The sequence below is a fragment of the Netta rufina genome (assembly GCF_964035555.1).
Source record: "Netta rufina genome assembly, chromosome: 25".
NCBI lineage: Eukaryota > Metazoa > Chordata > Aves > Anseriformes > Anatidae > Netta > Netta rufina.
Genome location: NC_140149.1, coordinates 3,324,678 through 3,605,390, shown reverse-complemented (window position 1 = coordinate 3,605,390; position 280,713 = coordinate 3,324,678). Strand labels below are relative to the sequence as shown.

At 50.7% G+C, this 280,713-nt stretch overlaps 8 protein-coding genes across 12 annotated transcripts; 4 read left to right on the top strand and 4 right to left on the bottom strand.

Moving 5' to 3' along the window:
- Nucleotides 1-77,496: 77,496 nt before the first annotated feature.
- On the top strand, nt 77,497-89,901 carry B3GAT1 (beta-1,3-glucuronyltransferase 1; the record flags this gene model as incomplete). Of its 3 annotated transcripts, none has more annotated exons than XM_084301455.1 (4): nt 77,497-77,683; nt 80,290-80,798; nt 83,536-83,832; nt 89,815-89,901. In XM_084301455.1, 4 exons carry the CDS (start codon nt 77,497-77,499, stop codon nt 89,899-89,901), a joined length of 1,080 nt encoding a protein of 359 aa, XP_084157581.1. The 3 variants fall into 3 exon arrangements, with proteins under 3 accessions (XP_084157581.1, XP_084157583.1, XP_084157582.1); XM_084301457.1 differs by lacking the exon at nt 77,497-77,683 and having other exon boundaries at nt 80,290-80,372; nt 80,459-80,798; XM_084301456.1 differs by lacking the exon at nt 77,497-77,683 and having other exon boundaries at nt 80,290-80,375; nt 80,459-80,798.
- Nucleotides 89,902-94,067: 4,166 nt separating this feature from the next.
- On the bottom strand, nt 94,068-121,802 carry LOC311218722 (beta-galactosidase-1-like protein 2). The gene is made up of 20 exons (XM_084301537.1): nt 121,689-121,802; nt 117,383-117,580; nt 116,306-116,374; nt 115,907-116,002; nt 113,694-113,802; nt 113,287-113,379; nt 110,394-110,475; nt 107,114-107,178; nt 104,180-104,264; nt 102,975-103,112; nt 102,266-102,346; nt 101,655-101,761; nt 101,105-101,251; nt 100,642-100,713; nt 99,683-99,761; nt 98,428-98,515; nt 96,298-96,412; nt 95,244-95,360; nt 94,703-94,776; nt 94,068-94,561 (listed from the first exon to the last, which is right to left on the bottom strand). The coding sequence occupies exons 1-20, from the start codon at nt 121,769-121,771 to the stop codon at nt 94,507-94,509; spliced, it is 1,953 nt and encodes a 650-aa protein (XP_084157663.1). The 5' UTR covers nt 121,772-121,802; the 3' UTR covers nt 94,068-94,506.
- Nucleotides 121,803-122,594: 792 nt separating this feature from the next.
- Nucleotides 122,595-129,510, bottom strand: ACAD8 (acyl-CoA dehydrogenase family member 8). The gene is made up of 11 exons (XM_084301590.1): nt 129,388-129,510; nt 128,337-128,437; nt 127,868-128,037; nt 126,951-127,060; nt 126,626-126,702; nt 126,221-126,358; nt 125,691-125,826; nt 125,492-125,589; nt 125,138-125,290; nt 124,079-124,181; nt 122,595-123,245 (listed from the first exon to the last, which is right to left on the bottom strand). The coding sequence occupies exons 1-11, from the start codon at nt 129,476-129,478 to the stop codon at nt 123,193-123,195; spliced, it is 1,230 nt and encodes a 409-aa protein (XP_084157716.1). The 5' UTR covers nt 129,479-129,510; the 3' UTR covers nt 122,595-123,192.
- A 110-nt stretch (nt 129,511-129,620) lies between these two features.
- On the top strand, nt 129,621-134,719 carry THYN1 (thymocyte nuclear protein 1). 3 transcript variants are annotated; one of them, XM_084301591.1, is made up of 8 exons: nt 129,621-129,759; nt 130,290-130,376; nt 131,335-131,564; nt 132,036-132,104; nt 132,804-132,896; nt 133,571-133,666; nt 134,240-134,390; nt 134,505-134,719. In XM_084301591.1, the coding sequence occupies exons 2-8, from the start codon at nt 130,334-130,336 to the stop codon at nt 134,549-134,551; spliced, it is 729 nt and encodes a 242-aa protein (XP_084157717.1). In that variant the 5' UTR covers nt 129,621-129,759; nt 130,290-130,333; the 3' UTR covers nt 134,552-134,719. The 3 variants fall into 3 exon arrangements, with proteins under 3 accessions (XP_084157717.1, XP_084157718.1, XP_084157719.1); XM_084301592.1 differs by having other exon boundaries at nt 129,639-129,759; nt 130,293-130,376; XM_084301593.1 differs by lacking the exon at nt 129,621-129,759 and adding an exon at nt 130,162-130,196.
- Nucleotides 134,720-135,186: 467 nt separating this feature from the next.
- VPS26B (VPS26 retromer complex component B) lies at nt 135,187-145,884 on the bottom strand. Its single transcript, XM_084301394.1, has 6 exons — nt 145,026-145,884; nt 141,497-141,653; nt 140,738-140,902; nt 139,803-139,978; nt 138,993-139,135; nt 135,187-138,408 (listed from the first exon to the last, which is right to left on the bottom strand). The coding sequence occupies exons 1-6, from the start codon at nt 145,246-145,248 to the stop codon at nt 138,262-138,264; spliced, it is 1,011 nt and encodes a 336-aa protein (XP_084157520.1). The 5' UTR covers nt 145,249-145,884; the 3' UTR covers nt 135,187-138,261.
- Nucleotides 145,885-146,184: 300 nt separating this feature from the next.
- NCAPD3 (non-SMC condensin II complex subunit D3) lies at nt 146,185-174,190 on the top strand (the record flags this gene model as incomplete). The annotated part of the gene is made up of 35 exons (XM_084301589.1): nt 146,185-146,254; nt 146,873-147,027; nt 147,440-147,602; nt 147,895-148,079; nt 148,923-149,096; nt 149,514-149,575; nt 149,843-149,930; nt 151,077-151,210; nt 151,918-151,990; nt 152,584-152,709; nt 152,888-153,140; nt 153,657-153,740; nt 153,889-153,972; nt 156,712-156,785; nt 157,679-157,813; nt 158,574-158,794; nt 160,263-160,454; nt 160,793-160,890; nt 161,020-161,135; nt 162,525-162,632; nt 163,143-163,248; nt 163,349-163,456; nt 164,476-164,714; nt 165,483-165,562; nt 166,794-166,931; nt 167,268-167,401; nt 167,550-167,749; nt 168,314-168,424; nt 168,858-169,013; nt 169,749-169,915; nt 170,140-170,279; nt 170,399-170,476; nt 173,294-173,368; nt 173,468-173,528; nt 173,605-174,190. 35 exons carry the CDS (start codon nt 146,185-146,187, stop codon nt 173,714-173,716), a joined length of 4,500 nt encoding a protein of 1,499 aa, XP_084157715.1. The 3' UTR covers nt 173,717-174,190.
- Nucleotides 174,191-177,816: 3,626 nt separating this feature from the next.
- On the bottom strand, nt 177,817-208,564 carry JAM3 (junctional adhesion molecule 3; the record flags this gene model as incomplete). Its single annotated transcript, XM_084301460.1, has 9 exons — nt 177,817-177,916; nt 178,543-178,597; nt 179,827-179,956; nt 180,877-180,976; nt 181,405-181,607; nt 181,834-181,986; nt 182,846-182,959; nt 183,875-183,940; nt 208,519-208,564. 9 exons carry the CDS (start codon nt 208,562-208,564, stop codon nt 177,881-177,883), a joined length of 903 nt encoding a protein of 300 aa, XP_084157586.1. The 3' UTR covers nt 177,817-177,880.
- A 30,816-nt stretch (nt 208,565-239,380) lies between these two features.
- IGSF9B (immunoglobulin superfamily member 9B) lies at nt 239,381-280,279 on the top strand (the record flags this gene model as incomplete). The annotated part of the gene is made up of 20 exons (XM_084301385.1): nt 239,381-239,444; nt 246,784-246,981; nt 247,605-247,751; nt 249,978-250,129; nt 251,329-251,446; nt 252,845-252,986; nt 253,099-253,244; nt 255,519-255,661; nt 257,383-257,523; nt 258,462-258,578; nt 260,362-260,512; nt 260,854-260,965; nt 263,780-263,955; nt 264,714-264,940; nt 265,061-265,145; nt 266,667-266,828; nt 267,585-267,630; nt 268,976-270,604; nt 279,429-279,550; nt 280,056-280,279. 20 exons carry the CDS (start codon nt 239,381-239,383, stop codon nt 280,277-280,279), a joined length of 4,302 nt encoding a protein of 1,433 aa, XP_084157511.1.
- Nucleotides 280,280-280,713: the final 434 nt, after the last annotated feature.

The following is a 280,713-nucleotide window of genomic DNA, read 5'->3' as shown; positions in this document are numbered from 1 at the left end:
AGAGATCCAATACGGCCTGTAATCCAGATCCAGATTTCCTTCCTGGCTGACTTTTTAGCACATATTCCAACCCCCCATCATACGGCTATTCCCGATCTCATTGCCAACAGCTATCTCCTTGCCCATGGTGAAAATTTATACCAAAGCTTTTGAGACAGTTTCCTCCTGCTATTGCAGCCTCCAACTCTGAGCCAAGACTTAAAAGAGTTATAAAGGAAAATAAATAAATAAATAAAAAGCTTCCAGTTTCTAAAATCTATGACTTAATATTGATTTCGGAGATCCCATGAATTGAAACAAGCCTCCTGTGCAGAAATCCTCCAAAGATACCATGTTCACCTTTCCTTTTGACAGATTTTATCGATCTCCATGTTTGTGCCACATGAATGATGGATTATTGCATATCAAACCTTGCAGTAGTCATTTAATGCCTTTGAATAAAACATTTCTCACAGATTAACTGAGCAGTTTTAAGCGAACAACCATTTTCATCTGTTTTAAATTTTCATGGGTACTTTCCTGGAGAACAAGTACATTGTTAATAATTGAAGGGATTGAGACCTTGCTAATCTCTTTGTATTTTAATAAAGTCCTGTTGCACCCTGGTCATTTATTTTTTAAATCTCAGCATTTATAAAAATTCATTAAATTTTATTTCCCTCCCTTTGAAATGAATAATCCTGAGATTACATGAAAAGAAGTGATTGTTTTTGTACCAGGGAGCTGGAATTTATTGTGTCCAGATAGCTGTAAGTGTGCCTTGTGATGGATTCAGGGGATGAGAGGAGAGAGCAACGTTTTTCAGTGGAGGCAGAGATGCATTGGAAGAATGAGTTTAGAAACAGAGGGAGGTGGAGGGAGAAAGAAGCTAGGAAAGGAGGAGACTAAAAGAGAAAGAATAGGGAAGCAGCTTTGTCATAGGCATATGAAAACAAGATAAAGTGTTGGTAAATACGCAGAAATATATTCATGTAGATGAATGTATTCGTCTCTGTAATATGTTTTTCTCATTCTGTCCCTTCATCCCTCCATCTACAATGCTATTTCAGTGACTTATGCAACTCCTTCTCCAGTTCACCTTTTGATGCCTCTCACTATCAATCCTTTCCTGTGTCTCAGACCCCACTTCGAATCTTCACTGCCTCTGCTGAGAGCTTCTCCAAGCTTGACTTTACATGGCCCTGCATCTCTTTTTCAAATACAATTACTTCTTTACACACAGCCCCAGGATTACATTTCAAGGGATAAGAGAAAACCCAATAGGTACATTATTTCTTTTATCATTTTCAAGACAATGTCAACTCTTAGAATGCAGCTCTGAAGACGATTGCATTCCAACACGTTTCATTAAATTCAGTTGTAAGATAGAGCGTGCTCGGTACGGGAATATGATAAGAAGATTCCTGAAGGCTCCCACAGATGCTGTATGTTAGTCTTACATGGCCAGAACAGCAATTGAATGGAGAGGCTTTGGCAGCAGTAGTGAAAAAAAAAACACAAACAAAATAACTGCATTAGGTGCCCTCATCAGAGGTTGTGCACACAGAGAGCGGGGTTAGCTCTCCAACTCTGTGTTAGTACACATTTTCATGACCAATAGATCTCTGCTGATTCCAGCCACTCTCGAGCTATTCTGCTTTCAGTGCTACATGCGGTAATTGCCCTTTGGTTTGAAGGGACTGCGTTGAGAGGGTGGTAATCACACACTCATGACATAAACGGAGATCTCTGCCTCCTCTGAGAATCCCTTTGAAACATTGCCTGTCTGATATTTGACCATCCTCTGCATAAATCTGTGCCAGGTATTAAAACCATCGAAAAGATGCTGAAATGCTGAGATAAGTTGATGTGTTGGTGGGAGGAACAGGCATTGGGCTGGGCAGCACAGCTGGGGTTTAGATTGACAGACTTCCCTATGAGTGATTTCAAACGGCAAGTTGTGAAAACCTACTGTGAGAAGGAGCTTAAAACTACTCTGCATTAAATCTTCCTCCAGAGGGAAAAATCTTCTTTCACATTTATAATCAAGTTTCTGCTTAGCTGTTTACTGATGAGCTCGTGGTGGAGGTTCACGAAGGGCAGAATCGGTGCAGGAGACAGATTTCTGAACGGTGCTGCTGTTACCGAGCTGAGCAGGTTGGGTTTGATCAGTGTTGAGGGTGGGACTTCTGCAAAAAATGTTACCGTACTGCTAGGAAGGGTTTTCAACAAACACATCAGTGTATTAGGTACCTCTGGTGGGGTCCTGTGGTCACAGAGGGTGGTGTCAGTCCCTGCCAGGTGGATTAGATGTAAACCTGAATGTCTGAGTACCTGAGAACTGGGATGCCTTCCCATTCACAGGCTAATATTCGGCCTATCTTTATTCCCCCTGGATTTGCACAAGTTAGAGCTCCTTTCACTTCCTATTTCAGACTGTGTAGCATCATCCTTAAACAGCTGTCACATTCTACCCAAGGTGGAATTTGCTGCGTTGAAGTGGTGGGTAGTGATTTCAGGCTTCGCACAGGAGGGATATCACATGGAAACTGAGCTAAACTCTGGGCCGTGATCTAGCAGCTTATGCACTTCTGGGACACTGGATTATCCACGTGCAGGCAGCTTCCCAGAGCCAGGCACGGCTGGCACAGCCGTCTGTATCACCCCATCCCTGGCTCTGCAGATGCACATCCACGACGCTCCAAGGATACCTCCTATGTACTCAGTGTTTGTCCAGCTCTGTTGTACAGTAAATCAGGTCCCAAACACAGTCAAGCAGCACCAAACACCACCTAATTTGCATTTACTGCTCCTGCTGTGCCTTCCATTACGGTCCTTGCCTCTTGCATCTACAGTCAGTGAAGAAGGTTCCCTCCTAAGGCAATAAATAGCTGGCTTGTCCTCTTTTTGAAAGTGAAATAGAGGCCAGTTTGCACCTTTCCACCATGCATCTGTTTAGAGCAGTTGCCTTCTACCAGGTCAACAGCCTGTCCCTATGTACCTACTTGTCTCTGAAAGATACGACTGCCACTTTCCTGCAGTCCAGGCCCAGTTGACTGTGACTGATGGCTTTGCTTAGACCTTGGGAACTTCAGGCCAGTGGTACCTCTCAGAGGAAATAAGGATTTAGCCTTTTTAGAAAACAAATGACTTGTCTGGAAGTTCACTCTCTCTCTGGGGTATAATGCAATCAGTGCTCACACGACTGCTGCACGTACTCCCTGTGACCACAGGCTGGAGGGTAACGCCAGCCTGGGCTCAGCTGCAAGCTCTTTGTGCTTCTGTGACATGGTCTTATTTGGGCTGGAAGTGCAGCGATTTCACTGCTCTTGTCACCTGGAGCTCCAGCCTCTTGATGATCCTATTTTTGCAACTGGCTTATCCCAAACTGACCTCTTTTAGCTGCTACTTAGCAAATGCACAGCCACGTGCACGACCATGAGACATGGCTATGCAACCACACATCCCCGTATCATTCGTGCCACTCCATTCTCTCCCCCTGCTCCCTCCCGATGCGCTCCTATGCATTTTTAGCATCCAACAGAATTGTGCAGCTTAATCTCCTCAACACACAGGCTGGCATGGGCATGTGCTTTCTTGCTTGTACATGCAGCCAAGCACACAATCCCAAATTCACAACCAAAAATATTCATAGTGTTTTTTTCTTTCTTGTGCATCTGTGCACACAGTTCCAGCATTTGTTCTTTGAATCACAGGCACGGTCACTTTCACCTGTATGGACTCTGGATCTCCTACTTCCCCAATCAGTCTCACAATCCCTCAGACCTGGTTGGTTTTGCGCAGGCAGACACTATCCCTTGAATTCAGCAGGTCTGTGTTCACACCGCTTCATGATGCACACTGTGTCAGAGAGAAAGTTGTCCACACCACGCTCCCCTGCATCACACAGCCACTGTCAGCATGGGGCACACAGGAATGCATGTTTTTATTTTTACTTTACTTAAGATGGACAAAATTAATGAACTGAGCTTCGCTCTAGGATCAGTAAAGCAGCTGTGGGAATGTTTGGAAATCATGTTACATTCAAGGTCTGTTATTTTTTAATATCCCCATTTCCCCAGGTGTATTTTCAAATATGATCTATGGGTGAATACTGAGCCAGCTGTAACCCTGACAACAGTGACCCAGATGGTAATCAGCAAAATGGACTAATTGAATAATGTTGAGTTAGAATCGGTGCTTTGTGGAACTCGGTTAGACCCTGCAGTAACTCGGTGTAATTTAAAGATGTTGGGTGAATTTCACATTGTCCACCCGGATCCCACACCTGGAGATGCTGAGAGCGACTTGCATATGGACTGCACAGACAGTAGGAGAGAAGTGGCCTGGTGCAGCACGGGGAGATCTTTCTGGAATTAAAACAGCTGGATTTATTTATCCCCATAAAATTCTTTGAGGCCCTTGAATTAGCCGGAGACACAGCTATACCTCACCAGTTACAGCCGTATTCGGGGGCAGATCTGCCATATCCAGTAGAGTCAGTGTTTTTAGGGCTGTCCATTAGTTTATGGGGCTGAGAAGGGAGGACCACGGAGCAGGTCTGTGTATGCTTTTTGCTCAGCTGGAGGACTAACCCAGGTTGTTAGCATGAAACTCATTTCCTGTGTAACAAGCTGCAGCAACGGGGACAGCAGTGGGATGGGGTCCCCATGGAGCAGAGTATTTGTGCTCAGGGAGGACAAATCTTTGAGGACACAAGCAGAAGGAGTGGCATTAAATGAGTCAGCCCACATAGAGAAATGTCAGCCATTGGAGGGAGAACGTCCAAATGATTGCCAAAAAGAGGTGAGGAGCTGGGTCAGGCCTCCCTGCCTGTTGTGGCCACCACGAGCACAGGGCTGCAAGGCTGGGCAAGGCTGTGGGGGGCACGCTGGGCACCCAGGCACCCCAGGACCTTTGTGTCTGGATCAGCCAGCTGCAGAAATAGAGAGGGGTGATGGGAAGGAGAACGGACAGTTTCCCTGAATGGGAAGGGGCGTTGTCTTTCTGCCATTAACCTTTGGGACTCTCTTTGGCAGCCCTAGCAAGGAGAAGAATAATGAGCAGTGGCCAGTGATGTTGCTGTGCAAAGAGCGTTCCAGCCAACTGATTTATGGGGCAACTAAATAATTCAGCCTGCCCCTGCAATGCTTGTATTAATTCTTCCTCTGTCACCAGGGCTGAGATGTGCCTGGGGAACAGTTATGGGCTGAGAGCAGCTGCTTGGCATGCTCCTCTTCCTCACTGCGCCTGGGACACTGGAGCCAGGACCAGACAGGAGGGTACAAAAGAAAGGGGTAACTATAAACGTGTCTGCATCAGGGCAGCTGTGCTTGTCTGACTTGTTTTCATACTTAAATGATAAATCTTTGTTTGGAGAACACAGTGAGAGCGTGGGGTTGATAAGAACGGAGGCTGGTGGTGGGATTTACCACCTTCTTGTTAGCATAGATAATGCTGCCTAAAAATACCTTCTCCTAAAACCTTCCTTTTTCCTGTCTATGCTTTGCCTTCAGCAAACTCTGGCAGTGTTCATTTTGGTAGGTGCTGGGGCCTGGTACACATCTCATTACTCAAAAGCTTGGGATTGTGACACATGGCATTTTAGCAAGGTGGAGATGGGGCTCTTCTCCCAGGCACCAAGGGATAAGATAAGGGGAGATGGCCTCAAGTTGTGCCAGGGGAGGTTTAGGTTGGGTATTAGGAGAAATGTCTTTACCGAAAGGGTTGTGCAGCACTGCAACAGGCTGCCCAGGGAAGGGGTTGAGGCACCATCCCTGGAGGTCTTCAAGAAACACATAAACGTAAAACTTAGTAGCATGGTTTAGCCGTGGGCTTCAGCATGAGGTTAAAGGTTGGACTAGATGATCTTGGAGGCCTTTTCCAGCCTGAATCATTCTATGATTACCTTATGCTTCACTCTTCCTTTTTATCCTTTTGGCTACTGACCACCTGTGTCTTATATTTTTCTTCTGGCAAAGGAAGAACCAGAGAATGCTTTAAATCAAGGCCAGCCAGTGTTGCCATGAGTTAAAAGTCACATTCACCTTCTGAGTAAAGACTGAGTAATTGACACTGCTCCGCTTCAGAGCACAGGGCCCTGCAGCCCTGTTCCCTCTGTCCCATAGTCAAAAGCTCTGGAAGACTTGTCCAGCTGCTAGGGGTTGTGTGGGAGAACTGAAGAAGTCCAAGCAACTTTTTAGTCAGCATAATTCTTGCAGGGTCTGCAGATGATCCAGGAATAGTTCTCGGATGGACAAGGAGCCCAGAGCGATGCAAGATAATTGCCAAGGACAAGAGCGGGTCAGTCCAAGCCTGGAGCAGCCATCAATTTAGCCACGGTAATTCCAGCAGACGTGCACAACTTTGTCCCTGCTTGGGAGCAGAGATCAAGGGAACCTCGGAGCTGCAGAAGCCTGAAGAGCTTTCTCCTGTACACAGTCACTCCAGCGATGGTGATTGCTTGCATGCTGCTAACTCCATTTAAGTGTAACGGCACCAGGAATGTTACAGCTGTAAATATTGTACTCCTGAAAATGAGTCCATTCATGGAAATTGCTGTCCCTAGTGTGAAAATTTCAAAGGTCCATCAGTGGATAAGGTTTGGGAGGGAGAAGTCTGGAGGGAGATGAGGACACGGAGGTATAGGAATAGGGTGGAAGGTGGGAAAGAGGCTGACAGCGTGCTTTTGTCAAGATAGTCAGGGTGACACCTGACATTTCAGAAAGCTGTAAAAAGCCAGAAAGTAAACAAGCCTCATTAATTCCAGCAAAGGGCAATGTACTTAGCTGCCAGCTTCTGCTCTTTTCTTCAGCTTTCCCCCTTATTGTCTAAGGACTTCATTATCGTAAACAGCTTCACAAATTGCATAACAAACAGAGCTTTAAAATATTTAAAGAATAGTTGAATGGTAACCCATATTCCTTGGAGAGAGAGGGTCCTTTCCTTCCTTCCTTCTTTCCATTGCCGTAGATCCCTCCTTTTCTATTTGTCACCTTGTCTCCATTCCCTCAATGTCTTCTTCCTTGCTTTCTGCTTCTGCTTCTGCCCCGCTGCCTCTCTCCTCCTCCCTCAGCTTCTCACTGTGCCAGCCAATACACGTGCCTTATAACGCCTCCAGTGCTCGGCACAGTTCCTCTCCTAGCTGTTGGGAAGGAAGAGATTTGGGGTGGAAAATTTAATGAGGTGATCCATAAGCCAGCTGTTTCCCATTTGTGTTTGTTTCTTGCTGGAACGAGATAATTTGTGCATCCACCTGGCAAACCGAGGGACCAAGTGTCGGGTTTGAGCTCTGTGCCACACGCAGACTTTCACGTGTGTTTGCTCTTGTAGGAGCTGTGGGATGTGGAGCTGTAGCCCTGGGTCCCAGGTAAAAGCAAGCTCAGCCCCACTCCAGGCTGTGCCCAGCAGCAAGCTGCCAGGAGGAGATAGGCGAGCAGGGCGCCTTGCAGACGGAGGAGAGCAGCTTGAGGAAGCAGCTGACACCAAAGAGCACACACAGCGGTGACAGACATTATTTGCAGAGGTGCCAAATCATTTCTGCAGGCGATTGCAGCTCAGGCACAGGGTAGCGAAACCACGCTCCCTCATAATAACCTTTTGTGCTGAGGAGCGCCTGGAATGGATGACAATTCAGCCAGGGGTGCTCTCTCTCTCCTTTCACAGGGCTGGTCTGTTGGCCTACACATGCTATTAGAAGATGCTGCATTGTTAGGTGTGAAGCATCATATTCTGGCAGTGAATGTATTTTTAAAAATGAAGGACTTGCAGTCTGTTCCTGTTTGTGGGCTGGTGCCTTTTTGAATGACCTGAACCAAAAAAGCTTCAGACTCATCTGCAGTGACTAGAGACAGCTCTGCTGCTTCAGAGAGAAGCAGTTTCTTTCTTGGTTTCTTTCTTGCTGCTAAATTCTTGTGAATTCAAACCAGGCACAAGCCAGTATAACAATAAGGCTTGTTTTAGTATTTAACAAGACTACCCAGGGTTATAATCAAAGTGAAATCACCTGTTAGTTCAAATACCGTGCTCCAGGATTTCAGTGTCACTGTGTGTATGAAGGCTGAGAGGTGCTGTGACGTTGGAGATTTGGATACTCCAAACCTTGGACCACGTGGATGGGCACAGATTGAATACTGCTGGGCAGCCTGGGTGCTGTAGGGCCAGACGCAGCCAGGCTGCATGCAGGGACATCATCACCCCCAGGGAAACTCAGGGTGATCAGAAGAGGTGTGACATTCTTATCTTACGGCTCTTGGCCTTCTGCATAAAGGAAAATGGGGGCAAAAATGCAGCCATTCTCACTTGAAATTAATCCAGCACAGATATGATGAGAGAAGCTTCTTCTTTGGTTGCAGGATCAGCTGGAGAGCGGTCTCCTGTCTTCTGCGTCCCACCCGCCCATCCTTCAGAAGTTTCCTGTTACAGGAACCTGGAATTGTCTCTCAGCTAGCCATGGCTCGTGGTTAATAGTGCCGCTAAATTCAGTGCCACCAGGATCTTTGCTCCTGCTGGAGAATCACCATGGAGACCCTGATGTGACTGTGTACCCAGTACACCTCTTGGCCCTGGCATTAATCCTTCTGCAATGTACCACAAAGTCAGCTCTAGCTTGGAGGAGTGATCAAATAAATATGAAAACTGCTCCCAGAGGAGGTAAATATTCGCCAGACAAGCAGAAAGAAAAGCAATAATATACCATGTAAGCTACTGCCTTTTATTAGCTCAGCTCCCTTTTCTCCCCTTGTAAAGTATTGTTGCACTGTTATATTAATCTTTACTCTGAAGCAAATTAAAGCAGGGACAGTTGTCAGAGTATTATTAAGAACATCTGTTTAATTAGGGCTGCCTTTGCATCAATTTGAGAGAGAAGTGTAACACCCCTGTTCACCCACTCCTGCTGTCTCACTCCCCCTTCCTACCCTTCCCCGGCTACATTGAGTGCCGGAGGAGGAACGTGCAGAGAATACAGGAGCACCTGGGGCCTCCGTGACATCTCGTTTCCTCCACTCGTGAGAGGTGTCAGCTCCTCCGATTAATGCTGGGGAAGGAGGCAGGGCAGGTGGGGAGGTGTAGCTGTTGTGAGGTTTTTTTTAGTGGTCTCTGTCTTGAGAGCCTCTATCCCTACTTTCTTTCCCCCAGAAAATAATTTGGAATTCTGTAAAGTGTTCACGAATAACTATTAATTATCATTAGCAATTTGCCATTCCAGGCCAGCCTTTCATCTGGGGATCTCAGAGCAGTTTTACAAATGCTAATTAATTGAGACTACTTCATGAAGTAGTCTGTTAAACTCATTTTACAGGGGTAAATCAAGGCTAAGAGATACAAAGTGCCTTGCTTGAGTCTATGGTGATGCTGACAGTGGAACCCAGACTGCCGGGCTACAAACCCTGCTGCAGCCCCTCCAGAGGTGAGGTTCTCAACTGCTCACCTTCACCGCAGTGCCCTGGCTGGATGTGGCATCCCCCCGACACTTACGGAGTCACTGAGGTTTCACCTCATCCATGTCTTTGTGATGAGAAGGTTCACAGGAGACAGGTCCACTGGTAGCAATAAAATGCGATGGTCCACATGCAGTCTGCTTGTGATCGCCATGATTTGAAGAGAGATGTGGAGTTGCTCTAAACATACCCTGTTCTTCCTTAAGCATTTGTTACTGGTCTTTGTCAAAGCTGTGATGCAGGAGGGCTCCAACCCATTCAAAAGAGTTCTTACAGCCCTATACCTGCCTGTCTTTCTCCAAGTATCTCTGCATTTCGATGTGTCTCCAGGTTGCAGTGTCTGATTGTCTAGGCACCATTCCTTCTGTATTTATGTAGCCACTTACCCAGGCAGCCAGCAGTGAATTAATCATTATGTCCACAGCCTCAGCTGGGAGAGGTATTGACTCAGAGATTCAAGTCCAGGAGGCCAAGAACTTGTTTGTTACCTGATAAGACTAAACTTCATTTGGAGCTGCCCAAGATGTCAAGAGTGGTTTAATGAACTAACTTCGTGAACTATGAAGGTTGGAGCTCAGCCCTGCCACTGCACAGGAAACACAGTTTGTCTGTCTGATTGGTCTTACTCAGTGTGCAGCAGTTCAGCCTGCTGCAGATCCCCGTGTTTCAGGGAAGCACTTCCAGCGAGGAACAGTTATGAATTCACGAGGGTTAAGAAAAGCAGCTCTAACTTCTCCCCTTTCTCTTCATGCTCTATCCATCCCATCGCATGTTTTTGAAAATTAGAAATTTTGATAGAGTCAAACCTTTGTCTCCGTTTAGCACAGACCACTTTCCCCTAAGAGTGTATTCCCTGAAAGGTCTGCCCCTTCTGTTGCATAAATTGTTCGCATACTCAGGCTATCTGATGAGTTAATCAGGTTTCGAGCTGTGTCAGGTCACTCAGTTCAAAGCAGTCCATACCTATGTGTGAATCCAAATTCCATTGAGGAGTCTGAGATATTGTAGCAAGAGCTGTTTTATATTCTAGAAACGGGAAAAAAAATCATAAATTGTAGCTCAGTTTATAAGTGCAGGGAAATATCTGCAGTTCGGAGATAGTCTAAAGAATCTGGACTCTGAATCTTTGAGGCTTTCCCATCATTATAAGAATTAGCCATATAATTAGGTATTATCTGAGAATTATCCATAAATACTCACCACAACATGATATTTGCTAAGTAATAATTAGACTATGAAAGGAAGTCAAATAATACCTTTGTCTAGAAAATTAAAGGCCCTGCACTGCATTTATAGAGCACCATGCTGAGGGGGTAATAGGGTTTAAAATTGCAGTAAATTACAGCCAGACCAAATCTCAGCCCCCTTAAGCATAAAGAAGCTACAGGGCAAAATAAAATCAGGTCTTCTAAGAAATTTCAGAGTCAGAAAGCTACGCAGAACCCATTTTTTTCCAGCAAGTGTGAAATCAAGTCAGTGAAAGATGCAGGCGTCACAGTGTGCTTTGCCATCCAGCTCCAAAGGAGATGTTTGGCCGTCAGCAGGGTGATGGAAGGAGCCTGAACCATTGCTGCTGCGAGGGTCAATGCTGTACAGGAGCCTCTCCTGCTGCACCCAGCTCCCTGTGCATTGCACAGCGCCGGGTGCTTGCTCTACAACATCCCCCACAGATTTCCAAACTCGGGCTCTTTTCAGGAATACAGGACTTTTCTTTTCTGAACTTTCACTGTCTTGGGGTGAAATGAGAACTCCCCAAGATGGAAAGGATTTCAAGGGACAGATTTGTTTTGCTTTGCAATGTTTCCGGATCCTCCTGATGAGCACAGCAGAATCTTATGTATTTATTTATTTTATGCATTTATTTATCATCATTAGAGATTTTGAATTGAACCTAAGGAAGACAAACAAGCAAATTTCACTGAATTTTGTATTTCCCTTGGATTCATTTCAGGATCGCAGGGAACAAGCACAGCAGGCCCTCAATTATGCAGCAAGCCTTTGCTGCATATGACAAAGTGTTGAGCATCTCAAAGACCACAGATTTAAAGGAAAACTAAAATGTTACATCACTTGTTTCAACTTTGCCCTCCCTTGCTGAACACGGTGTAAAACAGGGAGAGTAACCTTTCACGTGGGACTTCATCTCAGGGTGACACACAGAAATGGACCCAAGGCTGTGTAGTACATGCATACAGATGAACACTTCACAAAGGATTGGGAGGAAGTGAACGGTTCTGCACGCACAGCAGGAGCAGGAAAGCAACTTGCAAACAAGGCTTAGGGCCACACAAAGAGCTTTGAAGGTAAAAAAATAACAAACGCTGAGCAGCTGCTCATTTGCAGGGCACCCACCATATGTGTTGGGCAGAGCAGAGTCGGCTTTGGATGAGGATGGGGTGACAGAGGTAGCATGTGCCAGGACACGCTGGTGGCAAACTGATCACAGTGCAGCTGCAGAGAACCAAACGTGAACTTAACTGAACTAAACGTGGCTGGAGAAGCTTAGTTCTGAAGTTGTCTGACTTGTGCATGCTGGAACTTGGAACCTGACCATTAAAGGTAGTGTTTACGGTTGTTTTATTCCCCCCTCTCTCAATCTGGTTCTTTTGATTTTAGTACTGGTGGTTTCTGTGTAGCAGACTAAGCCCAGTACTGGTATCCTGTCTGGATTTACTGAAGTAGCATCGCATCCTGTGGCTGGTTGTCTGTGGGATTTTTCAGGAATGAAAGCAGCATTCGACTTCTGGAAATGGAAAAGAAGAAGGGCACACTTCTTACGTGAGGCTTCCTTATTCCTCTTCCTGCGTGCTTTGCTTGTGGGATTACCCTCCAGACCACGTTTACGTTTCCTCTCCTGCGCTACCAAACCTCTAAATGGATACTTTGGTGCCTGGTGCAGCTTGATCAATAATACTTGCTGTCTCTTAGTTACCTGTGGAGAGGGACTATAAATGAGAACAAGCAATTCAACAGGGGGCTGTAACCACTGGCATCAGTCACCCCCTGCAGCAGCTGACACGTGACTCCTTTTGCCTTGATATCAGAAATACCAAGCTATCCTGTGCTCTCTTTCTCGCTTCCCCTGGTTCCTGTTGTGCCCTAGCTTACCTTACACAGCCTCACAAGTCACATTCAGAATAGATTTTGACATCCCAGTTTTTGTTCTTCACCGTTTGCTCTTAATTTGTGAGTCACATATGTCTGATCTTTGAGTGGTGTTTTCTAATTAGAGCATTGCATTGAATGGAAATTTAGTCTCTGTGTGCCTTAAACACCTCCCTAAATAGATCAGAGCTGGTGCAAGGTGCTGGTGCAGCTTTGTAGCTGTTGGGATCCTCTGCAGGAGGGGACCAAAATGAGCAGATTCTCACATCAACACCTAGTGCCATCACGATGCCTCAGGCCTCCCAATCTGCAGCTGAGCAAGGGCTCTGCTGGCATGCAGTCAGTGCCCCTTGAAGCGGTGTTTTTTTGGTACAGAGACCTGGCTGTTCACACTGGGGTGTGCGATGCCACCACCCCGCAGCCACCAGCCAGTCTGGATTTATACTGGATTGAGATTTCTGCTGTCTCTGGCTTAGAGCAGGTGATGGTTGGGGGTCTGGCATCCAGATTTAATTCCTTTTTTTTAACCTTCTCCCTCTGGCAAAGTCCATAGGTTTCAGGAGGTCTGAATCCTGCCCTGGGTTATTCAATAAGAGAAAGTGGATGTGAAATTTTCATACCATTAGGAAGTAACAGCTGAGGAAAGAAAACAATTTGTCTAAAAGAAAAAAAATGTTTGAGGGCATCGATGGTACTTAAATCTGAGCACAAAGTGCAGTATAAACATTAGCTGCTGTGCAGGAAGCTGTATCAATTGAAATCTCAAGCAGATTTAAAAATTGTTTTTATTAAAGCTTTGCAGTTCCCCTTTCAGCCTTTTTATTGTAGGTTTTAAATTCTAATGTGTGCAGAGGACAAAGTAGGTGGCTTAAACCTGCCACTGCCCAGTGAACTCTGGCTTTGTGCAGCAAATACTTCATGGTATACAGGGAGCCCTCTGCCCAGGAGGCTCTGAAGTCGGCAGCAGGGGACAAGATGTGCTCCTGTGCTCTGATCCGTGAAGGATCTGCGCTGCGTTTGCTCGCTTCCCAGAAGTAAACACCCGCCTGGTGAGGACAGAAAATTTAAGGGCAGCGCCGTGCTGTTAGCATTAGAACCGGCTTAAAACACTTGTCAATTTGGCTGAGGGTTGCTGGAAAATAAACGGTCTGTGTTCACTGTACACAGCTCCACCAGCCCGGGATGCTCAGATGCTGCAGGAGGTGCTGGTTGCCATCCGGGTGGCCGGGCCCTATCGCTGTGCAGTGTTCCCCAGCTGGCTGGTGCAGAGGGCCTCGTGCTGCCCACCGGGTGTCTTTATTCTGCAGAGCCCCGTGGATGTAACTGCTGCATCTCAGCCCCAGCCGTATGTAACCCGTATCTCTACCCAAAATTACCGTCTGCCTGTCGGTGGGAGGAATGTTGCACATGAGTGCTCTGTAATCTGCTGCCATCAGGCTCAGCCAGGTTAGTGCAAACATAGCATTTATGCCATGTGAGCTAAGCTGACCGATTATGACTGAAGTGGATCAAGGAAGGCTCTCGAGAAGCAATCTGTCTGCGGAGCTGCAGGGATGGAAACCTTGACAGAAGGGCAGTAGCGGTCCTGCGAGGTAGGAGACAGCATCTTAAACTTCTCCAGCTGGCTCACAGAAGGGCCATCTTTTGGAAGAGGCATTCTGGCACCGGTGAGCCGAGTTTCCTCAGCACATGCAGAGCCATCCCTGTGTGCTATCAGCATAAATCCCATGGCAGCTTTTGAAGACCTTGTTTAGTGGATTGCTGCCTCTCAGCCAGGCTTCCCCGGTGCGTTTGGGTAGATGGGTGAATCTTTTTCCCTTGCTGTTGCCTGTTGTGTAATGTCACTTCATGCTGCTAAACAAGCAGGCTGCGGGCTGCCTCCGCAGTGGTTCCACGTCAGCCGTAGCTGCTCCTCCTCACTCTTCTTGTCCTCATGCTTTCTGTTTTGACTCAGGATTTTTCCAGCAGTGGCAACATAAAACTGAGACAAGGAATTGCATCTTGCTCGCTGCTAATACTCCTCGTTCATCAGCTCTCGCATCATTAGGTCAGCAGAATAATTCTGTTCTCAGGCTCTATAGTTTAAATTCCTCCCCCCCACAAAAAAAAACGTATCCTACAGGCAGTATTTAGGTAGGCCACAGCATGCTTTGTGTACTCTGCTAGATCATTTTCCTGACACTTTTTGAGACTCCTGCACTTAATCCCATTTTCCCATCTTCTCTTTCTGCTGCTTCTTCTCTTGTTTACACAACCTCGAAAAGCCCAGCTATGCTGATTGCAGACATTTCCATATTCCAGCCCTCTGGCACGTTAGGGATAAATCCCACTGCTTTACAGCCCTAGGTCAGCTTCCTCAGTCCCCAGCAGTCTTCCCCTCTGCAGCTTCTCCCCATCCCACTGCTGGGACATGGGATGCTGCACACTCCCTGGTGAGTTTTGGGTCTGAGGCTGTAGATCCAGCAGCTCCAAATCAGCAGATCCCACATGGCAATAGAGAGCAATTGGCACCATCTGCCAGCGTGCAAAGCCTCGTAGGCTTTTCTGTAGCTGGAGATTTCCTCCACTGCCACCTGTATGCCATTTAAATTATGTATGCATCCCCTCCGTGATATCTTTGTTTCCAAATAAAAGGCAGAGATGAGACTGCAAGATGTTACCAGGCTGACGAATTTTCAAGCACTGTAAATCTGCCATGTATCACTTGGAGTCATTTGGGCTTGGTTTTTGTGGGGTTCTCTCTGGGAAAATGAGAAGTATCCTCCTCTTTGGGTCAGACTGCCATGTTACCTACAGGCCACTGAACACATCCTTTGGAGAATGACTTTCACTCTGCAGCCCATCAGCCTGGGTCAAAACCAGAGGGAAAGGGCTTAGAGTCCCCTTATTTTCCCTTCATGAGCTCTTCTTCCCCATCTTATCTCTTTCTTCTTTTTTTAAACTTTAACAAAATCAGGACACGGTACTGAGCTTTGGAGTCAGGGTCCCTCGCGGATTATTAGCACAAATAATGAAGAGCACAACTTTACGAGGACAAGGAGTTTGTTAAACTCATTAATTTTATTCATAATAGGGAATTAATGTGCAGAAAGGCAATGCCGGCCTGGCAGTAATTGCTTTTTGGCTTTAAAACGCTAAGTGGAAAAGTTAAAAGTCATTTCCAGCTGCTGCTTCCTTTGTCTTCTCCCTCAGTCCCCTCATCTTCTCCACTCTTCTTCTCTCCTATTTTTGTTTCAGGAGAATAGATTTCTCACTCTTGTTTTTTTTTTGGCTTCTGCCTCTTCTTCATTACGAGTCATTATATTTCATCATTACAAGACTTTGGTCATATTTCATTGCTTCCCCGTGATGTTTGCACAAATTCTTTCTCCCATTGTTAGCGTACAAAGGAGAGCCAGGCAGAGAATTCGAGCAGCTCAGGTCTGTATCGATGCTTCAGCTCGTGCTGGAGTTAATGAACAGCCGTATCTCCGGCCACTTTTGGCCTTTGAACAAGCAGATGCAGTTTGTTTTCTCTCCTTCCCCTCACTGAATAAGCCACCTCCTTTCAGCAGAGAGATGTCCCATCGCTCAAGGCTAATGACCAGTGCGAGTGGAAATACCATTTCCTGCTCTCTTTAAACTTGAAATAGCTCTTCTTCCTATGGCCTTCAGCATGTGGGAGGAGAAAAGATTATTGAATAAAACAGCTGAAGGAGAGCATTGAGCAGTCTGAAAGCTTGCCTAACATTGTTTGGCATTGAGGTCTTTCCTGCTCTTGGAAGGGAGCATCAGTGGATGTTTACACTGCGAGGAGAAAATCTGCCACGATGAGCTTGCTGCTGTTGTAATGCTGTAACCATGAACTAAACCCCAGGCTTTCTGGTAGATTTGGTGACACTGCCGTAAGTGCAACCTAGTCCTGGGCTGAGCACAGAAGTTCATGGTCTGATTCAGGTATGGTTTATGTAGAAGAAAAGCAGTTTGGTTGTCAACATTGCACATACCCAATATGTAATATGTTCAGACTTTTTAATTAGTTTTTATTGTTGCAACAGATTTTATCAATGACCTAAATGCAAGCAGATTCTCAAAAAACATGTGACATTCCCCGAGCCTTCCAGGAGAACTGGAAACCGTACAGGCAGCTTAGGACTGCCTTTCTTTGAGGGTGCTAAGGTGCTTCAGAGAAAGGCTTGAGAACTGCTCAAAGTCAGCTAAGAAGTCTCAGTTTGGTCTTGCTTTTAATTGTCCAGAGCAGAGCATGAAGTTGGAGAGTCCTGTGATCCAGTTGCAGCTGCAGACCTTGTGACTCATCTCGGCTGTACCAGCATGTAGGAATAAATGGTTATCATCCTTGTCTGTCTCTTTCCCTCTTCTTTGTTATGCTTTCAGCGCGTGTATGGCTTAATTTTAGTTTGGATAAAAGCAAATGACATTTTAATTTTTATAGCATGATTTATTGTCATTTGGGTTTTAATTTATTAAAAAGTAATTGAAGAGGAAGAGATTTAACCCTGACTGGCATTCGTGATAGCTATGAGCCATTGCTATGAGACTGGAACTATTTCAGGACATATTTTATTCACCCAAGCAGGACAGGGATGTGTCATTTTCTGATACTAGTTCGCTGCAAAGTCCTAATTGTTTGCTTGCTGCCTGAAGAATTTCAAAAGATAAATAATCTGATGATCACACTGCACATTTTTTCTACTTGTTTTCTGCAGTCAGAATGACCTATCAAGGAAGGGTACGTGTTGTTTATTCTGTTTCTGTGCTCTGTCACAGACCTTCTCTGTTGTTTCATAGCATGACCTCTATTCCTGATATTCATTCCATTTGACATTCAGGAGTGAGGAAATAGCTCTATTTCCATCCAGCATCATCTCCTGGTACATTTGCATGTAAGGAGATCCTCTCTTGCCCCTTGAAGGCTAAGCTTCTGCTCTGTCTCCACTCTCTGACACATTCCTGTGACTGCAGAGCACCAAGGCTGAGAAGAAAAGCATCTCACCGCCAGCAGCCGCACACCCTCAACGCCCATCCTTCAGTCATTCAGGAGGGATGGGGCCTCCATTTTTTTCCTTCAGAAATGATAAATTATGTTCCACAGCACCGAAGATTTGTCTGCTATGATTTATAGCTGCTTCGGAGTCTTCTGTCCCTCCTCCTATCATGCCCTCCTCCTGCCGGCACTGGCTGGCGAGCCAGGAAGACTTTCATCTCTCGCTGGCTGCGAGCAGCACAGCTCTGTCCAGGTCCGAAGCAGACGGTGGCTGCCTCATTGTCAGAAGTCCTCCAAGCCTCTGCCACGAGCAGTCTGGCAGAAAATACGGTTACCAGGCTGCCTTTGTAACTCCTGCTCTGTGAACTGCAAAGAGGTTTCATCTTCCTGCAGGGCTGGGCTCTCGGAGCAGGACGTGCCAGTCCCCAGCAGTGCCCCGCAGGCCCCCAGAACAGCGCGGACACACGCTCCAGCACCTCCCTCCCAAATCATGCAGTGATGCGTGGGTCGAGCCCCTGCAGCCTGCAGGGATCCAGCCTCTCTCAGGTGGCTCAGACCTGGGTCTCCTGGCCCTTTTGTGCCCGCCTGCTGCCCTGGCTGGCTGTGGGAGCACGTCCTCTGCTCCCTCCTGTGCTCCGCAGCGTGGCCACGAGGCACTTGGCAGCCGGAGGAGCGGTGTGAGTGCTTGGACCCAGCCCCGCTGTGTGCCAGGGCCTAATTGGCACAACTGGTCCTTGAATGTTAATCAGGTTCCTTATTAGCATCACCCGGCGAGAGCGCTGGGGACGGAGCGGGCAGGGAAGCAAACAGGAGCATAAGGAGTGCTGCACGAGTCCAGTCGCAGGGTCTAGCTAATCCTCTGTCCTGTCTAAGTGGCTGGCAGGCGCCTGGTTGTAGAGAGGGATCTTTCCCCTAATGCTTTTTCTTTATCTTTTCTAGCAGCTGTGGCCAAGCTTAGTATTTATACGAGTTCTTTTTAAAATCCTCTCGGTCTCTGTTTTATCTGTTAGTGAATTCCACAGCTTAATTATGCATTAAAAAAAAAAAAAAAAGTAATAATTAACCTGTATTCATCATAGATGTGACGCTCTTCCCTTGCTCCCTTCCCCCACGATGTTATTTTATGTATTCACAGGTTCTCATATCTTCGCAGCCCGAAGCAGTGGCAAGGTGGATGTGTTAGGAGGGTTCAGTTGGTGCCTGCTGCCATGTACAGCACGGTGAGCACCTGCCGTGGTGGAAGATGAGTATGCACAGGGCTGCAGCCTCTTTTTTTTCTCCCAGTAAATGTGCACTTGGTCAGTGGGGGTTTATGCAACATTTTCCATGTATTAGAAAAGCAGTACAGAAAGAGCTTGGCTCCTCTTTCACCTGCAGAGGGAGCTTTGTGGGGGCCAGGGATAGCTAGCTCTGCCTTCTCTGTACAATTCAGCAAATTTATCAAATTTCAGTCCCTGGGCTGCTAGCCAGAGGCCTTTCACCAGGACTAAACTCACCTGAAGAGAAAAAAAAATCCCACTGCATTCCCAAGCAAGCTGCCCTGCTTTTCTGCACTTTAACCATCTTGGAGTAAACTGATAGCGATAGCATCCTCTCCTCGCCTCCCTCCACGGGGTCTGCCTTGTGAGCACAGCACAGGTAAAGCCGAGAAGCAAGCAGATGTTGGCACTTCACACTGCACCTCTCCTCCCTCCCCATCTGCCAGCCCTGGAAGAAGATGTTTCACCAGTAAGTGCAGTGAGGCTTCTTAGGGACCAGCCTCTGCTCAGCCAGAAAAAAAGGAAGGAAGGAAGCAAAGATGTGAGATCCTAACCTATATAAGCAGGCTTCAAAAGTGCAAGTCTAGCAATACAATCCCGGCAAGAGATAAAATCACTGTGCTTTGCATATATTAGAGATGTGATGATAAAACCGGCATTTAGATGGCCTGAAACTCTCAGTGGATTACACCAAGAAATGCAGCCACTAGAGTGGGATCTGAAAATGGAGCTCATTTTGCCAGCCAGCACGTAGCACGATCCTGGGATGATACAAAGCCACGGGTGTGATTTCTTGTCAGTCTAGGCATGTGTTTCTTACACAAAGATTCTTCCCTTTGGAAACATTTTCTCTGCTTGCGATTCCTCTCAGCAGTTTTCTGTGACCTTTGAGTTTAGAAAGCCCTTAAATACCAAAAAGAAGGAAAGCAAAACATTTGCAGTGATAAATTTTCACCCTTGCTGGCAAGTCAGTGCAGTCCTATCTTTGTGGCATTGTCAGGCTTTTATGGATCAAAACCAGAGCTTGTTTCCAACAGCTCGCACTCCTGGTCAGGTACCTTTGCAGTAGGTCATGTTTTGTCTCCAAAATGCAAGAAAATGATAGAAAATTTTATAGAAATGCACTTGCTGGAAGCACCCTTCTGCACGGGAGTGAAGGAACTGGCTTTGCTGCAGCTTGCAGGCAGCAGGGTTCAGCGGTCTGCATTGAGAGGTGCTCACCTCCGTGAGCTGTGTCTGCTTGGATCCCTCCCACTCAGTGTACATCACCCCCACAGTTTCAGGCAGATGTGGTGTGTTTTACAGCCTCTGCTCAACTGCTCGGTTGTCTGGCAGTGTGCTGCTGTAAGGTCTGCTGCTCGTCCTGCCAGTACTGGCTGCATTTCAGTGACAGATGACATTTTCCTGGTGTATGCATAGCTTACACCCAGCTTTTATTAAGGCTTTCTCCTTGAGCAAAAGGACATGTTAGGAGGAGAGACTGGCAGTGGAATCAGGGGGCTCTGGTGCCATCCTGGTGATTGACTAAGAACATACCCTGTCCTGCTTCAAAGGGCACAGCAGGAGTTAAGCAACAGAAAATAACTTTTCCTTGCATCTTCAAGGCTCTCTGAGCCAGCACTTGGCCCAAATACTCTCCCTTCATTGTCTTTTAGAGCCTTGCTCCTTGTGCTATTTCTGTCCCTGCTTAGTTTCTCTCTTGGCTTTCTTTAGCCTTGCTACCCTTTTGCAAACATACAAATCATCACAAAAAATAGCCACCTGCTTGTCTTCTGCTGGGAGTAGCTTGCAAGTGCATTTATTTTGGGTGGTTATTTGTCAGCTTTATTGATGAGACGCGCTTCTTGCGATTCTCAGCTTCTGTATATATCTGCATAATGGATGGGAAGGAGGTGTGAATGCACAAGGCACGTGAACATGTATGCAGTACGTGGATTTTGTAGGGGTGTGGATGTAAATATGCATTATTTTTGGATGTATGCGTGAGCATGTCTTTAGATGACTCTTGCTTGGTGCCAGATGCAGGATATGACAATACAGCGATTTTATGCATATTTGATGCATTTCTGTCTGAATATGGATTATTCTTCGTGTGAATTACTGTTTTAAAAAAACTTCCTTGCTTTCAACTGGCTTATTGTTTTAAGCTCTGCCTCAGTGTGAACTATGAAGGATAGGTAAACAGGTAGACAGAATGGAGTGAGGCAGCTGGGAGATTATTAATATTGAAAATATGAGCAAGCATCAGCCCTTTGATCACAAGGCATGTTTACAAAAGGACCTTTCCACTGCATGAGGACGCTCGCACACTCCACCAAGCTAGTTGGCATTCAGTGCATGCCACAGCAGCTGGTTCTGTCTCTTGCTCTGTGGCTGTCCAGAGAGAGATTGTAAAAAGAGTCGACAGGTAGATAAATAAAGAGAGAAAACTGGGCTATCGTCGGAGACAAATACAGGTTTATGTAGATGCAGCTTGGCAGGAGGCGGGGAGGGATAAGGCACGTTTGCAGGCTGCGTGGAGGAATTGCAGTTGTGCTGGAGCCTCTGGTCCGAAGGGCTTGGGGAGCTGGCTGGGAAGACTGGGAGAGGAGAGGGGACAGAGGGAGAAGCAGTGCTGGTTTGCTGGACCTGCTGTCCAGTTTCAGCTCATCCCAGCTGAGCCACACCAGTGCTGCTTCAGCAGGTTTGCTCCCCCAGGCAGTGAGCTCCCTGTGTTGGTGCTGACTGAGGCCTCCGGGTGCTTTCAAAACAGAAATGATGAGCAGCAGCGTTGTGGTCTGTGCTGTACCCTCACCTCTGTAATGTCCCGAACTGTTTCTGAACCATCTCCTTGGGACACGATTTGAATCACTGGAAGCTGAGAGTGGGAAAAAAAACTGCATGATCACCCAGTCGTGTCCGCCCCAGCCTGGTCTGCAGATGTTAATACAATTTCTGTTTGTTTTTCCCCATGGGCAACAAGTGTATGAATCTGATGCCTTTTATTTTTTATGTTTTTAACCTAGGAATCAGCAATATCTTGCAACACTGGATCCACTTCAACACTTACCGGCCTTATCCCAGGTATGTTGTGAGTGATATAAAAACACCCATAGCTGGAGATGACAAAGTGGAATCTCTGTTCCCTGGCTGAGACTGTCAGATGCTGAGCACAGTGTAAATAGTAATAATTAATAATGATGTATGAGTAATGATCTGAAACTCTCCTTTGCTCAGTGCCATCCACATTGGCAGGCAGTGGCAGGAGATGGTTCAGGATTTCATAAACAGTATTTGCAAGCTTTTGTTCAGACTCGGTACAGATGTTCAGTTCAGCCATGTTTGTGCCCCTTTTTATTCACTGTTGGCTAATACATGGCGAGTCTGGCTGCTTGGGGAAAGGGAGTTCCTTGTGCTGGAAATTGTTTTCCCTATTGATAGAGCAATGCATGGCTCTGTTCAGAGCACACTGAAAAAGACTGCCATGGGTAAGTGTGAGAAGGGACCTTAGATTGTAAGAGCTACATGTAATCTTTGTGGAAGGAGAATCTCAGCCCCTTGCCAGTGTGCTCATCAAGGTATGTCTGCCACGTAAGGCTCTAAATTGCATACTCTTCACATCACTGCAGATTAGACCATGTTTGGGATTCAGTGAATTTCTAATCTTAGAAATCTTAGATTTTACTGAAATGATCTACACACTAAAATGAGGGAATAGAAAGTAAGAAAGGGGGATGATTCGCCTGTCTCAGAGGCAACTAGTATGACAGGTCCCTCACATGACATAAAGAGGAGTTCTACATTTTTATCCTCTGAATCTCTCTGCCCCTGTCTCTTACATAAGGTATTTTTAATAGACTTAACCCCCATCCCTTGTCTTTTCCTCACAAGCACACGCAGTGTTTTATAGGTTTAAGTTCTGTATCTTTCTGGCATGCATCCACGTACAGAAATGCACACAAAAGCTGTTTTTATAGATTTAGTTCCTGTGTATATCTGCCTCATAGCTGGGAAAGCTCCTGTAGCTTTGCTCCTGTGCACAGATATAGTCTCTCACATACTCATACAAGAAAGCAAATTTCTACATCTTTAGTTCTGGTGTCACACAGAAGCAGGTTTTGCTTCTTTTCAAAGGTAAGTAGTGTGGGAGGGGGTTGCCTATCTTCACATTACTAGTAGTAAAATAAAAAATCTGCAAATCTCTTTTCTGTGGCAAACCACAGTGTAGCCATAAGAGCTTGAAATGCTTTAATTTAGCTGAAATTACTGGACTCAGTAGAGAGATATCATGGTAAATATAATGCTTGTGATATACAAGAGATCATCCTAGATAATCAGCTGGCTCCCTCTTATCTTCAGAGAAAGGCTGTGTTTTCTTTTGTACTGTTTACTTCTGCAAGAGAAAATGCCAAAGCAGTAGAAGAGTGTGTGGTAATAGCATTTGTTTCTCTGCTTTTCAAAACTTGAAAAAGGTAGTGGAAGCCAAATATGTTAGTAAAAACAAAGAAAAGATCATTTTTCAATAGCAGGTAATATTTTGCTTTGCTGCAACTTTGTTCTCTTCAGGATTTTCAGTTTTCCTTAGACAAAAATAAGCAAAGCAGTAAGCAAAAAGGAGAAAAAACATATTCATAGAAAATCTGGGTAGAAGAATTTTCCCTGCAAGATTTTTGTCAAAAAAAAAAAAAAAAAGAACATTTTTTTGCTAGCTTGTCTCTAGACTTTTGATTCAGTCCTACATTTGTCTACCTCTAGTCATGAACTAGAAGCAGTAGAATGAATCAGAAGTTTCCTTAATGTTATACCTTACAACTACATTTAGGGCATTTTTCATATAGCATTGCCCCCCTTATTGCCAGCAGTGGTCTACCCACAAGAAGAGGAGTCTTTAGTGGGCGATGCTTACGTTGGGGGGAACACAACTGGCTCTGAGTGGATGGATGTGAATTAGCTATAAGTTTCCTCAAGGGTGAATGCTACTCTGGCAGCATTTTTAGCATCTTTGCCTGACAGAGAACAGGCACTGAATAAGTGGTAATATTCTGACGTCATTGTAAATGTTCTTGGGGCTATCTCTAGTCACACTGTTTATACAGTTTAAGGTCTGAAATATAACAGTTACTGTTATCCCAAGATAAGACACAACAAAATGGTATCTGTAACTAGTGAGCATTATTCCTGTGTATCAAATTATTTCATGCTACTAGGTTTTCAAATGGACTCTAATTAAATTAAACAGTTTTTTTTTTTCCTTTTATCACCACAGGCAGATCGAGATTGTATTGCAATTATGGGGAAAGATCTATATTTATAGTCTGAAAAGAATTTGTACTGAAGCCACAGTTGTCTCTCTGCCTGGCATGACATTTTCATTCTGCACTAATGTTGTGTAACCTTCTGCTAAGTAAAGCAGGCACAAACTATTTACTAGCATTATAAAGCCAAAGCTACAGGTCTTTCTTCTCTTGTGCTAAAATATGATAGCAGATGCTAAAAAAAACTTTCTTTCTTCTGAAATGATTAGAAATTGAAAGTGAAAATTCACACTTAATGACATGACTGCAAGAACTAGGATGTCAAGAGAAATATCAGCTTGGTCGCAGCAGCAAAGTACACAACAGCTACAATGCTGGGTAATATTTGCTGTGGAATTCCAATTGCACTTTGGCTTTCATTTGCTGTCTTATACAGTTCTATCTGAGTACCTTATAATCTTTCATGTATCTGTCCTCAGAACATCCCTATGAAAAATTGCTGACCTATTTTCCCAGGAGTCACAATAGAGATTGGCAAAAGAAGTTCATAACTTTTTCAGTATCAGCCTCTCATAAATTCACTGTTGACAAAGGTTACACTGAAAAATTGGTTTCCCCCAGCATAAAAACAATGTGATCGGAGGCATTCAGTATTGACAAAAGATGCTCTTTTGTAACAGGCCTTGGCTAGGGAGTTGTAAAATCTGAGTTCGGTTTGTAAAATCTGTTGTAAAATCTGAGATCAGTTTGGGCTCTGCCAGAGACTTCCTTAGTGCATGGTCTTGGATAACGTGGGTCTTCCTCTGCCTCAGTTTTTCCACGTGTGAAATGCAGAGCTCTGTCTGATGAAGCACTCTCATCAGTGGTCCAGATGTACCAGGATATTCAGGGATGGAAACCATATCTGCTCATAATTGTGTGAATTCCAGCAGTGCTTTGCAAATGGTATTCAGCCGTACAGATGCTGGCCTGGGAAGCCTGCCTGTCTCTCTGCAGCCTGTCAATGGGCTTTCTCATTACCATAATCAATACAATGTATGCCCAAAATAATCAATGAGTAACCATCAGGAGCGCTAAGGTCTGCGTATCTAATCCTCTGCTCCAATTCTGATCACATTTTTCTCTACTGCTTGTAATTCAGTCTGAATTGTTATAACGATGCCTAGAGCATAATAAAATAAAAAAACATATTAAATTCAAAGTTAAAGGTGCACTCTCATTTACGGTTTCCGGAATAGCTCAGCTTATGCAGTGCTGGTGTTAAATTCTGTGGCCTATGCCTTTATTAAAAAAATATTTTGTGAGGATTTTTTATTGCATAAAAACTAAAATTAATATAAATGCAGAACCCCGCTTCTTAATGACTTTTGGTGATAAGACTTCAGATCAAGGAGAAATGAGAATTTGCCACTGGATCTATAGCAACAAACAAATTATAATATTAACAAGTGCCCTTCTTGGTTTTGTTCATTTTCCTTCGACAAGCTGTGGCTTTTACCCGTCTGCCAACACTACACGGTTTCTCGGTGGATTGCTCAGCGGGCAACTGGCTGGTCAGCTCTCAGATCATCTTGTACCAGCAGGAGACGACGGTGCACCAGAGCTCTCCAAAGCTGCCTGAGCAATATACACAAGGTAGGCACACAGGGAAGATTTGATGCATCCCAGCAGTGCCAGATTCTCTCTGCGTGTGCAGATCAGCTCCACTAGCCATGTGCAGTCAACAAGCCTTCATCTCTTCTGCAGGAGAGAAGACTGTGCTTCGCCACGACAGTTCATTTGCCCTGGCACCTGAGGGACCCTTTAGGAAGAGGGGCATCAGAAGCAGGCTTTTGGCCCAGGAAATTGGCACTCTGTGATATATGGCCTGTGTTCATAGGGGGATCATCTCTGCCTCAGGGAAGGGGTATCTTTGAAGGAAACGACCACAGTTTAAAATCGTTTTAGGCTTGGCTTGCAAAAAGAGCTAGGGATCACTTGTCTTCATGCAACTGGTCCTTGGGAGCCAGTGGGATTCTGAGTGCCAAGGACTCATAGTAGGACTTGCCGAGGATTCATAGCTGCTTCAACTCCTTTAAACATCTGGAGATGAGGATACTTCCAGACAGCCACGTGAGCTTTCCTAACAGAAGATTCACGGTCATGTTCAACTGATTGTTTGCATCCAGAGCGGGCTGGGACATCCTTCAAATGCTGCCTAGATAAGCAGTAAATTAAAAAGCGGTTAAGAATGGAAAGATGGAAGTAAATGATGCAAGGTGTGAAAAGAGGTGGCCAAGGTCTGTTTAGACTTGGTATTCTCTGCCTGTCACACTTCATCTGATTGTAAGCTGTAAAAGCAGTGTGCTTGTGCTCAGGGGCCTCAAGGTAGCAGCACTGTTGCATGTCTGAAGCAAGCGGACACCTGAGCACTAGCAGACGTAGTACATTACAGAGAACATCTCTCCTGCCTCATATCATTCATCACAGGATCAGTTCTGTCCTCCCTTCTAACACTGCTTCACTTGCTGTGCATCCACAAGAATTCTCCTGGCTTAGCACTTCAAACTCTAGCCAAGTCACTAATATTATTAATTGGTGTCTTTATTATGAGCGATTTGCAGTCTTTTATCACAGTTGTGCTTAGGTGTCACTCCCAAATTCCTGGTTTTGTTCTGCATACCCAGTAAATAGCAGTGCCTTTCCAAAAAACAGATGCCCCAGGTAATTCAGATAAAGCAGGTCATCACTGTAGCGTTTTGTGCCTTTCTTGCGGTCTAGTTGGTGTAACAGATTTCTCATGTCAAGTCCTGGCACCACTGAAATCAGCAGGAACTTTGCCACAGGCATCAGCTGGACAAGGATTTCATCTCTAATGTACTGAGTGATCCAGGGCAGTTAATGACACTTGGGTTCTGTCTTCATTCAGAGGGTCTGAATTTATGTGTGTATTTGTTTGTTTGTTTGGGGTTTTGCTAATGAACAGGTGGCCTTTGATTCCTGACTCCTCTTTGTAATGAAGCCATTTGCAAATATGCTGCAGAATTGTTTACTAAACACAGTTTACCAAGCTTTTCAAATAAAAACTACTTAAGATGTCCAACAGCTCTGGCTGGTGATACGCCTCATACGATCTGTTGTTCAGTAACAGATTCTAATTCCAAACACGACACTACTTATTCCACTGTGTGGAGTCTAATTAACTGTCAGAAATGCATTGTTGAAGGGATGATGGATTATACCAAGGAAAACATTAATGAAGCTCATTCCAGGCAGACAACGTGAAGACCACAGTTGATGTCAGTGGCTGTATGGAGAGTCTGATCCTTTCGGCTTCTGAAGCATCCAGCAAGGAGAACCTCAACTGCGTGTGAAGCCCATTCAATTAAGAGCCCATTCGATGCACCCTTTTCTTTAGCTGTCATGATGGAGGTGATTGCTGTCTTTGCAGGTAGCCAGGTTTGCCGCAGAAGCAGACTGTGAAAAGTCAGCAGTGACTATGTGGTAGTCACAGTATGGCTTCATTATCCCTGACCTGAAAGTGCTGCCCAGTAGCAGAGTGTAACGTGGCCAGGGTGAAAGAAGAAACTATGAAACTTTGCAGTGAGTTCTTCCCAGCATGTCAGGACCTTCCCCCTCTTGCAGAATTGGGGACAGCTGAAATATCTGAGCTCTGAGGAAGAAACAGCATTCAGCTTTGCACTGCGTGTAACCTTCTACATCAGGTGAACAACTTCCCACACGGTGACATTCAGCTCTGAAATCGTGATTCTGCTCTGAGGCTGTGCTGGAGCCCAGTCTTCCCAGTGGGAAGAGCTCCAGTTTCCCAGCCAGCCTGTTCCTCCCAGCAGGGAACTGCTGGAAACAGGGCAGAGAGTGTCTGTTCAGCCCTCACCACCACTTGTCTCCTGCCGTGGAGGCCGTGCCATCTGCTGAAGAGAGAAGAGCATCTCTCCCCAGCCACCCCCAGCCTTCAGGTGCCAGTTCAAAGGCAACAGCAGTGAATGTGACAGCATGTAATTAGGTGGGAATGGATGCCCGTGTGAACCCAGTGGACAGGGGTGAACATGAGATGCTGGCAGAATTCTTTGCACCTCTTCCTGAGCAGATGGCTCGAGATTAGTCTTTTCCTTTTTTTTTTTTTTTTTTCATTTCTTTCTTCCTTTTTTTTTTTTTTTTGGTAACTTTTCAAATAATGAAGCCTAACGTTCCTCAGGGTGAAGCACAGGTTATCTTAGCACGGGCAGAGGTAAGACCATGGTCACTGGCACATGACTTGTATGGCTGGAAATGGATTCTGTTACGTGACTTAATTTCCACCTGTGTTAAATCTGGGAATAGAAATGGCCCTTTCTAGCTGAAGACCCTTGACCAGAGACCTAAATGAGTGGATATTCCACCACTGCTGCCTTTTTTTTACCATAACTTCTCTCCCCAGAGACCAAACTGCAACAGAGTGGCAGACCAAGAATGAGCCTTCCTCTAAATTTAGCTGAACATCATGTCAGCCTGACCTCGGAGTCGGCTCTAGGCTTGTAGGAGATCAGGACGGAGACTAGGTTGTGGGCTGTGAAGCTGCCACTCAAGGGCTCGTCGAAGGATTTAATTTAGTGTAGGGGGATGCCCTGGGGACTGAGTCTAAGACCTGACCCTTCCAGTTCCTGCTCCCAGTCTCTGCAGGAAGAAAGGCAGTGGGCACCAAAATGGGAAGGGGGCTTAAGGGCGATGTGGTAGAGTCAAAACAAAACTAGTGAGATGCACAGAGAGGGTTGCGGTATCAGAAATTATATCCTATTAGACTACAGGATAATCCCAAAAGAAGTGGCAGAGAGCAGCCAACAGTTTAAACCAACTTGCGTATGCTGGCTGATGAATACTGAAAGATAAAAGGCAGCAGATAAATTAATTAAAAATCCATGGTTCAGACGTGCCTTGCAATGCCTCTGACTGTCCCTGGAATTCATGAGGAGAGAAAGCAGTACAAAGCAAATGGAGTAGCACAAGGGCAAAGCTCTTAGCATTTTTTTGGCATCTGATATGTCAGTTAATTTAAGCCACAGACACTGCAACACAAAAAACATTCCAGCAAACAAAAGTCTTATCTGAACAAGTCATTTTTCACCCTTTTTATGACTGCATTTATCAGACAATCTCTGAAATAAAGTTCACCTCACTTATATCTCATCACGAAGACTCAGTGTCTGCCGAAATGAAAGCAATTAATTGAGGTCTTTTACAGAGAGCCGCATTACTTTCTCTCATGCATCATTGAGTTAATTATTTAATGACATATAAATCCTAATGGTTCAAAAGGTCTGGGGCTGTGCTGGAACCGCACGGCAAAGCTGTCTTTCATCTCTCCTCACAGAAGAGCAACTTCCTTGTGAAGAAGGAGCTATCTGTTTGAACCAGTGTTGTGGCAGCCATCAAAAGGTGCGATATGAAATGTTTATTCACAGACAGATCCCAGATATTAAACGAAACGAAACATATGTGGTTGCCTGTTTGTTTGTCATTCCCCTGGTAGACCCTAAAGACATTTTCCTATCACTCTTTCTTATTGGATTAGCTGTCGAGTAGTATACGTCTGTTTGATGTAGTGTGTTAGCTTCATGAGATAATATTTCTCATTAAGGAAATAATCACAAATTAATTAATTTGTAAAAGGACTGAGCATTTTGTTAATAATAACGCCTTGGATTTATTTGGTACCTTTTATGTAAGGATCTTGGAGAGCTCTGTAGAATGGAATTAATTGATGATGAAGTTGCATTTTCTGTCATCTAAGTGCAGTCTTGGCTCCATTGGGCCAGCAGCTTCTTGTCTGTCCTTCAGCCTGGGTTTCTGGACCCATCCCTGGCACTTGGTACACAGGAGCTCTCTGAGCCTCTCATGGGCATGGCCACGCTTTGTTCTCATCTCAGCTTGTTCGTGCTGACCCACAATTTGCAGAACCTTTCTAGGGCCACTTTCTGAGCCATTGTCCGGGGCTCTTCTGCTGACCAGAAATGTCTTCTTCTAGAGAAGGGCTAGACCACAGAGATGTGGCTTCTGTAATACCCCTGCCTACTCCAGTGATGCCAGACTGCTGCAGAATTGGACTGGAGAGATGTGTCTCATGTCCTGCAGACAAAAGTGGTGGAAGAGCACACGTGGCCACCATGGGGTTCCCTGAGGTAGTTTTTCAGTTGATGCTGGCTTCTTCTTACTCATAGCCATTTTATGAGTGGGTTTGAATCCCCGTGCTTCTCAAAAAAGAAATGGCTGTTCCTTAAAGCCTTGCCCTGAAGCCTGCAAACAATCATTCTTCATTGTGGACCAACCTTTGTAATGTGTGAATTACCTCGTGTCCGTTACAATCAGTTAAAAATCGAGCACAGATCTATCCAGTGTGGCTGGGGAAATACAAGCGCATTTGCAAGCATCCCTTGTCTGCAACTGAGACAACGGGCTGAGCACAGCTGCCTGCAGACAGCTCGGCCACCAGGGAACAGCTGCAGCCTCGGCGATGCTTTTCGGAGACGACATCTGTGAAGGTACCGAGGCCGGGCATGCGGACAGCTTTATGTGAGGAGAATTCCCTCTCGGTGGAAACCGTGCCTAAAAGCCCAGGCACCTCTAGGAGCTACTCTGGACTTTTAGCAATGAGTTAAATGTGTTCTGCAGGTCTCTTTAGGCCACGTAATTCTGTTTCATGATATCTTGGTAGCTCATCTGATTTGGAGCTGTGGAAGCCCTTTAATACAGAGGTTGCATGCAATGAAATACACGCAACCTTTCTAAGACGAGATGGGAAAACAGCCAAAGTTTTGACATGAAAAGCCCCCAGAATTTCAAAAGCCCACCAGAGCGGTTTTGTTTCTAGTGCCAAGAACGTGTGCTAACACTGGGGACAGACGGAGCTTGGAGGAGGCTGGCCCTGATTCTGTTCCAGCTTTCAGCAGCCCCTTGCTGGTGTAAACGCACTGCTCTGGGCAGAGTAAGTCCAGCCTCACCACTTTAGTGTGTTAGGGCACCCAGCCCTCTCTCCTGAGTGCAGGGACTCCTCGGTTCACCAACGTTTTTGCATTTCCTTTTACTAAAGAGCTGTGCCAGGCTAAGGGGAGCTCTGAAAAGCCTCCTATTTAGGGACACTGCTGCATTCATGTCAACTGGCATTTCTGTTCCCTTTGCTAGCTGTGCTGCAGGGACCCTCTGCATGAAAACGGAGCCATGTTCCTCCAGAGTTCATCATTTCTACAACAGCTGCTGCTTTCTGCCTTCCCCACCCACCTGAAATGAGGGCCTTTTGCAGCAGGTGACATCTGGAGAAGGGTCTGAGTTGCCTGAAGTGTTTTGTGCAAAAATTTTCTAGGTCAGTTGTACCTACTTGAAAACAACAGAATAGACAGGTACACCTGCACAATTTAATGGAAAAAAAATATCCTTCATGACTTGTGAAAAAGATGCCACCTGTGAATCAAGAAACCCTTAACTGACCATCTCTGGAGGCTGTGAGATTGTGCTGGGGAGAGGTGCGCTTGCCCTCTGGTTACAGTTTTCCCTTCGTATTTGGTCTTACCCACTCCGAGAGACAGGATCTTTGGCAAGGTAGTGATTTTTAATAAAAATGCTGTTCCAAGGGCTCCTGCTAATAAAGAGATCAAAGAAAAAGCTTAGCTTATACAAAAGCAGTTGAAGACATACATGTCAAACTGAATAGGAACAGAAACTAGCAAGTAGAGTGAGGACTACTCTGAAATTATTCTTATGCTTGATATAACAAGAACTGTGCAGTTTTAGTAATTATTCCTAATGCAGTTTTAAGGAAATGCTCTTTTTTACCTACTTCCTTTCTGATTCCTTGCTTCAGCTGCAGCTAACGGGTTCTCTTCAGTTTCCTTTCCTCAGGGAAGTGACTGTAATTGAAAGAAAGAGGAGAATGAATTAAATAGATCCACTTTGAAGGTGAATTGTAGCTTTTCAAGTTTACCAAACTCAGACAAGCTGCCCGTGAGATAAAGCTTTTGCTTCTGCAGAAGAATAGCTACTGGATAGCCAGGCCAGAGGAACCACTTCCAATACAATTCAGCCACACTTTCTAAATGAAGTGTCTTAAAGAATCCATATAGCCTCTGTCAGGTAGTTTCTGGGTGTTAATTACATACTAGCTGATTACAGGAAACATATTTACAGGGATATGAGACCTGCTGATGTCTCTGGGATAATTTTATTAAATATCCTACTTGGAAATAATTTTTGCATTGATTTTTCCATACCTTTTTTTCACTTAGTCTAACAATATTATCTTGAAAAGAAAGATGCTTCTTTCTTAGAAGTTTTCATGCCATAACTTCTGAATTCCCTGCTTCTTATTGGATGAGTAGGAGACCACAGGTGGTAAGTCATAAACTCAGGCTAGAAATGTTTAGACAGTGGAAATGTAAGGATTTCAATTCAGAAGGAGATATAAACGTCTTTTCTCTTCTTTGATTTGTGTGGGCTAGACACACATTTTGCTGGGAGCACAACCATATTTTTATTGTGAGTGTCACCAAACTAATAGTTAAAAGCTGACGAAGGGGATTAGAGATGCAGTGACTCAAAACATTCGCAAAACCTCTTTGTGGCTTCCCTGCAGGAAAAGCATTCACATAAATGCAACAAGTGTGTGCGGAACTCAGGCAATTTATCTTAAGAACATAGCTCCTGTGATTGTCACTGTGATGTTTCACTGTCAATAAACAGCCAAGATAACTAGCTCTTCTTTTGAAGCTTCTGCATAATTTCTGCCTGTCTGTGGGTGCAGGGGGAGCCTGTGCATGACTCTGATCTTACAGAGGGCTCCTGGCTTCATGTTGTGCTGAATTAGTGACATTGCTCATGCTGGACCAGGACGTGAGATCCTTGTATAATTCAGTCCTGAGGAGTCTGCCTAAATAATACCATGTAATATACACAACAAAGGACTTCCAGATTGGATTTATACATAGGAAATCTGACATAGCACAGACATTTTGCTTGAAACTATTAAAAAGGAGATTAGGAACACGCTCAGAAAGAACAGGAATGGCAAATGAATATGACTGAAGCTCAAACAGAACAAACACAACTCTTCTAGTCTAGTATTTGCCTAAGAAAGGTGGGTGAACAACTTCACTTTACAAAAAGCATCAAAGGTCGTCAGAGACGTGGCTTAATGTTCCGTCGCAGGGAGTGTGGCCTCTTCCATACGTACGGCTTCCTCCAACGTCACGTTGCTCTGCAGATGGCCTGGTGCTGGGTCCAGATGAGCAATGCATGGGCTGAATCACAGAGACAACTTGATATATCATCATTTGGCTTTTATTTAATACACAATAACATTCCCTCTAAGCCTAAATTAATTGCACAGTAGTACATATGAGTCACTTAATTGTAATTGTTATTACCTTAATTTCTACAATTACAGTGGATAAACAACTGTACTTCATTTTCCCAATGATGTGGCTTACATTTATAGCATGTTTTCTCTCTACCTTGTACATTTCTCAGAGCAAAACGTACAGTTATATAATAGCCTCCCTAGCAGGGGATTCTGAACCTTCCTCCCATGTTGTTTTAAGATCTTGACCTTCAGCTGTGGCCACATCCTGGGTGGGACCCGGTGACTGATTATCACCAACCTGCCCTACTGTGCAACAGCTCCAGCCAGTAGCCGAGGAACCTCTGTCAAGAGCTTACACTGGCTTCTCTTTTCTAGTGGCTGTACCCCACAGAGTCATACATAAATCAGATTTATAGCTTTTGCAGACGTTGCCCTCCTTTTTATCTTGAAGACCTGCTGGTCCTGGGTTCAGTGCTTGTAGATGACCGAGCAAGGAGCTGCGTTTCCTTGTGTCTGAACGAGACAAGGCTTTTCCAGCAGCACAGCTCTGCCGATGCATCCCAGCTGCTGCACACATGCGGATCTATAAGAGGAGAGTTCACTAATAACTTTAATTCTTGTGCTCTCCCTTCAAGCTACAATCCCTTTAATTACAGGCCTGTAACATTTTTCAGCAGTTCTTACTTCCCAGCAAATAGTTTGGCTAATAGTAGCTGTATTGATGGACCCATCTACCAGAGCAGAGAAAGAACCAAAGCTCATAGATTTAGAATGAATGGAGTGTTTACCTGTACATCATTTTAATGGATGGTGAAATTCATTCTCATGATAGTCCCATAAATGTCACTTTCTGTCTGCCACAGCAAAATACTTGTGTAACAAATGGCATGCTGCATTAATACCCAACAAGAGGACATTCAAAGCAGCTTGACTTGCATTACACATGCTAATAAAGGCTCAGCCTGGGATTTTTATTCATTCCACTGGCTCAGGGAGCAGCAGAAACACATGGGTGGAGGTACAGCAACAAGGAAGACGGATGATATGAAGACAAATAAACCAGTCTGGCTTCCCAGAAATGATATTTCTTTGTTGAGCTTGGGTTTATTCCAGACACTCTGGTAGAAACAATTATTTTTTTACCTGTAGCTCCAAGAAAACTCGGGGGCTGATCAGTGTCTTATAATTTGTCAGAGTAAATAGTCACAGCTCTGAAATCCCAGTGTCCAGACAGGCAGCGAAATCAAAGCCCTCAGATTGATGCAGGCATGCAGGAAAGAGGAAACGTAACCCTTTGTTCCTTTACATCCAGATTTGCTGTAGTGTTTCAGGACTGCAGCACTGTCTTTGTGCATGTCTGCAAAGCACTTCGGACACTGTGAGCAGTATGCAAACAGTAAACATCAAACCACGCTCAGCCTCCCTTTTGTTTTACAGAGTGCCTGTGTACTCTCTACCCAGGAAGACCTTCCCTCAGGTTCCTTTAGTGAATTTCTCTAAATTCTGGAGTTGTACAGATAGAAAAGCAGCAGTGCTGCCTGTTGGCCTCTCCTAGGCTCAGGGGCTGGTGTGCAGTGTAGCAAACAGCATCACTGTTGCTCAGCAGGGAAACAGCCACACTGACGGTGCCAGTACTCAGATTTGTTTCTGTCCTACTGTGCTGTTGTTTTTTTAAATGCTGTTTGTCAGCCTTACAAATCTATACCGATGGCCTGAGAGGGGCCTGTGAAACTTCAGAAGGATGAAGCTGAAAGAATTCTTTAGAATTAAAAAGGGTTCTTCAGAAGTAACTCCAAAAACAAGGTAGCTCTGTAGAGATTAGGTCCTTTCTGTACCTGCAAATCACCCTCTAGGCTTTAATAGAGAACAATGTCTCTTATGAGGGATTATAAAAGCAGGTTCAAAATGTAGGGAAAAAATAGTCTTTGTCTCTCTGTTACGTTTCCCATTCTCAACTGTCTTCTTGGTATTTTTGATGTCCTTATTAGTGAATGATGGAAAGGGTTGGATGCTTCAGGAGCTATAGATGGTGCCACCACCACTTTGCCTTTGAGGCTTTTCCTAAGGAAAGAAATTCTGTGACAGCTTTCTCCAATCAGCACTTTATTGCTCAGGAAAGGTTTTCATTAACGATGCCTACATGAAGAGAACACTGGCTCTTTGTGCCACCCTGCCTTTCCCTGGCAAGGTAAGTGATAAATGGGGGATGGATTAGGAATCCCTAACGGTGGATGCCCAAACTAATCAAAAAGCAATGCTTCCCTGTTCTGAGTAACAGGATTAGAGCCTGGGAGAAGTTTAACGGGACTGCAGTTACTGAGCTGAATCATTTAATTCATGGAAAGCTTTTTATTTTTACTCTTCTGTTTTCCTGTAACACATTTTTATTCTGTATGCACCTTTGGTTTCTGCTTCCCTCTCGTTGGCTTGCTTTCAACCTCGCTGCGCCTAAGCTTTGAAAGGCCAGGCCTCCTGCCATCAAAAAACGCCACGGCTGCTTCCAAGACATGCTCGGTGCTGCCAGGCAATCTAAATGGTTAACTGGGCCTGGATGGACTATTTGCTAATTAGAGTTTTCTGTCTCGGAGACATGTTCCTTCATTTGCATCTTGCACTATAAACATCCCCTGGATGCCAGTGCTTAAAGCTGCAAACCCTTTCACACGAGAAATGCGGAATATTTTCCCCTGCATGCCAGTTCCCATGACCAATGCTGTTTCCCTCAGCTTTGGCCGCAACTCAGATGGCCTCGAAGCATCCAAAGGGGCTGTGTGGCTCCGTGTTTGGATGCAGTCACATCTCAGGTCTCCACCAGAAAGCCAAGAGCATCAGTTCATCTCCTGAGCACTGCCAGTGGATCAGGACAAATGGCAATTGACAGGCCCTCAGCGGCGATGTGATCTGAAGGGTTCATCTGCTGCTGCTATTTTCTCTTGCTGAGCTGTTGTGAGAATATGTTCAAGGCAAATACCCCTGCTCCACTCTGATGGCCTCTCTGGCTGTTTATGTGAGGAGAGTGGTAATTCCGTAGTGATATTGCAAGGAAGCTGCTCCTCTGTGTTTAAGAGCTTCGAATTGTGAAGAGAAAGGGGAAATATAATCTTCTTATACTATCATTAAAGGCATCAACTAATCCTGCTGCAAAAGGTGTGATTTGCTGATCAGAAGGGAAAAAAAATCTGCTGCATGGAAATACATATCACCAGCTAATGAATACTTCTCCCCTCGTTCCTCGAATGCTTATCTGCATCTGATAAATGCCATATCCCTGCCTGGTTAATACAGAATCCCCACGGAGCCAATGTTATGTCCCTTTCTCTACACATTTTTCTTTCTTTTTGCTGCTGTGTAAATTTAGCCTGTGTAAAGACAACAAACTAATGATGCTGGGATGTAAATGTGCTGCAGCTGGAGCAAGAGGTGGCGTAGTCAGGTGGGCTTCTCGTCTGGCTGTCACGGCTACATGCTCACTCTGCTGCTGACTTGCTCTGCTGCCATAGGCAAATCACTTCACCTCTTTATGCCTTGTGTTGTGCCCATGAGGAAAATAAATATTAGAATATCCAGCTTTGCCCTGCTCCTTTTAAAAACTGGAAAGAAGGAAGGATCTGGAAAGAAGCATCCATGCATTTACTTGTATTCTAAGGTTCGATCTGCCCTCTTTTCCTTGGCAGGATGAGGGAAAGGCTGACTGTCGATTCCTTTTTTTTGCAGAGACCGTCCCCAGCGGGTGAGCCACGAGGCTGGACAGCGGTTGTGCAAACTCCCCAGAGAGGAGGAGGGACATGAGCAAGGTCAGCGAACTTTTGAGCAAAGGGACAGATAAATGTTGGGAAGAGGAGTCAGCTTGCTGACAGTGCTTTTTTTTTTTTTTTCCTGTGGTATGTTTTGCTACAACTACAGGTGCAAATTGGCTGGATTTACTATGCTACAGCGTGTTTGTGATAGTTCCTTCTACAGACAGGCAGCAAATTGGCTCTGCTAATCACGCATTGCTTCCCTTTCCTTCTGGAAAGAATCGCTGTGCAGACAACAACCACCCTTTGGGCCTTGAGCACACGTTTCTGCAGTGGCTTCAGAAAAAGTATTCCATGGTTTGGATGAACTAAGATGTTCCTGAAGCCTGTGTGTTGCCAAAGCTGAACAGGAGTCCAGCATGGTGGGGTTTTAAATTAAAAGTAGCCTGATTTATTTTTGCTTTGATTAATGTTTTCATGCTCCTTTGGACTCTGCCAACAAGGAAAGCCATTCTGGCAGCCTTGCTGGCTCGATGAAGTGTCTCGTGAGTGACACTGCTGTGTTCTCACTGCCTTCACAGCCCAATTTCCAGGCTGTGTTTGTGGAGGCTGCATCTTTACAGCTCACACCATAGACCTGCAGGCTTTCATTTTTATTGTTCTTTCAGGTTTTGTCACAAAGGTATTAAATGTGCCAAAACTCTTAGAAACTTACCTTGCTTAAGGGGTTCCCACCTTTCACCCTGCACAATAGCTGTGCTATATAAGCTAAGCATTCCCCCACACACACCTTCCTAGCACAAAGCCTGAAGGAAGAAAGAATATGGGACAGCATGAGATCTAGAAGGGAAATGCATAGGAAAAATGTGAGCTAGAAGGTTAGGGGAGGGCTAAAATGGCATTAACAGAAAGGGAGTTTGGTGCAGGTTGTGCAGAAACATGAGTTGAAGCCAAGAATGCCTGCAGAGGTGTGTGGGCTGGGGACAATAACAGGGGATTTAGTTCCAGAGGAAGAAGGTTTCACTAGAAAAAAGTGCATACAACCAGGGTGAATGCAAAGGGGCTAATGCTTAGAAGGCTGGAGGAGTTGAAACACCAAATATGTGAATGAGATATATTATATTAAGCAGCCTAAGGCTCGTAGGGAACAGCAGTTCCATGACAATAGCTAGAATTGTCTTGGACACGTGGGTTGACCATCAGCAAGTGCAAAGATACAACCAGCTTCTGATATTGCTGTCAGCAGACGAGGTTTGCAGCCAGCTGGCAGCAGAGGGTAAGTCTCTTATTTTAACATTTATTTTGTGCCAGTGTTTTGCAGTGCATCTGAGTGATTGCAGCACTATTTGAAAATGAATAAAATTATATTTGGATTTCCCATTTCTTTTTTTTTTTTTTTTTCTTTTTTTCTTAATGACTTGCTTTTAGTTAATGAAACGTCCTGCTTCTTAGGAAAGAAAAGAATAGGCCGTGATTTCCAGCCAAATGTGTATGTGTTTGCCAGTGCTTGTCAGCATAATACCCCATTAAAGTTTGTGCATGGATCTGGGCACAGGAAGCCGACTGCAGGATCAGGACCTGAAACTCCTCACTTGTCTGGCCTCTCCGTGTGTGATCTGGAATTTGAGTTTCGGGGCTACTTGCTGGGCTCCTATAAAGACACGTGAAAGTAGTGGTGTGATTACCTTCAGCAACCTGGGTGGGCATGCCAGGAATTGATCTGGGAACACCCAGAGAGGAAATCAAACTTTCTATAGCTTGCACACCACACATCCATCTTCTGTAGTTTGGGCACAGATGGTTTGTATAATCCTGACTGAAAAGGGGCTAACAGTTGTAATTTAGAAGGAAGGCATTTTTTGTTACCTCTGAATAACAGCTGTGTCTTGGAAACATTTTAAAGATCCCTTTAAATATAAGCTACAACATATTTCTAGGGAGTCGGAACTGCTATTATATTAAAAATGTAGCAGTGGTGTTTTATGAAGGGGAAACATTTTAATGCAAAAGTAGTGCTATTTTAAAATGAGTTTCTTTTATGAAATGGATGAGGTGGTTTTATTAAAAAAGACTGGGAGGAAAAACTGTGCCTGTATTTCTGTCCTGGAGTGTAAGGCAAATTCACATTTCCCCCACCCCTTTTCTTTTTAGAAAAGCAGGGGGTGAGCTCTGATCATTTGGGTTTTCTATGGAAGGGGTCTAGGATCTGTCTGCACACGTGGAATACCTGCACCTTGATGTCAAGGGTTTGGCAGTAGCTCTTCACAAAGGTCATGAGTTTCTTTGGCCCAAATGTATACTGACCTCTGCAGAAAATTGTGCTTTAGGAAAGTCTATTAGGGGTACCGGTAAACTCTTCCCATTCTCCTGCTGTGAGTCTCTCTGGGGGCTGCTCCCCATCACCATTTGTAGGGTCGTGGAGTGTCTGGTGGGTCCCCATCACCATCTGTAGGATCATGGCAGGTCTGGTGGCAAAGGACCTGGTGGATGCCAGCTCTGATACTTAACCAGTGATGAAGCCACCACCACAGTCCTCCTGCAAGAGCCTTTAGGTTGGGTCCTCTGAATCCAGGCACAGAAATTCACGGTTCTTGCTGTTGTACAGAAGGAGAAAGCTGACGGCAGGTGGTTGGTGCAGCTCAGGCAGGTGGCCAGGGCTCCCCCTCTTCTCTGCAGGCTCCTCCGTCCTGCCAAAGGTGTGCCTCTGCCCGAGGAGAGGCAAGCAGACCTCTGCTTGGCTGTAAGCAGGCGTGCCAGCTTCGTACATCTCCATGAGAGGATGGAAACATAAACACTCTGTAATTTGGTTAAGTGGGAAGAGGAGGCAAACTCATCATAATAGTTCAAAATAAGAAACCCAAAACCAACAACCACCCCGAAAACAACAAATAACAGCTGCTTTTTGCAGGAGCAGCAACAGCCAATTTTCCTTCTCATAAAAGAGAGCAATGATGTGTGTCTCTCCCAGCCTGCTGCAGCTGCAGCCGTCTCTCCGAGCACAGCTCTACCCAAGTTTCCGGAACAATGTGATAGATTGTATCTGCATAATCAGAAGAATGCAGGATCCTAACTGAGCTGAACTACTAACAGCCAATAAAGCCAGGGCACTAACATGCTCATTCCATAAAGCACCTAATCAGTTACCTTTATACCTCTACAAGTGCGCTGCTTATGGATATATTTTTGGTTGAATATAAGGCATTTGTGCACTCTTTTGAGTGGCGGGGATGAAACCGTTTGAACAAATGCTGGGGAAGGCATACTGCTTCCCTCCTGGCTCCTGTTGCCTGAAATCACTCCACTGTTCCCAGCCACATCTCTGCCATTTGAGCCCAGCATGCTGAACTGTGTGAATCATAGTACCTGCTTCTCATCTGCATCACCTGTGCAGTTAGCTCTCTCCTTAAAATCTCTCCTTCCTGGAATCCCATTATTTTCTCAGAATTTCAGCATACTTCTTTCCCTCCCTCACCCTCATCCCCCGTGGTGAGCGTCACGTTTTCATGGCAGTGGGCACAGCAAAAGATCCTGGGAATGCACGCTCCAAAGAGGAAAAAAAGATCAAATGCTAGGAAAAAGAAATTAAATGCTTTTTGTTACATGGAGTTGTGAGTGTAGAAGTAACCGTGTAGCTCTTGCACAGAGCCGTGACGCAGACCCCGCTCACTCAGAATGATTGGGGAGACTGCCGGGGGGTGGCACAGGACCAAAGAGAAATTTAACCTTTGTTTGCAGAGGCGAAACTCACTTTTTACTTAAAGTACTGTCTTGACGCATCTGAGAGTGGGATAATGATTTGGTCTGTTGTATTTGCGGTGGTATTTTGGGTTGTTTGTATGTTGTAGGCAGACGTGGACAGAGAGGTAACGCTCTCCCAGGTACAAGTGGCCGCGGGTGTTACTTCCATGGTTCTGTTATTCACCCTGGGAAATTTGTGTTACCGAGCAGAGACAGAAACAACCGTGCTGTTGTCGTGTCCTCATCCAGCTGTAACAACTCAGTCTCCATCTCGCCCTGAGGAGTTTCTCAGATCTCCAGAAGAGGTTTCCAGCAGCCAGTGCTGCTGTCAGTGCATGCAAGGGGCCTGGGATGAGCACAGCAGCATCTGCCAGGGCAGTGTTATGCGTGTCCCCTATCCACGTATCTACAGCGTGTAATCGGCTGGAAGTGAACCCTCCAGAAAACCCACATCTGGCAATTCCCCAGCAAGGAGTGCGGGAGGGAGAGGACACGTGGGCACCCAAGGAAATAGCTGTGCAATAAACACACCCTCTCCTGACCTAAACAGCTGCGAGTTGTTGCTGCACTGGTACTTCTCCCCATCCCAGTGTCCTGCTGTTTCATCAGATGTGTAAGTCATGAAGAATCTTACTTTCCCTCCACGAATCCTCAGTTTCTAGAACTGCACAAGTGTATGAATATCTCAGCTTTCCGCTCAAATTAAGGATATAAACAGTCATGTAGCTCAACTGGTTGCAGATGGAGTGTGCTTCAGGTTAAGTTTCTATAATTGCTGAAGTTGAAAGGCAAAGAAAAAGAACTCCCAGCGTTTGTTTTGTCTTTAATCATGCCTTTACAAAGTCAGTTTTGTGACTCCCTGGGGTTTAGCAGGATATTTTTGCATATCTAAGAGAAACGATGTTGCCTTCCTCCTTCCCTCTCCATTATTTGTCTATTTCTTTGTGTCAGGTCCAGCTTAAGTTGTGAGTGTTCTCTGGGCTGCAGTGATAATTATATTTATTCCCTGGAGATGATTTTCATTGGATTTGCAAACAAGACAGGGCCTATGAGATGCTGCTGTCTTTGGCCCTCTGATCGCTTTTGAACCATTTGCAAATTTCAAACAAATTTCTCTAGAACGTGTCAGTCTCAAGGAGAATTCAGGGAGTGTTAGTTGTATTACCCAAAGGGACTGGCAGAATCCTATATTTCTATAGGCTTTGTAATCATGGGTGGCCAGAGAAGACACTCTGATAGTCCCACTATGGGGGCTGCACTGTAAGGTCACCTGTAAGGTATCTTATTCACTGTAAGGTATCTTGTTAGATACCAGAATCTGCGTGGGAGATATTGCAAATGTCCCAAAACAGGAAAAGCATCACTGGGAGCTTGCAGCTTGCTGAGCAACAGAGCCTAAACCAAGATCCGTGTCCACAGGAAATTCAGAGTGCTTTATTTCCACTGCTCACAGAGTGGACAGAGTTTTAATAGGCTTAAATATTTAGCTTATATCTGTGTAGATATATATCTTATATCTTTCACTGTTTAGGCAGCATCCCTAACATCTGTCACATTATTTGCCTTCCCTGGCCCTGAGAAAGGAGCATCTGGGGGCTGGAAGTGCTATGAATTTTGCTGTGTGTCAGATAGAGAAGGCGATGTCAGAGAAACACACCTTGTGTGTGGCGTTTTGGAAAGTGCTGAACTCTCTGATCCCTTCTCTTTCTGGAGACGGAGACGCTTCGTGGGTGCATGATTCAGGTTAACTTAATGATTTAGCTTCTTTTACATCGAAATGAGCTGGTCCAGCACAGCCTCCGGGAGCAGCACGGATGACCTCATGTCTGGAGGAGCACAGTGCGCCCTGTTCGTCTGCTTCCGACAGGCACAAAGGCACTTTCTGAGTGTTTGCAGATCTGATTTTCGGCGGTGCTTGTCGTCATTCAAAAATAAATAAAGAAATCAATAAGTAAATTGCAGGGCTGTACATCTCCACTTTGTAAAGGACCAGGAGAATTCCTGCATGAGAAAATGGCAGACTCTGAGTATAAAACTATGAAGTTTAAATACTCGGTTCTTTTTAAGCATGCATCCAAACCAGTGAGATATCTCCTTGAAAACTTCAGGAACCTCATGTGACTGATGTCTCCTTCATCACATTTCCATAGGCTCTGAGGGTAGCCTAAAACTCTCTGTCAGTGCAAGTTGGAAGGGATCGACACCTTTCCTCCCCAGCCTTGTGACACAAGGGCAGTCATTGCTCTTCTCTATCAAAAGCTCTAATTCCTAATTTAGGAGGTAATTCTAGTGCAAATTAGTGTGCCTTGCAGATAGAATTAGAGTCAGTGTGATGATTTGGAAAATACAATCAATTTACTCCAATTGTTTGTACATGTCAGATCTCTCCAATAATGAAGAATTTGCTCCTCATGCATGAACACAAACAGCAAGCTATTAACCATGCGAGAGGAGAAAGCCTGTCAGAAACAAAACTCCCAAGATGCGATGTGCTGCATCTGAACGGCAGCGAGGATGTGCCCAGGTCTGTGTCAAGTTGGAGTGCAGCAAATCTGCCATGGGAAGAGGCTGAGGGTTTGTGGCACTGTGTCTTTAGTGTGTGAGGAGGGGTAGCTCCTCCTGGTCAGGGGATGGAAACCTCCTGCCCTGTCCCAGATGATGCGGGAGGAGGGAAAAGGGAAAGCTCTTAATATTACTTCCACAGCAGGGGAAGAGAATCTAATGCTGGGTTTGGGGTTGCGGTGCCTCGGACATGGGGGTGGTCTCCTGCCCTTCCAGTGAGCTATGCCCTCGAAACGTGGCCTTGTTAACCACCCATGGGCTTCTCTGGGGTTTCTGTGGTCCCCAAAGATTTGCTCTGCCTCTGGAGCCTGCAGAGTGCTATGGTGCAACATCTTCTGAAGTCCTGTTTGGGACTTTGCTGATATGAGTTCCTTAAGATTTCCCTATGTGGAAGACAGGCTGGATCTTCAGTTGGTTCAAAGACCTGGGGACTATTTGTCAATATAGTAATTCACATCAGTAGAGAGTGGGTCCGGTGCTTCTGCCTCTTTTAGGGCTCTCACAGCCTCTTCCTTTGTTCCATATCCATGCAGGGCTCATTAAGGGTAAGTGGGGAGTGACTGTTGGTCTAATCACTAGTTTCTCATCTTTTCATGGTCTGATCTAAACAGCTTTTTAGGAAGCAAACAGTATGCATATTTCATGAAATTCATTTCAATGTCTGTTTAATTGTGAGCGCTCTCTGTGAGGCTATGAGATACCTAGTGCTCCTTGTGAATCATTTGAGTGAACAAACAAGGAAGCTGAGAAACTGATCATGAATTTCTTAACTTTGAACCTTCTTCAGCCCCTTTTTGTCCAATGGTTTCTGTACCTCCACAGTTAGGAGAGGAGAAGGTCATGTAAAACCTCAATCAGATCATGTTTTACTGAGCTGCTTGCAGCCTGCAACCTGGGCTACTTGCTGTTGCTTCCAAAAGGGCAGTTTGACAGCTTGGTTCTTCTTTAAGTCAAATGATGGGGAAAAAAACAAAACAAAACAAAACAAAAAAGCAGATCTGAGGTGTCTGTTTCCCAGAAGTCACAGGCAGCTACAATGCAAGTTCCCTGCCATGCTGCTGGCTATGATATTTTTTCCTCAATGGTAGGAACATGGCAGTGTGTAAAATGTGCTCTTTTTCCTCTTCAGAGATACGGCTGGGGAGCCTTGGCTGTGCCAGAGGAATGCTGTTCCCAGAAACAGCTTCCCTCGACAAGAAAGTCCCAAGAAGACCCAGCAAGTGTTGTGGGTGGGTGACTCTGAAAACCTTCTCGTTTCTCTCCAGTTTTTCTCTCCTGCTATCTAGCCTGGTGGAGAAAACGGAACTGTGTTGAGATGTGGGTGTATTTCTGGCAAGGAGGATCTCACTGGAAAGCAAACACAGGGAAAGGTTGGTACCACATCAACAGCCCTTAATCCCTGTGATGTCTCCTGGAAAAGGTGCCTGCCTTAACAGGGGTCCCTGCTGGCTTCTGGGCCTGGAGGCCAGGATGCAGGGATCACCTCTGTGCTGGATCAAGGTAGGAGCTTCTTGTGGCTGTGAATTACTGAGGCATGCAGATGTTTAAGCATATGTATCCTATCGCCGGGACCAACCTTAATGCTGTGGGAAATGTATGAGATGGTAAAACCTACATTATCTGGGATTTAGGATGTTTGCTTTGCAGAATGAGGGATTAGAGAATAGAAAGGCTGAAATGACCATCTGTCTGCAGAAAAAGGATCCCGTGAATTAAAATTTCCCTGGTCATTTTCCCTAATCTCCTTGACTTTGTTCGATATCTTCTATCAGAGCTGATGTCCTTGTGCCCCAAACAGTACCACAGTTCACGTCCTACACTCTGAAGTTTTCTTCTAGCTACATCTTTCTATAAGGAGTAGCGTGGTATCTGTAGAAAGCGTTTACTTATCTGTTGCACTTGGAGTTTTCTATTTGTTGCAGCCCTGTATAATCTCAGTGCTTCCAGCACCTTCCCTCTCCAAAGAGTGCCAGCTGTGAGTGTGCACCTGGTTTTTGTATTGCTTCTACATCTAGCATTGAAATGCAATTGCCTCTGGGGTGGAATGACTCATACTGTTGAACCATACCACTGCACAATGGTTTAGATCTGGAAGTAAGTAGTAATACTGTGTGCTTATATACTTGTGTTGTCGATTTTTACAATGTGATTGTGAATCTAATGGTGTTTGATGTTTCTCTGTAGAGCCTCTCTTCCTGGAAGCATGGGAATCTTCAGCTTTTGTTTTTAAATAAGCTTCCAGGCCTTGTGGCTACAGAGAAGGATCTGAAAATGTGTTAGAAGTGTAGCCTACAGATTCACAGTCCAGCAAGCTGAAAGCCCCAAGCTTATTAATTTTAAATCTCATTATTTTAAGAGAAAATTATATTTCCCTTTAAAGTAGAAGAGTCATAATACCTGCAGAGCCGGCAGATCCTCGGTCTGTGCACTGTAAAATGCAGCGGCCTTTGCTCACCTAACATAACTGATACAGAGATGCCTAGAGTCCGAGAGAAATGAAATTGTTTTCTTGTTTTTAAGCCCTTCTTTGCTCTTGCTCGTTGAAGTAGTCCTGAGGATAAAAAGCCTGCCTGTGAATGCTAGATTCTGGTTATCTGGTTATTTAGCAAGACGAAGAGGTTGCTCAGCCCTAATAAGTGCTGGCCAAATGGCTTGTAGTTGTGCAGGTATTAGCGCAGAGAGGATTACACTTGTCTTCAGAGTGAAACACACAAAACAGATTTGGGTTCTCACCCCTGTGCAGGGTATTCAGGGACACAGGAGTTTGAGATTTTTTTGCTTATTGCATGTTTTCGTTTCTCTTTTCTTTCCTTCTTCCCTTCTTTCTTCCTTTTTTTTTCCCCAATTTACGCACAAACCAGCACCACCACTTAGCATTTCCTTGTTTACAGCAAGGTGAGTCGTATTTACAGTGCTGGGGAATTTGTCAGGAGCTGCATTCTGCTCGTCATCTGTTTCGTCCCCATTTCAGAAAGCAATTAGCAGGCGGAGCATGTGAATAACAAAATGTGCTGGAAGGGGCTGTTCACCCAACTGTGCCGAACGAAACGGCTGCCTGACACCAGGGTACAGCCCAGGTCCTGGCAACAGAGATGCCCTGAACTGGAAGCCAGCAGACGAGAGAAGAAAGATCCACAAGAAATAGCAAATGGACATTAGGGAGTTTGAGAGGGCTGCCTTGGGGCAAATAGTGGCAATTAGGAGCACGCAGCGTAGAGCTTGGTCTGTCTTTCCGTGTCTGCTGATGAGATGGGGAAGCAATAGGGGGAAAAACTTCTTTCATACTGATCATTCTGCTTCATGAGATACAGCCTGAGCTGAGGTAGTATGTGAGACTGTGGCATTTTAGCTAGGGGAGAGCTAAAAGATGCAGGACAACGGAGCAATCTTTCATAGACGTTTTAAAAAGACATCATCTACAAATGTCACTTAATATTTTACTTCAGTTGCATGGGACGTTTCTCTGCCCTTGGAGTGATTGTACTGAGTTGGGATGCTGGATTCAATCGGAGAAGTGTGAAGCAGGGGGATTTTAGTCAGCTCTAAGTGAAATGTCTGGGTGAACTTACACGTGGAGCTGCTGCTGGCTTCTCCATTATTCATATATTGGATGTCTTGCTCCAAGTATGGACTTGCTATCTCAGAAAACCAGCTTCTCCTCTTAGATGTTGCTTGGGGAAGGGATGAGATTACCCCTTTTGCTCTGGAGTTGGAGCATGGTAAGGCTGCTTTGAGGCTGCAGGACAGAAATATGCCTGTGTTATTTGGCTGGAGCGGCGCAAGTCTCTGAAGAGCAGGTTGGGGCAGTGCCTGGTATCCAGGAACCTCGGCTGTTGTTACTAACTCATTCTGGGAACTTGAGCACATTGCACATCTACAGCTTACACTCCTCACATCACTTCATGGAGGTAGGTCTGGGCAAGGAAACGAAGGTTTTGCAAACCACTTGGTGTTTGGACAGTACCCCAGAGCAAGGTACCAGCCAGGAGAGGACATACTCACACCATTCAGAATATGAAACCTGTCGGTATCGCCCGAGGGCAGACGTCCTCAAGCGAGAAAGTTCTCAGCCTGATGGTTTCAGCCGGTACCTGCGTGCTCCCACCTGAGGCTATGGTGTCAGGGCGAAGGTTTGGGCAGCACCGTGGTCCCCTCTGGTTTGTGTGTGCAGCTCTGTGGGTAGCTCCAGAGCCTGCTCGCAGGAAGGACAGGGACTGAGGAGCTGCCTTCCCAGGTGCTGCCATGGGCAGATCCCCCTCCCGTTAATCCAAATGTGTTTCTGGCAGTTGTGTCCCCGCCGGGAGCGGCGTTGTGCATGACACAGATTAGAAGTGATCATCTTTGCAGGCCCATTTCCCAGCGGAGCACCACAGTTGTTCCTTTCCTTGCAAGGGAAAAATGGTTTTCTTGTCCTGTCTGTTCCTCAGCTGCTGGTGGGGGATGCTCACATGCATCAGAATTAATCAGGAAAATTATTAATTTACCTCAACTGACGTGACACTAATAGGACCCATGGAACTCCTTCGGTCCTTGCAAGCCAGTTTCTTCCAGTTTGTGCACTGGATTTGGGAAATTCATTGCTTTATTGATGAGGATTTAGGGCACGGTCTAGCAGCCCACTGTTTTAGAAAGCAATGTCAACCTGGAAGGTGGGATAGTGAGTCCTCGGAGAACAAAAGGTCCTCGAATTTGCCCTGTAGCAACCAGTTACCATAAGTGGGCCCTTGTATCAAGATCCGTTTTTACCATCAACTTCTCTCAGCTGAACATTTTCCTTCGTTAGCCCATGACAAGAAACTGACTTAATTACCAGCAGAACAAAAACGCAGTGTCTTACCAGGCTGCTAATTACATCAAGTCCTGGCTGCTGTCACTTCTAAGGACAACATGAAATCTCAAAGTCGGTATTTTAAGGGAGAGAGGCGTTAGGAGGAGGAAAGGGCTCTGTGTCTGAGGTTCCCTCCTCATTTAATGTTCTTGTGAAGTGGTGCTTTTGCTATTGAAGCAGCTGGCAACACGGGAGTGACTTTAATCAGAGGATAGGAAGCTTGGACACCACCACAGAGTTTGTAGACTTTGCCAAAATCTTTCCCCTGTTTCCCTTCTGTTCATTTAATGGAGTAGCAGTAGCAGTGGAGAGAAGGAGCTCTTCAGAGTATGTTGTTAAATAAATGGCCAAAGAGTTGTTCTTTGTTCACTAGGGCTTGGAAAATCTGCTGTTCTGTTACGTGATGGGGGTTGTTGATGGGATCAAAAGGTAAGGATGGTCAGTGTCCCGGGATGCTTCCAGGCTGACAGAGGAACTGGTGAGCAAAAGAGCAAGGGGCACACTTTGGAGTCAGAGGCTGGATCATGCAGAGGGTTTTATGAATCTACCTTCAAGGAGGAAAAAACAAAACAACTTGCAGCCCTAAGTTTTTGTTGTTCTTCGGGCAAGTTTGAAAATGCCCTCTGTGCAAGCAGGGGCCGGTGGCCCAGGGAAGAGCCCAGACCCCATTCCTGCCCCTGCCACCTCGTCTGTGAGAGAAGCACTGCAGCAGCTGCGCAGAAGGGCTTTGAGACTCAGAAACAAAGTGGTTGTTTAGCAGGGAGATGTTTGTTGTTTCTGTAGTGCTGCATCCCTTTGAAACGATGGCACAAGATGCTGCGGGCTGTGAATGCCACACACGGCCCGCACACCCCCAGGCACTGCAGGCACAAACACCCCATGTGCCCCACGGCTTGCAAAGCTTGGAGCTCTCCTTCTGCAGGTGGAGGCCACGTCTTTGTGCCTGCAAGCACTCCAGGTTTCAGTCTGCTGCTTTCTCCCTGGAAAGGTTTGGGCAACCCCTCACCTGGAGTCCAGTCTGCTCCCAGGTGGAGCAAGAGTTCAGCTCGCTTTTGGCTGGCCTGCTTTAGGCTCTTTCAAGATGGGAATGAGCTGGGAGACGAGGGAGGGAAGGGGGAAGGAGAGTGAATAATGAGGAAATGTTAGATTTCTGTTTATGAAACGGCTTTTTGATGGCAGTCATTTAAACAGCACTCAATAAAATACATTCCCTCAGAAAGGCCGGTTCAATTCTGCACCATACATGGATTTGCAGCATCCGAGATGGATGAGATCTCTCCTGTGCTTTCACAAGAAACAATTCATTTACAGGGTGAAGCTGTCAGACCTGTGTGAACGCTGCCAAACCTGGCAGGTCTGCAGAATAAGCTTTTGTTTGGTTTATCTTTCTTGCTTCGTCCTTCAGCCAAAGTGCCCTGCTCAAGCCACAAGCTTTGTTCAGAGAAGCATTGGAAGGTCACGGGATGAGCCCTGCTCTCCCCTGCCAGCTCGTCCCCACTGATGCTGCACATGTCTGGCAGAGTGCTCCGTGAGATGGAGCAGAAATGGTTGCTGCAAAGGTGTTGCTGCCTGAACCTCCACGGAGAATCACAGCCTGATTTCTCTCTGTAGCTGGGAATTAGCTCTGCTGTCCAAGTAGCTAATGCTGCTTGCAGGATTATCCTGGCCACTGCAGCTTGGAGCCCACTCGCATTGTTCCAGTTACTCAAGTGAGTGACACCCGGCCTTATTTAAAATTTGTTGTTGTAGTTGCTTTTTCTGCTCTGCTTGCTGAGCTAACAAGGGATTGAAGAAAGAGGCACGAGGATCCACTGAGAAATGTCGGAGGTCTTGCATGGCATTGCCAGGATGCCAGAGACAGAGCTCAACCTGGTCTAGTTTGTTGCATCATTTTTTCCCAGGAGAGATCAAACCCTGTGAGCTTTGCTTCTGCTGTCTGCAGGAGATTAATGTTTCTGTTCCACCAGAGCCTGTGGTTTAGAAGTAATGACCTGGGGAGAGACACACCAAAATAGTGCATGGAAAGGTCATGCTAATGATTACTGGAGAGTAATAAAAGCAATTAAGTATGCACGGCAACTTATTCCTTCGAAAGGGTGGAGAAATCCCATTTGGAGAGGAGCAGAGGTCACGCAGTCGAGAGATGAGGAGCATATTTGATGCGGTGGGAGATGAATTCCCTGACTTGGGCAGGGTGAGCTCTGCATTCCTGGGCTGGATCCGGCGGGCTGGGAACGTTCCTAACACCCGAGGCTTTATCTGCCACGCTGCAGGCTTGTTCCTTCGCCTCTGCCAAAGGGTTTGTAGCCTGCATCCTCTGCTACGCAAAGGCAACGTTTTGCTGCCAAGGGGATGGTGTAACTGAGATTTAAGGTCTGTGTGTGTGCAAAACCCTGCCGTGTTTGAAATGGAAGTAGAAACACAGTCATCCTCAATCTGTTTTTTTGTATGATTCACAAGGGGACTTGTGGGCCTTGAAAAGAAAACGCGTACCCAATGCCAGTAGATAAAGTTGCAGCGCTTGCTGTTGCATTAACGGTATTTTAATTGCAGGATTGATGTCAAAGCATTGAGTGAATGTGTATTCATATCCCATCAGCTTTATCAATGACAATATTGTTGCTGTTTAAATGGGCGAGGAAGCAGGCTCGGAGTTAAGTGACTTGCACAGGATCATTTGGAGACAGCGGCTGAGCTGGAAATAGGAGCCGGTGCCTTGGCTCGCAACCCTCTGCTAATCACAGCACCGGAGGTGAAATGAAAGCCTTCTCCCATCTTCTGCTGCTAGTGCCCGGGGCTGGAAGGCATCTCCTCCCCCTCGGAGCAGCAGGAGCAGAGACAGGACCGGATCGAGGGCTGTCGGGGCTGGCTAGGGCTGAAGAAACTCCTCGTGCAGCTCATGGAGGATGCTGTGGGCACGTCGGCTGGGCTGAAGGGACTGCGGTAACGCTCCCTGCTATTAACCCCAGCAGCTTTTGTGCACTTCTCTGATTCCATCAGAGCGCAGCCGCTCCCTTTTGGTTGGTGGTGGGCTTTTTGTTGAGCAGCAATTTCGCCTTTGTTGCCAAAGCTGCGAGTGGGGCTGGGCTGCGCGAGGAAGTATAATTAAAGTTTGCTCAGACAAAGGCGTTCGGTGACGAGACGCAGTGTTGCTGAATCCACAAGGGGCACAATTAACTGATAAGAGTAAACTAATTGTTATTCATATTAAATTAGGGCACAGGTGATTTGGAAAATCTATAGACACTCCCATATGCTTTGCAATTTTGCATTGCAGATTATGGTTTTATAAGGCCCTTCTGGGATTCGGATTATAGAGGCAAAGTGTGGAGCTGTATCTAAACTGAACCAACTCCTTCCTGATTAACTACATGATAAAAACATAAATGTGCACATCAGAGAATTTATCGCCGTTTGCATATTAATTTTTCTTTTCCAGAAATGAACACAACAGTGGTTTTTTTTATGGTTCCAAGTGATTTTGCTTAGTGGCAGGTGAGTGAACCCAGAGCAGGTGATGTGGCCGTCACGTAGCTGTTGGGAGATGGAGGTTAGTAGCAGGGAGTGGGCATATGGCACGGACACGGCTACCACAGGAATGGGCTGAGATGCTGAGATATTTGCTGCTTGTGCTTTCGTGCTGGGCATTCGTGGTCTGGGAGTATCTGTGGGGAAGAGGCAGGATGAGGAGGGACTGCAAATCATTGCAGGTCGTCCACGTGCTGCATGGGAACGGGAGGCTGCTCGAGCTTCTGGAGCGGTTCTGTAGGAGGCTCCGTTGGTTTAAAACAGCCCTGAAATGAATATTTATAAACAGGACATGAAAAAAAAGAGTTGAAATTGCTTGTGTGATCTTGGGACGTGTGAGATACTATGATTATTTATGTGCTTCTATGTCTCGCTTTATCAGTTCATTGTGTTGCAATCCCAGAGCGTCACGAGCTGCTCCTGAAGGAAGTTTTCTCTTAATAAGATCCTAACCTGCCTGGCAAATCAGTGGTGAAGAAAGTGGGAGCAACAGAGCAGGAAATGGAGCAGAAATGCATGTTTCAGCAGCACAGTTAAAGTATTCAGGTACAGAGAAACGCAGGAGGTTTGCTTGGACTTTCTTCGAAGTCTCCTGAGCCCCAACAACAAGAAGAGCCCATGTCTTAGGGCATCTGAAAGCCCCCCCCTCGGGGCTGTCTCACAACAAACCAAGAGTAATTCCAGCAGGGTGCTCGTTTTCTTGCTTTCTCTTCTCTCTTCTGGTCTCAAGCTGTGGTATCCAGAGCAAAGACCAGTGTTTGTGACCGGCGCGATCAGTGCGCGGAGCCTTGGGTGGAGGTTCTGGAAGCAGAGATTAATGATGGCAATGTGGCGAGAGCTGGATCTGTTTGTGTTTGTTTGCTAAGAGGGTGCTTCCCATCGAATTAAAATCCCTCGGAGGACAGTTTGGATGCGTGTGATTTAGCACCGTCTGGGATGCACTGGTCTCTGAACAATCTCTGCCTTGGATTCTGGCCAAGATAACGATCAGAGCGAGGCTGTGGCTGGACAAGGAGTCCAGGGGTTATTGAATCACTCCTGCCAACTCCCGGCAACGTGCTAAAGCGTTTCCTCTTTGATGTTCCCCAGAGTTAGGTTTACCTACTACGGGTCTTTAGCCTGTGAAGAGTTTCTTCCAAGCTGTAAAGAAGCACCAGCGCCCAAGGGGAGCTCCGTGCGGTGTGTGGCTCTCCTTTCCAGGGCTCTGAACCGCTGCAGCCTCTGCCTCTCTCAGCAGTGCAGAGAAGAGGGGTCGTGTGTTAGGCTGAGCGTCCTTTCCTGGAGGAAGTCCCAGTGGTAAAATGCCAGGCGAGGGCTTAACTTGTCTGACGATTTGAAGGGGAGAGCACCACCTGCTGATGCATCAGCATGGCTTTGCTCTCCATTTCCCCATGCTTCCCATGCCCCACTCCTTGCTTTTTTTCATGTGTCCACGAAGCATCCTGAGGGCACGCTGAATCAATCCGTCAGGGTGTGCAAGTGCCCTCCGTGCACCTACAGAGACTTGGTGGGGGCAAACAGCTCCTGCCAGGGAAGAGAGCACCTCCCAGTCCTAGCACAAAGGCACAAGGGGCAGCACAACTTGGGCTTGGTGGTGAGCAGCGTCACCGGGAGCTTGTGCAGGTGAAGTCCGTGAGATAGACTTCTGGGGTGAAAAGTAGGGAGATTGGGGATGGGATGAATGCTTTTGGTGTTGCTTGCTGCACATTTGCTAGAAGAAAAAGAAAAGTAGGTATGGCATGGAATTATCTGCTGGTTTCCCCCCACTGCAGCCCAGCAGTCTGAAAGGCTGAATTTGCTCTCCTAGCACAGCTATAACGTGGGCAGTAGCAGCGAGTGCTGGAAGCGGTCTGTGCAAATAGCACGACGTGTGGCTGCGCTCCCTAAGAAGCTTATCCTCTGCTTCAAAACCCTCTGGCCTCTGTTTGGCCCCTGGAGAATAACTGGGCTAACAGGCACTTGCTGGAGGAACTTTTTGCCCAGTATGCAGGGGCAAAGAGGCCAAACTTTGGGATTTTTCTCCTCCCAGAGCCTAGGGTCCCTCCAATCTGCGTGACAAAACCCCTTGAGTGGGACTTTCAGCTGAGGTCCTCCCATCGCAGTGCCTTTGAGGTGGGGTGGCCCACCTCGTTTCTCACCCATGGATGGGCAGTTCTCAAATCTCTCACCACAGGGCAGTGACAGTCTGGGGTCCATCCAAGGGCACAAGTTAGTTCTCACCTGAACAAGACCTGGGCACATGGAGCTGTGGCTGGGCTCACAGGGGATGCTGCCAGCCAGGAGTTGCCAGCCCTTGGGTTGCTCTGCCTGCTGCGTGGCTCCTTCCAGCAGCCCAGGGCCGTGCTTGTGTGTACGCAGCTGAACCGTACCCGGCTATTTGCTGAGCGTTTGCCCTCGTGCTCTTCCTTTCGCCCTGCGCTGCCTCGGCTAATGAGGTTATTGTGCAGCCAGAGAGAGGCATCCGCTCGGGCTTGCGCCTGGCTGCAGCGCGGTTCCAAGCAGGGATGCTCCTGACGGTGCCAGATGGCGAGCTGCAAGCACGGGGATGGGGGAAAAGGGAGATGTAGCTCTGCGCCCCCCCCAGGAAAACAGCCAGGCAGGAGTGGGTCTGCCCCAGCTCCATGGCTGGGGGGCTCGGGGTCTGCAGGGGAGACGGGGCACCGTGATGGAGCTGGGCCTCTGGATGGCTTGGGCAGGCAGAGAACATCAGGCTGCGAGCGCCGAGCTGGGGTTTTGTTGTGCCTCCAATCCGGCAGTAATAAACCTTACATAAACCTCGCCAGAAGCACAGCATTAATATTTAAGAAATGACATTTAAGGTATTGAATATACGCCGCTTTCTCCAGAAGAATATCTATGTGTGTGCATGTGCGTGCGTGCGCACACTTGGGGCTTTGTTTTGCTTTCGTAGCGGATTGTTGTGTGTATGTATTTTACTCGGGGTATTTTGTGCTAAAATAAGAAGGGGGAGGGAGCAGGAAAATGCTGCTCTGTTTATATACACTGCTGTCAACAGCAGTGCTGCATGTTGAGCTCAACATCCTCGGTGAAGCACTCCAGGCTCCAGGCAAGCGCCCTGCTCCCTGAACCCCGAGGCCCTTTGGGAGCATTGCCCGAGCCTCTCCGCGGGAATTTGGCTCTGGTGAACGTGGCACGCTCCATACCCAGCACGCAAACAAGTCGATATGCTAAAGTTCAAAGGGACAACCTTGGAAAATGTCAGAGCAGCCTCTGTGCACCATTGCTCTGCTGCTCCGATGACAAAAAGGAGCTGTGAGCGCACCAGGCTGTAATTTGCAGTTTGGGGGTGCTGAGGGGTCTCTCTGTACATGTCTGTGTCCCTCCTGAGCTTCTGCGACACTTTTTCCCAGTGCCTTTCACCTTTGTGAGTCTTTGGAGACGCTGGTACAGGGCTGAACCTGAAATGTTACTGCTCACCCATAATTTTTATAAACCTCAGGTGTAACACATCTCGTTTCCCTCCTCCCCGAGTTTTTATGTGTTTATATTTTGTGACAGCAGCGCTTTTATCTCTCTCTCCCTTGTTTACCCCGCTCTGAAGCAGTCAGTGGCGATGCCCTTTCTTGTCTCCTGACACAGGCCTCGAGGGACAGCTCCCCCCATCCATCTCCTGCGTGCCACAGCAGCAGGTAAAACACTGGGTCTGAATCCACCCTTTTGATATAAGTGGACATTATGCATTTTTAATAGACACAGAGCTCAGTGAAACCCTTAGTACTAGCTGAATTGGCACAAAATTCCCAGGCAAATAGTCTTCGGAGCTGATCTCTCCCTAGGTACCTTGCAGAAAACGAGCCCAAGGACAGAACGAGGCCGTGCTCCCTTGGATTTCACCAGCTGGCTCGTTTTGCCAAGGAAGTGGCATAGCAGAAACCAGCCTGGCTGCGGTCCTCTGTGTGGTCTGTTCAGAGAGAGCCCAGCATGGTGAAGGGTTTGGGACTGGCAATCCCAGAGTTGTTCCTTATTCATCCCCAATGCAAGCGGAGAGGCAAGGAGCTGCCTTTTAAGCATCTCCCTCCATGGACAGCCCCGACCTGGAGCCAGCATCTCCCTGGTTTTCTGGTGCAAGCCTTGCTGGTCTCACCAAAGCTCACGCCCACATGAGGCAGAGGCCTGGGGCCATGCACAGAGCCCTCCAGCTTGCCTGACTTCAGGGGGAAGGAGTTTGGCTCTGGAGGTCCTGTGATGCAGTCAGGGGTTGTCGGTGTGCCTTGATGCTCGTTAGTTTGTGGCTGATGATTTGACTCTGAACTCCACAGCAAACATCTCTGCTCCCTGGCACCCCTTGGCACGCCCAAGCTGAACGCTCTGGATGCAAAACGAACAGCGGGGTGAAAACGGTGGGAACCACCAGCGAAAATCACCCAGCTTGCTCCACAACATGGAACTCAGCTCTCGGAGCAGCGATGCTTTTTGCAGGAACTGCAAGTTGTTTTTTTCTTTGTTGTTCTTTTTTTGGTAAAGCGTAAGTAAATCTCTCCCTACCTCCATGTTACCATGGCACTGTAACCTTACCAGATCTGGCAGAGATGGAGTAGCAAGGAGTAGCTGCAGCTGTGGATCTGTGCTTGTCCACTCCGGGACATGCAGCCAGGAATTTAGGGTGTGGAGAGAGGGGGCTGACCCAGCTGGCAGCAGGTGAGCAGGCGGCGGTGGCAGGACAGGTGAGAGGTAACTTACCCCCAGCCTCAGGGCTGATTTTTGGCTCGGGATAAACTGCCTAGCTGCGAGTGTGGCGTTCTGAGACATACGTACTTTGGTGTTCAGCCATCTCGGAGAAATCTGCTGCTGAGCATGAGTCAGCCCTCCCCGGGTTAACTATTAAAGGGCAGCAGCAAGAGATAAGATCTTTGCTCTGCTCCCCAACCCCTTCTAACCCTGCCTCTCCAGGTGATCCCTGTGGAGGAAGGGAATATCTCTGAGGTCCTGCTGCTTAGGTAGCAGTCACAGAAGCATCCTCCCTTTCCACGGGGCTCGGGGCATTTGTACCCTGATTAGGGGCAGCCCTAATGAAGCCCAGAGCCTCCTCCCCGCTGGCAGAGCCCCTTCCTGCTCCTCTCACCCAGTGCTGGGGCCCGTGGTCAGTGCTGAGGTGGGTGTGGAGCTGCCTTGCTGCTCATGTGGGGATGGCTGAGGGTGGCCATGGAAAGCTGTGGTGCTAATTAGAAGGGGAGCTACGTGAGATCTAACGAGCGTTGCCCACCGGTTGCAGAGCCCAGCTGGAGTCATCTGGAGATGTTCTACAAGGTGTGGAGGGTGCTGCATAAAGGGGAGCAGGGCTCAGCCTGCCTTCCCGAGGGGCTGGAGGTGAACCTGGCCTTGCACCCTGCCTAAGGTCACCACGTTCCCTCGGAGAGCTGCTGGAGAGACTGGAGAGACCCATCCCTGCCACCCAGCCCTTCTGAGCCTCACACTTGGCTTTCTCCTGCTGATCCAGGTTGAGCATCTCCCCTCGCCCGTGGCTGCGAACCCAGTGGGTGATGCCGCGGAGTGAGGAGAGCAGGAACCAATTCCTTAAGGGGCCATCTCGGAGCCTTCCCTGGCTTTTCCTCCTGTCGCAGGGAGAAGTGCCCCTGCCCAAGTGGAATAAATTGGTACAGACCATTAGCAGCGCAGGTCCTCCGCTGCTGGGGGGGAGGGAAGGGGCTGGCGGCACTGCTCTGGATACAAAGCAGTCAGCCACGCTCTGGCTCCTTCCTCCCGCACCCCGTTGGCCTCCTCCTCCTCCTCCTCCCTGTTTGCACGCTCCCTCCCTCCCTCCCGCTCGCCCTCCCTCCCTCTTTCACTCTCTTTCTCTCCCCTAACGCCACGCTGCAGAAAGGCAGACCTGGGAACTGGAGGTCCGCGGAGGAGGAAGGAGCTCTGCCCTGCTATTTCTTTGAGAGTGGAACGGGGAGGCAGAGATGAGATGAAGGAGTGTCTCGGTCGCCGCCTGGATTAAGAAAGAATACATTAAAAAAAAATAAAAAAAAAATCCGGACCCAACAAACGAGGAAAAAGGGAGGAGAGAAGGAGGAGGAGGTTGCTGGGGGGAGCCCACTCCAGTGGGCGAACAGCTGCTTTGAATCGTGCCTCTGTTCCCAGGGATTAAAGCATGAATGGGAGCAGCTTCCCGGCCACGATGGAGAGAGAAGGCGGTTCGGGCTGTGGGAATAAGGTAACTCTCGCCTCTTGCAGACATTGCATGGCTGAGCAGAGCAGGACAGAGATCCTTTATGCACAGGGCTGGGTGTGTGTGCGTGTGCCTGCAGCGGGCAGGGAGTGGGAGAAAGCAGGAACGACTCGAAGCAATTTTCCTACCCCTCCCGGCGTGTTCAAGGGCTGCAGAATGGCTCCGGGGGGCTGCGGTGCTGGAGATCACTTTGCCCCCTTCCCCAGGCTGGGTGCTGTAGGATGCCAAGCCTCTTTGCCTGGGGAAGGCTGGCTGGGTTGTGGGGAAATATGCCCATGTCTCGCCTCCAGGAGCCCTGTGCTCCCAGCCGTGCCCTCCCAGACCTGCAGCTGCTCTGGGGCTCCCCTCGTGGGCTTGGTGTGGCTCCCCAGAAAGCTGCGTGGGGACGGTGGTGGTCCTGTGCCCTCCCAGCCCCCCGTGTGTCCGTGCTGAATGATGGGAGGGAGGTGAGATGCGACCGGGAGAGTTGCTTTTCTCTTCCCGTGGTCTTCCTCTGCCTTTTCTTTGCAACAGAAAGAGAAGGGCTTTAGGAGGAGGGGGAACTGAAATCCCTTTCATTTGTGCCAGCAGTGGCGAGAGCCAACTTTGAGGCTGCTTAAAGGGAAAAGCTCTGCGAGTGCTGTCTTCTGGAGGAAGAGGAGATGGCTGAGAGATGCTTTGCCTGCTGAAGAGCGATCTCGGTGTCACGCTATGCTGTGGGAGTGGATGGGGATGAAAAATAGTGATTAGGGGGGAGAAAGTCCATAGTGATCAATGAAGCTGGCCTCAAATGCTGCTTTCCTTTTCCCTGCTGGGCCTCTCTCTGACAGTTCCTGGGTCTGTGACCCTGAAAGCCCTGATTTCTCTCAGGCAGACCAGAAGGCACAACTTCAGGTAGTCCTGGGAGGTGGCTCAGCCCCGATGTTGGTTGAGAACGTGCAGAGGAGGTCCTGATGTTTACGGCTGTGGAGCCCATTGCCACTCCATCCCAGCGAGTCCAAGCCTTGGTTGGAGCCCCCCAGTATCCCTGGCAGGGTCTCGCTGCCGCAATGCCCCTTGCTGTGTGCTGTCCCTCGGCTACCCACTCCCTCCCTTGCCTTTGAGGACTTCTTGATGGGTCTTCAGCTTGGCACGGGGCTCGGCAGCATTAGCCTTGGATGCTTCTCCAGTGACGTGTCACAGAAGTGCTTATGTGCACAGGGCAGAAAGTCAGGAGCTCTGATGTGCCGTCAGTCGACTTAGGAGCTCCTATACACATCCGAGGAGCTCAGGGCCCAGCGTTTGTTACAGACCCGAGGAGACACCCATCACACAGCTATATCTGGACCTTTTGGACGTTACGGTGAGGTGCCACCAACTTGTGTCAGTGAGGGAGGCTGCCCGTGTGTGCGTGCACCTAAATACAGGAAAAGGGCTCTGTAAATGAACGGTGGAGCCTCTGCCATCCTTTGTTTTGTGAGTAACCCTTGCTTGTGTGAGGAAAGTGTCTTAAGACACTGCAGTGGATCTCGTCTGTGTGGCTCGTCCTGCTCTGCACACACATCTCTGATGGGGCTGAATTGGCCGAGGTTTGGCTCGAAGATTGCAGTGGTTGGGATTGCTTGGGTAACCTGCAAGTGGGATGGAAAAGGTGTGAGAAAATGGAGGTGCTAGGAAAAAAAAGGTAAAATAACTTCTTTCTGTGTGTAGACCCTTCTCTGTGTCAACTTCCAAGCACTGACGAAGAAGGGACTGGGGGATCAGATGGGGAAAAAGAAGGATATTTCTCCCAGAAGGGTTATTTCTGTGATATTGGCCTCGGAAATGGCCAAAGCCAGCAGGATGCTGTTTTGGGGGGAAGGTGGCAATAATTGTATTTTCCTGCTTGAATATGCCTGGGTGTAGGAAAGAGAGGAAAGAAGCGAGCTCAGTGCCGTTGGCTGGGAGTACTTTCCCATTTCATGCGGCTGAGTTATAAATCCCTCCCTGCCTCCCCCCAAAGGCGTTCCTAGTGAAGCTGGCAGCTTCTCTGGCAAAGAAGCCCTCTGAACTCGGAGTCGTTAGCAGCGCAGGAACGTCCCTAACGAGAGCTGGCTCCTCGGAGCCAGGCTCACCCCACGAGGGCGCAGAAGACGGGGTGCAAATTCAGTGTCACTTCTCTAAGACAGCAGAGCGAGAGGCCATCCAAGAAAAGGCCTCCCTGCACATGCACGTGGTGGCACGGAAAACAGGGGGAGAACTTTGACATGTGTTCATTGGCATCCCAGAGTTTCCCAACCCATGGAGGTGGCTCAGAGCGGGGGCTGAATGCCGTCCTGCATGTCCCAGGCATGATGCAGTGCCTCCGGGCTCTGCCGTCATGCTCTCCTGTGGCTTTGTCCCATCAAGGCAGGATGGCAGAGCCCTGGCCAGCTGCAGAGCTGCCTGGATTTATTCCCTTGACCTGCAGGTTGCTCCCATGCCTTTCAGGCTTTGCGACCGTGTGCCCACAGAGGCGAGAGGAGCCGCGAGCACCTCCGTTGTGCAGGGCCTTGCAGATTAGCACCCGCACCGAGTGCTTCCTTGTAGCAAATATCTGCTGTAACGCCGTTATCTGGCCTTAGCTGACCAAGAAACCTTCAGTGACAAAGTGTGAGCACACACTGCCCTTGTGCAAAGCTGGCTGCTCAATGTCAAAATAATGCTTTCTGAAAGGAAAGCTGTGCGCCTGCCCTTTTAATCTTTCCCAGCACCCTCATGTTGAAACAGCAGAAGCCTTGGGAAATGAAAAGAACTGTCTTTTAAGGGACATCAGGGCAAATGTTGCGGTTCTTTTTTTAGTGTTTCTTGGAGACTTGCCTTTTGCAGTGCCTCTGCTCTCTCCTGCCCTTGCTTCACTTCTGTCAGCTCGATAAAGTTGTGCAAAGGGAATTTTTTTCCTCTTCAAACAAAATCCAGCAGGCAGATGGGAATCCGTAGGGAGAATCCTGGCCTTTTTTATATCACTGTGCATTTTGTCTTGCAGGGGTGAGCAGTGCAAGAGGCTGCTTTGGTTCCAAGGCTGCTTTTTGTATGGGCTTACCAGCAAGGTCTCTGCCTTGTGGGCACGGAGCAGACCTTGGCCAGCATCTTTCTCCAGGGCTGTTGCCCTCTGTGGGGCTTTCTTACCCTGCACTTTTTTTACAGCTCTCCATTGCAAAGTGCCATGAAGCAGCTTTGACAAGTTAGGCAGACTCCAACTGTAGTTTTTGTTTGGGTAAATGGCTGGGGGTGAATTTGCTGTGGCTTCATTCCTCCCCAGAGCATATTCTGGAAGCAGTGCCGTTGACAGAGTCTCCCTTTTTCTCCTGTCAACCCCAACTGTTTGTGTTTGGAGTGGTGAGTTGACACTGGGGCTGGATTCAGCTAATAAGGGCTTCGCTGAGCGGAGATCACAGGATGTGCCCCATAATTAATCTTAATGTCTTGACCTAGACACGTGGAACCCCCAGGTGCTCCAAGTAACACCGCATATTGCTCACGACCGACTATATCCTCCTCCATTTTCTGATGGGAACTGCACACCGATGGGCACTGGGAGCTTGAGGAATGAACTGTGAGCTGCTGCTGACTGCAGAGCTCATGGTTTTGTCCTACAGATGTGGGCATGTAAGTCCCTATCCTGTACTTCACCCTGTCTGTCTGTAGACACTTTAGTTGTACAAGTGGCTCTTGTCAAGGCGTGTTGTTCACAGGCTCATCAAATAACTCCTAAATTATACCTTACGGGCACGGTACGGGGCCTGGAGCACACTCACACGTGCAGCTTTGCACACTTGTATTTTCCATCCTGGCCTTTGCACAGATGCGTATGTTCTTCCCCTCGTTCAGCTGCGGGCAGAGGCACACGCTGCGTGTCTGTCAGAGAAGTGCCCTGTCCTGCCCGGTGCCACGCAGCCTCCAAGCGATCCGCCAGCTGCAGCGCTACCTCAGCAATCCCTCCAGCTCCGCTACCCAGATGATCCATGGGGAACACAGCGTGATATTCTTGGCAGCGACAGCAGAATAAATAGGAAACGCTCAAGATCTCCTTCCTGCCTGGATCAGAGCTATTTTCCTCAAGATGGGACAAGAGCTTCGTTTCTGGGCAAGGCTTCCTGTGCTGCTCGTGCTGCTGCGAGCCGGTGATGCAGCAGCAGCAGCGTGTTAATGCATTGGTCACTGCTGGCCCGGCTCCAGCAGCACACTGCCCCAGAGTGCTATTTCTTGTAAGCTCCTGAGACGTGCCTTGCTGCTCCAGGGTCCCTGTGCTGCGTGTATCCAGTCCGCACCGAAGCGTAGCGTGTAAGTACGGGACGGGCAGAGGAAATGTCTGAAGGGTGGCTGGATGCTGACACGGGCAAGGTGGCTGCCCTGTGGTCATGCAGTGACCCTGCTGGCAGAGTTAGGGCAGTCCAGGGAAGAAATGCTGCCAATTAGAGTGGGACAAGCTTCCGAAATGCCTAAAAGCCCCACAGCTCTGAGGCCTCTGGGGAGGGGATTTACAGCTTCGCATCACGATGGCGAATTCTCTCCATTCAGCTCTGGGCTGGTGCAGAGACGTGCACGCACTGCAGAGCCCACTGCACACAGATCTCAGTTGATCCCCGAGTTCCTTCCTTGGTGTCTGCTGGAGTCTGGTTATCCTCCCTGAAATACCAACAGCTGCTTCACAGCTCGTGCAGCGTGGAGAGGAGAGTTCAGCCTTTCTCCTTCCATTCCTGTCTCGTGCAGTCTAGACTGGTGGGCTGGGTTGTCAGAAAAATTTGCTCTTCTGCACTGTCAGCCATCTGGGAACCCCGTCAAAGCCCAGTGGATAGGGAACTGAAAGCTGTGCCGCAGAGAACAAAGCCTACCTCCCCGCTGGAAAGGTGGGAATTGCTTTGCTTAAGGGCATTGAAGATGCAGATGTCTGCTTGTGTCGGTTCAGCTGGGTAGTGAAGAGAAGTGGGCATTTCCAAGGTGCAGCTCACCTCCTCTGGAGGCATGCACCTAAAATAAGCCAAATTAATTCTCCCATTGATTGCAAAAGGAATCTAAGCAGCTAGCCTGGCTGTGGGCATCTACATCTACAGCACAGCAGAAGGCAGGGGTGGATGTGTCCCACCATGGCCCTGCACTTGGGCACTGCAGGGCCAGTGCAGCCCTCATCTGACCTTCATCTGGAGCTCGACGTCGATGATTGCAGCACAAAGATCTCCTCCCAGCCAGCTCCTCTCCTCCAGCCTCATCCTCATCGTGGAGGTGGGACAGGACCCTGGGTCCTCCAGTGCTGCAGCTCGCAGTGGTTATGGGGGCAGCACTCACGGAGAATGAGATGCACTTTGCTTCGTGGTAGGAGACAGGGGCACGGGAGTCGTCTTGGCTGCTTTGCTGGCTGCTGTTCTTAAACACCCTCACACGATCTCTTCCTCGGATTTGGCACCTGAAAGGAAAAAGAAGGCTAATCCAGAAGAAATACCTTGACTCTGCCCGTTCCCCCTCACCTTCCGTTCAGCTGGATGGAGACCAAAAGCAAAGGGATGGATGCCGAGGCTCTGCTCTGGATTTCACGAATGGATGAATGTAGAGAGGCAAGTGGGGATTTTGAGGGGATTTGGAAGCCTGCTCCAGGATTTGTCTGGCACGCTAAGCATTTATAATACTTCCAGCATTATGATAACATAATGCCAGCACGAGTCGGGGCCCACTCCAGCTCTCGGTGAATAAAAAGCCTATAAAACTCCTATCACCACTGGTAGGAGAAGGATCCCACTTCGGCGAAGTTGTCGCTTTGAATACCCCATGCTCCTGCCTCGCCCCAGTGCTGCAAAGCAAAGGCTACGACGCTTTCGTGTGATGCTGTGAAGAAGTGGGTCTGGCTGCAGATGCGTGGGGGAGAGGGTGCTGAGCGAGCTGCACGCGTGATACTGCCCGGGAGCAGAGCACCGTGGCCTCTCGCGGAGAAACACAAAGTGACAGTGCCGTGGGTGCTGGGCTGCCTCCCCCTGGGCTGCTCTATAAATACCCTGGGTGCTGAGGCGTTCTGGCTGAACTCTGTGGATTTCTTGCTTTGTTTGCCCATCTGTTTTACAGCTTCTGAAGCTAGGGAAGGAATGTGTACCGAGGCGTTTCTCTTAACACAGGTGGCCCTGTGGGGGCCGGCATCGCTCCGGCCACACGGGACCGGGCTAGGTGATCTATGATTATTCCACCTGAATCCTGTGGCATGGAAGGTAAATCTGGAGCTGTGCTGAGACACCGGTGGCCCCGCAGTGCTTCTGGCTCGTGCTCTGCAACCCTCCCCAGCCCCGCGGGCACAGGATCCGCAAGCCCAAGGGAAAGGTTGGAGTTTGTGGAGTGTACAGGAGGTGAGCTGCGCCGCGGCCATTAACGAGGTACATTAACCAGATGATGAGGGAGCGGCCTGACAGGGTTGTTAACTCCTGTCCCTCACCGTAACAAAGCCGTAAAACCCTCCGGAGGGACGCAGGCGGGAGAGCAGCACCGCGCTCCTCCCTGGTTGTGTCCACGCCGAGAAAAGAGCAGCTTTGCAGGAGGAATTTCGCTAGAGACTGGGTGTGGTACCTGGAGCCTCTTTTGGCTGACAAATAAGCTGATATTTCTCCTGAATAATAGATGCACATGCTGGTGGCTGAGAGGCAGCCAGAGGAATGGGCTGGGTCCCTGGAGGAGGGAGCGAAGATTTACGGGGTATGGTCAGTGCGGTGCTGAGCTGGGGCTTGCTGCCTGCTCAGAGCCCCCCAGGGCTGTGCAGGGGTGAGGTGGGGACGGTAAAACCTGCGTGATTCATGCAGAGAGGTGCCTGCTGTGTTATTTCGTGTCTCACAGTCCATATATACTGCTGCCCAGCCCAGGTGCTGCGGCTGAGGCAGGAAAATAGTTGTGGTGTGTAAGAAATACATAAACACAGCGCAATGTTTAATTCAGCTGCCTTCCTGAGGGGCTTGGGAAGGGGAGGGGAATGGTGCTGGGATGAAATCCTAGTTTATGGTGGGGTCTGCAACCTGTGATGTGTGTCTGCCAGGGCAAGCAGGCAGGTCTGGGGCAGCAAGGCAGGACCCTGGGAGCTTTGGGTTTTTTTTGGGAGGCAGTCGCCACGCTCAGATCAGCAGGATGCTTTGAGATGCTGCTTCACGCAGAGGTGCTGAGAGGCAGCCTCTTACTTCCCTGAGAGGCAGCTTCCACCTGACTTTCTAGTGGCACGTTTTGCTTCTAATTTGGGAGAGAGAAGTCTAATCTGGCACAAGCCTGCCATCCTGGAGAGGCTGCCAGCCTGTGTGCCTTGCTGAGATACCAGAACTGTCCCCCCCTTCCCGTCCTCACCTCCTGCAGTAGCCGCAGGGATGCGGTGCCCCAGCAGAACCTGGCTTTGGCTGGGTGATGTGGGGCTGGAGGGACACGCAGGGGTTTATTCAGGTGGGCTGTGACCCACCTGGGTGAACAGCAGCTGGTTATGGAGCTACAGAAGTCACTGCTGGTGAATAATTCTCCCGGTGACCTTTCCTGTAGCCCATCCACAAAGCTCACCTCTAACATGCTCATTTACAATGAGCTCCTGCGGTGCCTTCTGTGAGGTTTGGAAGCACTTATTTCTCTTCTTCAGGTAGATGAGCATCCTTTCTGGCATGAGTTTTACCAGAAAAGGATCACAAGTGCTAAAATTTGGAGCACTGAAAAGCTGCAGTGGGGTCTGAGTGGTGAGGGTGGGCTGTAGGGTGTTGGGGCAGGGGAGGGATGCTGCTGGGTGTCTCCGTGCCAGCTGGGTCCGAGCAGTGAGATTCAGGAGATTATTTAAGAGTTTGGGAAGCAATTTGACCAGAATTCAGCTCGTTCTTGGGTGTCTGGATCTGAAGTCACGTTTACCTTGGTTGTGGGAAGTTCTGAGTTCCTTCAGCTCTGGATTTCTCTGGGTGCAAGCAGCCAGTGCTCGGCCAGGAGGACTGGGAAGGGGCCTGGCAGGTGGGACCATGAACGAAAGTGCTCCAGGATGAATCCTTGGCATCCAGGTGGAGCTGTCTGCATCCGGGGGGTGTTGATGCTATCTCTGCCTTCAGCCTGGCAGACCAGCCTCAGGGAGAAGCGAAGCCAGCAGTAAAAGGTGCCTGTCTATAAATAAAGCCCAAAGGGCTGCGGGAGGGGGAGCTGCCGGTTTAATGCCCTTTGTGGAGGAGTAAATGGCCTTGGGGCTGGGATTGTCACCTCACTGTGTGAAGAGGTGCTGTGGTCAGGAAAGGATTGCATGCCATAAACCTGCTGGTGCTGAGTGCCTCTAGGACTGGTGCTGGAGGGACGTGTGTTGGACGAGGTGAGCAGGGGACCTGAGCTGTCTCCCAGCTACTGCCCCGTCCCCTGGCTTTCAGAAATTCGACAGCTGTGAAGCTCGTGGTAGCAAAGGATTTGTTACAATCCTCTGAAGCTCTCACCCCACGCATACACCTCCTTTCTTCCTCCAATTTATCTTTTAATAATGCTGCCAACATTATTTCTCATCTCCGTCTCGTGCGCTCTGTGCTCTGCCTGGCAGGCCTTTTTGTCTCACCCAGGCATCTCGTACCATCGCGCCCTAATGGGAAGAGACTCTGGCTGCTGAAGTTAATAACTTATGTGACAGCCTGAGTCATCCTTGGTGCAGGGAGGTGGGGAGCGGGGCAGCAAGCTGGGGCTGAGCCCTTGGTCTGGGGGGGAAAGGGGTTGTGTGTGGATTAGGCTGGTGTTGGGATCGGGTTGGGATCAGCACAGGCGCTCCCCTGCTGCTCAGGAGCATTGTAACCAGTTTTACATCTCAGGGTGCTCCCCAAAGCAGCATGGCATTGACTGGATGTGGGAAAATGGGAAGTGAGGCGGTTTGGGGAGACCTGCCCAAAAGTGGACCTGTGGAGGAGGTGGGATGAGATGAGGTCTCTGCTCCGCGCTGAGAAAACTTGTACAGAGTGACCGAGGGAGGAAATTCTTCTCTTTGCACAACATGAGGGTGACCTGGAGGAGTCAGCGTGCCGAGGTGTCCCCATGAACGTGCCCCACACCCCATTTCATAGCCTGGATTCTGCTTTCATCAGGAGCCCCAGTCCTTTGAGCTGCAAAAAGAATTCAGGGCACCACCGAGCCCTGCTGCAGGCACGCGGCGCCGGTTTCTCCCTCTGTGTCTCCCACCATTACCCTCTGGCTCATTTTCAACTGAGTCAAGGAGTTTAGTAAGTTTGTCTTATTTTTAAAGATTAGTCATCTGTAGCAGTGACATTTGCGAGCCTGACGGTTCCAATCAGATGACAAGGACTGCTCTTGTGCTAAAGATACTTGCTTAATTTTGTGAAAAGTCAAGTCAACGTGAGAATTAAGTGTTAGCATTGGGGTCCAGCGTAGGAAAGTGCAGGAGTGGTCTGGGTCGCTTGAAGGAGGTACCAGGCTGCCATGGTGTGGGTTGGGCACCCTGAAGGAGCGCAGAAGTGGGACTGTGACACCCTGTTGGCACTCTCCAAACTCTGCTCCGTCCTTGGGCAGGGGGTGGCCTACCCCTCCGTCCCCGTCACGCGAGGCTGGTGACAGCCGTAATAATAACGCTGCAATTTGCCGGGTTGATTTGAGCTGCACCATAATTACGGCATGATTACAATAATCTTAGAGCAGCCATTACAAAACCCTCCAGTTGCTCGGAGCTCCCCCAGGGCTTGTCTCGTGGCTCACCTTGCAAGGACAGCCCTGCGGGTGTCCGTCTGTCCATCCCTGCCTGCGTCCCTCTGTGCCGGGTGGCACGTGCCTGCTTTTAGCCCCTTGCACACCAGAGCTCCCCAATGCACAGACACTCACTGAGAGTATTTCCCTGTGTCCCAACTCATCTGGGGGCAGGTTGGTGCCTGGCTGAGCAGGTCAGGCTTGTAGAGATGGTGAAGATGCTCTTGGATCTGGCACTGGGGAGCTGGGCAGCAGGCAGACACCCCTCGGGGTCTGTCTTCCCAGGGGGCTGCTTGGTCACCGCTTCTTTGACTTGGGCTGAGACGCTTTTGGCTTAATTCTGCCTCCAGCTTTTGCTTGGCTTTGTCATTTCTCACTCATACGGGTTTGGCCCTTGAGTGAGTCTAAAATGAAGAGGAACGACCTTCCCCAGGCACGCTCAGCAGGCCGTCAGATTGGTGAGAGGTGCCAGCACCTCAGGCAGCAGCTTTGTGCCACGGCCGTGTTTGGCCGCTGAGCCACTTGAGCCGTGTAAATTCCTGCCCAGAAGCAGGGAGCTGTTCTCCTTTCCCCTCGAGAGCCATCCGAGGTGCAGGTGAGCCAAAATAACTAAGCCGTGGGGAGCTGGAGTCAGAACCGGACTTGGATTGGAAGCAGGACAAATGGGTAGGGTCAGCCTTTGCCTGGGAGTCAAAGCGAGAGCCAAATCCACCTCCCTAGGCACTGCTGGGGCGGCTGGGGGTTACGGGATCATTGGCACGTGGGTTCTGCTGGTAGAGGAAGACAAATCCTTTCCTTCCAAATGCCTCTCAGACGGCAGATGGGCCACGTTATCGTGACATGGCAAAGCCTGCAGGCTCCCAGGCACGTGGAGCTCATTGCTTGCTGTGGAGAAAGGGAACGAGGGCAGAGCTGCGGGAAGCCCCGGGTGCTTGCTGCCGGCGGGCGCAGTGGGGCTCGGGGGCCCTGCCCTGTCTCGGTGGTGACCAGGAATCGAAGGGAGGTGATTTTAAAATGACCATCCTGTTTCCAAGGAGAAGGTTGTGTAGCTTTGTGGCTGTGCTAATGGACTGCAGAGCTGCAAGCGGCGATTGATCGCGTTGCAAGCTGCTGTATTACAGTTGGGCGCTCGCTTTATCATCCCGGGTGCCCCCCCTTTCTGTTTCCCCACTGTAGCCTGAAAGAATCAATGTTAATCCCTCGGTCCCATTAGTGACTTCTGCAGAGGTCACGGGCTGGCGGTCTCTCTGTGCCATGCAAAGAAGCCACCTAAGGGGGATGGCAGCAGGGGATTTTCTCTGCAGGTTGCCCCTGATTTCTGACTGCTAACCCAGGAGCTGAGCGAGCCCTGAGCGCCTCGCTGCGTCTTCGCCGGATCCACCCCTCAAGGCCACAGGAGGAAAAAGCTGCAGGAAGGGCTGCCGTGATGCAACGAGTGGCTCTGTCCCTCCAAAAGCACTGCTGCTAGGATATAAATAAATTGCTGAGCTTTGGGGCAGGCTTTGCTGCTCAGGCAGCATCCACCAAGGGCTCTCCAGCAGGCTGCTGGAGCAGGGCGCAGCAGCCAGCCTGGAAAGCTGGGCCTTTTGTTGCAGGCTCGTCTGCAAGGAGGAGGTAACGTGCTGTAAGGCAGGAGCCGAGATGCGAATTTATAGCACAGACGCTCCTCGGCTTGAATTACCTGCATGGCTGCTCGCAGAGCCTCTGCAATACAGAGCGCATATCCCAGGCTTCCGCGGCTGCCTCGTGAGCAGCACATGCTGCAGGGGCTCCGTGGGGTGGGAGCCTGGAAGAGACAGCACACGTGAATCCAGCAGCACGCTGCCTCCCCGAAGCAGTGACGGTGACGATGTGGCAGGGGACAACGCTTCTTGCTGCCTGTCCCGAGCACCTCTCCAGCAAAGCAGTTTTTTTTTTCCTTCAGTGGCGTCTCCAGGGACATGCACTTAGGACAGCTGCTGTTTTCAGAAGTAAGGAAGAATTTGGATGCTTGCTTATCTTTTTTTCCCCAGCCTTCCAAAAAAAAACACCTTTAAGATCCTTGTTTGCTACAGAAAAAGAAGAAAAATGATGCTTTTGGAAACAAAACCCCCTGTTGATATGTTTCAGGGTGCACAGCGGTGGCTCGCTGCAGCAGGAGAGGGCCAGGTTGCTCGCTAGCTCTGCAAGGCTTCATTTTTCCCCTTTTTTCTGCACCGGAGTCAGGTTATTAATAACTCTTTTACAATAGAACAGGATTATTTTTTTTCAGAGGGTGGGGGAAGCGCTCGCTAATTAAAAGGAAGCGCTGGCGGCTCGGAAGGCAGCTCGCAGGTGCAGTCAGTGAGCTGCCTCCCAGCTGATGCTGAAGGCACCCGGACCCCGCTGCATCCCCCCACCTCGTGTCCCCAGTGATCCAAGTGGCTTCAGTGCACGGGAGGTGAGCAGTGCCACCTCCAGGGCTGGAACTGGAAACATAGCACAGCCAGGAGATAAAAAATTTAGGGTTTGTGGCTCGCTGGGCACGGCTCTTTGTGTTTGATGGTCATCTTTGTGAACTCTCACAGCTCGATGGGAGGCAGCTCCCAGTGTATCCCACCAGCCCAGGGCTCTCAGGTGCCCAGGCAGAGCCCCATACCCTGAATTTCAGCACTTTATAAAAATCTGGGGCTTCTCCCAGCCACCAGCAACAAAAGATGGGAGCAGGGTGCTGGTAAGGTTGTCCTTACCGGCATTAGCAAGTGTTGCAGCCCTTGCTCTGAGAGCAGTGCCACTTACTCCATCACCTGGCCGTGTCATGTTTAACTTTTTAGTCTTCCTTGGGCACAGGGAGCAAGGCAAGCCCGTGGGGAGCCTGGTGCTGGCCAGATCTGGCTGAAGGATTCAGCCCTGCAGACCCCGTGAAATCAGGGCTGCTGCTCAGAAAGGCTCAGCTCGGCTCTTGGAGCCTGACACCTCCGTTACGGGCGGGATCACACCACGCGAGTGCCTTCAAACCCTGTGGACAAAGCATATGCAAAGCCTATTGTGGAGCTGTGGAACTGAGACCAGTCGTGTCGAAATTGGGTCAGCTTTTGTTAATGTCACTTTTAAAGATCTGTGGAAGCCGGCGGTGCACAAAATATTCAGAGTAGCGCACGGAGATGGAAATGGAGTCCGGAAATATGTCTGCCTCTGCCAGTATCGATGTGGTCTGAGCTGAGCAGAGGGGATATTTCAAGGGATTGCTGTGTCACCAGTTCAGGAAGACTTCCTGGAGAAGGCTGTGAGAGAGCTGCTGGCTGGAGTTGTTTGCTCAGCATTCACCCCCGAGCAACCTCAGAAAAGCCGAGCGACTTTTCTTGGGTGCCGTCAGCATTTCCCCCGAGATAACAGCTCCCAGTTGCCTTGCTATTTTGGAAGCGGGCTCCAAGTCAAACAGCTCTTCATCATGATAGAAAGAGAGATGCTTTTTAAAAACCATGTGTGAAGTGCATCCATTTATCAAGCAGCACTGGGCGCCGTAAAAGCTTTCTCATCCAAGACTGGAGTCAACCCACGGCTTCTCTGGCTGGGGAGGAAGGCTGGAACAAGCGCTGCCGATCCTGACGGATGGACCAGAGCATCCCGAGGGCAGCGAGCCCGGCGCCGTGTCTCCTACAGACAGGAGCTCCTGCGTGGCCAGCCCAGGACTGATGAGGCTCTCCCCGGCGCTAAGGATCCTCATCAGCCCTGCCGCTTCCTGGTGCCAAGTGCATGACACATTTTTTGATTGTGCCGTGCTTATCACAAGAAGATTGCAAAGCCCGTGTTCAATCCTCTTCAGAAGCACTGTAATAAAATGATACCTGCCCGTTTCGAGGCAGTCCCCTATACATCCTGGGAGCAACAAGGGAAGGAAGCGCAGCAGCCGCAGCCAAGGGTCCCTGCGAAATCCTGGGAAGCTTGGATGCGGCGCTGCGAGAACCTGCACAGAAAAGCAACCACATTCAGGACAATGCATTAAATCTTTTAGGGATTTAACAGAAGATCCGTTTTGCTCTTAGAAGCTGCAAAATCTTGGGACGAGGCAGTGTCGTCAGCACGTGAGCAGTGCTGGCACATCTCCTGTCCTGTCCCCAGCTCCGCCAGCACCTGCAAAGGCAGAGCAGCGCGGGGGGATTAATGGGAGCCGAGAAAGTTCCTGATGCTTGTTAAAATTTGGCTTAAGCTCTGAGACTCAGGGGTTTATGTGTTTTCCAAACTGGTGGGTGGCTCATTCTAATTCTGGATACGCAGTTTATTCACATACACAACTAATCCTTTTGCGAATCCTGTTAAGTTCTTGTTCTTCTTAGTGTCCTGTGGCAATAAGTTACAGAAACTAATTGCGCTTGTGTTGAGCTCCCTTGATCCACTTTGCTCATGCTTGCTTTAAATTCTGAGAGTTGATCTGAGAAGATCGGTTCCGTTTTTTATTTTTTTTGTGAGATAATCTGTGTTCTTGATCCCATTTATTGCAAATCAGGGACTCGGGACTGGGAGGGGGGAGCAGGTCAGATTTTGTCTCGACTGTTGCAAGCTGGGGCAAATTCTGCAGTCTCTGTGCCCTGGTTTCTCCAACAGCTTGGAAAACACAAGCTGTGCCTGTGTGCACAGCCAGAGAGTGTGCGGGCAGGCCTGGGGTTCCCAGCTGGAGCTGGCCAAAAGAATCAAGTGGAAAAACAGCCCCGAAAACTGAGCTTCCTTTCCAGGCTTTGTCAGGGTATCTGAATTGTCTGGGTTTGCAGAGAGGGCGGGAGGGGATAAAAGAAGGAAGGAGGAAAGGAAGGAAGGAAGGAAGCAGGCATATATTATTTCTGTATTTTTAGCCATAGGGCTTATTTTAATTTTTTAAAGGAGAAATCAAATTCTGGATTTGGGGTTAAATAGCCCCAGGAGAGGAAGAACACAGTTTTTTCTTCTCTCTTTTATTCTTGTTTTTTCTTTCCCCATAAAGCAAGTTATTATTGAACAAAATTAGTCCTATTTGAAGCCTGTGGCAGCGGGGCTTATTATTCCTCAGGCCTCCCTGGGCGAATTTAACCTATTTTCCTTCAATCACCCCGACCGACGGTGCTGTCCTGGTGCTCCCTGCCTGAGCTCTCCATCCCTGCACAAAACGCCCCATAACGCTGCCCTGCCTGCCTGCTTTGGGGGACATCAACTCCTCCTGCAGCCCCTGTGCTGTTCTGGTGTGGGTTTCCCATCACAGTTGTGGTGTGCCTCTGTCTGGGGCATGGATTTGGGGTTTTCAGAGGAAGTTTGCAAGCATTTTGCTGAACGGGGACCATAAAATGGTCGACACCCACTGGAGTAACAGGTAACCGCTTGGATTCCCGTGGATGAATCCGGTTCCTCTCTCACCGTCAGAGTGGCAGAGGTGATCTGAGACATTTCTGGCTCATTTTTGCTCCCTTTTTGGTCTGCAGCAGCAGCTCAGACCGTGCAGAGCAGCTCTAGCTGGTGCCTTCCCCCGGGGTGTCCTGCAGCCCTCAGGGGGTGCCGGGCTGCCAAGCCCCGTCCCGGCTGCCAAGCTGGGAAAACCTGGGGCTGAACTTCATGCCCGTGATTAAATCCTCGAAGAATGAGCAGTTCTGCGTGCTCATTACTCAGTTCTGGCGATGTTCTGCTTAATAACTAAACAGTAATTAGCTTCACAGTTTTGCTACTATACTTATAATAGTCCCCATTAAAGTTATGGGGTTTTTAGGCAGTTATGGCTTACAGAGTAATTAACGAGCAAGAGGCTTTTATTACTACCTTTACTTTTTAGCCAGTGCTTTACAAGCCTCTTCTGCCAAACACCAAAACCGCAGGCAGGAGGGGAGGCTTCTGTGCCTGTCCCCTGCCCGTGGCGTGGAGCAGAGCCGGGCTGGGATCGGTGGCCCCAAATCCCCCCAGCTCCCCTGTAGGGCAGAGGGAGCCTTGTAGGGCTCCGATTTTCCCCCAGGGATCAGAACCAGTTGCTATTTAAAGGTAAAAAACACAGAATTTGGGTTTAGGAGATGCTTTTCCCAGGGGGAGAAGCTGGCAGTGAGCAGACACACTGCGTCCTGCAGCATCGGTGTTGATTTTCCTCTGAAAGCTTTTGTTGTGGGATTTGGCGGTGTCTGATATTCCCGGCTGCTTTTGTAACGCAAGTAAATGTTTGATGTGTTTGTTTGGGGGGGGTGGAGTGTGTTTTTGTTGTGTTGTTTTGTTTTTGTTTTTGTTTTTTTTTTACGTCTGGACAATATTTTTCCTTCGGTGACTGCTGTACATACGCGAGCTCGGTGAAAACAATCCTTCGGCTTAACACGTTCCCAATCACTTCTGCTCAACGTGGGAACACCACGGAGCGATGGCACTGGGGCTGCTCAGCCTCAGAGGGAGAAGGAAGGGAAAGCTGCCTGTAAAGCAGATTACAGATCAAATCGGCGTTTCCTACGGTAAGTGTCAGAGCTGACGCCAATTAACGTGGTTTAAAAAAAGAACCTTCCGCGTTTAATAATCCGACGTGTTGCTAACACATGGCTCCGGGATTTATTAAAGCTTTCCTATTAGATGAGTGCCCTTTTAATATCGCCGTGCCTTGACACCATTGCCCTCTGCCGGAGGACGTGAAATCTCTGCCACCGTGTGGCTTGCGGCATGGCAGATGTGTTTCTGGCAAGGAAAGGCTTCCCAAACTGTGCAAAAAGCCTTCTTTTAGAAAGATTTTAACTCCCAAATTGCTTACATTCGAGCTGGTGATTTGTGCATTTTGCTTTAATTTTCAAACCTGGAAAAAAAAGATGCTTTCTGTAGTGGAAAACGGAGTGTGTCTTTTAATTAATTCATGTTTAAATTCGTTCCTCCTCCTTTTCCTGGTGGAGGTGGAGATGGCAGAAGCTGAAACCAGACAATCTGGGAAAAGCCAGGTTTTGTTCTGAGCATTTCGGTGGGGAAAAGAGAGTGGTGTTATGGTGGGGCAAGAGGAGAGGGAACACCTTGAAGAGGGGCACAATTTTCCCCGGCCTGATGCTCGGCTAGGCACATTCGTGCCATGAACAGCAACAAAAATCATCCTTCAGCCTTGGCAGCGAGGGGTTTGGGGATGCAGGGTGAGCCCTCTGTTCTGGGCTGTGAAGCTGTGACTTTTCTCACCAGCAGCGTGAAATCGAGCGCATATTTCCTCACTGCTGTTGTTTGGTAGCACAAAATGGATTTCACCTTTTGCAGCCTCAGCACGTGAGGGAGCAGGGAGCGGGGGGCTTTGTTACAGCGCAGTGAGCACTGCCCTGCCCTGAGGCCCTGGGCTGGACTCGCTGTTAAAGGCAGCAGCCCCTGGTGAATTCCTACGGTGTCCTTCAGCCAGGGTTTTAAGGGTCATCCATAAAATCCCAGTGCTCAATGAATGAGCAGCGAGCAGCATGGTCGGGGGCTCCACAGCCACCCCCAGATGACTGCTGCCATCTGAATTTGGGTCCAGGCTGGGGCTGTGTCCCTGCAGATCCCGTCCCCACGAGCTCTCCACTTCCATCCCGAGCAGCACGGTGCAGCCCTCGGCTCTCTGCTGGGGCACACGTGGGCTGGGCTGGCCCTGGGCAGCCCGAGCACCATGCTACAGATGATTGACCAGGGAGCTGCTGAATGTTCTGCGGCTAATTTAAAGGAATCGATGCTGCAGAGACCAGGGGACAAGTGAGGGGCGCCTGCTCCTTCTCCCCTGTGCTGGAGGGGTGGAAAGAGGAGGAGAACCCCAGCCCAAGGGCGGCCTTGGTGCATCACACCGAGCCCGGAGCCAGGCTACCCTGGGGGAGGATGGATGCTGGCAATTTAAGCCAGGGAAAAGGCGAAAGCACTGGTTTCAGAGGAAGCTGCCCTTGAGAAACAGGGTGCTTGATGCATACCAGCCCAATGTGGCAGCTTGCCAGTGCTACAAATTGACCCCGAGTGGCCCTTTTGACATGTCACACACACAGACACCTCAGTGGCACAGTCCCTTACCTGGTGCGTTTGCAGCAGAGGCACCTTACAGGCGAGGTGTTGGGTCCTTTCAGAGCTGCCCCTCAAGGCTCTGCCCTACCAGGATGCTCAAAGAACACGTCCTGACTTTAGTAGGGGATTTAAGGGATGCCAGCACTCGGGGTCCCCTGGTCAGGCACTGACAGCAGCTGCAGGGACAGCCAGGATGAGGCCAGCTGCTCTTTCCTGAGGGCACTGCGTGCCTTGGCAGTGCGAGGCCAGCAGGATCTCTCGTGCTTTAGGAGCTGTACAGGCATGGAGCAGGAGGCTGGAATAATTCCTCCTCTTCCTCCCTGGTTTATTTTGTGAGGACGAGGCTGCTTTCAGCAGTTCTGAAAAAAAAAATAAGGACAAATCCGTGTTGCCAGGAGATACTTGAAAGACTGCAGGGTGTCCGGCTGCACGGCGCAGTTCCTTGGGCTGTGAAAAGCTTTTTAGTGCTGCTTCCCCGAGCTGGGCTGCAGGAAACCCCGTTCTCAGTAAAAGGGATGTATTTGGTGGCTGGGTTGGGGTTTTGTTGTTTTCTCTGGGGACCCTTCCAGAAGACTGGCTCTCTTTCATCACCCTTCCTGGCTGCACCTTGCCCTGGGCCATTTCGCTTCCAGTCTGCCACTGGGCTTGGTGCCAGAGGCTGCTCGTGCAGCCCAGTGGTCAGGGCATGGCCACGGGCAGGCCAGATTGATCCAAATGGGGCTAATGAAGGCTTTGAGCCCGGGTCTCTCCCTGCCTGCCCGCTGCCCCCAAGGCAAAGCAAGCTCCAAGGGTCTCGGAGGAAAAACACCAGCAAAGCAGCATCTGTGTGCATCACAGCCTGGGCTTGAGGAGCTCCCCACGATTTTAGGAAGGGATCCGATGGTTTCCAGAGCACTGCAGAGAAAGTAACCCACCAGGTGGTGAGGGGGGGGATCAGTGCTTTTCCCCAGCACCGAGACCTCGCCACGTGTGCCCGCGGTGTGCTCTGGGCTCTCCCCTGTCTGCAGTGCAGCCCGTGAAGCAGCAGGCTAATGCCTTCCCCCACAAGGGAGCCGTGCTACTAAACTGCTACCCGTGTTTGCAAACTGTCCACCGCGCGTGTCCCCGCTAAGCGATGCACTTTGCTTGCCAAGATACTCGGATAAAATACAGTCTGCTTAAATCTTGTATGTGCTCGTGTTGAATCAAAGTAAGCCATGGTGGCAGCTTAATACACTCCAGCCGCAACACCTCCGAGATGGCAGAAACGAACCTGACCAGGCTGTGGGAAGCCTGAGCTAAACCCAGCGGCGTGGAAGGTGCCAGGGGGATGGTCTGAGCCGAGGGGATGACGATGACAAGCAAAATGTGGGGTCACTGGCTTCCCTGGAGCCACGTCCCCAAGAACACAGGCTCGGTTTCCCTCCTGGCTGCTGAGAGCTCTGCCCAGTAAAGGGAGAGGCTCTGCTGGGTCAGGGTGCTTGCTGCTGTGCTGACGTGGTCGGAGCAGTGTCTGCATCCTCCTGGGGCTTGGGCTCAGCACAGGGTGCTGGGAGACCCGGCTGCCCGGTGGATATAGGGCCCTGTGCTGCTGGGGGATGGCTCAGGCACCAAGAGGCTGCTCAGGTTGCTTGATGGGTGGATGCACAGGGAAGCAAGGCCCTGGGCACCCAGGAGGCATCTCTCGTGGCAGGGTGGCACATATTCTTCTTGGTCAGCTTGAGCTGCTGTTCGCAGGGAGGATTTGTGAGCGTTACGTGCTTCCACGTACTGTTCCCCGCCTGCTCACCGTGCTTTGTGTTACAGGTCGCCTGCCAAATGTGTCCCTGAGGTTCCTGCTGGAGGCCCCAGCAGCGTCCCGTAGAAGTTGTCTCCTGCTCCTGGTCCCAGCAGCCGAGGCCCCTCCAAACCTGCTTCTGCAATGGGTGGGTTGTGAGCACTGGTAAGACCTGCGAGCCGTGTCGCCTTCGCTGCTGTCTCCCTCTCTCGCGTTCTCTTTCTCTGTCCTTGTTCCTTCTTGCCCATTTATTTCTGTTCTCCATGTGCTCTGCTGTTCTGTCTCTGGGGTTTTCACTGTCAGGTAATGAGGAGCTGTGGGTCCAGTCAGTCTTGGAGATGCCGAAGAGACGAGACATCCTGGCTATCGTGCTGATAGTTCTGCCCTGGACGCTACTAATCACCGTCTGGCACCAGAGCACCATTGCTCCACTGCTTGCAGTGCACAAGGGTGAGAGAAATCAAACCAGCCCATGCCGAGTCTGTGCATCCCTCCCTCGTCCTCATCTCCTCTCTCATTTCATCTCTCCATGGCAGCCATGCTCATCTCAGCTCCCAGCCCATGCTCACGCAGAAGCCTCCCCTCGTGCTGTAGGAACAGCCCAAGGCGTTCCGGGCTTCTTTGGAGACATCAAACTCCAAGCCATGGGCATGGCCCTGCACTTGGGGAGCTCTTCATGACCCAAATCCAGATTGAGGGGAACAGAGCACAGAAGGAATTTGCTTTTCTTTGTTCCCTGGTGATCTGGAAGAGAGGGGTCCCTTTCTGCTGGCATTTGCAGCGTGCTCACAGAAATGAGTCCAGGAGGAAAACTGCAAAAAAAGAGAGCAGAGGAGGCAAAGCTGCTACTGGAGACAGTTGGTCTAGGAGACATGAGGCAAAAAGCATTTTTTGTGTCCCCAGGAAAGCAGCAAACTGGTCCTCCTGGGCTTGAAGGGGAAGGCACGTGGCAAGAGCCAGCATCTGCCCTGATCGTTTGGTGAAGGGAAAATGCTGGAGAAAAGCCAGATTCCACCTTACCTGTGGCACAAAGCATTAAATATTGCTCTGGCTCAAATCAGACAAATGCAGGAGGTTCTTGGGGGTCCTCTCTGGCCAGAAGGGTCCTGGTTTTTATCCCATTCCTCTCATAGCAGCAATATCCGAGGGCAGTGAGAGCTCCTGCGGGCAGGAGAAAGCCACACTGCCTTCTTCAGCCTTTGTTCTCAGTTCTGCCCTGCTGCCGGGGAAGAAAGCCAACCCGTTTGCTCTCTCCAGGCCCTTTCTCTGGGAGGTTCACTCCCTTTTCGTTTTAGTGCTCACACCCATCCTCCACGGCTGCTTATGCTTTGGCTCAGCGGTCTGACGGGCTGTGTGAGCTGTCAGAGGTTTGGAGCCCACCCCGAGCAAGGACGACTGAGCCCCTCTGAAAGGTGCACAGGGTGTCAGAGGACAAGGGGTCCAAAACAGGGCTTGAAAGTCTCCTAAGAACACGCTGTCTGTATCGTGGTTTGATTCAATGCCCTAAAAACCAGGAGCTGCTTTTTGGTGAAAGGCCATGGCCACTGGGGTTCCAGCAAAGAGCCTGCCCCGCTCTGCCCTGGTCCTGAACTTGCTGGTGACCTCGGTGAGCTGCTTCCCCTGCCTGTGCTGCCCCTGGTGGAAAATGAGTGGTGGTAGAGACCGGCCTGAAGCTCTTAGGAAAAGTCTCTTTGTACTTGTGATGTGTTTCTGAGATCCTTCAGCACAGGTGCTGAATGCGATGTGTCTGTGCAGCAGCCGATAGGTGTGCCGGGATTTACAGCTGAGGGGCTGACCTGGAGGGGTTTGCAAACTATCTCGGGTGTCTCCTTCAAGCTCCAGCCTGGCTGATTGCATTGCTGTCTGTGCCCCGTGCATTTTGTGGATTTATTGTTGAACTGATTCCGGTGCTCTGCGCTTTCAGAGCTGCACTGTGTGATGCAGAGGTGCTTTACCTTCCTAGGGCCTGATCCCAACATGTGCAGGACACTTTGCTCCTGTCCCCCCATCCCTCCAGACACACACCCCCTCCCTCCTTGCCTTCATTCAGGGCTGATATCAAAGTCTGTGCTGCTGGAGGAGTACCATGCTATGAGCAACCACATAATAATTAAAAGTGATACTGTACTGGGTCAGTGCTAGTGTCTGTTCCCATTCTTTCTCATCTCAAGCTCCTGGCAGTCTCTAAGTGTAGGTGCCCACCAGCTGGCTGATATCTAGAGAGCGATGCCCCTTCATCCCTGCCAGTCCCTAAATGCAGACTGTGGTGTTCCTGCCCATCTGCATTGGTATGAAAGCGTGGAATTTGCACCCTGGAAAAACAACAAATGCAGGAGTATTTTTTACCCTGAGCCAGTTGCACCCAGGTCTCCCTTTGTGACAATTTGAGACGTTAGGGTCAGTTGATCCTACCCGCAGTTAGCTGGTGCAGTGCTGTTCTGCTGTTCATATCCTAAGCACCGAATGGGCTGGGAGTTCAGAAATCTGCAGGGTCATGTTGAGGAGAAATTAGGGTCAGGTGAAAGTCTCTGCAGGTAAAAGCCTACAACTGCAGGCTTCAGTTTCTGCTGTCTCTGGACTTAATGAGCGTGTCTTGCCCTTGCTTCTCCGTGCAGCATCCCAGGCTGGTCAGGAGAGGGGGTACTGCAGTATCCAAACGATGCTGCCGGGAGAGCTTCCCTCTCACCCTGGAGCTCTTTGGGAATGACAGCTCGCCAGGCCGTGATGCTATTTTCATTATCTAGATCTGTCTGTCTCTTCTGGGTACTTTTGGAAGCTGCTCGCTCTGAGCAGCACCACTGGGCCGGGCTCTCAGGCCTCGACCGGTGCTGCTCTTCTACCAGGAGGAGCTTCTTTTCTCACGGGTGTGTCCCCGATTCCTTTATTAATCCATGTACTTAATTATTAAAGCCTCCACTTCGCCTGTTTCCTTTCCTCTCGAGCTGCGGGGTGACCTCCTGCTCTCAGCAAGCAGCCTGCGGGCTCGGCCCAGGGAGGGTGGGTGTCGGAGGACCGAGTCCATGCGGCTTTCTCTTCTCTCTCATACCCTTGCTCAGATGATGGTGGTGACTCCCGGCGTGATCTCGCTGCAGGCTTGGACTCCAAGGAATACTGCTTGTCGGACCGGGACATTGTGGAGGTGGTGAGGACAGAATATGTTTATACCCGCCCACCCCCGTGGTCGGACACCCTCCCCACCATCCACGTCATTACACCCACCTACAGCCGGCCCGTGCAGAAGGCAGAGCTGACACGCCTGGCCAACACCCTGCTGCACGTCCCCAACCTGCACTGGATCCTGGTGGAGGACTCGCAGCGGCGCACGCCGCTCATCACCCGGCTGCTGCGGGACACGGGGCTGAACTACACCCACCTCAACGTGGAGACACCTCGCAACTACAAGCTGCGGGGAGACATGAGGGATCCCCGCATCCCCCGCGGGACCATGCAGAGGAACCTGGCCCTGAGATGGCTGAGAGAGACCTTTAACAGAAATAACAGCCAGCCTGGCATCGTTTACTTCGCCGACGATGATAACACCTACAGCCTGGAGCTCTTCGAGGAGGTAAGAGCCTGCCGGGGGAGCCCCGGTCAGCTGAACGCGGCAGGTTTGTGTGTGAGTTGTAAAAGATAGCGTGTAGTGAGCCGAGGAGATCCTGTGCACATCTCCTGAGCTCCGGGTCAGTTTGTCTCTGTAGTGGTTGCCCTGAAGTTTCCTCCAGGGCTTGGCCACACCACTGCAAAGTGTGCACTTCCAGGGTCAAAAGTAATGCAGAGCGATGGGAATCCCAGTTTGTCCTGCGGCACGTGGTGGAGGCATACTAGTGGGTGTCTGTGCTCATCACCTGAAGGCATTTGCTACATTTGAAGGGGTCTCATTGCCTTTTTTCTGCACTCCCACCTCTGCCTGTTGGTGCTCCCTCAGAGAGGAAGCACAAGGCTTTTCCCTTGGTAGCAGAAACCCGTGCTAAAAGACATCCACAAAAGGCTGTTTGTGATGAGGGAGAGCAGTCATCTTGGGGCAGGAGCTGGCTGGTAAGATCCTAACAGGAGAAACACGCAGGTAGTACGCGCTGTGAGGGAAGCTAATGAAGAGCTGCCTTCTGTGGGAGCTGCTGTTAGGGCTGGAACATGAACTGCTCTCCCTCGTGCCTACACAGACACATGTATGTACCTGGGAGGAGCACCCTTGGCCATCCTCCCCCCATGTCCCACCCCGGAGGAGATTTCAGGCTGGTTCCCGCTCGGCTGTTATCCTCCTTTCTTCTCTGCCACCCCAACGTAGTGCACTCAGCTTTTAATCCCTGTTTGTTCTTGCTGGAGGAGTCCCTGGGGTTTCTCCTCCTTGCTTGCCGTTTGCATTTGTTTGCTCTCATCCCAGCACGTTCCCTGCTTCAACTCCGGAGCTGTCGAGAGCCCGGCAGCTGCTCTGCACAGCTCCCAGCCGGGGGAGCAGACCTTCAGAGCTACGCCTGAGTGGCGTTGGCGCAGGCAGAGCACTCGCAGGACGTCTTCTTGGGAGATGCTCTCTGCAAATTGTCTCCAGGCCGCCGCACACACAAGGAGCACGCGTTTGTCGGCGTTTGCTTCACCTCCCAGCAAAGAGGAGCCCTTGCTGCTGCGGGGAGGTGTGTGCAGCGCTCCCCTCTGCAGCTCTTCCTCCTGGAGCACCAGGGAGAGATGGGCTCAGGGTGATTTCAGCAGGGGCTGGGGCTGAGCGCTCAGCCTTGAAGCTGGCGGCTCAGGGAGCTGTGACTGCAGGCAGGATTTCAGCACATCCTGGCGACCTTGTCAGACTCGAGCAGGGGAAGGCTCCCCTGTGCTTTCCCAGATTCGCTGCCTGTTCTGCTCTTGCACGGGCTATAAATGACCTCCTGCCCCTCTCCCTGTCTGTGGCCTTACAGCGCCACGTGCACGGCACCTCCCCAGCTCCCAGCTCAGAAATGCCCGCTCCCATCTGCTGAGGCTGAGCTCTTGCAGCGAGGGACAAGCACGCAGGATTGCCTCCTTAATGGTTGCCAGATTTCATTTCAGGGATCTCCTGTTAACTCACTCCACACCCCCTTTCTCCCCCCTGATGGCTTTCCCTTGAGCTCGGACAGCCACAGGCGCACACACGCTTCTAAAGCTGAGAGCAAACTCAAACTGAACACAGTTTTTCCACATCGTCCTTTGAGGCTGGCTCTGGCAGCGTCCTCAGACAGACACCGTGCTTTAATAAAGCAGAAAGGGTTCCTTTGTTCACCCGGGTGCTTCACCCGAGTGCTTTGCTTGCAGAGGCTTCTCCTCTCCGAGATGTAGCTGCAGCTCAGGGCGCATGGAGCTCATGAATGTGCTGTGAAATGCAGAAGACACGCATTATTGCTCCCCGCGGACAGGGACGGCCGTTAGCATGTGTATAATGCGGAAGGGCAAGTGCCAGAGCTCTTCTGCTCTCGTTTGCAGTAATTAGCAGTGATGAGATTAGCTCTGGGAGATCCCTGATCTAAGAGACCGGGCTGAGAGCAGGAGACGAGGCTGAGCCTGGCAGCGGAGCAGGGCAGGGTGCCGGGGGGTGTGCAGGCGGGCTGGCACACAGATCATCCACACTGGCAAGCATCTGAGGTGTCCCCTGGTGGCTCCTCTCTGTTTCTGCTGACTCCACGGGGAGCAGAAGCCTCCAACATCCCTCCGGGTAGCAGGAGCAGCTACAGGGCCCTGCCCTGTGTGCTGGGAGCTTCTGGAGAGGCTGTGCTTCCAGCTGTCCCCGAGCATCTTTAAGCATCCCTAGAGATGCTTTTAGCCTTAATGTGGCTCATCGCTGGGATCGCAGCTCAGATCCTTCACTTTCAGAGGAAACACCTTTCTTCCTAGATAAGCCAGCCCTGGGTCCCCAGGTGGCCTCGGACAGCGTGCGTCCCTCCTCTGCGTCCCGGTTTCCCCAGCTGTCCATGCGGGGAACCAAAAGCTCTGACGAACCAACGCTCCGAGGGCCTTTTGACAAATCCCACATCTCGGTTAGGGTTACTACCCACAGCTCTGTTTCTAGCACTGACCTCACACGTGGTCCCCAGCTGCCACTTCCCAAAGCACTCTGCTCCCCCAGCCGCAGGACGTGCGGCCTCGTAGAGGTGAGCAGAGCACGGAGCCCTGCTGCCAAACCACAGCAGATGTCTGGGGCCGTGACCAGGCTCTTTGCTGCACCATTCCCAAAATCCGGCCCCTGCAGGGCAGCGAGCGAGGCAAAGGCACGCTGCTGGGGTGCTGCTGGGGCCTTGGAGGCTGCGTGCCCCCTTCCAACCCTTCTCTTTCCTTGCCTGCAGATGCGCAGCACCAGGAAGGTGTCGGTGTGGCCAGTGGCCTTCGTCGGTGGCTTGCGCTACGAGTCGCCCAAAGTGAACGCTGCGGGGAAGGTCTACGGCTGGAAAACCGTCTTCGACCCGCACCGGCCCTTCGCTATCGACATGGCAGGCTTTGCTGTCAACCTCAGGCTGATCCTCCAGCGATCTCAGGCTTACTTCAAGCTGCGAGGAGTGAAGGGGGGCTACCAGGAGAGCAGCCTGCTCCGGGAGCTGGTCACCCTGAATGACCTTGAGCCGAAAGCTGCCAATTGCACTAAGGTACGGCGTCCTTCTCATGGAGGGGGTGCGAGGGTCTGGTGGTGGGACAAAAGGCTGTTTGGTCACTTGTCCTCTGTGTCTTGAGGAGAGTACATCGCCACTGCAAGGGAGCAGGGTAATTGCCTTTAAAAAGTGTGGTGGGAAGCTCCTTTTGTTGTTACTGGCTGACAAAGGCATTAAAATATGGTGTCTTCCTTATATTATCTCCAAATAATATCCCTGTTATTTTCAAGACGGGCTTGTCTGTGGCCTTGCTAATCTCCCAGGGCAGGGAATCCCCTGGGTGAAACGCAGGTTGGTTGCTTTCCATGAATTCCTTGGGGCAGCTTTAGAGTGCCAGTAACCCTGCAGTAAGCCACCATCATGCAGGACCTGGCTCTCTGGAGCTGTCTGAGCTGCAGCCCAGCAGCACCAAGCCTTCTTGTTCCCTGCCTGCGGGGAAAGACCATGCACATAAAAGCTGCCTTATTGCACCGTTGCCTCTTCCCTCTTGATGTCAGTAAAATATCGCTAGAGCTGACCACAACGATGCTGATTTTTGTGTGCTAGGGATAATGTAGAAATGTTTTAATGCTTGGGGTAGTGCTCCGAGCCCTGGGAGGCTTCCATGAAGCTTCCTTGTGGGGGGATTTTGCAGGTGATGGCTGTGAATTGTTTGACTTTACACATTGTCTAGGAGCCACCGGGTTATGGAGCAGCACCCCTCTGTGCTAACTAAGATAGAAAGACAGGATACACTGATGGCTCTTGCCCTGAAGACTTCCTAGGCAAAGATGAGAGACAGCAGATGGAAATCTATCTGGGATGACAGGGAAACATGTGAGATACAATGAGACAGTGCTGGTTAGCGTGACAGGCATCAATCATGGCACAGCAGCAGCGATGCTGTCATGCTTTGAAGCTCTGTGAGTGGGTGCCCTGAGCACAGCTGGCACCGGAGGGGCTCCATTTGGGATCAGAGACCCCCGTGCAGTGCTCCTGCCTCTGTCTGTAGCAGATGGCCACCCAGTCTGATTTAGGGACTCTTTGTTGTGTGATCCTCCCAGGTGGATTCTTCTTTTTTTTGACAAATGAGCTGGTGCTGCTGACACACCCCGTGTTGGGCCCAGGTCTCCATCCCTTTTGGGGTTACTTTGAATAATAACTTTTGCCTCAGCTTTCCATCCTCACTGCTTCGTGGCTCCCCGCCCCGGTAAAAGAAGGATCTCGATGTTCAGCAGTGCTCGCACGAGGAGCCCAGGAACAAGGAAGAGGTGCTGTGGGGGAGAAATGACTTTATTTATTATCTGATACCTGCTGTGCCTCCTTTTTTAAGTCTGCATGTCTGTGGTTAGGCATGTCCAGCATCGCACAGATGGTCTGCTAAGGCTGGGACAAGAGACGGGGTTAAAATTAGATCTGTGCTCTCGGGCACTGTGTCAGACAGGCTCGCAAAAGGCCAGCCCAGCAGGGGCTGCAGTGGGTTGCTTACCTCACGAGTGTGATCTGGAGGTCTCTGGTTTGTTTTTTTGTTGTGGTTTGGTTTGGTTTGGTGGAGAAGGATATAGATACACCCGGGCCTGCCTCTTTCCCCTCTCTGTGCCCCACCAGGTAACAGGGAAGCACTGGCTGAGATGTGTGCTGCCAGCCGATCGGGGGAGATGCTTCCAGCCTGGTGCACAGATCAGGGACTTTCACCCTGTGGTTATGCAATCTCCGAGAGATCATCCCTGCTGTAAAATAGCTACGGGAAAGAGGCTTTGTTTAAAAGGCTGCGAGTAAGAAATGATGGTTTTGGGGAACACGTGAAGGAAGGAGAGGAAGGGCAGGGTTATCTGCAGGCAGGAGGTGAGGCACGGTGCTGCCAGGCTGCTGGGTTGGGGCTGTCCTGCGGGAGCTGCAGGTCAGAGCTGATGAGGACGCAGGAGCAGCCAGCCAGGATTTGGAGCAGACTGCATTTCTTTCCTTGGCTGGGCTGCGGGGATCTGACACAACAAGGTGCCTCGTTGTGCACTGGCTGCTGGCCGCTCCTGGCAAACCCCGCGTGCGGCGTTGCAGGTGGAGCTTTGCCTTTCTGCTCTCAGCTGTTGCCAGCAGCCTCCATTTTCCAGTTGCTGTTTTGTTCACGCTCCTGGCGAGGAGAAGAGTCCACACCAGCAGCAGAGAGGGACAGAAGCAGGCTGGGACCTGGGGTCTTCTTGCCCCAGGACTGAAGCTCTCCTCCCGGCAGCTGGGGCGCTTTGCCCTGCTCGGCACAGGCACGCTCCTGCTCTGCGGTGAGATTTACATTACAGATTATGATGTGCTCAGGTACAGTCATTAAGGAGGGACCAGAGAACTACGTGAGATAAGCACAGAATCTGTTCTCCCAAAATGCTGTCCTCCCCGGGTACAGCGCTGGTATTCACTTGGTAGTGTTCGTCTGACCTCGGCCCACAGACGCTCGCTCCTGCAGAAAGCTCGAGCTTTGGCCAAAGCCGTGCATCCTGGTTATTTGCTTTGATTTGAGATCTGCTCAAAGTGAGGGAGAAAATGAAGTCAGTGATAATTGTTCAGCAGAAAGGAGTTAACCCTCTTCATCAGGAGGGAAGGACTGGTTTACACTGGAGCTGTAAGGGAACGAGGCCGTGCAAGCCTGCCGTGTATTTCTGCGTCCTGCTGCTTCTGCAGTTCCCCCCCACACCACCAGAGCAGGCAGAGCTCTCTCCAATCCATTGATACATCAAACCTGACAGGATCAAGGTCTCAGAGATCTTGTGTTCCCACAAGGCTGATGTAACTGGGACATATTCTGCTCCCCGTTTTCCATTAATGCCTGAGGAAGCGAGCTGCAGTGCGCTGTCAGAGGGCACTCAAAGGGGAGAGACCTTAGCAGTGGCCCCAGCTCTTCAAAAGCCTCAGCTGGTACTGGTACGAGAGGAGAGACCACAAGATACCAGTGGAAATGATGCGTCTCATCCCAGCTACTCCCGGACCCGCTCGTTTCCCAGGGAGATCACAGCAGATGCATTTCTTTGGGTGAGGCTGGAAAACAGGGAGCAGAATTGTCCCGGCAGTACCTCAACCACAAACCAACATTGTGACCACCGGGGGTCTTGGAACCACTTCTGGGAGGGGAATAAATCCTCGTGTGTATGGAGGAGCCCTCTGGGCCCTGCAGCAGCCAGGAAATTACACAGCAAAAGGGACCAGAGCCGGCTGCTTCGTGGCATCACAGATCTAAAATTGCTAAAACTGGCTCAGAATGGGCAAGGAGGGAAGGAAAACGTCAGCCTAAGGCAAGAAAGCTTGCAAAGGAATACTTCGCTTTCTTCTGATTTTATCCTGTGGTGCTACAGACGGAAGGCAGAGGAATTGGCTTCCCGAGCTCTTTGTGTTCTTTCAGGGGCTGAGCAGCAGGGTACGGATGGAGCAGATCTGCCCTCATTTTGGTGAGATTGTTCCTGAAATGGGGCTGCTGTATTCCTGGAGGTTTGTGCCTGCTGGTTTGCAGTGAGCCGTCAGTACCCGGCTGCTATGCAACAGCGCTTTGTTGGTTAAGCTTCACATGCACGCCACAACAGTGCTGGAGCTGTTGATTTTTATGAGCTGTGCAGAACTTGGAGGGCTCTTTTCACCTTGTCACGTCCTGATTAGCCACCAGAACTGCTGTGCCAATGCCATCCCCTGCATCACAGCTGAAAGACGTAATTACACCCCAGTCGTTTGGGTTTTGCAGCACTGTCTGCCTCCCCTTTGCTCCACAGTGTACCAACGGGCAGGCTTCAGTGAGAACGGGGCCTCCACAATGCCTACGAGACCCTGCAGGAATTGGGTTAAGCACAAGCTGGGAGGAAGCAAATCTGTCGTTTCGGCTGGCTGTCTCTTTTCCTTCATGTTCAGTAGCCTCCGTTTCAAATCACAGTTATTGGTGTCCTTCGTGGAGGCCTGAAATCTGTGACCCCCTCCAACTGCAGGTCAACTTTTTGCCTGTTTGCTTTTTAATTTCCTGTTGGAAGGCAACAAAAAAAGTCTGCGATGGAAACGAATCCTTGAAATCTCTCAGGTCTGTTCTGAGTCCTGGGATGCTGGATGAGGAGGCTGGAAGGGAGTTGCAGCAGCAGAGATTTCACTCTCCTGGTGACCTGTATGGGTCAGTGGTGCACACATGGTCCCCTACCCTGCTTGCTCCTGTGCAAGCCGTGCTTTTTGCACAAGCCAAAGCTTCCCTGAGACATAAACAAACTCCTTGTGGAAAAAATCAAGCAGTTGGCTGCGAGGAAAAGCAGGTGTTCCTGTACAAAATGGTGAGCTCCCTCCCATCTTAAAGAGCATTGCACGAGGAACGGCAGAAGCCGCTGAATCAAGCTGCAAACTGTGAAAATTTGTCAACTTTAGTCAGCTAATTCAAAGTAACTGCCTTTTTGGCACTCGGGTTTCACGACGTAGAAGCGGGATGCAATCTAAAAGAAAAGCAATTCATCTGTGTTTGTGGTCTGCTGCTCACGGAGCGCGTGGCTCGGTGGCGAGAGCTGTTTGAAGGCGACCGTGCTGCTGGCAGAGCGCGGTGCCCGGCCACCAGCAGGGCTCAGTGGTTGTGTGGCAGAAGGGGAAACAGCTCCTACCTGCTCCCGCTGGAAAGAACTGCCTGCAAGAGCTTTTTTTCCTAGCACCTGGCCTGCGTTCAGGTTTGTGTTGGTTGAGGAGCCCGCAACGAACGCTTTCCCAGCACCAGAAGCTGCTCACGGAGCCCTGTTTGCTTCTGCCTTTGGAGAAGAAAGCGAGCAGGAACTGCAGCAGCGCGGCTGCAGCGGGTGAGCAGGGTGCTAATAACAGCACACTTGGATGAGAGGGCTCGGAAGTGGCTGCACGGGAGCGATGAGACAGGTTTGGGCCCCACTGCAGGCCGTGGTTGGTCTCGCTGCCTTGGTATCAGCCGGCGAGATTTGAGCCCTGCGCAGGAGGCGAGCGCTCAGATCAGAGCCACATTGGGTCAAACAGCTTCTCGGGGAGGTGGGGGGGCTCCTGGTTAACTGCAAGGGTTTGAGGAGGGCTTTGTTCGTCCCTCAGAAGCAGAATGTGGCCTAATTTTTCAGGAAAGCAGGGACTGGGTATGAAACGGCTGGCAGATAGCTGGATTAAAGGCGCCGAGTATTGTCATAGCAACTGGAGGGAGACCCCGCGAGGCAGGGAATAGCAGCCAGCAGGTGAAAGGAAGCAGGAAACCAGCTCTGAAGGGAGGAAACTGCTCCCAGCAACGCAGGTTTAGGAGCAAAACAATGAGTTTAATTGAGTCTGGTGAGGGGAGAGCATTTTCAGCAGCTTCCAGAGCTGCCTGGGCTCGTAGTGGAGCTCAGCTGGTAAAAAGCATGAACCCGCAATACTTCCCCACACCCCAAACGTTAGACAACCTCTTCATTATTTTTTTTCCAGATCTCTTTCACAGCTGTTGATCTACATTAAACTTTGCTGCCAGGGCTGAGGGAGGCATTTAGTACAAGTTAGGATCCCGACGTGCTTCAGCTCTGATTTAAGCAGGTTGGAGAGGGCCCTTCAACAAGCTGCAACCCATTACACCTGGTGGAGAAAAGCCGTGGCAGCTCGGGGCCAGCGTTTCAAAGGGCAGGCCCGTGGGGCTTTGGAGGTGGTGTGCAGTAACATAACCAAGAACCAGAGCAAGGAACTCGACTCTGGGAAACATGCATCTGATTCCCCGGTTCTGAGGGAGCTGCCTTACATCAGTGGAAAGGTTGATGAGCCTTTTGCAGAAGATGGTTGATAACTACATGGAAGGAGCAGGTTAATGTCCCAAGACAGTACACTGTAAAATAGGTAATTTCTGTGCACTGTGCATTTTGGGTATCAGTGGGCCTACCTAAATGAAGTTTTATGCAAACCTCCTTTCAGCTGTGAATGCACCATTAGGCTCCAGGGTAGCTGGTTAAATTGCACTATTGATTTAATGTGCAAGAATATTTGTTAGTGCAGTGAAGAGATGCAGCTAATGACTGCTGGTTTCTTCAGATTTTAGTCTGGCATACGAGGACGGAAAAGCCTGTGCTGGTGAACGAGGGGAAGAAAGGATTCACAGATCCCAACGTGGAAATATGATTGCGCGTGGCTGGGCAGAGACCAACACCAGGTAAGAGCTTACGGGCTTCAGCTGTAATGAGAAGCAGCAGTAAAGAAAAATCCTAGACCATGACAGGAAAAAGATGAATTCTTTTAAACGTGACTTTTGAGTGCAATTCTTCACATATCTGACCCTCCCTTACTGCAAAACATAGAGGTTTTAAAAAGAGAGATTCATTAATAATCTCTAAGATAAGCTGCTAAAGGGGAAATACCTGGTGAAATCCAGGCAGCGAGAGTTTGGGCAGAAGTTACACTATTTAAAGAATCAAAACAAAGAACTTGTCTGAGCAAGATGGGTTCCTTATTAACGGCACAGCTAAAGCACAAGGGTGAGAGATGTGGATTCGCCCACCTGAAAACGCCTGAGGGAAGCTAAGCCAGTATCAGCTAAAGCATTTTTAAGTCAGGCAGAAGCTTTCACGGAGGGAAGAATTTAATTTAGATCCCCAAACAAGCCACACAAAGTCACTGACAAGTCAGGGAGAGTGAGGATTAAATCCCACATGAGGCTTCGTGTATTTATTTACCTAAGGTGAGCTTGTAGTATCTTTTTCAGTGGAAAGGAGGAAAGCCCAGGAGCACACACTGGTGGCTGACATCTCGATTAGTTGTCCATGCCCTGGCTTCTCACCTTAATTACCTGAGCATCCCGGTGCATTAAGTCTTCTGCATCCCCAGAGCGTGCTCCGCAGCTGGTTTGCTCGAGGGAAGGCTGGGCTATTTGCTTATACCTGCATCCAGACTGCCCTGCTGCTCATTATTATGGGGAAAAAATGTATGGAAAAAAAATGTACGCACAACCTCCTTTAACTGGAGTGTCAAACCAGGCCTGGAGGGGTGAGGAGGCTGCCCCTTGGTCTCTTCTCCTCTCACACACAGAGAAGAGCAGCGAGGGCTATGGGAAAGGGTTGGATTTTCTCAGCAGCGGTGTATTTTTAACCATAATGAGCTCTCTTACAGCACCTTGCCTTGGGCTGTGGTGCTGGAGCCCTGCGTGCTGCAGTAGCCTGCGTTTGCGGCCTGTTGGCAGGACAGCAGAGGAAAGCCTGGGCTGCACATTGCCTGCACTATATATAGCAGCTTTGCAGAGAGGCCGTAGCTCTTCGCTGCTGTCACAACTGCTTCTCACCACCACCAGTTGCCTAGCAGCAGCAGTCACAGATCCGCAATCCGAGATGGGTTTTGGGCTAGTTCCAAGGGGTGGCAGCTAACTGCAGCGAGGCAGGAGGGTAATAAACATGCTGCTTGTGTCTCTGTTGCAGAAGATTTCTTCATGCACAGCCTCCAAGGTTCCTCTCCACAGCATACAGCCAGCCAGACATGCAGTAGCCAGGACCTCTGCTGACTTCCAAGAGTTTTAGTGTACTGAAAACAAGCAACACTGCATACATAAACTACCCGGATTCCCCTGCCCTTCCTCCTGGACTCTGAGCAGAACCAGATGCTCTGGAGGTGGAAGAAAAAGCACAGAAAATACAGGACTGACATCGACTTCTGTACAAGACCAGCTGCCTCGTGAGATGCTCGGTTTGGGAGAAGCGCATGCAGGGCATGATGCACTGAAGACGTGGCCCAGCTGGAATGGTAGCCTGGACTGAGGGGGCTGCTTTCCAGGACCTGAAAGCAAAGGGTGAGAACGCCCCCAGGAGCGTGTTGGCCCCTGATGATTGTTTTTTTTTTTTTTGTTTTTGTTTTTTTTTTTCCTGGAGACACACGTACCTGGTGGCTATGTGTGCGACAGCCTAAGCAGCTCTCTGTTTGTGGAGGGGACAGCTGCCTTCTGAGATGGCACCTTAGCCCTTAATTTTAAACCTACTTTGATCCGTGTTTATTACGCTGCACAAGACAGGAAGGTTTTGGGGGAGGGGGAAAAGCAAGGCAGGTTAAACAAACCCATAACTATTTCTGTTTCTTTGTACCCCCTCTCCTTTCCCTTAAGCAGTTTCGTGGTTTGGGAGGGCGCTCTGACATACCTCTGTGTTTCTGGATGGAGTTATGTTTACAGCACACGGTTCTCTGTTCATCCATGCTAGAATAACTGGGGGAGGGTTTTAAGGAGATCGTTGCGGCCCTACACCATAACACTTAATCTGGACTCAGATCTTCGTTCTATTTAGCTCTCATTTGGTTCATGTGAACAGTAGGTGTGGGATTCTCTGAAGGGGGCTCCAACAGAAAGCTGAATTTCTACTCTTAAAAAATAAAGTTAACTGCTTAATACTAGGGATTGAATGATAACCGCTGATTTCAGTGCATTTACCATCCCAGTGCAATGTATCCTTCAGCCCTAGCTCCTTTTTCAGGGCCATGCCACACTACTGCAGAGCTACTGGCGTGAAAAGCCACGCTGGAGCAGCTGGAATTAACTTCTGATGCACCCCCGTAAAGGGGATCCCGGGCTTAGTGCTCTGTTTTTACAGCCCCTGGCTTGAGGTAGGTTGGAAAACTATCTAAGGAGAACAGTAGTTGCCTCCTCCCTGCTCTGTAACATGAAAGGAGCTCAGATAGCACTGATGAAAGGGTATTTATTCTCTGATGAAACTGTGTTTTGCTTCTCAGTGAGAGAGACATGACTGAGCAATGCAGAAGAGGAACCTGGGTGGTACTGCCTTGGTTGACTCTATTTGAGAGTGCCAAACTTGCTGAGAAAGAAACAAAGGTACAACTTACCCCTTCTCCCCACCTCCAGCCCTTTAAAAAAATACCAGAACACCCTTATTCCCTCCATAGTTGTTGTCAAACGTGATCAATCCCCAGTGTCCCCATTCTTTCAAAAGGGGCTGAAGCACAATTTTACTTTTGAGTTGAGGGAAAACATAATCCTGAAAAGAAACTTGGTTATTTTTAGCCCTAACACACAGAATCATTAAAGCAGTATAGATTTGTTAGCTTTACCTTGCAGGAGCCTCCCATTGAACTAATGACCGTGTATTTCCTAATTTATTTATTATTTATTTATTTTCAATTTATTTTCTCCCACTCTCTTTCAAACCCACTGGGGAAGAGCTGCATTCCTGAGTTCCCAGTCACAGAAGCCTTGCTACGCAGCCTTCACAAAAATGTTCCTTCAAATGCTCAGATGCACTGGCTGAAGTGCTACTTGGATAGAAAGCATCTGATCCTTCTGGCCACTAGCTGCTGTATGGGAACAGGCTTGTTACCTTGCATTAAACAGTAGCTCTTTGCACTCTGGCAGGTTTATTCTGCTCTTGTACTAGCATCCCAAGCTCAGTTCAGTCTGCATACCCTAGAGTGGAAGGGGAAATTTTTAAAGGCAGACAAAGCTCTCGTGCTATTCAAGTAGCTTCCAAGTGATGTCCCCTCCTGGCTGCATGTTTTGTTCACTAATGTTAGTTCCAGCCCCTGCTGAGTTGCAACCTTCCCTCCTGGGAAGGAAATAACTTCCAGAGAAACACAAAAGGATCAGGTCCTGAACACAACCCTGCTTTTGTGCTCCACTCTCCTCAAAGTTGGTCACACGGCTCTGGGCTTGCACGGAGGCTACCATGGTTCTTGGCAGCAGAGATACATGTTCAGTAAGACCAGCTCTGGTCAGGATGGAGTGTTAGAGCTGCGGTCTGTTCTCAGTTTTAAATGAACTGTATTTAAATTTGTTAAATAAAATTAAGTATGGTTTTTAAGAGCCAGAATACCCTGCAACTCCATTATCAGAGCCAGTGCGCATGTTTGGTGTTTCTCTCCTAGCCTGAATCCTCCGGTTACTGGAACAGAAAGCAGGGGCTGAGCGACTTCTCAGAGACTCTGAACAGATTCACAGCTTCAGCTTCATCTCTCACTAAAAAGGTGGCAGCTCCTCAGTGACTGTGGAGCTGATGGGTTAAAAAAAAAAAAAAAAAAAAGCACGTTTTCATAAATTCCACATTTCTCTTTAGAGGGACACAACAACAAAAATCTACAATTTCACAGCAGGTGTAACTAGGAAGTATGAATGTGCTCTCCCATTTACAGCTGTGTGTGCAATCCCTTTGCTTCTTGTAGAGCCAAAATCTGATTTCTGCTGCTTTACAAGGGGGAATTTCATCTTCGGGTGATTTAAAGTGAGGGCAGGGGTGGGAATGGTGGGAAACTCTCACTCCTGCCTGACCTGAAACAGAATTATATGTTTGATTGAGGAAAAAACACATCTGACTTTTTAAAACTCTTTTTTTCTTTTCTGAGAGAGAGATAACCTCCATATTAAAACTTAGTGGAAAAAAAGCTCGAAGTTAACTTATTTGACAACCAACTTGGCTTCCAACAAGTGAACAAGTCATGGCCTCTCGCAGACTGAGTTGCTAAATTCTGCCTGGAAGCACAACAACAGTTTTCCACACCTGGTTACTCACATGTTCACTATTTTCTCCCTATCTAATTATAAAAACAAAGAGGCCAGTAATAACGCGTTTTTAGTCACTGGAGAGCTGGGCTCAGGTTTTGGTTCAGATGGCTTCAGTTCTCTCTCTCTCTCCCCACCTCCAGCGTTTTTTTACTCCCCACATTCACCAGACTGTCCGTAACATCATGCACAGTCGCCCGAGCCACGGGTCCTTGGTAGTGCAGGCAGCTGAGCTTCTGCATCCATCAACGCAACAATGGACTCTGGTTCCTTCGGGGCCCATCCTCTCTTCTGAGCTTACTGCCAACAAGCAAATCCTTTACCTGGGTCTAGTGGAAATTAAGATGCCCAAGTGCCCGGGCCATCGTGTCCCCAGACATGCAACCAGGAATATTCAAGATGAACCAAACACGGGAAAGAAGCTCCCATCAGTCCACATACTGGGTCCTTCCTAAGTAAGGTATGTCAACAGACTGAATTATCCGTCCTGCAGTGCGTTCCTCAAAAATGACAATCTGCAGGAGAGAGGGACACGTAATGTACCTTCATACAAAGACCGAGTTACTTAAAAAATTCATAGAGGTAAAGGGCATACAATCACGGCAGGGGAAGGAAGCATCAGTTGAAGAGACCGATCAATATTAGTCTGAGCAGTAACTGATTCTTTTGCAGCACTACATGATGCAGAAAATGAACTAGCACCAAATCAGATTTGTCTTGATTTTGAACTTGATGCCGCACTTTGAAGTTCAGCTGGCATCCTCCTCATGTCTTAATGGTTGTCAGAGCCACGTTCGCAGCTTTAGAGCAGCACCTTCCTTAATTTTCACGGATCTTAGGAGATAACAGTCTCCTTCCTTTGTTGTAGTGATGGGTCTCAGCTGCAGATAGCTAATTAATGCACTTCACGCGTTTTTGGAATGTGACCCAGAGCAGGATCTTTACTAATACAAAAAAGAGAAACCCCACCAAAGGCTCTCACCTCATTGTTCCCTTTCTGTAACCAGGGGCCAGGAAGGTAGAGTGTTTCCTGAGGTCCAATTTTCCAGTAGCGGCCGAGGTTGTGACCGTTGACAAACACAACTCCTTTTTCCCAGCCCTGGAATCAGGACACCACACAGAATGACTGATGAAGCTGTGTCTGGCATCCCCAGAGGAAACTCAGCCTACTTTAACACTTGCACTCTTTCTAGCCACTTCGTGCAGGTTTTCCATTCATTTTCCCTGTACAACTCCCTGAAACCAGGAACATTTAAGCAAGCCTTGTTGAACGGGAGCTATCCTTAACGCTCTTAGAATTAATTAAAAAGATAAAGCTTTCAAAAACAAGCAATTTGTGATTCATGGTCACACAGAAAACTTGATTCAAACAGGCATATCTTTATTTCTTCCTAAGCACAGAACATCTTCCCTCACCTATTTCCCAAGCGACAGGACTACTGTATTGCTATTGACTAGCATAAATTACAACAAATCATAAAAGGAGAGGTGAATGGCACAATAATGATTAGCTTGAACCATAGGGGGTGGCTCTAAGGGAGTGAAATCAGAGGAGGAAATTTAATAATAGTTAATATCTTGTCTTGTGTTCTGTGCAAGAGGAGGAATCTTCCCCAGATGCAAGACGTGAATGCTAACTCTCATGCTGTGTCTACAAAGAAGCGATTCTTCCCAAACCACATGAAGAGACAGGGATAAAACTAGCACCCCCTTTATTTTTTGTGGCCATTAATCTTCTGCAACTAGAAAAGAAACAGCACTTGTGTATCAATGAACAAGACTAACCATTCATCAGCAGTTCTGCAGGGTCAGCGTTGCCCACGTTTTCTCATCAGGGCCACCACAGACTGAACAGAATTACCTGCCAGCTTTAGGCTTCTGCACCCTCAAAATAATTTGCAAGATAATTTTCTCAAAGATCAGAGGAAGACTAGACAGTGGCCTTGTCTCATGCAGAGCTGTTACACAAAGCCCTCTCTCATCAGCTTTCTGAAAACCTTGAAGGAAAAAAATGGCGGGGAAAGACAAAGACTTGCCTGTAGCTTCAAGAAAGTATCCTGTGGCTGATGCTCTATCCACAGCCTTCCACGAAAAAAAGCAGGACCCATGAAGTAATCTGGGACCGCACTCCATCCAGCAACTTGCTGCAAGCTGTAAGAGAACAACCAAACTTAGCTAACAGCAGGGAAGCACCAGGCAGCACTGGGAGATCCAACAGAAGCCTCAGGATCATTTCAAACCAACGTGGATGAGCTTTTATACAACAAGGTTGCTAAATGCACATGGCCTGCACAGTCTAACCTAAAACCTGCAGAACTGGTACGATTCAAAACAGACCTTCCTGCCCTGATAGAACACAGCAAGCTAGGTGGTTTTGTTTTATGATAACCACAGAACCGAGGCTTGCTAAGGCACAGACTGTGAAGTTAGGCTCAATGCAGTGCAGCAAAGCTGACACATTCTTTACAGGTGACTGGAATTTGAACTGCTCTTTGCATTTACATATTACTGCAATGTGTTCAAGAAACGTTAAGACAGTGCTCACAGCACTGCATAGAGCTGATGATCAAACAATGATCTAGTCAGGAGTATCTGAATACTTGGCTGGAATCATTACCCATCCTTCAATACAGACAATCTCAGGCATTTTTCTTGCACGCTCTCCATAGATCTACCGTCCCCTGAAATTGTGCTAAAGCTTTAGCTGCAGGACTCACAACGTCTGACTGTGTTTGGGATCAAATGTTTGGGATTATGCTGAAGTTGTGTCATGCAACTAATACCTGGGTCTTGATCCTGTTTAAAGCAAAGAAAGCTTGGTCTGCCAATCTAGAGACAGCATTTTAATTTTGTATGCAATTACAAGAAACCAATCCTATCATGGAACATGAACACATCCATGCAAGTTTGCGGTAACTGGGGGCAATCTGACGTTATTTCTTACCTGTGGCAACAATTTGGGAGCAGAGGACAAACAGAACAGCAAATAAGGAGCGTAGAAGTCCCACAGAAGCCTTGAGCTTGTGTCAGAACACATTCCTTCCAACCCTTATGAGCTGCATCTCTTGGAATCAGGGAATTTATTGATCCAGTGCAGCTTAACTGCTGCTGAATTATTCAGCTAAAAGCCTATGACAATTCCTTTCACAACACCACGCGCTCCATCCTCCTACGCAGCGACTGTAAGCTGATTGTGTTTCACTGCTACTGGTCAATTGCCAGTAACTGACGGTAGCATTGACTAATCTTGCTTTTTGTTTGGGCATGGCAGGTCACTCGCTGTAATGTCCCTGACTGGAAATACTCTTCTAAAACAACTCTGCAGACAAAGGTTATGCAGGTTACCCCATCAATAAGAGTCCTTCATGTAGTACCCCAGCACCTGTTAAGTTTGTCCTCAAGATGCTGTGTGTTTTGTTTTTTTTTTTCTTTTAAAAGCCATTTCAGTTTAACATCGCCTCCCTCTCCTTCCTACACAAAATGTGGGAGCTGTGATATCTTAGGGGATGCACATGTGTTATCTTCTTGTATTAACAACATGACTGAAAATAGTCTTTTTGGAACATTGGCCGGAGTCCACAGGGCATCTGTTGCCTTAAACATTTGCTAAGATTTTCTAACAGAAACCTAACGGAGGCTCCTTGACTTACCCCACAAGACTTATTCAGTCTTCCTTGAATTAAAGCAAAATAACTTCAAAAGCATGGAAGAGAGGAAGCCATCTGGACTTGTTAATGTACTATTAGTAGCTCCCTAGAATTAATCCTTCCCTCGTGAGTTTAATTACTAAATATATCAGCCAGACTGCTAATTTGAAGCAAGGCACCACCTTCTCCAACACGTGGGTGTGCCGGGACCCACCCCTTTGGGTAAGCCACACTTTTACCTACCCGATCTAACCCTACAATGCAGGCTGTGAGGAAGTCTTTAAACCCTCCACAGTGGGAATACATTTTGCCCCTCAGTGATGGCAGGGAGAAAGTGGTACAGTTGTCTGTGTTATTTTGAGCACGGGTATCAGCAAGGAACTTCCAGTGCAAAAATTCACTGACCTACTTGTACGTAGCATTGCCTTTCTGATACACATTTAACTGCTACTGATTAGGTTTTGTACTGCTGCTAAACAGTTTCAAATGAGCAACAAAAATCTTTTAAATCCCACAAACCTTTTCATGAAGTCAGGTTTCATCTCCAAACTGTAAATCTTGAAGTTCCTCAAGGGGGTTTTATTCAAGAAGACGTCACCAATTAAGCCTGCAAGAGCAATGGGGGTAATGAAGAGTTGAAAAGCAGCTAAAGCTGATAGATTTTCCTATTTGAATGCGAGGAACAGCAGGAGATGGAAAGCAGCCACATTCTGCAATGGAATTAGAGTCCATATGGTCCCATTGCTCATCCAGACTGAGTGGAGAACATTACTATACTTTGGCCTCTCCACTCCCTCCCTTGCTTTAACTCACTAAGGCGTTAAACACCCTCCAAGCAGAAAACATTGCTGGCACGCACAGCAGATGGGGTTTTGTTGTTGCAGTTTTTTAGTTAGCTGCCCATGTATAGATTTTTTAAAGCAGTAGATCAGTTACTTCTCTAATAGGAACAGCAAAATTTAACAGGTGGAAGCAGTAATGTCCAGTGCTTATCCACTGCTTTTCATCTAGGGGTCTTAAGACACTTTAACAGGTAATTTACCCTTAGCCCTCTCTTCTTAAGTAGTCTCCATAGAGTGGTCAAATCTTGGTCCTAGTCTAAGCCCCCTCCCTAATTACAGGGCTGCAGTTGAGACTGCCTAAACAGCAGAGGCTTTATTCACCTCCTCTGCAGTAAAATAAAATTAGTACAGTCACATGCCTAACTCCATTAGTCTATTTTGTATACTTCTTGCATACATTTCCCCACTAAAATAGAATCCTGGGGTTTCAACCTCTTCCAGCTCCACAACTGTATGTAATGGACTTGAACGTTTTAGCAAATTCTGCTCAACAGGATGCAATTCATTCCTCCTGAATGTGTTGAATATTGTGTGAGTTTTAAAATGCCATGATCCTTCAGTATCAAACCCCAGGGGAAAGCAGAGATTAGAAAAGGTCTTTTCTGTCTGAAGTAACACGCTTGCAGAGCAAGAGAAATGGGTACCCTAACGTCACCAGGCAAAACTGGAGTAGAATAAGATTCACTGATGGCTTTGTGTTTTTTATTTGTTTGTATGTTTTTTTGTTTCATTGGGTTTTGGTTTTTTGTTTGTTTGTTTACAAGTTCCCTCTATCTTACTGTCCCCCCGACATCCTGACTATAACTAGGATAGCTGCGCTGGATCTTCAGCTTGATTCTGGGTAAAGTGCTCAAGAAAGACAGTTTTACAGTGCTTGAACTCCGAACTATCTAGGACAGTTTGAGGCTACAAGAACAAAGAACCTAACTTACCTTTCCTCTGTTCATTCAGTGCCAGGCCATAATTGACACGACCACGGTTCTCTACTAAGAGTCTTAACTGCCTGAATCCCTGGAAGAAAAACAAAAAAAGAAATGGAAGAGCATCAGCTAGACCAGAGCACAGCATGTGCTGCATCAGCCATAATGCTTGATAAACAAAGGTCAGTAGAGGTGTTAAGGAGATGAGGTAGCAACCGTACCTTTGGCAGTTGCAATTCATCTATTTGCTGAGGAACTCAGTCTTTTCAAGAAAAGGTTTCTTTTTTTCCTTTTCCATTGAAATTTTAAGTACCATTCTGGTTTCACACACACAGAGCCAGAAATGGAGCTTGACACAGTGCAGGCATGTAGCTTTGCCATGAGTCATAAGAACAACATCTAGCACATACACCCACTCACACAGTCCTAGAGGCCACGCACAGCTCTGTTAACATGCATCCAGTCAATATCCTATTTGTATTGCCAGCTTCTGCCAGCTTAAGGTTACCATCAGAGCTGGAGGGAGACATTCCCCCTCGTTTCATTTGAGACCCAACAGGTGCAAGAGCCCCCAAAGCCCCTGCTTTGTGCTGAGGAAGACGAACATGGACACGAACACGGAAGACTTCATTTACACAGAGCGCCTACATTTGATGTTTACAGTTTGTGGGTGTGGCGGGCAGGCTGGCAAATTTTACACAGCAGGGACTGCACTGACTTGGATCTGCTCCATGGCAGAGTATTCAAAAAAAACGTATCTTAATTGCAAAGAATAACTTGGTAGTGAAATCGTGCTGTGTTTCACTAGTGAAATTGTGTCTAGTTAGGGTGTAACAGCTGTTCTCTGTGCCAGAGTACCATCCTAGCTAGTTAAATGGAGTACGTGGGGGGTGCCTTCTTGAGAGCTACGTCTCTTTAGAGGTCTTGGTTCTGTTACCCACATACTGTTGCTGTGAGCAATCCCCACTTACCTGTCCTTCAGGAAGGGAGAGCTCCACGGTGTTGTAATCCAGCTCACCAACATACATGGTGTTAACAAACACCTGCAGAACAGAGCACAAGGGAGAAGAGCAACATCTAATCAATTATACTGTAATCGTGTGTTGCATTGGTTATTGGAGCTGTATTTGGGGAGAAAACTGTCTCTACTGGGAACTGGATCCTAGGTTCCACAGCTCTGTTACTGATGCAGTCTAGTGGAAAAAAGATTCACAAACAACATTTATCAGAACATTCAATAATCTGATGTTTAAAGATGTTTCAGTAGAAAGCTGAAAGGGTTGAGACTTCACTGAGAACTGAGAGAACAAGACACACTTCTAATCTAAAACCTCACATTTATTTTACTCCATGGTTGGGCCACTTTCTACCCAGCTGCCAAGATCAAAGCGTTGATGTATGTGAAGTTACTCAGAGTTTCCCTGTCCTCTTTACCTGTGCTCGGTCACGGACGTGGTCCCTCGAATGCAGGTGTCCACCACCAAATATGACAGTCTCGTAGAGTACATATCCATAGGACTGCCCACTGCTATCATTCAGATGGAGGTTCTCCATGTTAACTGGAAACTCTGATTTAACAGGCTGCAAAGGAGAAACAAGTTTAATGTCAGAAGTGGCCTCTGAGCATCGACAGGCCACTTAGTGGCAATTCACTGAGATAGGTGTTCCACTCTGCCACAGATTACATCTACCCCATAAGCCTCCAGAGGTCTGTTCCAACCTGAATTACCTTACAACCCCATAAAAGCTACAGCAACGAAGACAAGGCACCAGGAAAGGGAGCCAAGGACTTGCAAAACTGGAATCCCAGGAGAACAGAAGTAGCAGTAAAAAGTCTAAGATAAAAAGGTGTGTCTCCTTTGCATATCCTTGAGAAAACATTCCCCACCCTTATCCTCACAGGATAACATGCCAGTGCACTGTCTTTTCCACCTAAGAGGTGATGCCTTTTAGTGCTGAGATGTATTAGAATTGGTCGTACTACCTGTATAAGAGACGGTAACACATCCCAGAGAGAGATGTATTGATGCAACAGGATTGCACCGTATGACGCCTTGCTTTCAATCATGGGAGGGAGAGGAAGAGGCTGGCCTGTGATGCAAAAGGAAAGAAAGATGGAACAACTATTTCAGATGCATAAGGTCACAGATTTAAGGCCCTTCTAGACTTCATTTGATCAGTCTTTCCATTATAGAGCCCTGTATCTGCTGCAAAAAAATAAAAAATAAGAAAGTATAAGCACTGGGTGAGAACTACAGTTATTCTGCAACAATGGCCACCTGTCTGGCTCTGGAACAGAAAACACTGAGGTACACTAACAAAGATATAATATAACCAGTGGTGCTCCCTTCAGATTTGCACTTCCAATTAGCCAACATACACTTCCTGGCACAGACAGAAGCTGCTAAATGCTACCTGCCTGCTGATAGCAGACAAAATACCCGATGTCCCTGGTCCTCCCTCCCATGTGTGGAAAATGCTCCCAGGCAGAGCCAACCAGAGCCACAGGACCCCAGCAGAAGGGCCAGTTTGCACAAGTCTCTGATTTAGCGCCCTGGGCTAGAACAGCATTTTGGCTCTTGGATTTATAATTACCAATGATTGCACTGAAGAGTTGTCGAAGCTTGAAAAATTTGGATGTGTAGTCTCCAGCCTCTGTCAGCACAGCATCATAATCTGAAAAAGAAGCACACATCTGGGATGGCCTTCACACACACTGTCATCTAAGAAGTAAAAGCCCAAGACAATTAGCATCGTGTTATGGAAACTCAGGCTTCTATCAGCGTGGATGTGGCTAGACAAGCATACAGATTCTCTTAATTTGGAGAAGGCCCACTTACTGGGGAACAACATCCTTCGAGAGATCTAACCTGCACATGTGTCCATCATTTCACCCAGGATCAATTTTCAACCATGGGCTGCTGGGATGAAAAGAGCTTTACAGTACAACGTGGCTTGGTGAAACCAAAGACATAATGGCATCTCAGATCACCAGCTTTCACTAGAAAGAAGAGCCAGCCTGGACATAACATGAAGCAACACAATTATCTGTGACTTCTGTTCCCAGTCCAGAATGAAGGGATCCTCCACACCCTGGAATGGGTGTGGAAATAGGAAACCCTAATGTAAACCCCCTTTTAGACTTCTGAGCCACATTCCAATTCATCTCTCCATGACAAAGGAGATCATGGGGAGATGTACTGATCATTTCTCCATGCTTCTGTCAACTCTAACTGGCCCAAAGGGGAGCCCGAGCTGCACTCTCACAGGATGTGTGTGGGCAAGGCAGTGAAACAAAACTCACCGTAACTGGTGACGTCTGACTTGTATTCATCAGTCTCCAAAGCACCGTTCATGAAGCCAAAGTTGGTGCCTCCATGAAACATGTAGAGATTGATGGATGCTCCTAATTTGAGGATGCTTGCTACAGTATTCACCATTTCTGTAAAGGAAGGGCAGTGCCAGGAAGACCACAGACCAAGAAGCTAGGCTAACACTCTTCCAGCAATTCAAAGCAGACAAGTATTCTGGTCCTTGTCAGTCAGGCATGCCTGTGTAATTACAGTGATTTGTATTGTGATTCATGCTTTGCCCTCATTAAGGGCAGCATGTCCACTGACATACTGGGACAGATTAATAAATGCAAATATACTTCTCATAGAGGTGACAGAGTGAAACTCATGGACATGAGCAGGAGTTTTGCTTTTAATCAGAAGAGCTGTAAGAGCTACTCAATTGTACTCCTAAATTCAACACAGCAACGATCTAATTCCAAAGACAACAGCAGAAGATGAACCAGTCATTAAAGTAGTCTTACATAGGTCTGCTTTCGCTGTACGTTGGATGTTCTGGAGGTTGTGGGGTTATTTTTTTAGCACTAGCTTTCCTTCCTAATGAGCTTCTACACTGGAGGAAAAATTGCTACTTTACAGAAGCTGCCATAGTTGCAGGAGACGTACATTTGCCATATTCCTACAAAAGGTAAAATAATTCTCCCCTCATAAGGAACGTTTATTTACTAGCAAGTAATGTCATTATGATGGGGGTTTCAGAAAACTTCTGCAAAGATGGCCTTTTTACAAAATACAAATAAAGTCTTCACAGTGTTTACATGAGCTCAGGAGGTGGAAGGGATGATTTAAAGCACTGGGTTGCATTTCTAACATCAACATAGAACAGCATGAAGCCTTGGGACACACTGACACTAACATCTTAAGATGTTTGGTTTTCTGCACAAGCCCATAGTGCCTTTCCTCAATAAATAAAAAGAAAAATGGTTTGGAAAACAAACATTAAAAAAGAAGCTGCTGTTAACCAACACTTCTAAAGAAAATCCAAGGCACAGCAACGTGACCCATTCACTGAGAGATTCTTCATTTACAAAGACTCGCACAAAGACTCGCACAAAGTTACAAGATGGAGGGAGTATTTGAAAAAGCTGTGAGTCATTTTTCCATAAGCATTTGCAGAGCATTAATTCCTCCCTCTACAGTACTGCATGGTGCTCACCGTCTGCATCGAAGACGTAGTGAGGGCCTCCCCAGTTATCAAACCAGCCAGTCCAATACTCCATTACCATCTTTGGCTGATCTCTCTGCACCAAAACAAAAACAAAGAGTTAAAACGGACATAGGGAGCCTTGCGCTCATCCCTGTTTTCTAGGGAATCACTATTCAAATGAAGTTCAAGGGCATGGTTTACAAGAACGGGTCTCAAGTTGGAAGAAAAAAAGCAGCTAAAGAGCTCTGAACAAATGAAGAACAAGACAATGTGGGCCAGTAACATCCAGAAAAGGCAGGAAAAGCAGAAAAATACTCTTCTAGGGATGAAAAAACCACTGCCGCACACAATCAGGTGCTACCAAACAGTTCTGGCTATTGTTGTTTGGTAGAGCCGTAGCAAAAAGACAAACCAACTGTCACTGTTTAGCTTCTGCGAGAAAAAGACATTTATATATGTCTACTTATCAGCTACGCCACTGCCAGCTGAGAGTTTGCAGGTGCACTGCAGCCAATGCCTGCCAAGGTAGGAACAGCAGACCTTAGCGGCTTAATGCCTTTTTAATGCTGCATATGGTGCTGGCAGGAAAGAATTAGCCTTTGCAGGAATTAGGTATTCATTAAAAAGGCTCTGCACACAGAGCTATTGCTTCCTATTTGTCACTGCTTGCCAGCTACCTTAGCTCCTGTCGAATTCCACACGGCCCCATCACACCGGACAGAACAACGTGTGCTCGGCCTGGCTGGCGCTCTCTGCTCCTGGTATTTATTTCTAGTCAAGGCAATTTTGGCATTTATTTGATAGGGGCTTTATCTGATGTCACATGAAATGGCCAAGGTAAGTGGCATTAAAGAAACTCATGTTTCATTAGGAGAAAACAACTGCAGGAGCCTGTAATAATCTACTTGTTCCAGGTTCAGAGCGGCTCTTGGTAATATGTTTAATCAATCCGTCCCTAGTAAACAAGTCAAAGAAGTTTTATTGTCCTCTGGAATAAGAGACCATAACAAGAGGTAACAGCTTCATAATCCTTGCAGATATAAATGACAGGCTTCCTATCTTGTCAGTACTAAGTGTGACAAAGGAGGAGCTGCTTTTACTGGGCCGTGTTGTATTTGTATATTCAGTTTGTGGGGAAGGTGCCTTCTGTTCATTTGCAAGGGTTGAGGAGTTTTATAAGACCTAAAGAAAGCAAAAGCACATGCAGCAGAGCCTCTTTTGCCTGTACAAAAAGAAAGTTAGTGGCAGGATTCAGCTTTCAGCACGCCAACAGCAGATTTCATTTCACAGTCTAGGCAAAAGCCAAGGGAAGAGATCAGAACAGAATCGATCGTGGCCAGGAGCACTCGTCAGTTGTTCACAACTTTCCAGGCTGACACTTGGCGTTAGCAGAGCAACAGGGAAAGAAGACAAAGGATGCAAGGAGAGAGAGAACCAGTCACTAGAAAACAAAACTTGTTCCTGCCTCACTACTCCAGCATCACCCAAGGTACTTTCTGCATCAGATGTTCGTTAGGCAATTCCCTCTCCCTTTCATGCTGATTCACATCTCTGACAGCACGGGGACTTCGAGGTGCTCAAGTGACACACGAAATGTGAATGTTTTTCTGCAGTGAGCGCTGTTACTGCCAGGTAGGCTGGGCTGCTCAGCACGCAGGAAGAGCCTGGGACTGCACTGTGTGGAAGGTGCTGCTGTGAAGTTCCTGGGGAAGTGTTTCTGAAATCCAAGTGTTCCTCTGATCAGCTCTGCTGCAGGTCCTAGCAGAAATAGGACAAAATGCCTGAGGGAGCCAAGACTCTCTTCTACACAGCATGCCATTACCACGCTGTGTACCTACACTGAACTCGAGGCATTAAAGATGACTGAAATACCCCTCACAGAGTACCCTGAAAGAACTGCAGCAGGTCAGCCCCCAGCATTTGATGAGTACGGTCAGTCCAGATGCCTCCTCCTGGGGGCCTCCACAGCATCAGGGTACCAGAGCTTGGGAGAGAGACCACTGACCTAGAGAGAGGACTAACTGCAAAGTAGGATCACTGGGTATCAGTGCTTCAACACAGAGATAGCAATGAAGGTGGGAATTAGAACCTGGAAAGCCAAACAGCTGAACTTTGTGCTGCCTGGTTGACAGTTGTGGCTTTTTCTTGGGGATCGGCAGCTGCATACGGCACAGAACCACAGAAGCCCTGGTAGGCAAGGCAGATCAGGGCCTTCAAACAGGACGCCTGCTCAGTGATCCAGACAGCTCCACCAGCTTTGTGCTTTGTATTCTCCTTTGTCCTCCCCACTGGTACACATTGGACCAGCACTACAGAAAATATGTTTGCCAGAAAGCCTTCTGGAGAGTGCCTTCTCCTGCCAAAACATGTTCATTTTAATTACTTAATCAATCACTGAATATTCAGAAAAGAATTACCAGCCACTCAAATCTGTTAGGCATTAAAGAGGACATACACAAGCAGACCTGCAAATTCAACCAAGGAAAGAGGAATAATTTAGTTTCGTGTAGCTCGTGGCTTTGTGACAAAGTGCATCTATCACCAGATGTCAGTGTCCTGTTCTTTTACAGCAGTTGGTGTGGTTGTGCCATGCTCTAGCACAGTAGCTGGACTAATGCCCCTCCAGAATGTTCTAACTGGTTACGTAGGAACCTTTTGCAGACCCAGTCCTTATAAAGCCTGAGTAACAAGGGGTTTGCTGCCTTCACTCAAAGAGTAGCAAGAATTCCAATTGTGGAGCACCAATTTTCTCTTGAGATGAGGCTAAATGCACAGGCCTTTGAAACTTCCTATTGCCTGAATGACAGGCTCTAGGCTTAGCTTCATAACCATCATAAAAGTGGAAATGGCCCCAGAGAAGCTGAACAAGAACAGCAGTTCCCAAATACCACTCGCAATGCTGTCCTGGAAAATCTGGATGAACAAAATACGATTGCATCTTACCTGTACTGTGTCCAGATATTTCAGCACACCGGGTTCCAGTTTCTGAAAGTTAACAGTGGCCAGTGCTATCAAGGAAAGAAAAACCTTTATTAATTTAGACACATACAAAGTGTTCTCGCCTAGGGGAGCACCTCTCCAGGCACCAGCTCAACACGAGCCCAGGGGGAACAGGAACATATCTGAACCACAAACACAACCTCCTCGGAGATTTCCCATCAAAGCCTTCACTCCGTATGCAAAATCTAAGTGGACCACAGCACACGCTGGAATATTTGCAGGGCAGCTTTTTAGCTCTGACATTCAGAGATACTAGAAAGAGAGAGCATCAGAGCACCTCACCGGCTGTCACAAGCTTTAATTAGAGGCTGTAAAGCACTTGGAGATCCTCAGATAAAAGGCACCACATGAAGGCAAACTTATTATTAGAAAGTCCTATCTGGATGCCGCACTGATCTCCCAGGCTTTAGCCGCAGGAATCTCTACCTAGGCAATATCTTCCAGCTTGTCGTGCCTTGGGGGTGGGCGAGAGGAACCACAGCACAAGTGAACCAGACAGAAGTTGTAATTGGAAGGCTTATCTGGGCTCCTGCCCTGCGCAGCACGGGGGAACAGGCATCTAGCTGGTGTGTGCTGCATGTACAGTGAAAGTCGGTGCGTGAGCTTCAAGCACCAGCATGGGAAGCCCGGTTTGCAGCAGCTGATGCATCCCAAGGCAGTAGTGGTACCCACATCCCAGCCCCTACGAGATGTTAGATTCATTTTCCTGCTTCTCTACCCCTCAGTCACTCTGATGTTTCTCCCAAGAAACTTTGAAATTGCAGGAGCAATGTGATCCTGTTTTAAACACTGACTCCTTACCAGAGAGCTGGTATCAAACCCAGCCCCAGTTGTGTCAGACAGAGCACTTCAAACAGAATACTTCCAGAAGCAAAAGCTTCTCACTATTTATACCTTGATGTTAATAGGCTCATCTACATAGTGTGCTGAGCTGAAGAATTTAGCACAGGCAAACACAGTGGGAAAGCAAAACAAAATGTGGATTTAGCATCGATGGAAGGCATTAGCTTGCGATCTTGAAGGCAAACATGTCTAACTCTGCTCTGCACACAGATTAACAGCACACGACTGAAAATGATGTAAAAGGTGTGGAGAACCAGTCCCCAAGCCCTTATCCACCCTTCCCACAGTAGGTAATTTCCAAACACACATTGCTTTCCGATGTGGTGCAGCAGCTATGGTCTGGAGGGAATTCAGAGTTCTTTTTTGCCACCCATCAGCTCCCAGGAGGGCTGTTCCAGGCCAGCTTAGAGCCACCCAGCTCGGCATTCTTGTCACTGCCTGTGCCACGAAGGGAGGAGGACTGTGAAAGCTGCACAGATACCCAGACCGAGAATTTTTCCCAACAGCATGGGATGTCCCACTGTACCTGTGAGCATGAAAGGGACCACAACAACCAAAGCTTTCCTTCTCATTCCCCGAAACACTGCTACAACCACTGATTAAGTGCTAGGCAACAGCTTCGTACTCTCAGGTCCTTCTACAACACAGTTTTCTCTGCAGAGCGCCAAACTGACTGCTCCTGACTTTAACAAGAACCTAAATTCTTCTTGAAAAGAAATCGGTACACTATTGAGGAACAGAACAAACTCACAGGACCACAACATTTTTCAGCTTCTATAAGGAGTCTCCTCTCTATTTTCTTAAGCATTCTCACACTGGATTCTGTTCTCTCCCCCTTTGCATTTTCATAACCGCCTTGCTGTAGCACTCCGAGCCCTACTTATCCCATGCATCTGATTACTTGACATGTTGACTCTAATGAGCAGATTGTTATGACATCTAAGAGGCAAATTGGTATCAAAGAGCTCTCAGCATGCAACACGGTGGAAAAGACAGCTCCAAGCACGAATGAGCTCTGAGGCAGTAAACACTCCCAGAGAGGATGGTGAGGGCTCACGGGGCATTTCCACACCAGCCCTTCTGAACGTCAGCTTGCTGGCAGGATGAGGGTGACACGATGTGGTCAAGGCTGGAAACTGCTCTGCTCCAGAAATATAAAATTAAGAGGGTCGCCGTACTTCTTGTGAAGGCCCGTGGATTTCAGAGCTATTGAATTTGTCCCTCTCATACTTTCATATAAAAATAAGAGGAGGAAAAGAAGGATGGAAGAAAAAATTTCCTTTTAATCATTTCCATGCCTGAGATTAGAAACTTAATGGTATTTATGATTGAGTGACAACAGGAGAACTCAGGACTGTACCCTGAACACTTAATTTGGGGAAACAATGGCTACTCAGGCAGGCAATTGGCAGAAACACCCAAGAGACCACAGATCAAGTAGCTAAGTAAATCCCAGCTGAGCTGCATTCAGAAATCTGAAAGCCAGCATCACCCTATACCCCCAAGGAGCCTGATTTAGGGCACGGTGAGGCTACAACATCTGTACCTCCATTTTTTCCACAGTGAAAAGCAGGAAAGATGCTAAGCAGTGTTTTATACGCTTAATGGATTTACACGTTTTAAGGGAAAGAGGAAGTGGAAATCCTTTTGCATTGTGCACATCTGATACCCTCCTAGGGATGTGCTCTATAGAGCGCACTCACCGAGAACACAAGGCTACCTCAGAAACTACTGCTAGGCTTCCAGAAAGTTAGAGTTCAGAAGCTAGGCTCTGAGGGACTCTTTATCTTCTTAACTGCAGAGCAGGTATCTTAGCACTAAATTATTAGCAGTAGTAATTGCCGGGAGACTTATTTAACGTAGATTCAAGTGAAGCAATAAGCAGTACTATTTTCAAAACCAGCCTTTTAATCTGGTGGAAACAGCATGAAGAAATGCTAGGCACTGCCATCTTCTGACTAACCTCACTGGGAAGTACTGATGCCCTGTATGAGACATTTAGCCTGTAAGTATCTGAAATCCTTGAAAGCAGAGAGGCTGCCTCCCTGTGGAGCAATCCTGCAATCACTGTTACACTCTGTAATGAAAACATTACTCAGTCCTTCTGAGAAGGGGCTGGTTTTGTTCAGCGTGTGTACCACACAGCTGAAGGGGTCCCTCCTCTGTGGCTGGAGCTCCTACCACAAACAGGAGGCAGTTAGGGGCGCAGCTTGGTGAATGAAGCATTCTGCTTTCCTTCAGGGGCTGGATTTCTCCTTTCAGAGGCTGGGGTTGGACTAGATGATCTTTCAAGGTCCCTTCCAACCCCCAACATTCTGTGATTTCATCTGCTGCCCCAACAAAGAACACGGCTTTACCTGGTTCTCCTACAAGCACATACCTCCTTCCACTAAGCCAAAGGATAACCCGTTCTTGTTGTCTGAGGTCATCAGCAGTTCCACAATCCCCCTGCTTAACAGGGCCTAAATTAAAAAGAGGGAAAACCTTTGTGTTAACAGCCTGAGTTTTGTATTTGTCAGGATATTAAAGCATTAAACTACATTATCACCTTCTCTAGTGAAAGCAAGACAGGTACTTGAAATCAGTAATAGTCCAATAAAAAAATATTATCCCTGTGACACCTCTCGTTACTCCTGAAGTTTCCCTGCCTATTTTTTCCAGCTCAAAAACAACTGAAAAATCCTGTTTTGTTTCTAAAAGCTGGATCAGCTTCTCACTGACACATCAGAATTTTATCTGCTGAAATTGGTTTAATGATTTCACTGCATTCCATGAAAAGAAATGCTTTAGGTGGCAGAATAAAACCAAATCACCATTCCTTACAGTCTAACAACAGAAGCTGATAAGAGAAAAATGTTGGTTTGCCAGTGCACATATCCACCCCAGGACAGCTCAGGTACCTTTGCTCTTGAATACTCCTGCCTGAACGAATTTATGAGTTCTTCAATATCACAGGGCTGTCTGCAATAGCACTCTGAACTTTTTTTACAATGTATGCACACCCAAGGTTCTTCTGACTAGGGGTGTTCTCTTACGCTTGTCCTTTGAAAGAACAGCAGTTGGTGTGTGAAAGAGGGGTTAGGAACTCCTAGGTGCAAACTAACCCCTTTCCATTGCACCTGTGTCGAAAGTGACTCCATCAGCTTCAAGGAGCTCTGAAAACAAGCCTTCAAACTCTTGATACTCAATCACTAACTGTAAAATGGTGATAAAGATAGAGGAGTTCACACAGGAGTCACCCGTGTCACATGCACCAACTAGTCAGTGTCTGCTGTATGTTTAAACAAAGCTTTGCAGGTTGCACATGCCCGTACACGCTGTGCATACAGAGCAGACTGGAGCCTTACACACAATCTGCATTAAAGACAAACCCAATTCCGAGTTAAGACAACCTGGCTAGTTTATCAACGTGTCATCACTAAATGAATACCTGAACAGCTACTATTACCTGATAAAAATCAGCTGCTGAAGACACTGGAATTTCTAACAAGTTCTATTAAGATGACTCTTTGAGCACTGCATTTAGTGCTAAGTTTTTGCCTTCCTTTTATTTTTTTTTTACTCATCAAGCGCAAACCAGAGCAACGGCAGGGAGCTGAAACGCATTGAAATGCACTACAGGATTTCAGAGTGCAGCAGAGAAACCAGGAATAGCAGCAGCGTCTGAGGCAGACACAGGTGTGTGCTCAGCTAATCCCAGATCACACTGTTTGGACGAGGAGGCAGCACACCCTTTGATGGCCTAAACAGTTTGGAAGGTGAAGACACTGCACCCAAAAGAGCAAGATACAGACAGGGCTTTCAGATGTTGTGTGAGTTGGTTTTGTTGGGTTTCTGTTTGCTCATTTTAAATGGGTTATACTAATTCCAGGAGGATCACAACGTGGTAATACATGCTAGGTGCAGATGTGAAGCAACCACCTTGCCACATCCACAGCTCAGGGCCCAAACCTCAACAGACCCTGTTGCAACCCCCTGCAAATCCAGCTTTCCCACATTTTCTTCTTTAACCACAGAGTTCCTCAGATGTACATTGCCCACAATACCAGAATCTAACAAAACAGCACTGCAAAATACACCCACATGCCTGGCAAGGAAACGTTATCTGTTCCAACAAGTCCGTGAAGCACCGTGAGCTCTTTCATCACTGAGATATGGAAACGCAAGAATGGGGTTGGCACACTGTTCAGACACCAGTCTCTATGCCCCATTCATCTAGGGCCCTGAAAGCCATTTACTTACATGCTTATCACTGGGTCTAGGACATCGGGAGGGAAACTATGTAGATAAACAGACATTTTTGACAGTATCAGCTCAGGCTGGCAATTAACTGTAACTTGTTTGTATGTGTACTCCATATTTAACTTTCTAAGCAGTAATAAAACACTCCACAAGATGGAGTTAGTGCAGGAACAAGCACAGCTCTAAGCAGATTAGGACTCTTGCCATGTGATTTCTTTGGTTAAAGAGCCTCTATACATTTTGAGCAATAAAATGACCTGATCCAAAACTACCCTCAGGGCACTCAGGATAACGCTTGAGTACCCTAAAAGTTTCAGAAGGATCTGATAATGCTGTAGCAGAGGAGCAGGGGACACACAGTTCATACCCATACACTGCTGGATGGGTAACCTCTCTTAGGTGCTGTAACACTTTAGGCATTCAATTAAAAGAAATTAAAAAAAAAAAACAACAAGCAAGCCTTGTGAGACATAACTGCAGATCTTGTTAACTGTCTGCCTTGCTACCGTACTGGGGAAAAATGGACAGGTCAGTCAGAGCCATGTTAGATTCGCCTGGAGAACCTCGCCTCTTTGGGTACTGGCCAGCACTTGATCATGCAGCCTGGAGGCAGGGAATCATCAGCTTCTGACTGACGAGAATAAAGGAGGCATTTGGCAAATTAACCTGCCTGACACTGAGCCTCAGATTGCACAAGAACGGAGAAACCCTTCTTAAATGTCCAAGGGAAACAGAACTGGACCAGCAGGAGACAGCTTCTTCAAGGCCAGCTACGTGTTATGGATACTCCATTTCCCTACTGCCCTCTTCTCTGGAACCCATGAGCACTCTGGTTTGTCAGTAGTGAGAGGTGTATATGGGGTCTTGTCCTCTACCAAAAGAAATACCAGGGGAAATCCAGCTGGATTATGCACTGATGCTTTCAAGGCTTCCTGAAGTCACGCTCAAAAGTTATTCAGAAGAAAGTACCATAAGGAAAGCAGTTTGTGTGTGAGATTCGTCACAGAAATAAGTAAACGTGCCAACATTACCATTTTAACATAGGCCATGTAGTTCGGGTCTTTGGCATAGGAACCATACTCATTCTCCACTTGCACTGCAATGATGGGGCCTCCTTTCTTGTACTGTTGGAAAGGGAAAGGAGAGGTTCACCGTGGTTTCTAATCAGAAGGACCAAAATCACGGTGGTGCTGGCTCGCAGGAAAGATGCACAAGTCTCAGATGGAGTCAGCTCCACCCACACCTCCTCCCAAAGTCTACAGAACATAATCAAATGGCTCAAACTGCAGAGCTGACACTGGCAACTACAGCTGACAGCGGTTCCTAAAGTGAAGCTGGAAGATTCGCTGTTGCTTCAACAAGCTGCTGTTACAGCCCAGCAGTCGTCTGTGTAGATAATCCCCACTTGTGGTCAGAGAGGGAAATGGATTGTACTTGCCTGAAGAGGGACTACAATAGGCATTAGATGATCAAAATAGGCATCCACAGCCTCGGTGAAGCCCTTGTACGTTGTCCTCAGTTGCATCTCTGGGTCTTGCAGGAGCCAACTGCAAGAAAAGCAGCAAACAGGATCTATTAAAAAGTCTCATGTCCATGCAGGACTGCAAGAGGTAACACCACTCATTGACATTAAGTCATATTTGGGCAGGAATCATCAATCCTTTTGTGCCACTTGGCTAAGCGCACAGTGCAGGTACGGACAACACAGTGAGTCAGTGAACAACACCGTTTGTGGTTTATTCAGTTTCCTCTTAAACCCTCTGCCCAACCAAAACACATTCAGATTGTGGGTCAAAAGTTTTTTCCTCTTGAGCAGAAACTAAAAGTGGAATGCTATGCTGGATACTTTCCACTACAAAAACATAACTGTGGAAACAAAGCAGACATTTATATGGAAATATAAACAGAAGGTAAAACAGAGCCCTGCTTGCTTTTCACGTGCTGTTTGCAACAGCAAGAGGAAGTGTTTGCCTAAATGATGGCTTCAGTGGAGATTATGGAAGAGAAAATGGGCAAGTTCGAAAGAAACTTTGTATCTGTACAGCACGCTGTAATACAGGAAGGGTCTGAAACCCCTTCCTTTCATTGCTGAAGGAAGGACCCCTCACAGAACTGCAAGTATGGGGTGTACATGGAGTGCATTTGCCTGGCTGTGTGTGCCATGAGCAAAGGGATATTTCACGACAGGAACGTTTTTACAGAATCATTTTAAAAGCTAATCTGACAAACTGGGGCTACCCACCACTCATGCTGTTAAATGAGGAGTCCTGACTGCAATTGCCAAGCTGTTACCCTTCTTTTAGTTCTGCATTTCAGGCTGAGCACTGAGATGTAAGCTCATTTCATTAACTTTCCCAGTAAGACTTGAAGGTAAGCTTACCACTCTAAAGGTTACTTGGAATTCCCTACATCCCCAAGGGCGCTCTACAACCAAGTGCTCTCTCATAAAACTCCAGTCATCATTCAAAGCAAAGGTTCCCATAATTAGTCCCACGGTTTCAACTGCTGATTTACAAGATTTAGTTAGCTGTTTGGGGCTACCACAGAAATGGGCAATTTGTTTAAGCGCAGAACAAAGTGCTGCTGTGACAATTTAAGCAGAGTAAGCTTGCCCCTTCCTTGCCTCTGCAAAAGGCATTAACTAATAGAGCTTCTAGTGGTTTGAAAGACTCAGCTCCTGCACACTACATTCAGCCCAGCGGGCTTACAAAAATCACAGCCTCTTTATGCTTCCCCATGTGTAAAATGAGACTAGGATAGTTGCTCTTTATCAGAATCTTTTTATTTGCCTGATAAAGAAACATTTCAGCGACCTGGCACCAACTGGCAACGTGTGCACTTCTCATAATGAAATACAGAACTTGCTACTACTTCTGGTCACAAGTAGCCATGCTAGCAGGAGTAAGTCCCTGATCAAACAGTCACAGTTCTGCATCCGAACTATGCAGGATGCCAAAGGCAGGGCATACTGAAAAACAATGAAAAGATTAAAAGAAATAACCCTTCAATTTTGTCAAGTGTCTCCACTGAGGTTTTCGCTCTTCAAAGGTAAGGAAAACAAGTGCTACGTAGCCTGGCACTGGTTCCACTGGGATCTAGTAACTAGGCAAGCCTCGGTGCTGACGTACTCAACACAGCTCCCAAAGCCTCGCACCAACAAGCTGTGTATTTAAGAGAAAATATAGTAGGAGGTTGGAAAAGTTGGCTGGCACTGATAAAGTCCGGTATGTCATATATATGTTCTAGCAGGACTTTTTAACTGGGCCTGAGATAAAGCAAATTCTTACGTGAAGCTGCAAATATTACTATTCATATGAAGACAATCAAGTTGCAACAGCACTAGAAGATGGGTTTCCTCAATTCCATTTTCTTGCTGTGACCATTAAACCATAACACGGTTATTATTAAAAAAAAATAACTGCTCAAAGAAAAGATTATGGCTCCAGGCTTACTGTCTGTGCTCCACAGGAGAGCTCAATAACATTATAAGTATTCACCTGCTCTGGGGACACAGCAAGTAGTTCCCATCTAACAGGCATCCGTTCTAAATCCTTGAAGGAGGCTCAGCTGTATGATCAGATGATTTTTGTGTGTTTTCTTTTTTTCCCAAGTCCCACAGGCTTGCATTAATTGAACTATTCTCACACCTACCTGGGCAGACCACCGAGGTCCCATTCAGAGCAGATGTAAGGTCCTGGACGCAGAATCACCCACAGTCCATTTTTAGCTGCCAGCGAAAGGAAGGCCCTAAAGATGCAGACAAAGTAATTACTGTCTGACTAAAGAATCCCTACTTCATGCACTGCTAATGTGCCAGTCTCCATGAAATTTATGTACCAGAACTAGAAGATAATTGCTTAATGAAGCAACGGTACTGGGTTGATGCTAAACCTCTAAGTTTTACAGGACTCTAGAAAGCAAAGGAAGAAATGAGAGTCTCCACTGTCAGATCAAGGTTTTGCTGGCAATGCCACCCTCATCCAGAGCCAACATGCACACCCTCCCCTCAAACCCAGAGTAGTTAATAACAGAGTTGTCTGTACCACATACTCTAGATCCAGGTCCTGAGTGAAGTCAAACTTCCCTCTTGTTTGTTCATGAAGGTTCCACGGCACATACCTGAAACACAGAGTTAGGGCAGTGCAAATGAAGTACTGAAAATGGCACCGTGTTTGTGAAGTGCTGAAAAAAATCTGTGCAGTCCCTTCATTAGTAACAGATTCAGCAATCACAGCATGTACATATCACAAAGTCCCTGCTTAAATATTATCCGTGCCTTTCTTTCATTTTTCTGATAAGCACTTCTCTCGTTAAGGCTCTTTTCCTGTTCTCTGCACTACCTGAATTTCTCAAGACTGTCAAATGTAGTGAGATCAGCACAGAGAAGTGGCAATTACTGTCTACATTTAAGTGAAAAATCTACCTTAAAAGATATTGCAGTTATGTAAACCACATTCTGAAGACACAGGCTACAGTCACCTTAAAATTCGGGCCTTGTCTACATGGATCTTTCATTCTCCAGAGCAGCTTCTGAATCACAGCTGTGCTGAGGGCCTGACCCTTCCACATCGTGTCAGCATTTGGAAGGCACCCTCCAGTGTGTCTGATGAGTCAGGTCTGTGTTTGAGTGCACTGCTGAGTGTGATGGGTAAAGAAGACTCCAGTCCCCATTACTCTTTTCAGTACACTACAGTGATGGAGCAGCGTTCCCAAAAATGCAACACTCGGGTCACCACAGAGGCCCCTGAACACTTAATGCGGGCATTCCTCAGCTGTTCCTAAACATCCCAGCTGGAAATCCCCCTCATCAGGCACTACAGCAGATCCACAGGCTGCTTCGGGGTAAAGCTGCTGGCACAGCACAAAGGAACAGGGAAAAACAGGAACCAAGGGAACACCTGAGCCTAGAGCCCACATCCACCAGCTGGAGAAACTTGTTCAGAGAAGCACCTAACAGGCTAGAAGGGAAACGCAGAGAGCAGATGCTAAAGGTTGTGGCAGAAGAAGGAATTAGTTTCTCCCCATACTAAGTACCAAAACACATTGCTAGGGCCCCATCAGCTCTCACGGAGCAGGGAATTGGCTGTTAGGTGCACGTCACAGGGATGAGACAGCAGGGACACTTACGTCGTGAGGGTGTTTAAACCACAGGCTTTCATCTTAAGCATGCGGTCTTCCCAGTACTCCCTGGGGACTCGGAAATAGTGCATCGAGCCTCCAAAGATGCGAAACGGCATGCCTTCCAGCAGGAACTGAGAGTTCTCTGTCTGCAAGCCGAGGGTCCTCCCCCATAACCGCATAGGGATCAGCTCACTCCAGTTAAACCTAGAAGAGAAAGAGAGAGATGAGCATCCGGCCTCTGGTAAAGAGATCGGCTCCCCTAAGAGAGACTGCTCATTTCACCCCACCTGGCAGGATCAGCTCTCACCTTCCAACCTAGGCAAACGATGCTTATTGTCACATACAGCATACAGGTTTTCCAAAAAAAAAATGTAAAACGTGTTAAAGAGCTGCCCAAGATGCGTATTTAATTCTCATTTCACTACTAACTTCCATCCTGAGTGCCTCAAGCCACTCTGCCACGCTCTGCAACTGAAATGTAACACACTCAGGCAGAGATCATGAAACTAACTTGCTGCAAACACGAGATGGGGAAATTCTCGCTCACAACACAAGCAGAAACTTTTATGACTGCTGACATTTAAGGCCTCCCGCTTTGCTGTAGGATGACAAACACTGCCTGACTTTCTGATCCCCGCTCCAACAGCAATGGCATTTCAGTGCTGCTACCCTGAATGCCTCATGCTTATGAAAAACGGATGTCTTCATGAAGCGTGTGTAACATTAGAGTTGAGTGACGTGGTATTTGTGACAACGAGCACCACTCCGATGCCTTCCAACTCAAGGCTTGGAAGAAATAAAGAACCCTCACCTGTCCACTAGGAACAAACCTTTTCCTCAGTTTAAAGAAACCCCCTGGATCAAATTCATCACTCAGCACAGATTAAGTCTGCTGTCAGCACAGACTTATGTCTGCCTGTATTGCTGCTTATTTTAATTCTTTTATAACTTGTTTGGCAAAAGAACTGCACCAAACAGTGCGAGACACTGGGCTCCAAAACACCTACCAACTTGAATACTTGTGCTATCACAGCTCTGTTCAGGTTGGTTCCTGCATGCAAGAAGCTATTCCTATTGCCCTGCCTGGCTCCCTGGTCCTTTCTGGCTGCATCAAGAGGATATTTTTTATCAACCAGCCCAGAACCAAAGCAGTTACACTGCCTCCATCAGACCACCCCAGTGCCACGACTCTGAATACACAAAGGAGTTGGACAATAGCAGCTTGTTCCTCGGAGACATCATCACAGCCAGATGCAAGAAATGAATTCCAGTCTCGAGAAAAGCAGGACCCACACATCTCAGAGAAATGTCACACTGGGAGAGGGAAATACCTAAGCCTCTGGCTGCTTTCTACTCTATCTGTAGAGCGGCTGTTAGCAGAGGGGGAGGACCTTTCAGAATTCACATCCTACAGGGATTACTAACCAGGAGCCTGCAGCGATTTACCTGTCCTCCAGCACAAGACAAGGGCACTACAAGCCAACTAAAGCTGAGACTGAACAGGTTGCAAGGGCTGGCTGACAAGCACAGAGTACCTGTGTAGCACAGCATTCTCACAGGCCTCTGAAACAACAGGCAGCAGGCATGGGTAATACCTGGAAAAGCAAGTGTAGGTTAGAAATTCCCTGCCTTCGGTCAACGAGCACTCGTGCTTTGATCGAACCGCTTACAAATAGTGCTGAGCAAGGAAATCTGACACACCCCAGGCAGAAGGTGGTGCAGGAACAGCAAAGCTGGGTTTTATGAGGATAGTGCAGCTGCAGCTTGGGGAAATGAGCATAAAACACGTAGCTGTTATATTCAAAGGGCAAAGGAACAGGATCAGAAATGCTTATCTACACGAGATAGCGCGTACAGGCAGAGAATGATGACTTAAGGCTAGGAAACAGCAGCACTGCCCCCAGGGAGTTACTGTGAATTTCACCAGCAGGGGAGGTGGCTCTCGATCCACACGCAGAACTGGCTGCCTCTCTGCTCCAACTTGCAGTCTTGCACAGGTGGAAACTCCCCACATTGGATCCCAAAACAGCAGCTGTATCTGCCTGCTTGTGGTGAGCCCCAGGCAGAAAGCTCAGAGGGGTCAGGAGAGGCAAAGCTCCAATTACGAAAGTTTAGGTTGGAAATAAATAAGTTTCAAAGCCACTTCTGAGCCAGGTAAAGCCCGAAGTTATACCTGCACACAGCACTGATGCTAACTGGGCCACCAGTGGCAGAGGGAGCGCAGCACTCGGGAAGCATATGTGGCCAGATAAAAATAAACAAATCACTTAAGCTCATCTTCTTAATCCCAGACAGCACTTAGTTGGCAAGTTTTAAACAAGTTCCCAACCTCAAACCTCCCTGGCTCCAGTGCATTCTCTCACCAAAGAGAACGGGTAGGAAGCCTCCAAGTCCCTGAGATTTTCTACAGATTATCCTGGATATCCTGAAATCCGCATCTCTCGCTACAATCTGTTCAAGTTGCTTCTCCAGAAAAAAACTTCCTTGACTCAGCAGAGTTTCATCCTGTTACCATGAGCTGGATTTCCATCGCTGAGAGCCCCCCTGGGCCCTGTACCAGCTCTTGAGAGCAACGCATAGCTCCCAGTAGATTTCTTCTCACTTCTGTAACAACAGAACATTTCAAAGAATCTTTTTTTTTTTGTCCTTTTGCTAAAGCTTGCTGGCCTACTTTATCCCTCTGTAGCCATTGATTCAAGAAAGTCTTTTTTTTTTTTTTTTTCAAATTAATCTCCAACATGCCTTTGTCCCAAAAAGCAACTCAGTTATGATTTGTGAAGGAGACCTCAGTGGGGAAGCACCACATCTGCACATGCTGTAACTAATTCTCCTTCACTGTCGCTGAACTTGGACGGGTTCTCATTGCCACCACCTCTGGACAGCAATACCTCCAGCCAGCCATCTCATGGAGGTCACAGAAAGGAATTCTTGGGTATTTTGCAAAACATGAAGCAGCCTGGGACTTAAACTCTGAAGCCAGGACCACAGCACCAGTGAGACTGCGCTGCAGAAATACTTAGCTATAGATGTCCGAGTTTGCCAGAGCAGAATCTTTGAAATTGGGTTGGACAAGATGTAGTCCTTAGCAGTTGGTCTTTATAAAATGTAAGTTGAAGCAGGAAACACTCCAAGAGGAATAAGAAAGCCATCAGCTGACTGCTAAGCCAGACAGCTACACTACAGCACTCATGCCTGTGAAACAAAAGCCTAGCTGAGCTCTCTCTGCATCAGAGATGAGATTTAGCTTTGGTGTTGCTCTGCCATGTACCCAGAACAGTTGGGAGAAAAAGCTAACGGAAAAGAAAGTCAAAATGGGGTGGTGGTAGGGAACATCAAAGCTATTAGCTTTCCTTGGCAAGACTAAAGGATGTGCTTCAGAGGACAGGGGACTTTGCAGTTAATCTATAAGCCCTACTTAGAGCTGCCTCTGAGGAATTGGCTGTTTATTTTGGGCATCCTTTGCCTTCAGAAAAGTGAAAGCTTTAAGTTGCCCTCACTCACTGCTCGCTGCCTTGTGGCAAGAGAGGTCCCGACTCCATTCGACACGGCTCAGACCCGTGCTCCTCACCGCACGGCTCATTCTCAGGCGACCTGAGCCAAAGGAAAAAAACACTGGGCGCCAATGAACAGGGCGTTGAGCAGATCCACTCTTGGAGAAGACAGGCTTCTGTGCTTTCACCATGCATCGGTTTTCGATAATCCTCTGCTAAGAACACCCGTGGCACAAATCCAAGCCTGGCCACAGCAGAATTTCGCCCCTAATCAAGCAAAGACTTCTCAGGGGTCTTCTGTAGCGTCAAAAACCGGGTAATTTGTGCACGTACGGCCTCGTTAGGACACACGCAGGGTGCAGACAGGATCTGGGTGCTGGTAAACCCAGCCTTGCTGTCACCCCCAGCGCTGTGCTGTCACCCAGCAGCTCCCTGGGCGTCGCGGTGCCTCAGGCAGGAGGACTGTGGCCAGCAGCAGGTCCTGAAGCGCTCCACCAGCATCTCCTTGCTCCGGAGGGGGCAGAAAAAGGCAGGAGGGGGCAGAAGGGCAGAAGGGCAGGCGCTGTGGCGATGCTGAGGGGACCCCGAGCGCCAGGCCGGGAAGGGGCTGAGGGGAGGGCGCTGTGAGGGGGCGGGCGCCCAGCTGAGGGCCAGCAGCACCCAAGGGTGCCGGGTGGGCGCCCCTCAGGCGCTGCCCCCCCCCAAAAACCACCCCACAGCACCCACCCGCGGACCCCAGCACCCCCTCACACCCCCCCTCCTGATACAACCCGTCCTCCCCCAGCCCCCCCGAACCCAAAAACCCGTCCGCGGGCTCCCACCTGCGGGCCAGCAGCCAGAGCACGCCCAGCAGCACCGCGGCGCCCCCGAAGCGGCGCTGCCGCCGCCCGCCACACGGCCACATGGCGGCCGCCCGCAGCCACGGCCACGGCGCCGCCGCCGCCGCCACCGAGCCCCCCCCCCCGCCCGCAGAGCGGCTTTGGGCCGCTCCGCCCGCCCTCGGTCTCGTCCTGCCCCTCAGCCCCTCAGAGGGTTCTGCCATTGGGCGCCGCCAGCATGGGAGGGGAGGGGGAGGAGTTGGGGGACGGTGCCAATCGTGGTGTGGGGGGGGTGGAGGGGGTTGGGATGCGCTGGGTGGTGGGGGGGGGGGAACGGGGCTGGGGAGAGGGGAGAAAGTGGGGGAAAGGGAAAGAAATAAAGGGGGGGGAAAGGGAAATAAATAAAGGGTGAGGGAAGGAAAAAGGAAAATGATATGTGAGGAAAAAAAGGAAAACAAAATAAATTGTGAGGAAAAAAATAAAATTGAAAAAAGAGGAAAATAGAATATGAGGGAAAAAAGGAAATCAAAATGTGAGGGAAAAAAAAGGAAAACAAAATAAACTGTGAGAAAAAAGAAACTGTGAGGAAAAAATAAAATAAACTGAGAAAAAAGGAAAATAAAATAAAATGTGAGGAAAAAGGGAAAACAAAATAAAATGTGAGAAAAAAAATAAACTGAGAAGAAAAATGAAAATAAAATGTGAGGAAAAAGAGGAAAACAAAATCAAGTGTGAGGAATAAAAGGAAAATAAAATGTGAGGAAAAAAGGAAAATAAGCACTGTGAGAAATAAGAAGGAAAACAAAATAAACTACATAAGGAAAAAAAAGGAAAGTAAAGTATGAGGAAAAACGAAACTAAAATAAACACTGTGAGGGAAAAAAAAAAAAAAAAAGGCAAACCAGCAGCAGGGTTTACCAGTGTTTTACTCCCAGAGACGCCGCAGGGAGCTGCTCAGAGCTGCTCCGAGCACAAGGTTCCCCCGGGACCCCGCTCCCCACCGCTGTAGTACCTCAGGAGAGGGGTGCTGGGGGAAGAGGAGTGCCTCTAAATAAACACGGGGCTCGGTTAACAAGCTCCTCAATTAATAGGTGATCCCTTCCTGCAATGGTTTGAGGTGCGGTGCTTGCAGCGAACTTGTCCAGGAGGACGGGTTCCCAAGCAGAGCAATGGGCTCCTTCAAACTAAAGATTTCGCTGGTCCTGTTTCTGTCCTGGCTCAGCAGGTGGTGCTTCTCTTCCAAAACTCAGGATTTGCAGCCAGAGGCTCGTACTCAGAGCCACGATTTGTGTCCCCAAGCTGCACAACGCCAGCCTGGTGGCAGCAGCCCACGGGCACAGGGTGCTGTGGCAGCCTGCGGGCAGTGTCCTGCTGTGGTGCCCTCCGGTACGAGGCAGACAGACAGACTGCCGGCACCCTCTGTGCTCCCAGGGAGAGAGCAGGGGAGGGAAACAGACCCTGCTGGCACAGACGGAGGACACGAAGGCTGGAGGTTAGCTCCTCGGCTTCACACCTGTAACAGATTCCTGGCCACAATCATCCGCATCACCTCATTGGTACCTGCAGCAAAAGACAGGTTAGAGACAGTCTGGTTCTGCCCCCAGCGAGGACAAAAAAAAATCCTTCCCTGATGCTCTGTCTACAGCACAGAAAAGCTCTTTCCAGGTCGAGCAATTGAGGTGGGTTTTGGAGGTGTTGGGCCAAAATCTGGTGAGTGCCAGCACAGTGCTCAGGGCAGGGTTCAGAGGGATAGCTGCTGGTGCTTCTTTTATCTGGGCACTGAGAGGATGAGGGCACCAGGCACTGAGCAGAGCCAGAGCTATGTCAGCAGCTCGGTTCTCCATTTTACTACGTGATCCATACACAATATACGGAAAGACTGTAGGGCTATTTAGTATAGAAAAGATTGTGTCCCTACGAGGTACCATGAGGTGAAGGGATTTCCAAGGAGAGAAAACAAAATGGTTAGGAGGCCGAATTGAGATTAAGAAAGGCAACTGCATACACAGTTGTGCCCAGGCACTGCCAGAGACCTAATGTCAAAGACTGGAAGGCAAACAGGAATCCAGGGAAAGGAATGGCTGGGGACCATCAGCAGGTGTCTGGAGGAGTAATCAGTTAAAACTGGACAGAGGCACTGCTAACAACGACAGCCAGAGATCTCCCCCTGCTGTAAGCCTCTTAAACTACACACTGACTTCTCCAGATGGTTGGAGAACACACCATGAGCTCTTGGCCAGGGGATTCACACGCATGACATCCAGGAACACTTCATGCTCAGAACAAAAGTGGACTCTGAAACCCTAGAGTCAGTCATGTGGGAGGCAGGGGCCCCAGGAGAGCCCGTCCTCTCCTGGTACATGGCCAAGGCACTGCAAGTGAGAGCGTTTTACCTTCCAGTATCTGGTGGACTCTGATGTCCCGCACAAACTGCTGCACAGCATAATCCTTCAGGTAGCCGTAGCCTCCGTGCATCTGCAGAGCCTGGTTGCAGATCTAAGAAGACAGCATTGAGACTCACGTGGTGTTGAGGACAAGTCAGCACAGAAGCTCGGTAAGAACCCAGGAAGCTGGGCTCATTTCTATTTTTCCTGGTCACCTAACCTCATCTCTTCACAGTCTGGTGTGATAGCAAGGAGCTTTCAGTCCCCATCAGTGCTGCCCGCAGTGCTATCGTGTTCCCTAAGTGCTGTTGGACATTAACGGTGCATTTATATCATTAATAGCAACACTGTAAGTGTGTAAATAACCAGGAAATGCTTTACTTAACAAAGGCATTTTTTTGCTGCATTTCCATGGTGCTACAAATACAAAGAACAAAACAACAGATCACCATCTAGTGGCCAGTCAACTGAGGAATCCGTTCAGTTCTTTGATTTCTACTGAAACATGAATCCATCTATCATTATCTATCAGCTTGGGACAGAAAACATAATAAATATGTGGAAAAAATGCAGAGTGCTGAGAAAATATGATAGCTTCTAAATGACGCTGATCTAGGAAGTGTCAGAGTGCAGATTTCACTTTCCTTCCTTTTTGTTCCTTCTTGCTTTCTCTTTTCAGGCACATTTTGTGATAATATTTTATTTCTCAGTGGTCCAGGGAAGATCACTTGCTATCTATGAGTGATAAGCATGTTAATATGCATATTACCCCTTGAAAATAAAAATGCTCCACACCCTGCCCTGTCTCCCTGCTTGGTCCCCTAGAAAGTAATACAGAAAGCACTAGGAGCCAGGGGTCCTGAACTCTGGAGGCACTAGTACTGCTGCCTCTGCAGGGTGCAGAATTCTGTCCCATAAAATATCCTGGTCCTAAAAAGAGGCTTCTGGCTCACTGAACGTTCTTGGGGCTGGGGCTTGATAGTGTTAAACTTCTTTCTGACATTCTGAGCACCAAGAGCGGTCTCCAAGCTTCCAGTTATGATGCCAGCTGAGGTTTGAGCAACCTACCGCAAAGCATTCATCAGTAGCGAAGAGCTTGGCCATGGAGCACAGCACAGCTGCATCCTCACGTCCCTCCTGCAGTGCCCGCGCGGCGTTGCGTACCATCAGCCGTGCTGCCACCAGGCGCGTCGCCATCTCCGCCAGCCTGAACTGCAGGTACTGCCAGCAGACAGCACAGGAGGAAAAAAAATAAGGTCGTTGTCTTCAGAGGGGGCTGTGCCCCGAACCACATCCCCGCAACCTGCAGACAGCTCTCAGGCCTGACACGCTTTGTTACTCTGGAAAAGCACAATCCTGACTTGAAGCTCTGATCTCAGACAAAGCACAGCTCAGGGAGCGCAGAGCTGGTGGAGAAGTTACCTGATTGTTTGCAAGGGGTTCCCCAAACTGCTTGCGGACAGTGAGATGTTCCTGAGCCAGGAGAACAGAAGCATGAGCAGCTCCTAACGAGCAAGAAGCTGGTGGGAGAAGCCAAGAATACAGAGTGAGTGTGAAGCTAGTGCAGAGAGTGACAATATGACTCTGCCCTTCTCCCTTGGCTCTCTGCTGTCTTTCTTACCAATGTTTATCCTGCCTCCATTCAGCCCCTTCATGGCAATGCTGAAGCCCTGACCTTCAGCTCCCAGACGGTTTTCAACAGGAACGACGCAGTCCTCAAAGATCACAGCCCGAGTTGGCTGGGAATTCCAGCCCACCTGGGAAGAAACAGAGCACTGAGGAGCTGCACGCATCCAGCTCCCAGCAGAGAGCTGCCCAGCCTGCTCCCAACCCTTGATCTCATGGCCAAGCTCCTGCAGGAGCACCTCTGAGCCTGTGGTCTGTGCGGTCTGGTGTCAGTGTGCTGAGCTAGAAATTGGAGTGTCTTTGAGAAAAGGCCCAGATCTAATGAACTTTGGTGTTCCTCAGACCGAAATCCTTTGCTTACTAAAGCGAAAGTTATTGTGCAACTTCACCAAAATTGGATGTGGCTTGGAAAAGAATATGCCAGGCTGGTAAGCTGCTCCCATCCAACAAGAGATGCCTCGTGCTCTGCAGACGAACTCATCTCTGTCCTGCATTCCCCCCAGGGAAGCAGAGGAAGTGTCTCACCTTCTTCTCCTTCTTTCCAAAGCTGAGACCTGGGGTCCCCTTCTCCAGCACCATGCAGGAGATGCCCTTGGGCCCTGGGCCTCCGGTGCGACACATCACCACGTAGACATCGGTGTCACCTCCACCGCTGATGAACGCCTGCAGAAGGGCACAAGAGGAAAGGGGTGGCTATTGAATGCTAGCCCCAAGCCTGCAGCAGCAGTGGGGTACAGAGACAGAGGGGCAAAGAGCCCACTGCCAGGAGGTGATTAGTGCCCCAGCTGTACTGAGCCCTGGTGAATGCCCTGCAGAGCTCGGGGAATAGACAGAGTTCAGCAGACAGTAGGAAATGGAAAGGATGGTGAGACCCAGGACCCCCTGTGCATGCAGTGCCGTGCAGCAGCTTTAAGAGGAGCAGAGAGATACCTTGGAGCCATTCAGGACGTAGGTGTCCCCTTTCCTCTTGGCAGAGGTCAGCAGCGAGGCCGCATCACTTCCACTTCCTGCTCGGGAGGTAAGGGAGCAGGCAATGTAGCAAGAGACCTTTGCAGCTGGAGCCTGCACGCTCTCCTGGGAATCACACCCCAAACCACTCAGGTTTGTATTCACCAACCCCTTCTGATCTTGTGGTGATTGCACAGGAGAACGAGGAAACAAACATCTCGCCCCCAGCTCCGCGCAACGTTCAGGTCTGATAAAACCACGTTAGGAGCGAAGGAACGGTGAAGGTATTTTGGTTGGGGATGCTCACCTGGCTCTGTCAGGCAGTAAGAAGAAAATTTTTCCATGCTACAGAGGGAAGGGCAGAACTTGTGCCTCTGTTCCTCATTGCCAAAGGAGTCAATCATCCAAGTGCACATGCTGGAGCGGGAGAGAAGGAGCAGCAGTACGGTAAGTGTGTGTGAGCACGGCCCTGGAAGGAGGGTGGGTGATATAAGAACATCCCTGACTCAACAGAAGAACAAAGCTCCACCTGGCCCCACAAAACCACTGAGGCTTGAAAGCTTATTGCTCCACCTCTGCTGCAGTTAATCTGAAGCAGCCCGGGAGGCAGCCCTCCTTCCAGCTGCCCCCACGCACGCTGAAAGGGAACAAAATGACACGCTGCAGAGGCTGGGAGGAAGGAGATCGCCCTCCTTTCACCACAGGCTTGCTGCCTTGTGGAACAGCACGTTCCTACTTAACAGGCTCAGCGTTCCCCTCAGCACCAAGCTGTGCTGTCTCGTCGTAAAACCACCCGTGGAACAAGGAGGCAACATCGCTCCATCTTGGTGTACAAAGCGAGCCCGTCCCTGAACGTGCCTGCAGAAGCTGGATAAGGCCCGAGCATCAGCCCGTGCCTCTGGGCACTCTCGCAGCACAACCGAGGCAAAAAAGCTTTTTCCAGGCAGGTTGCTATCTATAGACAGCTTAAGTGGGGAACAAAATCCAGAACTTAATCCCATCTTGCGTGCCACAAAGCTATAATTACTTCTTGGTGGCATCTCGGGTTTTGTAGCCTGTTTGTTTACTGCCGTCAAGGGATCCTCGCGGTGACGTGTCTGCTCGGTCTGCCAGCTATAAATAAGCAGCACGAGGAAAGCTGTCTCACGCTGGATTTAGAGCCCACAGAACAACTGCGTTTTTCAGGCAGGCAGCCACCGTCCAGCACTCTGCAGACACACTCACTTGTGGATGCTCATGTAAGCAGTGGTGCTGGTACAGCCCGTTGATAAAGCTTCGAAGATTACGGAGGTATCAAGTCGCGACAATCCCGAGCCACCCACGTCTGGTCTCACGTAGATGCCACCAAATCCTAGCTTGGCTGCCTTCCGCATCGTTTCCACGGGAAATATTTCCTATTGGGACAGGCAGAGGCATCACAAGTGGATATCCCTGATCAGTTACCTAGACAGATATATGCCATCTTCAGGAGTAAATCACTTTTCAGAAGATTGATTAACCTGGCTAGGAAGGCTTCAAGGAAATTCTCATGGCTTCCCACCCCAGCTACAGCAGCATCTTGAACCAAAAATCCCCATAAACGTCATTACAGCACCGAGGAGCTATTGCAGGAACCCCTCCGGTGAGACCCAAGGGCAATAATGTGCTAAGGGAGGAGAAAGTGGGCAGTGCAGCCCGTCTGAGGCTGTCATACCTTTTCGTCCCACTCAGCCATGTGAGGAGCCATCTCCTTGGTAGCAAAATCAAGGGCAACTTTTTGGAACTCCTTCTGCTCCTCAGTCAGACCAGCAGATGCTAGAAACCCAGGAAAAGATCCGACAGGTGTCTGTTACAGGGACAGCAAGTGCTACCACCACTTGTGTACCCCAAACAATTAAAAGTGGCCCTTAACTAACATAAACAGTTCATGGGCTGTGCTACAGAGACAAATTCTCCGTTCCCTGGAGCCTTTGGATCTGTGCTGGGTGAGGGCAGTGGGTTTTGGGAGGGGGCATTCCTAGAACAAAACAAACCCAAGACCCAGATGTCTCCGGTGACTCAGTGCTAGTTCTGAGACTGGGGCAGGGCAGCAGAAATACAAGGAAACAGCCCTGAGACTTCAAAGAAGTGATGCTAGAAAGCAAGCAAAAATTAAGGAAACCCTCTGGACACAGCATCTGCCGATGTATCAGCGTCCTGCCTTGTTTGCACAGAGATCCAAAGTTGCTTTTTTAGCTCCTCCTACGAATTTTAGGAACCCCTAAGTGATGCTGCTGTTTCTATCCTAAATATACGTTTAAATGTCAAAGTGGTTCCTCCGGGAGGCACTCTGGGATCCTCTTGGGGGAGTCAGACTTGGTCCCAGCTGTGCCTTGGGTTAGTGCTTTGGGACCGGGGGAGACCCCGCTCACAGAGCAGCAGGTCCCTCAGCCCTAGCCTTCCCTGCAAGCCTCCCACAGTGCTTTGCCGGCTCTTTTGGAGATATTCTTTACCTCCCTCCGAAAATCCTCCAGAGGAGGCTTCCATGGGGGTGAGCACGGCCTCCCCTTGCCAGGTCCCCCCCAGCTTCTTCCCCGGCAGCCTCTCTCCTTGGGGTCCCCTGGCCTCTCCCTCTTTACCTCCCCTCACCCTACCCCAGCCTCCCTCCCTCCCTCTCCCTTCCTTCCTCCCTCCATTGGGGTCTCCCCGGCCCCACCGCCCGCAGCCACACGGGGAGGAGGCCGAAGGCCGCCCTGCTCCCCCCAGCCTCCGCCGAGGAGCCTCACGGTCGATGCAGGAGGCGATCCCCCGGTGGTGGCGGTGGCGGCTCAGCAGCAGGTGGGCCCCGAGGCGGGGGGAAGCCGCTCGCCACGCCATGGCAGCCCCTGCTCAGCACCCTTGGGAGCCGCGGAGCGGGCTGGGAGCTGTAGTCCGGCCAACAGAGCCTCCCGGCTCGCACATTGGCTGCGGGAAGGAGGCGAGCCTCCGAGGCGATGCCTTTCTTATTTATTTTTTTATTTTTTTTTGCATAACGGTCACTGACTTCCGACTGCCGTCGGGCGGGGGACGGCGTGTTTCCTCCCCCCCAGAGCTGAAGCTGGGGAGAGGCGAGAGCATCCTCTGCCCCGCTGCGAGGCGAAGGGGCTGCCGCCGAGCTGGTGAGGGGGAGCCCGGAGCCGGGAGGGCTGGGAGAAGCTTGGCACGGCAGGAGGAAAAGTTGCTGCCGCCCGCTGCAGGCCAGCTCAGAGCCAAGGAACTTCTGACAGGAGGCGGCAGGGGCGAGAGCTGTGGCTGCCTTTCTCCACGGGCCTCCTGCACGCAGGCTGCCTTGGGGAGAGGCTGGATGGAGCCTGGGGGAGCTTTTCTTGGAGCACAGCTCCTTTTACAGGGCTGGAGGCGGCCCTGCTGAGGCCAGGCGCCTTCGGGACTTTCCTCCAGCAGCTGCCCTCCTGCTAACGTCCATCAGGGCGCTGCTATGGCCGGCCTGCCTGCCTCCAACACACCAAGGGTGTGGTCCTCAACCAGTGCCAGGATTTGCAGTGATACAGGAAATGGCTGAGCTCAAGAAAGGAGATGTATTTGCTCTCCACTCACTGTACAGCTTTTGCATTCTCTGCCTCTGCTCCCTCTGCTTTTTTTCAGCTTGACTGAATAAGCATTAATTCCGTCTTCTTCTTCTCTCGTTCAGCAGGTGCTTCTTGGTGAAGAGGAGATAATTCAAAGAGACCAGAGATGCCTTGGCCGAGCAGAAAGAGAGACAAAGGAGCAGTAGCAGGTCTGTGCTGATGTCCTAACTAATTTAGTTTCTCTTCTGAGGATCTAGGCTACAGTGAAAGTAGACACAGTCATTTTAACCGTCTGTCTCTCAAAGCCACATGTCTTTGATACGGCATTTCCTCTGTAAAAACGGACTGAGCATCCATGTGTGACTGAGACAAGTCTGCTAGACATAAAATAGGGACAACGATGTATTCTCAGCACAAGACAGTAAAGAAACGTGACTCATCCGTTTATTAAGAACTTTCAGATCCCATGTATTAGAGGTGGTCAAAGTATATACCCAGTGTAGTGGCAGGAAGATGATGTGGTACCATTTGCAAAACAAAATCAAACCAAATAAATAAACAAAAAAACAAAACCCCACCTTGCACTTGAGGCATCACTATCTGATGTTTAATGCATAAGATGAGAAAATTAGAGTGTTGACTTATCTGTGCCTCACATGCTGAATAGACTCCAGCAAATAACCACTTTCTTACCCTTTAATCACTTACATTTTTGCTGTTTGGGTTCTGGACACACAGGCTTATGGGCCCCACTCTGAGCTGGTAGCATAGCAAAGGTTTTATATAAAGCTTCTGTAGTACATGAAATAGCTTGCTTTGCTGTTGAATTTTCTTGTTATTCCTCAGACTCACCTAATTCAACTTTGTTGTCTGCAGTTGATTCCTCAGCAATTAATAAAAATTCAAATTACACTTTGTACTTAGGCTATGTTTGTGCATACCACAAAAAAAAATCCTTGTTTCAAATGCAAACTAGAAATACTCAAAAACCCTGTGAGTAATGCAACTGTCTTACATGTAAACACCTGGGGTACACCAAACTTTGGTTGCAGTCAAATACCAGTATGTAAATGCAGCTTGGGTGACTAAAATTATATCAGCACCAGTCCTTATCAGAAACAAAATGCGTCTTACCAGAATGGTCTTTTTTCTCTTGTTTCTTTTAAGATAAAAAGGAGCCTGATGCTAAAATAGCCAAGACTGAGGAGGAGACTGAGGATAAGGAGGAGGAAGAAAAGCCCACAAAACCTTCAGCTGGAGGTTCCAAGTCAGGATGGAAGAACTGGAAAAAGGCGAAAGAATCTGACTCTGGTGGGGAAGAAAGCAAGATAACGTATTGTCACTGGCTTCTGAAATCAGAGCCGGAGAGCAGGCTTGAGAAGGGAGTGGATGTGAAAGTAAGCACTGACATCTTTTCTGGTATTCTGATTTAGCAAAGTCAATGAAGTATAGAAGCAGTTTCACTCCTAACCACAGCATTAGTGCCTTAGGATGAAACAATTCAGACTGTTCACAATGTCAGCACCATTGGGTCTTTACTTTTCAAAAAACTTCTCTTTCTGGAAATAGGAGGACATAAGTCTGTGCTCTTCAAGGGTGACAGTCTTGGGGTTTGATACTTGTAATAGAGAAGAAATCAGGTTGCAGAATGCTTGGGTTTGGTAGCGGGGACAGCATCTATGTCAGGCTTTGCCTTTCCACTAGTGCAGTGCTCCTCCTTTAACACCTGTGGGAACCAAAAAGCTTTTGTGATGCCTGAAGTATAATTGAACTACTAGGAACAAATGTTTAGGCAAAATGTAGACAATAAGGCAACCAAGGTCAGACTGCCTCCTGAACTTAACCTGTATTTTCTCTCTGTTTTGCAGTTCAGTATTGAAGACTTAAAAGCTCAGCCCAATCAGACAACCTTTTGGGATGGAGTAAGAAACTACCAGGTAAGGAGCAGATGTCAAAGATGGAGTCCGTGAAATATCACTGGAAAAAAAGTCATCTCTCCTCACAGATAACTTGTTCCCTTTTTGCTAGAAATGCTGATTTTTTTTTATTTTTTTTATGTAGTCTGCCTGCTTTGACAGCTGTATTCTGTCAGGAGTCAAAACTGCTTAATTCCCTCTGTGTCAAAAGTAGATTCAGGCTGGGTAATATTCTCTCAAAGAAACCAGTTTTTCTTTCGCTTAGTCTCTAGCAAGTTCAACAGATGATCAGCTTTTATTTCCCCTGACACCTTTGAGCAAGTCAGTACTCAGCCAAACACTGTGCCTTGTCAGCGTACAGCTGTCTGTTCCAGGACTCCTGTGAAGGAAATCCACACGCTCTTCCCCTGCCTAATACGATCTGCTCTGCTGCCCGTTTGCTGACAGCTACCTTAAGTTTCTGGCTATTCCCGAATGAGGGTGGCTGAGCTGTTACATTTCCTCATACTTTCTAATCAACAGAATCTTACTCTTTAGCCTTGTTTGTACTTCATTTCACCGCAGTTTAAAACATCTGTACAACCCATGCAGGAAAGCTTATCCGAGTAGCACTGGAGCACATACCTCTGTCCTGGTGTTAGGTCTTGTTTCTCGCTGTTTATAATGAAAACCGGAGGGCTTCAGACACATCACTCAACATATCTGATTTAAATCTGACAGGCAAGGAATTTCCTGAGAGCCATGAAACTTGGGCAACAGGCCTTCTTCTATCACAGTAACTGCAAAGAGCCTGGTATTGTTGCCATTGTCAAGGTGAGCGCCTCATTCTCCTTCTTTGTTTCAGCATTGGGGAAAGGTAATCAGTGGGTTATCAAACAGCTCATTAATCCTGTTTCTTTTCCACATCCAGAGGGGTGAAAGAGAAAAATAATCAAAGCAGCAGATGAGCCTAGGGTATTTGGGCTCCATGTGCTTTTCACAGCACAGCTGACTCAGCAAAGCACCTTTCCCAGAGAAATGGAACCAAACCACTGTTATCCTGCTGTCATTTCAGAGCAGTTCCACACAAGTAAAGTGTTGCTCCACACTCAGGGCATCTGATTAATATTTGACTCACTAAATTCTCCTGAGCTGAGCCTGCAAGGCAGTAGTATAAAACTTGTGTACAGAACCTTAAGAGGAGGACTTGCACAAATACTGTTCCCACATACCCAGTTTTCCCCTGTTCCATGTGCTCCTTCCACTTTGCTCTGAAAAGAAGTGTTGTTTCGACATCCATACTGTTCGGCACTGCTTCCAGCCAAGGAATGTAAGGAAAGGAAATATATCCCACTGTTAGAATGGAAATCAGGGAAAGCAATGTTGATTCCAGTATTATTTCTACTCCGTCTAGTCACAGCTTCCTCAAGGGTATTTCATACCCTTTGCTGACAACGGTATTTAACTGGCCAGAACTTGTTTCACATTCTTCTCCTGTTCTGCTTCAGATTGTAAAGGAAGCATACCCGGATCACACACAGTTTGATCAGAAGGATCCTCACTATGATTCCTCCAGCAGAAAAGAGAACCCCAAATGGTCCATGGTAATGTAGCAAACTAAATGCATTTGTTTCAAGCTCTGCGTGCAATCCCAGTGCCATTAGGAGTCTCTTATTATCCTACTGCATATCTTCTGAAGCTTCTGTTGAGGCCTCCCTCCCTCCCTTTTTCTCCCTCAAGAGAAAATCCAATACCGATTGCTTTCTCTACCTTTTCCCCTATCTCTTCCAAAAGGTTGACAAAGCATTTCTCCCTAAATTTTCAAATCCTACTTGCACGGAGGTCAGTTCTGCAACCATTGCAGAAATCTGGGTTAGGAAAGAAACATCTCTAAGCACCACTCTCAGTCTATAGCAAAGAAAGCTATGGTTTTCAGGCACACTTTAATTATAGGGCAGTGACTGCTGTAACCTGCATCTTCATTTTGTATTGGCTGTGACCACATGCATGGATGTTTCTAGTGCACGGTGCTAAGATTCATGTAAACAACTGGCCTGCCAGAAATACCTGAGTTATTTGCTTCCGTTTAAAATCCTTACTCCCCCAAAGTTTTAATGTGACACCTGGATGCTCTATCCATCTCCAATCATGCTCCTTTGCTGCCCATCACCTCTCAGGTGGATGTCCAGTTTGTGCGGATGACAAAACGTTTCATCCCGCTTTCTGAAATCAAGAGTCACCACCTGGCACATAAAGCAGATGGAGGGCCCCTGAAGAACATGATGCTCTTCACAAGACAACGTCTTTCCATCCAACCACTGACAAAAGGTAAGAGCATTCTCCTTTTCTGGACTCGGTGCCATTCCTTCCGAGAGGCAGCCCACACTAGAGAACTACGAAGTTCCACGTATGACCTTTTTTTTCCTTACCTTTTCAACACAGAGGAATTTGATTTTGTCTTGAGCCTGGAAGAGGAAAAGCCACATTAAGAAAGTGCCAGCAGCACAGCTTCTACCCAGCCCGCTGATGCCTCCTAAACCAGCGTTTTTTCAAGTTTACTTGCTCAATCACAGCAACAAGTCTGCACATGATTCGAAGCTTTATGACCCTTATTCTGACACTGTTATTTTTGCTTATTTTTAAATAAAGCCTTTTAGAATCAATCACAGCTACTCATTTTTTATCAGTGGAGAAAGTCTACAATTTCTCTCTTGAAACAAACAGGTACATCTTCCTTGAGAATGTTTACTACAGGACCTAGTGCAGTTCCATGTACTGCAGAGGGGCATTTTTCTGCAGAAAGATGTCACTAAGCTTCTGGCCAGAAGAAATTCTAGATGTGTATACACATCCAACCTGATTGCTGCTAAGATCACAGTCAACTTCCCGCAGGTACAAAACTTCCCATGCTACTTTAGCACTGACATCAGGGAAAGAGTAGAAAATAAAGCTAGCTTGTTAATTTTTAGGCCACACAGTTCTTCCACCAGCACAGCTTCTACTAGTGATAGGTTTAAAGAAAGAGCATAAAGAAAAAATTCTTAATATCTTAAAAAAAATAAAACCCCAGGCCCAAGCCAGGCAATATAAAACATACCAGACGCACTCATGCACAGCATTTGACAGCCAAGGCTGGCTCTTTTTAATTGGAGAGACAAAAAACCCAAGTTTTAAAATTACAGCCATTGAAAAGACGACGAATTAAGAAACGTGTAAACACAGCAGAGGCTTAATTACAAGTTGCACTGCTTGGTTTAGTACTTGCACACTCCCCCCTGCCTGACTCTGCGTAGGAGAGAGGGAATGACCCAAGTAATGAGCAGAACCATCCAGCTCGGGGGGGACACAGCAGCTCAGGTAGTGTCTGCCCCTTCCCATGCTAATGAAATGCTTTTCTAATAGTACCTTGTCCTGGAGTGACCTCATGCTTCAACTTCTCGCTCAAGATGCTCAGCACGCCTGTTCCACCCCAAACAGAGGGCCTAGTGGGTAACAGGTTCAACGGTCCATTTAGTTAAGTAAAAGTGGGGATTTTTTCTAAATTCTGATTCTGCAGGTAGGGATGTGGGAGAGGGGCACAAAGTAGGAAAAAAAAAACAACAAAAAGAAACCCACGATCAACCATGTAGGCTCATGCACCTTTTCCAAGTAATCTGTCCCAAAGCAATGAGCAGATATTTAACAGAAATCTCCTTACAGCGCGCTTCTTGTCAGACAATTATCTTATATCCTGTACTGATGCTGTTTGGCCAGTAAACAAACCACTCCTGGAATGCAGAGACATCATCCATGGGGTTTCTTTCATACCACATGGCCCACAATCAAAAGGAATACGCAAGGAAAGAAAATCCTAGGTGGGATGTGAGTTGAGGGAAAGCAGAGGGTGGTTAGGGTGCTGCTGTGCTCAGCTTAGCCATGGAAAGGTGCTCTGCTATCCCCAGGGGCTCCCAGTGGGAGCTTCATTTGTCTCTAGAAGATTGTGTATTGCCACAGCACAGGTGATTTCCCCCTGCATAGAGGGGGAGTAGAATAAGTGAGTGTCAAGGTAATATCCTGATTCCTTTTCCAAGTGAGACCTGCAGCGGGTTACCACCCCTTGCCCCGGTAAAATAACGCAGTTGTCTAAAGTAAGCTTTTGCTTCAGTCTTAGGAAGACACGGCTCCAGCCCACAGCACAGACTTCTCAGGTAAAGTGCAAGCCAAGTCTTCATGATTACAGAGCAGAAACATGGTGTGACACGAGCACTCAGCAGAGATGAGATCATTAGTGTCCTCTACAACAGAGCAAGACTGCCCAGCTCTACTAAAAACCACAACCTTACACGTGGTGAGTAAAAGATAACTTACTTTGGCAAGCAGAAACACACATTTATCACTGAAATACAGTAGCTGTCTTATTACATAAAAAGCTCCCCTTCCCACCCAGACCCCATTCCCTCCACCAGCACCACTCCACTGAACAAAGCAGAAGATGCTTGCGTTTCCCAGCTGCAAGAAAACTGTTCTACCCGCAGCTGTAGGACAGAGGCAGAGGAGGTTCATTCCAGAGTCAAAAGGAAGCCGGACAAAACCATGGTGAGCCACAAACTCGCAGGGAAATTCTGCCAATTCCCACTTGATGGAGCTCATATCCCAGCATTTAGTGCAGCCCTGTATCTCCATCTGGTAGGAGGTCTGACCACCTGCTTCGTTGAAGGGCTTCTAACCAGGATGGATATTCTCCGAACTCAGTCAACCACATCTACAACGCCACACCTAATTTTTAAGGGAGGAGTGAGTCCCTTCTGGGAATGTTCTCATGATTCGACTTAGCTGAAGACTAAAAGCAGCTTATTTTAGAATTAAAAATAAACAAAAAACAAAAACAACTGCATTCAGGTTCTCAGTTCCTGGCATACCCTCAGACCTCACTGGTGACTTCAGCTCAGGCCTCTAGAACATTTCTCTGGAAGTGGAAAACTCCTTTCCAGAAGGAAAATGTCCTTCCAGTTGCTGCCTGGCTTCATCTATCAGCATGCACCAGCCACGAGCTTCTTAAGCGACTGCAACCACTTTCTGACATTACTAATCCTCATCCTGCAGGCATGAGGGAGCAAATAAAAAAAAACAAACAAACACATTTCTATACTGTTCTCTGTCCTACTACAAAGCCTGCTCCACCACAGGGACACAAGACACGAGCAGGGCAGTGTGTGCAACGCAAACCCACTCCCGCAGAGCCCCCATTCACTTCTCACATTCCTACGCTGCTCTCCAGACCTCTCGAGGCTGGGCTGCCCCTGCTCTGCAGCAGCAACTGGGACCTGGAAGACTGCAGCAACCAGAGACTGAATCTTGTGGATACTCAAGCAGGGACAACACCTGGAAGGCGCTGCTCTCAGCCAGGAGCCTTCCTGCCCCCACTTTTGGCCACCCAGCAGCACTCCTTGCTCCCTCCTGACCGTCACCCAGCCTGTGCCACATCCTACTGCCTTCACACGCCTCGCTCCCTCCTACTGACCACCACAGCTCCCCTTGACACAGCCTGGCAGTCAGGAGCTCCTGCAGCAAGGACACAAAAGCTCTCATGCTGCCCGTGCTCCACCAGCAAGGCGACTGTGTAGCAGCCCAGGGCTGACTCGGCTCCGTTCTGTAATTGCTTGTGACAAAGAATCCACCAGCAGCACGAAGAGGAAGGGGAGGCAGCAAGGCGATAACGTGAAGCAGCTTCAAGCAGCTCAGCCTCTGACTCCCTCCTCTACCTCCCAGCTAAACACCGTGTCATTTTCCCTCGTGAAGATTTCAGAAAGGTGAGAAAAACATCCATCCCACACAGCCCCAAAGCGCCCTCCATACCGCTGAGAAGAAGCAGCAGATTTGGCCTTCACTTGCTCTCTCCCTCCCCGCTGCTGCACTGAAAGGGTCTCGGGGCCAAGAGGAGATCAGGCAGCTCCGCAGCCTCCAGACACATTTCTCAAAGCAGCCGACCCCAGAGGAATGTAGATGACTGGGAAGCACCGAGGTACCTTCAACTCCACACCACCAGTGCTCCAGCTTGCCTTGCCCTCCCATCCCCTTCGCACCCTACTAGTCCTCTGAAGAAAGGAATTAAGTCAAAAACGGATTTTTTTTTTTTTTTCATGAAGTCTCTGAAGTGTTTCTTCTTCCTCCACGCCGCTGTCCCCACCGGCTCCACAGCAGCCTTCCTCTGCGTGGCCTCTCACTGCCGGCCGTTGTTCTCTGCAGGCTGGCTGGGGGTCTTGGCCTCCGTGTGGGAGGATGTCCCCTCAAAGCGCTGGGAGGCGATGGCCGCTTGGTGGGACATGCTCTTCCTCACTATGTCTCCTTTCCGCCACAGCACCACCTCCTGTAGCAACACAGCCAGCAGGGCTCGTCAGGGCTTGTGAGATCTGCTCCCGGCCCCACCCGGCCCCAAACGCTGAACCAAGCCGCCGAGCACAGCACAGCTGCTGAGCCCCCAGCGAGAACTTGCCCACGCTGGCTTGTTTCACCCTCAGCTGCACACCAGGCTACTCGCCGGGGTAAGGAGAGGCCTTGCAACGCAGCCTTCCTGACAATTTGGGTAGAGCACTCCTCCCCGGGATCTGAGCACAAGGCAAACCCACTTGATGCCTGCGGCAGCTGTTCTCTTGCTGTTTGCAACCACGTCGTGATCAATAAGGTGAACCACAGAAGCTCCAACACAGAGCAACAGAGTGGAAAAGTTCCACTCATCCCCAGCACCACTCACATCTGATCTGCTCAGACCATCTCTTCTAGACCCTCTTTGCACATTCTACAAGGTCTAGTAAGGATATTCCATTAAAAATACTCAGTTAAAGGATATTCATTAAAGAATCTGATTTTCCCCCATGGGAATCCAGCAGGCCCTTATATCACAGTACCCCAAGTGGCAGCCTGTAGGCCCAAGACCTGGCAGCTGTTTCTCACCTGCTGTTTAAAGTAGCGCCTCTCTTCCTCATCGATCAGCACCAGGTTGAGGTAATAACGCACGGAGAACTTCTTATTGATGTCCCTCATCGTTGGAGTCAGCTCGTAGCCAGCCAGAAAGAGCCTGATGGGTATGGACTCCCCTGCAAAGAGCACAGGCAGAATGTGAACCTGGAGATACAAACCACGAGAGCACCAGCAAAACAGTTTCACTAAGGCACATCAAACTTTGGGACAGTTTACACAAGTGGACTAAGACGAACTAAAAGACCTCGAGTCCCTTCAAAAAGCTATCAGCATGTACGGTCCATAGCCAGATCCTGCCCTTGCTGATAGCTATCCCATCTCCTCTTTAAGAGCATGAGACTCATTTGTGACCTGCATTGCAGGAAAAAAAAAAAAAAAAAAAAAACACAAATAAAGTGACATTTTCACTGGCAGGTAGCTCTGCTAGGCAGTAGAACTAGAAAATAAGTGGCACAGGAGGTTGGCACAGAGCTACAACACTCTCTTTCTGCTCCGAGTTAAAGAAATGCCAACCAATGGCCCAAGCCAACAGTGAATTTACATCCATTCCTGGTTCTGCCACTCCTTCATCAAAAGGAGGAAGTAAAATCCCTGCAACTTACCACGCCACCAGAGAAGGGGGTCATATTTAATCACCTACATAAGCTGCCATGAGTTCAGCAGTGCAATAGGATGCATGTTACCAGCTACCATGCAGATTCAACCGAAAAGACTGTAAGATTCAAATTCCCACCCTGCTGGATTTCAGGAGAGGAATTTCGACGGGTTCATCTGCCATCTCACCTCTCACAGGTGCCCCATCCATGATCTCATATTTAGCTATTGTGTCATTCTCATGATACACGTTGGGTCCAGTCCCTGTTGTTTCTCTCTTGATGATATCTATCTCCATGTGTTTGATCTTGATCCGCACTAGCAGGAAGTAGATCTTACCGACAATCACATCTTTTAAATGATACCTGGCACGTGAAGGAAGGAAGCAGTCAAACATTGCACAGAAGAACAGGATACAGACCAAAGAGCAGGAGCTCACTTGTCATGCACTTTGCTCTTATGCTCAGCCCCAGCTGTAAATCTCTGACGATGTATCTACCACCTGCACTAGGCTGCTGTAAGCAGTACCTCAGCTTTCATCCTCCCAGCTTTCGGAAATCGGCAAGAACATTCAGCATGATCAGATAACTAAAAACAGAATTTCAGACTGCGATAGCAAAGCCCCTCAAACCAATCTTTTAGGTCAATTAAAACTAACCCAAATGTTAGACTGCAGGGAGATTTGCCAGCATCAGCTGGGAAGGATGCATTAAAACTAGTTTAAAAGTGTCAGTTCCTGCTTCTGTGCCTGAATTATGGTCCCACTGCAGCTGTACTGTCTGGTAAAAAGCAGTGTTATACTTTGAAGGCACTTGAAAATACTGATCTCATTAAAGATACAGAAAAGGAGAAGTTACTGCAATGGCCTCATGCTATGCACTACACCACAGCCATTGTGCCCCACTCCTTGGGGCAGACAGCACATCTACGGGCAAGGAGAGGAACCCACAGATCCTCCACCAGGACCAGTTACTGCGCTTCAGTGATCTGTCTGCCAGCCCCGCTGGAAGGCAAGAAGAAAATCATCTGAGGACCACAAGCAAGAGACGTGCTTCAGGCCACCGAAGGAAGCTGTCCTCTGGAGATGATTCCCCACAGCCACTGGTTGCTCTTCAGCCACTTACTTGGACTTGTTGTACTCGAACTCGATGTGCAGGCAGTCCTCAATGCCCACCTCCATCTTAATTGAGGAGTTGAGCTCCGGGTAGGTGCTCAGAGTGTGCACGACGATGTCCATCTCCTTCACCACATCGTTCAGCCTGCGGCTGACGGTCGCTCGGAGGAAATACCTGCAAGGGAAGTCTCCCTCTGTTAGCGTTGCACAGGGAGCAATGGGAATCTTCAAATGGAAAAACAGATTCTTCTGAGACTTGTCTGAACTTTCATATATTTGTAAGCCTGCATTACCTAAGCATCATTTTGGGGATGTCAAGTCAACTGGAGCGCCGAGATGTGAAATACAGCTCGCAACATATGAACAAGATAGAAGCTAGGCATCTGTTTGCATATAGAGCACAATTAAAGTCAACAAGACTGATTGCAAGACGGGGAAAATGTCCCTGTTGGGGACTAAAGCAAACAATTTCTTTTGTGTTTTTTTGAATTACCAAGTAAATTGAAAAGCATTTGGTAGATTCAGAAGGGGATGATTTCTTGCTTAAATGGGGCAAAGCAAGTTCCTTGGAGCCTGATGCAAGCTTATAACAGTACAGCCCTCAAACACAGCCTTCTACAATTCAGCCCACCAAATTTCATTTGAGTTGCATTATATACTTGCAGGTACATTTGGGAACAGAAGCTGCACTCCAGTATCCTCACAATAAGCATCGGTAGCTGCACACTGCACAGAACCAGGAACTGGGGTCAGCAAAGAGGAGACTCACCGTAACTTCACGTTCTGCCCCGTGTAGGACTCGTAAGGTTTTTCCACATGTGTGAATTCGAAGTCGAATGTCTGTGACTGAGTGAATTCACCGGGACGGGCCAGGTCCTTCACCAGAGACACAAACTCGTGGTGGTTTCCTCGGTCATAGTAGAGTTCTAGGAAGAGGCAAGCCCACGTTAAGCAGTGCTGCTCAATCCCACGCACAAAAACACAGTGAGGAAATGCAGGAGATTTCTCAGCTACAAGCAACTCTCCTGTCCAAATCAGGAATTCTTTTACCACCATTCAGACAACCTGTCAGGGGTTCTGGACTTGGACATACTGCACTTGCTCACTGCTCTTCTTCTAAGCCAGATGTGGGCCAGAACTTGAGTGTGTGCCATCACAGTGGCTGGGACAGCAAGCCTATGGCATGTGGCAGGTCCAAGGCCAGTGAAGAACCAGGAAAAGCAAGCTGCTGGTTAAGGCTAATTAGTTCTTTGCTCACTCCACCAGTCAGCAGTCACACGTATTAATGGATGCCTGAACTGACTGCAGTTCTTCATAAGCTGATGTCAAAGCCTGGCACAAGAAAGGGGTTATTTTGTGACAGCCCAGGTTCCTGCTGTATTTTCTTGATCTATTCCTAACCCTTCCCCAGCTCCATAAATGATGACAGATCCCTTAAAGAGGAGGGAAGAGGTCTGCATGGCCTCACCTACTACAATAAATCAGGACATCAGCTTGCATTAGGGTGACGTGGGTCATCTATAATCAATATTAATTATGTCCAGGCTGTTTGAGGAGCCATGCAACCCCCTCTAGCCATTTTCTACACGGCTGTATATTCAAGACCAAAGGCACTAGCACTCTAATAAGAAAAAAAAAGAAAAAAAAAACAAACACCACTGCATCTTTAGAACAGCAAACAGTGACAGAGCAAAAATGCAGGGCTAGGAGGCTTCCAGCTGTCCTGCTAATTCTTTGACAACAAAGAATTTGAGCGGCCTTGATTCATATACTGAGGAAAACAAGTAGCAGTGGAGATCCTCACTGCCTCTGCACTGAGCAGTGCTGTGCCTGACACCCAAGCGTGTGTATCCACCTAGATAACGAACGGCCACGCAAACATCGGTGAGGGAGGAGCGTTCACCTGGGGAAGCACTGTTCAAACCAGCTCAAGTGACTAATGTGGTCACATTGCTTCAGTTCTCCCCACAACCTTCCCACGTCGGCAGGAACCGACTCCAGGCTCCACGTTTAAAGCAAGCGATTCCCTCTGCGCTTCCGCAGAGTTTTTCCCTCGCATGCCAAAGCAGCAGAAACTTAAAACTCTGCAATTTGCATTCAGAGCTCTGTGCTACACATACCCATCAATGAAACCTGCCCTTCCCAGCCCTGTGCGTGAGCTATGTGACTACAAGACACCCACACAGTCCTTCAGAAAGGTAAAGCCTTAGCCAATCTGATACGTTTAGATGAGAAAGCAAAAACCTAAGTCATCAGACAATTGTAGGAGCAAGTTCACTGTCAGCACTGAACCACGCAGGGAGGCTTTTGGTAGGTACTACAAGAGTTCAGGAGCGGCAGCAAGACTCATTTCTCTGCTCCTTGAGGTGCACGGTCAGATTTCTGCTTTTAAGTAATGCCTGGTTCTTGCACACCTTAGCTTTTTAATGGAAATACTGGCACGAGACCACCTCTCACTTACAGAGCAAGTGCCCCCGAGCCCTTCAGGCTGGGCAGGCAGGTGACATGAGGAAGCCAACGCTCCCTGCACCCCGTGTGTCCACTGGGAGGAGAGCGCTTGTTGGTGTGACAGGGAGAACACATGGCACATAATAAGAGGAATATATCAGCTTCCCACACAATGCGGAAGGCAACCATCAAATTTAAAGCAAGGGGAGGCAAATATCAGTGCGCTGACTCCTCTGCTGCCTCGGAAGGGCAGAGATTGGCACTTCTCAGCTCGGAGGAAAAAGATTGATGTTTCCCACGTTTCTGAAGCCATTAACTATTCAAACAGGTAGAAGCTGTAATGTCAGCTTCTCGGAGCTGTAAGGCTTCCAGATTTACAAAGCACCCTGCCAACACTTGGGTGGCATGCTCAGGACACGGAAACTGCAGGTGAAGGGAAATCCTAAGTGGTTTCTACGCTCCCAGGGCTGTGTATTCACACTCTGGACTCTGGCACCCAGAAGCAAAGAGCTGTTTTCGCTGTGACACATCGCCTGTTTATGTCTCGGCCTCTTGGCCTGTTAAATTGTCTTCTGTACATACAGACCTTGTGGCTGCGGGAAGTCGGAACATAAAGCAAGATGGTTTGAGAATGGAAAGCGTTGAGGAAGTGCCATCAGCAGCACAAACTTCCGTGCTGTGGCAAAGCAGCATGATGGGTAAAAACAAAGGACACAGCAGCTCCTCACGCACTGTAGGACAATGTGGAAGAATTAAAGCAGTTGTTCCAAATCCATAGGGCTCAGAAGTCTTCTGAAATGGGTAACTAGCAGCAGGCAAGGCAGCACAGAGAAAATACAGTGGAGCAGGAGGTTTGTGCTTACTTTCCACTGAGGATCGCAACCAAACAGGAAGCCACAACCAGCTCCTGATCAACAGGCTCCCTTGTGCTCCACTATTTACAGGCTCTCTGGGGCTATCCTCCCCTTTCTCTCCAAAAGGGGATCATTACGCACAAATAGGGCCCGGAAAAAATTGAAACAGAAGTATCAGAGCTAGGTGGGAAATATCTCTAGTTCCCTTTCCTATACTGCACCATTTACAACGAAAAGGTTGCGTGCGTACAGCTCGTGCAGTGATTTTCAGCCCTAACCCCAGGTCCAGAGGGCCCCAGACAGAAGTATCGCACACACACAGCTCACTGAATACACAAGCAGAGAACAGCCACATCACGAGCAACACCTTAAACTTATTTTGGCCTGCGGGTCTCGGACACATCCACAAAATGCTGACATCTCTCTGCTCCAAGGGTGGGTGTGGCAGCTACCTTTCCCCTAAGAAAGCAGGAAACACCTCAATCTGCGTTGGTTACATGCACAGATAACCACACGTTTCACCTGAATGTGCCAGGACGGGCGGACAGCCGTGCAAGGAAAATCAGAGCAGAAGATGGAACCAGCGGGGCAGAGCCCGTAGGCTTCAAGAGAGCTCACTGACATGAGTAAGGCGCGTTGTGGGCAACGCTGTGGTTGCTGATGTGAAATCTACGTGCAAAACCCACCCGATTTGCCCTCCTCGGGCCTACCAAGATCAACAGCCCCAGAATAAAGGCAAGCAGCCATCCTGGAGTGCTCTGATAAGGAGCTGCGAATGCAGGCACCCCGCTGAACGCCGCCTCACTGCTGTCGTTGCTAGGATCTCCAGGCTACGGCGTGAACCCGCAGGATGGAGCCCAAGTTTTCTGCTGCCTCCGAGGACGTGCGTTTCAGAGACAAGTCAGTGCCTGAGCAGGGGCCAGAAAATAGGACAAGACGAGCATGACCTGGAAAAACAAAACAAAAAAAAAAAACAAACAAACAAACCCCACTCACCGATCTGCCCGATGAACTCCACCTTGATGCCCTGGTGCTCCAGCCGCTTGTTGGGGTGCTTGAGGGTGAGGATGACCCTGCCGGCCACGGTCTCCCCGTCGTAGAAGAGGAAATATTTCTCCTTCTTGCCTTCCTCCGTCTTGTGCTCCACTCGCCGCCGGCTCTCGCCGTCGCTCAGCACCAGCTCCAGCTCGGCGCTCTGCCCGAACCCGAAGAAGCTCATGGTGCTGCTCCCAAGGGGGCGGCCGGCCCCGGGGCAGCGGCCGGGCACGAATCCGAATCCTCGCTCCGGGGGGCACCGGGAGGGGGGCAGCGATTGGGGTGGGAGGGGGGCACCGAGGGGACGGGGGCGGCCGCAATGCGGCAGGGGATGGGGAGAGGGGCCGGGAGGGGAGCGGGGCTGGGGTCCCAATGGGGATGGGGAGGGGATGGGATGGGGAGGGGGGAGGGGATCGGGATCGGGATGGGGCTGAGAGTGGGGGCCCGGATTAGGACCGAGACTGGGAGCAGGGCCGGGATCCGGATCCGGCTCGGGACCGGGATCGGGATCGGGACCGGATCAGGACCGGACTGGGATCAGGTCCGGAATCCGGATCAGGACCAGAATCCAGATCAGGATCAGGATCAGGACCGGGTCGTGACCGGGACCGGGATCAGGACCGGAATCCGGATCAGAACCGGATCAGGACCAGGGCCGATTCAGGACCGGGATCCAGATCCGGATCAGGACCGGGATCGGGATCAGGACCGGAATCCGGATCAGGACCGGGTCGTAACCGGGACCCAGATCAGGACCGGACCGGGATCAGGACCGGACCGGGACCAGAACCGGGATGACGACCTGGACCCAGATCCGGATCCGAACCGGGACCGGGACCAGCACCGGGACCGTGTCCGGAGCCCTCCCCTCTTTCCCCCTCCCCACCCTCCGCCGCCGCCGCCGCCGCCGTCCGGGGCCGGTCCCGCAGCGCGCATGCGCCCCCGCTCCCCGGGCCCCGTCCCCGCGGCGCTCCGCCCTCCGGCCCCGCCCCTCCCCGCCGCGCAGCCTCCGCCCCGCCCCTCCTCGCTTTCCCTTCCGGGATGCCGCCCGCCCATTGGCCGCCGGCCCCGGGGCCGCTCGCCATTGGTCGCTTCGAAGGCGCCGGGCGGCGGCAACAAAATGGCGGCGGCGGCTGAGGCGGAGGCGGTGCGAGCCCTGGCGGTGTGGCGGCTGCGGGAGCTGCCCGGCGGTGAGGGCGGGGAGCGGGGCGCTGGGTGCCGGGGGCAGCCCGGGTGTAGCCCGGGTGTGGCTGTGTCAGGGCCGGGTCAGCCCCGGTTGTCTTCTAATGGCTGTCAGCGCCTACCCGCAAACCCGTTTTGAGGGAAATTCGGGGAAAAAAAGATAAAATAAGTGGTTTGTGTGGGAGCTGTGTGTGTGTAGGGAGATGGGGCTGCCCCATGGGTGTTTTGGTGTGTATTCGTGTGTGTGCGCCCCCTGTGTGGGTGTCTGGGGTGCTTTAGTGTATGTTCGCCTGTGTGTGCAAACCCCTTTTCAGAGAAATCCACAAAATAATATAAAGAACTGCAACTACATGAACCGAAAATAATATAAAGAACACACCCCAAAGCGTCTAAACCCACCTTGCCTTAGGTCTGGACGTTGAGGTGGTCAGCATACAAGCACCTGCTTCTCTCTTATCAGTAATGCAAGTGAGGAGGGACTGATGTCCTAAACCATCTGTGATCCTCTCTGAGGACTCCTTGCTGAAAATAGATGTGGAATACAACAATTACAAGTGTTATTTAGAATGCAGTGTGTTTGTTTAACAAACTTCACATCTCTTTTCTTTTTTTTTCATGTCTTGTAGTCTGGGTGAACACGGTCTGGGACCTCGATTTCACAGAGGCTGAACCTCTGGACCCCAAGATAGAAAGGGAGATCACAGAAGATGGGCTGAACGCTTTCACCTGCCTTTACCAGGCTCTCTCTCCGTTCACTGTTGTGGACAATGAGAACAGACGGGTAAGGCTGATCACACCGGGCTGTGTAGTGCCCAGCAAAGACACAGGTCCTGTGTTTTGCGGTTATTCAAGGCTATCCTGGCTTGAATTTTATAAAAAATATTCAGAGAGACTGCACCAGAAAACCCTTGTCTGGCATACACATCAGAATATCTCAGAGGAAACCAATTACGATGTTTAACCAAAAATTATATGTGTATGTGTGGTTGGTTGTAGTGGCAACTGTTAAAATGTTCATGGTAACTGCGAAGGAAATGTCTTGCCACAGTATAGCTCACAAGAATTTTTAGAGTACAGCATGAGAAGGGCCTTTGTGATAACCGTTTTGTCTGAGGTCTTTTTTGAGTGGGTGTCCTTGTAGACAGCTAGGTTCTTGCTGGGTTTCTTACTGCTGTTCTTGTATTTTGCCTTAGAATATCTGGGCCTTGTTTGCTGAAAACAACCTTTCGCAGAACGCTCTTGTGGCTGTGTTGTACCACTTTGTCCAAGCGGGCCTGGATAAAAAAGCTAACACGCAGCAGAGGGTTTATGCTCTTCATGCAGCTGGGTTGTACTTCTTACTGCTCGAAATCCCAGGTGAGTGAAGGGATGCACCTCCTTATGGTTGGATAAAACATGATTCCTTGTTGGCAGGGGGCAGTTGGGCAGCGATACCACTGGAGAATGTCGTTGCTGATTGTAGGACCTGATACCAGCAGGTTTTGTTCAAATGATTCTTTTTCTCCTACTGATCTTTCTTAGGTTCCCAGGACAGTGCTTCTGTCCTTGCCATCTCCTTCTGTAAAAGCAAATGGAGAGATGGCCAGGTGACTTTCTGCTGTCTACATATTTTGTCCAGAAGGTGGCTCATATTTTCTTCTCTGGGCAGGTAGTATAGCTAGCCGGATGTTCCACGTGCTGATGTTTGATAAATGTCTTCAAATCCTGAGAAAAAGCTGGCCTCAGGAACCAAACCTGATGAGGAAAAGAAAGAAGACGCATGCTGAAAGCTCTCAGACCAATGCAAGAACAAATAGAAAGAAAGGAAAGCCAAGCAGGAATAGGAGCTCCAATGTAAGATGTTTGTGTAGTCTCTTAAGATAAAAGCCTCTATTAATGAGCAAATTGTTGGCAACCTATTTAAGTTCTAGGTCAGTGTGATAATTCTCTTTTTCAGCATTTTTTTTTTCTTTTGTTTAACATTTTCTTCAGCAGTTGGTCTGTACTTTTGATTCTCTAGCTGTTGTTAGGAATTTCAGAGGTTTGATGATTCAATTCAGTTTCTTGGCTGCTGACGAATAGAAAAGTAAAGCTTATTTGTCTGTGACATTGTTAGAAAGCTCCGTAGCAAAGGGAGAAGCTAATTTATATCATCTTCTTCAGGACATCTGCAAGTTTGTATGTGACAAGCTTGCAAACAGCATTTGAGTTTCCTTACTGATGGGGAGTTAAGGGCTGAATGCTGTGGTTAGCTGTACTCCGCTGCCAACTCTGATGCTTATGTGATTTTTAAATGGAACCAAGGATCACACATCAGAATCCTGAAGGAACATCGGTGCCAGGGGATCATGACAAGCAAGGGAAGAAGATGGATTTTCAGTTGTCATATTAGAATTCAGATAATTGTCTTCAGTTGTGATGCACTTCCTCATTATGAAGGTTTCAAATGAGAATAAGTTCTGCTGGAGCTTTCTTGCAGTGTATGCAGCTTTCATCCTTCTGCCTATTTTTCCTTTTTTTTTTTTTTTTTTTCCCATTATTAAATGCGTTTAACTAATCTGAATGAAAAGACTTAGAATTTTGGATGTGAAATACTGTCGGACCTAGCCCGGGAACTCTGAAGCACCAAAATGTGCAAAAGAGATCAGCCACTGCTGTGGGACAAGACAATTTTGTTTCTTTTCTCTACCAATACAGGTGGATGAGATGCTTGAAGAGGAGGAGGAAGAGGACCCTGACGAGATTTACTTTTCAACTGATGATCTTCTTCAAGTTCGCAAATCCATCTTTCTTCTTTTCAAAAACATCCTAAGGCTTCTACAAAAGTTCTCCCTAAAAGAAAAACCTCAGTGTTTGCAGAACTGCCTGCAGGTAATAAGATTCTACTCAGGGAACCTTATGTCCTCCACCACAAACACGATGCAGAACCCTGTAAGGACACAGGAGTGTTGGCAGGCCTGCCTTTCACAGACTGGTCCCCTGAACAGACTGTTCTCTATAAATCTCAGGGCAGGGTACATGCTCTGTGTCTGTCTTATGCTTAGTGCTTGCTGGCTGGTGCCAGCTGGGCCATTCCTGTTCCATTCTGTGGTGTTAACCCTCACTGTTCCCCAGGGAAAGACACACAATATTGAGCCTGGGGATTTTGGGGTTTGCTTACGTTCTGCGTCATGCAAGGGACTGTGGCTTCAGAGTTGCAGAGCTCACGTTCTCTGTTCTGGCACCCAAGCAGACTTGCACATCGTGTCCTCATGTGAATCAGCTAAGCTGAGCTTTCTTTCTTTGCAGATCTTTGTTGAAATGACAAACTTTGAGCCGGTGGAACACGAGTTCAAGTTTTCAGCAACAATGTGAGCAATTAATTCTGAATGTTTATACGGTGCCTTGGAGAAGTAAAGCCCTCAGCACTTGTGTTGTTATTATCCTGATTATACCAAAATGAAAGCATTGATTTCTTTCAGAAGAGATAATTAGAACGTGTTCCACCTAGCTAAAAGTAAACAACATTTAGTGATTATTGAACGTTTTCCAGTCAATGAGCACAGTTAATTGTAACAGTTGTAGTAAATGTTCCTCTGATGAGAGATTAAGACATCTCTTTGCCTTCCTTTGCTTAGGAACGTTAACGAAGCCAAGTATATCCCTGAGCTGGCCTATTATGGGCTGTGGCTACTGTGCTCCCCTCTGCATGGTACCGAAAATAAGGTAAAAGTTGAACAAAGTCTTTAGAATTCTCACTGCTCTATTGAAAAGCAGTATTTGTTTCCTTCGTTCTCTGCAGATCGTTTTGTTTTGTATTTTTACTTATATATACACTTGTGCACGTGTGTTTGCCATGTCAGAGTCGAGATGCTTTTTTCTGCCCCAGTGCATATTTCCTTTGACTTGTAGGACGACGCATTTCATGTGTGTTATGTTCTGGGCTTTAGTGACATTTTGGATGAATTAGTTGAAAACAGAGGATAGCCGCAGTGACGTTAGATCTTTGAATCTTTAAAAAGAGAACTCCAGGTTACTGCCTTTGCCTGGATTTTCTTGTCCCCTGCTAGGTGGAGCTCCAGCACTGTTTCTGTAGTGTGCTGTGGCGTTTGATTGTGCAGCAGAGAAGCATGATGGGATCAGGGGAAGCATTATGCCCAGATCACAGTAAGCAGGGCTGATGCTAGTTCAGAGAACACTGTGTCATCATGGAACATCCAGTTGTACCAGAAATCTGGCTACAGCTTTACATTTTTATTTTGGTAAATTCTCCAGCGTGATGTGTCATCTGCTTACCTGTGTGTGTGCTGCTCCTGTAGATGGAGCTTTTGAACTCTGGGTGTGACCGTGCTTGGTGAATTTGCATAAACCAAGATCTATGTTCCCTTTTTGAGACCGACCTCATCTTCCCTGTCTCTCCTGTTGGACTGCTCAGTGAACCTCAAGATGATGAGGCATGCTGTGGTCCCAAAAGTGCGGCAGGGAGAAAACTCCAAAAGTTTTAGTGCACGTGGCAGTAAAAACATGTGTTTATTTTAAGATGTCTTCTGTTTAAAAGAAGAAAAAAAAAAAGGAATTTTATCACATTCCAAATGTTTCTGGCAAATTGAACTGCTTTGGAGGGGATCTGTAGATGTTGTCAGGATGCTCTTGGGCCTTACTGGACTTGTACGAGAACATTACAGCTAGGGAAATTGTTCTGTGTATTAATGGGTCCTCTCTGAATTCTGCCAGAGGTCACGTTTTGTCAGGTGCTATGACTTGGGCTGAAGCTTGTTTGGTTGAGAATTATTTTGTAAAACTAGTTAAGAATGCTACTGTCTGCTCCAGCTGCTACTGAAGATGAACGTGAAGATAATCTTTCCCTTCCAGGTTCTTCGTTGTGTCTTCCAACGAATCCTCAGCGTCATTCTGATGGTGGAAGGTGGTGTAGGTTCCAGACGCCCGGTTCTTGCAATCACATCAGCTGTGATCAGTGCCAGGAATCAGGCTATAAAATTCATCAGGTGAAGTACAGAGCTCTGGCACTACCCTTCCTGGGTATGTCTGCTCTTCTGTCTGCTTTTGCTTTACTCTTTGGTTGATAAAGGGATGAGACAAAGTGGGACTGACTTTGAAGTTTGTGCAATTGGGGCTTAATTAAAACTTGTGTAATGGGAATTTACTGAACTTGCTGTTGGAGGGAAAATTAGGAGCTGTTTGACAGAGAAGTGACAATGAGTGGAAGGGAGGTACTTTCTGTCTGTTGCTTTGTGTCTTCAGTTTTTCGGGTTTCGTAAGTTATTATTTTGTAGTTTATTATTATGAAGAAGATAAAATATTAGTAAGGAGGTCATTTCTCTTTATTTCTTTGCTTTCTCCTGCTTAAAGATGTTTTGCCTTTGATTATTTGTGGGGATCTGTGTTTTTCAAAAGTCTAGTTTGTGCAGAGATCCACAGACAACATTTAATAAGTAGATTAAGAATAAAGAAGCTTTTCATATTGCCCTTCTCCTTGTAGGAAAGTACTGGAAGAAATGTTTTCTGCCTGCAAAGTCAGGTTAATGTATAAAGTAAGTAGGTCTGCTCCCTGACAGTATCGTTTACACCAGCCCAAGTGATTCCAGAACGTGCACCTTTCAGAATGCATTTCAAAAGGAACATTCTATACGTGATTTTTGCTTTGTTATATAAACAGCCTTATTAAAACATGCTTGTTTTTCCCTCTGCACAGTTCTGTAGTAGAGGAGCTGAAAGAAGTTGCCTTTCCTGTTCTTCGAATATTACTGCAACATATCTGCACCAAGGTATGCTACTCTCTGGGGTATCTTGGGCTGAAGAACTTGTGTGTTGATATATTGCAGTATCTCTAACAGATCCTTTTTTTCATAGTGTTTTATAAGGAATTAAAATATTTTCATTGTCTGCAAATTTCTTTACAGCCCGATCACAGTGTGTGTTAATTTTTATTGGATTTCCCAGATGTCTTCAAAATCTTGTCACATCCTAGGAGAATCCTGACACTTCCTCCCCTCATTTACAATAAACTGTACCCTACTTCTGGCCTTCCCAAATCTGCAGTTGCTTTTAACACTGTTTTAGTAGAGGAAAATGAGGATTATGAGAGCTCTTTCTTCACTAACCATTTGAAGACTGCCATGTAGAAACACTACCTCTTGATTTAATCTGAGCTCCACCTCTGCTTCGGGGAATTTGCTTTGCGTGTGTGAGTGCTGAAGCAGTGACCGAGGAAGCTGTGATTGTTATCCCACTGCTTCCTGAATGTGGCCATATTGCCTCATTAAATAAACAAATAATTCTCTTATGCTGTAAAATGCCCTTCTGGCTTCTAGAGCAGAGCGCTGAAATATTGTAATGTGCGATTGTTCCTGTTTTTCAGGTCCCAGATAAGGCTGATTATCGCACATATGCTGCACAGGCCTTGGTGAATTTGCTGAATAAACTGCCTTGTATAGAGTTTGCTGACTTCATTGCTTGGCTATATAAATACTCACACAACAGTAAAGTAAGTACATCTCCTTACTCTTCCAGAGTTCAGCTACAGCAGTGTTGTGAGGAGGAAAAGTTCAATAGCAGTACTGAATAGCATAGTTGTTGCTGATAACCAAGAGTTTGATAAACTAAGTAGGTAAAACCTGTGTCTGCTCACATTAACACAGCACCTTGTGCATTTTCTCTTTCAGATTTCCTACAGAGTGTTTGCTCTTGATGTAGCTTTAGCTCTGTTGGATGTGCCAGAGAGAAACTCAGGTGTCTCCTTGTCACAGGATCAGCAGAAGTTTCTAAAACATAAGTTCTTAGTACAGGTCATGGTGTTTGGCCGGTGTTCGGACAAAGCATCCGTGGTCCGTAGCAAAGCTTTAAGCAGTTTTGCCCGCTGCCTGGAAATGAAAGGTGCTGCTGCCTTGGATAGTATACAGGATTTACTACAAGGCTGTAAGTATTATGGGTAAATTAAATAGTTAAAATGTTTCTGGAGTTTTCTGGGGAGTAATTATTGGGAGACGGCAGCACTAGTTGTCAGGCTCTTTGAAATTTGCACTGAGTGCCCTTGTGTGTTGTGTCATAAAGAGAAGTAATAGATGAGTCTCGTTACTTGTGAAGCCTTATATTTGGAAGGCATTTATTGTCATATATCTGCTCTAAATAGATTCCTGCATGAGATATCTTTGGCAGATATTTACCAAAAAAATGGAATTGTACATTTAGAAAGAGATTAATTCTTGACTATCAGTTGATTAAGTCTTGAGTTGCCTTTTACCTCTGCTAAATTTGGGTTTTCGTGATTGGCATTCTGAACTCCCTCAGGTTCGGTAAAGGCCAGATGGCACAACTCAGAAGTGTGCATACAGCATCCAATGGTTAGATCACTTGCTTGAAAAAATTTGGAATGACAGAATATCCTGAATGAAAACGATTCATTTAATTTCTTTTTTTATTTCTTTTTGGCAGCCTATGACCATGCAGTCTTGGAAGCAAACACAAACAGTGCGAGTTCGATCATCGGTGCAGAAGGTAGAGAGTCATTCTCTTATGATAAGCCTCAGACTTTTCTTGGCATGCCATTTTCTAAAAATGTACCTATAAACATAGGGCATGCATGAAGCTCTCGTTTAACAATGAACCATGTTGCTTAGTTGAATGTAAGCCATTTTTGTTCTTAAACTTTGAACTTTTCTTTCAGCTACATCCAACAATCCACTGAAGACCCTGCCAACTTTCAAAACTATTGAGCTGACAGACGGCAACGATACTGCTGTGCTTGATGGTACATCAACATTATCCTGGCCTTTTCAGATAGCTTTTCAAAACTTTAATTGAAATTAGATTTTCTGAAGTGTGTTCATTGTCCATTTTTCAAGGAAAGCAGAGATCTTTCTGTAGAGCTGTTAAAAACCACTTACGGGTGATGAAAGGGGTGGAAGTGCCAGCGATAAAGAAATACTATTTCCACTTAAGTCTGGAAAATACATTTAATCGTGAAATACTGATGTTCGTTTGTACTAATGTGGTAGCAACACTTGTTGAAAAGCAGGTAATTTATCCTTTCCAAAAAGGATGGTAATTGATGTGGGATATAATACTTGTAACTCCATAAATTTAAGGGTAATTAAATCTCTTGCTCCAGTGCACAAAGAACTAATATATTTTCGCTGCATAAAACACAGCACCTTCGTCTAGCTCTGTGATGCAGGGAAGAATTTAATTCTCTGCAGCATCAGCTATTGGCTGGAGTTGAAAGCAAAGCGTGAGGTTAAATGGACTGATGCAGAACGTCAACCCGATGGTTCTAATTTCTTGATGGCATGAAATCAGCATAGAAGTTGGCTTTTGTGGCCGTGATGTTTCTTTGAATCTCTTCAACGTAAAATCTCTTCTTCCTAACCTTTAGGCCTCTGCTGGTATCTTTGCTCTCAGTTCTTGTTGTTCACCTCTCTTGAACTGCTGACAATTCAATTTACTGCTTAGTGCGCATCCTGCATTTGTGGCTTTGTTACATTTCTCACGCTGCTCTTCATGTGGGATCTCTCTCCCTATCTCCACGAGCCAGGCTTCTATCTTCTCTATTGAAAGCTTTCTTTTAAAACATTTTGCTGATAAATTTCATTAATCTGCTTTCTCCAATAGAACTGTCCTCCGGGCCACTTAAGGTATTGTGCAGTCCCTGTTTAGTTGCAGGCTCTGTGTGGCAGCGGATGCCTGGTTTTGTATCCGATACCCAGCTGAGCATACACTTGGCACTTGGCAAAACAAATTAAGAAAAGGCTTGGATGAAAAAAGGCTGTCTGTGGCTCAAGAGGATAGCTGAGAAACAGTGCGCTCAGAGTCAGTCAAGGTGCATTAGCAAAGCTGTCTGGCACACACTTGTTTGGCTTATGCCTGTGCTCATTTTGCATTTCTATGAAGACCAAACAGCTCATATTTTAGAAGCAAAATAAATCTTAGCTGAGGATATTCAGAACTCACTATATGCACAAGGGCAAAGATAAGAAGGGTAGGGATAATCTGCAGGGTGAAGTGCGCTCTACAGAATATTCAGTGCCCGACAGTGCATAAACAGTGTGTTCCCTTGCTAGTTCTCAGCCATTTAGGACCCAGGGGTTTTTTGTTTGTTTTGCCTGTGTCACTGTGAGTAAAAATCAATGACAATTGTCAAAGTGTGACTAATTCAGCAGATTTGGTCACCTTCACAGGAGCTTGATTATTTTTTTTTATTTCTTTGGCGAAGTCTCGCAGTGAAAAGGTTTTGTGCTTTTTCCATCAAGCTATTCTCAGGAGGAAGATGCAATTGTAGTTACCTGCCAATTAAGAAAGTACTAATCATGCAGATCAGAACCCCTTTGCTTCCTTTGGTAAAAATCTGCTTTCAAACTACTGTTGATTATTTCCCTGTGACTAATCCTTTTTCTTAATGGCAATGCAGTAGACCTCCAGATGAATCTCTCAAAGTACCAGGTTACCAGATTTGACGTATTTTTAGAAAATCTCTTTCTGCCAGAATTCAAATAAGTATTAATAAATAGAAGCCTTAAAAGCAAGAGTAAAATGGTTGGAATCAGTATTGTTTGTCAGTAGTCCACTTAAATTATTCAAAAGCTGAGAAATAGTTTTTGCTTTATATATTCAGTAGTGTGTCAGTTAATAAAATACTTTATTTTTATAAAGTAAAATGTATTTTTTTTCCTGAGAACGTGCAGAAATATGTATAAATATAGCTGTGAAAAGTAAAACTTAAGGTTTAACTTTCCATTCAGTAGAGGGGATGTGTTCTGGTTTCCTTGCAGACTCCTGGATTCTTCGCAACTGAAATTCTGCAGCTTAGGGAATTCAGTCAGATCCAAAATGGAGAGGTTTGCCCTCTGTAAAATAGAGTAATTCATATATTAGTACTTTATATCATGTGGAGCTGTGAGGCATAACTCAGAAAAGGTTGTTGTAGGCATTCTGAACTATTTGCATACCAGTTGATGGATCTGTCATGTGTCTGCGGTGGATCTGGGGTTACTCTGTGTGGTTTTCCCACATATGGCAGAGTTACCTGTGCTGTACACTTTGATTAGAACTTGGCGTGATTTCTCTGAGCTTTCAAACTTTGAAGGTAGCCTAACATCTCTCATATAGGAAAAATAAATGTGTTGGAAATTACGAATCATTTCTTTTTGCTGTGTGTCGAATGATTTGGTACATCGATTTCTTTTGTAATAAGTTTTAGGATTTATTTTCAAAGTTTAAGAATTTGTTTTGTTTGTTTGTTTTTTTTTCCTCTGGCAGAATGACAGCTGCAAAGAACCCAAGATTATTTCCAATTTTTTTTCTTGCTGTGCTTTGTTCCATCCCAATCTCTTGCCTCTGAAAGCCTTGGGGAACATATTTATTGCTCATCCAAGTTCGGAGCTGTGTCCCTCCTTGTCTATGCACAGTGTACTGCGTGTTAGCACTGCAAAATGGTGGGGGGAAATCTGTCTAGGTGGATATTATAATTTCTTTTTATCATGGTTTTGGATAGGAAAGGAAGTCATGGCCATGCTCAGACTGCGAGCCGGGGATGAGAAAACCAACGTGAGGAAATCTGCTCTCCAGGTACAGTGTTTTCTGCACGTGTTCTTGTTCTGCGTGATTACCCAGAATGAAGTTAAAATAATCAGGCAGTAACCAACTGCATGCAAGTTTGCCCATCTGTAGTTTTTTGCTATTTGTACAGAACGTATATAAACCTTAAAAAGGTCTTGTCTAATAGTTCCTGATAAGTAAACAATGCAAGCACGATGATGATTTTTTTTCTAGTATTCTTGCCGGCATTCACTTACTCCATCACTTAGAGAGCCTCTTTTCAAGTGTCAATAGCCATTCAACTTGAGTGACTTCTTTATAAGCTCAGGCTTAATGAGTACTTAATTTTGTTTCAACCTTGTTAACAGAGACTTTAGGTTATATCTACCATCCTTTTGAGGAATGCCTTGCTTTGCTTGTAGCTTAATTCTTTTTAATTAAGTCATGAGCTTTAAAAGAGATTCTTCAATGAAAATTTCATCATTTTATTAAATATGCATCTGCTGTTGACTGACTTAATATAAGTCTTCTTTCCCCCAGTTCTTCCCCTTCAGTTCCCAGGCTGTTTTGAGCTTCTCAAGTGTAGGATTTATAACTGTTCTATTGAGAGGCATTTCAGTTCCCCCCCACCCCTTTATCTCTTGGTAAGAGACATAAGTCATGCAAGAGAAATGTCAGTTTCAAGGGGAAATTGTGACGTTAATTCTGTACAGAATTCTGTTTTAAAATCTGAATGACTGAAAGGATGCTTTCTGTATGAAGTTCTGCCCAGTACTTGGAAATTATTAATATTATTCTTTGCTCTCAGTGAGATACTTTAATCTCTAGTTAAAGTTGGTGGGGAGTAGAATGTCTTTTTGATTTGTTACCCAGTGCTCTTGGCCTGTATTCCCAGCAAAAGCGTGCTGGTATTTGACTTCCAGGTTTTCATGAACATCCTGAAACACAAAGTGATCCCTTGTACTGCAGAAGATTTGTCCACTCTCCAGGAGCGTTGCCGGGACCCTGCGGTTTCTGTGCGGAAGCAGGCCTTGCAGTCTATAACAGAGCTCCTTGTGGTGAGAAAAAAATACCATGAACTCTTATCCAGACCTGAGGTGGATAAAGTGTAGGTTGAAATGAGGAGAACACAGGCAAATCTGGTACACATCAATTGTTCGTTCACCAAATTTCGTTTTATGACTGCATTTTATTTTTTTATTATCTTTTGACTTGAAGTCATAACTTACACATACTTGTGATTTATGTAGGATGCTTCCAGCTGTTGGAAACATTTATATTCCTGACTACTGATTTATATGTCATGGAGAAAATGTTTATGTTGCTGGCCTTCTCAAGCTGGGGAGAGAAAAAGCTGAATCACTTCACTGGGATGTAATATGTAGATGATAGCACTGTAATATTTTTCCTCTTCTATTTATTCTCAAAGGTTTAGTATCTCAGTGTTGGAGCGTGAGGTTGATATTAATCAAAACTCATTGGTTTTAGTGTTAAATCATCTGCTGTACAGTTTTATTGCAATACTATTGCAATTATTTATAGGGTTTCAAAACAAAACAAAGTATTACAGTACTGTACCCCAGGTATCTTGATCATAGTTACAATCAGTACTATGGGTGGTGTCAAGGAAATTTGTTCCCTTGTCCCATATGCTGCCACATCGCTGTGCTAGTTGAGCAGTATGGTGGCTTATTAAAATGTATTTTAAAAGTTGATAAATGACTCTCAGGGTTTCTAGGGTCTTGCTGATCTTACCTGTGCATATAGGACTGTAGAATAACTCAGAAATGTTTCTAATATGAAGTGCATTTCTCTCAGTCTCAGCACGATAACGTCCTGGTGCAGAAGGCCTGGTTACACGGAGTTGTGCCTGTTGTGATGGACACTGAAAGCTCTGTTCAAGAAAAGGCCTTGGATTGCCTTGACCAGGTCTTGTTGCAGCATATAAAGCATTATACGAAATTCCAGAGCGAAGATCAAAAGCAGATTCTAGCGTGGGAGCTCCTTACCCTCTTGACTTCAGAGAGCCAGGAGCTGAGGTAAGTGTCTCTCCCTGCATTGCTAGCGTTTCCATAACAGACCTTCGTCTAGTGCCCTGGACATCTTTATTGTCTTTAGTACATTAGCATTCATGGACAAAATCCAGATTTTTTTTAAGAACTTGGTCGTATTGGAATGTGCAGTTTTCTCTTTACAGTAGGAAATTGCCTATTGACCAGAGGACTGGGGTAGGAGCATGAGCTTATACTCCTAGCTCTCCTATTCCTCATGTGACCACGGACCATTATGTATCATAGCTTACATATTATTTAAATGCATGAGCTGCCTACTCCATAAGGGCAAGAAACTAAATTTATTGGCGGGTTGGGTTTTTTTAAGTTATTTGAATTTTCAGCTTGAAGCAGTTGATGTAAGTGCATGCTGCTGCTAGAGATGGAAGCTATCACATTGTGAGCTGCTTGTGCTGCTCTGCCAGCTCTTAGGACACAGGAACTGTCAAACAGACACATTGGCAGCTGGTGAGAAGAGTGCAGTTTTGCTTTATGTCAAGTATTTTTATTTGCTCTTGTTACCTGTGCAGTCTCCCTGAACTCTAGCGTTCGTTTACGGGAATGTCACCTGCTATTCTTGGTGTGTTGGTAGCAGCATGAATGTTAAATGGAGGTGTTCTGATGACAGAAGTAAGAGAGGATATATAAAGAAAGGAGAAGATTGTCTTTTATTAATTCTGATGTACAATATGTTACTTGTCTTATGACAAATAGAATTATTCTGCCTTTTGCAGAATGCTGTGGGATGAAGCAGAAGAAATGGGATAACACAGTATGGCAAGGACACAACATTGATCAAAGGCAGCTGTATGTTTATTAGTCAACAGGGCATAATAGCTCCGAAATAGAAAATGAGATACTGCTTGTGCTGCCTTGCCAATCTGTACCACTGTCAGTGATCTAATTTGGGCTATTTCATGACATAGTTTGCAGAGTTGACAGAGTTGTGGCACCTTCTACTTCATGACCTTAGAGTACCTTGCAGCTTGATAAATGTTAGAACTCTCTCAATGTGAAGGGGGCTACGGCTAAAACAGAAAAATGGGCAGCTTGTGGTGCCTCAACATCATCGTGTCCTGTTCCATTATGGGTGTTCAAATAAAAACTGCTGGAAAGTCTTTGGTACAGGTTGCCGAAATGTTTTCTTGATTCGTTGTGATACCAGTTCTGTCTCACTGACACGCTGCACTACATTCATGCTTGTGTGGCAGCTCTGTAATGCATTAGGACTGGTAACTGGTCTGAACTGTAACCATCAGAGCAGGTAACTGAAAGAGACCAAAAGTCCTGCTAGTAAAACATGTAGTGGAAATCTTGACATATCCTGGAAAGTAGGAATGTGAAGTGACAGCAGCTTTCTTGTGTTTCTCAGTGTATCCTGGACAGAGATGCTTGCAAGAGCAAGCATTTTGTTCCCTCCTTGTTTAACTTCTGTTTCTTTCTTTCTTCCTTGTAGCCGTTACATGAACAAAGCCTTTTACATTTGGTCCCAGCAGAAAAAATTCTCTTCCACTTTCATCAATAACGTGATGTCTCATGTGGAAACGGAGCGTGCTGTGCCAGCCTGGATGTTGCTTGCTAAGGTGGCAGGTTCTTCACCCAAGCTGGATTATTCCAAGGTCATTGAATCCTGGGACAGTGTCAGCAGGTATGTGTGTGCTTTGAGCTCTTCCCTCCATTCTGCAGGAAAGAGACAGGAGTAAAGATGAGGAGCAATGCAAGTGAGCACTTCCTGTCCTTTGACAGGCAAAGTGCTGCTTAGATCATCGTTCTTTATTCAGGCAACTGGTCTGTGCAGCGAGGAAGCAGGTGTAATGGCCCGCAGATTTGTGCAGTAATGAAGTCTTACATTAAGCTTTTTGAGTTTTCATTTGGCTTGACAAGTCTGCCTTGATAATACATAGCCAAGGTGAAAGGATTCTTCTACCGTGGTTTGGTGGTGTTCCGCAGCATTAATTTTGGCTTGTCCACGCTGCTGTTTTTCAGGCAGCAGAACGTGAGCACTGACACTATAGGACATATACTGTGTGTCATCAGTCATGTCGCAAAGCACCTCCCTCAGAGCACCTGCAAGAGGCTGATTGGTGAGTGACTGGGAAGCTGCAGAGTGGAAGGCAGAGTTCGGTTTTGTCTCACAGCTTAACTGTTATTTCTTCTCCACAAGCAGTTGATTAGCTTAAACACTCATTTTATGTGTGTGGTCTCCTTTTCAGATAACATCAATTGCTGGCTGAGAGAGTTTCGATGTCCCCTGGAGGTGATTAGCCCAGCTGTAGAAACTCTGCAGAAGCTCTGCCTTGCGTATGCAGATGTACCAGAGAAGACACAGGTGTGACTTAAAATACACCTTTTAAAATAGCTTCTCTTACACTCAGGAGGGCTGTCTCTTGAAGGCAACTTCTGTCTCCAGTCTGTTGGTTGATTAGCTCACTAAACGAGGATGATCTGTCTGCAGCAACTCAAGTCTGTTCTGCCTAGCTGTCTTACTTGATACACTGCAGATTTGCTGGAGAGCATCCTCCATCTAAGGGTGGCCTTGTAGAGATCTTTCCTCAGAGTTTTTGGTTTTGTTTTACAGCTGAAATACTTTGCATTGACCTTCTGTCCAAGTTTACAGCATTCCTAAAGGAGAACTATTGCTCTGCTGCTATGGTGGCAGCTATTTCTTGGGGTTGGTCCAGTTAGAAGCCATAGGTTTATCCTGTAAGTTCTGACTATTCTATACCAGAGCTGCTGTAGATGCACACATTTTCTAGGCCTCTTTCGTGAGCCCAAACATGGGGTTAGTAACACATCATTTGCACTTTTTTTTCCCTGCCAAGTTCCCCATTTGCTTTATGGCATAGCTTTGTTTAGTAGTGAGGTGAGCTACATTTCGCTGGTAAAATAGTGATGTGAGCCTGAGTACAGTCACAGAGAAGCTAGATAGAACTAGTGCAAGCCTCTCTTGTTAATGCTGTATGTGTTGTGATTCTCTTTTAATATTGATGACAGCTATTTTATAATAGGCATCCCAATGAAGTTTAGTAAATAGTGTGCGAAGCTGCATATGCCATTCTTCAGAGGCCTGGGTGGATTAATGGCTTGGTTTGTTGCTTTTTTGTTGTTGTTTTCTTCTTTTGTATTGTTTTCTCTTATAAATTGACAATCTGAAAATCCTCCCTGTTAGATGCAGTCATTACAACATGTTAACTTGCAACTGTGAGTGCGGGTGTACCTATACGTTGGTCACTTAGCAGCTTTAATGGCATAACTGCCATACATATATGTATTTAGTTTCTTATGCTACAAGTTTTAGATGGTAGAAAAAGAGATAAATGATGCTTTATTCTCATTCACAATCTGGCAGATGACTAGCTTTTTTGGTTCTCCCTCCTGCTTGGAATTTGCATAATATTTTCATTTGAATGGAACCACAGTTTTGAAACAACATCTTAAAATTCATACAGACAACCTCAAATGCACTGGATATAAGTGGAAAAGTCGCCTAAATTCTTTTTGTTTAAACCCATGGGATTTCTATAATGAAGTAAACCTTAGGCCTGTGGATCAGTGAAAGCCAGGTTCTTCAAGCTGTTTTTGCACTTTGATGTGCAGGAAAAAGACTGTCAGAGTCTGATGGATTTCAACGGGACCTAGATTATTCGAAGTATAGAAGGGTTTTCAAATTAAGGATTTTGTTTAATTAAGTGCCAAATTTTGTTTTGTTATGGAACAGGAGCTGCTCGACCAGGTGTATGGAGACTTAGTATCCACCTGTGAAAGTTATATTTCGAATATAGTCCTCAAAGAAGATGGAGCAGAGCAATTGCAAGAAGATCTCTTTGTAAGTTTGGTTCCCTTTTGTGGACTGGTCAAATGACGTAGGTATTCTCAAAATGGGTTTTCTACAGAGCTCATGCCAGTAACTATCACATGGAAAAGTACTGATGTATACCCTTTGTATATGGTAATGGCATCTCGTGTTTGTGAGCCTGAGAGTGTACAACAGTTTTATACCTTAGAAATTGCTTTAAGGATATGAGGCCCATTGTATTTTTAATAAAGTGACTGTCTTTTTCTTTGTTTTTCCAGTCATACTTTTTAGATTGGTTGTTTGGAAGTAAGACTATAAAATGTCTAGAATGCTTTAAGGTTAACTTAAATATCATTAGTATATAGGGAGGTTTTATAGTACATTAAACATGCCCGATTTCTGTTTCAAAGCTTCACCTTCTATTCTCTAGCTGTTGTCTTCTTGAAAGGACTGAGGGGATTTTAAGTTGTCTTTGGAGAAGTAACTGTACTGATTCCTGCTGTTTGCCTTTTGACCCCAGTGTTGCTTTTTCCTTTATAGGTGAGACACCTCTTCACCTTGGGTGAGGCTGCACAGCTGTGTCCAGCCAAAGTGGAGAAACGCATCTTTCTTTTGATTCAGTCCATTTTGGCTTCTTCTAACCAATGTGAGGCGCTCTACTTACTGCCTTTAATTTTGCTTTTATGAACAACACTGTTACCTGAAAAGTGTGTTTTCATTCTGGGCCTGTTCTTTTGCTTTCGTAGTGACAAGTTCTGTAGATGGTGATGAAACTCCGGCTTCTCAGCCACTGTCCCAATTTAGAGGATCAGCTATGCCTCCGGTGATCAGAGCTCATGCATTCATTACTCTAGGTGAGCACTGTCCTACAGCAGAACTGTGCCCTTGTTCATCCAATTCCCACCCTTTGTCTGCTCCCTGGTTAAAGTTCTGTTCCAAAGCCATGTCGATTATAACAGGCACAGTGCTCAGTGTTTGTAGTGTCTCAGTTCATAGCTTTTAGCAATGCAGATATCCATGGTAACAAGTTGCACAAACCATAAAAATACTGCCATGCATGCAACTATTTTTCAAGTCCGTTAATGCATTTTTCCTACATCGGTGTGCAAGTGATGTATGGTTAGCAATGCAGACTTGTGCTGGCCTTGTACTCAGAATTGGTTCCTGGCTGAGAGATCGTCTTACCTTTTAATAAGGTGTTCAACAGGGGCCGGAGAAAACCTGGTACAGTTCAGAGCAGAATGACTGTACATAGTTACTCGTTCTCCTTAGTACGAATGACCGTGTGATGGAAGCCTGGTCAAATCTGCATCTGCAGTACAATGAAGAGTGCTAAATGAAACTGGTTTTATACTACTTCTGTGGCTATGAACATCATTCTTTTAAACTTCTCTTCAACATCATTCTTTTAAAATTCCCAAAGCAGTTGAGAGTACTTTTTGTACAGAGCTTATAGAAACAGTTAGGAAGAAGTGATGTTAGAATGCGGGCTATTTTATTTTAAGTTGGTTTAGAGATGCTCTTAGAGGTGGGTGTCTCCCTGCTATGCCTATGACAGCTGGGGCTGTTCTTTTTAGCTGCTTTGAATAATACCCTGTACACAGGAATAGTTCTCTGTGAAGGAGGGAATTTGGCATTGAGACCCACAGTATAGGTCCAAGAAGAGTTTGGAAGAACTCCTTGAAGTATAATCTCTTTGAGAGGTTGTGCAGATTGCTCATCAAGTTTCATCTTGTATTTCTTGTTTATTCCCCTGTTTGCTTCCTGAATCCTCTTGGCTCATACTGGGCTCAAAGGAGGCAGTAAGCTGGGCTGTGTTGGTTAGGAAGAAGGATACGTTCACAGCACTGACAGTCTCATCCCCATTTCACAGGTAAATTGTGTTTGCAGCATGAAGATCTGGCAAAGAAGTGCATTGCAGCTCTAGCTCGAGAACTGGAGGTGTCGCATGATGTGGCTGTTCGCAATAATGTCGTCATCGTTATGTGCGACCTGTGCATCCGCTACACCACCATGGTGGACAGATACATTCCCAGCATCTCCTTGTGTCTGAAAGACCCCCATCCCTTCATCCGTAAGCAGACGCTGATCCTGCTTACCAACCTTCTGCAGGTAAGGAGGTCCTAAGCATGCGTCTGACAGCCTGCTTCAGTTACCTCAGTTGTCCTAAATGCTGGCAACCTGGCCAGCAGATGTATTGCTTACAGCTTGATGCTGGAGCATTGCTGCAATCTACCCTGATTTGAGATAACTTCAAACATGTATTTTGGTACTGCTCTTTTTTGTGAGGTAGGCAAAACTCTCCTCAGTGACACTTAGCACAGTTGGATAACGAGATTATTTTTATTCAACGGTTATCTCCTCTCTCATCATCTTTATATTTCTTTGAACTCCCTTGCATTTCACTCCTATAGGAATGAATATAAAAAACATCACAGCACCTTTTTCTCCTGCTGTCTCTGCTTATTGTTTTAAGGTTGTGAATGTTGAGTGGCTGACAATGTTTGCCCTCCCAGTGTTCAGATGAAGCCAAACAAGGCAGATTTGGAGTGCATTTGGCTCTGAGAACAGTGTTGAATAGCATCTGTGTCTTTGGCATTGGAGAGCAGATTTTTCTTGATTCTACTTTTTTATTGGTATCTGTGGTAAACCTAGAGGAGTGCTGCTGTGGCATTTATTCTGCTTAAAGCATCCCCCAGCACATTCTCTTTTTTAGGTTTATTTTGTATACATATGGGTGAAGTTCCTTAGCTTGCTTATTTGCCTGATGCACATTCTGTAAGCCTCCATCAGATATTGCCCTGGCTGCAGTCTGAAGATTCACACCCGAGGTTTTTCCTGGTTCAGGCTTATAATGTACTGCCTGTCCTATCCTTACAGGAAGAGTTTGTGAAATGGAAAGACTGTCTCTTCTTCCGTTTTGTCAGCGTCTTGGTGGATCCAAATCCAGATATTGCCAGGTAAAATACTCATCGGTAAAATACCGTTGGAGTTGAAGATCAGAGATGTACTCAGAAAAGATTAAGTCTTGCACCTTCACCATGTGAAGAAAAATTTCAGAGGAAAGGATTCTCTCATTACCCTCTTCATCATTAACACTTTAGGGTCTGAAATGGTAGCAAAGGAGTGGTGAACCTCTGTACAAGTTAATTGAAGGTCCAGTGTAGCAAGCTGTCTTCAAAATATGCATCTCTGCTCTATTTTTGACTCTCAGATACCCAGGAAAAAGGAATTTTTGAAGCAAGCCTTTCTGAAATCTTCCTTGTGGTTTTCTAATAGCTCTGTATTGTGTGCTGGTTTGTTTTAGGAATAGGAATTCCTTTTTCTTACGCGTGCTTTGTCTTTTTAAGCGTTGTACCATGTTTTGTAATACTTCGACATATTAGAGTTATGTATGCTGACCTTAAGTGCACATTTATGAAGCTTTTATATGTTTCAAAGTCTCAAGTTTCTCTGTTACGTAAGAAACGAGAGTGGGGCACATTCCTCCAAGGGTGGTAGGTTGTGTGGAGATGCTGGATGCACTGGAGGCTTGGACAGCTTTCTGCTTGTTTCTACCTGGAGTGCTCAAATTGCAGATTGGTCTTTCCAGGGCCATCAATCTATTGTTGCTTACTAGTGCATATTCACATCTTCTTTTCTCTCCATTGTGTTTTTAATGTGTAAAAATGGCTTTCCAGTAGATGGTGGCATTGCAACATGTCGTTCCTAGAGCTTTAGCTGTGAAACATGTTGCTATTTCACCAGGGACCTTTTTCTTTGCATCTGCATTCCGTGGCTGCATCCAGACAAAAATACTTTCTTCGAGTCTGAGATTGACTTTCAGCTCTTGGAGGACTTCTGGTGATTAACTTTTTGCAAAGTACTGTGTCCCAGCCACAATGGAACTTAAGTCATATAAATAATGAAAATGCTGTGCCTGGATTCAAGTTGAAATTTATTTCTGTCTCTGCTTTAATGGCAAGAAGTGAAGTAGTATCGTGGATGCTGAGAAAGTGTATTTTTCTGGATGAAAAAGAGCTTAAAGTCAATAAGGTGGTATCCTTGTTCAAACCCTGATGGAGCTGGGCAAGAATTAAATGTGTGGTATTCAGGGGGATTTGGGAGACTCATCTTCTGCTTTACTGCTTGTGTTTCAGGGGTGGCTTTTAGAAGCTGTCTGGGAAAATTCTTTCTCTTCCTCCTTTCCAGGTTTGGAGAGTTCTGCTTGGTGCATCTCTTACTGAAGAGGAATCCAGGAATGTTCTCCCAACACTTCATTGAATGCATCTTCCATTTCAATAGCTATGAGAAACACGAGAAGTACAACAGGTTCCCCCAGAGCGAGCGGTCAGTTGAGCACATTTGTGTCATCCTGCTGCTAAATGATGAATTGTACAGCCACGTGGTCTTTGGTTACAGCAAAGCATTCCTGGTGCTTTGTAATTACTTATGCAAAAAGGGGGAAACAGCTCAGGGAGATAGGGAAGGCAGAACACTTAATTTAACACTGTGACACTTCTGGGAGGACTTCTGTGTGTAATTTGTGGGAACCTGTGGTATCCTAGCAGGCTTATGGGTCTCAAAAGTGACATTCAAATGTTTCTTTTTGATTTAAAGCCATATTATTTTTGTGAGATTGCATAATGTGACTTGACCCATGTAAAATATCTTGCTCTGCTACAGGGCAAAGAATCTCTTCTCTCTGAAAGGAAAAGATAACAAAGAAAAAAGGATGCACATCTACAGGTTCCTTCTGGACCATTTCACAGATGAACAGAGGTTCAACATTACAACAAAGATCAGCCACAGTGTCCTAGGTAGGGGTCTGTCTTTACGAAAATATGACAACAAATCTGGCAAACAACTGGTGTCTATTAAAGCCGTGAGTCCAGCAGTAACTTCCTGACTTTCCTGGCCCTGCTTTTCCCAGTAAAATGTCTTTTACTTCTTCCCTGCCTGTTGCAGCATGCTTTGTGGATAACGATCTTCCGTTGGACATGGAAGCCAGTGAGCTGCTCTCAGATACATTTGCAATCCTTAGCTGCAAAGAAATCAAGCTATCAACTATGAGATCAAAACCTGATGAGGACATTCAGCCTGAAGATGATGAATTGGCAATGGCCAATGCTGTCATGCAAGTAGCACAAAAAAAGCTCATTTCACAGGTAAGTGGCACTTAATCTGGTGCGGGAAGAGGGCTGTCCACCATGCTGGGAGGACTTTTACTTTTCTGTGATGGAGAAACTTAAGCAAAAATTATCCACATAACAAAACAATGCCAGGAACATACTGTACATGCAGGGTGTTAAGCAGGCTCTGTAGATCTGCTCTGATCTGATCTATATAAGCAACATGTGTTGTGAAAACACAATGTTAAGGCTGGATCTGTAATTTGTAATGGATGCTAGTACTTGAGGGGTCAGTTGAAATGAACAGAAGTGCATTTCTTCTGAAAGCAGTGAACCTATGCTAGGTTAAATTTGTTCCACAGATCTTATTGGGAGAGCATCTGAACATGCCATTGGGTTTTCGTGCACTTTTTGGCAATTTGCTTTCAGTGTGCAAACTGACTTGGTGGTAGATCTTGAAAGCCTATGTACGCGCATGCAGCATAAAAGCAGACTTAATTGTGAGAATTCCTCTCACTTAGGCCATTCATCTAACACCAGAGTGACTTCTCCTTTATGGCATCTTGTAACTATGTTTATATCATGCCTTGTTTAAAAAAGGTTCAAAAGAAGAACTTCGTAGAAAACATCATTCCAATAATCACATCACTGAAGTCTTTGATGGAGCAGAAGAAGATTCCAGCTCTTCGGGACCTTATGAACTACCTACGGGTAAGAGGAAGTGTTTTCTTGTTATTGTGGTTTGTTGTTGTTTTTTTTTTTTCCCCTCTTAATTTAATGTGTTAGATGTGCAATCAGTAATGGAACGAACAGTCTTCTTAGAAGGAAATTTGGAAGGCATATGATGTTGTGACACTGCCACTGTGTTAAATATGGTAGGAGGTGGAGGGATTTTAGATAAGGATCTCACAGTGTGTTACGTGTGAGCCTCCTCATGGAACGTGGGCAGAAAGCTTGAATGCTGGAAAGCTTTTTCATGTTCTGAAGTACAAATTGGAATTTCAACTCTTAGTCTGTTAAAAACACCTCTGCTCTACCAACTGGTATTTCCTTTTGCACTTAAGCAGCTGTGATCTGAATGGAGACATGAATCAGTAGTCAGGAGAGATTTCTGAAAGAGTTTAAACATTCCTTATTGCTCCAGGAAATGATGCAAGATTACCGAAATGAAATCAAAGACTTCTTTGCTGTGGACAAGCAGCTGGCAGCCGAGCTGGAGTACGATATGAAGAAATACGAAGAGCAGCTGGGCAGGGAGAAGGAGTCAGACCAAGAGCATGCCTCAGCATTGCAGGCAGAGGTGGTTGGGACCATTAAGTTCGTACGCGCGCTGTCTCTTCTGAAAAAGTTTGTGCAGAAATAGAACCCAGACTCTGTATGTCTGTGGTCATGGTCATGTTTTTCATACCCCTGTGCATTTGCTGACAAAAAGCGTTGGCTTCAGTCATCTGATATGCTTAGAACAACAACAAACAGCACACACTGGCTAAAGAGGAGCAACAATTAACATAAAAATAATTCAATTTAAAGGGAAGGACAAGTCTAATTTCCCACTGTCCGTCCTTATATGCTGTGTTGCTCTCTGTTTCCAGAGTGGTAATGATAAACAAGTCAAACAGAAAAGGATTAATTTTGGCTGATTTTAGATTTATACGGAATGGAAACTTACATCTCTGCTAGTCATGCAGATCCTCATTTAAAGTCAGTGGTAAAAAAAAAAATAAGCATGTGCTTAGTTCGTTTGTCCTGAATTATTTTAGATACCTACCTTAAGATGAGATGACTTTTACCCTGGCAACCTGACTTTAAAGAGCACCTATATATAGACCTCTAAACTAGGACATGAATATCCCATCAAAACTTACTATTTGTTCCTTGTTAAAACTTTGTCCCATAAACTCTTTCTCCCTAGCACCCCTTTATGTCCATCCCACAAAGGATTCAATCACACAGCAAGTAGGTCTAGGTGTCTCATGTCTAGGGTTTCCTGCATTTGTGTCTATTGTTACATGTGATCCTTCCTTCTTTTCTGTAGCAACCTCCATCTTCGGAGACAGCTCTTCCTTCTGGTGGCTGGAATGCTAACGCCCAGTCCCCTGTTAGAAGACAGCCCTCATCCCCTCGATCGAGTCCTACCTCTGTGCCTTCTGAATTTATGACACCTAGAGCTGATGTTCTGAAACAACCATTGCCTGGTCGCAGGTATGGTTTTTATATCACTGGTTACAATATTCTACAGGGCCGTTGCTTTGTTTATCCACTCCTGCTTAGTGTCCACGTCACCAATGGTGCAGCATAACTTTGTTAACAAAGGGGTCTGAGATTGTAAAGGACTGGGAGGGACACAGAACTTTCCCTCATTAGCAGCATCTCCTCTGGGCTTGCAGAAAGAAATCACTGTTACTGTAATGCCTTTTGCCCTGTAGGCCAACATCTTTGAGCACACTTGCCATCCTGAACTCTGCCCGGAAAGCAGTGGAGGACAGAAGCAAGCAACGCAGCAAGAGCTTCGGGGGCAGTTTATCAGCTGTGTTGTTTCCATCGAGCACAACTAGCAGCAAGCAAGGTAGGAAGCTTGCTACAAAATGATTCACCATTGGACTAGGCTGGTTGACACAGCCTCATTGTTAGACCCTTGAGTTCTCTGAGCATTTCTGTTCTTAATGATTTTCTTGTTATTTCTAGCATCTTTTCGAAGTGTGAATCAACAGTCTACTGGATCAAATGTTTCTGTGGTGGGCCGTGCAATCAGCACACCAGAACGTAAGTAACCCAACAGAACTCTTTCCAAATTGGACTGAGCCCTCATTTTCTGAGAGAGGGGTGGCTCCCCTAAAGAGCAGAGAAAGTTAGTCAGTATTGGCTACTTATTTTGTAAATGGCTGTGGTAGATAAGAGCTATTCAGAAATTGAAAGTCTCAGATGAATAGCGTACATGGGAAAGGACATTCCAGTATGGTTTTCATTTACGTGTCACAGGATATTACAGTATTGAGTTGGTGCAGGAGAGCTTTTATTTTGGGCTGCTGAAACAACAAATCCACTGCCCTTTCTTCTTTGATCAACTACGGGGTGCTGAGGAGACATGTTGTCAGAGCTCCTTAGCAGCTTGTGAGGGGTGTGCAGGATTCTGTTGCATTGAGACACTCGCTCTCCTTAACCCTGGAAGCATAGCTTGGCACTTCTAGACTGAGCTACAGAACCCTGCTGCAGAGGGAAATACTCACGGTCCAGTCCTTTCCAGCTCTAAGACAAGGGATTCCTGTTGTCCAAACAAAAGATCCCAGGTGAGCTGTGACCTGCTTCTGTCACTACAGCAGGCGGTGGGCAGTGTCCATTGTGAGATGGCACAGAGCTGCTCAAGAAGGATTAATAACCTGCACGGTAATTTCTGAATGCGTGTGTGTCTTCTACCCAAAGAAATAGTTGAGCTGAGCATTTGTTTTTCTACTCCACTGTGGATGTTAAAAAATACACAGTGAGGAATCTCTCATACACAAATTGTGAGTCTGCGCTGCTTATATCCACTGCAGCTGTATTGCCGTCTCACAAAGCCTCATCTTCAAAAGTTACGTTTTATTGGAATGTTTTCTGACAGCCCCAGAGCGTTCTGCAGCTTTGCTTTCTGCAAGAGACAGTTCTAGTCTCACGAATGGAGCTGAGCTTCAGCAGTAGATTCCCTTCCTTTGTCAGTTCGCTGCTGAACTCCTTTAGGTCATCTCCATTGTAGTGTGGTGATGAATTCCCTCCCCACTCAGGAGAGAGCTCCAATTAAGTTAGGAGTCTGGGTGAGTTTCTGGTCAGCTCTCATTAGGCAGCCGTGAATTTTAATGGGGCAGGGGTGATGTTCTGGAAAGAGCTGCATCTGAGCGCCCTGTTTGCCTGTGTCTGTGCAAACACCTGACCTGCATGCACGCAGGAGAGCCAACGGCATGTAGCCAATAAGGCAGTGAGCTGTGTGGCAGTCTGCAAATACCTGACATCCATGAGCAGGCAGGAGCAAACCAGTGGCAGTGATGTGCATCCACTGGAAAATCTGACCCTTCTCTTCCCTGCATGCTCCACTGTTTGGCTAGATTTGTCTGCCCCAGTGTTTCTCTTCGCTGCCTGAGCAGCAAGTAATGATCTTTGTACAAAAAACTAGGGGTGTGTTTTTAGAGAGCAGAAATCTTTTAAGTGCCAAATCTCTGTCTGGAAGCTCACATGGCTGTTTCTCTTAAGCACCATATGGTGAACAACGAGGAAGAATGTTAATCTGCAGTGGTACTAAGGCTGAATTCCTACTTCAAGGCAGCATGTGTCCTCCACTGGGGAGACAAACTGTACAGAGCAGCAGCAGCACTTAAGTTGCTGTGTGTTGAGCCATCTGCATGGTGGTGCTGGGTCTTGCAGGCTGACAGACAGGCAGAAGAAAACATTTTTCTTTGCCTGATGTATCATTCTAAAACTATTGGAGATGCAGTTAACTTGAGAAGTTAAGCACAACTGTCTCTGTCTCTCGACTACTTCTCTTCTCTCAACTGCTCTGCCAGTCTGTCCCTGCTGGCTCTGGGCCTCCTTCTTACCTCTCCTGCTTATTACTTGGAGAATGACTAAGTGGGTCTGGGCAAGATTTCTTCACCGTGGCACATAAACACTTGTGAAGATAATACCTTTGATTGCGTGAAGAACCGTACTTGATGGCAGTTCTTCCTTTCCTTCTTACCTTTCACATACATTTTTCATTAACCAAGTTAACTTGTTCAGGCACACACTGCACAAAATTGGGAGACTTGCAGAGCAGTCTGCAGAGGGCAGCTAAAGCAGATCAACCAAATCTGGTTTCCACTGCAAGCCTCAATGATTCCCTTCCAGGCCAGGGAGGTAGTTCAAGAGCAGACCTTGTTAGTCTGAAGAGAGAGTTCCTTTTAGCAGAGTTTCCATTTCCTATCCAATAAAGCACTTTCTACTGTAATTCCTTGTGAAGGCTTCTGGGAAACAAGAGCATAAAACAGAGAGCTGAGAAAAGAAAAATCTGAATATTGTGACATCTCTCCTGAGATAAATGACAGGAAAGAGACAGCTGACAAGCATGGCCTATTCAGGCAAGCTAAATTGTACCTTGTCAAGTGATTCCTCTTGTCTGGCTGCAGATAGTTCCTCATGGAAGGGCTGCTCGCATACTTTGTCAGCCTTCAAGGGCCCTGTGTGCTGCCTTCATCAGGCAAAGTAACTGGTCTGACTCTGCTTTTAAGGACAGTTCATGAGATGCTATAGTTGTGGAAAATGGCCAATCTTCAGTGGGAGGTGAGGCAGGACAAGGAGGTGCATGACCAGGGTCCCATATTAATTCAAATTTCCTTCATGAACAGGGAAGGCTGTTATTCTGGAGTATGAAGCCGATGTGCACAGATGGCCCATCAGATTTAGCACATAGATTTGAGGCTGGACGAGAGAGACTGAGATCTGCTGAGTTGGAAAAGAGAGATGCATATGTGCTTGCAATTAATTGGATATACTTATTCTGTAACACTTGAGTGTTATCCTACAGCATGTCTTGGCCTCTGGCTGTTTCAATGGCTGATGTGTTTTTTCTTTCAGAGACCATTAATGAGTTGACTTTTGGTGCTGGGGTCAGTTACATCAGCTTGACGCACACACCCGGTTCGGCTCCAGGCAAGTTATCTCTGTGATCCTAACTTGAACGAGGTAAGAAACCCAAATGATCAAATCTGTGGCATTTTTAATATGTGAAAATGTATGCATTATTTGCAGAGAAGAAAGAGGCCGAGGACCAGCCAGGAGAGATTATCTGTTTGACATCACCAGAGAAACCGTAAGTTCAACCCAGGTCTGAAACAGCAACCAGTGTGAGAAAGACTGTTTAAAATGGTCACTGTGCTTCCTTCCAGACCATCCCTGCCACGGGAGTGGAAAGTAGAGTCTCCAGCAAGGAGGAAAAGCAGTCAGCGTGTCCCTCTGAGACGGTCCCAGCGGAGAACTCCTCTGAAACCAGACAACTGATCCTTTCCATGAACTTTTGTACAGAATCTTCATCATGTTGTCTGAAATCTGTCCCTCTCCTCTGTAATTATAAATCACTGTGGACAGGTGTCCTGCCTGTCCTATTTTTCTATTTTTTTATGTGAAACTCTCTAGAGTTTGGACATGCAGCAAAGCTGGCACTAATATGTGTATTATAAGCTGCTGCTGCTTTTGACAAAGCTCGCTGAAGTACTAGAAAGCTCCAATACAAAGGGAGCTTGCTATTCACTCACAGGATGTATAATTTGTCCATTTGGAAAAGTAAGAGCGTAATGTTGCTATGAGCTTTGCAATAAATGCGTTTATCACAGCTTGCAGGGAAGTGAGTGGCTCAGCTTATTCACTTGATCCCTCATTGTCCCTCTTGGTGATACACTAGAATTGCTTTAATTTGAACAAAGGTAGAGCAGCTTGTTACTGCCACACCCCTAAATCTGGTAATTGCACGCTACATCACCTCTTATTTGTTGTGCAAACTCCTGTGTGTATGAACAGCCTTAACGTTCTTTTATATGGAATATTTCCATTCTTGAACTGTACTATTTCCAATTATTAAAATTTTATGAAAATAAATGGTTACAGAATTAATTCCACCCACAACTTCTCCCCTCTTCTTGATCTGACAAAGATTTTTTTTTCCTATATAATTCTACAGCCTCAAAGTCTCTTCTGCTACGTCACTGGTATCTTAGGCACTGTTCAATTAACGTTGGACCCAGCAGCTTTTAAATATAGTCACTTACTTGACAGAAAGCAGGATAGGAGTAATTTAGTAAAATCAAGGTTGGTAAGTCATATACATAGCTTTGTGCTCTGCCTGGAGAACTTATTATGAATGTGCTGTGTCTGACCATTTCTGTGTCTCTGATACCATGTGAACCTAGCTGAAGTTTTCCAGTTGTTAACTTTCATTACAGAGCTCTCGCCTGGGGTTTCATTGTAACTTGAAAATGGAATCTGTTTTATTCATGCTGATCTGTTTTACTCAAGCACAGACCCCACAACAGGAGTAGGCTTTTCTGCACAAGTGGAAACAGGCTGAGCATATTCTTGCCACAGCCCTTCCAGAGACACTTACCTTCTGCACTGGAATCTCATTCTTTGCCCTCACTTTCCCTATTCTGTTTTGAAGATCAGAGAAACCTTCGAGTGAGGTTAAACTGTATTCTCAAACTCAAAACCTGGGAACAGGAGACATGGAATGGCTTTGGCTTAAACAATGGTCGGTTATTGGCCACATCTATTTATTTTGTTCCTTTTCTCCTGCCCCAAAATATTATTTGACCACTTCTCAAGGTAAATTGGAGTTCAAGTAGGTTTATTACGTACTGCGTACTTTCTAGCTTTTGTTCTGGCCTCAGGCAACATTGAGATAAGCCCCATGAGCTTGAATCTGTCTTCTGCAGAGAACCAAGGATAGATGATTGTTCAAGAATAAACATAAGCAGTAACATGCTGTTACTGTTACCAGGACTTGCTATTGGACTTCCTATAACCTACGGCCCAAAATAAGTGAGTGCTCTGACAGAAAACACCTTCCCTTTGTTCGCAGAACTGAAAACAGATGCCTGCAATATTATGACTGTTTAAGAAAAAAAAAATCAAAAAACCCCACAAGAATGCTTTATAGCTTGGTATTTATGTAAAACATTCTTGGCAAAGTTAAACGTAATACATTAGTACAAACCTGAATATTATTCACAATGATACAATGAGTTCCATCAATCAGATCTCATGAGCTGTACTGGGGGATCATCTCCCCTTCTCTCGTTAGAGATGCCACTGTCACATTTTAGAACTGAAAAATAAGTCTCGATTCGTAGCTTGCAGGCTTTTCACGTGAAGGCTGCCTTTGGCTCACGGTGAGGCTGTAGATTGTGCTCCCATAGGGCCCAGAGATAACCTGATTCAAACCTTCTCTTTCTCTCCCTTACTATAGGTATCCTAAAAGCAGCACAGGAAAGGAGTAGTGGATATACAGAAGGTGCAAAGGAATGTTACACTCACTACTGTCACAATGATTAGAGGCAGCATGCAGCCTGTGAACAGTACTGTTGGGCTTGGTTGATGAGCGTGTCTTAAGAAGGTAACCAAAATGTAGTAGCAAAGTAGCAGTGGTAATGTCCCAGTTAAGTAAAGAACAGATGGGTATTGCTGCCCATCCTTATTTCTAGTTTTGCTAGCCAAAGGGAAGGGATAACACTGGCAAAAGGCAAAACAAATGCAGCAATGGCATGTCCAGCGAGGCCCCTAGGAAACAAAGCAGATTAATGCAGAACACTAAAAAATAACACTGACAGTCCAAATCGTCAAGTATTCAAAATACTGTATACATGAAAAGTTAAGACAACTCAATTCATATTGGAAATACAAGAACACTAAATTATGCTACATTAAAAAAAAAAATCTTAAACCACAGCACAGTTCTAGTGTTGCATCCACATCTTGCAGTTTTACATTACCCAATGCTTTTCAACGTTATCAACAAAAATGTTTCTTGGAAACACGTGTTTCCATGTATTCTCTTTAAAGCCAAGAGAACTAGATTTGTTGTCTTTTTTTTTTTTAACCCTCTAGAGACAAGTTGCAACTGACATTACAAAAGTGCTTTTGTATTGACCTTTTGCTTTCCTAACTCCAGAAACAGTTGCCTTGGCTATGCAAGCTAAACCTGTAAAGTTGCCGTAGCTGTCACACCGTGTTAGTGCTTTAGGGATCTTGCAGAAGGGTAGCACACATTAAAGTCACTCTGTCACCTTATTGGAACTGCATCCAAAAAGCCATCCCTGGATATTTCTTGCAACAACAAAAACAAAGTGTTGGTCACTGGCAAGAAAAGTAAGTTTAATATATAAAAAAGTTGATAGGTCCTGCCATAAATTTACAAAAACTATCCCTGAGTGACTCTGTCCTGTGTCTTGTAAGACCTCATGTGACAAGGAAATTGCAGAGGCTAGTTTAAGAGGAAAGAGATGCTGTTCCACCTGCAGTTTTGTATTACGTGCTGCCGTAATACTGATATGCTCTGACAGTGCCATACTATAGCAACGTTTGAGCTCCTCTCTGTAGCTTAAAAAGTAAAAAAATAGCTACGTTACTTAAACACTGCTGGCATCATGTATTTACACTTTAAATAGAAACGTTACCTTTTCTGAAGTAATCAAAATATATCTTTGCAAAAAATTTAGAATGTGGGATTTTACAAAATAAACGCAGAAGGTAAAAAAAGCTTGAAGACATCTCAGTACCTTTTCTGGGAAGCTTGGCCCATGAAAGTATTTGGCTTTAATTTTCCTGAAAGGGATGTCTCAGCACTAGGTTCTCTGCCTCCACTGTAAGCCTCTTTAGGACACCAGAAGACGCAAGAGGCAAGCCTGCTTTGCGCAGATTAGAGTTAGGGGTTACCTGCGTGCAGTGAGCTTTCTGTGAAGCAGTGAACAGAAGCAGTCCTTCTGGCCTGACGCTGCCTGTTTCTGGTTAAATGGAGCAACGAGAATTCAGTAAGTTGACAATAGGACTGGGAACATTAGTTTGCTGTATCGCTGTCTGTTCCTGTTGACTAGTCAGATACCTATTCTGCACCTGAGCAGTCGGAGTCAAAAGCACAAGACAATCACAAATGTGTAAAAGTCACCAGCCAGGCCTGGGCAACAAACTACCGAGAGGAAGACTCCCCCTTGCATGGGTAAATCTTATTCTTTGAAGTCCTTCTATTGCCATGTCAGCACCTTTTTTTCCTACTAGTAATTTGCACTAGTAATGTCTACTACACGTTTACGTAACGCTACTCCCCTGGGTGGTTCCCATGTTGTGGCTGTGTCCCTGCAGCACAAAGAGAAGGCAATTCCACAAACTTCCACAGCACAGTCTCTTGGGAAGTATTAAAACTCTTCCTTACTCCAAGGACAGGTTTAGGTGATCTCGTTGGTATCTCCAGAGGCCGGGGAGACATGAGTTGGGCAGTGAGGAGTTACTTTAAACTTTGGCAAAGAAAAAAAAGATATACAGATAGCTAGCTATCAAGTTCTTGTGTGTTCCAAACTCTTCCAAGCGCACTTAATTCATCTTTTGCTCTCACTTCGAGTTCCTGGAGGAGGTATTTTCACACTTGCTTTTGCTGGTTTGCAGTATTCTTTTGGCATCTTATATGACAAATGAAGATTTGTGTCTGAAGTCACCCTGCAACGAAACAGTTCTGGTTGTAGGATGGCGCTAGTGGCTTTCCAGGCACCCCTTTGTTCCTGCTGCCCCCAGCTGTAACATGCATCTGAAATGCAGATCCCCTCTGTGTAATTTGGAGCATTCTGCCCAGCTGGTAAGGAGAGGGGGGCAGCGGTCATAGCAGGCTGGTGGTCTCCCTCTCCTGCTCTCCTCCTCCAATACCAAGCCATGGCAGGGCACTTTCTCATTCCCTCTTCAGTATCTCTGCTAAGAGGGAGAGGCTTTTCCTCATCTTAAGCTTAGTGATCTATTCAAATCCCAAAATGCAAATTATCTTGCAAAAGCATCGCGGCCTGCCTACTTAATCCAATGAAACTCATCCTAAGGGGGTCAAGCCATAAGATAACAGACAGCAGAGCTGCATTTGATTGCTCTTGGCATCAGTCACTTAAGGCAACTTAAACTGTTCAACATTTCTAAGGAAATGACTCAGCCTTTACCCTTCTGTTTTCTCTCTGTTCTACATTCTTGCTTCTCCGTGGTGATCACTCTAAGAAAGTCTACAGGCCCTAAAAAAGCTTGTAGCCCTCTGCCCACCCTCTTCCTCTCCTCAACAGAGATGTTAAATGCAAATCGTTTATTACCTCATCATCTGTCCGGATATAGTTAACACCATCAGGTTTTGCTGGAGTCTTGTAGCTAAAATAAAGGGAAAAAAAAATCTTACTTCTGGGACAAGGAGCCTGCAGAATTTTGAAGAGGAGGGACTGAGAAAGAAGAAAATGAGGAAAAGCAGTCCAGTGAAAAGAAAACAGAGAAACCTAGCTCATTGCTCAAATGCCAGGTCTGTACATATTGCATCATTTATCATCACTGGGATTTTCTCAAAATTCCCCGTCAGCACAAGGTAAGAAGATTGCTGCATGTTTCCACAATACCAAGCTGTATCTGCAAAAACTGCAAAGCTTAACTGATACTTGTCTGGTCTCCCCTACTTTGGTCCCTGTGCACTACCTTTCTGTGTGCCTCTTGTATTGTTTCTTGTGGCAATTACAAAGTCAATTTTAAGCCTTCGCTGCCAGATGCCTTCAGCATTTTGCTTAGTTATAAGGCAGCACTACTTGTTTGCAGTCCCCTAGGAATCCAGAAATTGCATAGGACTGTGAGGTCCAGTGTAAGCCAACCCTCAGCTGCATTTAAATGGAGTATTTGGAGCTTTTTCTGGGGAACTTTTTTTCATCTACAGGATTTCTACTGAAAAGCAGCATTTAACATGGAATAAATCTATCTGATGAGAATCTTGGTTTTCCATATATTATCTCTTCTACAAGTTCTGTAAGGATATCAAGGCTCATTTCTGATCCGCGAAGAAATTGTCACCTTAAATGCTAATGCTGTTGTTTTTAACGTCCTAATGTGCATTCTGAAGTGCTTGTTTTTAATCCCAAATTTAGGTTCCAAGTCACAACTAGTGAGATTTCCTGCAGGCAGCCTACTCTTCTGCATATATTTTCTATGCATGTCCTGATGCTTTAAACTAATTGTGCAGCAAGCTCTGCTCATTAAGCTGTAGACCTCTTATGCTGACAGCACATAACCCATTGGACAAACACCTGTAGGCTGCTCCCCCCTTCCAAAGCAAGGTATGAAGACATGAGAGCACAGCTCTAACTCCTCTGTCTGGTCTTGGTAGCAAGCACAAAAGGAGCTGTACCAAAAATTCTCCCTTTGGCAAATAAACCTTCAGTTTATGGTGGGGAATTGGATACTTCAAGAGCTGGGCTGGCCTGTACTCTTTGGTGGGGAACTAGGATGAAATATGTCCAGGTCAGGCACTGAAATATATTTTAGCCACTGATTTCTAGCCCCCTTCAGACCAATTCATGCTAGTTGTGGGTGTAGGGACTTGCACGAGAATCCCAGCTTACCTTTCCCCACTCTCTTTACTGTTTGCAAAGTAGCCCCTTCTGTAGGCACAGCAGATACCAAGAGTGATGAGCACCAAAACTGCTATGACCACCAGGACTCCACCAATTATCCCACCAATATTGAGGTCATCTAAAAAGAGAGAAACCATAATCCAGTATTTTTTTTTAGACTAGCAATATTCTAGCTTTAAATACAATAAAATAACATCTCTTGAATATGCTAAGCAAACTGCAATAATTCGTAAGGATCTAGGGAGTCCCTAATGCAGCTCCAATCAGGAAGGACTCAAGAGTCCATCCAGAGCACAGCTCCTCTTCTGGCCAAGCAAAAGAGGGAAAATTCACAAATCTTCCTTGTCTTGTCTTGTGTCTACCAGGTCCAGTCACGTGCCATTCACTGTTCACTTGTCTGAACCTAAAACTTGTTCATGAATCTGAACAATGTTTTAATGTTTCCCTGAATTTGTAGATTTTTCTCTGGATGTGCCTTGTTCATTTAAAAGGGATACTTCAACAGAGGACTGACTGGACCATCGTTAGGAAACTGAAGTTCCTAATACAAGTAACACCAACTTTGTTCTTCTACAAATTTAGAAAAGTAACAAAAATCCCCTCTACAGTTATTGAGTATCCTTAAAGATCGTCTGTGTTCTTTCTTTGATAGTTTGGATATCCGTGTACCTGTTATCTAGATATTACAATACTTCTAGAACCTCTTTGTGTTGTACAGAGTGGGTTATCAGCAGTACGGCCTGCGTAAAGCACAGCAAGGGTGCCTGTTGACTCAGAATAAGCAGCTTTTAGAGATGCTGCCTTCTGAGACTTTGCAGTTTTACTCTCTGCTTTCCTCCTTTAGTGCTGCTCAGCTTTGAAAACACTTCAGAAACCTCATCCTGATTCCTTCCTGGAAAAGTTAGCTGTGTTAGGGGCTACGAGAAAGGTGAAATGACTTCATGCTCTAGGATGTCCCTCTTCTTCCCCCTTGGTGATGAGGTTTGTGTATGGTGATTTATTAATCGACAATGCCAAGAAATATGCAGGGCCACTCACAGACTTCCATCTCCTGCTCCTCGCATTTGGCAAAACCCGCGTCGTTTGTTGCTATGCAGGAGTAACGGCCTGTGTCGCCTTTGTGCACAGCGTGGAAAACCTGGTGAGGAGGAAAGGGGAAAGGCACCGTGAGGGTTATTTTAACATGTTAGAAAGCAGGACCAGAGTTGCTTCAGGGATTCACAAGGAAAAGATAATTGTAGGGAATTCTGAGGCCTGACAGGAGCATGAGGAGCAGTTCTGACCGCACAGTTCTCCATTTGCCAGGCTTCGTGATGGGCCATGAGACATTTTCCTCCCTCTTCGTAAAAAGGCAAGTGGTATCAGCAGTGATCGATATCAAACAGCTAGGGTAATATCTTCATCTATCATATTAATCTTCCTTTTCCCAAATCACCCACATCCTAGAACAGTTCTCCAAATTATACCCTCCTTGAAAGCCACACAATGACTTTTTTCTTTCAGAAGCAACCCTAGAAAGAACCTGTCCAGCAACACAAGTCTCAGTCATATCCATCAGGGCATTACCAGAGTGCCTGTGGTGGGGTTCAAGCTGTAGGATGAATTCTGGAATTTGGTGTTTGTCTTTGTGTCTGGTGACAAAGGTTCGCTGTTGCGATACCAGCTGTAAGTAGACTTTGGGTAACCCTCGTTCTCGTTGCAGTGGAGGGAGGCTGTCTTACCAACGGGTACAGCTTTAGGCACTACGCATCTGGGAGTCACAGGCTTCACTGCAGGAGACACAAACCATGTGAACATTACTGCTGAGTAAAACTAAATAATTTCTGACATAGTTTCTAAGATGGCTGGGCTACAGAGGCATCAAACTTTCAGCTATTTCCAGTTTTAAGCAACAAGTTCCAAAGTCTGTTGAATGACGCTTTTTCAACTCTGGAAAGACTCACAGCTTCTGTTAGCTAGCAGCACTTGTAAAAGTATCTGGACGTGCAGCAATACCTTGGACTGTGAGCTGGATATTTATTTCATCTATGGTTTTGGTATCAGAAGGTGCTGCCACTTCACAGCGGTACGTGGCAGTGTCCATCCGGGTGGTGTTTTTAATCACCAGCGATGTCCGGCTCAGAATTTCTGCACGAGTTGCAAAGTCTCCTGATACAGAGGAAAGAGAGATAAAATTCAAGATAGTCACACAAACTAACTTCAGGCGTCTGAGTGAAGTGGTTGGTCTTGGACTCTTTCTGGAGTCCAGAGAACCACTTGAAAGGAACTTGATGCTCTAAAGTTAAGAGCCTTCCTCTCTGCAGTGACCACAAAGGAGAACTGCTGCTCACCATGTAAGAGGATGAACTAGCAGGCACCACCCCAAATCTCCAAAACTGTGGCAAAATTGGATTTTGAGTCAGCCTCAGGTCTTGTCTCCCTTGTGAGATTCACTCAGCTATGGTTCTTGGTCCCATTTAAAGTGGCTGTGATCTTGGAATAATTCCAGGTGGAGTCAAGCCTTACTGGCAGCCCCATGTTTGAGTTTCACTGCCTGTTCCTAACTGCACGCTCCCAGGAAAAAGCACCCTGCGACCTCAGCAGTAAGCACTGGCAGCTCAGCACAGACTCCTTGGGAAGCCCAGGTGGAGCTCTCAGATTTCAGAGGACAGACAGACGAGGTCGGTGTCTGGTCCTGAGAGCCCAGGCACCCAGTGACCACGCAAGGACCGGGACCACCAGGTGCTGGAGAAAGGAAGCTGCAGCATTTGCTTTCTTAATCATTTCCTACCTAGGATCTCACTCCAGCTCTCTGGCTCGGTACTGAAAACTGTCAATAATGACCTGCCAGAGGGCAAATAACATCCTGCTCTTTCTCTCCACCTTGTACTTCTACTGCTGAACTCTAGTTCAGTAGAAGAAAGCAGCAAGGCAGCCTTTTCCTGAGTTGTTTGTTCTCAGTTGTACTGAGGCTGGTTTTGTACTGAGGCTGGTTTTGGAAGCCTAAGAGAACAATGCGTCGTCATACCCTGCATTTTATTGTCAAAAAATACGTAAGAGGTTTCGCCATTTCGGATTTTCTTCCACTCGATTCTGGGATCTGCTGTTACGGTGGATTTAATGATGCAGGACAGCTCAACACCTAGAAAGAGAAATAAAGGAAATAATACAGATTAATAGGAAGCAGCTGTATTTTTGCTCTGCTTTAAGCAGCCTCACACTCTGTTTTATTAGGAGACGCTGCCCACAAAGCAAAAGCCTTCTCTTTCATGTGCCTCACAAACAGAAACACCGCTGGGTTCCAGGAGCTATTGGGGAAGATGGATTTTGGCCAGCAAAAATAATAGCCGTACAGATATCAGCTATGGAGAGAAATGAACACACTGTTCTCTTCGGGCTCTGATGTATGGCAAACAAGACCTTATGACAGGGTGAGTCCATGGCGCTGTCTTGCTGTTAATCAGAGCATACAGCGTGAGTCAGGACTGCAGAATCTCCTTGGATGGTGTCTGGTGATGTACCGACAACACGCTGTCCTCCCAAGTGACCTGGGGACCATGATGCCTGTGGATAAATCCTGCACATCCAGCCCCTTCTGAGGGAGGCATCATCATCTCCATCTCTACACAAGAAGGCAGCACAGCAGGGTTGGTGCTGGCTCACCCAGGATCACGTTGCAGGCTGTATTAGGGCCAAGGTAAAATAGACATTTCCCGAAGCCCTTTTCAGTGTATTAATTGCAAAGCGGCTGCCTTCCCTCCATTTGGGATCCAGTTCAAAAAAGCACTTAGGCAGATACTTTGCAATGCCAATGGCTTTCAGGGGGCTTCAACAAACCCTTCCAATCAAGCGTTTTGAAAACAGAGAGCGAGGCAGACATATTCTTAAGCCCTTTGCTGAATCTCAAGCTCTCAGCAGTTCTGCCTTGCCCAAGAAACCCAGATAACCATGAGCACCAAGCAAAGATTTTCTCAATTGTTTGGACTGATACAAAGCTCCAGGCAGAGGGCAGTGCAGCAGTGGTGTCAGGCAGCCAGCGGGCCCCCACAGCACTCACTCTGGAATTCCTGCACCACGGGCTTGGTGTTGCTGGATGTCAGCTCCACGGCCAAGAGTCTGCAGCCTGCAAAAACAAACAGAAGGTAATAAGAAATAGCACAGCTCATAAGTCACCCAGCTAGAAACACGCTGCCTGCTGAGCCAACTTCTCAAGACAGCTAGGAGGACTCACTTCTCTACATAAAAGCTATTCCTGGCTACCAATGCCAGTCCTGAAGGCCTATGTTTATTTAGCAGTCATGGAGTAAATACAGGAAATTATGATTGTTAGAAGCAGCACTTAAAAGAGGAAGATTACCAAAATGGCACAAAATCAATGTTACAGCATAAGACATCTCTTCATGCCTTATGCTTATTTCGATGGTAGTTATTCTCCTTCTGGTAATGCAAGAGTGAACGTGTCCTTCTGCAAATTAATTCGATAACGAGGAAGAGACAGAAGTAGGGCAGTCTTAATGGGTTTTGGTCAGTTCCTTGAAGATGAAATGTGCCAGGTCTCTAGCACATGCTGACTGTATGTTCAAGTATTTTAAGACTCAGTGTGGTAATGTAAATTCAAGGTAGTAAATCATGCAAGGACAGCAATTCAGGAGAAAACAGAGGAGTTCGGTGCTTTGGGTAGAGTCCCAGCCAGACTCAGATTGGGAAAAAACGCTCAGTCACGCAATGTTGCATCCTTATACCACAAGCTATTTCCCTTTACTGTCCTTGCTCTGAACTCCAACATGTTTCCAATTTATACAGTCATTTTCCCCCTTTTGCATATTATTTTCTTTTGAAAAATCTGCCTTTTGTGTCCCTTCTGCCGTGCATTTCACCAGAGCAGGTACCAACAACGTTCCTGTCCTGTGGGATACCCACAGTCACCAACAGACCTCCTGAGGCAGAGGGACACAAGCAGGCAGTTTCTGGCATGGCACAGGAGGAAGAAAGCGAACCAGAGAGCAGAGGCAAGCCATGCCTTCATCCCAGAGGGTATTTTGGAACTGGGTGTCCTGATTCTTGCAAAGCTCATCACCTCTCAGACTCTGCAAAACAGTGGCTGCTCCAAAGCCCTGTCTTACAGACGGTTATACACACTATAATCAGGGCTGGATAATCAGCTCTAGCAGTATGCCATGACCCCACATGCAGCTTTGCTATTACAAACCCAATCAGAAGATTGCTGAAATCTAGAATAGGATACGCACCGACTTCACTGGGCATTCGATCAACCAGCAAAGTAAAGACGACGGAAGCCAGTGCCTCAATGACATGAAAACAGATGTATCTAAAGGTTAGGGCTGTCTCTCAGAGTAAAAAAGTCATAACAAACCTGAATCGAAAGCAGAAAAGGCAGCTGAAAGAAGATGCAGAGGAAAAGAAAAGATCTTCAGCATCATGACAGACAGCTGGAATTCCTGCGTGCTGGCCTTCAGGGTGGAAAGCTTTTCGACAAAGAGAATATCTGACAATGTGGGGGCAAAACTCCTCCGGTGGAATGGATCAGACAAAACAGAGCAAGGCAGCACTCCGAGAAATGCCCAAGAGCTGCAGAGTTGCTCCGACTGAAAGCTCCGGGGCCTTGAACACCTGAAATCCTTTCAGCTTTTCTGAAATGTTCCCTGTCAATTCCTATCATCCACTGCTTGTTAGCTGCTGATGCTTTTCTCAGTGCCTTGGTTCTCAGCTCTTATACCCCAAATACCACTGGGGAGAGCTAGGGTTTGGCAAGGTTTAGAAGCTGCCTTTGTGTCCAAAATAATGGTTATTCATATAAAAACCACCGGGTGATGCAAAGTAATAGCTGGCCCAGCAGCACTGCTCTTAGCAGGACCTCTCCACCCTTCCCCCTTCTGCATTTGGAGACATTCACGCCGCATTTGGGAGAAATCCAATATCGAACAAGATGACAGTGCTCATGACTATAATGTGCCTGCCTGGGAAAAGTCTTATGCATCAGAGCTGAAATGAGTAACAGGGCAGTGCAGTGAGCATTTTGCTTGCAGTCTGCTGCTGCTTTACTTAGGTGAGTCAGGACAACGCCACTTTCAGAGCTGACTCGTCGCAGCTCGGAGCAGATGCTCCACTTTGGGTTCGTTTCTATCAGAAGTGGTCTAAGCAACCACAAGTAATTTGCTGAAGTCTGCTAAGTGAAGCAGAGCCCACTTCCATCAGGCCTTCTGCTTCCAGGCTTGGAAAGACCCTTTAGAAATCTTTGGACATGTTTTCGGCTATAGGGCCCTTCATACAAACAAGTCTTTTGATTCCTTCTGCAGTGAGATTTCTGCTTTGGGAACCAACAGGTCTTGCCTTGAGGGCCCAGGCCTGAGCACTCAGCCTTAATTGTGGAGCTCCTGCTTTGCTGCCTGCTTGGGGCAGGTGGCCCTGGTTTTCAAAATGGGGCAAGCTGTAGGTGGTGCCAGCTTCAGGGACAGCTCCCTGCTTCATCAGGAGCAGTTCTTCAAATGATAGCTTTCTCCTGGTGTAGCAGGTGGCTATGGAGAGCTGTGATGCACCTGAAGACCTGTAGAAGACAGCTTGCACGCCATCTATCTGGTCTGTACTATCTTATAAATCTTCCTTTTGGCAAGGAAGGATGGGGAGGGAGAGGGACTTGGCAAAGGCTCCTTGTTCCTTAAAGGCAACTGGATGCTCCAATTTGTTTTCCTGTTGTATGTTCTCGTTTACAAGAGATCCTTTCCCCCCTCCCAAAAGAAGTGTCCCATCAAGTAGATAGCATGGTAACAGTCTGACTGAAGAACTGATCTTTGAAGGTCCCTTCCAACCGAACTGTTTTGTTCTGTTCTCCTACAGCTACAGCACAGGTTGAAGGTAGAGACACATTACCACGATGATGTGTTATCCTCAAGGAGTTATGACTCGACAAGTATTTGTTCCAAGACAGTAGGGCTCCATCATGCTCTGGCCCCATAGCATTTCTCAGAAATTATTCACAGCATGATATTTCCCACCCATTAAACACAAGAGATTTAGGTCAATCCCTCAGGCACAAAGCAGGATGACAACAAATTTTAGACAGAAGCTGAGTCCTTGGAGACCGTGCAAGAGGTTCTCACATTATTACAAGTATTGACTGTGGGCAGAGATCAATGTGGCTGCTTAAATCACTGCTAAGCCAGATTTATTCTTCTGTGTGTGGCACAAGAAGGCTGCAAGTAGCATGCTCTGAATAACGACAAGGCTACAACTGTGCAGGGAGCAAACCAAACCTCCCAAGTGACCACATAGATTGTAGAGAAGTTGCAAAGCACCTTTGCAGCTCTTCTTAGCATTGCTTTGTGCTATCCCTCTTTCAAAGTCTCTCCAGGGCTGGAGAAATCTGCACAAGGCCGGTGCTTCCCAGCTGTTAGCACTCCCCTGGTGGTGCAGGGTGGGCATCTGTGCTATGTCACATTGCCCTGCTGCTGGCAAGTGTTCCCTTTGGTCACCGCACTTGTGCATTGCTTGGTTTTGCGTGCCAAATCATCGTTATTAGCAACAACCATCACCTCCAGAAAGTTTCTTCCAAAGCTTCTCCTTTAGGCCTTTTTCAGCCCAGCGCAAATAATCGGCGAAGGTTTTGTGTTATTTAAATTTCTCTTCAAAGGCCTCGGCACCCAGGATGTGTGGAAGGGCTGCGCACAGACCCGCATTCCTTTCCAGAGCAACATGCATGCCACAACAGACGCACCTACCAGATCTGTATGTACTAAATCTCTGAATACCTACCAGATCTGTATGTACTACAGGCTCAGCCAGACATATGGTTGAATCCCAAATGCCATCAGTTCTCCGAAATAGAATCCAGGACACGGCACTGAAGTCTATAGCATATTCTTATGGCACTTCTTTTAGCTGAAGAGATCCAGCCCATACTTGTTACTGTGACTCATGGTATCTGAATCACTTTAAAATGTTGCGCTGAACCTACAGAAGAAATAAACTAGCAGCTTTATAGACATCTAGACTGTGCTAAGTCTCCTATCTCTGTACAGGGTTGAATGTGAAGCCTGACCTTTTGTCTCCTTCCATCCAAATCTCTTAAATCTGTTTAAAAATTCTAGGCAGAAGTTTGAAGAGGAGGTAAACTATTTTTTTTTAAGTGTTGTAAGCAATGTAAAAAGGATGACCAGGACAAAATTGATGCAAGTTGCTGCCATCAGTCTGTGCTGCAGCATAGTCCAACCCTTCCTTGCCAATCCTGCAGTTATCTGACACGGTAATTTTAGTTAATGCACTGTCAGGCACAAGCAGTACAAAACCACGCAGCTGTATTTAAGCACCTACCCACTAAAGGAACAAAAATATGCCTTTCTTGGGGCGGCCGTCATCAATAAGCTGTCGCTCCATTTGCAATTCGAAACGCATCGAAGCCACGCAGGAAAGCTGCTGTAAACCACACGCCTCGGCAGGCACCTTCGCCTCCCGGGTGGTTCCTGGTGCAGTAGGAGCGCTGCGGAGCGCGATCCACGGCGAGGTGTTGGGAGTGTGATAGCCAAGTGCTCCGCGTGTCGTTTCTTTTTCTGACTGCCAGGTTGGAGGTGCCCCTGGCAGCACCCATCCTCGGCACCGGGAGCTGGCGTGAAGGAAACAGCCGGGGCTGGCAGAGGAGAAGTGAGGAGAGCAGCAGGCATGAGAGGAGCCTCGCTGGTAGGGGCAGCCCAGCCGACCCCGGCGCTGCCCCTGCTTTACAAACGTGGTGGGTGTGCAGGAGGAAGGAAGATAACTGTTAAACTTGTGAGAAGCCTCCGGAGGGACAGCAAAGGAAGCTGCACGGTACTGTCTGCCGGACTGGATAAGACAAGGAAGAGAGGCCAGCTTTCTGCATGCAGCTCGTTTTCAGAAAATCAGCATAAACCCTGTAGTGCAGAAACATCTTGCCTTCTGCACTGTGAAATATCCATCCCTTTTCTCTCAGGCTCTTTTTCCTCCTCTCTGTCACCAGCATACCCCACTCCTACTCTGCAATGCAATTTGTGCCAGTGTAGACAAGGTGGCACAGGATAGGCAATACGGTCTGGTGTGGGAATAAGATACCAAAAAATGCCTACCGTGCTCTGGCCCTGCTAAGTTTTGAGTTGTTTTGTTATTTTTGTATTTATTTATTTTTTTGGTCTGACTGTCCCTTGGCTGGGGTTTTGTAATAGCTTAAGGGACTTAAATGTACTTGAGATATATATAAAGACTGGATTTATAGCAGGCACATGAGCGTGCAGTCAGGGAATGAATGGCATACCTCATTCTCCCTGAGTTCCAGTGCAGATTAGGCTGGCTATTGATCCTCATATACACTTTTAGGTATTTCGCCATAACTTTCTACATGACAGCTCATTTAGGCCTGTTTAAAAACCCAGCCAACACCTACAAATGCAGTCAGAGGTATTTGTTTTATAGCACTCAGCCTTAACTTCCCACCGTGCCTCCAGTCCAGCAGGAAGGAGCTGTTGGTACGCTTGCTCTCGCATCCAAGACCCCCGTTAAAAGCCCCACCAAGCTGACACAAACAAGGCAGTGGACTGTGCTGCTCAGTGACCAGACGGAGCTGCATGCCTTTCTTTTATCCCAGTTTTCCGTGGCGCCAAGCCTGAGACCAGCAAGCCAAGCCTGACTCACGGGTGGGCTGCCCCGCGAGCGAACAATGTAGATGTGCAGCGAGAGATTAGCAAACAAAAGCCTAGGAGTGTCTCCGTCCAAATTAAGTAACAGATGGACCTGGGCTGTGTGGGGGCTGATAACGGTTATAAAAAGGCCATCACCAGACTGCGGCCAGCCCACCCTGGAAAAAACCCACTCGGTTGTAAATCCTGTGCGCTGTTATAACTGCCTGCGCTAGTAAGGCTTTATTTTTACCAGCTATCATAAAGCAGCACGGCTTATTTTAGATGCATGGCTTGTAGTGCTCACTTAAAGGGTTGCCAAATCTCTGATAGACACCTACAAACAGAGGAGATGTGCCTGCCTGGGCAGGGAACGGGGAGCATGATTAACCTACGGAAGGCAAAAGCAGTGGTACAGAGCGGTGTTTGGTGCTCCGCGTGGTACTGCCTTGTGCTTTCCTCCTCTCCTACGTAGCTAGGTGATGGCACTCGTTTCTTCTTAAATGCCTGTAATAAGGGAGTCTCTGGCAGTCTCAGCAGGACCAGGACCCCGCAGTACAAAGCTGCGTGGAAGATGATTGAATATTTGCATTCATCTGAAGATGTGAGCATTTCAGGATTTGCTCATAATTCGCTCTTCCTGCTCACCACTAGAGAAGGCAAGGGAATGTCTGTCTGTAAATGGAGTCGTGGAACAAAATCTTAACCTGTTTAAAGCTCTTAATTTAAACCAGCACCTTAAAGACCTGACTGTATTTGCTGCAGACAAGGCCCATTAGCATCCAAACCATGCACACAGTCCTTTTTTTCCTTCTTCTTTTCTTTCTTTTTCTTTTTTCTTCTCCCTCTTGGACAGGAGGATTTGCTGCTCTACCTCCTAATCAGACAGCAAAGCCATTGGTATACATACAGCCTACACACCCCCACTTAGTCGTGAAACAAGTTGCTAGCAAGCAGATACAGAGCCCTTTTAAGACAAAAGCCTCTCTGCAAAGCAGCTTCTTTCACCAGACAAACATTCCTCCTCTCTTCCACGCAGGGAAGGAAACATAGGTGTTGCCTGGTGAAGACTGCACGGTGCTTTCTGATGCTTTCCCAAGATCTGGTTTTGTTGTGTCGGGTTGCAGCTGCAGACACATTGCTTCACGTACCCATCTGACGAGGCCTTCTGGAGGTAGGAATTTCACAATCTTTGGTTGTGGTTTTGCTCATGGCATCACGGCATGTTTAGGGGGATTAAGGCCCAGCATATCTGCGCTCTCACAAACACGAGGCAGCCTGTTCTCGTGATGAGATCTGCACACCACCTGCTTTGCAAATCCTGAGGCCTGTGCTATCAGGAGGCATCACGAGCCGTGCTCCAGAGCTGTCTGAACAGGGAGAGTTTGTGCTTACTCAATGTCTTAGCACAAGCCTGAGCTCTTACTGGACATGTTGAGCTCGGACCGGGTCCTCTGGCAGGTTGTCATGCCCTGTTCTTCCTAAGAGCAGAGGGATGCTTTAGGAGAGAGTGAGGTGACCCAGTGAGGAAGCTCCTAGGCCAATGGGCCTAACCTACTTACCCCATCTTGATGAAATAGCTCTTCACCCATCAGAACAGACATCATTCAAGAGACCAAGAGCCAGCTCCGCAAAGGTATTTAAATGCTGTTGACATCACGAGGAAGATAGGCATTTAATACTTCGTAGATGTGGCTGGACATGTCTTGCCCAACACCTTAATCTAGTCCTAGCTCTCCTGTTTTCCCCAACTCATACCCCAGTTTCTGGGAAAGGACTTTCTGGGAGAGGACAGCACATATATGCAAGATAGGAATGAAGCAATACGTGGTTGGATACCTAAAATCTACTACCATAGAGACAGAAGTAGAAAGTGTCAGAGAGTTTAACAGAATCATAGAATATCCTGAACTGGAAGGTACCTACTCAGATCATAGAGTCCAACTGAAAGAAAAGATGGAAGAAGTCTGACTTTCCCTCTCAAAATCTGGAACAAGGAGTAATCAAGAGGGAACAGGAAGGAAACGTAAAGGAAAGCTGTGCAGAGAAGACGCTGTCATTACTTGCCCTTGCAGCCCTGAGTTGCTCCTCCCTTCCCAGGAAAGAAATGTAAGGCTGAACTGAAAGTCTCATTTTCCTTGGGTAAGCATCAGGGAGCACGGCACACAGCTCCTGCGTTGCATCAGATACCACTAACCAAGGGATTAAGTCTTGCCCAGATCATTTATTTTGCCTTGCTACTGACCTCTGAGGTCAAGCCCCTTGCACAGATGCTTTGGGCTTGCAATGTTACACTGCCTCCAGAAGGAAAAAACAGGGGCAGGTGGCCTTGCCGTGTGGCTCTGAGGGAAGGCCATTAGGCAGAGGAGCTGCTAATTACGTAGGCACCAAGTTTTTGGCAAAAGCCAGAAGAGAAATAAGGCAACAAGGAAATAATTACAGATGACTTGGCTAGGAATGTATTAAAACGGTCACATTGTACTGAGCATTGTTTGTGCCATTTTCATTAACAAATGAACAGCTTAATTACATCTTCACGCTGGGCAGGCTCACAGCCAATACTTGACCATGAAAATTAGTGCATTCACTGAAAACAGGACAGGAGCAGACCTCAAAAGGTCAGCTCATCCCCACCTCTGCTTTAGGACATGAAAACCCAAGGAATACAACTGGCTGGGCCCCTGGATGTCTGCTGAGACTCTTGTGCAGTGTTTCCCCGTGATCACTTTCATCTCTAACAGGGCTTTACGTTCATCAGTTAAGCTTTGGTCTCCTCAAATTCAGTGTCCCCTCCAGTTCAGTAAGGATGTACAGCCCCAGTTCACTGGAGGAAGAAACTGAGGATTGGGAAGTTACAGAAGAGTAAGGAATGCACAGCATCAGCCCGCAGTGGACGGTCACTTCTGTGACCTTACAACAGCAAAAGTAGAGGACAAAAGCGGTGAGCACTAAAGACAAGTGGGACTATTTGCACAGGGCAAAGCTGAAACCAGCCCTTCCTGCCTATTCCCACTTGCCTTCCATTCTTTTCCAAGCCAGCCCCAAGAATTGCCATATTGGCACATCCTACATTATTTTTCACTTCAGCAAGTCCCTTTCCTCCTCAAAGTGGCAGATGCTGATACCAAATTAGTGCCAAGTGGGAGGGAACCAGCTGATAACTGTGATAAGAGCCAGAGGCAATGGTCTTCCTCCTGTCCTCTCCCTTCCTCCCGACAGGCTCTCGTGGCAGCAGACAGATGTTAAAGGAAGTCTCCAGGGTACAGTCAGTGATGCATGGCAGGGACCTGTGGACAGGCTCAGGGAGAAAGAATGATCTCTAACAGGAAAGGGGCAAGTGGGACAAGTTTGTTTTTTTTTTTTCCCCTTGTGTGGGAATTTGACTCAAGGATTGCTGAGAATCTCATAAGCCAAAGTGACGTTTTCCAGGCTGAGTGCCAGCCGATGCACAGACTTGGTCTCAGCAGGTATTTGACTTCCACGGGAGCTAGGGTGCTCAATACCTGCCTGACCCTGCCTTTTGATGAGGACACATGTATCAAAAGCTGCCTGAAATGCAAAGACAGGAAATAAGCGGATATGCTATCAGCACCAGGCTTTGCAATGCTCTTTAGTGTCTGGCTGTGTCCCAACCATCAATACAGAGACTCACAGGGTTTTAGCCTATAATCCTCTATTCCTCTGTCTGTGACTCTAATCTCTTGATCCCTAGGTCTCCTCCAGCCTATAGCTTGACCAACAAAGCACAAATTTGAAGTTCTGCTTATCAGAGACCAACCATGTCATCTTCCTGTGGAAAATGGGAGTTGGGGAGAAGTAGCAGTCGTCAGAGGCAGGAGCTGATAGCAGGCTAGGGAAGGGAACGGGAGAGGGCGTGAGCAAGCACACACAGAAAGCATTTATGACAAGGCTGAAAACAGCTCTCCTTTTAAGAGCATTTTTTTTTTCTTTCAGATTTTACAGTATCATTTTGCCTCTCTTTTTCATGTGTATAATTCTAGCCCGGGGTATAAAACAATTGTGTAGCTAATGTGATGCACAGAACATGTACAAATGGATGCTGCCAGCAAGTGACTGCGGGCACCGAGGGAGTGCTCACAGCTGCCTAGGAGCTCGATACCCTGAGCCTGTGAAACCACTGCTGTCATTCCACGCAGGAGACGGCTGCTTCGAAGCTTTGTAACAAATCTGTCAGAACAAAGGATGCAGATTTGCAGGGGAAAACCGCTTTCAGCAGGCCACGCGCAGGCCTGAAGACGTGAGCTGGGGGAATATCCTTCCAGGGGCTGCCCTGAATCACGGTAACAGATCCGAAAGGACTTACCTCATTACCATCAGCCCGAGCACAGGCTTCAGACCTGCAGAGGGAGTTGTGCTGCAGGGTTCAACAGATTTTCTTAGGAAGCACATCAGGAATTAAAGGTAGCCCAAATGAAGTCACTGACAGACACAGATGAGACACTGGATGCAGAGGGAGCACTGCTAGGAAGACGCTGGCATAAATTAGCAGGAGAAGCAAGGGGAAATAAGGCAACGTCAGAGCAAAGAGGGAGGACGAAAGCCCTTCTGCCCTGTCCCAACCTGGATTCCTGACCACAGCAAGCTTGGTTAACAGAGCAGAAATGAGCCTCGGCCAGCGAGGTTCAAAGTTTCCTTGTCCTGGGGGAGTTGAGCGAGCCACATATCTGAGAACTTCTCCCAGACCCTAGCTTGTTTTTCTCCTTAAACATCTCTCGCAGCTATTTTTAGCAGAGAATTTTCTCAGCCGCCCGCTCCCAGTTGGGCCCTGGTCACAGCCCTTTTCCCAGCGCCGTGGGCCCAGCAGCGGAAGGGTTGCTGCTCTGCAGGGAAGCGCCTTCCTGGCCACGAGCTGTTCCCCAGGTCAGCCAAGCCCCATGTCACTGTGCTGCTGACTTTGGGGTTTACATGCGGAGCTGCCAGGCTTCCCCTGAGGCACGCCGGTCTGGTACAGGCACACCAAATGCTCTCACAGACCCCAAAGCCAGACGCGGGGTTACAATTCTGTCTGTCATTTCAGAAGGAGCTAAAGTAGAGGGTGGACTGGACTTGATAACTGTCTGTAGGCTTTTTACGAGTATGAATGGCAAGAAAGGTGGGAAGGAGATGGGAAGAAATTATTAGGCTGACATTAATAACAGGATCTGCTTCTCAGCACCAAAATCTGTCTGGATTCCTTCCAGGTCCTCCAAGGGAAACAGTGGAAGCCTTTATTGTTCATAAAAGTTGCAACTAAATTCGGACTGGATGAAGCTTAAGGAAATACCTCTTGGAGGACAACCCTGCCTTGGCTGCTGGAAGCCGATGAGGTAACTCCCTTCCTCTTCTCTGGTTCTCTTGGGGCCCTTATTCCTCCTCAGCCAAAACGCTAACCTGTCCATCAGTTCCTTGGCTCCCCAGCTTCCAGCGCAGAGCAAGCTCTCTGCCTGCTCTGGATGTCTGCCTGTGTGCAATTAGCAAAGCATCAGTTAACACAAAGGGACGGTTCACAGGGAAGCAACGACTGCAACTTCTTTCATCTGGGGCTCCATTTAATACCAGCCTGCCAGAGGCAGGCATTTCAATCAGAGGTAGGTGGGCAAATCGAGTACAGCAGGACCGAATCCCTGCTAATGTGCAGGGGTCCCTGGGGGCCTGAATGCTCTCAGTGGTGTGGGTGAGACACGGGGTGGCTGCGTCCCAGCGCTGCGGAGCTGCAGCGGTCAGCTGCTTACAGCAGAGCCACAGTCAAGGAGGTCCCTCTAACAATGGCCCCTTCTTGGTCAGTGTATCTGTTGCCTGTGTGTCTTGGAGTCATGTCAGCGAAGCGAACAGATTGGGAACATATTTGTACTCCCCACAGCAGTACAGAAGCCAACCCAGGCAGAGGAGAGCAAGCTGGGCTCTTTTCTGCTCCTTGCCTCGGCGCCAAGTTTCCAGCTCTGCTTGAAACCTGTGGCCGAGCCCTGCTTTGGCAGGGGTGAAGCGAGAGGACAGGCAGGGTCAGAAAATACTCTACTTCCAGCTCGTGCTTGCAGAAGTTGGCAGCCGGCTACAAGAAAAGGAAGCCAGGCTGAACTCAAAGAGCTACACACCTCTGAAGGCCCCCACAGGAGATTAAATCTGGCTCTGTGCACCTTTGCCCTTCTCCCTGGCTATGCTTAAACAAATGGGTCCGAGAATAGCATTCACCTGGGACAGCCCACAGATGCTGTGTGAGGGCTCATCCCTTCAAAAAAACCCTTCAAAAAGCTTCTCCGAGCCTAGCAAGGATCCCAGGAGCCCAGGATTTCTCTGCGACCTTCATGTACACGTTCCAAAACACGGGCACTTAACCTTTGTGGCTCCCTTGAAAATCCCAGCGCCAGCGTTTTATGGATGAGTATGTTTCCCCTAACATCTGCCCCCTGTATCAGATGCTGCCAGAGCCTCTCTCTCTTCTGGCTCTGCTCCCAGCTGAAGGACAGACAATAGGCATTTGAATGCAGTCTCCACTTCCCCTCCCTAACAGCCTGGGGGAGATGGCACACTGGAGCCAAGACAGCACTGAAAGCACAGCCTGCCAGCCAGCGACAAGTCTCTCTAGATCATGGCCTGCCTCTTCTTCCCCTCCCAGTGTAGCTGAACCACTGGCTGCAGTTGTTACTGGGCAGCCAGGCCAGCTCTGCTGGGCACTAAATCCTGGCAGCATCCCACCAAGCGCACTGAGGGAGCCCTAGCACACTGCTACTACAGTCAGCCTGGTCCCCCTCCAAATGCTGCCAAAACCAACTCACCTCTGAGTTCCCAACCTTGCTGGCCAGGGCACTGGTTAATCGACCTCTCCTGTACCTCTCTGCCATGCCAACTCACCTGGAGATGTGCTGGCTACCTCTTGGGCTTCCCCTCTCTCGCTCCCACCAGCATCTTGCTGCAATTAACTGACCCAGGCGGTGTGCCGGGCATGGAGGAGCAGCAGGTTTGACAGGGGCTCCATGAGAACTGGTTTGGATCTTCCTAAAGAGCCATTGTTCTGTCTTTCTAGAAATAGCTCTGCTTCTTGCATCCCGGAGCTGTTCAGCCTGTTTGGCACTGCTTCTGCTGCTTCAGAAACAACAACAGAGCGAGGAAAAACCTGTCTAGACACCATTTACCTTCCATCAACTCCCACTGCCACATCAAAGCACCACTTCAAACAAACCTACACACTGGCCAAGTAATAATCCCCAGCTCTCCTGTGTCTGCTCCAGCCAGAGGCAGGCAGATCCGTCCCATCGTGCTTCAGAGTTCACCTTTAATCCGAGCTCTTCTGAGAACAGGAAGAGAGAGAGGATAAAAAATCTCATTACAGGACCATCATCAGCAGTCACCTGGCCTCACGCTGCTCAAGGAGGACCCACCTTCTTTCTGCTCAGCACCCAGGTACAAGCAGAAATCTCACCTGCCTCCTATCAGCAATCTGCAAACACCCTTTGAAAAGCAACCAAGTAAAGGAAAGCAATCTTCTTTGCAAACCTTTTCTGGGGCTGGAGCAGGCAGTGATGCGCAGGGTCTCTCCCACTGCTGTGCAGCACGTGGCTTGCAGCTTGCCAGCACGCTGCATTCGCCTGAAATTGGACGAGACAGAGTGCTGCGCTGCAAAAATCCACTAAAGGGCAAGGCAGTGGCTGTGCTGCCATCAATTGTTTCAGATGCTGTTCTCTGCTTGAAAGGGGGATGGCAACGTGAGGGCTGCTCATCATCCTGAGCAGGCAGCTCTGCAGCAGTTTTAAGGGCCGGGCAGGCCTGAGCTCTGCAGCACATCAGACATGTTCTGGAGGGCCCTGCAGCCTGGCTCCAAGGACCCCTTACCTCCCCAAAGCTGTTTGCATGAATGCTGGGCACACTTTGCCACAAACCAGAGATCAAAGATCCTGTGCTACCCAGGGAAAATGAAGTCACCAAGAGCAGCTTGTCCACAATGAGGCAGCAAGTCACTGAGTGGGACGAAGTCAGAGGAGCTCAGGTAAATGCTCAAGGTGCCTCGAACCCAAAGGGGCAACAGCATTAAAGGAGCTGGAGGGGCTTTTAGGTCACCTGAGCACAGATTACTTGAAGGCACCTTTGGGGAAGCACCTGGCGCTAGCATCAAGCCCTGGCCCTGTGCAGCCTCCCCAACAGCACCATCTAGCTCATTATTATAATAAGGGTCTTTTGAAATACCTTCTGTGTGAGAGACAGCTAAGAAAATCCAGTCTGGCTTTATTCTGTCTCAGGCAGAAACAGTCTTTATTTAGCAAACTGCTACTAACAGCTCTGTCTCATTAGGCAGTGTTTAGGGAACCAGGCTGCAATTGTTCTGAAGCCTGGTGTTGCAGAAAGCCTTGCTAATGAGGTTTAAAGGAGACGATTCCTCCTGACAGGCCCACAATGACCTAGAAATCCTACTTAATTCCCTGTCAGTGAAAAAGTGCTGAGTAACGCCGAGGTGCAGAGGCACTGGGGGCTGATTTGGGAGGGAGGCTGCGGCCTCTGTTCACACTTTGGGCTGTGACGCAAGAGCTCTAGGGCAGAAAATTCAGCACTGCTCGGCTATGCTGCAGCTCCCCAGACCAAGCAGAGGCTCGGCTCGGTGTGCAGATAAGCAGGGACTCGCTGTGGGAAGGTTTGTAGCCTGCTCTGTAGAAGACTTGCTACCAGGCAGAACACACAGTGTTGGGAGTGGACGTCTCTGCTTAACGCAATAGAGGAGCCAGGATTAGGTGCTTAGATAGAGCATGGCTCTAGCTAGGGTAGCTAGGGCACCTCTGGAGGCCCTCAGTGGCAGCACCTGGATGGGGTCTTCTCAGCATTTGTCTCTTCTGGATCATTCTTCCTTACAAACTGTGCCAAAACCCTGCCAAAATGTGACTCTATTAACTCAATTTCACCTACGTTCCCAGGCGTTGCGTGCCCAGCAGCTCACAAACTTCACCTGCAGTGCTACCAGCAGAGCCTGTGGTAGGTGCTACCTGGGGAGCAGCATCTCCTGCTGCTCACTGGCCTCACACTGGTCTCCCCTGGCTCGGATGTGGGACGAGCAGCGGCCACTCCAACAGGCTGTGCATGCGCCCCGGAGGTGGTGTTAAGCTTTTGACACATTCTGCCCCAACCACTTTTCCTTATTTCCTTGGAGGAAAATGCAGCAGGCAGGCACAAGCCAGGACCACAGACGTGCTGCTTTCAAGTGGTTTGCTTTCGACAAGCAGCGTGCGTGCCGTGGTTAGCATCCTCTGGGCTGGGTGGCCCGGAGCCAGCTGGGCCAGAAGCTGAGGTGCAGGGACCCAGCTGGAATGCGGGCTGGATGCAGCTGACCTCGAAGACCATCCCCAATAAAGACCCTCGCAGGCATGTGCGAGCCACCTGTTTCAGCCAGCAGACGAGGGACTCAACCAGGAATTCTGGAGCTGAATGCACGGTCTGTTAAAGAGGGGTCTGAAGACTCCCACCCACCGTGAAGCTGTCGCTGGTGCTTGCTCCCGTACTGCCTCAGAGCGCAGGAATGCATCTTTGCCCACCACGTGCAAGGCTGCTGCTCCCTCACTGCAGATGCATCCCTGTTTAAAGTACAACTCAAATCCACGTGGATGTGGAAAAAAAAAGAAGTGGAAATAAATTCACCAGCCAAAACAACATCTAGAGAATGTCTTAAAGTTGGTAATGATCTGGGGAGTCCCCGTTTCTGAAAAGCCGGCCTGAGATGCCTCGAGTGGTGTGATTTCAAAAGACGTCAGAGGGCCGCCCTGTGGGTCAGCTCCCTTTCAAAACATGTCAGGCAGTGCCTCGGAGATCACCAGTCGCTTTGGACTATCTAGGCCCCGGTTTCCCTTAGCAGATCCCAGGTCATGCTGTTTTTTATCGCTGTTTTCCAGCTGCCGGTGCAATGAACCCAGCCTGATGCCTCAAACCAAGCCCACCAGAAGCAGGACGCTGAAGAGACCTGGCTGCCTCTGCACCTTATCTGCTTGGGCTCTGCTGGCACAGACAGGGGATCTGCTCAGAGCCATGAGGAAAAGACATATGCTGTGAAAGGAAGGACCAGCTTTATTTTACCAGCCTGTGTTCGCACCAGAAGTGTGCTTTAAAGACTGCCTTGCAAAGCAGGAATTAAATCCAAAGGTGCCTATGCATCTTCCTCGCTGTCATCCCTTTATCAGTTATCTCCAGCCTGCTCTGAGCTAGAAGATGAAAGGATCATAACACCACTTATCTTCCCACTTAAGAACATGCTTAGCAGCTTGCTGCTAGAGAGGAGGATACTCAAGCCTTGGGAAGCAGCTGTAAATTCTGCAAATGGGCTCCCTGGCATTTCTTTGAAGGAGATATTGCTTCTCAGTGAGGGCTACAGAAAGGAAACCAGGGAGGGTGGAGAAGAGGGAAGTCTTTGTAGCAAAGAAAACTTTGCCTCATGTCAAGAACGTGAAGCTGAATGACAGATGTGAGACTTAAGGCATGTGTGTCTCAGAAGTGACCGAGGATGAGCCAGGAACTGAAAGGCTCTTGGGAAGTATTTAGGCAGCCAGACTTGTCGTGTTTGTCACTAGACCACAAGAAGCTCCAAAAACACACCCTTCAAGACTGTGCAGTGCTACAGCCAAGAAGCTTAGGGATCCCCTTACATGCTGCGGGCAGAACTTGTGCACACAACCAGCTCCAGCTCCAACAAACCCTCTGTGCCTCTCCCTTAAGGACAGGTAAGGGGTAAATCTGCTGCCTCACCTCCGGACCCGGCCCTTGTCTCCTCTCTTCCCAGAGCTCCTTGTTATCGTGCCGAAGCTGGGTCCGTGCCTTTGTCTATGCTTAGCAGCTGAGTCAAACCGTCGGAGCTGCCAAGCAGAGTCTGTTCCAAATATTTGTGAAAAGAGGAGGCTCGGGGAGCCCGCAGCAGAACGCCGCGATCCTCCTGGCGAGGAGAACAATCGCTCTCGTGCACCGGCCGCGGGCTGCTGGTGGGCGACGAGCACGCCTCGCCGCAGCCTCGGGAAGGAGCTCCCAGTCCCTGCCGTGCTCGTGGACCACCACAAACTGGGATCTCGAATTCCCTCTGGCCCCTGGCAATGCCCCAGCAATCCGGCCCTGCACTCCCCAGCCCTGATCGCGGCTCAGCTGTTGGGACGGAGAACCCAAGACGCAGTTGGTAATGGGGAGAGGGGGGCACTGGAGCGCCTCAGAAGCTGTTGGCAGCCAAAATGCTGACTTCAAAGGGCTTATCTTGCCCTGTGTGGGAGAGCAATGCAGTGCCTGTGGGCAAGGACAGCTGTTTGGCCAGGCCCAGTGGAGAATTTTTGAGGGCAGAAGAGAGAAGTTCGTACCTGGGTTAACCTCCCCTCCAGCACGCACGAGGCAGATTTGGCAGGCAGAGCTCCGCACTGCCCTGTTATTTATGGGGTGCTGAGAACTGGCCAAAGTAAAGGGAAAACACCAGGGACGTAAGGATGCTCAGCAGCTCGATAGCCAGGGCTGCTTGAGGGAGGACCCAGGAGATGCAGGAGGCGATTACAAGGCGCCCTGGCTTTCATCTCCAGTTCAAAGGCAACTCCATCAGCACTGACCGAATTGTAGCCGGCTAATAGCTGCTTGCTGGTGCATCAGAAAGGAGATATGCCATTACCTCCTCGCTCCCTGAGAGACCAGACCCACCCCAGCACTGCATTACCTGCAATCCCAGCAGAGTAGCTGAGAGCAGAGCAGGATATGGAGCAGCACCTCCTCTGCTGCGGGAGCTCCCAGATCAATGAGCAACCTCAAGGAGTCTTCACGGCATGCGTGTCCATTCCTCCCAGCAAAACACCAATCAGTCATGCTGATAAGGGGCTGAATTTTTTCCTTTCACCTTAGTTTTAGGTCTCTAAACACCTTGAAAGAACCAACCCACTCCTCTGAGGATGGGTGACTCCCAGGGCTGCCGCAGAGGTATGGGGCATTGTACGAGGCACTGTCCCAGCACGGAGCTGGGACTTCCTCCCCTAAGGTATGCTACTGATGCAGACAACCTCGCCCCGACGGGACGGATGTTTTCCAGGCCCTAAAAATAACTCGCTCCAAACAACATGGTGGGGATGAAGAAATGTTTATCTCCGAGCTTCTGCACAGATCGATGCAGAAGAAGAAGATTAAAGCGAAGGTTTAAGCGTGCATTAAAAATAGCTGTTGATAAGATCCTTTTCGGGATAAAAGCTGTTTTGCAGAAGCAGCAAGAACTGCAGGGCTTTGCTACACCTTCCCTGCCGTTAACTGTGTAAGCTCCCGGAAATCATTCAAGAGAGTGTTAGCAGCCAAAGCGCCCCAGGAGGAAGCCCATTAGCAGGCAGCAGCCTCCTTAATGGATCCTCCGGGTACGTGGCAGAGCTGCCTTCCCCGTGGACACTCAGTGCTGTCCACTGCCGTGATTCACGAGCTGTTCGTGCAGCCCTTCTCATGCAATACTCTGGGGAATTCTCCTAAGCTTTATGGCAGCCCAGCAGCACAATGAATTAATCCTTTGGTAGCTTTCACTGAATGAGGACACCAATTGGTATGGAGAGGTTTTTTTTCTGTACAGCACAACGCAAAGACACACTGATATGTGAACAGAAGCCATACGTGCTACTGGAATGGAGGTAAAACATTAGCATATTATTAAGGCTTTTGTCTTGCAAGGATAGCATCCTAGCAAAACAAAAATACTGTCTCCACGTCTGATCTTGGACCAAAGAGCAAGAGCCTTGTACATCCATATACACCTTGTACATCTATGTCCAGACAAAACCCTTGAATTCTCAGCTGTGCAACCACCTCCACTTGAGCAGCCCTGAGCCAGCCAGCATAGAGCCACCAGGAGAGATGTAACATGCCAGGAACCTTTCTGCTGGAAGCAAAAAGCAGGACTGCCATGCAGGGCACTTCTTGGCTATATTAACAGGTAAGCTTCGTTTCACCAAACTCCCTTCTATGGCAGCATTTACCAGTCTTATTTGTTACTGCTAATGAAACAAAAATTCTGACTTTCTTTAGATAGATAGAATACTATGGGCTACTTCAGCAACCACTGAAGGACTTCAGGACAAAGCCTTATAAGAGTTATGCACCTTGAGACATACTGGGTAAGACTGTCAAAAATGACAAGTGGATTGGGTGTCTCACGTAGAGTGAGCAGGAAATTCAGGTGCTTTCAATGAACCTGAATTTTTAGAAATATTGTGCTCCCTCCCTCCCAAACAGATTCTGTAACAGTGCCCCAAGTCGCTTCCCACCTGTAATATGCTGGCCACTACACAAAGAAATGCCCCAAAGGTTATTAAGGTGGGGATTTTTGGCCAAGGGTGTTGAAAGCACAGCCAAGTAATGGGAACAAATCCCCTTAGATTTCAGTGGATTTCTGCAGCTCAGCAGAAAATCTTACCTAGGCCACCCAAATATATTTTTAATAGTGTGCTCAAAAATCTTGAAATCCTGCTGAACATTGTCCACTTGTAACTTTTAGCCAGATGCGGAAGATATGGCAAGTCCCTGGCACAGTTTTAAAGTTTTACTGTCCTCAAATGAGGCAGCAGTTTCCAAATGAATTAAGAGAACTCTTAGAAACCTGCTGATCTTACATTTGTGGTGTACTAATCAGGTACACTGACGGGGGAAGGCTAGGATGTATTCTGGCTTTAACTCTGAAATCCCTGGGATTTATGACTTCAAAAAAAACCACAAAACCTAAAGCATTATCTGAACAGAATTTAATTTCATCTACTTCATTTATTACTGCACCGAAACCTTCATTTCCCCTTGTAACGGACTCTGTTAAGCCCTGTGCTCCACCCCACACGCGGGGCACGACATAACCCAATACCTTATATTATTTTTACCGACAAGTGATTCTTGCACGGCAGAACAATTCCCATTAATATTTCGAGCTTATCTCAAGTACCTGTGGGCTGTCAAGTTACAGCATGTACATAGCTGCTTTTAATTAGTTAATGTCAGCCCCGTGTTGGCTGGCCTCCCATTCGATGGCTGTCACCAGTTTGCAGGTCGGTTCGTGGGGATCCTACCTCGACTGGGCTCTCAGGGGCAGGGGAAATTGCAGAGGTGATTTTTTGAATTTATTTATTTTTGAAAGTTCCATTTATTACATGAAAAAGAGAAAAAAATCTTCCTCATCTGCTGCGTTTTCCCCACCAATAGTTTGGTGGGGAAATACTGTATCAGTATTTTTCTCTGAGCATTTTGAAGGCCTAGCTTAGGATGCTGCTCTAATAAGAACTGGGCACCAGCTCAATTACGCAGCTGTCTTACTGGCTTTGCACTTCCAAGCTGTGCTTTAGACAGCTGAACTTCATCAGGGGAGTCACACAAAGGGTTCTTACAGCATGAAACGCAGCGAGGCAATCAAAGGTAGCTACTGCTGAGTTCGAAGTGATAACACAACCTCAGCTGGCCAGTCTTGTGCAGGAGACATCTTTAATATACACCTCCCTCCACGTTTATCCCCAGGGAAGGCCTGCTTGACCTCCACTTATCCGAAATGAGAAGCAGAAGTTTGCGAGGAGCTGGGGCTATCCTAGAGGCCAATATTCAGGCGAAGTCCTCGAAGTGCTGCTGTCCTGCTCCCCACGGACAGACCCGTTTGCTGGTACGTCCCTAGCAAGAATTAGCCTCTCCAGACAATGCCTCTAATCTCAAGTTAATACTGAGGGGATTAGCACTCGGAAAGGGAGTAAGGAAACACAGGCTGAGCTTTCCATCCAAAAAGAAGTCAAGGTTTTTCTTATTTTTTAACATTTTCTTCTAACTGCTGAAAACTCTCATGTGCAGTATGAGAACTGAAACCCAGCAGGTATTTCCTCTGCCCCAAGCCCAGCTATTGACTGAACCGTACCCACACGGTAATCCAACCCCTTTGGGTGGAAAATTAAGACTAAGTCCAGAACATTCATTAGTGCAATTAAATGCATTAAATGGTTCTTAGGCTATGTCCTGACTCAGCAAGGAGTGGGTTTTGTTGCATGGGACACACCCTCCACTACATGGAACTGACACTTAGTGGTTGAATTTTGGTTTTGGTCCTGTGTTTATTAAAATGTGATCCTCCCTGGGGGTTCAGAGAGAGGGCAAACATCCCTTATCAATTGGAAAAACATACTCAGTTCATATTCCAGTTGATGGAGAAGCCAGATTGAGAATGTAATTATCCTAATTAATTTCATATCGTGAATTCATCTTTTTTTAATATATAAACATCAGTTTCAAAGCAGGCCACCAGCTTTTATGCATAGAGTAGCTGTTTTTTCCTGTTGAGGGACACGTTTGCAACGCGTGCTCTTGTTTTTGCCGAGAAGAACTCCTGAGGACTTAGGATCCTGAAAAATCCTTGTTGTTGCTGTGGAAATTTTCCCCTTGCTAACTCCCTCCCACCACTTTCAGGAGTTCACGAACCTTCTCCGGATCATCAGGGCTTGATGCAATCAACTGTGAAGCATTAGCTCTAAATATACAACTGGGAGGCCAGTGCTGCTTCAACACCCAGCAACTCATCGCAAAGAGCGATAACGCAGCGAGCGCAAGCTGCAAGAGAAACTTAAATAATAATCCAAGAGAGCTTCAGGGGAAGCGTCAGCAAGTGGGGGGTGACGCTTTGGAGCTGGCAAAAGATGGGGGCAAACTGGCAGGAGACCCAGCAGCAGGCCCACCCACAGCCATTATGCAGAGCAGCTTTTGTCCTTGTTTGTGGAGTTGAACGCAGCTCATTCTGCTTTATTTATTTGTTTAGGTGAGTTTTGGCAGTTCAGCGTGTGTTCCCGGTGCAAGTCCTTAGTGTGCGGACAGATAACTGAAAACCAGCCCCAGCACGCACGCCAAGAGACCCAGGATACAGCTCTCACAAGGAAAATAAACAGGTCAGTAAAAAAACTGAAGTTCATGACGAGGGCAACATCTCTGTCCGCAGCTCTTTCTCCTCACAAAAATCCCACATTTTATTTTCTGAATCTGCTTCTGCTTCAGTAACCAAGTAATTCTCTGAAATATTCAGAGCAAGAGGGAATGTGCTGGTGTCACGTTCTTTGTCAACAGCTGTAAAGTTGATGCGATCCAAGTACTCTTTGGTGGTGATGCCAGATACTGCTTGCCTGAATAGGAACACCAAGCCCTTCCTAAGAATTTTTTTGAAGAGGTTATTAAGCATCTCGTTTTGGCATGGCTCTCAGAGCTGTTTGACCTGATTTTTGTTTTTTTATTTTTATTTTTTACTGCCTGTTGAAAAGAAAGCAATACTGCAAATACTTCCCATCAGAATACAACAACAAGCAACTTATCATAACTGCAAGAAAGCTAACAACATTTCCACCCAGTGATTTTTGGCACTGACAGCTGACTCAGAACAGTTGTTGGTGGCTGGGACAGATGGACTTCATATATATTTAAAAAAAAAAAAAAAAAAAGAAAAAGTACTTCTACTTTGTAGGTTTGGAAAAGTCTCTTGCAAAATCAGAATTAAATCAAAGTAAGATTTGAATGCATTGAACTTTAAAAGCGAAATGTGCCTAGGACTGGTCCTATCTGCCCATCGAGGGCTACAAATCATCAGCATGTTTTATTTTTATCAAGAAATACTTGAGAATTTTGGGAAGGGCTCCACAGTTCTGCTCTCAGTCCCACACGTGAAACCCTCAAACACCAAATGTTGATTTCCAGCTTGCACCAGAGCCATCGAGGCAGGACTTCACACTGATGTCAGCTCTAAGCCCTGCTTTCCATCACTGACGCCAATAACTTCCGCTGGTATAATTATGACCATGGCATTTCCCTGATGTGCAGAATCTGTAGATGCTTTTAGTGCCTAGAGCAGGGCACGCGCTGACTGCTCCATGCTTCACTGGCTTCAGTTTCATGGCAAAGTTTTAAGGCCATGATCAAGAGACGGCAATCCCTGCTCTGCAATGCTTGCAGTCTAAGAAACTCCTTAAATTTCTAAGGCGGTTTTGCAGTTTGGGATCACAGCATCTCGTTAGCCTTGTCAGCTTCCTTTTCTGCTTTTTTTTTTTTTTAACTAGTCAGTTGGCATCAAAGGCATCCTTACAGTCTCAGTCCTCTGGGACCATCCAGCACCAGCTTCAGTACAGGTTTAATCTTACATACTGCTGCCAGCCTCACCTTAACGTGGTGGGATGCCCCCGCTATGTAAACTCCAGTGTAGTGGAACAAGCAGCTTTATTCTCAGCCTTGGTTCTTTCTATTCCTCAGGGCTTATGACCCCAAATTTGAAAACAGATGGAAACCATCGCAGGGGGAGGCACGCCAAGGCAGCCAGAACCCACTGTGTTAAAACTGGGAGCAAGCCTGCTACTCGACTGATAGGTGTTCTCAGGCAGAGGCCTGAAACTAGTGGTGTTTGGCTGTATTTAGCAACTTTTGTCTGTCAAAATAAATGCAGAGCTATCTGTAGTTCATTTCCAGTCTCGCTGCCTTTTAAGCCAGATTCAAGAGGACACTTCAGCACTGCTCACGCAGAGGAGGAAGGAAATGAAGCACCTTTCCACTCTGCAGCCCAGCCGCAGGGAAAAGTTGTGTGAAGTCTGACATTTTTGGCATTCAAATGGAGCACCTGAATCCAAAGTTAGGACCTGGAAGAGTGTGATGCTCCAGAATCAGGTACTCACGATTCCTCCTGCTGAAACTCAGCTACAAAGCACAGCAAAGAGAGTGAAAAGCTGGAGAGCACAGCAGGACTAGCTCCTCATCCCTCGGGGGAACTCCACCCGAGTGTCTAAGTCACTTCTTTCATTTTTTGGGCAATACTGCCCAAATCTCACTTCATTCAAGGCCACAAAGGCTCTACAAATCGTTTGGAGTTAAAGAATCATTTTGGTTTGCCCTTAGATAAGATGTTTGAAATATTCCAACACACTTCAGGCTTGAGCTGACGCACAGTTATTTGTGTGTCTGTGCACACCCCTGCGCAGCCCGGTGTATTTCAGTAGCTGAACTTTCCAAATCAGTTGCTGATTGTCACCCTAACCCTGCTCCATCCCTTTTCGCCTTCTGCCGCCTGCCTGGAAGGGGGGAGGGCGACGTGAGCCCACCGGCTGCTGTCCCCCTCCTCAGCCCCCCACTATTAATAGCCAGACAACAAATGAGCCCGAATTCATTCCTGAGCGGAATTAGCAAATGTTTTTGCAATTAAAACTGCAAACATTCAAGCGGGGCCCCCCGAACAATAGGCGCCTGTGCCTGGGCTTGAATAGGGACCAGTGTCCGCCCTGCCTGCCTGCCGAGGCTGCACATTCCTGGCACCCTCAGCCCTCGACCCGCAGCCTCCTGCCCCGCGCCCGGCCCCGCTGCCTCCAGCACCGCAGCTTCTTGGGGTCGGGAATGGGTAGGGGGTCAGGACAGCGCATCCCACTGCCCCTTTTCCCTGGGATCACAATCGGGGTGCTGGATCCCCCCTTTTTCCCAGTGATCGGGCACCACATTCCCTCTTTCTCCCCAGAATCGTGACTGGGGCACCGCATCCCCCTTTGTCCCGGGCATCAGGCTCAGCATCCCCCCTTCTCCCAGGGACGGGGCTCAGCATCCCCCCTTCTCCCGGGGATCGGGGCACAGCATCCCCCTTCTCCCCAGGACTGGGGCACCACATTCACCCCTTCTCCCAGGGACTGGGACACCGCATCCCCCTTTCTCTCAGGGATCGGGGCACAGCATCCCCCTTCTCCCCAGGACCAGGACAGCACATCCCCCTTTTTCCCTGGGACCGGGGCACCGCATCCCCCACTTTTTCCCGGAATGGCGAGCGGGACACCCCATCCCGCTTTTTCCCCGGGATCGGGACACCACCTCCCCCTTTTTCCCCAGGACCAGCACACCCCATCCCCATTTCCCCCGGGCACCATCCCACCACCTCCCCATCTCCCCATCCTCCCCCCGGGGACCACCGCATCCCCTTTCCCCGTTCCGCGCTCGCTCCGGGAGCCCCGCACCCCGGCTCCCCCCCGACTCCTTCCCCAATTCCGCAGCCGGGGCCGGGTCCCTCCGGGTCGGGGGTCGTTTTATGGGATGGGGACGAGCCCCCCCGAGGTCCCGGCTGCTTTTGCCGGGGACTCACCGAGCAGCGGCAGGAGCAGGACGAGCGCCGGCCGCCGCAGCGCCATGATGGGGTGTGCGGGGCCCGGCCGAGCCTGCGCAATGCCCGGGCGGCCCGAGGGGGGGGGAGAGAGAAAAAACCGGGGGGGGGACCGGGGGCGGCCCCGGGATCGGGATGGGGACGGCGGAGCCGGGATCTGTCCGCTGGGGGATGCGGGAAGGGGCGCGCCCGGACCGGAGCCTGGCACCGCGGGGAGGGGAGGGAGGAAAAGGGGGAGATCCTGGGGTGGGGGGGGACCCCAAAGGAAGGGGGGGGACCCCCAGGGGAAGAGGGAGACCCCCCCATGGAGAGGGAGACCCCCCAGGGAGGATAGAGCCCCGGGGGGAGGGAGACCCCCAGGGAGGAAGAAGTCCACCCAGGAGGGAGGGAGACCCCCAGGGAGCCCCCCCCAGGAGAGGGGGAGCCACCCCAGGGAGGATGGAGACCCCCAGGGAGGTGGGAGACCCCCAGGAAGGAGGGAGACCCCAAGGTGGGGGGAGACTCCCGGGGGGTAGCAGGACCCCCAAGAGGGAGGGAGACCCCCAGGAGGGAGAGGGAGATCCCCAGGGAGCCCCCCCCAGGGAAGAGGGAGTCCCCCAGGGAGGATGGAGACTCCCAGTTAGGAAGAAGACCCCCAAGAGGGAGGGAGACCCCCAGGGAGGAGGGAGCCCCCCAGCCAGGGGAAGGTCTGCAGGAGAAAATTGGCCCTGAGCAAGGAGCCGTGAAGGCTGGGGGGTGTGACATGAGCTTGGGGGGCAAGTTTGGGTTTGGGTTTTGGGTTTGGACGTATCCAAGTTTTGCTCTGGGTGGGGTTTTGCTGTGCTTATTGAGAACCCCCCTAAGAAGTGCGAGGAGTGAGAGTTTCCCCTAAAATGCTGTCTCGTGTAGGACAATGTGCTGCGCTGGACATTTTTGGCCAGTTTGAAGCAGGCAAGCAGCACAAACTGCTTGGGACTGCAGGAGCCAGGCGGGTGCACTGCTCCTGGGGCTGTGCTGAGGCTGCTCTGACCCAGCCAAGGGCCTGAGCCGTGCCCTGGGACCATCCCGAGCCTCCGTGTGGTCCTCAAGGGCATCCCAGAACCTTTCTCCTTGGTTAACAAGAAGGGGAAAATTACCAGCACTGGACTTGGCCCCGAATGCAGCAGTCAGCCTGGGCTGAGGCTGGCTCACACGTCGCTACCTGGCAGTGCTGTGATGGGATGAAATCGAGATGCTGGTGATGATGCAGCTGGAGTGAAAGCCCAGCTCTCCCCTGCTCCATGAACCAGCCCGGCATTGCTGGCAGGAATGAAGGGATGTAAAATGGTATTTAACCTGCTAATGGGGTAGATCGGCCTCAAGGTGCTGGTGAGGAGACTCAAAGGGCTGATCCGAGCCTGGTGAAATTAAGAGAGATGCTCATCAGTCCTAGCGGCCAGCTGGGACACTTCACCGGGGATGGAGGGGATGGAGTCCCCTACCAGGACTGAACACCCAGCGCCCAAAATCCTCGGGCTGGGTCCCTGTGGAGCAAGAAGTCATTTTAACACACGACACTCGGACTGCAGTGACAGGACTGTGAAATACGGTGGCACAGCCTGTAACTGGTGATGAATGCCACCGAGCTGTCGGGTCCCCCTTTAACCTCCAGCAGCCTGCTCAGGGAGCAGCAGAGCCGAGGAAGAGGAACCAGGCAGGGATGCGGTGTGCGGGCTCCTCCAGCCCCTCTGCACCCTGTGAAGGGGAGCTGGATGAGTGCAGGGCTCCTCTGAGCCTCCAAATCCCCCTCCAAGCTGCTGGAGCTTCACCTCGGCGTGCAGTGTGTGTGTTGGTGCAGAGAGGCTGCTTTAAGTCACTTGGCCACGTGGATTTGACCTTAGAGGATAAGGTCAGGGCACGAAGCCTGGAGCATCGTCTTGTTTGTAGCTCCTTGCTTGCATGGCACACGCGTGGCAATTGCCCATCTCAGGCAGATATGATCAGAGCCAGGGCTTCTCTCCGTGCTGCCTCCACGGCTTTATCACGGCAATGCTCTGCCTTTTTCTCCGCCGTCACCACCGAGGAGCCATCGGAAACGTGAACCCAGCAAGCAAAAGGAGTCACAATAAATCTTGTACAAGAACCGTAGCGCCCGTCAGAGCAGGACAGCAAAGTGCTGCGGTGTAAGACATGGATTTTCACGCACAGACGGAGCTCCCCTTCTGTTCCTTAATGCTGAAACGAGGAACTAGAATAAAATATGTGCCGAGAGCGGCCCTGTGTAGTGCTGAGGTGCAGTCAGGCATGACGAGGGGCTGCATAAACCTGCCTCCTATGATCCCATCATCCTCTGGCAAGCTCCCCATCCCCGCTCAGAAGAAGCAGAGGGATCTGCAGGATGCAGGGAGGGAGCACGTGGCTGCTGAGGAGCCCTCCCGAGCTCCAGCAGAGGCTTGAGATGAGGAGAAACAGAGGAGAAAGCATTGCGTGACCCAATGGTGAACCGTGGCAGAGGTGATGGGCTGTAGGGTTCAGCAGTGGGGCTGGTTCCCGGGGCGTTTGTAGGAGTTTGGAAGAAGGTGACCGAGGGCTGGACTGGGAAAGGAAACCCTTTGGGTTTATAAGGGTTGTGGGGGCACGGTGTGCACAGTGCTGGGACCTGCAAGTGGCTGAAGGCAGCTCAGAGAAAATGGGTGTCCTTGCCGTGCTTGTAGTGCCTGGAGGCCAAACTGAGCTTCGAGCCCTGCTGGGAAGAAGGCAGAGGCACCAAGGGCTTCCAAGGAGCTGTGACACCTCGGGTAGGCATGACCAGTGCCTGTCTGAGTCCCCAGGGCTGTCCTCCTGCCCCTTTCCCTGCTGTTAGGTTCCTGCCAGAGCTTCTGCCCCCTGGGCTGCTCTGGGACATGGGAGCTCATTGTGCTGCCCCAGCAGACCTGCAGATGAGCTTGGTTCACTGCCGAAGAAAAACTTATTTATGAGCAGCAGGAGGGTCATGGGCCCCATGGTTGCTTGCAGCCCCCCTGGGGTTTGGAAGCAAAGTCCTGGAGAGTTTCTAGCGCGGCGTCAGGTGCTGCGGGTAAGAAGATGCTGATTTATTGATGTGCATCACTTTTGATTCGAGGCCCTCAAAGCACTTGGCAGATATGCCACTTACCCAACGTCGTTCCCAGCAGCTCTGGGAATAAATGCAGGTGTGTGGCCTCTGCCTGTCCATGCCCTGCGCTGCCTCGCTCACCAGGACAGCTCCCGGTGGCTGCTCTCGTGCTGCAGTGCTCCAAGCTGAAGGCAGCATCTCTTTTTTTGGCTGCCGTAGTCTAGACAAGTTGTTGATTCCCCGGTGCCACGGACCGTGACCCCCCTCCCACACCAGCCCCACCATTTCTCCCTGGTTCCTTTCTCAGGCATATGCTCATCTATTTTGAACCGTTTGCATGTGTGAGGCTGAGGCGCTCCTAATCTCGTCTCCCTCCCAGGGCGTCAGTCGTACTGGCACGCGCCTTTTCCCCGTCTGCCTCCCTCCGTTTCTGGACTGCGGATATTTTTAACTCCACCCTCTAATTAGAGGTACTTTTCTCCGGGTATTCTGCACAGGAGGGATCTCACGTCTGTGGTCAGCAGGCGGTGAGCACCGGGGACTGGCCCTGCATGGAAACTTTCCTGCTAAATAAAAGCGCTGCCCTTCACCTCCCGGCGGTGCGCCCGCGCAGAGGGCAGGACGGGGAAGGGCTGTGCTCCTCGGGGCCTGTCTGCAGCAGCATGGTGGAATAACAGCTATATCGAGGAGCCAGCGAGCCCCTGGAGGGGAGGACACGGCTGAATCCTGCTCCTGCAGCCCCCTCGCTGTTGCTCCTTGGAGCTCCGAGCGGTGCGGAGAGCACTCGGAGCCTGGGGCCCTGGGGATGCCCCTAGTTGAGCTCGCTTACCCTGTGCTGGTCCAGGGCTTGGAGAAAAGAGCATTACAAATCAGGCACAGCCTTGAATCAGGTTTTCCAGGTAGGAACCTTGTTCCTGGGCTTCCCAGCACCGTGCTTTAGCCGCCTGGCTCTCAGCATTGTCACATTGCCACAGCCCCAGTGCAGCGAGGCTTGGTGTGCGCAGCCCTTTTCTCTCCTGGACGCACGAGCAGCATCTGGCTGGGCCATCAGGCAGCGAGCACCCCTCGGGCTGGCTGCATCATGCCACGGCTTTCCTGTTCACAGCCAAGTCCTCTCTCTCCTTCCTTGTCCCCCAGCACGCCTGAGCTGCTGGTGACGAGGCCAGCTGGTCATTAGCACGTTACACTGCGCCCGGCCCTTGCCAAGGCACCGCGGGGAGGTGGCACCAGCGCAGAGCAGCAGGCTGGGAGCTCGGGGTGGTGACCCAGAGAAGGTTTTAACGTGACCCCGGGTGAAGCTGGTGGTGGCACAGCATCACCCCCAGCGCTGGGTGGAGGATTTCGGTCCAAGGGGCTTCTCTGCATGGGGTGGGAGCAAAGCAGCCTTTGTGCCGGAGGGAAGGGGGTGCTTTGTCTCTGTCCCAGCCCCAGGAGCAGTTCTCCAACACACTGAAAGCTGTTAGAGGAAAAGGGGCTCCCAGTGCCTGAGCAATTCCTGGGCAAACTCCCCTCAGAGCTCGTGCAGGATCCTGCAGTCCCCTGCTTCATCTCAGCAGCCCGCAGCACTGAGAAGCTCGGCTTGAATTTATTTCAGTTCTTGAACGAAGCCAAGGCATAAAGAGGGGAAAACATTTCCTTATGGATGTCCTGCAGAGCGCGGGGCTTGCAGAGTCTTACTGCTGGTGTCCTGGTGCTGCAGGAGCTGCTCCGATTCCCCAGCATCGTGGCAGGAGAGCATTCAGGTCCCCAAATCCTTGTCACCACACTCTGCTGGTGAGGACAGCCTGCTTCGGCAGCACCTCTCGCTGCCTCCCAGCAAACCTCCCCCCTGTAATCACCTGTGCTCCTTCCCTTCCTGAGCTGCTGTTTTCTCTGGCTCCCGGTGCTCGTGCTGATGTGGCAGAGCAGCTTTTTCTGCGAGCCGAGCTTTCCAAACTCCCCGTGATTGTTTTGACATGCGTGACTAGCAGCCAACACGTCAGCCAAGGGTCTCCCACCACCCAAGCAGCACCTTGCTGGCCAAAAAACACACGCCCTGGGGCGAGCATTTAGCCATGCAAATCCCCCCCCACGCATGCACACGCCCGCAGCGCTGCTTTATTTTTAATGAGTGCCTTTGGGTTTCGCCATCCTGGCTCCCCTCCACGTGTCTGGCGAGCAAAAAACCCGGATGAAGCTGGGTTTTAGGGCTCCCGACCCCCCGGCGATGAGGACTGGTGGCTCTGGCTCGGCTGCTGTGCTCATGTACGGTCGGATGCTTGAAAGGAGCCAGGAGTTTGGTTCTTCTTGATCTCTCGGGTAGCTGCTGGCGATGTTTCTGTGGCCCCAGCTAGGGGACAAGTCAGCCAGGTGACGGACATCTGACATGAGACACAAAGCAACCAGAGCCTGCTTGTCTCATGGTTTGAGCTACGCCAGCATCGAGACCACCTCGGTGACTGGTAGCAGTGGGGATTTTTTGGGATAAGGCTGCGTTCAGGCATTGTGTTTCTTGAAGCCTGTGAGGAAAGGGCAGCTCTGCCCCAGCTTTCCTTCCCCTGGTGCCCGTGGGTGGGCAGGGGCAGAGCCCTGCAGCCTCCCCGCTGGCCTTGCAGCCAAGTGCTGAGCCCCGGGGTGGTGGAGCAGGGCTCTAATCTCTGCCAGCCGAGTTGCAAAGGCGATTAGACATATGCCAGTTAATTCATAACAAGCAGGATGGAGGGGGAATTTGCCACTTCCAAATGGCAGATGAACCAGCCCGTCGTTCCTGCCACTCGCGGGTAATACGTGCTGACATAAACCCAGTTTAGCTGCAAGTTTTTCATTGCTAATCCCGCTGCTCCCTGCCTCTGGTTTTCCATCCTCCACCTGGCACCTTTCTTCCCCTTTCTCAGCTCTGCATTTCTCCCCTGGTCTCTCCTCTTTGGCCTTTTTAGAGCAGTCTCATTCCCCATCCTTCTCCCAATATATCAATGTTATTGGGCCTTCCAATAGCGATGGACACGGGGTAATTCCAGTTGGAATTGAGGTTGTGGGGACATCTCTGGTCCAACCCCACTCAAGGCAGAGCCAGTTTAGGCCAGGCTGCTCAGAGTTTTGCACACACCAAGGGATGAAGATGCCACCTCATCATCACTGTGACCGTGACACCCTGCCAGGGCCCTGGAGGTACCCCTGGGGAGCTCTGCCAGCACCCCACAGTGGTGGCACCAGACATTTCCAGTCCCACAGGGCTCTGGTCAGCTGTGCTCAGCACCGGAGCAGGCCCTGCCTGGAGTTTATTCAGTGCTTTGCCTAAACAGACACTGCTGTGGGCTTCTTTCTGACAGCACCATGGGGAGACGGAGCCTGGAGCCGCCCTGTTTGGAGAGCCACGTAGCCAAGCTAAATAGCTTTTGAGGGGCTGCTGCCTGTCGGGAGCTTCACCAGAGCTTTGAAAAGGGATAAGGGGGGGAGTTTGTGGGCCTGGAAGCCACCCATGGGGGAGTTTTGTTGTCCCAGGCTCTGTGCACATCCCTGCCACAAAGCCTGAGCTGGCTTCTAGGAGCCTCAGGTTGCAAATCTGCACAGCACCGGCAGGACAGGGGGCTGGTGCTCAGCCCTGGGAGCTCCTCTGTCCCACCCAAAACCCTCGTGCTCCTTCCCGGGTGCTTTGAGGACCAGAAACACCCCTCCTGTGCCAGGACACGGCGCCCGTTCCCAGTACATCTGCGTGGGTGCCGCGGGATGGCAACCGGAGCCGGGCCAGCCACGTTTTCCTGGAAATCCTCTTGGCTCTCCCTCCCCACGATGATACGAGTGTCCCAGCTGTCCCTGCTTTGCCTGACTGATCCACCCACCCAGAATATGTGGATTTCTTCTCGTCGTGCCACCAGCCCGGGGGAGCTCACCCTGCCGTGCTGGGCTAAGCTCGCCTCCGCTTCCTGAGCATCAGCCGCGCGCCCCGCGTGTCCTCGTCCCCTGGGGATGATCCCCTGGTGACAGCAGGTCACGGGCAGCGAGCCCAGCCACCAGAGGCCTGGCCTGGGGCAGGTGCAATAGGGCCGGGGTATTTTTGGGGCGATGGAGGCGTTTGCAGGGGGTGTAGGGCAGGAGGAGCCCCCTGGTTGTGCTGCTGCCCTGTGCCCGCGGGTGGGTTTTTGGCACGATGCTGGGTGCAGGAGGCACCCACGCGTGTCCGGAGCCCCACGGGCTGAGCGTGGGGACAGCAACCTCTCCCGGCCAAGCCCCGGGGGCTGGGGCAAAGCCACCAAGCGGCTCCGGGCCGGCTTTTCTCCAGCCCAGGGGTTCCCCCTTGTGGCAAGACGCTCCTCGCTCCCCAGCCCGGCTCTGCTCCCTGCCTCCCCCTGCTCCCCTCCCGCCCCGCAGGATGCCAGCCTCGGCATCCCTGCGGATGCTCCCCACGGCCCGGCACCCTTTTTTGTGCCTTCTTGTCCCCAGCGGGCCGTGGGAGCTCCGGGGAGCCGGTCTGGGATGGGCGCCCCCATCCCCACGGCCATGAGCAGAGGCTGCACCCCGGAGGTCTCCGTGGAGCAAACGGGGGCTCCACGGAGGTCTGGGCACCTCCACCCGGCAGAGGACGAGCTGTGCCACGGATCAGGCCCCCCCCATTTAGGAACAAACCCAGGAGCTTTGCAGCTGCACCCTGAGCTCTGCGGCCGGGCATGGAGCAAGAGGCCACCAAGCGCCCCGCAGCCTCGCCGAGGCCCAGCCTCTCGTTTTTTTTTGGCAGAGGGAGGCTGGAGGCGAAGGAGCTGGTGCCCGTGAGCCGGGATGAATCAGCACCTCGCTGGGCGCGGAGGCGAGCAGCACCCGGGCAGGATGGGTGCTTACTAACGGCGGTGCTGGGGGTGCTGGTTAGTCACCGCACCCACGGTGCCCAAACAGCAGCCTCCCCCCGTGCCACGGGGTGGGAGGCTCACTGCTGTCCTCAGGAGACACCTGAGGCACCAGCTCCATTTGTCTCACTCATAGCCAGGTCCCGTGAGAGGTTTTGGGGAGGCTGAAAAGTTTTATTTATTTTTTTTTTTTATTTTTTAACTATGCTGCCTGGGGTGCTGCTGCTCCTGCCGGGTGCTTTCTGTGCCTCCCGCTGCTCCAGCACAGCAGCAGGGCAATCCCTGCTTGAGAGAGGGGAAACTGAGGCACGGGGGTGGGATGTGGCATTTGGGGATGGCTGGACAGCGCCTGGCTCGTCTGGTCTGCTACGGGGCGATGCCTCTGCCTGTTTTCAGCCCGCATCTGGCTCACCAGGAGGGATTTGTTGATGTGGGAGCGCTGCAGTTTTACGTGGGGTGAGTGAGAGGCCAGCAAAGGGGTTAGAGGATGGGGACAGGAGAGGGGCCGTGAGGATGCTGGGGGTGCACCACCGCTGCCAGCCACTGCAGCCCTCTCCGGGGATGACTGGCTCGAGGGCCAGGTGCTGGTGTTAAAAATCCTTGGATGAGTTTTTTCCAGCTCTGCCATCTGCAGGACCACAAAATGCGCACGGGATTTGCGATGAGATGTCTGTTGTGTTTTTTTTTTTTTTTTTTTTTGAATAAAGTTTTAATAAGATCAAATGGGAAAAATAAAAAGGCAGCGAGCAGCCTCATCCACTCTCCACCTGAAAGGCGACGCCGGTTGAGCCCGCAGGGATGGCGACCTGCAGCTGGCCCAGCGTGACACTGGCCATATCCCTTTGCATCCTCCTGCCTGCCTGGCACCACTCAGCACCAAGTGGTTTGGGGAGCCAGCATCAAGCCCTTCACCAGCCTGCGAGCTGGGTCTGGCCGTGCCACCCTCGGGGGGCTCGGGGTGCATCCTACACGAGACTCCCCGGCGTCCCCGTGGCGGGGCAAAGCGCCCTCCCAACAGTGTGGCCTTCAAAGCTGGGAAGCTCCGAAGTGCAAAGCCTTAATTAAGCAGCTCTTTGAAAGCCAATTTGAATGAATTTAAGTGGAGTCTCTGGCGGCTCGAGGCTGGGCGGGAGAAAGGGGCTGGAGGAGGGAGCGCAGGGATGCTCCGAAATGCCTGGCAGCGTGGGGCACCGCAGTGAGGAGCTGGTGGAGACCCCTGGAGGATGTTCCCGAGGTGATGGCACCAGGTTTGGGGCCCATTCCTGAGCAGCACAGTGCCACGTGGAGACCTCTGTGTGGGGCTGCGCCGTGCCTCAGTTTCCCCATCTGCCAAGGCAGGAGCACAGCCCCACGTGTGCCCAGTCTGGTGGCCACGCAGGACAGCGGGTGGCACCCACGCGTGGCCAGGGCCACCAGGGGGAGACCTCGGCCGTGGCAGCGGGGCTGGGGCCGGCCACTGGGGTGATTTGCCCAGAGGATGGCCGAGAGCATCCCTCACCCCTTGCTGTGGGAGCAGGGCGAGGTCTGGGGGGCTCCAGGGCTCCCCCCTGCAGGTCTCTGGGGAGAAGGGAGCCAGCTCGTCTGTCCAATGTGCACTCCTTGGCACGCTGATGCCTGGCTGCTGTCTCATCAGCTCATTAAAAAAACATCTCTCGCCGGCCTTCCTCACTGCTGCCAAATTCTCCATCGATGGCAGAGCAAAGGCACGGCCCCAGCTGGAAGGGATCACCTCTGCCACGGGCTGCTGAGGCCGAGGAAGGAGGGGAGACGCTCCCCGGAGCGCAGGGAATTTGCTGGAGCAGGAGCAGCAGCCCTGGGAAAGCAGGCAGAGATTCAATTAGCTCGGCAGCGTGGGCTGGATCCTGCTGCTGGATCCTCCACCCTGCATCCTGAGCGAGTGTGATGGCCGTGGAGGTGGTGGCTGTTTCGAGCAGGCGCCCGGCTCCTCGCCTCTCCCCCGCTCCACGTGCCCGGCCGCTCGCAGGCAGCGCTGCCGCTGCCCTTCACGGGCACCCGGTGCCTGAGCCCTGCCAGCAGGCACCAGGGACACGCAGGGGGATGAGAAGCTGCAAAGGAATCTGCACAGGGAGAGCTCTCAATGCTCAGGGACATCATGCCCAGGCTCAATTTGGGCACCCGCAGGGTGTGTCCGGCTGTCCCTGCCCTGGGGGTTCCCCCTCTCCGCGGAGCCGTGGGCGCAGAGGGAAGCGTTTTAAACCCTCGGATGGGTAATAAATAGAAGCAGGCCCGGTGCCTTTTGTTTTGATTGATTCCATTTGTTCGGTATAAACAGCTCCTTCCCTTTGCCAAGGCTTGGCTCCCGGGGAAGGTTTGGAGGTGGTGTGGGTAGATGGTGCGCCCCGGGAGCTGGAGAGGATGCAGCTGTGGTGCCACGGGGGGGGCACCTGGGTGCTTCCCCTGCCCTGACCATGACAGAATGGCCAGGGCTGAGGCCAAGCCTTAATTCCAGCATGGGGGAAACTGAGGCAATGGCAGCACTTGGTGCCATCCTTGTAGCATGAGAAGCCACCCCCAGGCTCCCAGCACAGGTCCCCCCAGAGGGACAGGTCACCAGCAGCCCCGTGCCCCCTCCTCAAGGGGATGCTTCCCCCCCAGGGCTGGACCCCAAATTCTGGCAGCAGCAATAGCCTGAGGGCTGAGAGGCATCACCGGGAGCCAGCATGGGCAGCCAGCCCCATTTTCCCCCTGGTTTGGGGGTTCTGGCACCCCCAACCCTGGCAGGAGGAGGGATGGATGCACTGAGGACAGGGGGATTTAAATGCTCCCTGCTCAGGCTGCTCCCCCCTGCCCTGGTGCTGCCGTGCCCCCGGGTGAATCAGAGCAGCTGGGGCAGTGGGTGAGGACCAGGAGGCCACAGCTGCCTCCCCGCCACGCCTGCTCCTCGCCTCCCCTCTCCTCCTTCAGCTCCGCTTCATCATCTCCTGAGTCACCGCCGCTCCCTCCTCCGCCGCAGCCCCACGCAGCCGAGCGGAGCGGGGCGTCTGCGGGGCTGCCGGACAGGCTGTGGCTGCAGGGACCCCTCCTGCTTCCCAAAAGCAGCCCCTGAGGTTTTGGGGAGGGCGTGGGGGGGTCTCTCAGGTTGTGTCCGCTCGAGTGGGCAGTGCTGCAGAGCAGCCCCAAGGCAGGAGGGAGCCGGAGCCCCGTGCACGCCCGGGTGCCCAGATGGCCGCAGGGGCTCTCAGCTGCTGCTGCCCGCTGGGGACAGGTCCCCAGGCGCTGGTGCTGCCTTGCAGAGCTGCTGTGGATGTGCTGCTCCCCCGACAGGTCAGGATCTGGCCGCTGGCATTGCTGAACACGCGGGGTTGGTGCAAATCCTGCCTCCGCACCTCCCGGCTGTGCCCCTGCGTGGCCACGGATGCTGCGGGCTTTGTCCTGTGGATCCCTTCTTGCTGCTCGGAGCTGCACAGAAACCCGGGCTGTCTCTCTCCATGCCCTGAGCAGCCTCTTCCTGGCACTAATCCCTTTCGCTGCTGACAATTTGTGCCTTATTAATTCTAATTTGGGCTTGCCTGCTTTCCTCCCGCAGCCATCGCTTCTTGCGCTGCCTTCCCCGCGGCGCAGCGGGCAGCAGCGGGGGCACCTCAGCTCCCTCGTCGAGCCGGGGTTTCTGCTCAGCCTCCAGTTTCTGCTGGCTCCTGGAGCTGTGCTGGGGCTCTTTTCTGGCTCTGTGTCACCGGCGGGGATGTGCCACGGTGTCTGACGGCTTCTGAGCCCACGCGTCCTGCGGCGAGGAGTTCCCCGCACGGAGAGCCTCGCTCCAAGCCCCCCCTGCCTGTGCCGCCCCCTGGTTCTGCTCAGCATCCCTCGAGGTGCTGGGCTCGGCTGCTTTGGGGACCTACAGATGCCACCTCCCCACGGCAAAGCTCCATTCAAGCTTTCCTGGAGCTCCCTGTCCGTGTCCCCTTTATTTCTGCTTCTCTGGACCTGCCCAGCTCGGCTCCGTGCTTCACCTCCCTGCCTGGTAACTAGGTCACAGGGCCTGGAGAGCCGCAGCCTGGCGGGCAGACATCTCCCATCTGCTTCCTCCTCTCTCCTCATCCTCCTCCCTCTCTGGCTGGCAGGGCAAGGAGACCCTCCTGGCCCTCCTCTTCCTCAGGGCCGTGGAGGAGAAGGAGCCTTGGTGGCCTCAGGGCAGCCAGGACCTCCTCTCTGCTCCTCCCTTGGGTGCCCCATCCCTGCCCCTGCTCCATCCCATTCCCCCCCTGCTCCCATCACCCCAAATCTCCCCCATCCACAGGGCTTTGCTGCAAGAGAAGGACTTAGAAGTGGGGCCAAATCCTTCCTGTGAGCTTCCCCTTGGCTGCATGCCCCTCTGCTACCCCTGGGGAGCTGCAGCCCCCAGGGGCTGTCAGACACGAAGCTGGAGCTGGCAGCCCTGCAGAGCATCACCTGGGTGGCCGGACGCTGTGCACTGCTCAGCACCCTGTGCCCCAGGCCCTTGAGGGATATTGCAAATGGGAGGATGCTGAGAACAAAGCACCCGGAGCCTCGTGGGGGCAGATGGATGAATCCTGTGAAGGCGACAGCGAGCTCTGAGTGACAGCTCCGGGAGAGCCCGAGGGCGAGCTTGGATCTGCGGCTCGGGGAGGGGAGAGGCTGCTCTCAGGAGGGGGCTGAGGACTCAGAGCACCCACCCTGCCTGCAGCACCCACCTCCAGCCAGCACCTGGGGCAACAGCAGCTCCCAAAGCCTTGCCCTTAGCACAAGGCAAGCTCTTGGCCTCCCCGTGCCTCGGTTTCCCCGCGCAAAAAGGGAAAGGCGCAAACCTGGGGAGGGGCTGGGTGCCCCAGGGGGGTCCCTCAGCACCACCAGGCATGCAGCAAGGGCTCTTGTGCTGCCAAGGGCTGGGAAGGCGCTAGCAGCCTGCTGCTGCCTCCGAACAGGCGGCCCCTTGTGCAGCGAGGCCGGCCGGCAGCTCTGACCCTCCGCCGGGAGCAGGGAACAAGGGTGGCTGTGTGCGCCCAGCACCGCGCTGGCCCGCGGCCCCGGCACGCATTCCTGCCACGGGCTGGGCTTTCCGGGCTGCTGGGATGCACTGTGGGGCTTGGTGTGCTTTTGTTTGTTTGTTTGCCTCTTTTTTTTTTTTTTTTTTTTTGCTTTTATTAGCAGCCTTTGGGTATTTTTTTTTTTTTTAAGCAATTAATCCGGGTCATGACTTTCAGCGAGGATGGAGAGCCCGGGGCTCATTAGCACCAGACCGAACGTGGCTGGGGATGCTCTGGGTGGCTCCGTGCCCTCGCCTGCTTGGTATTCTGGGCGAGTTGGGGGCTGCAGCAGCGGGAGCATCCCCGTGGGCAGTGTCCCTGTCCCCTGCAGGGACATGTCTGGAGCCACAGCAGCGGTGTGGGACCGGGGTAGGTGCTGATTATTAGGACACACGCTGCGCTGCAGGGCTCAAGGACTTCTGAGGGTCTCATCCTCCCTGCTTCAGCTTTGGATTGACTTTCTGCCCTCTCCCATCAGCTTCTCAGGTCCTCAGCAGTCACCTGCAGCTGCTTCCCCAGCACCAGGAGCAGCATCTGCTCCAGCCTTGGTTTTTCCTTCCACAACACCTTTCCCGAGCTCCCACCGCCGCCCTCCCGGCGCAGCTGGGCCCCCCCGTGGGGACAGGGTGATGGGGACCGCCGGAGCCTCCCCGCGCTTGGCTGTGCGCGGAGCAGCATATGTGCTCAGATCTGCTCCGTGCCTGCTGTTTATCCGCTTCCTTCGAGTTAACTTATGTTTCCATCGCTGCCCATCTGTCTCCTTCTCTTCCGCTCTTCCCTCGTCTTGCCGCACGCCGGTGCAGCGCGGGGTCCCCGTCCCCAGCATCCCCAGGTGCCGCAGGACCGGCTGTCATTTCGCCTCCTTCCCCTGCTGCCTCACGGCTGCCCGCTCCTCGTGGCACTTTTGGGGGGGCTCCTGCTTTGGATGCGCCCCCGAGGCTGAGATGTGCCGAGCCCTGGTGGTTCCCCCATTTGTGATTTAGTCCAGGCTCTGGATTTCATCCAGGTGGGATGCGGTTCAGGTGTGCGTCTTTTCTCACCCATCCCAAGCCTCTCCATCCCCACAGCCCCCAGATTTCACCCAGCAAAGCCTTTTCCACTGGTGCAGCCTCTGCCCGAGCCCCCATGGCCTTGCTCCATCCCTCCTGGTCCCGCTTGGAGTCTCCCAGCAGGGCAGCAGCCCCGAGCCAGCTCCTCCAAATCTGCTCCCCCTGGGTTTTGTGTCCTCGTCCCGCTGCACACAGGGAACACGGCTGCTCCCCATTCCTCCTTTTTTCTCCAGCCTGATGGGTGTGTGAAGCATTGCAGCAGCCTCCGAGCCCGTTTTCTCTCTCTTTCTCCCTCTTCCTCCTCTCCCTTTGTTCTCTGCAGCGCTCCCCCTGCTCTGCGCACTCTTTGCCTTTCAGATTTATTTGACTTTTCAGCAGCGAGGGAGGGAAGCCCCGTTGGCGCAGCACTTCCACCCGGAGATCGGCTATTAGGGATACCCGGGCTTCTTCAGGAAACACAAAGGCACCGAGTGCCATAGCCAAAATGCACCTGCTTTTCTTGCAGCTTCAAAAAGCCCTTGTGGCTGCTGCCTCCCACTTCTCCAGCTTTTATTTATAGGCTGTCTTGCTCTCGCTGCTTTTTTCTTCTCCTCTCCCCAGCACAGCTGAGCCGCTGAACTCGTAACGTCGTGGAGATGTTTCTCCATCGGCTTCGTGCAGCCATTGCAAAGGACACGGAGAAGAAACCAGGTCCCTGCAGGAGCTCCTGGAGCCTCATTACCGTGCTCTTCGTTAGCACTGATCACCCTTTGTGGGTGGCCAGGGATGGGCTGGGGCCCTGAACATCCATGCTGCTGATGGTGCTTGGGCAGAGCTGGCTGCTTGCAGCCCCCTCCTGCAGCGAGCCGGTGGCCCAGCTGGGGTTTTCTCTATTTTTTTTCAATTTTATCCATTTTTCTTCATCCTTTCAGAGTGTTGCTTGGTGCCGTGCCGATGGGGCCGGTGTTCATCCCTGCAAAAACTCAGTGCTCGCCTCGCTGCCCGCTCCTCTCCTCCCAGGGGAAGGTGGCGAGAGGACACGGCAGGGGGAAGGGCGGGAGGGGGGGGGCCGCGGACTGAAATAACAGCCAAGAAATTAAACAAAAACAACAACAACAATAAAAAAAATCCCTATCACAAGGCGAGAGGCTTGCCATCTGCCGCGTGGGTGCCGGAGCAGGAGCCGCACGCCAGCCCCGCGCTGCCTGGGTACCGCCGGCGCCAAGTGACTCAGCACCGGGAGGGATGCGCTGGGATTCCTCGGCCCCGTGCACCCCGAGAAATGCCCCCAGCCCACCGAAGGGACCTGAAAAGGGGGGAAAAAAAAAACGGGTACCCGCTCGTAGCCAGGGCTGGGAACCCATCCTGCCGGGGTCGGACCCTTCGCACCTCCGGTGGTACCTCGGGGAGGAGGAAATCCAGGTGGAAGCGGGGATTTTTCGCAGGAGCCGCGTTTCCATGGCACCCAGCAGGGAGGTGTTACCCACGGCCCTGCCGCTTTGTGGGGTCCATCAGTGAGAGCAGCCCCAGAGCCCGCTCCTGCCACCAGCACTGTGGGTACCTGTAGCCTATGGGACCCATCTGGTGGCACAGCTGCCAGCCAAATGTCCCCAAATGTCCCCAGATGTCCCCAGATGTCCCCAGGTGCAGGCTGGGCACTGCTCACCGCGATCCATTTGGGGTGGCACCTGCATGGCTTTGAGCCCCTGCACGTCCCCTCCCCGAGGTGTCCCCTGGCTCCCACCTTGCTGGGGCTGAGCAGCACCGAGGTACGGGGCCGGCAGTGCCGTGTCCCCATATAACACAGCCCTCGGCATGCCGGGGAGGGAGACAAAAGCCCTATTACTCACTGCCGGGGAGGAGCGCGCAGCGCATTACTCAGCCCCTCCATCAGATGGGTTTATTCTTCGCCCATCAACCTGGGGGAGCAGCGAGGAGGAGGAGGAGGGTGCCAGGGGGGTGATGGTTCCCCCTGAGAGGTGACAGCCCCTCTTCCCCTCTGTGGGGTGCTGAGCCTGGGGGACATGGTCATGGGTCACCGCCCCCCTCCGGGGACAGCTGGGGCAATGGTCCGAGCACAAACTGGCGCTGTGGTTCTTACTGGGGGGAAGGTGGGTGTGGAAATGGGGTAAATCTCAGCCACGGGGGTGGCACCGTAATGCTGGGGGGAGTTTACGGACTATGCATGAGCTCCTGCTGGCCCTACAGCCCTGTGTGTGTCCTCAGCGCGTGGATCGAGGCGCTGGTAGTACGGCACTCGGAGCTGAGTCACGGGCGAGGGATGAGCCAGCGGCGGGTTCGCAGCTGTGCACTTCTTAACGGAGCAAAACCACAATCATCAGTGTGGGTACGAGCTGGGAAGGGGATTTTACGTGGAGGAGAGCATCGCTGCTTCAATCTGGGGGCGTGGGGAGGCGGGATGATGGGGACAAATGGGGATGGCTTAGGGGACATCCACCAGGATGGGTTGGGAGGCAGCAGCGATGAATGGCCACGACGAGGAGCACCTGGAGCCTCCAAACCCATGGGGTCACAGCTGCGGGTGGGGAGCCCATAAATAGGGGAGCGGGGACCCTCCCAGCCCTTTGGCTGCTCAGCACCACCTCCACCACCCCCAGCTTTCCTGGCCAGGTACCGAGGGCGCTGCGGGGCTGCGCGATGAGGGGACGCTCGCTGGGTTTGGGCAGTGCCACGGCTTTGGGAGACTTGCTGCCTTTGCTCCACATGCAGAAAATCTCTCTCCCTCCTTCTTTTCCTGCTCTCAGCACGTTTGTCCCCACCAGACCTGACTGGGGGAAGCCCCTGTCCATTTGGAGGCTGGGTACCCTGCGGATGGTTGCCTGAGCGACTGTCGCTCCCTGCAGCATCCATCGCAGGAGCTGTCGGAGCCGTTAGCGAGCTCTCAGTGCTGCGGTGATGGAGAGCTGCTGGGGGTCACCCACATCACCTCGCTATTTATCTAGTAGCTCTAGTAAGGATCTGCTGGCATCCCTGTGTCCCGCTGCTCCCATCCCCTCGCGTGCTGCCCATGAGATGAGGTGCCCGAGCAGAGATTTGTGTCCGTAGGAGATTTGGTGGAAAACCAATTAGGATTTTGGAAACAAAGGAGTGCTGTTAATTGACTCCATCCTTGCAAATTAATAAGGTGTTGATGCTGTTGTTTAACTCTGCCTTTGGAAATTCAGGATGAGCCTGGTGGTGTTCGGGGGGCTGGGAAATAAGCAGGGAGCACGGGACACGTTGGGCGCTGCTCTGTGTGCTCAGGGCATTTCCATGGGGTATTTGCCCGGAGACTTCCCCAGGGGATCTCTAGTGGGATATGCAACCCCCAGGGCTGCTTTACCTCTCCTCTGCATCACCCTACGTGCTTATATAGCCTGGTGCTGATGGCTGCTACCAGCTGACAAAAGCAGCCCTGCCCCCTGGGATAAAACCAGCCGAGGTGTCCGGGTGCTGCGGAGGACACCCCGGGAAGGGAGCTGCTGTGGGGCTCTCCCGTGCAGGAGGATGACGGCGCACAGGAGGGGCTGTCAGGGAGAGGGATGCACATGGGCGGACGGCAGCTGGTGTGACAAACAGGTTGGCTGGGGTGGGAGGCATCCGAAGGTGTTTGTTTGCCAGGGGAAGGGAGGCATCTGAGGAGAGCAGCGCAGCGAGGAGGGCGCTCAGCGGCTCTGCGTCCCCACCGGGGCTGGGGGCTGACCCCGGCGGGTTCCCATCGGGTGGTGATGCCAGCGGAGGTGTTGGGGTGTCTGGCACGTCCCAAAGGAGAAGTGGCACAGCTCCCCCAGACCGTAATGCCTTCCCAGTCTGTAAGGCAGAGGTGGGCTGAGAACTGTGCTGATTCATTTTCCCCTCTTGAGGCTTTCTTTTGGTGCCTTTATTTTGCTTTCCTTGCCCCCTGGCACCTAACCTGGCTTAAGCTGGGATGTTTCAGCTCCTTTTGCTGAGCCTGACCCACTCCTGAACCAGCATTTTGTCACCAACTGACTTAAAATTAAGTCAAAAATACATCAGTAAAATGCATCTGATCAGTGCCATCTAAAAATAAACAGGCTCTGTGGGTCGGAGCTCCAGCTGGGGAAGAGCAGCAGTTTTTTGGGGCTGATTTATCTCGGGGTGCCCAGTCCTCCTTCATTAAGTTGAAAAGCCTTCTCTTCTGCTTTTTTCCTCCAAAAACACCTGGTTTTGGGTCTCAACATGCCCCCCGAAGGGAAGCCCAGCGTGGAGCAAAGACACCCGCTCAGCTCCATCCTCATCCCAGGCTGTGCGAGGGATGCCTGGCGAAAAGAAAAGCATGAATCAGCCTTTCTGGGAGCACGCGGCGTGACGAGCTCCCGGCGGCTCCCCCGTGGGTTTGCCTCGCAGCCCTGCTGCGGGTGGGATCTTTATGGGGCTGATTTCTTCGGGCATCGCTGGCGAGGCACAGACACGGCTCCGGCGTTCTCGCCGGGGGACGGTTGCGCACCAAATGCTTCTGCATCTCCGCAGGCGTTGCAAAGGGCAGGGCTGCGCTTCTGTTGCCATCAGAAGAAATAATAATTGGAGGTTTTTTCCATCTTTTCTTGCTAATGAGGAGTCAGGCACAGGTGGAGAGAGCAGAATGCAATTGGTGGCGGAGGACACAGCACTGGGGATGTCAGCCAAGGGTTTCTGTCCCCAGACCGTGGCACAGTCACTGCCTGGATGCTTTGGTGAGGCCACACTGCCTTGGGCTTGCTGCAGGACCCGCAGGAAAAGCAGGCAGCAGCACAGGGCAGAGCAATGCCCGTGCAAAGCACGTGCAGCCCACGGGGAGCCCTGCAAAGCCACTGTGTCCTTACCAGCTGGAGGTGACACGGGTGCGTGCAGCTGCTTGGCTGCTTTCCCTGGGACCCCTGCTTGCAGCAGGGCAGATCTCAGGCTCCCTTTCCCCACCGTGCTGGGGGATGTGGTGGCCGTGTGAGTGCAGAGCAGTGGCCAGCACCGGTGGAGCCACAGCACAGCAGGGGAACGGCGTTTTCTTGCTGCGACAGCTTTGCAACAGATTCTCTGGCGGAGCTGACTGCAAACTGCAATCCTAAACTGTAGGACGACTCCTTTTTCCAGCCTGGGAGTGTGAGAAACAAATTTGTTTGGGTTATAAAAACATATTAAAAAGCAACACATTTTGTTTTGCAATATACATAGTTCTTCATGCCAATTTTTTTTTCCTTTTTTTTTTTTTTTTTTTTGTAATGAGTGCCTTCCAGACAAAGACGTTCCTTAATAACTTTTTGTGGAGGTAATCGCTGGGGAGATGTTTCGGAGCGCTGTGCGGGGAGCTGTCAGTCACAGCCTCTGCTGACGGCTGGGTGTCACCGGGTACGAGAGCAGAAGGCTGGGAAGTGCCTGGGTGCCTCTCCTGGAAAAGGATCTGGTGCTCGGAGAGGTGGTGCCTGGCTGCAGGAGCTGGGATTGCTGAAGCAGCCCCAAATTGGGTTTTTGCTCACCAGGTGTGCCCAGAAGGTTGAATCCTAGCTCTCTGTACTTCTGTAATAATTCAGTGATGCTGCTTGGCTCTCCCCCAGATCCTTCACCCTGGACTGGGGGACAGCAGCCTCCTGTTGGCTTGGCTTGTGCCCAGGTGACAGCTCGGGTCACCAGCAGGGAAGGAACAAGGTGCAAGGGACCCCCAGGAGCTGAGGGCAGGTTGGGACTCCCAACCTCCAGGTCTTGGTCAGCTCCTCTAAAAGTCACCCCAAGGAGAGGGGCTGAGGGGCAGGGGCTGGGGAATGGCTCTGGGAGGTGGCATCTCCAAGGGGCTCTGGGCTTGCCTCCCCTCGTGGTGTCTGGCTGCCTGTAGCTGGTTTGGTTTTGCTTTTTTCTTGGAGGAGACACAGGAGAAGCTCAACAAGTGCTGGTTGGAGCTCTTCCCGTTGGGATCACTAACCAGGCACTGCCATCAATTCTTCATCTGGTTTAGGAGTGCTCCGCTCCATCTCCTCCTGGTTTCCTCGTTACAAGAGGTTAAAAGCAGATTTTAACACCACTTCTTCCCATCAGCTTTGGTTTTACGGAGCTGCTTTTCCTCCTTGCCTCTCTGGGCTGGCCCTTGCCCATCTCTCCCATGTCCTGCTGTGCTCGTGGCCCATCTCAGGGGTCTTTGTGGGTTTGTTTTGGTGGTGTTGCAAGCAAGCTGATCGCAGCTGACCCCTGCACCATTTTCTTGGCAACTCTGTTTTCCCAAGTTGGCGTCAGCTGCTTTTCAAATCAAGGAAAATGCCTGTGGGTTATTTTTTTAAATGGCACTAACTTTGATTTGTAATTAAAACACACTCCATTTAATTAGGAAGGTACCACACAACCTTTAGAAACACGACTATCTTTATATATTTACTCCCATTGCTTGTGTTTTCCTTGGTGACTCGAGTTCCAATTAAAACCACCTCCTTATTAAACCGTCAGCTCTTAAATAAAACCCAGGAGCTAAAAATACAGCAAGGCCACCGAGTGCCCTCCCCATCCCTTCCCCACACCTCTCCCGCAGATCCCTGGCTCCGTGCTCGCTGTGTTTTTGGGCAGAGCACCCATTGCTCCAGGTCCAGCTCCATTCTGCTCCAATGCTCCCTGCCTGCCCCCTGTGATGGGCATGCTGCTCCTGCTTTTTAGGGTTTGCTCCCCATTAGGGCTTTCAGCTGCTGCGATCTCAATTTCCTGGCTCTTTTCCTTCAAGCTTTCTCCCTGCATAATGCAAAAACTCGCTGGGCTCAAATGCATCAAGAGGGAGCCCAGCTGAGACGGGACAGAAGGGCTGGGATGGCCCCAGCAGCGATGCTGTAGCGGGGAAGATCCTGATGCAAACATTTTTGGGAAGCCTTTGCTGGGGGGAGGAGGCAGCTTCAACGTGCAAAGCTCGGCTTGATGTGCATCCAGCTGTAATGTGGTGCTTGCCGTTGCTTTAGCAGGACCAGGGGGAACAGTCTGCTTTCGCTCACAACATTTCGGTGTGATACATGCATTTGCAATATAGGAACAATAGCCGTCCTGCCAAGCTAAACATGAGCTGTTCCCCAAGTTGTTGGCATTTTGCTTTTTGCCAAGGGTCTAGAGAGGAGGCGGGTAAACAGCCATTAACTCTTAGCAGCAGCAGAAAGGTAGCAAGGAGAAAATGAATCAGAGAGGGAACAGGGCTGGAGGTGAAGGAACCCCCTCCGGCTTGCTTTGACATCAGTGGACACTGATGGGCTTACCCTTGGGGCCAGAAGGGCTTTGTGCTTTGGGAAACTGAGGCACGGGCTCCACCAGCACCACAGGGAGACGTAGGGTACCCCAAGGAGCATCCCATTGCCTGGCTTTGGGGCCAAATCCTGCTTGGAGCTGGCTGGGATGAGGTGCTGGGCTCGCCCCCTGGGCACGGTGCTCGCTGCGCGCTCACCGGCGAGGTGATTTCCCAGAGGTGTTGGAAGTTGCCTTAATGCGAGCTGTCAAAATGATGTAAAATCGCGCCTGGCGGGCTGCGCGGGCTTCCTCTCTCCCGATACATCGACTGTGACAATTTTGTCAAAGCTCCCTTTTGAGAAGCTGTTTTGACGGGGTGCTAATGGCTCCTTCTTAATCAGGCAGTTGTGAGCGCGGACGTCCCCAAACGCATCGAGCGGAAGGCGCTGCGTTCTGTTATAATTAACAAAAATGATAATAATGGGTTTAAAGGAGAACAATCACAGGCTGGAGCCTCTCCGAGCTGGGCCACGTTGGCAGCTCGTGCATCCCGGTGATGCACCCAGTCTGCAGAAGCCCGAGGTGGTGTAAACCCATTTTTGGGAGCATTACGTGGTGCACGCTGCATCTCCAAGGCTTTGCTCGGGGTGGGGGCTACAGGGCTGGGGCTGCCCCTGCGAGCTGCCTCGGCTCACCTTAATAAAATGCCAGGTTAAAAATAAAAATCAATAAACGTCAGATTACCGAGATGGGATTAATATCAATTTTAAAGAGCCCCCCACCATAAATAACTACGCGGCGTAGCCCAGCTAATGAGATTGGGAGCCTTGGCAATCAAGGCGGAGGATTAGAGATGATCGGAATAAATCCCAAATGATGAGGGACGCTTCCAAAGTTTATCCTTGCGAGACCCCACCACCACGGCCATGGATATTGGGGTCTGGGTACCGGGATCTGGGTACCAGCCTTGCCACCTGGCTGTGGCAGTGGGTGCTCGGTGCCTGCTTGTGCATCGGGGCCAGCCACCCCAAAATCTGCAGCCCCCTGCTGCTGGTGCACGCCGCGGTCACATCCCAGCTGTCCTGCAGCATCTTGTGGGTTCCCACCACCCTGGGCTCTGCTCGAGGCTGCAGGGGCACTGGGGATCCACGGGACAGCGTTTGGACCTTGCCTGAACCCTGCGTGCCCACGGCCACCTCGCCACCACCCTTGGGTGCCCCCAAGCACCTCCCGCAGCCACCCGTGGTCCCCAGCTGTGCTCTCCCTTCCCGCATCCTGGCTTAATCCCCATGTGTGTTTTTAATGTCTCTGCGTGCCTCTAAGCTCTTCCGCACCCAGAGGCCAAATGCTCCTTGTAGGATTCAGACGGCTCCCCTGTGGATTAGATGGGAGGGCTGCAAATTCCTTGTAATTTCCGAGCGCGGCTGTGTTATCTGCTCGGGGCTGGTGGGGGCTGCAGGGGCGGCCCCCGGGCGTTTCCCATCCCCGTAACACGTGCCGAGGGTTAGCGAGCGATCCCGTGCCTGGGCTCTGATTGAATTAATCAGCTGGAGCTGAGCACGGGGGGAGGTTTGGGGGGGAATTCCCTTGATGCTTGGGGTTGTGTGGTCCTGGAGCTGTGTTTCCTTCTGCCAGGCCTGTCCTATGGAGCATTATATCAGTATTTTCAGGTCCTCGAAGGCTTTTGCCCTAACCATAAAAGCCGTGCACGGTGCTAGGGATGGAGAGCACCAAATGAAGGTGTCCCCGTGCGTCCTGCACCTCGCTGCACACCGTGGTATCCCCATGGGGCTGCCCAACATGAGGCAGTGAGGTTTTGGCACCATGTGTAATGCCAGCCCCCGGTGTTTGGGGTGTTGGGGCCGTGGTGTGGGGGCACCCCCAGCGAGGCCACCGCCTCCTCCCCGGGGTGGGAGCGTGGATTTGTCTTTCTGATGCCTCAGTCAATGGCATCGACTGGGCTCGAGCGAGGGATCGATTGTAATTTGGTCGGAGGGCCCCACGCGGGGTGCCAGAGGAGTAATTAGAGCAGCAGGGGCGGCACGGGGCTGGCTGCTGCGAGGTCAGGGGGTCTGGGGGGGGGGGTGGGAGGCACGTCCTGGGGTCCCTGCGGCAGCCTGGGGGCGGCTCCTGCATCCCCAGCAGCTGGGACACCCCTTGGAGACCCCAGGCTGATGGAAACAAGGGAATTTCCATGTCTAAGGGAATCTCCCAGAAGCTCGCCAAAGAAAAATCATTTCCTTAGCGTGCTGCAGGAAGCTTCCCCCAAAAAGAGGGGTCTGGGGACCCCATGGACCCCGGGAGCAAGTGCCAGGGCTCTCAGTGGGGACCAGATCCTGCTGTTTTGGGGGAAATAGATGAAATTTCCCTGCAGCCTGAGGCAGCCAAGCAGCCTGAAGCTGGGATGCAATCGATGCTCTGGCACAGAAGCTGTTCCGGCTCTCCCTTGCCCTCGCAGCCTGCAGCTCGCTGGCAGATCCCACCCACACAGAGCCCGGCTGCTGCTTCCAGCGCTGGGGCTGCGCTCCCCCGGCGAGGATTTCTGCCCATCTGGGCTGGAGGCTCAGCTCCGAGCTGTTCCTCGCAGAAGGGAAGGGGGCTCGTGCCTGACGGACACCCCCAGATTTCTCCTCCCGGGATGCTGGCACCGCGCATCCCGGCCGGGCCCCGGGGGATGCTGCACGCAGCCGGGCTGGGAGAAAGGTGGGGGCGGCTTTCGGGGCTGGGTGGGCGGAAGGGAAGGGAAAGGAGGATGTAAACTTGGGGAAAAGGTCAGGCGTGCTATAAATAAGTGGCATCTGGGGAAAAAAATGTCAGCGTGCAGCGGCAGTGACACACAGCAAGGCCCGAGATGGAGAGGGTGCGGTGGCTGCGGTCCGATCCGGGTGATTGTAGGCATGGGGACTGGGGTAACGGGGTCCTGGGTGGCAGGGCACAAAGGGACTTTCCCCCTGCTCACCAGCCAGGGATGGGACCAGGCTGCTCCTGCTGCTAGGGGAGGTGGAGAGGAGGAGGCTGGGGAGGACGAAGGCGCTAATAGAGACAGATGAGCAGCACTTTCTGTTAGATGTCCTTATCCATGCTGCTCTAAGAGCTGCCCAGGAGGGAACTGGAGGTGAATTTGGAGGGTCAAAGCACAGCTCTCCTGCTGGCTGGGTGGTTACTGGGGATGCTGCTGCAGCCAAGCAGGGTTTGGACACGCACCAGTTGCAAGCTGTCCCATGGACCAGGCTCTTGGTGCCCCAAAAGCTGTCCTGCTGCTGCCTAATGGGGGAAAAAACATTTCTGGGTTTGGGTGCCAGAGCAATGGGTGGGCAAACTGGAACCTCACAGCATCCCTGGGGGGTTTGGGGCTGGGGGCAGGCAGCAGCACAGGGTGCTGCAGAGCCTGCTGTGCCCATGCTGCCGCCGGGACATCCCCTGGGCTGCGTGGTGTGCCGGGGGAGCGCCGTGCTCGAAGGCTGATTGCACATTTGTCCCAAAGTGGTGTGACTCGCTGCCTAATCATCCTCCCCAGCAGCCCTCTGAATGCAGGGCTGATTGCTGCCTGCTGCGGGGGGAGCGGACTCGGGGCCAAGCCCAGCTGTGGGGAAGCGATGCCGGCAGCCGCGCGCTGCTGGCGCCGGTTCAGCGGCGAGCTGAGGACTGGCAAACTCAGCCCTCGGGTTCGTGCCTGTCTGGAGCTGTGTCCTGCAGCATCCCGGGGCTTGGGAGGCACAGAGAGAGGGGAAGGAAAAGCTCCCGGCTTCTTGCTCCCCCAGGCAAATCAAAAGCAGAGGGAGAAGGGCAGGCGGGATGCGGTGCGGTGGGTAACGAGAGCTGCGGTCGTGATTTCTCGCTGGGGATTTCCTCCCTGTCACCGCACTGCAGTGTCACCTGGCTGTCACCTGCAGCCTCCGGGGCCCTCCTGGCTTGGGAAAGGTTTCGGGTTGTGGCTGTGATGCCCTGAGCTCAGAGCAGGGCTGAGCCACGTGTGCTGGGGGGCAGCGTGGGGAGCGGGCACGTGGGGTTTCCGTGAGCCCATCCTTGTGGTGTCCGGGCTGCAGCCGTCGGGGGGCCATGGCCCCTTTTCCCTCTGCCTCCGCTCACGTGCGCAGGCAGGAGCAGGCAGCTGGGAGCGTGTTGGCCCTGGGTAACCCCACCCCAGCTCGTTCTGCCCCACAGGAGCTCGTTTGCAGCAGGCACTGCTTTGCCCACCCAGCGAGGGGCAGCGAGGGGCCGCGTGTCCATGCCCGGGGCAGAGGGGAAGCAGCACGGGGCTGCAGGGACACAGCTCGTCCCTCCTGCAGGTCCGGCTCTCCATGCAGCCCCCCAGGCTGTTCCTTTTTCTGGGGGCTCTCTGCAGGATGGGCATTTCTGGCTATGCAGTGCTGGGGACAGCCCCGAGACCCCTCTCAGCCCCCCGCGGTGCCCCCGCTTAGGGCCACTTGCAGCCTCCTCTTTGCAGCAGCATCACTGCAGCAAGGATGTGCGCGGCTCCAGCCCCCCACCGCCTGCTCCCCTCCGAACAAAGGCGGCTCTGAGCCTCCCCTGCCTCTTGGCACGCTACAACAGAGCCCTTCTCTCCGGCAGCAAAAGCCCTTTCCAATCCCCGAGCCTGCTGCAGCCCCCTTCCCTTCCCCAGCTCCCTCCTCCCCGCTTCCCCAGCCAGCCCTGCCACCTGCTTGTCCCCGTCCCGTTTTTTTGGGGATCTGGGGGACCCGATCCTCTTTTTTGGGGGGATCCAGAGGACCTGGCCGCGGGGGCTGGGGAGCCCGGCTGCAGCCTGCAGCAAAGAGCGGCGCGGGGGGAGCGCTCCTGCCACCGGTAATTACCGGAGAGGCTGCTGCCACATGATTAGGGGACGTCAGCAGAGTGTGTCACTGCTGATGCCACGCTGCATGTGCAGGGGCTGGAGAGGGTGCCAGGGCGAGAGGTTGGAGCACGGGAGCCAGCCCACACGCCTGCCCTTCAGCGAGTCACCCGTGCCTCAGTTTCCCCACAGAAGCTCGCTGCACCCCCCCCCCTCCCCGAGGAGAGCTGTACGCTCCTGGCTTTTTTTGGGGGGATGTTCTAGGGGAAGCCAGGACGAGGTGTCGTTACTCACGGCGATGACAGCGCCGATGACAAGTCCCCAGCCTCCAGGAGCACGTGCTGTGCCCATGCTCCTCGCGTGGGGCTGCCTTCCCCGTGCCAAGAGGCCCAGTGAGTAACGGGGTGGGCGGCAGCGCCGGGGTGCTGAGTGGGAGCAGGAGCTTCTGCACAGCGAAAGCTGGAAAAAAATTGCCCCATCTGGGGGCAAACCCTGACCCGTGGGCTGGGTGGGGGTCTCCTGCCCCCCCAGGCTGCCTCTGCTCCAGCCCAAGGTCCCGTGGAGCAGAGCCCGGCGGCTTTGGGTCTCCCCAAAAAGTTGGGGTGCGGCTGCTGAGCCCGTCCCCAGGGTGGGGACACCTCGCAGCTGGGGCTGTGGAGAGCTGTGTTTTGGCTGGAGAGGTGCTCGAGGAGATAAGGATGGGGTATGGTGTTCCGGGAGCCAGATCCTTCTCGGAGGTTAATAAGACAAGACAGGCAATTGCTGCTGCTTGATACAGGGAGCGTCGTGTGAGTGAGTCTATTAGTGGGCTGATGAGTAATCAGCTACGTTGGAGACCTGCTAACGGGAGGGAAAAGTTGTTAACGTGACTCAGCTGACCCCTCTCCGCAGAAGTTAGCGTGTCTTTTCTGAAATACCGCAGGTGGATTGCTCCACGCCTTGGGCGCGCAGCCGGGAAGGCATGGCAGGATCTTCCTCCTTGCTTGCCAGCTGGAGTCACGCGCCGGCGATGAGCCACCGGGAGAGGAGAGGGGCCGGCAGCTCTCCAGCCTAACCCCAGCCCCGAGCCCGGCTGCCTGCTCAGCCTCCGGCAGCTCCAGCGAGGAGCTTTTCAGTGTTTCCAGCCCCGCTGCGCTGGCAGCGATGCTTCAGGCTGGCTCAGCACTTCAGCTCCTGTCCTCCCGCGTGCCATCGAGTGGGGATGGGGCAGGCTCCCTCCTCCCGGTCCCCTCCCGGAGCAGGGAGGAGGTGACAGCTGGGCGATGTGGGATGCTGTGAGACACCGAGTCCCACTTTCCAAATGTGGGCCGTTGCCTCCCGAAGTGCAGGAGGCAGCTCTCCCGGGAGATCAGGTGTTGCGAGACTCGTGACTGTACCATGCAAATGCTGGGGGCTGTGAATAAGCACGTACTTGTGCTCCACGGGGGCTGGAGATGCCGTGGTCCAGGAGGCGCAGCCCGGGGCTCGTGCTCCCCGGCCGGGTCACGGCACGAGGGGCTGGAAGCAGAGCCACAGGCACCGGCACCCCAGGAGATGCTGTTTGCAGGTCAGCCCCTCTCCAAGCAGGCAGGTTAATCAAGAGCAGGGCTTATATAAAGCACGCTGGGTCTCCTCCTGCAGTCCGTGCCCTCGCCGTACCACAGAGCCTCCCTAGGGTCAGCTTTTTTATTATTTTTGCAGCCCCAAATGGAGGGCTGAACCCAAAGCTCGCCGCTCCGAGGGCTGGCCAACGCTGAATTTCTAGCCTCAACCTGCAGCCCGTTCCTGTTTTTCTGGTGGTACCCAGCCCTGTTTCCTCCTCCCTTGATCCCAGGATCCCAGGAGCCAGGTCGCGGGGAGCTGGCAGCAGGACGTGTCCCCAGTGCCCTGCGTGCGATGGGGAGAGGCGCGTCCCCAAAGTCTCTTGGCTCGAGCAGCGCTCTTGTGCTAGCTTGAGGATTCCTTCCTCTTCCAACTGTCAGAGCACTGAAAAAAGAAAGAAAATAAATAAAAAGCAATGACATTTTTATCCCTCTTGTTAGGCAAAGTGGTAAATTTATCGCTGGGCAGTTGTCAAGTGACTCAGCCGTACGCAGCAGGCTCTGCTCTCCGTGGCTGTTCGAGGGGCAGAGGGGAAGGGCTGTCACCGGGTGCTGCCCTACAGGGAGACCTTTTCCCCTTTTTTGTGGCCTTCTGAGCTGGGGAACAGCAGGGGTCCCCAGCCCAGTGGCGTGAAGGATGGGTACCAGCAGAAAGCTGCTCCCAAAGCTGCTCCCCTTGGGAAGAGACGCGCTTTGCCTGCGGGGTGGGGAGGTGCTGACTCCATGGTGGTGGCACTGCTGTGCCCTGCAGGGACGTGTCCTGGGTGTAGAGGTGTGTGTATGGCCGGGCTGGATCCGACCCCGGGCACAGGTGGGCTGGCAGCTCCCTTGGGGCCGAGGGTCCGGGCACTTCTTGCCTTGCCTGCTGCCTTGCCTTGCACAGCCGAGCGGTGGGAAAGTACACGGAGTGCCCTGCTCATGTAAATAAACCCGGCTATAAATAGAGAGGGAGAGAAGTGTGAAAACAGTGGGGAAGGGATTTTATAAAACTAGCAAATTAGTCTGGAGAAACAAGGGTGTGAACCGGCAGCCGCGCTCCAACCCGAGCCCATATTTCCAGTTCCTTGATGGATGATGGGGCCGCGGTTGGGCGCGCGGCGTGGAGAGGTGCGGGGCTGGGTCACCCCCATCCATCACGGGCAAACACCTCTCCTGGTGCTTCCCACCTCGGGCTCTGTTGGCGTGTGTAATCAATGCCCTCGGTGCTTATTTTGTTCTTTTTTTCAAATTATGGAGAGGCCCAACTAAAGCCATAAGATCTGGTGACGCTGACCAGAGCGTGGTGCCCTTGCAGATGGGCTGGGCTCTCGCTCCCGAGCACGCAGCACCAGCTCTCCCGTGCAGATTTGCAAGCTTTCACTTCAGACCTGAGGGCTCGGAGCTGAGTCAGGCTCTTCGGAGGTCAGGGGTTTTGCTGGGGAAGCAAACTGCCGGGAAGTCTGCACGAGCCAGGGCAGTGGTGCCACCCCCACAGTGCTCACCAGTGTCACCGTGACCAGGGCATGGGATGCTCCCTGTGCTCCTTGGACCCTGTGTCCCCTCGTTTTCCTCCTCGCTAGGGCACGCATGAGAAGAAGGGGGAGAGCAGCAGCTGCTCAAAGCTCTTTCCAGATCCTCTCCCGATGGCGTGAGCATCAGGACCTGGCGAGTGCTGGGGACAAGGCTGTGCCAGGCTGTCCCCTCCCAGGCTGCCTGCCACCCCGGGGAGGTTCGGTGTCCCATTTCTGTCACTGTCACGCTCCTGTTCACCCAGGTCTCATCGCCAGAGGTTTGCCGAGAGGAGAGGGATCCCACAGACCCGTTCCTGCCATTTTTTGTGCTCTTCCAAAGGTGACACGTGGCAGGTGACATGTGGTGGTGACCGAGCTGCAGTGGGCAGGTGGCACAGCTGGTGCCAGGGGTGGCGTTGGCACCGAGCTGTGGTGCCAATGGTGACGGTTCTGGGGTGATGGGTGCACGTCACACCAAGCTGGGGCTGGGGCACAGGTGACAGAGAGATGGCACGGCGGGGTGGTGACACTGAACCAGCGCAGTGACGTGGGGACACACACAGATGGTGGCAGGGATATGGGCCCGTGAAGGGTGGCAGGGCCAGATGGCAGGGCTGGTGGCTGGCAGGGTGGCACAGGGGGACAGGGAGGTGGCACTGTTTGGGGCTAGGTGGCACATCTGGAGATGGGGGAGACACCACGAGGGGACAGGTGGCATGTTAGGGACAAGGGGGTGGCAGGGGACATATTTGGGACCAGGAGAGGACACGTTTGGGGATGGAGGGGACACATCTGGGGATAGAGGGGGACACATTTGGGGGTGGGGGGACAGGAGGGGATGTATGTGGGGATGGAGGGGACACGCTTGGGGATGGGGGAGGACAGAAGGGCACACATTTGGGGGACAGGAGGGGACACATCTGGGGATAGAGGGGACACGTTTAGGGGACAGGAGGGGACATGTGAGGATAGAGGGGATATATTTGGGGATGGAGGGGACATATTTGGGGACGGAGGGTGCAGAAAGGGACAGATTTGGGGACAGCAGGGGACACATTTGGCGATGGAGGGCACATCTGGGGACAGAGGGGACACATTTGGGGGACAGGAGGGGACACGTGGAGATGGAGGGGACATATCTGGGGAGGGAGGGGACAAGAGGGGCCACATCTGGGGCCAGGAGGGGACACATTTGGGGACTGGGGGGGACAGTAGGGGACACATTTGGGGACCGGGGAGGACATCAGGGGACACATTTGGCGACGGAGGACACATCTGGGCACATAGGGGACACATCTGGGGACGGAGAGGACACCTTGAGGGCCAGGAGGGGACACACCTGGGTACAGAGGGGACAAATTTGGACCGGGGGGGGGGCCAGCAGGGGACACATTCGGGCACGGAGGGGACGCAGGGGACACAGCGGGCGGCAGCAGCCCGGTCCCCGCAGCGCACCGCCCGGGCACTGCGCACCAGACTGCGGCGCACGGAGAAAGGGGAGGGAGGGGGGGGGGGGACGGGGACCCGCGGGGCGCGCGCGCGCGCGCACCAGCCAACCCACCTTGAACCGGGGGGGCCCCCCCGGATTTTTTTGGCCGACCAATCGCCTCCCACTCCGCCGGGGGGCCGGGCCAATGGCGGGCCGGCGGGGGCGGCACCGAGCGGCTAAAGGGGCCGGGGTTAGGCTGCGCCCCCCGCGCCGGGCGGCGGAGGCAGGTGCGGCACCGGCACCGGCACCGGCGGGATGGGAGCAGCGGCGGCGGCCGGTGGCCGGCCCTGAGCCGCCCCCTCCGGCCCCACCGGCCCCGGGGAGCCCTGTCCCGGCCCGGCCAAGCCCGCCCCGCCCCGGCCGGGCCGCCCGGCGGGCGGAAGATGCGGCGCACCGGGGGCCGGTAGTACTATGATTTGGTATGTGGCCGCTTTGGTTGCAAGTGTGCTCGGCGCCCGCGGGGTGCCCGTGCAAGGTGAGTGTGCGGGGGGGGCCCCGGAGGGGTGGCGGGGGGGTCCTTGGCATGCACCGGTTGGGAGCGGGGAGATTGCGCCCGGGGGTTTGCGCCCGAGGGTTGCGCAAGGATTGCGCCGGGGTTTTGCGCCCCGGTTGCGCCCGGAGCTCGCACCGTGCTCCGCGGCTTGCGGCGGGGTTTTGCGGCCGGGTTTTGCAGCGGGGGGGCCGTGGGGAGCACGCCCCGGCGGTGCGGGGCTTGCGGCTGGTTGCGGCTCGGGATGGGGCCGGTTTTCCTCGGTGCTGGTGCATGGCGAGCGCTGGGCGCGGTGCGGGTCTCGGTGGTTTTTATTTCCCCCCCTCCTTTAGGAAAAAAGATAAAGGAAGGGGTTGTGTGCTGTCAGGGCTTTGCGCCGCGCGCATCTCCTGAAGGCGCTGCTCGTTTTTGCTGTGACCTCCCAGAGGGCAGCGGCTGCGAGTCGGGAAGTTTAGGAGACAGCAGCCTGCAACAGCGCCGAGCTGCGCTGGTCTCGGGCTCCGGGCGCTGGGATGCTGCAAATGCTGCGTGTGTGTGTCTGCGTCTGCTCCCCGGGCTCGGAAATTCGCTTTGGAAGAAGTTAATCGGGGCGAGTCCTCGCTGGGGACGCGGCTGGCTGGGTGCAGAGACAGGCAGGGTGTCCCCAGGGGGTGCGTGTACCCCGCGGGGGTCTCTTGCTCCCCGTTTTTTCCTTCCAGCCTCCTTGGGGAGCAGGACGGAGCTCGCCCTTCTCTGCAGGGCTGTGCAAGGGGAGGCTGGGAGAGCGAGGAGAAATGCAGAGGGGATTCAGTGCCTGCCCTCTCTGCTTCCCCTGCAGTACCCTGGCGAGGTCAGCGCTTCCTTCTGCAGCCTTTGGGGGTGATTTTTGCCCCCCCCCCCCTCCCCACGTCCCTGCCATCCTTCCTCCTCCCCTCCCAGGGTGGCTGCAGCACCAAGCAGGGGAAAGCGAGGCACAGGGTTGTCCAAGGTCAGGAAGGAGACAGCAGCAGGGGATCACCCTGCTTTTCCTGCTCTGCCTTCCCTCCCGTCAGCCTCCAGCCCCCAGCCATCCCTGCAGGTAGCAGGTGAGCTGCGAGCTGCCTCCTCTCTCCTGCTGCTGCTGCAGCACCGGCTCCAAGCCCTGCCGGCCTCCCCAAACCCCTGGGCGCACCGCAGCCCACCCGTGGGGCTCCCCAACCGCGGGTTTATGCGGGATGGGGGTCGGGATGGGGCTGCCCTGATGGGGTTGGGGGCTCCCCGGCAGGGTGGGCTGCAGGGACGCGCGTACGGCGAGGCGTGTACGTGATGAATGAGTGTGCCGTGAGTAATGCGTGGGTGGGCGCAGCGGGAGAGGGGGCGCTGCGGGCCAGCGCGTCCCCCGCGGGGACACGGCACGGAGACATCACCCCCAAGCAGGGGCTGGAGCAGGAGAGCAGGGGTTTTATGGTGGGGGTGGCCCCCCCCCCCCAGTTCTTCCTAAGCACCCTGGTGGGGGTGTAGGGTGCTGGGGAGCCGTGTGTGAGGGTGGGAAGCAGGGACACACGTGGGTGGCTGTCACCCCGCATCGCTCAGCAGTGGCTGGGGATGATGTTTGCAGGGGATGTGGCTGCGGGGAGGGAGCCTGCAGCGTGTGCCGAGCTGCCTGGCTGGTGGCAGCGCCCCGTGGGGCTGCTGGTGTCCTGGTGGCCGTGGGTGTCCCCTGGGCACGCTGTGTGGCTCTGCCCCGTGCCGGGCTCTGCTGCGGTGCTGTCCCCGTGGTGTGTCCGTCCTGAGTCACTGCGCCCTGGGCGTGCGGGCAGAGCGAGCCAGAGCTGCGGCGTGCTGTCCTGCCAGGCTGGTGATGCTCTCAGGCTGAGATCTCCCTCTGCATGCTGAACACGGTGCTGGTTTTGACACCCCCAGGCTCTGTTTCAGCCCTCCCTGCCTTGCTGGGAGAGGTGCCCTTCCTCCCTCTGCCTCCTCCTCCTCGCAGAGCTGGGCAGATGCATGGTGCCTTGCAGCCCTGCTGTCCCCGGGCAGTCCCCTGGCTTGGCGAGGCTCTCCGAGGGCTTTCCAGGCGTTAATCCGCTCAGAGAGCTCACGTTATCCCCTCTTACAGCTTGGGGGAGGAGAGCGGGGACGTGCCCGTGCCAGGGCGCGTCGGGAGTGGGTGTCAGGGGGAGGTTTAGAGGGGGCCCGTCCTCCTGGCGTTCCCGTGGCGCTGTGACACTGGGGCTTTCCTCCCTCTCCCGCCAGTGCGACGTGGCAGAGATGCTCATGGGCACGGCGTGCCGAAGGGTGGCTTGGTTTTGGGCAAGGCTGCCATCGAGGGGACCACCCGGCCCGTGGCAGTGACCTTGGCTCGGAGAGATCCTTGCTTACCCGTGGCGGTGCCGCATCCCGCGGGCTGCCGCTGCTCTCCCCGTGCCTCCCTGGCAAGGGGATGGCTTGACACCGGCGTTGGCCAGTGGGGGCTTGGCCCAGCTCCCTTTTTTATTTTTTTATCCTTTCCTGGAGGATTTTTTGCTCCTCTTGACCTGTTGGATGGAAGGGCAGGGAGGGGCGCGTGCGCCGTGGCGCTCGGCGGCGGATTCTTGCGGTGATGCTTTTCTGGCTTGGTTGCCTTTCGGCGCAGACGATGCGGCTTCCCCCGTGCTGGGAGGACTCTGCAAGCCTGCGTTCCCCTCCGGAGCTGCTGCAGGACAGGTCAGCGCGTTCACCTCCCTGCTGGAGGGTGGCAGTGAGGCCCTGGAGCTGGGCGAGCAGCCGGCGCGGTCCCTTCCCGCGTGGATGGAGGAGCCTCTCCCCCTTCCCTTCTCTTCCCTGCGGCAGGCGTCTCCCGAGCCCGAGGCCCTCGGTGACCAGCTGGCCTCGGAAAAACAACTCCGTTCCTCCTGCTTCCTGCTGGAGAGGCTGGCATTGGTGGGAGGATTGCCTGAGCCAGGAACAGCGTGATTCAGGAGCTGCTGGCGGGCGGCTCGGCTGTCAGCACGCCGAGTGCTCGCACCAGAGTTAGGAGCCGGAGGATGGTGACAGTGGCGGGGCGGTGGCACCGGGGCGCGGGGCTGCCGTGGGTGTGCGGGCAGCAGATGCAGCAGCAGCTCTCCCCCGGGGCTGTTCTGCTGCAGCAGCTGCTCGGGGAGCTGCTGGTTGTTGCTGGGAGATGGCTCCCGGGAGGTGCCCAGATGCTGGTGTCGAGCATGGGGACACCTCGGCTCTGATTCCTCCTGGTGGGATGGTGCTGGGGCAATGGGGATGGCAGTGGGGTGATGGGGACGGTGCTGTCACCACCAGCAGGTCACCTTGTGTGCTTCATCCCTGTGCCCCAATGGGTGGCACAGCGTTGGGTGCGCACCCATGGGTGCTGATGGGCACCATCCCACCGGTGTCAGCGCCGTGGGGCAGCACCCAGGTTCGGGATGGCACCGGCTGCTGCGCGGGCTGTCCCTTGTCCCCAGGATGGGGTTCGAGCTCACCGCCAAGCTGCTGATCCCGCGCCGCCGCCGCCTCTCCCTGCGTGACCTTGAGGCGAGTCGCTTGACCTCCGCACGGCGCAGTCCGTCCATCTGGAAAATCGGGTTTAAAAAGCAGGAATCTGGCTGAGAAAAAAGCAGATGCTGCTTTGAAGTTGGGGGAAGGGGAGCGGGCTGCGTGGTGGCTGCCCAGGGATGGGGACAGATGGATGCTCTTGGGGGGCTGTGAGCACCCTTGGGTGCACGGGGGGTGCTGTGCTCGTGGCTTGCAGGGTTGGGCTGGTTCTTGGGGTGGTTTCCAGAGCAGCTCCTCGCAGCTTTCTGCCTCCTGTGTGCATCCTGTGCCCTGCAGAGCTGCATCCCCAAGCTGGTGTCCCGGTGCCAGCCCCTCCTGGCCCAGCATCGCTGGCTGCTTCAGGGCTCCTCAGCCTCTGCTTGTCCTTGGGGTGACCCTGCTCTTCCCTGGGATGCTTTCTGCTGGCCCCATCCTCCATGGGATGGGTCCTGAAGGCGCATCCAAACGGATATCCCCCAATTTTACAGCCAAGCCTCATGCCTTGTGGGACAGGAGGGATTGAAAGCCCGGATCTGGGTGGCCCCAGCCTCGTTGGGAGCCCCGTGATGGCATCGTCTTACGTGATGGCAGCCTTCCCTCTCCCGTTGGGATGTGTTCAACTCCACCTCCACATCTTGTATTCCTGCCTCCTGGCACACTGTGTGCTTTTATTTTTCCTGGATCCGCTCTGATGACGAAGCCTGTTGATTGCTTGTTTTTCTTTACGAAGCACCCCCAGCTCGGTGTGAGCTCCTTGGGCACTTGGGGTTCGCATTCCTGCCGTGGCGCTCGCTGCTGACCCCGTTTTGAAGCCCCAGGTTAAGTCTCGAACCCCCCTGAACTTGGCTGGGAAAATCAAGCGCGTTTAAAAATACCCTTTCTGTTTGTGCTCTGTTTCTTCTGGCATCTGCGGGTTGTTTTCAAGCATTTCTCCACAAATGTGAGGGTGAGAATCACTTCTTTTAATGGAAAGCTGCAGTCTCCATTATTTATACGCTTCCAGGAGCTGGGGCGGCGAGGGAAGCCTGAATGTGGTGGGGTCGGGAGCAGCACCTGGGCTGGGTTTGTGGGTTCGAAAGGGGCAGAGCCCGTGTCCCTGACCCATTGGTGACCCAATGGGGTGCCCCATTGCTCCCTGATGGGCACAGGGCTGGGTGCTGTCCCCATTCCCCTCTGGAAGTGGGGACACAAAGATGCAAAGGGGATTCCTGCGTGCCCATCCTTGACATTCAGCTCTGGAGTGGAGAACCCACTTTTGGGACCTTCATTTTGGGTGTAAAAGTGCAAATCTGGAGGCAGCGGAGCTGATTTGGGGGTTGCTGGGGGCTTGTTTGCTGTGCTGCCCATCGGCCAGCCTTGGCTGTGTGAGGATGAGCGCAGCCACGCGCCGTCACCCGCCGGCCTGTGCAGGGGACACCGGCGCTGCGAGCTGCCAGCACTGACCTATTTTTCCTCCACGCATGTTCTGGCGCTTGCAATCCCAAGGCCATGGGTGTTCGGTGAGTGCTGGGCCTTTGGGTGAGGCGGGAGCTGCTTGGGGTCACCTTTGGGGGACCCAGGAGCAAGTGGCTTCCAAGCAGGGGCTCCCCAGGGCCCATCCCCGTGGTGTCTGGGCGTGTGGCAGCGGTTACCCTCACAGGCAGCGTGCTTTGTGTCTCTGCAAGCTCAGCTGTGTGCGCATCGATGCTCTGCTGGGCTTTTAGGAGTTGAAAACTGTCCTGTCCCTCGGGGCTGCTGGGCTTGGGTAGGAGCAGGGTGCTGGGGATGGAGCTGGGGAGCACAGGGGTTCAGGCTGGCTGCCTCCTGCTGCCTCGGTGAGTGGTCGGTGGGGAGGTTTTGTCCTCTGTCACCGGTGGAAAGCGGGGACACTGTCCCTTGGAAGGTCGTGGATGGTGCTGCGGCACCCGGTGGGGTGCTGGGGACCCGCTGGGCCAAGACAGCCACCCGCGCCGGGGAGGCAGGGCGAGCGCTGTCCTTGGATGCTCTTGAGCTGCACGTGACAGCTGCCGTCCCCGCTCGGCGCAGGGGGGCTGTGGGCAGCCGGGGGGGGGAATCCCAGTGCTCCCAGTGCCGTCTCAGCTCCTGCTGGGAGGCTGGCTGCATCCCAAGGCTGCGCTGGTACCCGTCCCCTCCTGCTGCCGCGGCCGGGCACGTGCGGGTGGGAGCAAGGGCAGGGCAGCTGGGGGTGCTGGCGAGGTCCTGGGGGTGCTGACGAGGTTCCTGTGGTGCTGTTGGTGCTGGGCTGGATCCTTGCAGCTCTTCACCACCCGGGCAGAGCCGACGCTGTCTCTGCTGACAGGGTGCGAACGCCTGAGCTCATCGGCGATGCAGCGATAACGAGGCCCAGGAGGTGCGAGCGTGCCACCGGGGCGGTGCGAAGGGGGCCACGGTGGCCCCATCCCCACCACCACCCCCTTGCCTGCTCGGGCAGGACCCCGGCGGCAGGGCTGAGCTCCAGCAAGGGCTGAGCGCTAGCAGAGGGCGTGCAATGCAGCAAAGGCTCCTGGCGAGCGGCTTGCGGCGCGATGCCTTCGCCCTCCCCTCCGCCTGCGAGCGGCCCTCCCCGCATCACCCGGTGCTGCAGGGAGCGGGGATGCCTGGCCTGATGCAGGGCCGAGGGCTGCCGTCCTCCACGGGCACCCGCTTTACGGTGCACGGAGGGCTCTGGGTGCAGCCGGCGGAGCTCTGCATCCCGTGGGACACCGGGAGGGATGGCGGCACGGCACAGCACGGCGCGGCCGGTGGTGCGCGCTTGTGCCGGAGCCAAAAATAGCCGGTGATGCTCGGCTCCCGCGGCGGGGAAGCGGTGATGTCACTCGCCGCCAATCACCGGCGGCCCCGAAGAGCAGCACGGAGGAGTGGGAACGTGCTTCCCCGAGCATCCCTCCCCGAGCAGAGCATCCCTCCCCGAGCATCCCCCTGGGAGCGGGCAGTGGCCGGGTGTTGGCGGATGTTTGGGGAAAAAGGGGGTCCCCCCCCTGCCGTGATGCGCCGGAGGAGAGGTGCTCGGCCAGCCCAAGCCCTACATCTGCAGTTTCGGGAATCCCCAGCCTGCAGTGCTGCAGGAAGGGAAGGGGCGTGAGGTGGTGCGTGGAGCTGCTGCGGAGCCCCGTGCCGCATCGGGCTCCCCCCCCCAGCTCCATCATATTGATGTTTTGGGGTTGCAGGGAGCTCTGAAAGCCCAGCCTGTTTTTTTTTTTTTCCTCCTCATGCTGGCTGTGCCGGTGCTTTCTCACTGCTGCTGCTCCCCTCTCAAAGGTGTGAGCTCTCTTTCTGCAGGGGGTGAAGCCGTGGGAAAGAGGCGAGCGGCGATTTGGGGCCGGGCACCTCCCTGCCCTGGTTCCCCGTCTCCCTTTTTGAAAGCTGTGCTGAGGATGGTGCCGAGCTTTGCTGCTGATGAAAAGAGCAGGATGATAACAGGCTGCAGCCGAGCTGGGAGATGCAGCCAGGGTGGAGCAGAGCCTTGGCTGAAGGCTGAGAGCAGCGAGTTTAATTGCTCCAGCCGGGGGGGGGAAGCGGGGTGCCAGAGTCACAAGTCGCAGACGAGTTTCGAGCCTGGGGCTCTCGGTGACACCCAAGGACAGAGACTGGGCCACCTGGAATGGCTTCTGCGGGACGGCCACATCCCAGGGCATGCCACAGCTGGGGGTGCTTGGCCCTGCTCACCGAGCTCCTGTGGCTTTTGGGGAGGATGGGGGCGTGCAAGTGGGTGCGCTTCTGGTTTTTGGGGTTGGGGAGCCCTTGGGGTTGGAGCTTGGGTTTTCCCAAGGGGTTCCAGTGGTGGGCAGCAGGCTCAGCCCCTACAACAGCCGCAGTTTCTGCCTTCCTCCCCTTGCAGGTGCCCTCGGCTCGAGGGAGGAGCCCGAGTTTGTGACCGCTCGCGCTGGCGAGAGCGTGATCCTGGGATGCGACGTTATCCACCCGCTCACGGGGCAGCCGCCTCCCTATGTGGTGGAGTGGTTCAAGTTCGGCGTCCCCATCCCCATCTTCATCAAGTTCGGGTTCTACCCTCCCCATGTCGACCCGGGGTATGCAGGTGAGGCCGGGGGATGCGGGGCTGGGGGCCGGGGGGCCGCGAGGCGAGCGGTGCCGTGCCACCGAGCGCGCGGCTCTGCTCAATCTGCTCCTCCGTAGGAAACCGCGTGCGCGCTCTGCCTCTCATCGCTTTCTTTCCACCCAGTTGGTTTTAATTAAGCAGCAGCACTAGGAAGCCAGCTGGGCTGTGTGGGACGGGAGCAACCGAGGCAGAGAAACCCAGGGTGACGCGTGGTGGCGGCGGCGGCTGCTGCCGCTGCGCCCCAGAGCAGCTGCGAGCCCAGGGGATGCTCAGGGGAGTGGGGCACGGGATTGGACCCCTCTGGGGACATCTCCTCGTGGAGGTGGCCAGGAGGAGGTGGCAGGGCTCTGCTGGAGGTGTAGAGCCCACGTGGCTGTGCACCGACACGTGTCACCCTCCCTGTGTGGCTGGTGGCACCTCTGGGGGCTGGGGACAGCACGCTGGGGTAGAGCCATCGCAACGTGCTGCTGCCTTGGGGAGCTCGATTTTGGTGTTTGCAGCGGGTTGAGACATCCCCTGCAAGGATGTGTTTGTGGGGTTAGGGCAGCCGGTGTGGGACATGGGGTTTTGGGGCTGATGGGTTTTGTTCTCTGCCCCCGCAGGCAGGGCCAGCCTGCACGACAAGGCGTCCCTGCGCATTGAGCAGGTGCGCTCCGAGGACCAGGGCTGGTACGAGTGCAAGGTGCTGATGCTGGACCAGCAGTACGACACCTTCCACAACGGCAGCTGGGTGCACCTCACGGTCAACGGTGAGTCCCGGCCGGCGGCATGGGGTGGGCTCGGAGTTTGTGGGCAGCTCTGTATCCAGCCCCTTTTGGCGCTGGTGTCACTGCTCCGTCCCAGGGATGGTCCCTGGGATAAGATGCTCTGGGATGTTGCGTCCATGGAGAGCACAATTGTGCTGGGAGCGGGCTGGGGATGAGCTGCGTGAGCAGGGATGGTGATGGATAAGGGATGAGTGTGTTGTGGGGGCCAGGAGGAGGGCAGGAATGCTTGTACGTTGGGACTTGGGGGGGCAAAATCAGCATCCATCCCTTGCTGACCCCATTCACATGCCCACGGTGTTCTCGCAGCGCTGTGGCCTGTGTTTCACAGTGGTGTGTGGGGATGGTGCAGCTCATTAAGCCGGGCTGCAGGGTGTGATTTCATGTGTGGCTTTCTAGTCCTGATAGGTAACGAGGATGGTAATGAGCCCTCCAGGTTTGGCAAGCCCGACCGCACAGGCTGCCGGGGCTGGGACTTGGCACAGGGTGATGCGGGAGGGCACCCAGCACCCGCAGAGCCACAGATGGTGCAGGGCAGCACTGCCAGGGCACGTGCAGAGCAAAGGCCAGGTCCCTGTCACCGTCACTGCCATGGTTTGGGGCCGTTCCCTAGGATGATGCCTTGTTCAGGGAAGACAGAGGGCTCCGGCGCAGCCGTGCCGGGTGTAGGATAGCTGCAGGGCTGCATGGGGCTGGGGCGGTTTTCCCTTTGATTTCTGACTCACGCTGCACCTCGATAGCATCTGCACCTCCTAAACAAATGAGAAGCCGTCCAGGCCAGCTCCAAGCAGGAACTCCGCTTACAGAAGGGACAAACTTTTATTAGCAATCACGCAGTTTAATTACGCCAAGCTTGTTTAAAGGAAAGACATCAAGAAGCAGGGCTGGGGCTGCATCTCCTCGTAACGAAGAGATCAGAAAATCAAATCTTTGTTTTCTCCGAATCCGGATTTACTCCAATTACTTTTTCATTTTATTAGCGCCGCGCATTAAGCTAATTAGCAATTTGTCGTCCTCCACGTCGGGAGACGTCTTTATTTTTAGCGGCAGCCACGCTTTGAGGCAGGACGCGGCCGTGGGGCGCTGCCGGCTCCTCGCCGCCGCCGTGCCCGACCTTGAGCGATTTATTTAACCTTTGGGGGGGACGCCGGGGCTGCGGCACGGTGCAGAGCTGCCTAATTGAGCCCAATTAGCGGGCAGGAGCTGCGCAAGCAGGGCTCGTGGTGGCGGGGAGCGCGGCAGCTCCGTCCTTGTGCGCTCCCCTGCCATGAGGGGCCGAGCTGCTGGTGAGCTCGGAGAGCCTGGGAAGGGAGGAAGGAGGAGGAGGGGAAAGGGAGAAAAAGGGAAGGAAGGCAGCTGTGATGGCTGGTGGTGATGGCCTCGATGAAAACCCTGCAGAGCTGCTGGCTGGGTTTATATCCTCCTCCCTGCCCAGCCCCAAAGGGCTCCAAGGTGCCTGGGAGCTGCTGGGTGGTGCCTCCAGCATCCCAGGCTGCTCCGAGCATCCTGGCCCTGCACGGAGGGGTCGCAAAATGGGTTTTATTGGGCACCCAGGGGTTTAATAATGAAACAATAACCGTAATCCTCCAGCCACAGGAAACAGCTTTCATGGGGAGGGCTGTGGCTTTCCCCCCTGGCACAATAGGATGCTTAATTTTCTTAGGGGGACAATAAAAAAAAATCATTTTGGGAGGCACAAAATATCATTCTTTTTTTTTTTTTTCCCGAGCAGATTAAATTGCCAACCTGTCTTCCTCGAAAGTGGGCTTTAACAACTGCTGGTAATTAGGGGCGGGCTGTAATCCTGCCAGCCTCTTTAATCAGAAAGGAGCCTTTCGATCTGCACTGCGGTGTTTTCTTGTGTTTTGACAATAGCAAGTTAATGTGTGATGGGAACCGGGGGGGAAAGCCGCACAGGGAGCCACTGGGGAGGAGGGTGCGGAAGGGGCTGGCACCCTGGGGTGCCCTCCAAGGGTTTTTGTCTCTGCCCCTTACCTCTGGGCTGTAGGACATGCTGGGGACAGCCCCTGTGATGCTGCTGTCCCTGCAGCCTGAGCCCCGTTTGCATTTCAGAGCCCCTTTTTGGGGAGATGGGGGCTCGGGGGGTGTCCCCAGCTTGCGTGTGGCCACCTCAACTCCGTCACCGTGCCACTGCGAGGGTGACAGCACGTGGGACCGGGGGGTGTGACGGGGTGTCCCTCTGCCCCCCAGCTCCCCCCACCTTCACGGAGACGCCGCCGCAGTACGTGGAGGCGAAGGAAGGCAGCAGCGTCACCCTGACCTGCATGGCATTCGGGAACCCCAAGCCCATCGTCACCTGGCTGAGGGAGGGAGAGCTGCTGGCCGCCAGCAGCAAGTACCAGGTAGGTGAATGGAGGGGAAACGACCTCTCCCCGCTGCATGAATTGGGGTGGCACCCCACAGACCCCCCCATGTGTGCCTTAAATCAGGGACGGGGTGGGTGACAAGGTGGTGGTGGCAGCTGCGGTGTGTCTGTAACCAGCCTTGCTTTCTCAGCACTTCTCCCTGCTTCTTGGCCATAGGAGGGGGGGTTTCTGGTGGTGGAGCTGCTGGGGGCTCTGCTGGACCCCCTCTGGGTTTTGGATGGGGGCTGCACCTTGGGAACGAGGGGGAAAAGGGGGACGGTTTGGGCAGGGGGGGCTCTCCCCGCCCCAGGACCCGTTTCCCATCGCAGAGGCTCCCACTCCTCTCCCAGGCAGCGATTCCACCCGAGCCGTAATTGGTAAATCAGGCATTGGAATCAGCGCAGGCACTAATGAGAGTAATTAGGAATCATTTGTTACTAATTGAAATAGAAGGATGAGGCAGAGTGAGCGGCGGGGAGGGAGCCTGCCTGGGAGCGCGGCTCTCGCTTGCTGGGGGGGGGGGATGCTGCAGCCTCTGGGGGTGACGTTCCCCAGCCCTTTTTTGCCACGTCCTTGGGGTCCTGATGGGGATTTGGCCACTTGTGGGGCCGTGGGGCAGCGTTGTGGGGCCAGGCTGGGGCTGGTGGCTTGTGTGGGGCCGTGGGTCTCACCGTGCCCATGGGATGTGGGTGCTGTTGTCCATGGGGAGCTGCTTGGCTTCTGTGCCCCCTGCACGTCCCCAGGCCCTGATAGCAACAGGGCTCAGCTTCTCCCCGGGGACACAGAGCAGGTCCTGTGGGATCGGGGCGGGCAGGGATCCTCCCGTGGGGCTCCCTGCTCCTTGCAGAGCAGAGCACGGCTTGCTGTGACGCATTTGGCAGGAGCTGAGCAGTTTGGAGTCTGCTGCGCATCAGTCACTCCTGCAGGAGACGAATACGTTGCGAGGTTTTTTTTTTTTAATTATTTTTTTTTTCCCCCCCTTGGCGTCGAGCAGCAGTGCGTGTGTTGGTTTATTAATATCGAAGTCTTGCAGAGTTGGGGAAGCCCATTTCTCAGCCGGCTCGAGCAGCAGCAGCAGCTCCTCTCCATCTCCACCCTCCCTGCCCTTGAGGAAGCGGGGAGGGAGCGAGCATGCCCGTGCCGGGGGGGTCCCCGTGGGGTCCCCACGTGCTCCAAAGTCCCCTCCTGTCCCCCAGGTGAGCGATGGCAGCCTGACGGTGCTCTCGGTCAGTCGGGAGGACAGGGGTGCCTACACCTGCCGAGCCTACAGCATCCAGGGGGAGGCCGTGCACACCACGCGCCTGCTCGTCCAAGGTAGGATCCCCATGCGGTGCCTGCGGGGTCATCCTCGGTGTCGCCAGGGGCTGGAGGGGGAATCACTGAATGTGCTGTGTCTCTGAGGTTCTGGGAACTGGGAGAGGGTGGATTGCCTTGGTGCATCCTGCTTCGTTGATGGGGAAGGGGCTTGCCTGCATCCAGCTGATCCAAAGACCCCTTCTGGTGCTGGTCCTGGGCTGGCGATAAATCAAAGAATGGAGATGAGGGTTTGGGAGGAGGCAAGGAGGGCTCTGATGGTGCCCTGATGTGCTTGGGGCCGTGTGGGTGCGTTAGGGATGATGTTAGGGCTGTGCCACTGCGGAATTATCCCCGGGAGCACCCCAGCCACCTCCCCGTGGCACGGTGGGCACCCCGAGCAGCGGGTGGCACAGCCCCGGGTTGGTCCCCGGCACGGCTTGGCTGCAGCAGGCTGCCACCCCTGCTGCCCGCAGCCTTCCATTAAAAACGCCATCAATAAATAAACAAGGAAATGAAGCCCAAACCCCAGACGTTTAAATAACATCAGAGCCCTGCCAGCTCATCTGATGGCACGGGGAGCAGGATTACGGCCGGTGCCTTCCTGTGGAAGCGGCTGCGCTGGGCACCCGGCCAGCACCGGCACGGCCCCCACGGCGTGTGCCCGCATCCCCTCCATCCCCAGCACGGGTGTGGCAGGAGATTTTGGGGGGAGGACTGGGATGGAGCTGCTAAAGCCAGGGCCAAAATGACTCGCCGGCACCGCGCCCGGTGCCCAGTGCTCTGTGTCCTGTTTGTAGGGCAGAGAAAGCCACGTAATTGGGGCACCCCGGTGGCCGGGCTGTCAGCTTGCTGGAGCAGCTGTGCCGATTAGCAGCCGGGCCCTGATTGCAGCTCGGTTTTGTTTGGAAAGCGGGGAAAGATTGAGCATGTCACAAAGCGCCTCGTCAGATAGCGGTGATACATGGCCGGCCTCCCGCTCCTCGGCGCTCGGCTCCCTCTTTTATTAAATCAACCTTTAATTAGGTCAACAGCTACCGGCAGAGAGAGGAGCTGGAGGTGTCCTGCGCTCTGCTGTGCGCCCAGGCAGCGAGCCGTGCCCCTCACCGCTCATCTGGGCAGCTTGCTCTTTTTTCCTGGGCTCCTGCGGGTGGTGAGATCAAGGAAATGTGCTTGGGATTGAGCAAGATGGGAGCTTGTGTGTGCAGGGAGAGGCAGAGGAGCTCTGAGGGTGCAGGGATGGACCCCAGGAGCACCGTGCCCTTTGGGACAGCCCCATCATCCCATGGGATGGGGTTCCCCATGGCTCATTTGGCACGCACAGGAGGATGTGTTTTCGGGGCTGCTGGCTCCAGCCCGTGTCCCTGTAGGGGTGACGCTTGCTCGTAACCTTCCCATAACCTTGCTCTCCTTCCCCAGGCCCACCCTTCATCGTTTCCCCTCCGGAGAACATCACGGTCAACATCTCCCAGGATGCGCTGTTCACCTGCCAGGCCGAGGCGTACCCAGGGAACCTCACCTACCTGTGGTACTGGGAGGAGGAGAACGTCTACTTCAAGAAGTGAGTTTGGGACGGCGCCTTCCCCTCATCCCGTGCCGGGGCTGCCCTCGCTCCCTGCCGCTCCTCCTCCGGCGTTCTCCCCCCTCACCTCTCCTCCCCTGGTCTCTCGCAGCGACCTGAAGCTGCGGGTGCGGATCCTGATCGACGGGACGCTGATCATTTTCCGGGTGAAGCCAGAGGATGCTGGAAAATACACCTGCATCCCGAGCAACAGCCTGGGCCGCTCGCCATCCGCCTCCGCCTACCTGACGGTGCAGTGTGAGTGCGGGCAGCGGGGCCGAATTTTGATGGATGAGCTGCTGGATGGGGCTGGGGACACCTGGCTCTGAGCCAGCCCGGAGGTGCTGCCATCCCAGTACGACCCACTGGGGAACTGGGAGGCTTGGGCTGAGGCAGCAGCAGCTTTTGGGTGGCTCCGTGCTGGGTGCCACCACCCTGGGCAGAAGGGATTTCTCCCCTTTTAACACGGGTGGGCATCTCGTGGGCGCTCCCAGGGCGCTGTTCCCTTTTCTTGTCCCTGCAAACGCCCCGTCAGGGCTCTTAATATCAAATCCCCGCTTCATTTCTTGGTATTTCTCATGGGGGCTCGTTGCCGTGACGTGGTTTTCTGCGAATTTGTAGGGCTGCGTGTAATAATTTCAGGCAGTAACTGATCTAAACAAACGGAGGAGAGCGGCGCTGAAAGGAGCGTTTCTTCCCACGCTTGTTCTTTCTGGCTCCCCCTGCTTTAATGGGTAGTGTGCCACCAGCATCCTATGGCATTCGACAGTAATGGTCCAAATTTCTGCCGCCTGCAATTGCAATATTGCTCTGCTGTAAAAGCCCGTAGTGATTTTATTTTATTATGAAGGATAGGCTCGAACAAAGCGGGCTCGGAGCTCGCTTTCTGAAGACCTTTCAGATTGTGACTGTAGATCCACTGCTGGGAGCTGCCTGTTAGAGAAAACCCCTATGTCCACAGGGGCTGGGGCTGGCGGTCCTGCATGATCCCTTAGGGCACGGGAAAAGGGGCAGGATGCGGCTGGGAGGACGGCGGCAGGGTTCTTGCTGACCTTGCAGAGAGCCTCTCTATCCCATTACCTCCTCCCCACCCCTTGATTGCATTTTCCTAAGCCGGTCCCATGCATGCTGCTCCCTAATCTGGGTTATGGGGTCAGTGCTGGGATGCCCCGTGGCAGCTGGAGGCTTTGGGGAGCTGCTGGGGTTGCGTTTCCCAGCCGGTGCGCACAGCTTTGGAAACTTGCGTGGCTACAGAGTTTGGGTGCTTTTACCCCAGAAAAACACCAATGAGGGGGTCTTAATTCAGGTGTCAGGCTTTAATAACCCTGAACATTATCTTTTTTCCCCTAACTTTGGGGCAGGCTTTCAGCAAACTGGAGCCGGAATGGTTCTGAGCCCCCTCTTTGGCTGGAGAAGCCACGAGGAATTTTCTCATTGACTTTTATGCATTCCCATCAGTTGCAGGATGAGATTTCTCTTCCTCTCTGGGTTTTCTCTCGCAGATAGCCCTGCCCTGGTGCAGATGGGATGGGTCTGCACATCCTGGGCCCTGCACCCCTCTGGCACCCATCCTTTCCATCCCAACCCCATAGTTTTACCCTGAGCTTTGCCCCAGCTTGGGGACGCCACACCCAAAAAAACAATTTCCTTCCCCAACGCAGCGTAAGCCCCGTTAGGATTTTCCCGTAACCTTGTGCTGCTGGTGTCTAGACGAGATTTGTAGAAATACTCGCTCTCCTTATTAGAAGTAACTTTTTTTTAAAAAAGCTTCTTATTAAAGAAAGTCTAGGTTCTCTCCAACCCACTCGCATTTAATTAAAAAGCTCTTAGAAGCGCTGTTAATGACACGTTCTAGACTTGAGGATTGCGAGACGTCTTGCTGCGTGGGTGGTGAAACGTGGGGAGGTTAGATACATATTTTAAGCTTTTTTGCATCCTATTTGGAAGGGTGGAGGTGGCTGATTCTTCCACGCAACCCAGCCTCAATTAGGCATGGGCTGCGAGTACAAACAAATAGGAGGGAAGCGGCTCACGCCGGCCTGACCGCGGGTCCCTTCTCGGCCTCGGCTGCTGCCCTTGGTGTGTTTTAGGGCGCTGGGGTTAAAACAGTTTTTGTTTGCTGGGTCGGAGTTGTTTTCCCTGTACCCAGCAGGAGGAACAGAAGCGTTGTCATCGCCTCGGGAGGCGCCTCCAGGCTTGCCCACAGCGTTTTTTTCCTTCTGGCGAGAGCGCATTGCGGGGTGGTGTCACTCGGAGTGTGGGAACGGGTGTTTGGTGCTGCCTTTTAAATGAAGCTTTTAATGAAGTGCAGCTCTTAATGAGCTCCAGGTAGGAACCCACAGGGTTCAAGTAAAGCCCCCCAGAAGCGCCAGGTGTTGCAGTGGATGCAAGCCTGAAGATATCAGCTGGTGGGAGATCTGGACTCAGATTTGGGGTTTGGACTCTTGTTGCACGAGCAATATTGATCCTATACAGCCAGGTGTTGGGGGAGACGGGCTCCGTCCTGGTCTTAACCTGGTGCTGCTCCCCCAGATCCTGCCCGCGTGGTGAACATGCCCCCCGTCATCTACGTCCCCATCGGGATCCACGGGTACATCCGCTGCCCCGTGGAGGCAGAGCCCCCGGTCACGCTGGTCAAGTGGAACAAGGACGGGCGGCCCCTGCGCATCGAGAAGGTGAGGGAGCAACAAGGAAGGGGGGATGAGGGGAAGGGGTGTCTGTGGTGTCTCTGCCCAAGGTTTTGAGCCCCAAACTTCATGTCCAGAGAGGAGAAAGCCCCTGGATGGGCTGACACCATTTTTTTCCCTACCACAGCAGCCTGATCTGAGTTAATTTAGGTTCCTTTGGGGAGCCCACGGCGCCTGTCTGAACATCCCAGACCTCCAGAATGACCTCCCGATGGCCCTGTTTTCTTCCGAGGGCACCTAATGGTTAAAAGACCCTTTTAACAAGTCTCTGTCTTCCTATAATCTTGCTTTGATAGTCTCAGCAAGGATATTAGCCATTAAATATTTAAGGAAAACACTCAGTATTTTAATTTTTTTTTGTTTAAATATTAACGATCTGGAGTTTTCAGTCGGTTTAAGCCTGCTGTCCGTGTGGGTTCCTGGTCGCTGGTGCCCGCAGCTTCTCATCTGGGGTCATCTTGGTGCCACCAGGCTTGGGGTCCCCAGCCCTTGGTCTCCCCAGGGCTCAAGTGGGACGAGTTCCCCTTCCGTGGGGTGCTGAAGAGCCCGAGTGGAGGCTCCTGGTCCCCCCCAGTTTATAAAAGGTGTGAGCTGGGGCTTGGATTGCTCTGGCCAGGGAAAACCTGGCTGTGGCCATGCTTGGGGAGCTGCAGCTTGTGTTTGTTCTCACAAAATGTCCCACCTGCAGCGGCATAATGGCTCCTTTTGTTAATTGGAAGGATGCATTTAAAAAAAATCATTTAAAAAGGAGGGAGTGAAGGAAGAGGGAGATTTTAATGTCTAGTCAAGGCATAGAAAGGTGGGAGCAGGCTGCTGTGCTTGCTGCCATGGCATCCCTCCTGTGAAGTCCTTGCTGCGTGGCTGCTCGTCTTAGGATGTGGGTTTGTTTTTTTTTAAGAGATGGAAGTCTGTGCCACAGGAGGCTTTTTTAATAAACACCAAACAGGAGAGCTTTCAAAGGAAAAAATCTTCTGTGCCTTTAGGCATGCGTTTTGCAGTAGAGTAGTTCAGCTGGAAGGGACCTACGAAGATCATTGAACCCATCTGTTTTACCTAAGGTATGATGCCGTCATTAAATCTGTTGGGCCCCTTGGAGCCTGGCTGTGTATGAGGAGGAGAGCATCAGCGAGACAAACCCCTGCGTCAGCGGTGTGTTTGGGGCTGGGAAATCCTTCCTGGGGAGCAGGCACAAGCTTGTGCCTTCACCTCCTGCTCACCGCTGCTGACGGGAGCCCGCCGGGTGTTTGGGCTCCGTGGGTGGCATTTGTCTCGCCTGATTTTAGACATCTCCAGAGCTGATGCTGGTGTCGAGGACTAGTCATCCAGGCTGCTTTTGTAGTCCTTGGAGAGAGAGCAGTGCTTCCAGGAAACACGGGTCTGTGCTCGAGCTGAGGCATCTACTCCTGGAAGGGATAAATCACGTCGCGGGGTTTGCCGATGTCTCCTGGTTAACTAGAAAAGAGGCTTAGACCCAAGGCTGAGATGGGGATTTCCTTGCTGTCTGCTCTCAGACAGGCTGATCTCACCTGCTTTTCCCCGCTCTGTGTTTGAGGAGGTGGCTTGGATGCTGGGAATGGGACTTCAAAGCGATTTGGGCACCTCCAGGAGATGCCCCAGCCACCCTGGGCTTAGTTTTTGGGGTTGGCCGAAGGAAAAATAAGCGGTGCTGTGAGCAGGACACTGCAGCTGCCTCCTTCTCCCTGCTGCAGTACTCTGGCTGGAACCTGCTGGAAGATGGGTCGATCCGAATCGAGGAGGCAACCGAAGATGCTCTCGGCACTTACACCTGTGTGCCTTATAACGCCCTGGGTACGATGGGCCAGTCTCCCCCTGCCCGACTGGTACTGAAGGTAACGTGCCTGTGCCTGCCGTGCCAGCATGTGCTGGTGCCCCCGGGGGGCTGCTGGAGTGTGCAGGGTGCTGGGACCCCAAACTGGGTGCTGGGACTCCAAACTGGGTGCTGGGACCCCGGACTGGGTGCTATGGATGTGAGCATTTCACCAAAACGTGCTGCTGTGTGGCTGGGCGAGCCTTCCTGTTCACAGATTATGACTATTTTTAAGATTATTACTATTTTTTTTTTTAAGTCTGCCTGCAGTTGTTGCTCATTAATGAGCGTAGGTTAGTGGGGAAGTGCTGGCCCTTGTGTGCCACACCAAAACAAGGTGCTGGCCTGTAGCATCGAGCCTTAGCAGCCCTGCACCAGGACGGTTTCACGAAGCATCGTTCACATCCCCGGGATGGCCTGTTTGCCAACAAAATGTTCAGGCCTGCTGACCCGGGCTTGGATTTGCAGAGGATTTTAATGAAAAGATGATTTAAGCTGTAGAAAAGCTCCGTGGGCTTTTGCTGCTCTGCTGTAGCCACCGGCGCTGCTGGGGTTAGGAGCTTTGTTCCCTGAACAAAAAGACACATGTGAGGAGTGTTATTGCTGGGATTCACACAACAGAGCTCTGCAAACCTCCTCATATATACACGCATCCACCGAGCTGATTAATCAGGCTGATATCTGATGTGGATGTTGTTTTTTTTTTTTCCTGTTTACCTCCTTAAAATTTAAACGAGGTGGCTGGGTGGCTTTCCAGCAAAAACCTCCCTCCACGTGTGTAATTTTGCGTGCCGTAAAGCCTCGTTAGCACCCGCTTTCTGCACCTCAGCCTTCCCCAAACCACTGATGAATTCGTTTTGGGAGGGTTTATGGGCGTGGAGCTGGTGGCACGAGCTGCTGGGAGGGATGTTGGTGGTGTGGGCTCACGCTCCTTGCCTTTTTCCTTTTTCCCTTTCCCAGGACCCCCCCTATTTCACGGTGCTACCAGGCTGGGAGTACAGACAGGAGGCAGGGAGGGAGCTGTTGATTCCTTGTGCTGCTGCGGGAGACCCCTTTCCCATCATCGCCTGGAGAAAGGTACCCGGCCTGCCAGACAAATCTGCAGTGCCTTTGGCTTTTGGTGAATATTGCAGACAGAGAAGCCACACTCTGTCCCGGTAAGAACAAACTGCAGGTACAGCTGCTTCGCTTTGGGCTGAGCCACTGCCGTCCTGTCCCGCAGGTGGGTGGGGGAGCCCGGCTTGTGGCCACCGAGTTCTTTCCAAAAAACCTTCACAGCAGCATCTGCAAAGCTGAGCGCTGCCCCCGCCCCGGCCCCTTCCTCCTCTTCCTCGTTGGGAAGCCCTTCTCCTCCTCCTCCTCCTCCTCCTCTTGCTGGCGAGGCTGGCACCAGTGATGCTGGTCCCGCAGGAGGGGATGTGTCACCGGGGCCTGTCTGAAGGGCTCTGCCCTGGGGCTTGGCTGAGTTTTTGGGAAGGACCTGGACCTGTCAGTGCCTCCTTTGGTGCCCTGTGACTTGGAAGACCGTGGGAAGAAGCTGGTTTAACCGTGCTGGACTGGATGTAGTGATTTGAGGATGTTCCTTTAGAGCAGGGTAGGGTGCAGTGTGGTGTCACCAGGACTTTCCACTCCCCTCTTCCCTTTGCTTCCCACCTTTGCTGTGCCCATAGGAGAGCCACAATGCAGGGCACCTCCTGGGCTTTTTGTCCCACTGCCAGGATCTTCTCTCCAAGCCTCCTGTCCCCTTCCAGCCCTCCCAGGAGGGCTCCTCAGCACAGGATCCCTGCATCGCCCTGGGGGCACCGTCCTTGTTCCCTGCAGCGTGAGGTTCTCCATCTATTCACAGTTGTACCAGCACAAGTACGACCGTAGCTTGGGCAGATCTCAAGCGACCTACCTGGAATTTGTTAGCTCTTTTAGTTTTCTTATCGATCTTATTTTTCCTTCCTTCCCCACCCCCTTCTTATTTAGGTTTCTTTCCAACCCCTTTTGTGCTTTTTGGCCCTCTTCCTCACATCACGGCTTTGGGCTTTTCCTCCCTTGGCTTCAGCCAGGGCTGGTTTGGGCTGAGAGGAGTTTCCCAGGGAAAGAAGAGAGCTCCCTGCCAGCCCCCGAGAGCTGACCTGCCTCCTCCTGAAGGACCCCACAAGACCTGAGCTGGGCACCGCTAACCCCCGTGCCCATCCGCTCCCCCTGCACAGGAGCAGGCTGCGTGCAGGTGCTGCAGGTCCCCGGAGCCCATCAGTGGGATCCAAGCATGAAAAACAGCTGAAAAGGACTGGGAGCAACGTGGGATTTGCACAGCTTCAGATAATGGGCAGGAACACGAGTTGTTACAAGATCCATCCTTTCCGCTCGGCTTGAGAGCTGCCAGGCACCTTCGTGCACATCAGCTTCCCACATCTCCGGGGTCCCTCCTGCCGAAACCTCTGCCAGGAGCGGTCCTGCCTCTCCTCTGCTGGCTGGGGGCGAGAAGGGACACTGGGACATCTCCTGGGGACAGGCACCCACCTTGGAGGGTGTTCTCTGGGGACAGCTGGTGCGCCGTCCCCAAGCAGCGGTGGCAGTTTCAGCTTTGGATGCTGGAGACTTGAGTTCTTGCGGAGGTCTTGGGGCCCATCTGGGTGCCGTGGGGTTTTTCCGCTCGTGTCCGGGTTGTGAACACCAGCCCCCATCCGCATGTCTCTCGCGTTGCCGTGCCGGGTCCTCTCTCAAAATCGGGGAAACCTCGTGGGGAGCGGGGAGCCGAGAGCAGATAGCTGAGATACCGCGTTGCCGCCTCGCCCTGCTCGGCGTGCTGCTGAGTTGTGTTTTTTTTTTTTTCCTCTCTTTGCCTCGCTCCCCCTGCTCCTTGCCCAAGGTAGGGAAGCCCAGCAGGAGCAAGCACAACACGCTGCCCGGCGGCACCCTGCAGATCCGCTCCCTCGGCAAGGACGACCATGGCGAGTGGGAGTGCGTCGCCACCAACGTCGTCGCAAGCATTACTGCCAGCACTCACCTTACAGTTGTAGGTACGGGCAGGAGGGGGCCACGGGGCCTTGGGGACAGCTGGTGGCAGGCACTGTGTGCTGCTGGGTTGTCACACATGGGGTAGGGATGCTTCCCGTGATGAGCAATGTCTCCCTTTACTATAGTTTACCGGTGGTGCTGCATTCTCTGTTCCTTTATTTTGGCCACCTGCGTGTGTGGCTTAGCAGAAATCCTGCATGAAACAAAGGCTTTCCTATTTAGGAGTCCCCCCCTTCATATCCTGGCTGGAAGCAAATCCCTCCCAGGAGCTGTAGGGCTGCATTGATGCCCGCAATCCCTCCCGTGCCCCTGCTCCTGCTGCAACCCGTCTCTCTCCCCGCAGGCACAAGCCCTCATGCCCCCACCAGTGTGCATGTAGTGGTTGCCATGACCTCTGCCAACGTCTCCTGGGAGCCCGGCTACGACGGTGGATACGAGCAGACTTTCTCAGTTTGGTACGGCCCTCTGTGAGTCATCCCCGCATGCTTTGCTCTCTGCTTCTTTTCCTTCCTAGCCGACCCCAGCTTCCAGCAGCGGGGCCGTGCCGTGGCGGGGGGGGGACGGGTGGCGATGGGCGGCGTGCCTGGGCCGTGCCGTGGCGAGGGGTAGAGCCCCTGATGCCCTGGTGCGAGCCCCAGCCCTGAGATGGGAGGGATGGGGAGGGTGGAGGTGGCCCTGGGCTTTTTTCCATTTTTTCCCTGCAGCTTTTTTCCATTTTTTTTCCCCTTTTTCTGAGTGCAGAGGAGCTGCTGGCACTGCAGTCCCCTCCAGTGCCTCGGAGACGGGCAGCAGTAGCGCTGTGGGTCTCCCGTGTTCCCTTTCCCTTTTGTGCTAGCCACTACATCTGTCCGCCCCAGCAAATTCTGTTCTGCTTACAAGGGGAGACGCTTTGCATTCATGTTGACTTTGCCTCTGGCGTCTAATTTCAAGATAAACTGTTTATGAAGCTTAGCAGCCACGGAGAGGATGGCAAATGCAATCTTTAGAGAGTGCCTCCTGAAGAAATGTGACTAAGCAGAAACGATCTCTCCCTCCTCTCCGACTCCCCGGGGGCTGCTAAATCCCAGCTGAGCGTGCGAGCAGCCGCCGTGCGGTGCTGGCCAAGAGACCTTGCTCCCTTTAGCTGCTGGTACCCAAAGCAAAGAGGCAAATCCAGCCTTCCCACGGCAGGGAGGGCAAAACGTAGCTGCAGCAAGGTCAGGCTCTTCTCCAGGCTCTGCACTCGTCATCCTTCTCCTCTGAAGGATGTCCTTTGAAACGCGGAGGGGCCGGCGCCTTGCCTTTCACAGGCTGCTGCTGACGTCCTCCTCCGCTTCTTCAGCCTTTCTTCTCACTCCCTTTCTCTCCTTCCTTTCCTTAATTTGCCCAGATGGGGTCTGCTGATAGAGTGGGGATTGGAGAGATGCTGCCCGTAATGAATTCTGCTCTCTGGGCTGAGGGCAGGCTCAGCGCTCGCACGGTGGGGCCGGATAATTGTGTCAGGAGACAGAGGGCAGGAGATGGGAGAAATTGAACGAGCGGAAGAGAAAAATGAGGGAGCGAGTGGGGAGGAGTGCGTGGAGCGGTGCAGACCTCACGTAGCTGCCTCTGAAAGCGTCCTTGGGAAGGACGGATCTGACCTCCCTGCTCCTGAGACGTGCCTCACCTTGGAGGGAGGTGGCAGCTGCTGCTCTCGCCGCCTGCCCAGCTCTCTTTTCTCCAGCCCCCACACAAAAAGAGAGGCAGCCAGGGGCAGGGAAGGGCGTTAGGAAATTTGCAGGGTGCTGGGGGGAGCCCCAGAAGGAGGGAGAGACCCATCTTGTCCTGGCTGTAGGATGGGAGTCCTTGGGCCCAGAGAGCCCAGGAGAGATGGGGATGGGGATGGCGCTGGGGGTGAAGGTGACAGAGCTGCTCCTCACTTGGGTGCTGCTCTCCTGGCTTTATTTTGGTGCTATCTGGAGAGCTGGCTGGCCAGTGGTCACATATTTTCCTCCATGCTGTGGTACAGGATTCTCAAGCAAAGCATTGCTTCACCTCCTGCTTCTGCAGTTGCTGCAAATGCTGTTCCTGCTCCTGACACAGCCAGGGCCTCCGGAGCATCCCATCTGTGTGTCCATGCCCCCTCGGCGAGGGTGTTCTCCCCCAGCTTGGGCGCTGAGCATTGTATCCACCATCCGCACTCCCTGCCCGCTGCAGCACCCGGGAGCAGGGCTGCGATGGCATTGGGATTAAATACTGCGGGGTCACCTACCCTAGGTGGCAGGCAGCTTTGCCGTGCAACTCCTGGGAGCTGTAGCCCCCACCAGAGCCGTGGTGATTTTGGGGCTTTCCTGCCTGCAGCTGTTGGGTTTGGTCAAAGCACTCTGCACATGCATGGCTCTCTGCCAGCCTGCTTCTCTCCATAGCTTGCTGCTGCCTCACCTTTTGCTCCCTTTACAGCGGCATTACTCGGCTTTGCTCCGGCTCTTCCTACCCAGTGGGTTTCCCTGGCAGCTCACTGATGGCCGTAGACGTGCCCACATAACTATGCAGAGCAGGCCTGCTGCAGCAATCTTTCCCAAATCCTCTGCGGACACGACAAAAACCTGCAGATGAGGGCTGGGGCTCGCTGGAGCATCTCTCTAGGACATGCGTGGGGTTCGGTGATATTTGCAAAGCACCGCAGTGTAGGGGTGCTGCTCTGAGACATGGGGCTCATTCACCAGGGGGCTTCCTATGACTTGGAGGTGGATGCTTGGGATGGTTCTGGGTGCAGAAAAAAGCCCTGAGTTTGTGGGTTAGACCCCTGGCAAAAATGGTGAGTTAGTTAACTGCCTCCTGTGGGATTATATGTGCAGGGATACAGCTAAGGGGATGCTGCTTTGCTCTGGCTTGGGAATTGTTGAGGTATAAATGAGAACGGGGACCATCGCTTTTGCATCACTTAAAGTGAAAAAATAACCAAATTTGCCCTTTTGCCTTTGGGATCTGATGGAGATAACCCTTAGAGGGGGGCTGCTGGCCGTGCTTTTGTACATGACCCTGCCCTGAGGGCTCAGGGGGTACAAGACAGCGGGGAGGGCTGGTAGCAGTGCCATGGCGTGATGGGATGGTGCTCCAGGTCCTCGTGCGCGCTGACCCTGAGCCAGCTCTCGGGTGGCGAGCGTCAGCGCCACGTCCATGCACATCGCTGCTGCCAAACCAAACCATCTCTCGGGACGGCTCCATTTTCACTCGAGAAGTTAACACGACGTCTTCGTCCTGCCGGTCGGAGGCACCTGGCCTGAGGATGCTCCCCTCTCTCTTGGCAGGGTGAAGAGAGCGCAGTTTGGCCCCCACGACTGGCTGTCTCTCCCCGTGCCAGCTGGTTCCAGCTGGCTCCTGGTGGATACCTTGGAACCGGAGACCGCGTACCAGTTCAGCGTCTTGGCTCAAAACAAGCTGGGCACCAGCTCCTTCAGTGAGGTGGTCACTGTGAACACTCTAGGTGGGTCCTCATAAACACGTGGGATGGAGGGTGAGGGGGCTTCGGGAGGCCTGCAGAGCAGGGGGGCTTGCTCCTTGCCACGTGTCCTGCCTCCTGGGATGGAGCTGGTGGCTGGCAGCAGTGGTTTCCAGCCACAGAGGTATTTTTTTTGGAGCGTCCTGGATGAAACCTGGGGGCTTTGCTGGGTGCTCAGGACACCTAAAAGCTTGTCCTGACAGTTCAGGGGAGCTGTGCTGGTCACCTCAGAGATCTTCCTCAGGTTCATCTTGGGTCAGGAGTTATTAACAGAGCACAAAGCCACTTGCGTGCAGCTCAGAGCGGGAGCATCACAAAGGGCCTTGTGCTTGGGTACCCGCCTGGGGGCTGCCTCACAAGTAGGTCAGGGGAAGAGGAGGCTTTGTGATGCTGTGGCCCTTTTTGTAGTCAGAGCATCTTTAGTCCTCCCCCTTTTTGGAAAGCCTCCTTTGTGTCTCTGAGACAAGAGCATGTGCTGAGACATGTCCTGACCTGGGAGGAGGGAGCTGCTGCTGTGGTCACAGTCTGTCTGTGCCGGTGCCAGCATGTGGGAGAGATCCTGGCACGCTGCTGTTGTGCTGGCTCACCTGCACCTTGCAGGACACCCTGTGCAGGTGCACGAGGAGCTCCTGCTCCGAAATACAAGGGAGAGATCGTGGCTATCACCCCGGGGAGGAGAGCATCCTCTGGGCTTCCTTTATCCCCACCTCAAAGGCGCCTTGTCCCATCCTCCCTGTCCGCAGCATTCCCTGTAACAACTCCAGAGCCTCTGGTGTTGGTTACCCCACCGAGGTGCCTCACAGCCAACCGGACACAGCAAGGCGTCCTCCTGTCGTGGCTCCCTCCTGCCAACCACAGCTTTCCCATCGACCGCTACATCATGGAGTTCCGCGTCGGGGAGAGGTGGGAGATCTTGGACGATGCCATCCTCGGCACCGAGAGCGAGTTTTTTGCCAAGGACTTGTCCCAGGTGAGCTGGGACTGACCTGACGCTGCTCCGGCAGCATGCAGGCATCGCACTGCCTGCTGCGGCCCCGGGGAGGTGCTTTTTGGGGTGCTGTCCTTCTGACGGATGTGCTTGGTGTTTCAGGACACTTGGTACGAGTTCCGTGTCCTGGCGGTCATGCAGGATCTCATCAGCGAACCCAGTAACGTTGCTGGCGTGTCCAGCACAGGTAAGGGGTGCTGCTTCCTCCTCCCTCCCCGTGCCTGGTGGTTGTGGGACCATTTCTGCTGTCTGCAGCTGGTGCTGTGCCCGGGTGGTGCACCAGCAGCCATGGGTTGGGAGCACTGGGTTTGTGTTTTTGCCTGAAAACCCTGGCTGCGAGCTGGGCTGATGGGTATGGGCTTTGGGTTAGTGTCCCAGCACACAGCTGCTGCCTCTCTGATCGCAGGAAGCCTTCGTTTTGGACTCAGTGCTGGAGATGAGCACTGCAGTGCAGGGGCTGATGCTGGCAGTGCTTTCCACAGCCAAGGGGAGATCTGGGAGGTGGGGGGAGAAGCTGGGGCCCTCCCAGCAGGAATGGAGCAGGGTGCTGAGAGCAGGCGAGGACAACCCCTCGTTTATTCCTTCCAGCCGGGCGCTGCGCAGCCTAGAAATGGAAATGAAAGGTGCAGAGAGGGAAACGCAGCACTGCAGTGCGGTGTCTGAGAGGGGGAAAAAAAAAAAAAAACAACACAACAAAACACAGCAGAGCTTTGCAGTAGGAGATGGAGACTCGCTGCAGCGTGTCCCCTGCACCCCGGTGCAGCTCGGAGGAGCGATTTTCAGCCAGGGCCAGGCAGAGCAGGGGATGGCCATGGTAAGGGAAGGTCTGCAGGAGGAGAGGATGCGATGAGCCCTGCTAGTATGGCTTTCCTGGAAAAAAATGAGGAGCCGCCCAGCTCGGCTGCGCGCAGGAATGAAGCGGTCTCTCTCTGCCCCCAAGTGGTGCTGGCGTGATGCAGGGAGCCTGCTTGCTGCCTGCAGCCTGCTCGCTGCCCTCCCAGAGCTGCTGCTCTCCTCTTGCACGATGTTTCTGATGGGGTTTGACAGCTCAGGGTGCACGGAGCCAGCTGCAGCCTCAGGGTGTGCGTGTGCCCCGGCCCTCCTGGGCTGCTGTCTGCGGCTGAGCGCCGGTGCTCCCAGCGGACGGATGCGCGCTGACCCTGTGTGGGTGCGTGGCAGGGGCACTGGTGTGTGCAGGATGCGATAACTGCTCCTGTGTCTGCAAATAGAGGCAGCTAAATAGGCTCTGGTCGTGGTTCTGATTCAGTCATGGCCAGTGGAGTGGTGTGGTGAGGGCTCGGAGGGAGGTACCTGGTGCTGCTGCAGCTGCAGTTGGTTATTATAGGAAGGGGAATAACTGTGGGTGTTGTGCAGCTGTGTTCATCCGTGCATAACCGTGCATTTGTGTGCTGTGAGCACTTCTTCCTGCTGTGTCCATCACCAGAGACAAAGGGTCCATCTCGTGTGAGGTCGCCAAATTACTCGGTGTCAGCCTGCAGCAGTGTTCACAGTTCTCCCCACATGGGCTCTGTTTAAGGCAGGGTTTCTGCTTCAAGGTTATCCTCAGTACCAGGAGCGAGCGAGTTGCCTTGCGTCAAGACAGCTTTGCCCTTCAGGCTGCAGTTGATCCCCTAGGGAGAAGCAGCAGGCAGGAGCGCGTGCGTGTCTAACACCTGATGGCTGTTATTTTTTTTTATTTTTTCCCCAGACGTATTCCCTCAGCCTGACCTGACGGACGAGGGTTTAGCCCGCCCGGTGCTGGCTGGCATCGTTGCCACCATCTGCTTCCTGGCTGCTGCCATCCTCTTCAGCACACTCGCCGCCTGCTTCGTCAACAAGCAACGCAAACGCAAACTCAAGCGCAAGAAAGGTGAGCCCGGCCCCGGCGTGCCTCCCTCCTCCCTCCTGTCTCCTCGTTGTTTCTCTCCTCCTCCTCCTCCTCCCTGGTTGTGTTGTGGTGGTAATGTTCTTCCCTGTCTGTCTCTTCTTCCACCCGTGCGCGTCTTCAGGTGAAGCCCTGACTTCATCCCCCAGCTGTGCCTGAAAGCGCCCGTGGTCGGGAGTGGGAGAGGAAGGGTGGGTGAAGAGGCGGCAGAGAAACCCTAGCCTGGGATGTCCGAGGGCGTGCTTTGGTGTGGTGACAACTCCTAGAGCTTGGGGGCTAGGGCTGGGATGTCCCCTTGGCCGGGGAGGGGACCGTGACCCTCCCCGAGGTCCCCCTGGTGCTGGGCTCTGCCTCGCCTGCACGGGCAGTGCCCGACGGCTGCGCTAGGCTAGAGAAGACCCCATGAAGGAGACTCCGCCGCCCCGCTTCCCTAAAGCTGGGACTGCAGCCGCCTTGCAGAAGCACCTGGTAGGGAAACCACCACCCGTCCAGGCGGCTGGGGAGCTGGAGAGGGCAGGGGAATGGGCTCCTTCGCCTCTAGCGTGCGAGACTGCGGCCGCAGCACTGATAGGAAACTGTGACGGGAGCCGTGTGTTGTCAGCAACCATTAAAGCACTGGAGCGATGAAACCTTGGCCTCTTGTTGAGTGTCTTCTTTTGTGGTTGTGATGTTGTCTGTCTGTCTCTGTCTTGTTGCGCCTCCTTAGCGTTCTCTTTCTTTCCCCTTTTTATTCTTTTCCAGACCCTCCTCTCTCGATAACCCACTGCAGGAAGAGTTTGGAGTCCCCGTAAGTATCTGTCTTAGATGCGGCACCAGGCTGTGGGTCTTCAAGGTGCCTCTTTCTACAGTTGTTGCAAAGGTCAAATGGAAATGTCTGGCCTTGTTTTATTGCTTCTGGTGGTTTGGTTTTCGTGTTCCCTGAACTTGTGGGAACAGAACGGTTCACAAGAGACAAACAGGCTTTGGAGCAGAAAGCAGCAGGGACAAACACAGCAAACTTTAAGACTTTAAGGGACGACCAGTGGATCTGTACACATTGACCAGGTGCAAAGGAATTACACGCCCGGCTTGAAGTGGCTCCTCAGGAAACGGGCTACTGCTGCGTACGGAGTCCTTCATGCAAGCCCAGAGTAGTTTTGAGTTGTGCTGTTTGTTTTTTCTTGGGAAATTCAGACTCTTAACTGCATATCTTGTCATTTCCCATGAAGAATCTCCTGCCAAAGCCTCTTTCCACGTGTGCCCAAAGGCTGTGGATTGTGATGCTGCGCTGGCCACAACTCTAAGAGCCTGTCAAAAGCACTTATAGGTACTAAACAGTGGGAACATCTTCCTGATGTGAGTGCAAGAAAGAGTCTGAGGTGTGGACTCCTTATGCTTAGTCTCCTGGACAGCTGCAAAATGTCCCAGTGCTGGTGGATCTTAGTCTTGCTCTTTTCAGTTCGTCCACGGCACTGAAATACCGTGCCCACACCACCTCTGTGGGATCTGCTACCTTTTGCCCTTCAATCCTGTTTGTCCAAGGCTTTCTGACTAGGGATGCTGTTCTGATGTTTGTCTTCCCCTGCCACCTCTGTGTCTTTTGAGGCTCTCAGCCTTAAATTTGAGTACTCAGAATGGGGGAAAAAGCTGATTTAATATCATCTGTCGGCAGCTCCAAGTGAGATGCTGAGGTCTGCAGGAGGGGATGCTTGTCTGCCATCCCTCTGGAGCCCTAGAAATCGGGGAGCACCTCCTCTTGGGGGCTTCCCAGGTGTGGGTAGCTCAGGTGAACGTATAAAACTTTTGAAGGAGTTGGAAGTGAGCTCTAGATCTTTCTTTCATTCTGATGGGACTGTGGAGCTTGTTGCAAGGCACTGGAGTGAACTGCCTGCCCTAAGGGGGATGGTGTACCCGAGGAGCAGGTATGATGTGTGGTGCTCCTGGCTCCTCTCTTCCACTTGCTTCTTGCAGCCTTTGTTGGAGCTGGGCAAGGCTCTGCCGTCTTGGTAGTCCCCACAAATTTCTTCTAGCAGTTCCTCCTTGGAGAGCCGGTAATGCTTTGTTTTCCGGATCCAGCAGCTCTTCTGGGCGAGAAGGGCTCCTTTCCCCTCGGTGACCGCCCCCTCTCTCGGTTTTTCTCCCCTGTGGTCCAGGTTGTCTTCCGGCAAGGTGAGTCCCGAGAGCATCCGCACGCTCCGTCCCCCCTCCGAGTCCTCCGACGACCAAGGCCCGCAGGCCAAGCGGATGCTGAGCCCCACCAAGGAGAAGGAGCTCTCCCTCTACAAGAAGACCAAGCGGGCCATCAGCAGCAAGAAGTACAGCGTCTCCAAGGCGGAGGCCGAAGCTGAGGCCACCACCCCCATCGAGCTCATCAGCCGCGGGCCGGACGGCCGCTTTGTCATGGACCCAGCTGAGATGGAGCCCTCCCTGAAGACGCGGCGGATCGAGGGCTTCCCCTTCGTGGAGGAGACGGACATGTACCCCGAATTCCGGCAGTCGGACGAGGAGAACGACGACCCCGTCGTCCCCGCCTCCGTCACGGCCCTCAAAGCCCAGCTCACCCCTCTCTCCTCCAGCCAGGAGTCCTACCTTCAGCCACCAGCATACAGCCCCCGGTTCCACCGGGCGCTGGAGGGTCCCGGCGCCCTGCAGCCCACCGGCCAGGCTCGCCCACCGGCCCCCCGGGCTTTCCACCACCAATTTTACGGTTACCTCAGCAGCAGCAGCCCCGGGGAGGTGGACCCGCCGCCCTTCTACATGCCAGAAGTCAGCCCGCTCAGCTCGGTCATGTCCTCCCCGCCTCTGCACCCCGAGGGACCCTTCGGACACCCCACCATCCCCGAGGAGAACGGGGAGAACGCCTCCAACAGCACGCTGCCCCTGGCCCAGACCCCCACGGGGGGCCGGTCCCCCGAGCCCTGGGGCAGGGCTGAGTTCCCCTTCGGCAGCCTGGAGGCGTCCCCCGCGGCGTTCCCCCCCCAGCTCCAGCAGTGCGAGGCGGCCGAGGGCTCCCAGCCCACCGGTTGTCTTCCTCGGGGGCCGCCCCCTTCCTCTCTCCAGGTCGTCCCCGCGTCCTACCCGGGCATCCTGCCCCTGGAGGCACCAAAGAGTTGGACTGGCAAGTCACCCGGCAGGGGCCAACCCTCCGTGCCCCCCACCACCACCAAGTGGCAGGACAAACCTATGCAACCCATGGGATGTCAAGGGCAGCTAAGACATACCAGTCAAGGTATGGGCATACCCGTGTTGCCTTACCACGAACCGTCCGAGCCCGTCGGCCACAGCGGCACAAGCACATTCAGCCTGGACACCAGGTGGTACGAGCCCCAACCCCGACCTCGGCCCAGCCCTCGGCAGGTCAGGAGGGCTGAGCCCAGTTTACATCAGGTGGTGCTACAACCTTCGAGGCTTTCTCCTCTGACCCAAAGCCCCCTCAGCTCCCGCAACAGCTCCCCGGAGCTGACCGCCCGCGCCCGGCCCCGGCCGGGGCTCATCCAGCAGGCGGAGGTGTCGGAGATCACCCTGCAGCCCCCCGCGGCGGTCAGCTTCTCCCGCAAGTCCACGCCGTCGACCGGATCCCCCGCGCCGAGCAGCCGGGGAGAGAGCCCCAGCTACCGACCCGCCACGGCCTTCACCCCCCTGGCCACCGGCTATTCAGGCTCCCAGGGCTCCTCCCTGCCCGCGGACACCATGGATGTTTTCGGAGACATCCCTTCTCCGACGAGGGCTAGCGAGGAAATCCTCAGACCGGAGCCCACATCGACAACGGTAGCCACCTCGGGGTAAGTGCGTGAGACCCCGTGGTCCCTCCCCCTGCCCAAAAAAAAACCCTTGCCCCCGGCCCCCTCCCGGCTTTCCTGCCCCGCCTCACCCCCCCAGTCCCTCTGCCCCTTCCCCACCATCATCATCCCAACTCGTAGGGTCGCTCTGGGTACGCTGCAGCATCCCTTTTGGAGATGGCGTCCCGCGGGCTTTGCTAGGACGTGGCTCTGAAGAGGCTCGTGCTGCGGGCGCAGGGTGCATGGCCGCTGCCCGAGCCGGCTCGGGGTTAGGCAGGCGGCCTTCCCGGTGCTGCCGGCGCGCTTTCCTCCTCCCCGACCTCTCACGTGGGAACCGGGAGCTCTGTGACTCGGGCTGCGGGCCGTCTGCCAGGCTGGCAAAGACCTGGGCCACCGGGCCCGGCTCCCGGCTCGCCTAGGTAAGTGTCCTGGTGTCACCGGCGGTTGTTTCCTCTTCTAGCTGCTGGCTCTTGGCTTTCTTCGAACGTTAGGGCCGCCGCGCCTTTGTCTTCCTTCTGTTCCTTCCTTCCCGCGGAGTCTAGAGAGCTTTAATGCATGACAGAAACAGCTATAAAAGTCACCGCCCCATCTGCAAAAGGGATGCTGCAGCCCCAGGACGCGGGCAGGGAGAGATCGAGGACTTAGCCCCACCAGCAGCATGTCAGGAGAGGAAAAAAAAAAAACAAACACACAAAACCAAAAACCCCAGCGGAAATCAGGAGGCCGCCGGCACGCTCAGATCCTGCCCTAAAGAGGGATGTGGCTGCACTAGACAGACAGTAGCGGCTGGTTTTCCAGGTACCAGGGTTGCTCCAGGCAAAAGCGTCTTTCTCTCTCTGTATTTCTCCTCTCTCCCTCCGTCTCTTTCACAGCACCCTAGATCCCGTAGCCGTGCTTTCGTTCCATCCTTTCGTCTCGCTTCATTTCGGCTTGTTGTGTTGGGGGGGCCGAACCCCTCGGCTCGCGGTGGAGCCGGGGCACCCAGCCCCATGTGCCGGCGCGGTCGGAGGCGTTCGGAGAAGAGCCGTGTTTTTTTGGGGAGGGGGGAGGCAGCCTTTCACCCCGCAGTGCCCTCCGCATTTCACTCCCACCCTCTGGTACCTGGAAGCGTTATGGCCTTAGGAAATCCCTCCGGCACGGCTGGGGATGGGGTGCGTAGGGTGCAGGAGGGCTCACGGGAGAGGCCGGGGAGGGAGAAGACCTGAAGGAGCCTGAGATGACTTCTGCGTGGCTTTTTTGGGAAGGCAGATCCGTAGCGATGCAGGCACGCACGGTCACGTAGGTCCATGTCTCCACGCAGTCTCAGAGCCAGGGCGCCCCGAGGAGCTCCAGGTGCAGGACAAGTCTGTGTTAGAGCACTGTTGTCCGTGCTTTTATGCAGTGTATCCATTCGCTTCGTCGATTTATTATTTTTGTTCTTTTTCCTTTCTCTTCTGTTTCTTTCCCCCTTTCTTCTCCAGCCTTGTTTCGTTTGTGTTTCAGTTCGGTTTCTTTCCCTCCTTTTTCCTTTGGAGTTGTTGACGTGCTGATGTGTTGCGGAGCTCGGCTCCTTGCGGGTGTTGATAACTGCTTTGTTTTTGATTAATCTCAGCTATCTGGGCAGTGTTGTCGAGACAAGCTTCTCCTCAGCTCAATAGGTAAGGGTGATCCATGTCCGAAAGGATGGTGTGGGCGCTGTGGAGGGTGGCCGGGAGCGGGGCATGAGAGGGGACATGGAAGGGGCTTTTCCAATACCATCTCTTCCTTTAAAGGGGAATAAGGAATTGTCAAACACTAGGCGACACCTCTGGACGCACAGTCTCTGTGGCTTTTGGGTTTCCCCTCTCCCTTTGGGGAGGCAGCGTGGCTGGAGAGCCCGGTGGTGCAGCTGTGTTGGGCATGGTGATGCTCGTGTGTGTGTGCTGGGGCTCGCCGAGCTGGCATCTGCCCATGGCTGTGGCTTCTTTGGCAGAGGATGATGCTAGGAGGCACCCCTGGATCTGGCAGGGCCGGTGTTGTGTGGTGTTGGCGAGGCGTGTGCTGGGACCTGCTTTCTCCAAAGCCTGGAGTCCTGCACCTTGAGCCAGATGGAATAACTTCCTACGGGACAAGCTGGCTCCTAATGGTGCTCCTGGGCTGCAGCTCCAGAATAAGTCCCCAGTTCTGTTCCAGAAAATGGAGATTTTTGGTTACCTTGGATCTATTTTCTTCTTTCCAAGGTTTATTTATCATAGAAAGTGAGAGAAGCCTTTTTTCAAGGTAGACTTTATGGTTGGCAGCAGTGTACCTACAGTTTGAGGCCGCCGGCGAGGTGTTTCATCATTCCCGTGGCAAATGTAGTTGTAGTGAAAGCCCTCCCTCCCTGAAATGCTCCTTGGAGAAATCTGTAAGACTTCTTCTGACCCAGTTGTAATTAAACAGCCCTAAGCAAATCTGGAAAGATTCTCCCAAGAAAATACCTCTCCGGGGCTCCCCTGGTGGGGCTGCTTTTCTAGAAGGCCACAGGCATCCCTGGAGCAGCACTGGAGCAGTCTGGAGATAGTTTCCTGACCCTATAAGCAGATAACTTTTGCATTTTCCCCCTTTTCACTAAATCTGATAAAATCAGGTGGGATAAATCTCATTCCCAACCCTGAGGAGCAGAACACTGACCCATTGCGCTGTCAGCCAGGCTGGTTATGAAAGGAGAGGTGGGACTGCGGATAGGATGGTTTGTGGGGCCTGGCCATGCCCAAGCCTTGTTAGGACTGGTCTTCAAAAACTGAAGCTTGCAGCCTTGGATGGGAAGAGTCAAGGTCCTGGCTGATGCTCCTTGAACACCCTGAGGAGCCTTGCAGGAGTGGAAGGGAGCCCTGTGAGAGGAGGGAGGTGAGGTGCCTGGGGAAATGGGGTGGATATTTCCAGGAGAGAGGAATTCTTCCAGCTCACGGAGAGGTTTGTCCTGGGGTGAGGAGAGCAGCCGGGAACAGAAGGCAGGAAGGAGAGTCAGATCGTGGTGATGGGAGCAGGTATGGGATGTGTGCTCTGTGGAGGAGACAAAAACCTCTCGGCACAGCAAAACCCTTTAAGGTTTGAGCCTTGCGGTCTCCAAAGCTCTTGAGCGCTTGGCACCTTCTGTTCTCCTCTGCTGATCCCAGAGCAGGGTGTCCGATGCAAAATTCCTGCTGAGCCTTGTTAAAACCATCGGGGCTGTGCCAAACTTATCGAGAAAGAGAAGCCCTTGTGGCTGTTTTGTGTCGTCTTTATCCCCGTGCTTCCCTTAATCCTGGAGACCTGAGCGAATACAGCATCAGCCCGGCCTTGCTCAGCCCCAGCTCGTGTCCCCAGTTGTTGAGGTCCCTGCACAGGTCCCATTTAGCTCCCATCTGAGCTGGTGGGGTTTGGGGAGCAGGGTCCCATCATCCAGCAGGACGCTGGCTGAGGAGCAGCCCTGTGTCCTGCTCGGAGTCGCAGGAGCGAGTCCAGAGTCATTATCCAAAAAAAAAAGAGAAGCCATAAGGAAAATAAATCTCACTCTAATAAGCGAGGAATCCCGTAAAGAGCCCAGCCAAGTAATTTCTTGATGATTTGGGGTCGTAAAATTTGTCAGTGGATGCAGAGCATGGGGATTTTGTACTAGAGCAGCCAGCTTTCTGTACTGCAGCAATAAAAGCTGAGAGGAGGGGAGGGAGAGGCAGTTTGCGAGCTCGGTGGTGCTGGGAGCAGGAGCTGTTGCACGGTGGCTTTTGCTGGTTGAAGCCTGGGTGGTTTTTATGGACAAACAGGGATAAATAACGCCGTTTTTGGGCTAGCACGAGCACTTTTTCATCTTCTGCTTGGATGCAGCGTGCGGCAACACATCCCTGAAGAGGCAAGAGGGCGTTGTTGCCTCCCTGCAGAGGGAAACCCAAAAACCACAGACCAGGCACCAAGCCCCCGCGCCCCTCGGCATCGCAGCCTGCTCTGGGTGGTCTCCCCGGCCCCCCCTGGCCGGGGCAGTGCTGCTGACACCGGGAGCTCGCGGGCTCGGGCGCGTCGGAGCCTCGGGTGACGCAGGGACGGCGGCGCCAGGCGTGCGGGAGGAGCAGCAGCCCTCGCTCCCCGCTTGAAAGCAACCAGGTTCCCCTTTAAAGACTGTCCATGTGCTGATCCTCTGCATGTGTTTCATGCCTCCTCCCGCTTGGAGAAGTTGTGAGTCCTCCTGTCTGAGTGCGTTTTTCTTTCCTTTCTTAATTATTATTTCTTTTTTTTCAGTCTCTTTTTTTTTTTTTCCTTTATATATTTTCTCACTCCTGTTTTTCATTTATCTTCCTCTCTTCCCCCCTTGCTTTCCCCGTGACTATATCCCCATTTTCTCTCTCCGCTCCAGTCCCTTTTTCCCTCGCCCTCTCTCCTCCCTGCTCCTCTCCCGTCAGCATGGTGGAGTCCGTGGTGTAGCCGAGTTGTGCTGTTTGCAGACCTGTAGGAGTGCCCCCCCCTTCTCCGGTGTGCCCCCCGCTCTCACCAGCCCCTTCCACCCTCCGGTGCCGTGGCTGTGCTCTGGGGACAGGGGCCGTGACCGCCGCGTTTCTCCAGCACTGCTCATGCTCAAGGATCTCAAGCAATGCGCAGTGGCATCCCGGGATGGCACCACCTCAGGGTTGAGGGCGAATTCTCACTTGCAGGACACCTTGTGGGATCCCACGGGACTCGAGCTCGAGATGGAGCCTCGTGTAGGCAGGTTGGGCGCTTCGCATGAGGAGGACGAAGGGTTGAAGGAGCCTGGCTGGGGCGTGGTGGGCTCTGATGATGGCCAAGAGGATGCTCTGACGTGTCCAAGCTGTTCCTGGATGTCGCTGTCTTGGCTCAAGGAGAGGAGGAGGCAGGGGGACATCACGCACCGTGTCCTTGAATGTCACAGCCTGCATTTTCTCATGGGTTCCCCCTTGTGGGCTGAAAAGGAGTAGTGATGCTTTCAGGGGCCTTCTCCCTTCATCTTTGCTTTGAATGTGGAAAAATGTTTGAAGAAGACGTAGCTGAGATATGCGTGGTTGGGGTAACTCTGCCTATAGCCACCTCCTGTCCTGGGGTGCCTGGAGCTCCCTCAGTACCTTCGCAGCCTCTCCAGGACCACATAATTCAGACCCTTTCTCGTTCAGAAGGGCTGTCCTTTGAGGACTTGAGGAAAATGCTGTGCTGGATGTTTCATGGCATCTCGCAGAAGGCTCAGGAAATTGCGCGTGTTTCTTGAAGCTCCTTTGCTTGGCAATGCACTGAAGTCTCCAGAAGTCCACCTGCCTCCCTCAACATCTCGTCTGTCGGTGCGCAGGATCTCTCACGCACGGGCAGCTGCCCAAAACACCAGCTCTGGGGGCAGGAAGAGGCTTTTGGCTGGGCTCGAAATGAAAATTAATTCCAATGAATCGGAGACCTTTGAAGGAATAAAGGGTGGGTAGAGCAGATAAAATTTGGCTGGTGAGTAGCAGCGCTTCGTCCTCCACTCCATCTCTTCCTTGCCAGAGGTCAGACAGTATTTATAGTGACACATGGGTTCAGTGCGCTCGCTGTTGATATTTGTGTGCATAAATACAAGCCCAATTAGGGAGAACTAGTGGAAACGAGCTCCAGGCAATTTCCTCATAATCCCTTGCGTGAATCTGTCTGGTTTTGTCAACATGCCACAGTCACTAGCAGCTCCTTAGAAGAAAAAAGAATGGAAAGAGGGAGAGACTTTTACGTGTGGAGCTCTAGCAATAGAAATAAAGTTGTTTGGGTGGTGGAAGAGGGATGCTGATGGGCAGTGGCAGGATCTCTGAGCTCTCCTGCATCCAGGGCTTGGTGCATGTGAGCTCTGCAGGCACGGGACTGGAGCTGGAGTAGTTGAGGCTGTGACTGACCACGTACTTGCCCAAATGCAACTGGTGTGCAGTTATCTGTGCCCAGTGGGCATAAAATGGAAAAATAAAGCTTGCTATTGAACGTTCCTGCAGGAGCTACTGCAGGGATGTCCCATGCTGTTGGCTCTCTGGGTCACTGCGGAATTTCTCCAGGCCAGCACGTGCCCAGGGTGCAGCACAGCGGCTGGCAGCGTTGGTGCAAGTCAGCAGGGAGAGCCCCAGCAGAGCTCGGAGCTGCTGCTGGCAGCATTTCTTGCTGGAGGCTGCCAGCACGTGGCAGCTGGGGCCTTGGGAAGAACACATTTAAGACACATTTAAGCGCAGCGGCTGTACAAGCTTGTAAATGTCTTTCCTACAAGGGAAGGCTTGCGTGGATCCAGCCGGCAGGAGTACCAGCTCGTCTAACGAGGTGCTTCATCTTGGGCTGATGTGCTGCTCAGCTGGGAGCTGGAAGAGAGGTTCTCCAGGAGCATCTCATCTGCGCCTTGATGTCTCTGTAGCGATGGGAGGCATGAAAGGGGCTTTTCTATACCCCAGTTGTTGGGTTCCCATCACATCTGCCATCCCCAGCTGCTTCGTCAAATTATGCTGCGCTTTCCTTGGTGCTCTCCAAAGCTAATAGCAAGAGGGAGAGGCTTTGTAGCCACGTGCATCTTCAAAAACCAACCCCTTCTGCTCCTCACGGGGGAAAGGAACCCTTGGGAGCTCTCTGCCTGCACCACTCCAGCTGAAGTGTGAGCTGATCCCGCAGCCGCTTGGGATCTCGGATGGGAAGCGTTGCCTTCGAGCCGTGCTCACACCAGTGGTTTGTGGCACACGTGGAGACTCCAGAGGGAAGCCTTCTGCTGGAGAGGCTCCCCTCGAAACCACAGGGAGATGAGGGGTCCTGTCCTTCTCGGAGGTCACATCACTCCTGGGTCTGGGTTTGCTCTTGCTGATGCATTCATTGGTTTACATAAAAAGCTCGTATAACCCAAACCTGTTGGTATTTTCAGACAGTGCCCTAGCTGGCATCCTTGCCACAATTCTCACTCGATTCTTACCGCCTTCCTCATCTGCAGCAGTGTCAAAAGGGGAAGGTGGAAGTGCCTTGCTGGTGCTGCTGTCATGGGGCTCCTCGCTGTGTCCTATGCACACTTTTTTCAGCATGCCCTGTGTTCTGAGCCTGTCGTGGTTATTTGCTGCTCCTGGCTTCTTGGACTGGATAATCTGAATTCCTGGAGTGAATAATCCGAAGTGTGATGAAGTGGGAACAGAAGAAAAGCGTCTTGTGTTTGGGTAGAAGTCAGCCTGTTGAGAAGGGTTTGCCCTCTAGAAGATGTGGGCTCCTGTTCCTGCTGAGTCGCTCTGTGACTGTGCTGGGGATGTGCCACGTACTCACTCCTTGCTGGTGCTGACTTGGAACCTGCCCTGGGGAAGAGCTGAGCTCCAGATTTCTGCTGCCGATAGCTCTGGAGGCATGAGGAGCCCTGCACAGCTTCTGAGGTGCTGGAGGAGGAGACTCGGAGCACGCTGGCTGCGAGCAGGGGACAGGATGAGCTGGTGTCTGAGCCCTGCCACAAACACAGAAGCCTTGAAGATCCAGGAGCTGCTCTCAGTATCTGACACTATCTCTCACTATCTGACAGCTCTGTCTGCATGGCTGACCTGGTGACAAGGTTTGGGCACTGACCTGCAGTGCCTGGGTTGTTGGACCAGACGTGTGCATCTCCTTCTCTGCAGGGTGGGACGGGGTGAGCGCAGGCTTGTCGGAGGCACACTGCTTCGAATCTCCAGGCTCTCCTCTCTGCCTGGCTTCAGGGGGTGGCTTTGTTGCAATGATAGGTGCTTTGTGGATGCTCCCCGTGCCATCTCTGGGCACCTCGTGTGCAGGTTGCTCTGACTCAGATTGGCCTGGGGCTTGGCTGCCTTGACTCAGACTTGGGCTTGTGCGGCCTGAGGTGTTTGTGCAACTTGGAGAGACATCAAAGTAAATCTCAGGGGGAAGAGAGGGGGGATGCTGTGATGTGTTATAGATGAGAGCTGGACCAGCTGCTCTCCTGAGGAAAGGGTTTTCTTTTACTGCCCTGCTCTCTACAGCAGTCCTACCTTCCACTCCTAGGCCAGGGAAAAACAGGTACAGTGCAGGAAAATAGAGCGAGAGCCCTTTGCAAAGGGGAGACCACTTCACCTCGAGCAGGTTCCTGTACAACAGCTACCTGGGGACTAAGTCTGGGAAACTATTGCTTTGAAATACTGACTCTCCCACCAGAAAAATCCCTGTGCAAACCCCCTCCTTGTCCCTTGCAATGAAATCTTGTTGCTGTTTTTGTCTCCGAGTCCTGGTGCGCCCTGTCCTGCCAGGCCAGAGCATCCAGCTCCTGGCATCTTGGATTTACAGAGCAGGAGCTCCCGTGCTGCTGTATTCTGTTGTCGCTTCTAGCAGGGACCTGGGAGCAAGGTGCCGACCCCAGCTGTGCCCTTCGTGTCCCTGTCTGTCGTGTGGCCCTGTTTCTTCTTTTCCACGTGAGCGGGGCCAGGCAGGATCCCTGCCTCCGTCCTGTTTGTTGCGCCGGTGTCACCCGCCCTGTGTCGCGCACGGCCCCTGTCTCGGGGCTGTCGTGCTGCTTCTCCGTCTCCCCCTCCCTCTCCATCCTAAGGGGTTTCCCACTGCTTCCCAAAAATGCCTTATCGGACATGGGATCTGCCCCGTCCTTTGTGTCTAGCGGTGCCGGCGTGGCAGGCAGGTGAGCCGGGTGCCGCACTTGGACTTTGTGACGCAGCCGAGCCGGGGGTGCGAGGGAGGGGACGGTGGCACACACGTGTGGAGCCTCCCGTCTCCTGCAGCGTGTGCCTGGCATGCCTGGCTGGCCGTGCTGCCTCCTCCCGGGCTTCTCACCTTTTCCTTCTCCATGGCAGAGCTGGCTGGGGTCGACCGCCCCCCGCCTGGGACACCCCACGGTCCGAGCGTGGCCCGGAGCCGCTGACGGCGCGTGTCTGCTTTTCCTTTCTAGAAAACGTCCATCTCCGTCCGGGGACGCTGCTGCACCTGAGAGGCTCGAAGCTCTGAAATACCAGCGGATAAAGAAGCCCAAAAAGTCATCCAAGGGCTCCTCGAAAAACAGAAAACAATCCAGTGAGTGTGAGGACCTCACGGTCCCCAGCAGCGTCCCCTCGGTGCCCCGTGGACAGCTCAGGCTGGTCCCCGCTGGCTCCAGCACTGGGTTGGTCTCTGGGCTCCCTCCTGCCCAGCTCCTGCCTCCCAAATGGATGGCTGCTTGCCCCGTGCACTGTCCTTCCCCTGCTCCAAACCGCATTCCTCTTCCATCCTTTATCATCTACCCATCTCTAGCGGCTTTCTTTAGGATTTTGTGTTCTTTTTCATGCTGCCCAACCTGCTTCTCACGTGGCAGAGCCCCCATCCTGACCTCTCTTCCTCTCTCCGCTCCCCTCGAGGTGACTTTCCCCTTCCTCCCTTGTGAACACCCTTTCTCCTTCCAGCCGAAGTCTCCCCCTTCCCCACCTCTTGGGCGACAGGGTTTGGGGTGGCACGGGGGCGGAGGGCCGGAGCCTGATGTAATCTGTTTTGTGGCACACCTGGCACCACTGGCTCTCACCCATCTGCCTCCTCTCCTCCGCAGACGGCTCTGCCTCCCAGGTTCAGCACCTTCCCAGCTCTCAGGTACTGTGGCCTGACGAAGCTGTCTGCCTCCGCAAGAAGAAGAGACACCCTCGTCAGGACCCCTTCGCCCGCCTCTCGGCGCTCAAGGACGACCTCTGCCACCGGCAGCTCCCCGAAGACCAGACAGCCATCCTCAACAGCGTGGACCACGACGACCCCAGCGGGCACGCCACTTTGCTTTAGCCTCGCGCCGGCCCAAGAAGGTTAAAAAAAATAATAATAGGGGTTTGGAGGGAGCTGGAGCCTTGTCTGTGTGCACGCCGGGCTGGGGGGTCATGGCAAGGATGAGCTGGGGGGGACCCTGGGGTGGGCTGGGGTCCAGGGGGGATGCCTGGGGCTGCTCCGATCTGCATCTCCCCCTTACGGCTTCAGTGGGGCGGGCAGGGGGTGTTGCACCTTGGTTTCGGAAAAGATCTCCAGATGTAAAAGGCACAGGCGGAGCTTTTGACATCTGCTTCTGCAGCGTGCGTGTAGGTAGAAATCGTGGAGTTAAGCAGCTGGCCCTGAATCGCTGGAAGAAATGACGCGGGGCGTAATTAATTGACATGAAACTACCAGCCCAACTAACAACTGGTAATCCCCTGAATCTGATTATGATAGAATGAGACCAAATAATC

What these genes read in the sequence shown, in the direction of transcription:
- LOC311218722 (XM_084301537.1), bottom strand. Translation starts at nt 121,771, where the DNA reads ATGTGGCCGTGTGGCGGGCGGCGGCAGCGCCGCTTCGGGGGCGCCGCG. An exon ending in CTCTGGCTGCTGGCCCGCAG is followed by an intron (nt 117,581 to 121,688) that starts GTGGGAGCCCGC and finishes TTTCTCTTCTAG; the next exon opens with GTTTAACTGGAGTGAGCTGA. An exon ending in CTTTGGCTTAGTGGAAGGAG is followed by an intron (nt 107,179 to 110,393) that starts GTATGTGCTTGT and finishes TTTCCTTGATAG; the next exon opens with CACTGGCCACTGTTAACTTT.
- ACAD8 (XM_084301590.1), bottom strand. Translation starts at nt 129,478, where the DNA reads ATGGCGTGGCGAGCGGCTTCCCCCCGCCTCGGGGCCCACCTGCTGCTG. An exon ending in ACGTCCTGAATGGCTCCAAG is followed by an intron (nt 126,359 to 126,625) that starts GTATCTCTCTGC and finishes GCCCTTCTGCAG; the next exon opens with GCGTTCATCAGCGGTGGAGG. An exon ending in TTGGAAAGAAGGAGAAGAAG is followed by an intron (nt 125,827 to 126,220) that starts GTGAGACACTTC and finishes GTTTCTTCCCAG; the next exon opens with GTGGGCTGGAATTCCCAGCC.
- THYN1 (XM_084301591.1), top strand. Translation starts at nt 130,334, where the DNA reads ATGCCTTGGCCGAGCAGAAAGAGAGACAAAGGAGCAGTAGCAG. An exon ending in ATGGAGTAAGAAACTACCAG is followed by an intron (nt 132,105 to 132,803) that starts GTAAGGAGCAGA and finishes TAAATCTGACAG; the next exon opens with GCAAGGAATTTCCTGAGAGC. An exon ending in AGAACCCCAAATGGTCCATG is followed by an intron (nt 133,667 to 134,239) that starts GTAATGTAGCAA and finishes ATCACCTCTCAG; the next exon opens with GTGGATGTCCAGTTTGTGCG.
- VPS26B (XM_084301394.1), bottom strand. Translation starts at nt 145,248, where the DNA reads ATGAGCTTCTTCGGGTTCGGGCAGAGCGCCGAGCTGGAGCTGGTGCTG. An exon ending in GGAGTTCATCGGGCAGATCG is followed by an intron (nt 141,654 to 145,025) that starts GTGAGTGGGGTT and finishes GCCTCTTCCTAG; the next exon opens with AACTCTACTATGACCGAGGA. An exon ending in TTCGAGTACAACAAGTCCAA is followed by an intron (nt 139,979 to 140,737) that starts GTAAGTGGCTGA and finishes TTCACGTGCCAG; the next exon opens with GTATCATTTAAAAGATGTGA.